The sequence below is a fragment of the Prinia subflava genome, chromosome 20 (genome assembly GCF_021018805.1).
Source record: "Prinia subflava isolate CZ2003 ecotype Zambia chromosome 20, Cam_Psub_1.2, whole genome shotgun sequence".
Classification (NCBI taxonomy): domain Eukaryota; kingdom Metazoa; phylum Chordata; class Aves; order Passeriformes; family Cisticolidae; genus Prinia; species Prinia subflava.
This window is the reverse complement of record NC_086266.1, coordinates 6,699,652-6,963,397: the sequence shown is the minus strand read 5'-3', so window position 1 is coordinate 6,963,397 and position 263,746 is coordinate 6,699,652. Positions and strand designations below refer to the sequence as shown.

Sequence of the window (263,746 nt, the reverse complement as noted above, 5' to 3'; positions counted from 1 at the left end):
TGGCTTTTACTATTGACCCTCCAGGAGTGATGAGGTGCTTCCTTGGCCACCACAGCTTGGTCAGAGGAAGCCACCCCTGACCCTATCCCAGACCCATGCCTGGTACCAGCCTCCCAAAACCACCCTCAGTGTCTTTGTCTGGTCAAAATCCTGCCCTTGGTGGACACATTTTGCAGCAGAGAAGGCAGGCTTGGACAACAGCCACGAGAGGACTCCTCATCAGCAAACACAGATGGGAATGGGAAGGGCAAAGGTTGGAGCAGTGTCAACATACAGGGAGTATTTGGGGCTTGTTTGTCAGATTGCTGCTCTGCTGCTGCTCTACTTTGGCCCTTTTGAATGCCAGGCAGTTTGCAGGAATTTCTGCAAGTGAGAGGTGGGACTGTGTGACTGTGAACAGGGAGGGGTTGCACAGCTCTCGTGGTGACCCCAAATGGGTCCCTAACTGCTGCAAAAACCTTCATCCCAAAGCCCCTCCTGTTCCATCAGGGTCATCCTGTCCTAGCCCAGCACATCCACATCCCCTTTGGGGCTGCCTCTTACTCACTTTTCTAATTAAACCCCAACCTTCTCCCTGCCCTGCGAGTGCCAGGCTGTGATTCCTGCCCCCTCCCTGGCTCTGGGAGGGGAAGGGGGAGCCCAGCACTGCAGACTGGGCCAGCTTTGGGAGCCAGCAAGGGAAGGGGAGTGGGCTGAGCCCCCGGGGTGGGAAAGGGGTGAAAGGGAGCGGGGAGGGCCCTGCTTCACCCCGTGGCCGGGGTGTTTGCAGAGCTGCAGAGCCTTATGTAAGTGTGCAGTGAGCACAGGACGTGTCCCAGCAACGCCTGCTCGGGGCTGGGCTGGGGCTGCCTCTTAAATCTTTACCTTAAGGGTGTTCAAAACCAACTGGTTGCCTTTCTTTTTTTTTTTTTTTTTTCTTTTTAATTGTTATTATTCTATGGCAGAGTGAGGCATCGGGTTTAACTCCTCTCGCTCTGGCTGAGGGATGGAGGGGAACAGCTGAGCTGGAAGGGCTCCAGGGATGGTTTTGTTGGTGATGGGAAGGGTAGCAGGGCTTTGGGAGCTGCCTGGGAAATTCCATGATTCACGGCTTAGAGCTTTTTTCAGTTTTAAAACAATATGCAGGAGCTGCTTCACTGCAGCTTGCCCTGCCCTGAGGTCTTGCAGCCAGGTAAACACAAGTTTCAAAGTCCCAGAGTTTAAATTTGTTGAATTCTGGCCTCTCTCTGGCTGGGGTTGAGGTTTCCTAACATTTCTTTGCTGTGGGAGCAGTGGGAAGGCCACATCCCAATTGCCAGCCAAGCAGAGGCTTTTGCAGGTCTGCTGTGGTACTGTGGGGTTTGGGGACCCCCAGTTTCAGGAGGTTTTGGCTCTGCCTCCCATGGTGGTGCTTTGGGGTTGCCACTCCAGCAGCTTCATCACCCCCCGGGCTGAGCTGCCCGGAGGAGCCAGCAGGGAGGTGGGCAGCAGCTGGGCAAGGACATTCCTGCCCTTCCCTGGCAGTGCCACGGGAATGTTCTGCACGGCAGCTGAGGCTCTCTCTGGTACGTGGCTGCCAAGGGCAATTTGCTGTGGGCAGCCTGATGTGGTGCTGAGGATCTCACCTGCTCTGCATTTGAACCCTGGCTGACACCTGCATCCATAAATGGCCACATAATCCTCACCTGGATAAAAGTGAGCTGGATCAAATCCTCTGAGTGCAGGGGGACAGATCCAGCTGAGACCTTTGCTGTCTCTCCATTCTTCACCGCAAACCATTCCTGGTTTCTGTGTGCTCCTGCACCCCACAGTTCTGTTTGGGGTCACCTGGATTATTTTAGCTTCAATTATTTCCACGCTGGCAGAGTCTGCTTCTCCTTTTCCAGCTGGAAGCAGAAAATTGCAATGATTTTGAAAGCCAAGGCAAGCAGAGCAGCCCCTTCCTCCACCTTTATGCCACCAAATGTGGACTTGAGCAGTTTTTTTGGGTGCTTACAAGCCACCCTTGTAACCTTTGGGGACAATGATGTGGTTGACAAGTGCTCCTTAAATCCTCCTCCGAGGTGCTCAGGCATGGAACTGGCACAGAGAGGGGCTCAGTGGGCAAGTCACAAACCAAAATAAATCTGTTTCCTTTCTTTTTGGCAGGAGAGCAAACACAGAGATGGGTGGAACTCTGAGAGGGCTTTGGTCTGCAGGGGTGACCCTGTGCCATCGCTCCAGGTCCTTTATCTGCCTGGCATGATCACTCCGTGGACTTTAGCCCCGGTGACAGGGAGGTTATCACTGGCCTTGGGTGGGACCACCAGCACAGCCCCTGTCGGGGGGGCTTTGTAGTTTTATTTTTGCAAATATTTTGCCGTGCCCTGAGTGCTCCCCTCAAGGCCAGCCCCTGCCGGTGTCCCCGTGTCCCCTCCTCCCAGGTGGTGAAACCCTGCAGGTGCAGGGCTGCAGGGCTGGGATCCATCTCCCAGCTGAAAGACACAAAACCCCTGCTGTTTTCTGCAGAACATGGCTTTGGAGGAGGCTTTGGACCTCCAAAGTTTCTCCTCTTTTTGTACCCAAGGCTCACCCTGCACCCACCTCTGCCCTGCCTGGCAAGCTCAGCCCCTCCTGCAGCATTGGAGACAAGACCCAGGGGCTGTTTGACCAGGGAATTCAGCTCTTTTGTTGTCCTTTTTGGAGATTTTCAATCAGACGAGTTGTTCACTGGGGCAGGTCTCTGCTCCCCTCCTGGTGGGCCGTGGCCAAATTGCCGGAGCCCGGTTGGGATTTGGCTGCCGAGCGCGTTCAGCCCGATCCTGTTGGGAAGGAACACGACCTCCCCAGGCCTCAACTTTCCCAGCATATCCCGTTTCAGCCATTTCAACCCGTTAGAGCCAGAGGCAGCATTTTTCTGGGGAGGCTGAGGGCAATTAGGAAATTACCCCACTCCCCTCCCCTGCCCTGAAATCCAGCAGGATGAAGCCAAATATTTGCTTTCGGATGGGTGGATTTGGAGCTGGCTCCACATAAGAGCACCGGGGTGGAGGTTTGAATTTTGGCCGTTTCGGGTAATTGTTTTTGAGGCAGGACCTCCGAGCTCACTGCCATCACCCTGCCCAGCAGATTCCAAAGCCGTGCCCTGTCACAGCTGGCATTTGCTCCGTTGTTGATGGAAAACAGCCTGCCCATGGGCTTTTGGGGTGGGGTGCACGCTCTCCATGTCTGTACCCACTAGAAAGACTCAATAAAAGGCTGCAGCACCCTTGGTAGCTTTGCAATCCCATTGTTTTTTCTGCTCTGCTCCAGGCTCTGAAGCAGCCTGAGCTGTGTGTGGCTCTCAAATTGGTCCTGGGAGGTGCCCAGGCCTGCTGGGCACCCTGGGCAGAGCAGCAGAGCCAGTGGTTCAAAAGCAGCTGCTCAATTCAATGCTGAAATCATATCCTGAAGCTTAAAATTATTCCTTTTCTTTCATTTTTTTAACATCTGCTCCTTGTAAATGATTTATAACCCCTCAAAATTTTGTATCTGGAAGTAAAGTGAATGTGTCTCTTAAAAGTATGCCTGTCCTTTCAAAATGTGAATTTCTGACTGTTGGTATAAAAAAAAACATAAAAAGAAAGAAACCTACCCCATATTAGCACATTTTTGTAATTAATGTTTTATGAATGTTGTTTAAAAGATTTGTGTAGAATAAACCAGTTTAAAAAGAGATTTGTTCCTGTGTTTTGTCCAGGTCTCTCCTCATGGCTGGTCATGGCTCTCAGCAGCTTTCCCAGATGCTGCCAGCTCTCCAGAGAGGCTGGAGAGGCAAAGGTTTATCCTGGGAATTGTTTTTATTAAGTGTTTGATGAACCTTGAGGAAAGGCTGAGCCGAGGTCCTGGAAGCTAAGTGGGGAGATGTTCCCATGAGCTGGTGAGGGGTGACAGCTGGAAGTGGATGGTCCTTGTCCCACTGAGCCATTTAGAAGTAAAAAAGAATTAAAATCCACCCTGAGAGCACCTGGGTGCCCAGAGGGTGCTCAGGACGAGCCTGGAGCCTCCTGGATGTTTTCCATTCCCCTGGGGGCAGCTTTGGGTCTGGATTTTACCACCCAGCATCTGCAGGGGCTGCAGCATCTTCACTGCACGGGGGCTCAACACAGCCACAGCCTCAGGGCTGTTTTTAAGCATCATTAATATTATTTCTTGCATTTGGCAGTGGTTGGGGGGCACGATGAGGCCTTCCAGGTACCTCCTGGTCACAGGAGAATTAATCATTTTGCCAATAAAAGAAGTTATGGGAAGGCTGGGAAAGATCAGGGATGATAATTCATGAGTGAGGTTACAGAGGCTGTGAGACACTGAAAACACAGCTTTTATCCAGGGTTTTCTATTAATGACTTGTTTATATGAGGTGCTTTAATTGCCATTAGATGAAAGCTGACACGTGCATTAATTTTATATAACTCAGGTTTGTTTTTTTTTAATGTGCACCTCAACCCTTTTTCAAGTTGGGGATATTTACTGCAAATAGTGTTTAAAAAAACCCCATCAGGAGATAAGAGATGGTAAACAGAGATTCAAAGGGAATGAGAGTGCAGCAGTGAGGACTCTGAGCTGTGCATGCAGGGACAGAGCAAGGAGGGGGAACGCTGCAAACCATTCCTGAGAGGTGGAAGCACAGCCACTGAAAAAGTGGCAATTTTAGCTTGATATCAAAATTATCTTCCAGGGATGGCTGGAAAGTTTGGGGGGAATTGGGAGTAAAAGTGGGCTGTGCATCCCTGGAGACACTCAGAGGGGTGACAGAGGGGACACCCAGCACCCCCAGGAGCAGCAGCTCCTCACAGCCCATCCCCACGAATTCCATATAAATGAATATATATACATGCACGTGTGTGTGTATATATATACATATATATATATATATGTATCTCCAAAGGTGTGTTTGTGCCTGGGCCCACTGGAAATCCCCTCTCAGCTTGGCTCAGCACAGGGCAGGGAGCACCAGTCACCTCCTCCTGCCCTGCCAGGCTGCTGGATCTGGCCCTAATTTATGGAAAAATGGCAAGAAAAGAATTTTTGCATCAGACAAAACCCTGAGTTTTTCCACAAAAAGACTGTGAATGAGAAAAAATCAAACCAAACCACAGCAAAATAAAAGGATGTTTTCATTACTGTAACACAGTGGTTCAGTATTTAGGTATCTATTTGTACATTAACATTGAAACATCATGGATTAAACAAAGTTAATTAGATATAATAGCTGATATCTGTGCTACAAAACACATGTGTGCTTTACATATTAAATATATATAATGACAAGTATGTTTTATATATCAAATATGAGCCACATGTCAATGTTTGGCTTTAATTTAATAGTTTTAATTACATATTATTTGGACCAATATGTGCAAAAGGCATCTATCTATCTATTGATTTTTTAAAGTTTACACACGGGTTCAGACACAAACACATCTGTCTATGGATGTGCAGTGGGGACACGAGCTGGCACTGCAGAGCTCCTCTCTCCCTGCGGGCTCTGAGCTGGGTTTGTTTTCTTTCATTGTCTTCTCCATCTGTTTTCTTTTTGCAGGACTTAAGGATTATAATCCTTCAGGGAAAAGGAAAGGAAAGGAAAGGAAAGGAAAGGAAAGGAAAGGAAAGGAAAGGAAAGGAAAGGAGAGGAGAGGAGAGGAGAGGAGAGGGAGAGGAGAGGAGAGGAGAGGAGAGGAGAGGAGAGGAGAGGAGAGGAGAGGAGAGGAGAGGAGAGGAGAGGAGAGGAGAGGAGAGGAGAGGAGAGGAGAGGAGAGGAGAGGAGAGGAGAGGAGAGGAGAGGAGAGGAGAGGAGAGGAGAGGAGAGGAGAGGAGAGGAGAGGAGAGGAGAGGAGAGGAGAGGAGAGGAGAGGAGAGGAGAGGAGAGGAGAGGAGAGGAGAGGAGAGGAGAGGAGAGGAGAGGAGAGGAGAGGAGAGGAGAGGAGAGGAGAGGAGAGGAGAGGAGAGGAGAGGAGAGGAGAGGAGAGGAGATTCGAGGAGATTCCAGGAGATTCCAGGAGAGGAGAGGAGAGGAGAGGAGAGGAGAGGAGAGGAGAGGAGAGGAGAGGAGAGGAGAGGAGAGGAGAGGAGAGGAGAGGAGAGGAGAGGAGAGAGAGGAGAGGAGAGGAGAGGAGAGGAGAGGAGAGGAGAGGAGAGGAGAGGAGAGAGAGGAGAGGAGAGGAGAGGAGAGGAGAGGAGAGGAGAGGAGAGGAGAGGAGAGGAGAGGAGAGGAGAGGAGAGGAGAGGAGAGGAGAGGAGAGGAGAGGAGAGGAGAGGAGAGGAGAGGAGAGGAGAGGAGAGGAGAGAGAGAGAGAGAGAGAAAAAGAAAGAAAAGAAAAGAAAAGAAAAGAAAAGAAAAGAAAAGAAAAGAAAAGAAAAGAAAAGAAAAGAAAAGAAAAGAAAAGAAAAGAAAAGAAAAGAAAAGAAAAAGAAAAAAAGAAAAGAAAAGAAAAGAAAAGAAAAGAAAAAGAAAAGAAAAGAAAAGAAAAGAAAAGAAAAGAAAAGAAGGCTACCACACCCCCCCCCCCCCCCCCCCCACCTTTTGCAAGCTCCTTTGAAGGGCTTGAAGGCTGCACTGAGGAGTGGCAGGAGATTTTTTTAATCATCCCCGCGTTGCAATGCCAATCTTTCCTAGAGCCTCGCTTCTCTGCCGTTATTCAAAGCAACGATTCGGGAAAGATCCCGTCCCGAGGCTGCTGCAGCCGCACCCAGCCCGGCAGGATGGGCGGGCAGGGTCCCTGTGCCTGCCCCGTGCCCAGCCCCGAACGCCTCGGGGTGCGGAGGGCACGGCGGGGCCGCTCCCCGGCCCGGCTGCGCCGCTGTCCGCGCCCGGGGCTCGGTGAGCCCCAGAGAGGAACAGCGCCGTCCTGGCAGGGGCAGAGAGAGGAGAAGCAGATCCTTGTTAGGGAAACACGGGGGAGCGGGGAAACGAGGGGGAAATGAGAGCGAGGAGAGAGACCCCGAAGCATCGGCACCCCGGGGTGGGGGCAGCCCGGGATGCCCCGGAGGAGAGCAGGAACCCCTCGGGATGCAGGAGCGCGGATCGCCTTTGGGGTGCCAGCCTTGTGCTGGCTTCAGCCGCCCTCTCTGTTTTGGCCCAGCACTGAACGGGTCTGTCCCCATCACCTGCAGCCCGCAGCAGCGTCCGGGGCATTTTTTGGGCAGGGCGGTGCAGAAGCCCCTCCCGGGCCCCGCGTCCCCCCCCGCCGCCCCGGCAGGCTCCAGCTATTGTTCTGGCACGCTCCCCTTCCGCCCAGCATCGCGGTTCGGTGCCTGTAAATCTGTCCTCGTCTCATCTGGAGCATCGCTCAGGCCCCGGTGTACGTGGCCGGCACCGCATCGCCCTGGCCGAGCCCGCACCCTCCGCTCGGCCCCGCGGGGCCAGACCCTGCCCCGAGCCCCCGGACCTGCTCTGCATCCCCACAACCACCCGGGCATGGCTCTCACCCGTTCTCTCCCTCCACCTGTGTTGATGTTTAATCCCACTCAGATGAGCACAGTTCAAAAGCTTATTTTCTTTTTCTTTTTTTCTTTTTTTTTTTTTTCTTTTTTTTTTTTCCACCCTTCAGTTTTCCTTTGGTTTAATTTCCCTCCTCTTTCCCTTCCCATCCTCTGTCCTTCATTCCTTCCCATCCTTTCCACCCTCATCTTTCCCTCCTGGCCACGTCACACTGCTGGACACCAGCTGGCACTGAATGGCTCTCAGGGCGCTTCCCAGCGTCTTCCATCTCATAAACATTTCAATTTACTTACATGTGTCTTACCAAACTAAAACACAACCACCCCAAAGGTGCCAGCAGCAAAGGCTGAGTCATTTCCAAGTTTATTTAGGATTTATTTAGTTTAGTTTAGCAGTACCCAGAGAGATTTCTTCTGTTCTTCTATTTCTTCTTTCTTTCTATTTCTTCCACTGCATCTTTTCCAGCTCCTTATCTGCTGGTGAGCACTGAATGATGCTCAGGACAGGCACACACTGGTCCCACCTCCATTCCATAAATCCCTGCTCTGGAGAGGAACCTTATGGGCTCCTGAAATGAAGTTATTTCAAGGTTTTTACCCCTATAAACCCTCTGGGCAGCCAAGGTCTGGCTCTGCAGACACAGGGCAGACCCTGGGGTTTGGGTCTGGAGAGGTGCCAGAGCTGTTTCACTGCTCTGAAAACAAAGATTAAAGACAGTATTAAAGCCAAGAAACCAAACCAGGCATTTTGTCCTTCATGGCATTTTCTACAGCAAACAACAAGCCAAGCTGATGCTCCAGACCTAAAATCCACCGGCCTCAAACTTTCAACCTGGAGACGTCACATTCTGCAAATGCATCCTGAGAAACCAAAGCAGTGTCAACAATCCCTGCCGGACACCAGGAGCGGGCTGGCTCCTCCCCTGGCCGTGCCAGGGTCACAGGGAACGAGCTGCAGCCCAGCATCCCCAACACAACTCCGTGCAACCCTTTTGAAATCCCAGAACCCTGCTGGTGCAGGGTGCCAGAGCTCCGGGAACCCTCCACAAATGTGGGATGAAGTAATCACTGTTGAGGGGACCTGACGCCTGGATTTTCACATGCTCGGCTTAGCAGGGGATTTATTCAGGGGCACGGTTGGAGCATGTGGCAGCAGCGTCTCATTAGTGTCACAGACAATGCCCAGCCAGTCTCAGACTAAAAAGCAGGGTTAGTTTTCCCTATGTAAATTTATTGTAAGAGTTTAGGGAGCCATAACACAGCTGAGTTTAGATTTATGATGTTAAAAATCCCAGAAGGGGTTCAATCACACTTGAAACTCCTGGCAAGGGCAAGGAGAGCAGCTAGCCTGTGCTGTTCTCCCCCCTTCTCTTTCCAAACACTCCATCCCACTGAGAGGGGGTCAGAAAAAGGGAGAAGCCCCCCAAAAGGATGGCAATTCCTGCCCCCCATCGCTCTGGGATGCACAAGGTCACAAAACACAACCTTTCTCCTCCCACCAGCAGTAGGACCAGCAGAGCAGCCAAACACATTCCCCTGAGAAGGTCTGGATGTGCTGTGAAATATATCCTGAAGGGAGGAGTAAGACAACGTAAAAGGTTACAGAGTTTAAGCACCAAGGGGGAGGAACAAGGTTATATAAAGTTTTACAGGTCAGGACAAAGACCTCAAATATATTAAAGAAAATAAACAGAGGGATGATGTCAGCCCCACGCGAGCGCCAAGGGCTCTTTAAGCAATTCGGGGGCTGATCAAGAGTTTTTGAGGAACAAATCCAGGGTTACCCAAACTGAAGCAGATCCTGCAGGAGATGAAGGGCTGGAGAGAGCTTCCAGGCAAAGAGCTCCTGATACACACAGTGTGGGAGTCACTTCATGAATAAAGTCACTGAAATCAAACCTAACACCTGTGTTAAACACCCAGTTTCAGACTGAACTGAACAAAGAGCAGGAAGTATGTGGGAATGAGTAAAAAACCCCGTTTATCCAAGAGCTCTCCCTATGGAGAGTGAAGCTGGAGCAGAATCCTGACTCCATCCTGCACCCCACGAGCAGCCCACAGCTTCTCCTTGCTGGAGAAGAGCATCACTAGCAGTGCTGAGGAGCATCAGCCCAGCCGTGGCACTGAGCCCCTGCTCTGGCACCCAAAATGTTCTTTTCCAGGGACACACCACCTTTCTGTCCCTTCCTTTGCACCAATGTCACCGTGCTGCTCTCGGTGAGCAGCTCCCACTCCCTACCGAGGAACGGGACTGAGGGAAGCACAGATATTAAATACAGCTTCCCACGCCTTAAAAAAACTTCCTTCCCACTCCACTAAGTGTTTGCACGTACCTCAGCTGCTAATTTTAGGATGGAGCTGTAAGCCACATGTGAATTCTCCTGGAATGCTGGCTGGATTTGCAGGGAGACAGCCCTGACAGCCCTGCATGGCTCCGATGGGCACCTGGAGCTTTTCCTTGGAAAATAACTTGCAGATGCTGCTTTTGTGTCCTACAAAGTCTGGGACATAGAGGGCATTATTTCTTCAGTTTATGTCTTAATGCAGTAAATTCTTATGAGAAGTTAATTCTGTACCATTCCAGCTCCTTCCTTTCTGTCTCAAGAGGGAAAGGTGTATGGAAGAAATAAATTCCTACCACATCCATTTACTCCAGTGCATTCCCACCATAAGAATAAACCCAAGGAGTGATGATCGTGCACAAAATGAACGCTTCATGCATTTTATTGAGTCTGTTTAAATTTGCATTATAACACCTTACAGAGGGAACAAACTCTTCCTAAGTGTTAGCTGGCAAACCTGGTCAAACTGTGTTCAACAACCTCTGAGTACCAGTCTGTATGAAACAAGTCCAGTATAAACAAATGTAAAAAAAAAAAAAGAAAAAGAAAGAAAAAGGAAAAAATAATAAAGTGTTACATTCACAGTGGAATTCAGGGCTTCCCAACCAACAGGCTTCCCAGCAGAGTGAAATTCAGAAAGAGGCTCAAATATTGTAGCTAAAGGGAATAAAACCAGATATAAATCAAATTAATTCAATGGCATGTATCCCCATAAGAAAAAGGAGATACAGTCTGTCTGAGAGATTGGGAAGCCCTGGAGTAACAGATGCAAACCTCTTTTTTTAACACACCAGCACTTATTGTACTTTGGGTACGTTACCATTAATTGTGTCTCTTCAGCCTCCTGCTTCCCCCCCCCAAGTCGAGGGTAAACAAAAAGCCTACTGTACGTAAGGGCTGGAAATATTTCTGAAGTTGTTATAAATTCCCTCCATGTGGCTCCAAGCCAACCTTCATCCAAAGCTCCTCCTCCTGGGAGAAGGCAGAGGAGCAGACAGACATTTCTGACAGCCGGGCTCCTCCTCGCCTGCTCACAGACCCTTTCCCAAACCAGGACACCGCTCCCACAGACAAAACGATCCCAAATGAAGGGTGAGACAAGGGATGGAGCCTCGTGCTGCGGTGCGAAGGTTCAGAGCCCCCTCAGCCTCACTTGCACCTCTTCCCACCCTCATTGTCAGGATGGGAGCACTGGGTTGTGTTTATCCCCTGCGGATCCACCCGGGAAGGGCCCTTTGGAGTCCCACATTTGCATAACCCAGACAACGGACAGGAAACTGGGATGCCACTCATTATGGGCCATTGTGGCAGCTCTGGTGGGAAACCCCTCCGTCTGCAAGTCGACACAATGGACAATTACGGCTCCTTAGAGCCGGAGGATGTTGTGTCCTGCAGCTGCTGTGCCTGCACGGCAGCGCTTCCTACAAAAGGCCCTTCAAATTCCCTGATTTCTATGCATGAAATACCTACATAATGAAATCGTTTCTAGAACAACTCAAACGCCTCCAAGTTCTCTTCCAAAAACCCGACTTGTTCGAAGAAATAAAAAATATGCATGTGAAAGGGAAATCCAACCAGCACCAGGAATTCAATCTTTTCACATATAAAGCCCCAAACTAAAAAAAAAAAAAAAAAAAAAAACTGAAAAAAAAAAAAAAAAAAAAAAAAAAAAAAAATTTAAAGTGAGCATCCACAAGTCCGTGTTGGTTCACGATGTGGCTCAAAATATGAACTTACAGCAACTGGTAACTAATGTAACTATTAAAACTGTGTGTTTGTCCCAAGGCGTGGGCAGGGGTCTGTCCTGGCACAAAGGACGAAGCTCACGCACCAGGTATTCCCAGCAGGAGCTTCCACATTTGGGAAGAAACCCCCACGGTAACCACCGAGTCGGGCAACGACAAGGAGGATCCTTCGAAACCAAAATAAAAAGGTGCTGATCTTGCAAGGAACCGCGCTGGTGCTGAAGGCAGATCCCACACGGTGGCACTATGTCCAAGGCCACAGCGCACAGGGCTCTGCCTCTCCAAAGCCATCATTCCCGAGAATCAGCCCCAGGAATGTGCCAAAACTCGCCCTTTTAACCCTTCCTATCCCTCCAGGCACGAGTGAAGATGCTGCATCCCTCCAGAAATACAAAAAAAAACCCACCAAAAACTGAGGGAAGACCAAATAGACATGTTCACCATCAAAATAATTCATGAAATGTAAATTAGTCTAATTATGATAGTGTTTCACATTTTGTAAGCAACTGAAATGTTAATATTGGCTTTTCCTAACTCCAATCTAAATTTAGATAAATAGAAATTTAATTACCCTAATTAACAGAGCTACATAAAGAAGGTTTAGCTGCAGACGAGCCCCCAGCCCCTTTAGCACACTCAGCACTGTGAAAGGCAGAGGAACCACAGAGAATGCTCAACATGTCCCAAACTGAGATTAAATTATTGGTTCTTGGTACCGCTTGGGAAACCTCCAAGATTTTATTAGTTGCTCTTGTTACAGAAAAAATGTTAAGACATGCTATAGGCTGTAACAGAACTGTGAAGGCAGCTCTACCAAGGTGAAAATTCCATGGAAAAGGTGGGTGACAGGTACCACAGCCGTGCTTTGGGATAACGGGCTCCCTTCCTGGTGGTCACCAGCTCTAGTCTGAGATGATCTCTGACTTTCAACACCTAACACGGTACTCATGTAAAGAGGAGGTTTTTTCCTTCTAATTCTACATTCTGTAAGTCTGGAAACCGCCACTGAGAGCAAGATTTGCTCTGTGAAAATTCAGAAGTGTTATTTTGCTGTGAGATTCTGGCACGGAGAACCCAGCACCCAGAACCAAGAGCCAACTGCAGCTTTACAGGGATGCGTGTCCAAGGAAAAAACCAAACCCGTGAGCTGCCTGATTGTTCTGTTCCCAAAGAAGCCTCGTGGTCCCTCTGGTGTGTCCCACCAGGAGGAAAGAGAGCTCAAGAGCCAGTCAGGGTTTCCCACTAAAACAACAGCACAAAATGCACAGAGGGGAAAAAAATGGAATTTTGGGATGCTGTGGAATCCTGAACTAGCTGATGAGATGTTAAAATGGCTTAAGAGTAGTGAGTATCGATTACGTACCCACCACTATAAAACAACAAAAATGTGTTTTAATTAAGAAAATTAAAATTAATTAGGAAAAGAGACAGGCCAGCTTTGGCTTTGCCATCTGAGGAACAAGCAACGTTTCCCATCCAGCCAGCAAGAGCAGCTCATAAGCCTTCAGAACTACTGCCTTGGAGTGGAAATAAATAAAACCCACTTTCCCACTGAATGTGTAAGCCAGAAAAAAACCCAAACCCTTGGAGAATAAAAGAAAGAAGGGGTCACTGAGGGTAAAGGATGTTCCCCCCCACACACACACACTCTGATGAGAGCTGAGGTACATGCGCCAATTCTCAATTGCAACACGTCGTGTATGTAATTTAAAAGTAAATTCATTTTCATCCTGCCCAATAGGAATATAAAGAGCTTGTTGGGTTTTTACTGTTATTCTCAAGAATCTGCTACACATCTCAGTGCACTCATTTTTAAAGTAACCCAATAATAACCATGTGCTTTCCAGTTATTCCCTGTGGCAGCTGCACCACAAGCTATCGACACCAGACCACTCAACACATCCAGAGGTTACCAATACAGCTGAAGCTCATGAAGAAAAACCAACCTGTCCATACTTGTTTGCTGAAGTTACAGCGTTGCCTCAAAAACTGAGAGCAAAAGCTGATAGAAAAATTGGGCATAAACCTCAGTGAACAAGCCAGTACACATGGGTTTGTATTATTCCATAATTGCAACCATAGCAAGAAATAACCAGCCATTAGAACAGTTTCTAATTTTTATCTTTTTTTTTGGTGGCGTTACTGAGCCAAAACACTGCAATTATAACATTTAATTTCCGTTTTTTTAAATGCAATTAAATGTCTAATCCAACTGTTTTTATGTTACAGTAGCTGTTCACATAAATAGTACAGATATGCACTGCTCCTGACAGGTACACAGTCACACAAGCAGCTCTCTCATGTTCAGTTTGCTCTCTGTGTGGTGGGGTCTGTATGAAAAGCATTCTTGATTTCCAAGCATGGTACAATTTTAATTCTTAATGCGTTAGTACAACAGTGCATTGGAAAAGTACTGAGCTTCTACAAAAAAGCTTTACAATTTTAAAACAGATTTGTTGTTTTTTTTTCCTTTATTTAAACAAGCATAGGCAATTCTTATATTTCCACAACAAGATAAATATCCCAATTACGCTAACAGCTCATCCTACAGCGTGCCATAGTGATGGGGAAAGGGCTAACATTAGTGTTATTTACACAGACATGTCCAATATTAACCCAGGAGGAAAATTAAGAGTATGTTCAAATGTGCAATTAAATTATTTTTTCAGAGAGTTGGATTTCTCGCAAAAATTCCTCTATGACTCATGGGCACTGAGCTGGGATAACTTCTCAAAAAACTCCTCAGAAGCACAATCTTGAGGACAAACTGTTTATTGAACTGGGATGGTAAGGGCTGGGCAGGAGAAAGAACTTAATACTCTTCACAAAGCAAAAAAAAAAAAAAATTTGAAACGGGGAGATGTCTTTGGAAAAGTGAAATTGAACACCCAAACCGACAAGAACTTGAAAAACCTAATTAAAGAAATTCTCCAATTCCCAAACTTGAATCCAGAGAAAAACGCTTCAACGAGGGAAGATTCACTCCAAGTCATTACTATACATTGAGGTACCACTCAAAAAGTGGCCATAAAGGAAGTGACTTCTTTGCCCATCACTATCACACCGGCTGCCTGGCCCTCGGCTCGGCTCTCCCTCACACAACGCTCTCCCTGTTCCCGGAGGCCAGGACTGCCCTGCGGCAGATGGGGCAGGTGGAGTTCTCCGACAGCCAGCGGTCGATGCAGTGCACGTGGTACTCGTGCGAGCACGGCAGCTTGCGCAGCTTGTTGCCCTCCGTGTACTCCGTGATGCACACGCTGCAGGTTTTCAGAGCGTCGCTCTCACCGAAATTCCTCATGGCTAGGTTGTCGATTTGTTCTTTGGTGAGTCCTCTCGGTTGGTCGTCGTCATCTTCGTTGAGTAGGAAAAACTGTGCAAGGCTAAGGAATGGTAGAGAACCGCTTTCTTCAAAAGTGACCGACCCCCTCATATTCCGGCCTTCCCGCCTGGCACCAGATGTTGAACTAGCCTCGTGCCCACCCTCGAACGCCTCCCCTGAGCTAACATCTGCATTCTCACTGCCCGAGGCGCCCCCGCCTCCGCCCTGCGGCTCCGAGCTCTCCATGTTGGGGCCGGGAGCCGGCCCGCTGGGATCTGCGTCGCTATCGCTGTACATGAAGTAGCTGAGCTCCCCGAAGCCTGTCATGATCTGCCTCAGCATGGTCTGGATGGCGACGGACGTGGTCTCGCTCAGGCCCGTGTTGAGGATCCTGCGGATGGGGATCCTGATGGTGCTGACGTAAGTTCTCACCCCGGCGCGCTCGGAGCGGGAGAAGGTGCGCCGGAAGCCCCCGCGCTCGCTCTCGTAGGTGACCGTGTTGTTGGGGGTCTGGGAGCGCGAGCGGGTCCTGTTGGCGATGCTGTCCCGCTGCCGGTACTCGCCCGGGCGGACTCTTCTCACCTGGAGGTCAAGCACGATGGTGGGAGGCCTCTGCCCAGGAGCCGTGGGCTCGCTGGGGCCGGTGGTTTCCGAAGAGCCTGCTGCTTGAGGAGCAGGCCTCGTTTCAGGGGGGGAAAACAGAACTGCATTTTCACTTGGCACCTCAGTCCCCACCGCCTGCTGCCTTAACGTCACGTGCTGCCTGGTTCTAGAGCTGCCCTCAGCCTCGCTCGCCGAGGGGTGGTCAAGTGTTTGAGATGATGTGTTGTGATGAGACCTGCGAGGGGCCTCGCTCACTGCATTAATGGGTGACCTACTTCTATCAGTCCTAGCTCGCGTCCGCCGCTGCTCCGGACTCCTGCTCCTGGCTCTCCTCTGCCCTCTAGGAGGGGAAGCCTCCTCAGCCGCCAGCTCCTCCGCACTGCTCCGTTCTGATCCAGGCTGCCTTATAGACGGTGATTCAGACCTTGGAATTTCAGAGTCACTTTGGCTGTTTTCCAAATCCTCCCCATTGGAAGGCTCTACAGATGGCTCATTCTCAGTTTCTGGATTCGTGTTCCCATTATTACGATTGACGTTTATTTCCAAACTGAATCTGAAGTCTCCACTATTTGGGTTAGTCCGGCTCACGGCTCTCCAGGACTGGTTTCCTCGCTGCCCACTTCGTGTTGTATTTCCAGTCTGTCGGACTGAATTGAGCCAGTCTATTATAGAATCTCCATTTGAAACATCTTCTGCAGACTCTGCACCTGTGAAAAAGACAGGGAACTACCAAAATTAGAGTACTGAGCTAATTTTGGAGCCATTTTTTCCAAGAACATAATTGCTTAGCTTAACAAGTGACAATTTAGAAGTGCTGAATCCTACCAAGTGCTACTGTGGTTTCACAGGCAGTGTGACAATTCTGTAACTACCAGAGCTCTTCTAAGGGAGCAGGAGTGGACACGGCTCTAATATGGACAGATAGGCTGCAGCCATCACAGAGTAAACAAGTAATCAAAAGAACACGTGTTTTCTATCATAGGTAAATGGAAAGTCACATGTCAGGTGTCATAACACATCAATACTCTGTGTTTTCCTTTCCAAACAATTAAGTGATCTACCAGCCGTGAAACAGAGAATGAAGTTTGTCCGGAGCCTTAACCTGCAGAGCTTTATAGCAAATCTGTCTCAATGAAGAATGAACCCCAGTGGCCAGCTCTGAGCATCTCCCACCAATCTCTACACAAGGGTAACAACAAAAGCAATGCAGCATCTTTGGAAGGGAATAATGGTGAATTAAAAAAGAGGGATTGCCAAAAAGCATCCCAGAAGGGAGCAGACAGAAAGGCAATCTTAAAAAAAATGACATTCAAAAAGATATAAACCTAAACAAAATTTCATTTTGATAGAAGTAAGAGATGTGTTATGAATGAAATCTGTCCCAAACTGACCTCTGCAGCAGATATCAGACATAAGGTTCACTTAGTTTTGAAACAAAGCTCACCTTGCACCTGCCTAGGTTTAACTTGTTCCACTCCTGCACTCAAGTTAAGGTCCGTACGGGGTGCTAAAGTTAAGAGTTTTCACAAATACTGTATATACCTCTATTCTCATCACTGTTTTGCTGTGGTGGACCTTCTTTAACTTGGTGTAGCCTTCTCAGCAACTCTTCTTCAGTAATTTCACCTTAGAAAATAAGCAAAATTTTCCAAAAATATTTCCAAATCATATATGTATGGCAAGCATTAACAAAAGCTTCTAAAGAAGGCACAAGCCACTGCTTGCGTTCTGTCTAATTAAATCCTGCCATAATGGCACTGCCAAGCACGTTGCAAAGAGGAAGTTCAGACACTTTAGCACTGTTGTCCCAAGTTTTCCTGAAGCTGAAATATCCAACAGTTCCATGCTGTTCAAGAGAGATGTGCTCTCTGGTTATGTAACCTCTACAACTGAGCAGCAATTTTTGTCATCCTACACCCATTAGAGTGTCCAGAGTAAAATATTTGAAGTTAACACTTCCACAAGCAGGAAAAGGCTTAAATTACTTGAGTCATGGTTTGAATTAGTTATCAGCCTATAAAGAGGAAATTTAACAAGTTGATTGAGAGCTGACATCAAAATGCCCATGCAGATACTCATACCAGACTACTTACCCTGGTTATAAACTCCTAACCTCACCAGCACAAAATGTGCACACAGACGCTTTAAGGAGATTTTTTTTTGTCCATCTAAGGCTTCATAACTGGAACTGGGTCAAATCTGAGAGCTCCTGCCAAGTTGTGCAAACACCAGACTTTTGTATCTGATGAATCCACACCATCCTACGTCTCCACAAGTCAAGGGACCACTTGAATTTAAATGTGCACAAATTAGCAAGAAGCTACTTCCTACCACGGAACACGGCTGCAGCACACAGACAGTGAAAGGGCTTTAGGAGAACAGAAAATGACACAAACTGCCTGCAAGCAGCTAGAGCAGGATGGACACAGGCAAGCTGCACCTACCTGGTGTTCCTAGCAAATTGTTATCTCTCATAAGCCTGTAGTCCTCTTCACTCAGGTTGTTCACAAACTGATAGAAAGCTTCTTCTCGATCTAACCGATCCAGCTGGCTCTGACGCTGGGCTTCTGATTGATCAATGCTTCCTTTATCACTAGAATCTGAGCTTTCCATCTTGATGAGTAGAAGAGTACCTGAAAGAGGAGAGAACAAAGCCTTCATCCAGAGCACTGAAATACAGCATGGAATTTAGGCATGTTTGCAATGGAGAGTGAAGTACAGGTTAAAGAAGTTTGCTAATGAAGCCTCAGTTAGGATCAGGTTCATCACCACAGGGATCAAAAACAAAGCATGAACCTCCTCAAGAAGTACAAACAAAACTGATGCCCATCATTACCAAACACTCAACAGAGCAGCAAGCTGAACACAGAATATCATCTGCTATAAGCCTTAGCCCATCTCTGCATTCACATAGTAGGTGACCATGATTATCTGCTTTTTGCATAAAATATTCCTAATATCACAACTGCCTCTCCAAGCAGCCTTACAGAAGTGTAGTAGAAGGCATAAGCCATCCTTGATCACGCTCTGAGCACAGGATTATGTTCCTCGCTTTTTCCTGCCTGCTACAGAAACATCCTCTTCAGCATACAAGTGAATTTTAGCAGAATGAAGTGGTTATGAAGAACTCAAATAAAGATGCTGTGGAACCCTGTACACAAAAAAAGGTTCTCATTCCCTCAAAAAACAAAAAGGGTTTGTAAAAATCAACTTTATAGTTTTACATCAAGAGAGGAATTTGCTTTCAAGTTTCAGGTTTTACTGCACTACTGATGTTGATGAGCATATTTCCAAGACAAAACTCCAGCATATAGCAGGTAGACTACTGCTTTAAAGAGCTGTCTTCTAGGCTGCATATTTTTAAATATTACCTTCTCACATTGTTTTTCATTTGGATGAAATGCTTGACAATGCCTCTCCTTCAAGGAAAATAATCGATGAATGCCGTGTCTGTATCTGATAAATATTATAAGGAACACATGCAAATGCAGGAGACATTCTGGCACTGGCTGTGCCATTCAAATACATCAAATGATGTTTCCTTGATCACTCTGCCTCACCAGTCACAGCACCAAGAATTTTCCTGTACAACTGGTAGAATCTAGTTACTCAGAGAGGTGATTAAGAAGCTAATCCTCTGCATGCTAAAAAGCTCTGCAGTAACATTCCCCATCAGAAAACATTCCTTTCATTTAAACCATACTTCATGTGACATTGGAAATACTGGAAGAATAAAGCTTTTCTGCTTCTCACTGGAAAATTTCCAACACTTAGACATCTGTCTAGTGCAAAAAGCATCTTTTTTTGGTTTGTCAGCACAGCTGTCAAGTCAAGACTGCCCACAGTTTACATTAGTGCTTCTCCAGAAGAGCAGCACTGCATGATCTCCACGGGCACTTTATTTCAGCTGCTACGATGAAAATTAAAGTGCACCGACGACCTCGGTGTGTAGCACCAGAAAAATTCCACAAGATAGGACATCCCATTATTGCAGACTTGCAAATTGTGAAACCGCTGCTCTGACCCTCTTTGTCTTAAGTTCTGATCCAGCAGAACTTGACTGTAAGTAAATGATATTAATTATTGCCACTCGGGGCTGCTGGTGCTGTTTGGCTCTTTGAAGTGCTGCCATTTTACCAATTACACCCTTTTTTCAGGAATCAGGAAGCAGCAGCAGCAATTACCAGGGTCACTCCTGAGGCAGACGGGAGCCTGTCAGCCTTCTGTGCATTTCCAAAGCCCTGGTGCAATCTGCAGACTGGCATGTGACGTGTTGTGCTGTGTGACGTGCAAACCCTGACAAATGACCCCATTCACAGGACAGTTGAGCAATAGTTTCTGCAGGTGTGTTCAGCTCTGACCCAGCTCACTTAGGAAATCTCTGTGCCCTTCACATGCCAGGCACGTATTCCTAATGAGAACACAGCTTCAATCAACTTTTTACAAGCTTTCTGTAGCAGAATTATTACTCCAAGCAGCATTACTTGAAGACATGCTGAAGATATTTTTAAAAGCAGCTCTCACTGGTTCTGGTAACACCTGAACACAAATCTCAAGTAGAATGAGAGACTTGCATCCAAACTAAAACCTTGAAAGATGCATCAGTTCTTTGGGAATACACATCAAACTCTAACCAGCATTCCCTTTTTTGCTATAACAATGACACAAAGTCAACAACAAGAATAAGAAAATAAAGACAAGTAATAAGATGTTAAGAGACAGGAGCAGCACTGAGTTTTGTAAAATATTTTACCCCAAATGACTGCCATGGGATTTACTGATTTGGAAACACGTGGAATGTCTTCAGAAAGATGGCAATATTAACAACTTTGTAAGCACTAGACTAATTCTTCAACAGCTTTTTAAAAACAAAGATCCACTACAAACACAAAAATAACATTTGTTTACTACTTTACTACTTTCCTTTTAACTGAAAATTCCAGTGCTTGCAGGCATCTTGGCTATCTAGTGCCTATGCGATTCAAAGATATCTGCCTATTCCATTTCAGAAAATGAAGGGGCACCATTCTTGGTCAGGGAAAAAGGGAGAGTCAAAACAAGTCAAATGAGGGGGAAAAATTTTAAAAATCTCTTCTTAATCAACAGGCTGATGTACAGTTCAATAGGTGATTCTTTAGGAAATGTTTGGGATAAGTCAGTACTACTTATTTTGGGGTTTGCTCCTCTTTTCTTCTCCATCACCTCTTATTTCCCTCTTAAACCATAAAATCAGCTAATGGTCAAGACTGAATTGAGTTTACTGCTAAGAAACAAGCCTCAGAGGTGGGATCTTGAATGAAGAATTTAATTTACATGAGGATTATTTCTGCTTGTGAAAAACTGCTGTATTTTCCTGTTGCAAGCTACTAACTGTTACACCAGTCCCCTGCCTCCTGATTTCAGGATCCCAGAAATGCTGTGAATCTCTAGGAGATGTTTACCCTGATGGAAACACAGATGGCACAGAAACACAGCAACAACACGTTCTCCCTACCTGAGTGCTGACAGCAAATGGGACAATAGCTCCTCACACCACAGCTCTGATACTAAAACCAGGTATTATTAATATTGAAATAAAATTATATAATATGATATTAAATGAAAATCAGGGTTTCTACCCCAAGGCTTCTGCTCCTTTCTATCTCCTCCCTGTGCACTCAGCTCATTGTGCACATTGTCCAACGCAAGCCTCAGCTCCCAGCCCACTGCAGAGCTCTCCATGGCCACACTGAACTTGCTGGAATGTTTAGGCTGCTCCTGCCTCAGCACAGCTCCACAGAGCCCATCTGGCTGGACAGCAGGATTTCCATGGTGGGAGTTACCATGGCCCTGAGCAGAGAGGCAGAAAGAACTTGAAAATCTGCCCCTCAGGATGCTCTCTCTGCTCACACCCTACAGACAATCAAGACTGGCTGAAGGAAGGCAGTAACACAGGGAAGCGTGATGAGGGAAAACCAACAGGTGTATTATTAGCTTACAACAAAATAACCAACATTTGGTTAGCTAATAAACAGGTACGGTTCAACTCTGCCTTCCTTTCTTCTAGTGTAAAGCTTTGTTCTTATCCAAGCTAAAAGATCCAGAATTTCCTCCTTTAGTGTCCTTCCTTGTCAGCACTGAGTTGACACAGGGTGGGGAAGGTCACAGTGACGAGCAGGAAGTTCAGATCTGCTGGTTATTGCAAACTTCAGCTGAGATACTCAGATATGAAAATCTCTTCATGGGGCAGTGAGGGGGTGACCACCTAAAGATTGCACAAAGCAAGGGAATCAGAGATAGGATAAACAATTTTCTCTTTAAAAAAAAACTCTTCAGAAGCTGAATATCCAGACAGAGTAACTACAGTGAATCCATAATTGGTGTTCCCATCCTACCACAAATCAGAAAAGTATCTTCCCTGCAGTTACGCTTCAACAACCTCAGAGATTTTTGAGCACAAATGACTGCCTGTCTCCCCACTGCTGCTCCAGACTGCAGTAAGCCCACAAAAGCTATTGTTTGCTACATTTTTTTTACTCAAAAGGAAGTAATACTATGTTTTTTTGGATAGGGACAATTGAAGAGTACTGGATATTTCCTCAGAAATGCAAAGTTATCATTCCTACAGCGTAAGAAATATTTTGTTTTCTTTCATGCCAGGTTGTATGTAACCTAAATCCAGTCAGGAATGTGCCACTACCTCAAATCTATTGGGACAGCAAGCAGGGATAACATCCATGGGTCACCCATTTACCTTCAACACAGCCTATCTCCATATTGCATAGCACTTGTGGACTACAGGATCCTTCCCACAAAAAGCACTAATAATGGACAGTGATAAATCTCTAGTTCTTCCTCCTTCAATAACATGCAGTATCTCTTGACATTAGTTATCTGTATTGAACACCAAGACACTATTGTAGCCTGCATTCCTGGGGTTTTTATATTTAAAAGAAATCCCATAAACCATTAGAACTCTCATTAAACCAACTAGGCAGAACTTAGAAAATCTGACAAACCCTGAAATCACTCATTGTCAGGGTTAAATGAAAAAGCCATACCTTAAAATTAAAATTTTCATTAGATTTACGGGCAAGCCTCAAATTTTAACAGGACACGGCATGGAACTTAATTAAAGTGAAAAAACAACTCAGCTGCTCCTGAGTCAGGTGTGCAGCAGAACTCCCCCATGTCAGTGCTACCGGTATTTCAACCTCACCTGAGCACCTCTCGTGCCCTGTATGGCAGGGATGTTTCCTGAGTTACCTCACGTCCCAGCAACACAGTTAATACCTCTGGATAAACAAGAGAGAGGATGGCAGTGTGGGTGTTCCAGAGGTGTCCTCAGCAGAAGGCCAACTTCTCATTTATGATTCATCCCCTCATCTTAATTAGCTACTTCAACCGGTAGAGCACCTTGCTTACTTGCAGTCTGCAGAAGTGATCAAACCCTTGGACTAAAGGAGTGACTCTGGAGGGAAGCCAGGAACGCTGATTTGTTTGCTTTGGGTCGTTAGAGGCTATTTTCCCTGCCCAGCTTGCAGTGAACATGCCTCAAAGACACTCCAGCTCCAGAGCAGCCCGGCACAGCTGCGTGTCCAAGCACTTTCCACGAACTGTGACTTCAGCAGCTCTGACGTGCCAGCCCAGCCAGCCCTCGCTCCAGTTCTGTGTCTCAAGTGACACAGGAACACAGCTAGAACAGGCAGTCCTCTCACCCCGGCTCCTTCAGGCACAAACAGAACCCACTTCACACACAGCACTCATCCAACCCACCCCACCTCGTTTTCCTAGAAGAATTCAAAGTTTAAAAACAATTTCCATGCCAGTCGGTATCCAATTTCTCAATTCTCAAAACTAGCTGGAAATAAGACTTAACAGAAACTACATTTTCATCTTAAATATTTCATCACTCAAGTCTGCAAGCTCAAAAGCAGAAGCAAAATCTGTCAGTGAATCCCATCATTAAAGGAAAAAGACACCCTAAGACAGTGAAATGAAAGTCCTCTATTTGCATTATACATGGAGCTTCATTATGTCAAGTTTGTTTGGCTTTCTCTTTTTGTGCAGGTGCACAGGTTTCCTTTTGTGATCACACCAAAGGCTTTGACACCACAGGTCCAATACACTCATCTCCATCTTAGAAAGAGTAAAAGGGAACAAACTTTTCTAGTTTTCAAAGTGGCATAATGAATTTTGGGACTTTTTTCCCTGCTACTCTGACTTTTTATTTCCACTGGGACGAACAGAAGATTTAGGTTCTTATCAGATTTTTAATAAACCTACCACAAGTTTTAAAATCAAGAACTTTGTATGTCCTCTTTAACTCAAAAATTATCATGAAACATGCACCACTCTTGGAAAGCTGGAAGAAAGTTTTGTGTTCTATGGAAGTGTTCTATGAAAAGTGCTGTAAAATTTAAATGCCACTTTAACAAGGAGTGTTAAACATCGATTCAGCTTTTCCACTACCCCGGTGCGTTTCAAAGCAAAGGCCCTCAAACAAGATGTCACTCTGAACATACATTTCAAACAATAGAAAGCAAATGAATACTTTTGCAGAAGAGTGGCAGAAAGTTCCACAGAATAAAAAAAAACCACCACAGAGGAAAAGCACTTCATCTGAACCAACTGTTGAGATAAAGAAGAGAAACACTAACAACTCCTGATAAGTCAGAAAGAAGTGAGGAAATCAGGGCAGAGCTTAGCAATTCCAGAACACTGAGAGCATGTGGAACCAAGATGGAGCTCTGAAAATAAAATGTGGTAACAACTGCCAAAATGCTGGGCTTTGCCTTTTATCATCTGCACTTACTAAAATAACATTTTTCACATACAAGTGGAAAATAAAACTAAGATAACACTGCCTTTGCCATCAAATTCAGATAGCACAGAAGAGAAAGCTTGGTGTATATGAGGTGCAGCAGGTTTCCAGCACTGCAGGCTATGAAATGATGCTCTTTTTGCCCAGAAATGAGCTTCCTGCTGGGTCAGCAGCAGAAGGCCCACTCTGAACTCAAAAGAAGCTGCACACAAGTAACCAGTGTTGACCCTGAGAGACAGCACTAGAACAGGACTGATATCCAAGGACAAGCAGAGTTTTGATTCCTGAAGAAACACAAGCTGTGGTTAGTGAAAGCACTAAGCCAACCACCACTCACTGACTTTTAACCAAAAAAGAAAAAGCCACCTTTAAATCCACTGCTGAACCTCGCTGTCTCCACACAACTGCTGCTAATGCTGGCACTGCTAACAGTGAAAGGGCAGCAGCCAGAGAATCACTGCAACCACAACCCACAGAGGAATTACAGTGCATGCGCTGCTGTTCGTGTTGGTATCCGGTGCCCCACAAACACAGAAGTGGGAAATAAAACGAAATCAAATTCATTTGAATTTAAACAGGCATCTGTACCATGGGAATTCCAGTTCTGATGCCATCCCAAGACAGAGACGCTCCAGCATTTTAACAGGACTACGTGCACACACACCTCGCACATCGAGACCCAGAGTGCTCTGAGCACAAGATGATTTTAAATTACTAAACTAAGATGAAATGTGTGCTGGTTTTCCTACCTTCCATAATCATCAGGTGGTTTTATGAGAATCCAACCCTGCAGACCTCCCTGAGGAGCTGAGCCCCAACACTGCACAGCAGCCAAAAGCTCCTACCAAGCACCTCATAAATACAAACCTGAGCAGTCTGAAGGGAGACACAGGCTCGCGTTTCTGATCTTACCTGCAGCCAGAACCTGTGCAAAGGCAAACCCTGGATGCTCCTGGCTGTCCCTCCTCAGCACACAGAGCTCCTGACTAAGTCATGACACTGCTAAGCTCTTTAGAACTCTTGGTTTGGAGAAGCACAAGGCTTTCATTAAAGTATCTTGAAGATGGAAATGTTCACATTTGGTTTTATCCCTTCAAGAAAAATTTTTGCAAGCTCAGCAGCTGATAAGTTTTCATCAAGAATGAGATTAAACCACAAATCCTTGGATAAACACCCAATAATCATGTCTGGATTGAAGTGTTTCAACACATGGAAACTGAAGTTCTCAAAAAAAAAAAAAGAATTTGGGACACTCCAGTAATGTGTTAAGCTACATTAGGCTGGACTTATATCCAATCTTTAGACTCAAGGATATGGAGTCATAACATTATGTTATATTATGCTATGATTGTTTAAAAAAGGTACAACACCTCCACTGCAAGTGCAATCACTCTGCTAGGATCAAGGGATTTATTTTAATACATTCCCCAAGGGAAGAGGAATAAAAGAACAAGCAAGGCAGGTATATGGACACAGAGGTGCTTTGAAAACATTTCCTAAGGATCACACTATCCATTCCTCTAAAAAAACCCAAATACACATATTGCAGAGAAGACACTTGCAACACTCTTCTCCAGGAATTCAGTAATATGGAAAATAAATATGATACAGATGGCAACCACTACAGGCTTGAAAAATACTGGTGTGTGGTTATTTCAGTGACAAACTTGTACCCAGCCAGAGCTGCTGATGAAGGGAACACTGCAGCTGTTGTGCCTTAGTGGTCTAACATCACAAGAAACCTTTAATTTTATTATGTGTGGTGTGTTTTCCCTTCCCAGGACACAATTCCAAGCTATCATTATTTTAATTCCAAAATGATAAACCTGGAGAGGGAACAGAGTCAGTTTTAAGTGCCAGGTGACCACTACAACAAAGCTAAATATCTGACCCTTAATTAAGACAATTAACTGCCCAAGAAGCAGCCAACTGTTTATTTGTTTTAGAAAGATTTGACAAGTTACTGCAATTAAAATTCAGGGACAAATTAGTGTCAGAAGTTCTTTAGAGAATTTGACAACAATTTTCAAGTTGAAATTACTCAACACTGCCAATATGGACAGGAAAATAAATGTGATGTGTGATTATATTATTGGGTATTATCAAGTTTGTATTTTTGTTTAGGAGCTTCTCTGTATCAAGGCTCCACCTTCCTGAGAAACAGCAAAGTTATACCACTATTAATTTAAAAATTCAGGGTTTTTTGCTCTGAAACCTCTTCTCAGGCTTCTACAGCACACTAAAATAAAGACACATAACAAATCTTATAAACAAATCTTAATCATCATGGTATTTTATATATGTATATACACACACACACTCTATTACACACAACCTGATATTGCTCCTCAATTAAAGCAGATCACTCAAGATAAACACACACATCCAGCTGGACTTGACAGGGGGTTTGAAACAGAGAAACAGAAACCTTAGATGCCAACAAACACCATTAAAAGGGGCAGGAGAAAACTCGTACAGGAAGCTAAGGTGACAGCAAAGATGACGTGATTAATTGGGAGAAACTCCGCACGGGAATAGCAAACACGACAGGTCCGAACAGGTCACAGGCCGATCCCAAGCCTTACACAGCGGGATGGGAAGAGTTGTTCTTGCCTGTCGTCCACAACAAGGCTTCTTGCCTCAGCTCATGGGAAGCACGGCCTGAAAATGCGGCCCTGAACGGCTGCGATCCCTTCAGGCACTGAACGAGGCCCAGGACAGCAGCTACAACCACCCCCTCCCTCCACCCCTCCCAGAAGGAGCTCGTTCCAATTCCTCCCCCAGCCCAGCCGGACAGCCAGAGGGTGCCGTGCCCGCCTGCCCTCCCCGGGGCCAGCTCAAACCCAGCTCCAGCCCCAGGGGCAGATCAGGGGCGAGGAGAGAGGCCCCGCCAGGAGAATCCCCGGGGTGACGGAGCGCGGCCCATCCGGGCACGCCCGCTCTCGGACCGCCATCACCGCCCCCCGCTCCCTCACGGCACCGCCGATGGAGCCTCCCGCGCCCCGCTAGCCGCCCCGCCGAGCCGCCCCGCACTCTCCGAGCAGGGACTGAGCGGGCCCGCGCCCGCCCCGGGCGGAGGCCGCCGCCGCCGCCGCCTCCCCCGGGCCTGGGCCTCTCCCTTCCCCGGGCCATTTTGAGAGCCCGCCCCCGCCCCGGTGCTCACCGCCCGCCGCCGCCGCCCGCCGCCGCCCGCCCAGCTGTGGGTGCGCCGCTGCCCGCGCCGCTCGGGGCTGGGTGCCGGCTGTCCGCGCTCCGCCCGTGCCGCTCCGCCGCCGCGCCGCCTCCTGCCCGCTCAGGCGGCCATTTTCTGCTCCATTGTTACCAAGGAACGGGGGGCCGGAAGCGGCCGCCGGCAGCCGGAAGTGGAGGCGCGCGCGGCCCCGCGCAGGCGCGGCCCGGGAGGGCAGCCCCGCCCAGCGCGCGCGGCCCCGGCCCTCAGGGGCCGCCGCCATTTTGGTGCGGGGCAGAGGCTGAGGGTGGGGCAGGGCGTGGAGGGGATGTCGTGACTGCTCCACAGCTCACATCCCCTAGGGGATGTGGAGGGTCAGCGTGGTACGGCGCAGCAGGAGAGTCCGTGTCCCCGCGGTCCCCCAAGTGTGGGGCCGTTTCATGTCACCTCAGGTGCGTGTGTGTGCTGGGCAGAGGGGACTCCCTGCAAGGCCGATGGTGGCCAACAGTGCCAAGAAAATAAATAAATATTGGCAGTATTGGCGTCTGTCGGAGGGGATTTTCACCCTCCTCTCCCGTCTAAACATGGGCATTCCTTTCCCTCCAAGCTTTGGAATTCCTCCACCTCTAACCATGGCCATTCGTTCCCCTATAACTATGGCAGTGTTTCCCTTCTCACATGGTGTTATGTACTACATACAGCTGGCATGCCCTATGAAAACTAAGATACTCCTGTTTCCTTAATGTGTGATGTGAGCTTTAATTAATTGAATGCCAGACTTCCCATGTTATGTAGAATTATGCACTTCTGCAGCTTTCCCCCTCACCGCTGAAATTATCAAGGGCAGCTGAGTTTTGAAAGATCCCATTTTAATGCCCGAAAAGTCGTGTCTTGCGAAGGGCTTGCAAGGAAGTTCATAATATCCAATACATAGAGAAAAAATGTATTCCTGAAGATTTACACCATTTCAGGAAGCCCATGAGACACCTTTGCTCTTCCTTTTGGTGGTTCATTATAAAAATAGCACTGTCAAGTTGAGAGGGAAGCTGGATTTAAAGGCTGTGGAAATGGTGGAGTTTCTACTCAACAATACATGCCCAACTTCTAATGTAAATGAAGTATTTTTATATATTCACACTTTAAACTTTCCCCTGTCAGACTTGAGAACTCAAAGGCAGCCACAGTGTCCAGGAGAGAGAACAGGGAAGGGACAGGTACAGGGAATATTTCTCAGCAGTTTTACTTGCCACAGCCTGTGACCAGGAAAGGAAGATGCCAAAATCCTTAGTAAGGAGGAGCAGGAAGGAGTCTGGAGCAGGTTAAGTTCCCAACTATATTTTTGTTCAAATAACCAGTCCATGAAACAATTGAGTTCATTACATCTGCAGGACAGGTCTTACTTGATGCACCACACAGCTGGAGTGATGGAGAGGTCGTACCTAACACAGCGTAAAATTTGCCTGCAGAATGTTCATCTTTTATGTTTTCAAAAGTAAATTGGGGTTGGGAGATGAGTTTAGATCAGACCAGTCCTTTGCATCACTGCTGAAATTACAGTTAGGTTTACTGCAGGGTCAAACTGTGAACTGCTAAATGTGAGTAAAAATGTAAAAAAACCCAAACCAACAAACAAACAAAAACCAATCAAAAACAAACAAACAAACAAACCCACCCCACAAAACGACTAAAAAAACCTAGTACCCAAAAAGAGTAAATTGAATGTCACAAAGCAATTTTGTGTTTTTAATGCACCAAAATACTTGTAATTGGGAAAAGTTGTCTTGCTCCTGGCCCATGACAAATGGATGTTTTACTTAGGCACTGCTCCAACCCCTAAAAACCCTACTGGCTGGAGAAACTGTATCCCCCAAACAGAGACCCCATGGCTGAGTGTGTGGGCACAGCTTTATATTTGACAGGCACCTTTGAAGCTGGCACAAAACCCATTCCATTGTCATTGTGGATAATTGAGGGAGCAGGGATGGGCACAGTGTTGGTCCAGTTTATCACAGGACGCAGTGCCCACGGTTGATACGGAGCCACCAGTGCTGCTGAGTGTTGAAATCAGAGCTGCCACAGGCTGATCGTGCATGGAAGTGAATCCTGCCTTTTCTCCCCACCTTTCCTGGATACCAGGCAAGGTCAGAGCAGGACAAAAGTGACTTTGTTTAGACACCAGTAAGCTAAGCAGCAAAATATTAGGGATTGTTGAGCAAATGGGGGGTGGAGCATATTCTGTTTGGATGGAGGGATAAGATGATGACACATCATTTTGTTTGTCTCTTTCACCCTTAACAAAATACATTTACTTGATTAACCTTCCCAAAAGTCTAAAATCATCAAATGGCAAAGCAACAGAGGAATAAAACATTCCTCTTCGTGTCTGTGGGTGAGCTCTGACTCTTGGGGCGGACATTTGCCAGTTTGCTGAGGGATGAACACCTGTGAGGAGCAGAGATGGCAGCTGCATCACACCTTCCTTAGCAGTGAAAGCTCAGAGCTGAGGGCCAGGGCACACAGCTGAGGAAAGCTCTCTCCCACACAGCTGGGGAAAAGTCTCCTTTGGTGGATTTATTCGCAAATGCCCTCACAGAGTCGATCAGGTACAGAATAAGCTCTGATTTCTCAAAACCACTTAATGGATTTCAGCATCTACTTGACATTAATAACAATTAATGACCTGTGCACACACATCTCCTTAAAAGCTTTGACAAAATCAGGATCGGTGTAGCAGTGTATTTCAAAAAGCTTGTGGGGGGAAATATATTTGCATAGAGAACTTTGCAGTAGAGGGAAAAATCCAAAATCTACAGCGAAAGCATGGTGTAATTCCTGCTAAAGTGTTTTCAGTTTTCTACTGTATGTATAGCAAAAGAGAACTGCAACACTTTTCCATGGTAAGTTTAATGTCATTTCCTTCAATGAGGGTAAATAAATTTGCTTTAAATTCCCCAGGGTTTAAAAACTGCTTATTAGGTATGCAGTGATAGATGAAAAAAAAGTTGGTTTATTTTTTTTTTACAAAGATATTTTAATAACTTATTCACAATATAGCTAAGTAATAATCCAAATGCAGTGAGGTGAGGAAATCTGAATCTCTTAGGAGCTTCTAGACCTGAGCAAAAAAATTAAAAATAAAAGACCCACCAAACGCAGATCCTTGTATACTCAAAAAAGAGGCAGAGCCAGGAGCTGAGCAGGCAGATGAAGCCAGCTGGGCAGTGTAAATGCAGGAATTCTGATTTTCCCCAGCTACCTGGGCTTAAAGCTGGGCTGCTGTTTACTTTTTAAATTGACTTTGTCTTTCTGTAGCTTCTGACACAAAGTTACATACAAAGGCTGTGATAAATGCAGGATGTGTGAACTTCTGCTGAGTGTGCTTAATCCCAAATGATTTCTCTGGTGTTTACTGTCAGTACCTGGTTAGGTGCTATAAATCCAGTTGCACCTAAAAAAATCAGGCTGGGGAAGATGAAGCAGTTAAAGCAGAGTGTGGCAAATACAACCCCAGCATGGATGTGCAGTCCCCAGTGGACAGTCCTCAAAGGGACAGTCCCCAAAGGGATAGTTCCCAATGGACACTCCCCAAAGGACAGTCCCCAAATGGACAGTCCCCAGTGGACACTCCCCAGTGGACAGTCCCCAAATGGACAGTACTAAAGGGACAGTCCCCAGTGGACACTCCCCAGTGGACAGTCCCCAAATGGACAGTACTAAAGGGACAGTCCCCAGTGGACACTCCCCAGTGGACAGTCCCCAAATGGACAGTACTAAAGGGACAGTCCCCAGTGGACACTCCCCAGTGGACAGTCCCCAACTGGACAGTACTAAAGGGACAGTCCCCAGTGGACACTCCCCCCCTGTGCTGGTGAACAGTTTTCAGCATTCAAGCTCTCCAGGCTCTTCCCCTTTTCCCTGTCTGCAGCAAACCGCGTCTCCTCGGTGCTGCCGAGCCCTGGGTTTGGTGCTCCCCCAGCTGTGCTCTCTGTCCCAGGAGGCGCTGGAAAGGTCCCAGGGGGCGGGCGGGGTTTGGGGACATCCCGGGGACAGAGGGTGGGGCAGAGTGCGAGGCCGCTGGGTCTGATCCAAAGCACAGCTCCAAAGGTTTGCCCAGCTGGGCAGTACCAGGGACTCTGCCCCACGGAGCGTGGCTGGGCTGGGCCCAGCTCTGGGCACGGGTGGAAACAGGGGAGGGCACCTGGCCCCTCACAGGGAGCAGCTGCCAGGAAAGAGGCACAGGAGCTCTGCTCCAGCCATTTGTCTCCTTAAAGGTTAATGGAGATATTCCTGGACATTCTGTTATCAAAGATACCTTGGAAAAAATAACAACTTAAAATGAATAATAAGACAATAAATAATTTCAAGGAGATACTGTAGCATTATGAAATTTGGCTTTGTCCTGTTAACCAGATACTTTCTTTAATATCAGTTGACAGTAGTAGAGCTGTTAGAAGAAACCTTCAGCCAGAAAGAGACCAGATCTTGTCTTTCACTGTACTTTGAGAAAGAGGAATGGTGTGTCAATATGACAAATATTAATTGGACTGAAAACTAACTGATAGGTCTTCAAGTGTAATTGTAAGCAAAACACTGAACACGGCAGAGCTCCCTGCCTGCCTGATCTTGACCCCACACCACTTAATGTGTGATCGCTGACCTGAAAAAAAAATGCCAAATCATTACTGGTGATCTGCAGCTGCACAGAAGTTGGGGCAGGTCGCCAACACCAAACCTCATCTGGATCACTTAATGAGCTGAGTTTAAATAAACAACATGTTTTTCGTGCCACCAAATGCAAAGTCGTTAGCCTAAGAATAGAGCAGCAGCTGGACTAAGGGGTGGGTGACAAAGTCATGGAAAGCAGTGACTCAGAAGAGGAATAATCAGCTGAAGATGAGCTCCTAATGAGATGCTCTGCCAAGGGGAGCTAATACTTCCAAGGAACTACAAAGTGAGGCACCAAGGAAGACGAGTGAGGTTTTATTACCTCTGTGTGGGCTCCAGGAAGTCTTCCTTGAGGACTGGAAAACACACCTTGGTGCTCCCAAGGAACACAGTTTACTAAGAAATAAAAGGTGAAAGGACATTAAAAATGCCATCTCTGAGAAGGCACATGACATATTTAACCCTAAAGGGCGGTGAGGCCCTGGCACAGCCTGAGAGGCTGTGGCTGCTCCATCACTGGAATTGTTCAGGGCCAGGTTGGATGGAGCTTGAAGCAGCCTGGGATGGTGGAAGGTGTTCCTGCCCTGGCAGGGGATGGAGTGGGATGATCTTTAAGGTCTCTTCCAACCCAAACCATTCTGTGATTCCGTGATTTATCTGGCAGAGGGGTGTTTGGTAGCTGCACATCAATACAGGTCGCTGTGTATTTTGAGGAGTGGGGAAAGCTGTCCACTGGAACAGTCCACACACAGTTTGCCAGCTGTGGCAAAGTGCCTGTCACTGAAGAACCACTGGAAATACTTAATGGGATCATTTTTTTTCCCAAAGGAAACACTCTGGTTTGAACAAGCATTAATTCAGAGGAATCTGGTGGCTTTCATTAGGCAGGAATTGGGAGCAGGTTATGAGAACAGCTCCTGCTAGATTTGTTCTGGATAAATACAGAAACCCTGTGGCTGCAGGCAGGAGCGAAGGGAGGGATGAACCAAGCAGCATAACCTGCACACCCCCTTGGCCTCCTGTGTGCTCCTAGAGAGGTGAAAAGGCTATTTTTACCTAACTTATCCCTCATCCCCATATTCAACACTTTTTTTTTGCATTATTAACATTATCAGTGTGAATCCTGGCTGCCCTCAGCAGCATCAACTGCAGGGCAGTCAGTGTTTGCAAACAGGCACCAAAACGAGCCTCAGACAATCCATTGCCAAGCCTTTTGCTTTAACTCTGGCCTGTAAGAGCACCAGCAGCCACTGGGAAACTTAAACCCATTACAGAGAGAGAATACAATCAAGCAGCATCAGCTTTATTGCAGTCCCTTGGCATTCGGAAATGTCAGGTGCCCACTGGGTCTTATTTAGGGGAAGCAAAGACTCTGGGCAGGCTTGATTGTTTCATTCATTTGTGCAGAGAAACCAGAATGGAGTTAAAATCCTTAAGTGAAAAATTTGGGAAAGAAAAAGTGGGAAACACAGAATGGGGCTGGAGGAAGAGAGAGATTTCCAAGATTTTTTCTTATTCACTGTTGATGGCTCCCTTCTTACTTACATCCAGAAGAGAGCTGTGATGGTCCCTTCCCAATCCTTATCCTGGGCCGTGATTTGTGACGTCTCATGTGCAATCTGAGTGTGTCGGTGACTGGGTGCTGGTGCCTGGTTAATCCCAGGGATAGCAGCGGGGAGGGACCCGGAGTGCCTTCTGCCTCTTCTGTTTGGCAGCTGTTTCAACAGCAAATGCTAATTCCTCTCTCAATGTTTTGCTCTTTCTGGGAATTTAAAAATAACTTGCCTAATGAAGCAGTGCTGAGCAGCTCATATGTCCAGACAGATAGGAGTGATATGCTTCAGTTCAGAAAGCAAAGTCGTCCGTGGTGGCAGTGCCTTTGAACAAGTCCCCCAAGGCCCTTTTTCAAATAATCCCAGGACTGGCTGAAATTAGTGCTGGAAGAAATTCAGAGAAAGGGGGGAGAATCACGTCAAAGAGCCTGGGACTTGGGAAGACATTTCTGGGTGAGCTGTAATCAGACCCATCCTATGACAGCCCTTTAGCAGTGCCATTTAATTACTCCTTTACGGACAGGGTTTGATGTGTGTGTGCTGTAGCAGGGACATCCAGAACATGAAAGAAAAACCTGGCACTTACTGAAGGCTTTTCAAAGATCAGTGGAGCTCCTTGTCCCTTGTTAGAGCAATGAGAAACTCAGCAGAGTGACAAAACTGCCTGTCCAAGAGCAGCCACCAAAGCATGAGCAGAGACAATTACAGGCTATGGCAATTTTCAGCTTCTCCCTTGAAACCACCTTGTTTTGTTACACACCTTTGATTTTCTATCTCCTGGACCTGGAGATCACCATCCTCATTTAAGTTTACCCTGCAATGAGCTCATCTGCCTCAACAGGACAGGACACATGAGAACTCTGAAGGGGAAGATCCAACAGGAGCTGGAGGAATGAACAAAAGGAGCTGGGCATGATATGCTGGGAGGCAAAACTGCTGTGGAAAAGCAGGCATGGGGGCCAGGGAGATACCTGGCTCCTTCCTTTGGGCCAAGACTGGAGTTAGAAAGTCTCTCCCTGCCCACTTGGAGCAGCCTTAGCCTCTTGCGTTGATTTGCTACATTATTGTTTTCTTGATCTAAAATTAAATAATTTGAAGTGCCATAACACTTATCAGAGTATAAATGCTAGTCTTTGTAATATTTCAGTGAAAAAATCCTATTTTTTCCCCAGCTAGATGAATGATCATTACATTCTTCAAATCAACTCTTATTTTTCTTTAATTGCTACTGATACTCTTGGCACTGTTGAGTGACAGGGTTTGCTCTCCATCCTTGGAGGCCGCTGGGGGAACTCAGCAATGTCCTCATCTCCACAAGAGGAGATAAATGTTCCTAAAATACTGGTGGTTTTATTTGGGACAGAAAGGATGAGGAAAGTATTCATCAGAAGAGTTCTCTGCACAGAGATTCATGGTACAACCCTTTGTTAACCCTACAAAGACCATAAGATCTGTATCATATGCAGCACGTCCAGCATGTTTTCATTGAAATGTTCTTAGAGTGCAATTCATCATTCCCCCGAGTCCTGCATCAAATATGTCATGCTGCAAAAAGATGAAATGAAGCCAAACCACAGGGATCATGTGCTACTTTGCTCTGTGCTCATGCCAGGGAAATGAAGGATTTCCACCACTGGGATTCGACTGCTAAAACCCAGGAGCATTTGTCCCTCTGTACAGAATAATGAATTTCAGCATCATCCTTTCATCCTTCAGCCAAGAACGTGGCCTGTGTGATGTCCAGGGTAGTTCAGGCAATGGCACATTTTCTTTTTTGTGCTGGAATCATAACCTAATTCATAACTGTAGCCCTAAAATTAAACAGGTGATGGCTCTCAGCATGGCCACCCAGCCACTGTTCTCCTTAACCAACACAAATCTCCAGCTCAGCATGTTCCCTGTAGGGCTGCAGACTTTGCACACTTGGCAATAATTGAGAGATCTGCACCCTTCCGTTCTCAAATCCCAGCACTAACGTCAAACAACCTCGGCCAGAGCTGTGCAGTGACTGTCTCACTCACACCAGGAGCTCCGTGGAGCTCTTGGATTCAGTCAGGAGTGACTTTTCAGCTCTTGGTTTCCATCACCTTCGTCTCATAACCCCAGCAGAGACTGGAAGCATCACAGAGGGGTCCTGCCAGGCACCCACTGGGAACAGAACCAGGGCAGAGCAGGTGCCTCAAGGCCAGGATCCAGACCATGTCCTCAAGGGACGTGGGGTGATGCTAAATCCCTCTGGGCACAGGGACAGCTCTGGACACTGCTGGACAGGTTCCCCTCACTGAACACCACACCAGGGGCTCATTTCAGCTGGAAAAATCCTAAATAGTCTCCATGGCCAATGCCAGCATTTTGCAGTGTTATCTGATGGGAGATGAAGGAGGGATACATTCCTTAAAAATAATCCTCCAGGTGGTAAATCATGTGATTAAGCAGGCTGCCTAATTCTCCCCCTCATTATTAAACTGCCCTGTTTATCTCTGGCTGCAGCTCTGCCCCTGTCCCTGCCCTGGCCTGTGTCCCCTCCTCTGCTGCAGCAGGGGCTGGTGTCACACAGCCCTGTTTTCGCAGCTGCCTGCTGTAAAAACGTGCCCTTATCTCTCAGACTGCAGTTTATGCTCAGTCTCATTATTTCCCTTCATGTAATCATCAGACATTTCTGCGTTTTGTCGTGATAAATACCAGACTGTTGAATCTCTGGGGCTGCCAAGAATTGCATCTCAACATAGCACAAATAGAGCTGCTATTTTTTTCTTTCATTCCTTCCTTTAGTTTAACATTTATTCCTGCTATTGTTGTCCCTGGAAGGATAAAGAGGGCTGCATCTCACTAGCCAGTTGCTCCAAATACATTAGATTAAAGATTAAATAACAGGATAACCGAAGGCTATGAAGACTATATTAATATATGGAGATAGTCAAGCAAAGATGTGATAATGTGCTATTCATTATACAGGTGCGCCAGTGCTCACTACAGGATAAAATTAGATTGACTCATCTGCAGGTCATGTACCTTCTACAGCTCAGAACTGGCAGAGCTTTTCTTCTCTGCACTGAGACAGGAGTGTGTCAGTGCCAGCCCTGCCTTGCACACAGAGGTGTCTGTGCTCACACCACACTGCACAGTACCAAGCCGTGAAGGATCCTGGTCACCACAGCTCAGGACGTTCTTCCCATTGCCACTCTTTAAATGGTTTCTCTTTCGCCTGCTCTCAGAGAAGAGAAGATGTGAGAGCTCCTGATGCTGGGCGCCTCCCTGAAGTGGTGATACTGAGAGGCAAACTCAGCTCACACAGTCACTGCCAGGTGGAACAGGCAGTGTGGCTCTGTGCTCTGTTTTCCTTGATATCCACATCCCAGCTTCCAGCCACCCTTCTCGAGGCAGATCTGCCACACACCTGAGCTGTAAAACACCTTTTGCTCCTGAGAGCGTTAAATACTTTTCTCTCAGTGAGTGGATTTGCTGTCTGGAACTGTCTTTATCACCACTCACCCCTATTGTTATTTCCATTAAAAGGTTGGAAGCTTAATACTGCATAATCATGTAGTCTGAGATCTCAAAATGAAATCTGACAGTAAAGAAAAAAGAGGTGCAGGTATAGACAAGAAGTAGAAGCGTCTCTTATACTTCTTGTGGAAAACAAAGAGATACAAGATGTGAAATTCCACAGAAATTCCCTTTTGTTTGTAAAGGGATCAATAAATGGTGCCCGCACTGTCATTTTGGCTGCCTGGGTTATCTCCCTGGGTGACTCATCTGCAGGAAATGCTCTCCGATGGGTGCCCTGTATCAGCTGGCTGGTCTCTCTGGGTAGCAATCACTTCCCCTTCTGCATTTTAAGATGGCCCAATACATCAATTTTAAAAGAAAAATCCCGTTAGGAGTTGTGATACCTTGTGGTATCACACAAAAAGATAAAAAGCATTCCGTTTTAGCACTGTCAAGAAAATGAACTCCATCCCACCCCAAACCAGCACACTGTCCCAGTCCTGGGATGGGGGAGGCTCTTCAGTGACAGCAAACGCTACAGAAACCCAGACATTTGTTTTGCATTCGACTTGCTGGAGCTTGATATTTTTGGAATCCTTTTTTTTTTTTCTCAATTAAATGAAATTTGTCACCGAGTTCAAAAGTTATGGAAATGGTCCAAAAGACAGGCTGGTGATGCAATTGCAGCAACTCTATTTTCTTGGCAAATCAGCTTAAATCCCCTAATGACTAGAGAAATGATGCCACAGCCCATTAGTTGGTGGCCACTTACGTTCCAAGGTCGCTGTCACTGATGAGAGGGAGAGGATGGCTGAATCCTTCCTTTCTCATAATTAAAGCTCGTGAGCTGGAGGCTCATTTCTAAGGTGCTCCTGTCTATTGATCTGTAATGCCACTTTAGAGATTCTAACTAATAATATTAGATTTTCATCAACTCAGATTTGGTATGGATGCTGCTTTCAGCTGAAAGAATTGAGTTAACTGCCTCTTGCCTTTTTCCTATTTTTATTTTAACTGCATTGTGTGAGAATAATGTAACACCTTCATTCAGACAGAATTAGTCACTGACTTTATGTCGAAATCTTCAGCTTGTAGTAATCTCACCCACATTCAGCCAAGCAGGTAAGCACATACTGAAGTCTACAATTAAAATCCTTAATTAATTCCTTAAATTAAGCACATACTTAAATGCTTTGCTAAAGAGGGATATAATCTCCAACGTGCTCAAGATAAAGTGTATGTTTAAGTGCTTTATTGAACCAGTGCTTTTGCTGCAACACAAAGTACATTTGCTAAGCAAAAGCTGCTCCTATAGGTGTAATTCCATAAAAACTGGGGGTGGGGGAGCCTGTGGGCATTTATCAACATAAACCACATGGCACCTGTCCTGACAGATCACACCTGGAATGTTGGAGGTGTGAGAAACCTCTGGCATGGGATGTTGGCAGTGGATGAGCTGTGCAGGAGCTGGACTGTGCTGGACCAAGCACAGGCCCAGCTTGGATGGCTGCTGGGGCTGAGATTTTGGGCTCTGTGTTGACTTTGGGAAAGTTAAATATATTTCTAAGTTTGAAATACATTTAAGAGAAGCACTTATGACTACCCCAGACAAAGAAATTCCCATTTTCCCCCCCTACTGACTTCCTTGCATAAAGAGACACAAATACATCCACAATTTAAGTCATTACCTGACACCTTCTAGAGGCCTCCAGCCTGCCAATGCTGCAGTGTTCTAAATTACCCTGTGGAATTGTCTGCAAAATTCTGCTGCTACTTTGGGACGTGGTGAAGGCCACTGACCAACCCCAGAGACACTGAGGAGAGGCTGGTGTCACCCAGGGCAGGTTTGTCCCCAGGGCAGGTTTGTTCCCAGCTGAACAACTCAGTTTTATTCCTTTTCCACAAGAAATTGAAGGCAGTGGCACTGCACTGCAGGTCCCTGCTCCCTCCCAGGACAGGCCAGGCTGGGACTGTGCTGTGACACCACCGGGACAGGGACCCGCCCAGGGACAGGGACCCGCACAGGGACAGGGACCCGCGCAGGGACAGGGACCCTGCCCAGGGACAGGGACCCGCGCAGGGACAGGGACCCTGCCCAGGGACAGGGACCCGCGCAGGGACAGGGACCCTGCCCAGGGACAGGGACCCGCGCAGGGACAGGGACCCGCGCAGGGACAGGGGCTGGGAAGAGGCTCCGCTCCCTTGGGGCGAGCCCACCTCACCTCTGCACCGGCGGGAGGCAGTCTGAGCTCAGTGTTGGCTTGGTGAAATCTCCATTTCTCTGTTAAAAGCAGCCCCACTGTACAGCACAAGTGATCCAAGCCTTTGTCCCACTTTTCCCCATCCACAGCCACACCTCTGTCCGTGATGTGCTTCACACTAATGAGCATCAGCCCAATTAGGCCGGGGCCTGGAGTGCCCTGGGAGGAGGCAGCCAGACAGATCCTCCTCTGTAGCAGTGAGTTGGTTAAAGAAACGATTCCTAATATTCAATAAATGGCAGTTTTAATTTCTTCTTCATACATGATCTTAAAATGAGATTTTTAATTTTTTTATTTATTCCATAAACAATATAACAAAACTCAGCAAGTTAACAATATGACGTTTTCACCATACAGAGTCAGTCACAAATATTTAAAACCTTTGCAACAAGAACAACAAAACCCAAAATATTACAAGAATAATTTACAAGAGGATCTATAAAACAGCAAAGCGCTCACAAATTTTCCAGTTTCCTTTACACAATATCACTACACTCTTTCACAACATTTCTTTTTATTACAAAATTCCCAACAAAAGTTTAATTTTTTTCTTTGTATTTTGGTTTTTAAAACCAGAAACTCTTAAGTATACATCCTTTTATTAACACCCGAAGGTGCAAAAAAAGGGAAACCTCACACATACAAACACTTCACAGCACTTTTCTAAGAAAAATATACACTTACAAAATATTTTACAAATTGGCACACTTAAAAATATACAAGATTTTGTAGGCGTCTTAGAGTGATCCTTAAGAATTATACTTCAATTGACTCTACAGAATATTTATAAAGCTTATTCTAAAAGAAAAAAGGCAAATCATTTCCAAACATGTTAAAATTGCAGTGTAAAATGTGGAACAGAAATGGATATGTTACATTCATAAAAAGGGCCATTTAATAGTTCTTAAATGCTCAAGGGGGGGAATAAAAGTTTTCTTTAGCACCATAAAACAGGAGCAACTTCCTAACGAGGTGCCTCTAGTTCTATGGAAGGGAACTCAAGGAGCAGTACATTCACATCTCTGGAGGCAGCAGTCGAAGTGCCCGGCCGGCGCCGGGGCAGCGGAACAGAGCAGCTCCTTGGATTTCTACCCTGCTTCCCACCGGGAGTAAGAGACAAAAGGAGTTTCACTGGTACCTTGGTTTTGTGTCTGTGTGTGGTTTAGTCTAGGTTTAAGTCTTCCCTTTGTGCTTTAGAAATGGACGTCTGTCTGTCTGTCTGTCTAGCTAGCGAAGGGTAGTGAAGAGACCAATTTTATTTCTCGTTTTCCTTTTGCACCAAGTGTTTAAAGGCTCAGTAAACGTGTCTGGCAACCCAAGCGTCCTGCGAGATGGAGGGAATCCTCCTGCTTCAGATCCTAATTCCCTTAGATGGCTGTTACTCCACTGTCATTAGTGTCACTTGTTTACCTGAGAAACAGATTTGAAAAGCCTTGCTTCTACCACAGACATTATACTTGGTTTATTTTATATATTTTTTTTCTTTTTTCTTTTTTCTTTTTTTTTTGCATTATTTCACACGCTGAAGAGATAAAGAGGCACATTCTCCAATAGATGCCAGCTGTTTGAACCATGCAACCTCCACTGGGCCCCCTGGGAGCTGCACAGGCAAAGTCCAACACACCAAGCTCAGAAAGTAAAGACCGAGGGCCTGATCCTGCACCAACCCAAGTCCACACACCTGATCCTCTTCCCACTTACACTGACTTCAAGGGAGTTTTTCTTGGGACTTCACATCACTGGCTGGGAAAGCACTTGGGGTGTGGGAGCCCACGGGAGTGAGCTCTCAACTAAGTGCTTTGCTAGATTGGCAACTTAGGGAAAGAACATGGTCCAGCAGCTAAAGGATGACAATGCTTGAAACATCTTTATTTTGGTTCCTGCCTTGTTTGGGCCATAATACTGAAAAAATTAACAGCGATCCTGATTTTTTAAAAGAGCAAACGGTGCAGCAATGGTTTCTCCAAGCAATCACCAGCCAGCCTTGGCCTCTCTGAGCAGAGAGAGCTGACCCAGCTTCAGCGGGACAGCACAGTGTGGCAGTGACAGCCCTGTGGCTGCCCCTGCCCTCCTCTTCCTTCTCCTCCTCCTCCTCTCAAAATGCCTGGCTACCTCTGGTCCATAACTCATTATTCTCAAGACGTTTTTCAAAAACATCCGCCCTCCTATGCTCAAAAAAAAAAAAAAAAAAAAAAAAAAAAAAAAAAAAGAAAGAAAGAAAGATGTAAACCTGGTTAAGAAGATTTATTTTGTAATAAAAACCCAAAAGGCTTTTATTGGATCCCCATCACTGATATTTTTCTATTTACAAAAGCTCTAAATGCAATCTATGGCTGTGGGCTGGGTTGGCTCCTGCCAGGTTGCTGCAGGATTCCTTTCTGCAGGACCTCTGTCCTGTTGCTGTGCCATGGGAGGCCTGTGCTCCTGTGGCAGAGCAGCAGGTACCACCTTGCCCTGTTTAATTCTCCTCTCAGATGGATTTTACGACCTTTGGAAGTGGCCGGTCTCTGCTTTCCAACGCCAGTGCCAATCCTAAGTGATCCAGACTGCGGTGACAGCGCGGCTCAGCAGCACTGCTGGCACCTCCTCCCATCCTGCACCGGAGTAGGAGTGAAAAGAGAAGAAGCAGAAGAGACATTTTAAGGGATGCTGCAGAATAACCATCTTTTGTGTGGCTTGGCTTCATTGCTCCTGAGAGCCAAACAAGCTCCTGGAGAAGATGCAAGAGGAGGATGGAAGTTGCACTGGGACTGGGCCGAGGTGGGAGCCAGCACAAGCAGGGGCAGGGAGCTCCAGGGGTGTGGGTGCTGGGCAGAGATGGGTGGGACCCACTCCCCAGCCCTCCCACAGCTGTGAGCAGTGCCATGAAAAACAAAAATGCAAATGGGGAACAAGAGCTTGAATGGTGAGGGATGAGGCAAAGGTGGGAAGTGAAAACCTTGAGGTAGTGATAGGCAGGTGGAGATGAATTCCAGGAAAGTAAAGTGCCGGCTCTTCAATGAGTTAATCACCAGGATCCCCTGGGAAACTGCCCTTGAGGGACAAGGGAGCAGAACAGAGCTGGCAGATCTTTCAGGATGCTTTTCAGAGAGAGCAAGAGCTCTTGATCCCCAGGTGTAAGAAATCAGGTAAGGAAGGCAAGAGATTGGCATGGCTGAGTCGTGACCTGCTGGTCAGGCTGCAGGGCAAGAGGAGATGCAAGGCAGCAGGAGCAGGGACAGGTAACCTGGGATGCTGTCAGGTTGTTCAGGGATGGGACAGGCCAAGGTGCAGATGGAGCTGAATGTGGCAAGAGACAAAGAATAACAAGGGCCTCTACAGGTGTGTCAGCATGAAAAGGAAGGGTCAAAGCAGGTGTGACAATTGGCAGACTGGTCACAATGGATGAGAAGATTGAGGCAACCTCTCTTTCCATCTCCCTTGAGTGGTGGAACCACAGCACAGGGATTGGAGGAGCAAAGTCCCTCCCACAAAGTCCCTCCCAGAGAAAATCAAGTTTGTGACCACCTGAGGAACCTGCACATACCTAAGACTATGGGACCTGATGAGATGCATCCCAGAGCCCAGAGGGAATCGTCTGATGGAGTTGCCAGTCACTCTCCATAGAATCTGAAAAGTCCTGGCAGTCAGGTGAAGTCTTGGATGACTGGGAAAGCAAAAACATTGAACACTGCCCTGTCAGCCTCCCCTCTGTGCCTGGGAACACCATGGACCAGACCCTCCTAGAAACTCTGCTGGGGCTCACGGAGGACAGGGAGGTGCCTCAGGACAGCCAGCAGAGCTTCACCAAGGGCAGGTCCTGCCCGGCCAGCCCAGTGGCCTTTAGGATGAAGTGACTGCATCCATGGACAAGGGAAGGGCTCCAGGTGTCATTTGTCTGGACTTCTGTAAAGCCTCTGACACTGCCCCCAGAACACCTTTCTAAACTGAAGGGAGACAGATTTGAAGGATGGACTGTTCAGCAGATGAGGAACTGGGTGGGCAGTCACACCCAGAGGGTCAAGAGCTCGCTGTCCAGGACGACACCAGTGGCGAGTGCTGTCCCTCAGGGGTCTGTTCTGGGACCAGCACTGTGGAGTGTCTCCACCAATGATGCAGCCCCTGGGACCGAGCCCCCTCAGCAGGTTTGCAGGTGACACCAAACTGAGTGGGGAGGGGACAGAGTGGCATCCACAGGGACATGGACAAGCTTGAGAAGTGGGCCAAGGGGAACCTCGGAATATTCAACAAGGCCCAATGTGCTGCACCTGGGATGGGGCAATCCCTGGGATCCACAGGCTGGGGAATGAAGGGATTTAGAGCAGCCCTGCCGAGAAGGACTTGAAGAAGAGATTTATGAGGGTGGTGAAATGCCAGCACTGTTGCCCAGAGAGCTGGTGGCTGTCTCATCCCTGGAAACATCCAAGGTCAGGTTGGACAGGACTCTGAGCAACCTGGTCTAGTAGAAGATGTCCCTGGCTTTTTGCAGGGGAGTTGGACTAATGGCCTTCAAAAGTCCCTTCCCACCCAAATACTCTATAAAGATCAAAAGAGAGGAGAGCAAATGGTTGGCTCAAGGCAATTTCTGAATTTTGGGATCAGGCAGCAATGACCTTTTCCAACACAGGGAAGGGCCAGTGCCACACCATGAGGGACCCAGGCGCTTTAACATCTCCCCAGGCAGAAATTTTTGGAGGATATGGGATGACCACCAAAGCTGTCAGCAACTGGAATGGTAGAAGGACTGAAGGAGAGCAACAAGGCAGCTGGAGTTTGTGATTAACACCATTCTGAAACACCCAGCTGGGCATTCATGGATAAAACAGTCGATATGTTTTATGCCTGATCTTCATGCCCTATTGCACATTCCTGGAATGCAATAAGTATTGCTATCCCATCCAGTACATGGGGTTTTATTGTAAGTCCCATATTCATAACATCAAGCACAAGGAGCACAGTGCAGGCCAGGTGAAATGTGATTTCAAATGATGGTTCTGGTCAGAAAGAAGGTCTGTGCCACATCCCAGCCCTGGCCTGACCTGTCTCTGCAGGAGCAGCAGCCAGAGCATCCAAAAGAGGGGAGCTGCCAGCCCCTCTCCTGCAGCACATGGGGGGATTGCTGAAAAACTGGGATGTGCCAACACCACAGCAGTGGTTGGAGCTTTAGCATCTGATGAGCCTATGAATAGAAAAGAGAGCTGCTGGGGAAGTGGGAGAGCGTGGTGGCTGCAGGTCAGCCCAGAGCCCAGGGATGGAGCCCTACCACAGCTCTTGCCTCCAGAGTAAATCCTGAGCATCTTCTGGATCTCCCTCCTGGAGCCAGAGCTGGGGTGGGGCGCTGCATGCCATGGGGCACCAGGGACCACCCATCCAGAGCAACTCACTCTGGGCAACACCAGCATTTATTCCATGAAAAAATGAACTTACAGGATGTTTTTTAATTACACTTGTTTTTTCAGAGTTCGTCCTTTCATCTGTTAAATAAAACACAATGCAACTACTGAGCTGTTCTCTCTGCGATCACAGAGCCGAGCCAAGCTGCACCCCAAGATCTGCAAGAGCTGCAAACATGATCCTAAACTAACACTCTGCATCTCCACTTTGATTTTAGGTGATTGCTCTGCTTTTCTGCTGAATTAACTTAAACCAATTCTGCTGCTTTGCCTGGTGTGTGGGTGGAAAAAAACTGACTTGGGAGGAAACCTGAGCCCAGTCCTGCCCTCTGTGTGACACCACGTCTACGCCTGTGGCCATATCAGCAACGTGACCTGTCCACTGCTAGGACAGCTCCTCTTCCTCACCGCCTGCTATTGCATAAGGGGTCCAAGCCTCACATCCCTCTGCTCCCAATCGCTCCCAGGGCTCTTGCATATCAAGGTTTTTCATGAGGAATCAGCAGCAAAACGCACAGGCTCTCAGTTGCACAAGGAAAATAGATCTTTGTTGGGTTCGTTATTCTCGTGGAGGGCGAGGGTGTGGTGAGGAGGGTTACAAATAAGGCCTTTTGAGAATACATTTAGCATTCAATACTTAACACTGTCTCAATAAAGTCCAGTCATGATCCGGCCCTGATCGGTGAGATCACAAATAGCTCCGTTGGTTGTATTTGTTTCGTGAACTGAATCAAAGGAAAGGTTCAGAGTTGTATTTTAAATGAATGACTCTGCTTTTGAAAGTACAAACTATATTGGCATCGCAAGGTTAGACATGGAGGAAACACCAAAGCTATGATGGGAGAGCGCTTCCGAGAGGCTCTGCATCGAAAATGTTTAAGAAACTATTCAAAGGAAAAGTAAATAGCACTCAATGTATGAAATGTATTAGTTCTGTTTTTATACCTATTTCAGAATTTATCCCAGGTTCTTATAAAATATATAAAACTGAGATACAAAGAATTAGCAATGTAACTTTGCATTTCAAATGATCTTCAGCTACAGGTTTTGCTTTAAGAAAACAGACACTTGAAAAGCAGCTGTTCTGTAGTCTCTAGATGCAGACACTTGAGTTCCTGGCAAACTTACCGTCAGTGGTTTTCTGAACTCCTCCACCATTGCAACTCTCTCCTATAATGAAACTCAACATTTCACCATTAAGTTTTTCTGCTCGTGGTTTCAAAGAGAGGACGTTACCATTTCCCAGCATCAGTTTCAAAGTTCCTTTTTTTCTTTTTTTTTTCCCCCTTTTTATTTTCTTTTTTCTCTTTTTTTTTTTTTTTTTTCCCTTTATGAGCTTTAAACCACAGGGTGAATCCATGAAATGAGGTAAGTAAATTTGGCACATTTTTAGTCATGTCCATAAAACTTTTGGTAAGTTGTATCAGTGAACAATATCGTTTTTCATCGTGAGTTACAGGTGCTTTCGAAGGGGGGTGGTTAGTACTTAACAACTGGAATGTTTCTAGTAAAACCAAAAGGCATAGCTGCAGAAAACACTCACAACCCAATGTTGATAGAGAAGTAAAAATATATACAATACAGTCACTTGTTCATAGTTTGGCACAATTTTTTGTTGTTGTGGGTAATAGTGCATAAACTACTGTACAACAGTATGACTTTTAAAACAGTCTTTCACAGAGAATACCAGATTAGGTTTGCTTTCAAATAATAAAATTCCCACAATTTCAAACTCTTCGATTCAGCACTTACATTTCAACAGACCACAAGGCAGATTTCGAAAAGGAACCGATGGGGGGAAAAAAAGAAAAAAACAACCGAAAGAAAAAAAGGTAAGAAAAGAACCAAACATCAACCGTCTTTCTAGAAAAGGGAGTCTCTTCTTCAAATACAGGAAAACCCAAAAATGCTGTTTCTGCTTTAAGAAGAATGGAGTCTGATTCCCTGCAGGAAAAAATCAAACATTTGATGCCATCTTAGTTAGCTCGTCTGGAGTCACCACGACGGAGCGAACGCGCTAAAGGCGGGCGGGTAGAGAAGATGCAGCTTTAGATGATGCAGGTTAGGAGACACAACAGCAGAGGGGGCCAGAAAGCACTCAAAAATTGCCACGTGAAGCTCAATTAGGAACGAGTTCTCATTTGCAAAGTAAAGAGCCTTTAAGTTTTGAGATCTTGGCTTTTGGATGCAGAACCTCTTTTTTTTTTTTTTGTGGTTTATTTTTTACAAAATGTTCCAAAAAAAAAAAAAAGTCTTTCCTCGTCAAAATCATTAAAAAGAGCATGTAATCATGTTTTTTTTTAAGTTTTTTTTTCTTTGTTTTTGTTTTTCCCCCAATAAATAAGTAATTAAAAACTGAAGAAGCCAAACAGCAGAAAAGAGTAGCCTTGTTAGTTTTTTTAACCCCAGCCAAGCCAGAAAATTGGTCATTCTTTTAGGTAGCTTGCAAGTCAGAAGTATTTCCATGCATTTAAAAATAATAATTAAAAAAACCAAACAAACAAAAAAAAAGAAACCAACCCCAAAACCAAAACCAACCAAAACTGTAAAAGGGGAATGTCTTTTTTTTTTTTTTTCATGCAAACTTTTGCTTTCAGGAAGGAAAAACTGAGGAACAGCGGGCCTAGCAGGTGGGAGGGAGGTTAGGGGCATTCCAGCCAGTTTGGTGCAGCATTACCTCAGTTTCTCAAAAGCAGCTGTCACGGGTGGGTCCTTGTGGGGCTGCTCGCGGTCCGTCCGCTTGATTTTACAGTTCTCATCCCTCAGTGATTTCGAACTGGATTTATGACGGTAGAGTTTTTTATGGGTAGGTCCATTATTGCCTAAAGTGCTCAGGTTACTATAGTTTTTATCAAAAAAGGGAGCGTGAATGTCCGTGGTGAAGCCGGTGGAGCAGTTGGGGCGACCGGAGTCGCAGGTCACGGCTTTGCTGTTTTTGCTTGAGCCCTTGTTGTTCGACTTGTGGTTCTTCGCCGCCCCCGGCGAGCCACCGTTCGCCTTCTTCTTCGACTCTTGGGACGTCCCTGCCAAAATTTTAAGAGTTTTCAATTTCAGGCTGTTGGACTCCGGTGACCGGAATATGTCTGGAACGCTGTTGTGGCTGACGGGCCCCCACAAGGGCTCGATGGAGGCCATCATAAACCTCTGGACATCGGCCATTCCCGACGCGATGTTGGACAGGATGTTGGAAGGCTCCTCGAACTCCCTCTGGTCGTCGTCCAGGAGGCTGGTGGCATTGCCCAGGCTGGCCTCCGACCAGCCCGTGCCCCCCTCTTTTCCCAGTGCCCACTCTCCAGAGAGCCCGTTGTGCTTGCCCAGCTTCACCCCTGCCGGGCTGCAGTGCTGAGTGCCCTCGGCCACACCTTTGGTGGCCGTGGCCACGGTGCCCAGCTGAGTGACCGCCCTGCCACCAACAGCCGGAGCCTTCTCGCCGTTGACTCCTGCTGCATTTTTCCCTTTCCTGGTGGATTTGGGTGCCTGCCTGGAGTTTTTCCCTTGCGGCTTATCGGTGCCTTTGTTGGTTTTGGGTGATTTTTTCCGGGTGGCTTTCTGGGAAGAGCTTTGGTTTGTACCCACATTCTTGCTGGATGAACTTTTCCTCTTCGATTTTGACACTTTGCTATTGGTGCTAATTTGACCAGATGGCTCATTAAATGTTGACAAGCATGGACTCTTTTCGAGAAGGCTGACAGAATCTTCATCGTTGAACATATGGAACTGGAACTGGTGATTATTTAAAGCAAACCCATTATCTGCCTGATCCTCGGTCTGCAGGACCCCACAGTTCCACTTGACCTTCTCGGAGCTGTTGAGGGAGGCCTGGGGACTCTCCTGAAAGCCCTTCAGGGTGCCCAGAGGCTTGGCATCGGAGCCAGCTATCTGCGGGGACAGGTTGGGAGTGTCTGGAGGGGACATCTCCGAAAGCGATGACTGGCGGAACCTATCAGGCGTGAAGTTGGAAATGTCTAAAAGGTCCGTGGACTCCTTCAGAGGGGTGATTTCATCTATGCTCTGCTGGATCACTAGCTTGGGACTGCAGTGGGCCAAGAAATCATCATTAATATCATCCTCGCCATCCTTTTCACAAGACTTTAAACTTAAAGAACTGTAATTGCTAGAACTAACTGACAATGAACCCACTGAATCAAAACTAATGAGCCTGCCATCATCCGTATTGAGTGTACCTCGTTGGAAATGAAAGCGCCCCTCTCCATTATTGAAATGACATGACTGATAAGAATCATCAGACTGCACTTGTTGGCTATCCGGCATGTAATTTTTTTGGTATAGCAATTTGCCGCTATTCAGATTGACTTGAGCGTATCCAGAGGTGGGGAGGCCATCCGTGCCCGGGGCAAACTCACTCGGCATTCCGGCCGCCTCCGGCACGTCCCTGGGGAAGTCCTGGCGCTCGCTGCCCTTGCTGGCCGGCCACATGCTGCCGAAGCCGCCCTGCTCCATCTCCAAGTGGCCGGGCGACTGCTGCAGCTCCGACTCGGAGGGCGGGGAGAGCACGCAGCTCTGCGCCGGCTGCAGGGACGGGAAGGGCTTTTCCGGCGGGACGATGCTGGGGAGCGGGTGCTGCTGCTGCTGCTCGGAGGGGTGCTGGGCGAAGTACGGGATACCGGGGTTGCTCGACAGATCCGAAGCATCTAGCAACGTCTGCAGATACCCTCCGGGGATCAGGGGTACATTGGTGGTGATATTAGCAGATGGCAGAGGCTTGTCTGAAGAGGAGGTGGATGGTAGGAAAGGAGAATTTTTAGCAACCTTATCCTCGTGGCACTCTGGGAGATGGGAGCTGTCTGAAGCACAGGGACTGTTTTCGTCCTTCAGACGCGCTGCAGAGTCCTGGTTTTCCAGTGCTGGGGAGTCCTCTGCCGTGCTGGTGGCAGCTTTGATCTTCTTGCACTTCAACCTGGCTTCACTTTTGAATTTGATTCTGCGGAGCACCTTCCGCTCTGTCCCCTTGTGCTCCCGCTCCTGCGGTTTGCATTTCACGGCGATGCCCGCGATGTCGTGGACGTGTAATCCGTTGGCACAGCTGGGGGCGGCGATGGCTAACGCCGGCAGCCCTTTCAGGCCCACGTCCTCCTTACTGCTGCAAGGCTGCTTGTGATCAGAGGAGCAAGAGCCCAGCTTGTTCACTGATTGCTCGATGGCTTTAATTCTTTGAATCCGGTGCCTGTTTGCTAGCTTGCATTTTCGCTTCCGTGGGTGAGGGAGGAACGAAGCATCTGAGCCGTTAAGATAGAAATTCTGCTTGTGGTAGAGAGACGATCTGAGCAAATCCAGCCGGCTCTGCTGCCTCTCCTGCCAGAAGCCCTTCAGCGGGGCCAGCTTCTTGTACTTGCTGAGCAGCTCCTCGTTCAAAGTAACAGTTGTCTCGTTGGCATCCACTTTGCTGAGCTTCACCAGCATATGCTTCTCCCCTTTAAACCTGTTAATGATGATGTACTTGATGATAACGGGGGGCTCCTTGCGAGAGACTTTTCGCCGTTTCTTGGGGCACCACTCATCGTCGTCCTCCTCCTTGGGCCCGTCCGGGAGCCACTCCTTCTTGTCCAGGATCTTCTCGTTCTCGATGGAGTCCACATCGTACAGGTAGTCGTCGCTGTATCGCACTTTCCTCTTCGCCCGCAGCCCGTAGTTCTGCTGGATGAAGGAGCCGGAGTGGTCCCGGGCCAGGTACCGGCTGCAGTCCTTGATATCCCGCAGCACATCGTAGGAGGACTCCGTGCAGGTGCTGTCGTCGCTGAACTCCCCGGAGTCCTCTGTTGAATTCACCGAGTCCAAGAAGTGGCTCCTCTTGGAGCCCACGTACTGCACCATCTCTGTGCTGTTGCAGGATTTATTTAAGGCAGCTTTCTCCTCCTCCTCACCGTCCTCTTCCTCGCCGTCCTCCTCCTCCTCCCCCCAGATGATGCCTTCCTCGGATTTGAATTGAGAAGGGTCGGCGGCACCGCTGGGCCCCCTTTTCAGGGTGCTCCTGCTGTCCCTTTTGGTGCAGTTGCTGAACACGCTGGGGAAGAAGTTGAACTGGGCGTCCTCCTGTAGGGTGGTGGTCTTCTCCCTCACATTGTCTTGGAAAGATTCGTATCTAATCTTTAGGGAGCAGACGTCACTTCCCAAGGTGGAATCGTCGTCATCGAACATGTAATTGTCCACGTCTTCCTCAGAAAACAGATTTACTGAAAGCTCATTTTTGGAGCAGAGGTCAAGCAGCTCAATTTTACTTTCACTAATGAAAGATTCAAAATAGCCCCATTCCTGGTTGGGATTTGTTAGTAAAGGTTCCTCACCATTGCATTTGTCTAATAGTAATCCCTCGTAATAATTTTTCTGAGTGGGGTCCTCTGAATCACTGTCAGATTTTTCTGCATCTCTTTTGTCCGCTGCCCTCGATTTATGCATAGGGAAGCTTAAAAGCTGGTCTGAAAGCAGTTGATCCCCATATCTCATGGTTTCTCCTGTGCTCATGCAGTGAATCCCTATATCAGAGACCGAACAGGTGTCATAATCCCTATTTATATCCCCCACTTTCAAGCTTATTCCCGGCTCCGCATCAATGCCGTCCTTGGATTCAATAAAGCAGCCCAGACAGGTCCGGCTCGGCTGCATCAGGCAGTCTCCCGTCAGCGCCGACATCCCCCCGGGCTCCATCATGGTGAAGGGCGCCTTCTCGCAGTTGCCCGGCAGCGACCAGGAGCTCATGCCCTTGGTCACGCAGGACGTCAGGGAGATGGCGTGGGCGGAGGGGTCGTCCGAGGCGTGCTCGGGGACATCGGTGAGGCGCAGCGGCGACTGCGGGCTCAGCGGGCACGGCTTCTTGGCCGTCGGGGCACGGTGGCACGCGGGGCCCTCCTTGGCGGCCGCGCTCAGCGCCGGGAACGGCGCCGCGGCCTCGGCAGCGCTGCAGGGCCTCTCATCGCCGTCCAGGGCCTGCGACTCTGCGGGGATGGAGGAGAGGAAGAGAAAGAGAAAAATAGAGAGGGGTTACCGCCCTCGTAGGTCTCAGGCTCACCACCCCACTCCCTTCTCCCAGGGCTTGGAGGTGACTTTCCCCAAGTGCTCCTTTCCCAGCACTCCTTCCCTCCTGGGTGCTGTTAACGTGGTGATGTGCGTGGAAGGCAGAGGTAAACGCGCTGCTCCTGCAGCCAGCTGGAAGGGGGACAAGAGCACGTTTGAAACACGCAACCCATCCGCTCTTCCCTCCTCATATCCATACGGTTACCTGGAAACTGCCTCTCAAAGCTCACAATGTTATTAAAAAAAAAACAAAACAAGCCTAATAAAAATGTTCTCATTAACATTGAAAAAATTAACAGGAAAATAAGATTCTGAAAGAAATAAAGCACCCTCCCCCCTCTGCGGGGTCTGAGCTTGCACACACCTGAGCTGCTTTACTGCTCCGGGGTCAGGAAGCGATGGCTGATTTTAAAAACCCAGCAGTCTTTTTGTCACTGTCCATGCCAAGGGAAGGCAGAAGATAACACAGAGTTTAAAGCAATTATTGTTAGAATTATTGTGGGGTTTGCCATTCTTTCCTAATCGCTAAAAATGCCTTTTTAGTCATGTAAGGATTTTTTAACCTAAGGATTTTTTTAGTTTTACCTCGTTGCGCTTCTTTTATGGCAGAATAAAGTTATGAATGTACTTTTATCTGACTCCTGGCTCAACGGACGGTATGACCCTTGAAATTTAAATACGATGTCTTTTCATCCATGAACACGCTCTGATATCTCTGTATTAAAAAAAAATATATTCCAGTGAGTGCATTCATCCCAGCCAGAGAGCTCTGCCGACTCGGAGCCTGGTGCTTTTGTCATGGCTCAGGTCTTTCCTTTTCGGTGGCTCCACTGAAGGCAGAGGGGCGAGAGCTTTCCAAGGAGGCACAAGTGCTTTAAAACACAACTGGAGCACCAGGATGTGGCATTAAGTGGGGCATGCAAAGGGATTTATTGGGCTGCTGCGACCTTCCACAAGTGCTCTCATTCCAAACTGAGAGAAAAGGGAGACCCCTGCGTCCTTGGCAGCCTGGGCAGGGGAGGTTTGTGCTGGCACCATGGAAAACCCCCCAGGTGGGGAGGATGGAAAGGAACAGGAGCCATGGAAGGACTGGGGTGCCTGCCTGTGCCAAGCAGGAGGCCAAAGCCCCCCTAATTTCATCCCAAACAGTCCCATAAATTTCATGCTACAGGGGCCTCAGGGAGGGAGCCATCCCTGAACAAAGCACAAACTGCAGCTGGAGCCTCGCAGCGCTCCCAGGACTTTAAACCTTTTCCCAAAGACTCCCTAACTCCAAGCAGAAGTGCAATGCAATGCCTGTCATCATCTTCAGCATGAACAACTTGGAAAAGGCCAGACTGGCTCGCTTGAAAATGGTTAAAAAAAGGAAATAAATAAAAAAGCTGATTTTTGAGTCCCTCCCACCAGTCTTCAGATCAGAAATGCAGAGGTGGTATCTTTTTCCTTAAGCACCAAAACAAATTAACCAGTGCAGTTCCACTTCAGAAGTAAAATAAAATAAAAACCAGCTTGGAGCTGACAGGAAGCATGGAAAATTTCAGGATAAAAGAAGAATGTCTGTGAATGCTGTAAGACTCAAAGAAGGGGGAGGCAGAAAACTGAAATTCAATCTGAAAAGCTGCATTCAATAGGCAAAGCTGCTATTATATAAAATAAACTGTCTCTGGGCATTTCTTTAGGTTTATACTTGTGTGAGTGAACTTAACTCTTGTGAAGTACAAATGCCAAAACCTGATTTTCTGTGGCTCTGTATCAGCCTAAAATCAGGCCTGTGTTCAGCTGATGCTCCAAGGGAATACAGTTCACACACAGAATGCTGGAGAAACAAAAACCACTTTTCCCAGTTTCCCTCAGCATCCACCCAACAGCACACGGGCAAGGGGAGGTGGCAGCTCCGGGGCTTGGTGCTGGCTCCTGGCCGTGGATTCAGCAGCAGCTCCCACACACCAGCATTCAAACTGAAAGGTTCAACTGACAGAGGGGAGGCTGGGATGGGATGTGGGGAAGGAATTCTGGGCTCTGAGGGTGGGCAGGCCCTGGCACAGGGTGCCCAGAGAAGCTGTGGCTGCCCCTGGATCCCTGGCAGTGCCCAAGGTTGGATGGAGCTTGGAGCAGCCTGGGACAGTGGAAGGTGTCCCTGGCCATGGCAGGGGGTGGCACTGGATGGGCTTTAAGTTCTCTTCTAACCTAAAGCACTCTACAGTGTTCTGTCTATTTAAAGCACTTTTTAAGCCCTGTTTAATTGAATTCCATGGAAGTGGTATGAGGTCCTAAAAATCCCCTCCTCACTGCTCAGGGCAGTACTGATTTTGTTGTCCCCTGGATCAAACAAAGGGACCATGGCTACAAAATCCCTTTGCAGCTCCAGCAGCTGCAGCTTGACCCTGTGTGGTCAGGATGGAGATGGGCTGGCAGGGACAGACACCTCCCAAAAAACATCCCGGGGCAAGTGTGAGCCTGTGCCTCACCTGCCACCAGCATGAGCCGTGGGGCCCTCATGGGCACACACGTGGCTGGAATAGCTCCAAGGTTTTGGTAAAGAACATTTGTCTCTGCCACTTTGTTTAGAGCCGACAGGATGATCTGAACATGTCAGAGGACCAAGTCCTTGATATCTAACAGGATCAAATTTATATATAAATAAAATCTATCTCTCTAGCTGTCTATTTGTCTCTCTATCTCAAGATTTATGGGCCAATACAAAATGTAAAAAGCCATGAAATTAAACACGGAACACATTGAAGAATGAAAGCATCAGGCTGTGCCTCACCTCTGCATTTACTATGGCCAGAGATTACAGTCCAAATGACCTCAGAAAATGCTTGGAGGCTTATTTGTTTCAATCAGGGTTTCAGACAGCTGAGCACTGTTTCTCCTAATTAGTTATTCTGAAAGCAAATTTAGAATTGATGAAGTAGATACAAAGTTGGGGATTTGGGAAGGCTGCTGCAAGGGGCTGATCCTTCCCCACCCATTTGATGGCTCCCAGGAACACCTGGGACCTGTCTGTGCAGAAAAGGGATGACAGGAGAGGGAATCCCATGTGCTGGGTGATGGGACACAGGCAAGAACCAGCTCACACATCCAACCTTCCCTTCCCACTAATCCTGGCTTCTCTCTCCTACCCCATCTCTAATTTTCCCCCAGTTTGTAGGGACTAAATATCCTTCAGCCAAATTTTGCTAATACTGCCTGATGGGATTCATAATGCTAAGAGAGGGAAAACTTCCCAAGAAACAGAGGGGCTACAAAGTCCTGGATGACTTTTTTCCCCCAAGAAACCCAACTAAAATCTTTAATTCAAACTCCATGTGCTCATAAACATTTCCAGCCATGCCCGTGCACAGGTAAAAGCAGTTCTTGTTAAGGCCTAAAAAGGTGTAGATTTATGGCTGGAATGATTCCTGTGCAGAAAACACCCATTTACTCCCCTGCTCCACATTGCAGAGATACCCACAAACTGCTAATATTAAATGCACAAAAGGGATTAGGAAAATAAGTTGGCTTCCAAGTTGTCGCTGCTCCCTCATGTACCATAATTAAGTTCCTTACCATTTTCTTTCACCCCATTAATCAGGATAGTTTCTTGGTCTTCTGAGGCACAATCCTGCTCTTGTTGGTCATCCATCAATTTAACCTCTTTCTGTTCACTCCATGCCCCACTGCATCTGGCCAACCTGCACATTTCCAGAAACACAACCACAGTCAGTGCAATCCCCAGGATCAGCTCAAGGAACCGTGAATAAAAAATAACAACAATAAAACACCCCCACACAGCCTCACACGCTGCCTGCATCCTCCTTAAGAGGACAAATCCAATTTATTTAGGCTCTCGGCTTGTCACTTTTCCACTCCAAAAGCCAAGTCCCATGTATTTCCAGCAAGGTGGAAATGTTGTCTATCAGCATTTCCTCCCCCAGACTCCTGCCGTGGGAGGTGGAGAGGGGCTCAGCCCCTCTGCTGGACCCTCCACATCACCCAAAATTGCTGTGCAAAGGCACATTAGTCACGTCCAGCCAGGAAAGCCCATCCAGCTCCAGATGGATCAGGGCAGACATGAAGGAGAAAATTCATCCCAGCCCATCAACAGCAACTCTGCGATGGGGCTGGGAAAAAACACAGAGACGGGAGTGACAGCTGCTCACCCTCTGCCACTTCCAAGCAGTGGCAGGCACGAGGAACTTCCCCAAAGAGCACTTTCTTGTGGAAAAGTATCTCCAGCCTCACTGTTCACCATGAGAGCTCCATCCCTGGGAGCCCCACACCCCTGAGACTGCCCCACTGTCCCCCCTGGGTGAAGCTCCAGTGAGTGATGAGCAGCTGAGGCTGACTGGAGCTTCACCAAGCAAAGAACACGAGATGAGGATCCAGCCCAGAGCTTCTCCCCTCCTCCACTGAGGTCCCCCCATCCTTCAAAGCCACCACCTGCCTACAGAGAGGGAGTGGAGCAACAGAGTGATGTGGCTGAAACCATGGGTGGCACTGGAGAACCCTCATCAGGGCTCCTGACTGACAGAATTTCACTTCTCTGACTGCAAATTCAAGTCAAAATCTATTTTATGCCCTTCTGGCAACTCGAACTCGATTTTTTCTCTCTCACAGAACAGGTACTAGATTGCAGCATTGGTTTAGGTGTTTTTCTGGGTTTGGGTTTTTTTTTTTTGTTTGGCTTTTTACTTCTCACATCAACATTTGTCAGTGTCTGCTGTTCCCACAGCGCTCACTGCCCTGGGGTTCAGCAGCCAAACTTCATTCATATTCAGATTTGCAGTGGAGTCCTCTTAATTAACGTGAAATCTTTACAACCGCCTTAGTAAGTGAAACCTTCACCCAACTTAAAGATGTTGTGACACCGAGAGGAAGATAAGAATAACAAGCATCAGTAACTCCATTCCTTTGCATATTTAGAGGAATATTTTACTAACCCCGAGAGTTTTCCTTTGATGCAAATCCCCATCTCAAAGCTCTCCAATGCCAGCCTGTTTGCTGTGGTAAAGACCCCTTCCCTGCCAGCACCCTCCCCACACCCTGAGCTCCCTCTGTGGCCTTTCATTGCTGACATGTTGGAGCAGGAGAGGCTCCCAAAGCCAGAGCAGAGATCAGAGTAATTTCTCCATGGAGGAGATTAATGTCTGAGTGTGGAAGGTGCTCTGCATCTGCTGCTGACAGGCTACAGCTTCGTGCCTCCTTCCTATCTCCTGCCTGTTAAATGTGCCATAATTAACAGAAGTATTAATAAATTAAGTTTTTAGAATATCTATGAATGGAAATATTAATAAAGTATTGCCAGCCTCAGGAGAGCCAGAGGGGTCTCAAGAGACCAGAGAACCACACAAGGGCCAGGGTGGCTGCTGGGGAGGGGCTGAGGAGTCACAGCAGGGTTTGGGTGGGAAGGGACATTAAAGCCCAGCCAGTGCCAGCCCCTGCCAGGGGCAGGGACACCTCCCACCAGCCCAGGTTGCTCCAAGCCTGTTCCATGAGGAAGGAATCCATCTTTCCTGGATTCTGATGGATACTCGAGGGCCAGCCTTCATGGAGAGAGCAGGGAACAGACAGGGCCAAGCAATGAGCACGCAGCCAGCCAAGCAAACAGGCACAAAGGGAGAGCTTACAGACCTTCAGCCTCGTAGGACTGTGATTTTTTGGGATGTGTGTGCACAGGGAGGAGGGAAGCACACAGGGATGTTCCCAGTGGATGAGATCCAAAGGCTGGAGAAGACAATGAAGACAATGAAATGCAACAGCAAAGGGGATGTGCCTGGGGACAACTCATGTCCTCGACTGCAGTGACCCAGAGAGCAGAGCTGAGCTCCAGGACCAGCTGGGAAGAACTGAGAAGGGCCCAGATGGGGGAATCCTGTCACAGGGTCAGACAGAGATGAAGCACAAATGGGACAGACAATTCAAGTCTGCTGAGTCCTGCTGAACAAGGGGACCTTTGGGACCAGCGTGAGCAGGAAAGGTGAGACCCCAAAAGGGACGGGAGAAACAGCAGCAACTGGGAAAGGAAAGCTGGATGGGATGCAGAACAGCAAGGAACAGAAGGCAGGGGATAACAAAGAGGAGAAGAACAGCTGGGTCCCAGCAAGAAAAACTAAACCAGGAGAGACCTGGGGGATAAAGGTGGTGCCCAGAGAATAAACTGGGTAGCAGCAGAGCACGGAACACAGGAGTCATCTGCAGACTGAGGTAGAAAAGGGAGAGATATGGATTTCAGATGGTGTCAGGCCATCGAAGAGAGGCATGGCTGGGGTCACACTATTATAAAGAGCTGGCAGGGAGAAAATCAGGCACCAGCTTGAAGTTTATGAACCTGACTGGAGCCAGAGTGGATGGAGGAAGAGGATGGAGGACAGAAGGGATGGGCAAAGACGTGGGGTAGGATGAACTCAGGGCCTCTGGAGGAGGAGGAGGGGAGCACAGGGGGCTGGCTGTGCTTCAAGGACAGGCACAGCACATTCAGTCACAGGGAGGGGTTCAGAAGCTTTTCAAAACTTTTGCTGATTGCACCACAGACTTCAGGGCATCGGCCTGCTAAGATCACAGCTGGCACCACAGAAAGTCACTGTTTAGCAAGGAGATGGAGGGGAGGGAGCAGTAGGAAGCAAGCAGTGGAGCTGAACAATAATCCAAGCAGTTTGAAGCACAAGATGGACAAATTAATGGACAGGAGGAGAGGATGCAGAGCTGTGGTAGCAATGCACAGGGCTCAGTGACCTGGAGAAACCCTTTCAGCCCTATGGCTCAGGTCAGCTGAAAGACTGCAAGTGCCTCTAAAAACCCTCAGCATCACAGCTGAGCAAATTCCCCATTCCTCCCAAATCCTGTCAATTTTCCTATTTCTAGTGCTAACAGGGCCACACAAAACCTGTTAGTGACCAGCCCATGTGCACATGTCTGGGAGAACACACACACAGCATCACAATGGAGCCTCTGCCACAAACCTCCTGCTGCCTTCGGGCAGGTCCTTCAGCCCAGGGGGCCAAGAAACCTGAAAGAGCCTTTTGTTCTCTTTTAAAAACCCTCCTGAGACACTCAGGATGTTTTATGGGTGTCGGTGTTGCTGGAGTAGAGGCAAACGTGGTTGGAAAATGATGTCCCAGCTGAGGCTCCACCAGCTCCCTCTGCTCCCAACATGGAGCAAGATCCCAGTGGAATGTCCCTTCACCAGTTCCTTGGAGTAAAATCAGATTAATTCTTGTTCTAGAAATTCCTGGAATTGTAGAATCCCAGTATCATCAGGGATGGAAGGAACCCTTGAACAGAGAAGGGTTTTAGCTTTTTTGCAAAGCTAAAAATCCCGAACACGTTCCCTCACTCACCTCCAGTCACATAAATGATGGACCTGCTGTTCACTTAAGCCCATCCAAACTTCAGGATTTGAGCATGTTCCTGTTAACACTAATTTTACAGAGACAAAAGGGGAAATGCCATCCTTTCATACAACCAAAAAAGCATCTGCTCAATGGCTGCCCTCTACAAAGACAGCAACAAGTTGCTTTGCTTCTTTGTCAGCCAGAAAATGCCCATTTTTCCCAGGCTGGTGCAGCTTTTCTGAATGGATTAATTCACTCAGTCAGAGGTGCCGTGGGGAGATGGCATCCCCTTCAGCCTCTCCAGCTCCACAGATCCCCAGATGCCAACCCAAGGGGGAATTGTGCCAAGGGACCTGCTGGAGAGGTCTCCTGCCCCTGAGGACTCCCTGCAGACTCTGTTTTGAGAAGCAGCAGTGATTTGGCTCATGGCATTTCCCAGCAGAATCAGGGATGGTCACAGTGATGCCCTGGATAAAGCAAATGAGTTGGTGTTGATTGCCACAGAATCCAGTGCTTGGCCACTTAAATCTCTGCATCTGTATCTCTGTATAATCTATAAATACAAATATTTACCCACTGCTGGTTGCACATCACCTCATTGATGTTTCCTGGGTACAATCACAGAGCTCAATACTCTCTGCTCAGGCAGAGGAGGGGGAAAAAACCTACCAGGTAAAAATAAGAAACAGCCCACGAGCCTGACTGAAAGCCCAGCTGCACACGTGGGAATTCTATAAGGTGGACAAGATCCCGAGCTGGTGATGGCTGCTCTGGAATTAAAGTTGCAAGAGTGCTTCATTTTCAAGCTGCAAAAACAAATGGCCACTCACACCCAGACAAACCCCAACCTGCCAGCTCCTATTTACACACAGCTTCCACATCCTGAGGGTTGTAGCTCATGAGGGTAGATGGAGAGGGAGTACCCAAAGTGAAGGAGAAGCTTTTTATGGAGAAGTGGGGGAAGAAAGCAAAGAAGCAGAAGAAGAAGAAGAAGAAGCTGTGGCTTTTTTTCCTGCAGAATTGTGAATAAGTGCAGGTGTTCTATATATGCAGTTGTATCTTTCAAAAAAAGAGCTTTAGAGAAATTAATTACATGTCAGAGCCTCTGACAGGTCTTTTAAGAATTGTGATACTTTTGAATGAAAACATTATATACTTAAAAAGAAATACCATGTAAATGTCTCCGAGATATTTACAGTCAGTGGAGTAATAGTAGGAGAGGATTCAGCTCTCCCGTGGATGGGGGATGCTGAACACACCCACATCCTCTGCCCAGGCAGGACCTCAGCCCTGCTGCAGGAGCTCAGAGCAGAGCTCAGGGCCAGTTCAGGGCCTGGGAACACAACCCAGGCTCTCCCCAGGACGCTGAGCCCTCTCTCTGCCCTGCAGGCTCCATCCCTGAGCACCCAGCTCCTCTCAGCAACAAGGACACCACACACCCCTCCTGTGCTGACACGGGCAGCTCGAGCTCTGCAGAGGACAAGAGCCAGCTGGTTTTCTGTTTGGTTGGTTTTTTCTTGGGTTCTTTTCCACCTTTTTTTTCCCCTCTTTAGTCCCACAGCAGGACACAGGACAGAACTTCCCATGGGGAGATTGTGGTGAGGCCAGGCTGGTCATGCACTGACCTGAAGGACGCTGTCTTCCTACCAGATTCTGAAATTTCCTTGAAATAAATCCCCCTGTAGCCCCTCCAATGCTCCTAGGCTAGCCCAAACCTTAGGGGGCTTTGGAGGAATATTTCATGGACAGGACAAAGGATCCAAAAGAGGCTCTGACCCCCAGCTGCAGTTCAAGACGTTTATTCCAGGTGGTCTCCAGAGGGAAAGAGAGCATGCACAGAGGAACAGGGTCTTTTCTTAGCTTTTGCCAGAGAGGGGCAATTTGGGACACAGCCAATGGGGTCAGCAAGGGGAGGAAGGGTTAAACTGCATGGATACAGGCTCCAGGGGTCCCTGAGGGGGGAGAAACCATTCCCCAGGGGAATGTAACATTTCCTGATCCTTTTTATTCCAGGGATGCCACTTGATCCTTGCTTTTTCACTGTAACTTCATAACTGGGGGATGAAGTGTTCAAAATTTTCACTTGCCAGCAAATGAGGGTGTATTTTAATGCTGACAGCACCTTTCTGAGAAAATGAATTCCATGAATTCACATTTCTACCTAGGCCAAGGGTCTCTGATTTTTTCACAGAGTAAGGAAAAAATGCAGAGTACCTGAGGTTTCCCACTCTGACAGGGTCAGAGAGGTGAAGATCCTAAGGAAAGGAACAGACTGAAATCATCCTCCCACCATGAAGAGCTGCTCCAGTCCATGAAAGGGATGTTGGACTCCAAGTTCTGGTTTCAGAATTTCCCAGGAAAATCTCACAAGGAAAATGCATCTCCCAGCAGTTCCCTGAGCTCTTCCTATCAATGATGGTGAGTACACTGGAGAAAAACCCAAATGAAGGAAAAATAGGAAACAAAGAAGGGTTTTTTGGGTCAATCCCAGCAGTGAGGTATCTAAAACCCTACAAGAAGGTGAGGCCTGATAGAGCCAACGTTAGCTGAGAATAGGTTCAGGTATAAATACAGATAAAACCTCCAATTAGGAATAAATCTGGGGGGGGAAATAAAGTTGATTAAAAAAAAAAAAAAAAAGGAGCTTGCAGAGAAAATGGAGAACACAAAAACCATGAAAAGAGGAAACAATTTCAGAACTGGTGTGTTCCCAGAAGGTGTAAAGGATGGATGAGTTGTTAATATTCATAGCAAGCCTCCACTTTTCCTCAGCTGAAAGCAGATGCAACAATTACTGCAGAGCCCAAGCCCCAACTCCAGCAGACCCCCAGATATGATATTAAGAACAGGCTATTTAAAGCCAGCTCTCAAATAAATGACAGTTTCTGACCTTACTCTGGGAGGACATAAGGTGTGAGTGTTTCAAGACCTGTCACAAACAACTTTAAGGCAAAAGGAAGGAAGTGAACAAAATTACAGCCTTCCTGACAAAGCACATGTTAAATACCAAAGGAGCTTTCTCTGTAAATGTATTCTCAGACATCAAGAGCAGCAGCGTATCACAAAGGGAAAAAGGTGGCAATTAAAATCCTGGAGGAGCTGAAACGCATGAGGGAGCGTCTGAAATGTGGAGGGTTTCAGCATAATACTGTCCTGGGTTAGGGAAGGGAGAGCTGCCAGAGCCCAGAGAGGAGAGCTCCAAAATGCAAAGCAGGAAAGGGAAGAGTCAGGGAGGAATCACTGGAGAGGAGGGGAAACTCATGGGGAAATGGAGACAGAGAAAATGGAAGGGAAAATGATGGTCCAGGGCCACAAACAAAGCTTGTTGGTCTTTGAGCACAGCTCCACTCCATGTCCCCACAGACAGCGATCAAGGACCTGAGAAAACCTTGATGACTCAAGTAAGGAAGAATTAAATATCCCTTTTTACCAAAAGTGGGATGCATTTGCACATGGGGCCAGGTAAATATTCCCCTGAGAACAATGAGCGTGAGGAAATGCAGGAACCCAGGTGGGCCACATGAGGGTTTCAATGAGTGCACCCCATTCTGAGGACAAAAAGAGCATAAAGAGAATTCCTGCCCACCAAGAGCAAGGGAGGACGATTAAGAAGAGACACTGGGGTTTTTTTGGTCATCCTCTCATATTTTACAGAAGTGGAAGGAAATGAAGCAATAATTAGTGTCAGCAGCTGCATAGTTTTGAAAAGCACTGGCAAGTGAGGGGGAGATTTTCATCTCCTGAAAATGAGTAAGAACACAAACTTTGGGTTAGCTGTGATGGCCGGAAGTAAAAACCATTTCTAATGAACAGAAGCACAGAATTCCTGGATTGGAAAGGACCTTAAAGCCCATCCCACCCCCTGCCATGGGCAGGGACACCTCCCACTGTCCCAGGCTGCTCCAGCCCTGTCCAGCCTGGCCTTGGGCACTGCCAGGGATCCAGGGGCAGCCACAGCTGCTCTGGGCACCCTGTGCCAGGGCCTGCCCACCCTCCCAGGGGAGTTTTTCCTCTTCATTCCTAATCTGAATCTCTCCTCTGGCAGCTGACCCTCCCCCTGTCCTGTCTGCCTATCTGGAAAGCCTCTCTCCATCTTTTTTCAAAGCTCCCTTTAAGTAGCAAAGATGCCCAAAGACAGCCCCTGATGCTGCTTTTTGCCTTTCCTCCTTAAAAGCAACTGTATTCCAAACATGTCCATCACTCCATCTCTGGATATGAAGTTTAGATAAATCAGAAATGTTAAGGGCCTGGATTTCTGAAAAAAAGCAGAGTGGAATGATTAAAAACTCTGACTCTCATAAATCTGCAAAGGTTGAAAATTCAGCAGGATCGTGGGGTATTAACCTCAAAAAACCACGAGGACTCTCCAAAGCTAATTATATGCCAGTCTGCTCTAAAATAACAAAAGCTAATAAAGAATAGTTAGGGATGGAGATTTTTTGATACGCAGAATTGCTTCATTTAAATGAACTTATTACCCAGATTCTCTTTCTGCTGCTGTATTTATGGATCCATTGACAAACCAGTGTCTGAAAAGCTTAACAAACTCTTCCTGTGAACCTCATCAGGAAACAGGAGAGGCCAAGGTCAAATGCATTAAGATTACAGAAGCTGATGAAGAAAGGGGATGTTTCAGAGTCCCTCACACACTGCATATCATGAAATAACTCAGCTGAAGAAGGATGTGCAAAATTTTGTTTAGAGATATGGATTAATGCAGATCCAAACCAGCAGAGCTGGATTTCACAGGGATATGCTGAAGAAAAGTCTCAGTCCCAAATTTTGCCATTGCCTCTTTCCCTATGAGAAATATTCTCTTCTTTTCCCTGTTAAAAAAGGAACACCAGGTTTTAAAAGAAAAAAAGGAGGAAAAGAGAATTTTTTTTTCTGTACAGATTTGTAATATATTAAAGTTTGGACTAAGGAGGGTAATTAGGCTGGTGCCGGAGGAGGATGTGAAAGCTCATCAGGATATTTGCAGTAACCCTAGTGGGGTAAACATTCCTCTTTTCTAATATCTTCAAATTAGAAATTTTATAGGAGAAAAAGAAATTTTAACAAATCTCGTTTGTCTCTTATTAGCAATTAGCCGACATGGACTCCAGATAAAAAGTGTTAATTTCTAAAGTACACATGATTTTCATAAAAGCACAGATAGGAAACCAAACAATGGAGTGCTTGGCTTCGGCACAGGAAGGAATTAAGCTGGAGGAAGGGCTCATTCCTCCCCTGTTTTACAGAAAGAACTGGTTCAGGGAGCTGCTGCTCCCTTACTACGGGACATGGAATCCCAGGATCCCAGAATTGTTTGGGTCTTCAAAGCTCATCTTGTTCCCATGAGCAGGGCCATGCCATGTGCTAAATCCCATCAGCTGCAAGATACTAAAGATTGCCAGAAAAGAGGCAACGGTGAGGAATCCCCCCAAAAAGGTGATGTTCCACAGGGATGTGGATCCCAAAATCCCCTCAGACATTATACCCAAGATCCTTTATACATTATACATTATATATACACATTATAGCCAGATCCTTTGAATATTCCTGAACAACTCCCAAGTTCCATCAGGATTTTTCCTTTCTATGTACATCTAAATGACTGCACTGATAGCAGATGGGCCCTTCCACATGATTTCCTTTTTAAACTTCCAGCTTCATGCAATTTCTGCATATTCCTTGTGCTTGGAAAGGAACGCCTGGGCTCTCAGCTTCGGAGCACAAAGCTGGGGTTACTTCTGCTCGTTTTGTTCTGCTTTTAAAACCTTTAATTACACAGGCAGGTAGCAACTCTTAAATACATCACCATCATTTTTCCCTGAGACCTCCTTGGTGCAGTGGCTCTGCTGGGCAAGGTGAGCCTAGAGGTGACCCACACTTGGGGAAAACATGCAGCACCACTGACTTGGGTTTATTTTCCTGAGTAGTTCCCTACAGCTGACACAGCTGGACCCCAGATTTTACAGGTAAAACATCTCCCCAGTCTCATCCCGTGATGTTCATCCGAAGGAGTGAATGCTCCTGACTATAAAGGGAAATCAGGGGAGGTAGGAAAAGGAAATGATCAAAACACTTATCACACCGAGAAAAGAACTTATTAGGCCTGATAAGGAGCTGGAATTGATGACAATTACAAGATACCATCCATTTTTAGCTAATAATTCAGAAAATGGATGAATTATTTGAGGAATAATATGTGATCATTTATTTAAAGACTTATACTAATGTATACGCTGGAGGAAGCGGAGCTGAGGTTGTAGGAACACTTTAACACTTACATTCCTGGATGGTTCTTCCTTTCCACTCAAATGCAGAGATTTAATAGCACTGGATTTAGTTTTAGGGTTACAGGGCCCCTCCAGAAAACATCAAGCCATTTTCCAAGTCTCTTTTATACACAACCTACTTTTCCTCCACTTTCCTATTCAGGCTTAAGAAATCCACCAATATTTTGCCTTTGAGAACTGGTTGATTTATTCAAAATTCCCAAACAACCCCATCCTCACTCCACAGGCCTTAGCAGATCACACAATTAGATGGAAACAACACTTAAATCTAAAGCCACGTCTCTTCATTTTACTTGGAAAGATTTTGGGTTCCACCGAACGTCGGAGGCGATTTCTGAAGGCAAAACCCGGCATTAAGAGAGATTGCATCTCCTAAGATATCAGTCCAAATCTCCCTCCGTATCCAGGTAACAATCTGGAATGCTGATATTTAAGAGGAAAAATATCTGGACAGCTGCCCCAGCTCCCTGGGAAGCAATGTTTAGTTAAAGTCTTGGATATCACTGAAAGAAGATGTGGAGATGTCACACTGAGGCTGAAGCGTTTTTTCAAGTGCTGAATTATTCACCCGTGAATCTCAGATGTGAAATCCAAATGCTCCGGTACTGCCCCGGCTTTAGACAATGGCTAATTCCTTTCTGTGCCACTGCAGGGTCTCTTCATCAGCTTTCTTTCATCTATAATCACAGCCAGGTCATGGATTATTAGTCATATTCAGTGCAGAATTTAAACCCTGCTACACCAATCAGGCAGGCCGGGACTCCCCCGGCGTTAACGCCGCGGCTCTCAGAGGATCCCACTGCTCCTGGCATGGCCTCACAGGGCACACAGAGGCACAAACTCAGCAGCCAATGCCCCAAGCCAAGAGGGATGAATCCCTGAGCTTGGACAGGACACAGAACAACCTGGGGCTGCCGGGGATCTGCCCCAACATCCCACCCGCAGCATCGGGCATGGCACGGGAGAGCACAACAAGGCATGGCTTGGGTTGGAAGGGATCATAAAGATCAGCTCATCCCACCCCTGCCATGGCAGGGACACCTCCCACTGTCCCAGGCTGCTCCAAGCCCTGTCCAGCCTGGCCTTGGGCACTGCCAGGGATCCAGGGGCAGCCACAGCTGCTCTGGGCACCCTGTGCCAGGGCTGCTCACCCTGCCAGGGAACAATTCCTGCCCAATCTCCCATCCAGCCCTGCCCTCTGGCAGTGGAAGCCATTCCTTGTGTCCTGTCCCTCCATCCCTTGTCTCCAGTCCCTCTGCAGCTCTCCTGGAGCCCCTTTAGGCCCTGGAAGGGGCTCTGAGCTCTCCCTGGAGCCTCCCCTTCTCCAGATGAACACTCCCACTCTCCCAAGCTGGCTCCAAAGCAGAGGAAGTCAATATGTTTCCCCTCTATGTGAACGTAGTGGGAAGAAAAAATCATAAAGACAGGCATTTATCAGCCTTTGCTGGAGGTGTTACTTTGCATATCAAGCCATGAGGATGCAATTGTTTCATTAGGACCTCACTGGTGTTTGTAATGTTTAATGAATCTCAGAGAAGAGAGGAAGAAAATACTACAGGCACTGCCGCGGCCAAGATAAATAGGTAAACATCCCCTGCCTGACACCCGTCAATGCATCACAGCTCTGCTCACTTAGAGCAGCCATGAAATCAATTCTTCAGTAAAAATAAAAAACTCATATCCAAGTCTGCTCTCACAACGGGAGCGAGGCAAGGGACGATGTGACGGGAGGGAAACTTTGGCTTGGCTGGAAGCTCCAGGCCTCGCTTTGTCTCCTCCTCATGCCAAGCCCTGCTGAGGGCTTTGCTTTCCACAAAACAAGGGGTTTGTCATTTCTCCTCAAAATAAACAATCTGGCTTTTTAAAAACTTTCTCAGGAGTCAGCAGCAATGTGTTCCCAGCCTCTCAAGGACACTTCATTGTCAGTTCCAAAGTACCCCAGATAAATTGAGAGCTGTGATGGAACTGCTAAGAAAAGTAAAACCAAACAAAAAAACCCCAACTTCTCTTTAGCAAAGCTAAAAAACATTTTAAAGCACTTCAAATCCCATCTCATTTCTGGCTATACATCTGAGTCTCCCACTGTAATGATTAAGATCTCAGCAAAGTCAAAACCCAACCGAAAACAGATTAATAAATGCCAGCTGAAGGATGAATTAATGGTTTTGTATCATTTCCCCTGGAAAACCAAGACCACAGAATGCACAGGATGCACCTCGAGGTTTTCCCCTTGGGTGGGCTTTGCTCATGTCCCCGCTGTCCCCCTCCTGTGTCACCCTGACCCTCAAACATGCCAAGATTTAAGGGATCACCACTTGTGGAGGCCCTGGCTACAAGTTTGTCCAAAGGGCAGCACATCTCAGTTTCCAAGGGGGAGATGGACGTGATGGACGGGCACCCAGAGCTCCCCAACCCAAAACCTCCACCTCCCCAACAGAACATTGGCTGACGTTCCTCCCAGACCCCTGCAAACAGCAAGGAGAGGGGGAAGACAAAGGCAAATGGAGCCCACGGGCTCTGGCTTGGCAGTGGAAACACCACCAGGGAGGAAGAGTGTCATGGATGTGCCTGAACGGTGCCATCTGTACCCTGTGGTGCTCCAGCTCCAGCAGCTGCTGCAAATGCTGCTGGCCCGGGCTGGGCAAAATCCAGCAAATTCCACCCTCAAAGTCAGTGCTAGCGGGTGATCAGGGTGCACAATTATCATCTAAAAGAGGAGAAAGTCGCTCCTCTTCTAAACCTCATCTCTAAACCTCCTAAATCCAGCCCTGCTGCTGGGATAAAAGGAGGTGGGAAGGATGTGACCTTTGCATCCCGTGGCAGCACAAGGAGACACAGCCACCTCCAAGGGATTGAACAAAATCCCTCCAACACCTCGTTCCCTTTTAGCCTCAACAGCCTTGTTCTCCACTCTGCAATTAGAAGGGGTGCCAGGCAGGAGCCTGGGGATCCTGCACATCACAGAGGCACCTCGAATCCTGCTCAGACTTTACAAACCATTCAGGGCTTTTTTGGGCAGCAGCTTCCGTCTATTTTGGGCTCCAATTGATTGGCAATTTTGAAGAACGCGCTGCAAATTGCTCTGCTAATCACAGCAACTCCAGCCATGGAACTGTATTAAAATAACATCAGTGCTGAGACACAAAACTGAGATCAGCCAGAGAATGCTGAGCTGAGGCTGCCCGCTCTGGAGCCATCATCCTGCCTGCCTGGAATGCTGCAGCCTCCCCAGTTTTTCCCTGCTCCGCAGTGATTCCAGATTCCAGATGGCTGCTCGCAGCAATTCAACAATAACAACACTTAGGGTTTCAGTATTTTCAGAAAAGCAAGTGGTTTAGTGGTGGCCATGTCCTCTCCCAGGCTGCAGGTGCCTTCCCAGTGCCACCCACACTGGCACACACGGGTCACGCTGCAGCTCTGCACCTCTGACATGCTGAGTGTCAGTCACACCTGGGAAGGGCCATTCATCCAGCTGAAAAATAAGGAATCTCTCCAAGGAAATATTGACAGACACAAAAGATTTAAAATTCCTCTTATGCCAAGTTCTCTAAATCCTTTTAGTGGAGACAGGGAGAGACAGGGCTTTGAGACAAGGGGGGAAGGGTCTGCCTGGAGCACATGGGTGCCACTGTCTGACCTCAAACCCTGCTCAGCTCTGCCTTCCCCCAGCTCCAAAGCAACAGAGCCTTTGGAAGCATCCTCTGTGTCCTCACAGCCTGCAAGGAGGGTCTGTGCCTCCCTCCTCTGGGATGAAGATGGGTGGATGCCTCCCTTCTGCACCACAGGTGAGATCCCAGCACCTCCCACCAGGGTCTGGAGAACCTGGGGCATCACCTCCCACTCCAAGACAAGGAATCTCCCATCCTGGAGACACAACAAGAGTGTGACACTGTGTTGTCTTATTTTCCAACTCATCACTTCAGTTTTCTAATGAAATAAAATTAAAACTTTCGGTCAGATAAACCAACAATCATCCTTCAAACTCCAAGCAGAGACCCACACCCAGGGCTGGCCCTGATCACTGCCATGGGTCAAGCAAGCCGTGGTTGTCTGGGTTCAGTGTGGGGTGCAGAGGGCAGGATCCTGCTTGGGAAGGGGCTGTGCTGCATCCTCGTGGGACAGACACCAGCAAGTGTGGGGGAAACAGCTCTGCAGGAGATGTGGATTAAAAACCTTCCAGAAGAAGGCAGGAGAACCAGCCTCCCATGTGCCAAAGGGCGTTCCCACCACTGACTGTCCCAAAAAACCAACAAAGAGGGAAGGGGAACAATGGCCCTCTCTGCTGGCTGGCAAACACAAAGGTGGAGATGGAAGGATAAATCACCCAGCTCCCCCTTCCACCATTTCCCTTACACTGGTGGAATATCCTCCACAATGGATGGAATCAAAGTCCATCGCCAAGTTCAAGAACACATTTAATGCAGATCCATTCATTTTCAAGGAGTGTCTGCACAATGGAGAGCTTTCCCCTTCAAAAATTATTCCAAAATGCACGCCTGCTTTTCACTCTTCTGCATCTTAACATTTAAAAAATATAGCGTATTTGTAACGAAGACACACATTGTATAAACCACAGCCTGCTCTAAAAAGTAGATTTCACAAAGACTTGCCACGGTACAGGGACAAGGACCACTTGTTGATAAATTACTTTCACTCTGAGAGTGGAAAAGTCATATTTGTACACACGGTAAGTGGTGCTATTGTTGAGCAATTTGATGGAAGTCCAGCAAAACACGTTGTGCAGGTTTTTATTTAACCTCATTTAAATCAAATTAACCAACAGGGATGGTGTCTAGGGACAAGGCAGAGTCCTGTACATAAATGAACCAAATATATCACTGAGTGCCACATCCAGTCTTTCCTTAAACTCTTCCAGGGATAGAGACTCCACCACCTTCCTGGGCAGCCCCTTCCAATTTCTAATCTAATCTGTGAATAATTTTTTCTCAATGTCCAACCTGAACCAGATGAGCTTGGAACCAGGTAAGCTTTACAGCCCCTCCCAACCCAAATCACTCTGTGATTCCATGATTTGCTGATGGAAAGATTCGGTACCACTGCAAGAGTGTGCATAAAAAAGCAAATAATAACGAAATCCCTCTGACCATAAAGCCAGTGTGGGTAAAGAGCTGAAAGTGAAGATATTCAAACCACACAGGAGCCTTTTGAAATCAAAGGCAGGGTGAAAAGTGCATGGGGTAACTGCTGCCGAGGGACAAGAGCCTGGGGTTTGCTCCTCTTGAGCCCCAGGAAAATGCCACGTCCGTCCCAAAATGAGGAAGTTCATTTGGAAGATTTAGACTCCTGGAAATCAGTGCAGAGCTTCAGATCACAGAGATAACAGGCTGCCTAAAACTGACCTGGGATTTCATTAGAGCTGATAATGGTGGGAAAAAACCCTTCCCAAATGTGCATTACAAATTCAGTCTGTAGAAACTCTTTCAAAGGTATCTCGGTTAAAGCAAATGATGTGCAGACGTTTGATTTGCAGAAAATCAGGGATTCTGCCTCTGGGAGCAGTGGCAGGAGCAGCAGCTGGTGGGCATGGAGGCTGCAGGGAAAGTGGGGCTGAGCCTTTGCCAGAGTGACAGAAAGGAACCAAAATCTTTGTGCTGGTCCTGGACCTCTGGTGAACTCTACCTGCAAAATCCCAAAGCAGAATTGATCAAATCTTGTCTTTGGTGAAAAAAATACAGCTGGGACATGGGAGTTTGTGAACTCCAGCATGGAGGGTGAGCACGGTGGGATGAGGAGTGGTGGGCAGGGGACAGAGGTGTGGTCACATGCAAGAAGTCCCCATCACTGCAGCCCTTCTGCTGATGCAATGGAGGGATTTTCCTGACTGAAGAATGGGCAACTGGTCTGGAGACACTGACACAGACTCATAGAATAACAAATGGTTTGGGTTGGAAGGGAGCTTGCAGATCATCCCATCCCACCCCTGCCATGGCAGGGACACCTCCCACTGTCCCAGGCTGCTCCAGCCTGGCCTTGGGCACTGCCAGGGATCCAGGGGCAGCCACAGCTGCTTTGGGCACCCTGTGCCAGGGCTGCCCACCCTGCCAGGGAACAATTCCTGCCCAATCTCCCCTCCAGCCCTGCCCTCTGGCAGTGGAAGCCATTCCCTGTGTCCTGTCCCTCCATCCCTTGTCCCCAGTCCCTCTGCAGCTCTCCCTGAGCCCCTTTAGGCTCTGGCAGGGGCTCTGAGCTCTCCCTGTGCCTCTCCTCACAGGACAGGACTTACATCACTCCCATCGCCTTTCTGGGGTCTCACAGGAGAAATATCACTGTGAAATATCCACCCTTTGTCTTAGCAAGAGAGCAACAACCCACTGAATGAACTCCAGAGCAATGCATAAATTAAGTCCTAAAGCAGTCCTCTAGCTGTGCCCATGGCTCGTGTTTAAGTCAAAGGCATTAACACAGCATCTTAAAGTCACTTAGAGGATTCCTGGCCATTACCCAGGCGAGGTGACGCCGCCAATGATGCTGCAGGCAGAGTCTGTTTTCCTAGCCTGGATCTTCAAGGTGGGGATTGGCATATCCAGGAATATTTAAAGCCCAGGGAACAGGCTGCTCTCCCAGCAGGACAGGGCCCGCAGCGATCCAAGCCGCGGCAGCCGGCTCGCCATGCCGGAGAGGTTAATGGGGAAGGGGGCGGATGGCGCCTCCCGGCCCGCTTGCTAAACCCACACGATATCCCTGCTAAAAACCTCCGAGCGGAGCCGATAAACGGGCTGTGCTGAGCTCAGGGCTGCACAGCTCACGCTGCACCCCAAGAAATGGGAGTGCTTTCAAAAAGAGCCGGTTTAGCCCGGGCACGGCCAGGTGGAAGCTGTCGGTGCCTGAGAGGGAACGGGAGCTGTGGGCTCAGCCAGCCCCTGGCGCCGGCTCCGAGGGCTCGGGCTCCGCTCTGCTCTCAAAGGTTTATTTGCAAGTTTGTCGGTATTTAAAAACATTTTGGGGTTGGAGTGAGTCCAGGGAAGGGAAGGGAGCTGGAAAAGGGGCTCAGCCTGGAGAAAAGGAGGCTCAGGGGGACCCTGTGGCTCTGCACAGCTCCTGACAGGAGGGGACAGCCGGGGGGGTCGGGCTGTGCTCCAGGAACAGGGACAGGAGGAGAGGGAACGGCCCCAGGCTGGGCCAGGGAGGCTCAGGTTGGATATTAAGGACAATTCCTGCATGGAAAGGGCTGTCCTGCCCTGGCAGGAGCTGTCCAGGGCAGTGGGGCAATCCCTGTCCCTGAAGGGATTTAAAGGCTGTGTGCATGTGGCACTTGGGGACAGGGGCAGTGGTGGCCTCGGCAGTGCTGGGGGAATGGTTGGGCTCAAAGATCTGAGAGGGCTTTTCCTTCCTCAGTGATTCCATGATTCTCTGATTTTATGGCTTCAGACAAGGATGCAAATTTGGTGCGGCTTAAACACAGGAGAGTGAAGTTCAAACACAACAGCTCTTTAATTGGCTCGGGGGGACCCTGTGGCTCTGCACAGCTCCTGACAGGAGGGGACAGCCGGGGGGCCGGGCTGTGCTCCAGGGACAGGGACAGGAGGAGAGGGAACGGCCCCAGGCTGGGCCGGGGAGGCTCAGATTGGGTATTAAGGACAATTCCTGCATGGAAAGGGCTGTCCTGCACTGGCACAGCTGCCCAGTGGTGGAGTGCCCATCCCTGGAAGGGTGTAAAAGCCACAAGGATGTGGCACCTGGGGACAAGGGTGAGTGGAGGCCTTGCAGTGCTGGGGGAGTGGTTGGACCTGACAGTCTCAGAGGGCTTTTCCAGCCTGAGCATGATGTCTCTGATTCCACAACTGTGTAGGAAAACCAGAGCTCTTCCATTGGCAGCAGCAACCTGAGAGCTACAGCCTGTCTCACCCCTGGTTTTAAACAATTTATGGGATGGATTTAGGGCTTCTGCTATGGGTTCATCCTCACCTGACAAACATAAAGGTCTTGCCAGAGGAGAGACTTATCCCAGCAAGAATTAAGTGCTGTAGAAAAGAAGCAATTAAACCACTCACAGTGATGCAGTCCATAAAACATTTTCACTGCTATTTGTCTGGGAATAACTTGCTAGAAATGACAGACCCCACTTATGTGTAATGGGTTTTGGAAGAGGTGGGAATCCCCTGGGACAAGACACCCAGGCATCCTGCAGTGCTCTGATTCTGCACCCAGCCCCAGCCAGGGCCCTCTCCTCTTTCCAACCCTAATGATTCTGTGATTCTGTGAAAAAACCCAGACCCAAGGAAGCAAAGGAACAACTGAAAAGCACAGCTCAAGGTGGAGACTTCCAAGGCTCACATCAACTGAAGACATCGTTAAAATCTGAGAATATTAAACATTTCCTGGCCTTTTTTCTTTACTAGAGAGGCCTGTATCAAGGAGATAACCCATCACAAACTGCTCTGGTACCTGAAGCACTGGTACCTGCCCAGAGAAGAGGGGCCAGGCTGGGGGTGCAGAGGATGCTCCCCATCCCTGAGCAGGGAGCTGCCACTCAAACCCCTGGACAACAACAAACCAGGGTGGGGAGAAACTGGGCAAAAACATCTCCCAGTGGTGATTTTGGCCCCCCACCCACCTTTCAGCTCCACGCTGTCACTCCAGGTGCAGCCGGGCTCCCTCAGGAATCCTCCCCACTCCCTCAGCCCAGGGACAGGCAGGAAATTTCCACGTGCAAGCCCTCCAAGGTTCACCCAGCCCAGTTCCGTGCCTCAGTCTGCCAGATGACAAACGTCCTTGGCTCCCATTTACCTCAAGATGTGCTGAGAGCCTTTCAGAAATTAAACCTCTTTATTCTGAGGTAAATGACGCATGTTTTGCTGCACAATCTCGTTCCCTATTATCCCCCGTGCCCAGCACTGAATGCAGGTGTCACAGATGGTGCAACTCCATCCCACTAAAGGGTTTTTTGCCCTCCATTCTTGGAGCCAGGAATATTTTCTCTCAATAGCAACCAGATCTCTGGGTTGGATTGGCTCAGTTGTGTCAAGTCACTGCTGCAGCTCCCCTGTCTACCAGCACAGATTTCTCTTACTGTTGCTTCTCTGGCATGGATCTGCCAATATTTCATTAGCAGATCCCTGATATCCATTCTCTGGATAGATGGGGAGGAAAATGACAGCGTTCCTCTCACTCTTTGGGCCTGATTGTGGCAGGGAGGTGAAACATCACAGAATTTATGCTTGGATTGAAAAGGATGCGATCAATTTGGGACTCAAGGTACTTCCATGGTTTTTCACCTTGGTTAACAATCCAGCAGCACTGCAAAGGGACAGGATTTTAAATGATCTAAATTTAAGTGCTTCCAGCTCATCCCGTGTGATCAGCTCTGACTGTTTGGTGTCTTTCCCAGTGCTTGAGCTCCTGGAGTTGAGACCTGACAGTCTCACCTGAACCAAAGCCTGTGCCTGGCCCATCAAACTGTAAAGGAATGCTTGAAAATATGAACCAAGTGGAACTTAGAAGCTTAAAAACCCAGCACACACATAAAAGAAATCAGGATTTACTTTTTAAATCACATGGTTTAAGCCAGTCTCACCGTTTCTGGGTATTTAAGGATTCACCATGTTCTTTATCTTTTACCATTTATCTAGTCTGTCCATATTTTTCCCCGAGTCCACCCTTACACATTCACAGTTGCTGCAGTTCCTGCTCTGATTTACCTGCATGATGTCACCATTCCATTAAATGGTGTTGATTTGCTTGGGACTGCATTGTTCCCCCTCTTTTTACAGAGGTTCAAAAAAAGCAAAAAACCAATTCTGAATGGCAAATTAAATTGGAGTCAAAATAGCATGCAAAGAGCAGTTGTATTTGGCACCAATTCCCCACCAAAGGTCCCTTTAACAGGCACGAGCACCTTCTCACGTGACAAAGAAAAACAGATGTGCAAGAGATTGATCTTGAAAATCTTACAACATGAAGATGCATATCCATAAAAATACTCCCCAGCAAGTTAAAATCTACTTTTTAAAACCACAGCCCTAAAATGGCTCAATGGATAAAAACCATTTTTGGTTTTCTGGTTTTTTTTTTTTTAAATTGCATCTGGGCTAACAGCTTGAACACTGAGCTGCAGCCTGTGAGACAGAAATACCAACTTGCTCGTACCAGCAGTGCTGCTCCCAGTCACTGTAATGATCTTAATCAAAGAGTATTGTGACAAAAAAAGGAATTCTGGTCTGCCTGCCTTTGGCATATCCTAAATATCAGTGCCCACATTCCACATGATGCAGCTGGAAAAGAGAAATTCCCTCTATGTAGAACTACAGAATGGTTTGGGATGGAAGGGACCAGAAAGATCATTTTGTTCCACCCCCTGCCCTGGGCAGGGACTGCTCCCACTGTCCCAGGCTGCTCCAAGCCCCAGTGTCCAACCTGGCCTTGGATACTCCCAGGGATGCAGGGGCAGCCACAGCTGCTCTGGCCTCACCACCCACACAGAGCAGCATTTCTCCCTAATATCCCATCCAGCCCTGCCCTCTGGCAGTGGGAGCCATTCCTTGTGTCCTGTCCCTCCATCTCTTGTCCCCAGTCCCTCTCCAGCTCTCCTGGAGCCCCTTTAGGCCCTGAAAATGGCTGTAAGGCTTCCCTGGAGCCTTCTCCTCTCCAGGCTGGACACCCCCAGCTCTCCCAGCCTGGCTCCAGAGCAGAGGGTCTGTGTGTGGCAGGCTCAGTGTTCCCACAGCTCCAGGCTGTCCCTCTGTGCCCCAAATCCAGCAGGAAGCCAAGGGGAGAAACGCTGCCTTGTGTCCTTCCCCTCCTGCCATCCCTGCCCCAGGACTGCTGTCAGGAGAGAGGGCTGCCCTGGGCAAAGGGGATGTCAAATATTCATTAACTCCACCGACCTCGTGGTTTCCAGAGCCAGGTGCTGCGTGACCAGGTGGGATTCCTGTGCCCTGTTACACCAAGAACCAGCAACTCCACCAGGACCACGGGCAAGAGCATCCCAGCAGGAATGACCCCACCTCAGCAGCATTCCAGGAACCAAAGCAACCACCTTGAGATACTGCTGGTGTTACCTCTTGATGTTAATTACTCAATCTCACCTGTTAACCCAGGTTTAAGAGAACACCTGTGACCATCTCAGCCTGCCAGATCCATGCCCTGTTGTCACCTGGGGTCCCCTTGTAACCGTAGCAGGATCAGAGCCCCACGGGAGCCATTTCACCCCTGCTGTGAAAATGTCACACTCTGATTCGTGCCAGAGCACAACAGGTGCTACAACACAGGCAGGGAGACGTGGGGAGGAGGAGGAGGAGGAGAGTAACACCAACGCCTGGATAGGGAAGGGAGATGCTCTGTTTAAATCCTGTCAGTTCAAGGGAAGCAAACCAAGGGGAGGAAGCAAACATGGTGCTCCTGCCTCCCCCCGACTGCCAGATGCAGAGATAGTGCATCAAGTTGAGCTAATGAAGGAATTATTCCTATTTCTGCCACACACAGCCCCACGTGGCCGAGGAGCTGCTGGATGCAGGCAGGCTGTGTCTGCAGGAATGTTGGGAAGAGGCTTCCCCTCTGCCAGGTAGGCTGTGGAGGAAGAGCTGGAATGCCGTGTCTCCCCGTGGGTGACAGTGCTGTCGCAGAAAGTGTTTAAAAACCTTACAAGCCCCTGGGAATCTGTGCCACTGGGAAAAAGCAGGGTTTTGCTTTTCCAAAAACAGGGTTTTAAAGGCAGCCCAAGAGTCTGGAATCTGGGGTTGAACCAACGGAGACACCAGAGGAGAACCACAGGATCATGAAGCTTAGAAAACAACCTCCAACATCACCCAGCCCTCGCCTGGACACAACCATGACAAATAAAGAATATCATGAAATAACACAAACACTCGGGTTTTTGGACACTTTCAGGGATGCAGAATCCAACACTGCCATGGGCAGCCTGTCCCAATGATTAACCACTCTTCCAGTGAAGAAATTTTTCCCAATATCCAATCTGAGCCTCCCTGGGCCAGCCTGGGGCCGTTCCCTCTCCTCCTGTCCCTGTCCCTGGAGCACAGCCCGGCCCCCCGGCTGTCCCCTCCTGTCAGGAGCTGTGCAGAGCCACAGGGTCCCCCTGAGCCAATTAAAGAGCTGTTGTGTTTGAACTTCCCTCTCCTGTGTTTAAACCGCACCAAATTTGCATCCTTGTCTGAAGCCATAAAATCAGAGAATCATGGAATCACTGAGGAAGGAAAAGCCCTCTCAGATCTTGGAGCCCAACCATTCCCCCAGCACTGCCGAGGCCACCACTGCCCCTGTCCCCAAGTGCCACATGCACACAGCCTTTAAACCCCTTCAGGGACAGGGATTGCCCCACTGCCCTGGACAGCTCCTGCCAGGGCAGGACAGCCCTTTCCATGCAGGAATTGTCCTTAATATCCAACCTGAGCCTCCCTGGGCCAGCCTGGGGCCGTTTCCTCTCCTCCTGTCCCTGTTCCTGGAGCAGAGCCTGACCCCCCCGGCTGTCCCCTCCTGTCAGGAGCTGTGCAGAGCCACAAGGTCCCCCTGAGCCTCCTTTTCTCCAGGCTGAGCCCCTTCCCCAGCTCCCTCAGCCTCTCCTGGGGCTCCAGCCCCTTCCCCAGCTCTATTCCCTTCTCTCCAGCCCTTCCATGTCTTTCCTGTCCTGAGGAGAGGAGCTGTGGCAGAGGCGCTTTGTCCTGAATCGCCTGGAACGCCGCTGCTAATAATAACCCCCTCCAAAAGCCTGACCGTATTTATCCCGGGAAAAACAAAGAGTGAGCATCTGTCACCAGCCCTTGCTTGCCAAGATGCAGCTTCCAAAGTACTCTGTGGAGTCCAGATTGGTAATTCTGGGCAAGCCTGGCCGGAGCAGCTCGAGTGTGTGAGCCGCACGTGTGCCACCAGCCTGGACACGGTCCCGTGTCCCCAACACCTCCTCTGCTAAGGTGGAGCTTCCCCTCGGGGTCCTCAAACCCCTCAGGTGATGAGTCCATGGCTGCTGTGGCTGGGATCACAAGTCCCAACTTCAATGGCTTGGGCCTGTTTTCCTAAAATTATTTTGCACCAGGAAGAGCCTGTCTCAGCTCCACAAAGGCACACCCAGAGTCCTGCAGGAAAACCCGTGATGAAAAACAGGAAAAATCACAGAAATTCAGCTCCAAACTGGTATCACTACGCAGTTTGGATCATAACAACAATCTGTGGCTCCTGGGCAGTGTCTGTCACCTGTTCCATGGGCTGGTGGCAGAGATGGCTGAGACTGCAGTAAATCCACCTTGGATTTCCTCCCTCCCAAGCCACAAACTCCCCATCACTTCCCAATTTTTTACTGCTGTCTTTAAAGCTGTCACTTACACACCGTACGGACCAAGGGTGACTTTCCCTCCTGCTGTTATTACTAAAATAATCACCACTGGCTGCAGCACTACTGGAAACAAAACAACATTTGCATTTCACTCCACAAAAGTGGCTTTGCTAGGCAGGAGCATTCCTACCCTTGCACGCTGCCTGTGTTTTGGGGAAGCAGAGCACAAACAGAAATAGGAATAAATGTTCACATGGAAACACAAGTAGATTTAGGTGCAGCTTCAGGCTTAAGAAAAGCACAACACAGATATGAGCAAAATAAACATTTCCCCTTTATTAGCTTCAATTAAAGAGCTATTTTGTTTGAACTTCCCTCTCCTGTGTTTAAGCTGCACCAAATTTGCATCCTTGTCTGAAGCCATAAAATCAGAGAATCATGGAATCACTGAGGAAGGAAAAGCCCTCTCAGATCTTGGAGCCCAACCATTCCCCCAGCACTGCCGAGGCCACCACTGCCCCTGTCCCCAAGTGCCACATGCACACAGCCTTTAAATCCCTTCAGGGACAGTGATTGCCCCACTGTCCTGGACAGCTCCTGCCAGGGCAGGACAGCCCTTTCCATGCAGGAATTGTCCTTAATATCCAACCTGAGCCCCCCTGGCCCAGCCTGGGGCCGTTCCCTCTCCTCCTGTCCCTGTCCTTGGAGCAGAGCCCGACCCCCCCGGCTGTCCTCTCCTGTCAGGAGCTGTGCAGAGCCACAGGGTCCCCCTGAGCCTCCTTTTCTCCAGGCTGAGCCCCTTTCCCAGCTCCCTCAGCTGTATGAGTGGGAAAGAAATCACTGGAAATGTAACCAAAACTGAAATTAAAGTTCCTTTTATTTAAACAGTGTGATGCCATAGTGGCCATGCTGAGCAGAGATGGGAAGAGCTGATAAAATTCCCCCCCAAAATTCCTTCTTTCTGCCATGTGCTGGGCAAAGGACAAGGCTCACTGGAGCAATCCCTGAGGAAAAAGATCCTGATGTTAAACCAGGAGGCAGCACTACCCTGAGACACACAGGCATCACTCCTCACCACCCCAGGGCTCAGCAACACATCTGGGTGAGGCTCTGCCAACAGGGAAACACCAGGAATGGTGATGATAATGACAATGATGAGGAGGGAAAAGAATAGGGATGATGATGATGATAATGGCAGTAATAACAGTCATAATAATAATTACCCCATTAATTTCCTTAAGGTGTCATTAATTTTATACAACTTCTAAATGCATAATATAAATAAATATGTAATAGATATATAGTGTGTGCTAAAATAAATAAATATATGTATAATATAATATTGTAAATCATTTTAATTTTAAAAGCCCCATGCACATAACTGCCTAACTAAATAAATAAATTTGGAATGGTGCCTCAAAGCCTTTTTGGCCAGGAAGGGCTGGATGTACCCAGGGGTGAGGTGCTGGAAATGGGTCCAGTATGTACCCAGGGCTGGGGGCTGAGAGGGGCAAGGTCCAGCAGGGCAGGGACCAGCAGGGATGGCTCTGGCACATCCAGGGCCTCTGCCCGTTTGCAGAACTGGAGGCAGGATCCAAACCCATCCCAGTCCTGCTGCCAGCCCCCAGAAACTGTGCTGAGACTGGAATCACTGAGCTCTCACTGCTAAAAAGCCCCTTTGAACGTGCTGGAGTGTCTTACATAAGATGGCAATAAACTGGCACCAAAAGAGAAAGCAAGTAATTACACTACTGCCTTGTAAGCTTTGATTCTGTGCTATTTGGGAACAATCTGAGGATTTTTTTGTTAGGCTTATGAGGATAATGCCGAGAACAGCAAAGGTTTGGAGGTGGGGTGTCCAGCTTTCAAGCTCCCATGTAAAACGCAAGTTTCCTTAGAATTTCACAGCCTGACAGGCACGACCAGAGAGAAGCAGGAGACATTTCTGCCCTCTCCTAGCAGCTTATGTATTATTCCTTAAAAAAATAAAAAATGAAAAAGGAAAAGAAAAGAAAAACTTTCAGAGAAATGTGGTGCCTTTATTCCCTTGTGTTGTTTAAACCATTTTTCACGGCACTACACAATGAGCTTTCTTCAGGAAGTAGAACAGTAGCTTTTCCTCAGACCACAGTAAAGCACTTACAGCTTCAGTGCCTTGAGAAGGTGGTGGATAAAATAAAAAAAAAAAAAAAAAAAAGGAGAAGAAACTAAAAGGAAGAGAGAATGAATGGGGAACTTGAATCAGGAAGAAAGAGGGGCGGGAGGGGGAAAGAAGGAACAGGCATCAAATGGAGGGATAATTGCAAAGCATCACCACACTCCTGGCCAGGGAAAAAAAGGAATTGTAGATGAACCATGAGTATGACAAAGAATCCCTTCAACAAGTTGTCTTTTATCACAACTTTGCTGCTCTCCAGCTGCACTGCAACCAGGAGAAATTGCATCATGTCAACAGCAAGTTTATAGAGATAAACTGACTGGAGCAGGGGAAAGATGCTGCAGTCACTTGTGTTTCCCTGCCAGGCTGCAATGAGTTCCCTGAGAACAGCACACACAGGGAGTGAGAACCAAAACACAGCCCTGAAAGGGGCAGCTCCAAAATATCCCTGGAGGGACCCTCCTAAAAATCATCCCAACCAAACCCTCAGTGTGAGCAGGGGCAGCTTTCACTAGATCGGGTTATTCAAAGCCATAACCTTTTGTTCAGGTTGAGATTGGATTTTAGGAGAGATTTCTTTGCCCGAAGGGCTGTCCAGCCCTGGCACAGCTGCCCAGGGCAGTGGAGGAGTCCCCATCCCTGGATGGAGTGTGGATGTGGCACTTGGGGACATGGGTCAGTGGTGGCCCTGTCAGTGCTGAGGCCACCACCAGAGAGGGCTTTTCCACCCTGTGATTCCATTCTGTGATTCCCAGCCTCTCTCTGCTCCTTCCCCAGAAGCACTGAGGGCTCCTCCTGCTCCCTCCCCTGGGCTCCAGCCCGTGCCCTCCTCGCCAGCCTCTCCCCTCCACACAGCCCCGAGAACGGCTGCTGGCTGAAATGCAAATAGTGCACACGCAGGCACAGGAGCTTTTTTTAAATTCTGAAAGCTGAGACTTCTAAGTTTATCTCAGAAGGACACTGGAAAGATGAATAGAGAGAAATTATGCAGAGAAAGAGAAAATATTCAAAGAGTGGAATTATGTATGCATAATTGCCTGGCTCCCTGGGGTGCACGGGCGAGTACACCAAGTCACTTTGTGAAATCATTCCCCACAACTCCTGTATCCTAATTATAGTGCAGTAAGTGGGGAGAAGCTAATTTTTAAACAGTCCTGATGGGGTAACTGGAAGAGCCATGAGGATGCTGTTTAACCCCTTGCCTGCTGAGAGGCTTCAAGCAAAGAAGCCAACACAGGAGGAATAAATGAAATGCTGGTGAAGCCAGTGATTCGTTCTCTGGTTGATTTAAAGGTGGCCAGCAGGAGAACCAAGCAAGCACAAGCCTTCAGGTTAGAGGAGACTAAAAAGGGCAGACCTGAAGAAATAAGCCAAAATTAAAAAAACCACCAGTAAACATGACCTCTGCCCAGACTTCACAGGAGACTGGAGGCAGCATTATGTTGTCTCTGTGCCCCTCTGCCCTGCACAGCAAATTCTCAGCCAAAAGCTTTATAAGTCCTAAGTATGCCTGTGCAGGAACCTCTTTATCCATGCAGAAAATGCAACCACAGCTGCCTCAGCACACTCCCCACTGCAGCACGAGCACCTGCAGCAAAAAGAGCCCTGTTTAATGCTCCCTGGAATCGTGGCTGGCAGGGGAAGGAGGGTCAGAGGTGGCCTTGGCAGTGCTGGAGGAATGGCCAGACTCAAAGATCTTAAAGGGTTTTTCCAACCAAAATATTTCCATGACCCAACCTGTGCTCTCACACTGTCCTGAGAGTTCAGCTAATGCAGAAATCTGCCATCAAAGGCCTTTTATTCTCACCACGCTCAAATTTAAGCCAACCAAAACCACTCCTGGAAGTCCTTAAACTCAGACATTTTTACTAAATTCCCTTTAAATTTCTCAGCTTGGTAATGTTTGTTCTCGTTCATTCCAAACCCCTTCAAATGTTCCAATTAGCATTGTTTTTCCCCTATCGGAACAGATGCAGGCACACAGTATTAAAAAAGAAAAAAAAAAAAGAAAAAAAAAAGAAAAAAAAAGGGGAAAAAAAAAGAAAAAAGATAAAATGCACCATTTACCCATCCTAGATAGACAAAGAATAATTTTGTCCCTCAGCCATGCCTTGCACAATACCACTAAAAGCATGAAAACACCACTTAGGACTCCCAGGGATGCAGCACATGCGCGGGGCTGTGGCTGCTGCAGCCCTCTGCCTGCAAAGCACCTGGATTCCAGCACCTGCTGCCAAGGGAGAGAGAGGGGAAAAGCAAAGGCTTTCACTCCAGGTTGCATTATTTTGAATCCCCAGGGTGTTTGGGCTTTTGTGTTTCCACCACACCTTTCTGAGGGGAGGGACCCCTGGAGCTGGATCCCCTTCAGGGGAGCTCTGAGCCTGGAAAAGGGAGGCAGACACGTGCAGGGCCCCTCTCTGAGAAAAGCCACCTCCAAAATTTGATAGATATCCACAGGATTTAAGACCAGAAGACCATTTAGGAGGACCTCCTACAAAAATAAGCAATTAAATCTTCCCCAGTCACCTCTTTGTTGAGGCCAGTTCTTTGTTTGGAGGAGAATTTCCAGAAAGCTGTGCTCGACTTCCAGCCTTGATCTCAGATCTCAGCACGTGAAGAACTCTCAGTGCAGCCTTACAAATGATGAACTCTGCCAAGCCCACATTAATACCTAACCCTCATGCACGGAAAATTATATATTCTACTCAAATTGAATAGTTTTTTTTCTTTTTTTTGGCCAAAGTAATAGACACAATTTTGCTACTTAATCCTCTCCTATTGTCTCAAGCTCACTCAAATTACAGCCATTCGAACTGTGATCTGAGCTCCCCTGTGCTTAAGGAACTAATTAGACCAAGGACAGTCAAACTTCCCAACTTCCTGAATACCAAATTCCTTGTCTGGCCAAGAGCCACGGGATGAGCACTTGGTGGTGTGGGAAGGGGAAGGAGGGAAGAGCAGAGGCAGGTCCCAGGTGGGTGGTGGCTCCAGGGCCATCCCAGTGCCTCCCAGTCAGCCCCAAGGCAGGGGAACAACCACCAGGAACTGACAAAAAAAAAATCACTATTGAGTGGAAGAAGCAGTTCCTGCTTTCTCTACTTCCTTGGAAAGAAATGTTCTGTTCCATCCGAAAAAAAAAGAGGAAAACCTGAGAGAGAGCCCCAAAACATTGTTCTTTGGGGCACTGGTCCCAGAAGAGGAGATTCTGGTTTATAATCTCATTTTGGGGTGGGATGCCAGCTCTCTCCTTTGAAAAGCTCAACGAGGAGCACTCAGTTTGCCCTGAGGCCAGAGGCCCCTCAGGTGAGGGGCTTCAGGCTGTGCCTGGTGTCACCCCCTGTCCTGTCCTGTCCTCTCCTCGAGGGCAGGATGACACAGCCAAGCAAACCTCAGCAGATCTGGGGTGGCACCAGGTTGTGGCACATGGGGTCAGCGCTGTAAAACATGGACATACAATGTAAAACATTGTCCAGGCAAATTTCCTTCTCTTTTTCTGGGAGAAGAGAGGGAATCAGGCTCCAGGAGTAGCAACATTTCAAAACAGATGTAAAGGAACAGTTTGAGGACAAGAAGAAGGGCTGGGACCGCAACATGTTGGCAGCAGCACCTCACCTCCAGCTCCCATCTAGTCCCAGAGCAGGAGTAAACCAAGGATTTCCTGCTAGGTTTGTTGCTGAGCCTGCTTTGAGCCTGACACAGGCATCAGCAGCACGGACACCTCCTGCCTGAATGACAGCACCTGAGCAGAAACTGAAATTGCTGTCTGCACTTCGAAGGTGGCCCTGTCTGAACTAAAATGTGCAAATAAATTTGCACCACTGGTGTTGAGTTCTCTGGGTGACCTTCAGGCTGTCAGTAAGACTCACAGAATTGCTTGGGTTGGCAAGGACCATAAAGAACATATTTCATACCCCTGCCATGGGCAGGGACACCTTTCACTGTCCCAGGCTGATCCAAGCCCTGTCCAGCCTGGCCTTGGACACTTCCAGGGATCCAGGGGCAGCCACGCTGCTCTGGCCCAGGGCCTTAGCACAACTAACCACACTAATTTCATATAATCATTTTTATATGTGAAATACCCAGAGAAGAAGCCTGTACAGATGTCACGACACAGAAAAATTTACTGGATGCAGCAGCACCATGTTTGCCATCAGCAGACAAGGGTGGAGGGGTCACAACAGGCAGAAAGGTCACAGGGTGAGGGCACAAGGAGGCTCCAGGATGTCAGATGTGGCTGCTGTCCTTTCACACCATCACCTCCTGCAGACAAGATGTCAGAGGAGAGTTCAGGGAGGATCTGTAGGCACGGAAAATATTCCTGCAGGAGCTTGCTCAAACTGCTCAAACACAAGAGGAAACTTGCACGTATTGGGAAGGCCCGGCCAGGATATTCCCCAGGAGGTGCAGGGGGTGTTCCAGAGGCAGAGGCTGCAGGACTGAGAGCCCTTGGGCAAGGGCAGGAAGGAGGAATCCCAGGAGAAAACTGAATTCAGGCAGATTTCCACAAGGATTTGCAAAGTGGCTAAGAGGGTGCCAGAGCACTGAGGATGAGCTGGGTCCTGGGCACCTCCTGGAGGGTGATGCTCACGTTGGGCAGGGCCCTCCACGATGGGGACGCTCTGGGATGGGGTGACCCTGTCACCATGAGATTTCCTAGTTTCTGAGCGTTCATATTAAAGTAGAAAGTTTTCACCTTCTCACGCTCTTTCATGTAAACAAGGAGATTGTGTTTGCAAATATTCCCATTGTTTTCACATTCTTCTCCAAGGAGAGGAGAGGTTGTGTGACAGTCCTTTTGACCCATGTGGTTGAGAGGTGGGAATACCACCCTCCAATCCATGGTCACCTTTCAAATAGTATTTAAGAGCCTGTAATAAACAAAGGTCGGACTGGCCCTGCCCTGCTTTTCTCTCACAACTCCCAAGGGATCATTTCCAGTGTGGCAAGCAGTGACATCACCCCACCCCACAGGGAAGATCCAAGCGAGTCCCACCCCCAGGCAGCCTCTGGGCACCACGAGCAGGCCCAGAGGAGCAGGGAGCCCGTGGCACCCTCAGAGCTTCGGCTGGGTGCAGATGATCTCATGGCCAGATCGATGGATCCTGATATAGCAGCACTCCAGATAAACGCTGCTGCACAAGGGCTCTTGAGAGAGGACTGGGAGGGAAGAGGGCTTTGGAGGGATGGCTGGAGAATGAGGAACAATGGAACATCACCAGCTGCTGGGAGCACTGTGCCACCTTTTGTACAAACACACCTCTTCAGGGTGACACTTTACCTGCAAAACCGTTCCTTGTTTCCAAGCCTTCTTTCCACAGTCCTCACAGAAGCTTTTTGGCATCAGCGCGGCTGCGTTTGGGTGTGTCTGATACAGAGAGTTCCTGAGTCACAGGCTCAGAGGGCTCCTGCAGCCCCAGGCAGAGGCATCTGCACCTCTGTGGGTGAGCACATCTCAGCTCCAGGGAGGTGAGCGTGGCCTCACCTCCTCCCTGCATCCCCAGGTGCTTTGGAGGGATGTGCTCCAAAATCCCAGGCATCGTCACCACCCCGCTGTGGACCCGCTGTACCCCGGGGTGCTCGGTTAAACACCTCCAAATTACCACAACTCCACATCTGCCAGCTGCCTCTGCTCAGCCCACAGCCACACCAGCAGGAAAACAGCAATCCTGCTGCCTGGAAGCTGCCGGAGCACAGCCCAGCACGGCAGCACCAGCACCAGAGCTGTGATCTCAGAGGGGCTGGTGGCACATGGCATAGAGAGAACCCTAATCCCTGCAAAGCCAAGAGGAGCTGAGGCACACCAAGACATCCTCGGAGCAGGATACACACCTAGGACACAGATCCCTAGATAGACAGCAGCTTCTTCAGGGCCCTGACTCCTATAACCACATCAGCTTTAATTTTCACTCTGACTTAAAAAAAAACCAAAACACACAAACACACGGATAAAATTGGGAATCTTGCCCCACCCCTTGGCCAGGTAAAATGACATGAAAGCTCCAGCTCTGGCTGGCTCAGTGGCCAGGATCTGGAAGGGGAGGGAATGTTTATGGAATGGTTTTAACCAATTCAATTTGAAGGCAATTTGTGCGCAGCGGCAGAGGCAGCCCTGACTGCAGCAAACAGGGAGCGGGCTGGATCAGTGGCAGGGTGGAGGTGGGGGCAGGAAAGCAGGAGCAGCAGACTGTGGCATCGAGGCTAATGGCTTTGGAGCGATTTATTCCATGAGAAACACAGCTCAGAGCCACACGGGGTCTGTGCCTGGAGTACAGAGGGACAGTCCCCAGCTCCAGGGAGGATCAATACCAAACACTCCAGGATAAGCAGGAAACTTCTCTTAGAAGAATAAATAAATGACAGCTAATGGATCCAATCAGGCTGTCTGCAAAATCCAAAAATTCTGCTGAAACTGCCCCCACTCAGCAAGGTAAAAGCTCCAGCACTGTCCCAGCACTGCTCCTGGGACAGCCATTCCCCAAGCCACACCCTGGCCCTGCCACCTCACCCCCAAACAAAACCCTGCTGCCAGAAATGGGGATGGGCTCCTCATTTTCTGTACCAACAAGGGAAAACCCAAGGAAGAATTACCCACCCCTTCCCCAGCTTGGTCCTCAGCAGCAAAGCTTCACCTGGAGACACCATTCCCCTCTCCTCGGTGGCCTTCATCCCTGCTTTGGATGAATATTCAAGGAGTGGACAGCGAGAGCTGGGTTGGGGACAGAACAAAGGGAAGAGTCTTTCTGGACCCTGGTTTTGACAGATGAGGGCAGGAATCTCCTCTGCTGGCTCCGTGTGCCCTGTGACTCAGGATCAGCAGCTCTGGATTCTGCGCCGGTGGAATTTGCTGGGAATTGCTCCCGATGGTGTTTGCAGCCCAAGGATAACGCGCTGCTCTTTCCACATCCCACTATCTCCATGCCCAAGCACATATGGTCTGGCTAAACAAGAAGCCTTGGAAAGGCTGTCAACAAGACTAGAGGAAGGTGGGCATCTGTGCAGAAGCATATGCATGTCCCAGTGCTGCCCTGCGAGCATGGAGAGGATGCCCAGAATCCCACCCAAACCTGCCTGGGTCCAGCAGAACTGCACCAGGGACACTGTGGCTGCCACCTCCCTTTGTGCTGTGGCACTGCAAACCCATCCTGCTGCTCCCAAGGAGCCTCCTTGCCAGGGTATCTGAGATGTTCCCTACTCTGGTCCAGCACTGCTGCTCCAGCCCTCGTTTATAGAGCCACTTATGTGTTTGCTTCAAAGTCGTGTGTGTTTGCTTTATGTTCATCTGTGAAAATCTCCCCCACGGTACTAAAGGCAGTGGAATAATCTACTATTTCAACCCGCATTCCTCAGAGAATTCTGCAGTTAAAAAAAAAAAAAAAAGAAAAAGAAAAAAGGGGAAAAAAAACCTGGTTGAATTTGATTAAACCTTTGGAATCTCTCCAATATTTCCAGTTATTCCATCTGTAGAAACACTCTACTGGCACTTGGCACACTCAGAGCTTTAACTGCCTTCTAAATCAGCAGCAGTTCTGCCTAACAATTTGGCATTTGCACAGTGCCTTGTAAATCACCCACCTTACATCTCTGGGTACGAGGACCAAACCTTCCAAAAAGCCCATTACTGCCTCAGAGAAATTCTTCAGGAAGAAAATACCTTCTTATGGGCTTGTCTCTCGACAGAAAGAGGGGGACACTGGCACACAGCATTCAGTGGGCACGGTGCTCACACTGAGGCTCCTGGTGTTACTATGGCAGTAAAATGAAACCCAACGCAGCCAGCTGGTTGCCACACTGCTATTAGAGCTTCTTTTCTGTTTCTGACCTTTCTAGAACTCTCCAAAAGGCACTGATCTGTACCAAATCTCCCCAGGATCTGAGGTTGGTGCAAGGTGAAGGTGTTGGTGTCCTGGTCCTCCTGGCAGGCCACAGAGGGAATAATTACAATTCTGTCGGTCGGGATTTGTTTGGTTGTTTGGGGTTTTTTTGGGTTTTTTTGGGAGGTTTTTTTTTTATTTTTTGGAAGTCAGGAACCAGTCTCGGCACGGCTGCAGCTCCAAATCAAGGCACAAAGCAGCAGGAAAGCACTCAGCAGTATCAGCAGCAATTTGTGCATTTCTTGCAAACAAAGAGCAGAGAAGGTCGGCGTTGTTACTTCCCTGCTTCCACCTCTTTTGTCTTCCCAAATCGTTGGAGGCTAAAAACCTCCCCTTCCCAAACTGCTCCTGGCTCCAAGCTCTTCTGAAAAACCCTATCCCCTTATCTTTATCCACACCTGAGCCTCTTTTATGCCTCCCCATCGACAAAGTGTAAGAAAATCATCAATTTAAGCACTACGCTCGTGCCTTGCCCCTCGCCTGTGCCTCAGATGTTGTTTTCTGTGAGTCCTTCCCAGCATGGATTTGGGCTCTGAAGTGTAGAGAGGGAGATATAAAAACAAGGAAGAAGAGGACAAGGCAAAAAAGAGAAGGAACACATGGAGTTAACTCTGCTCCTCCTGCCCTTTGCTTCTGAAATCTCACTGATTTTCACTGCTGTGAACCTGCAGCATCAGAGTCAGCTGAGGACTTTGAGATGGTCACTGGGCCATGCAGGGTGACCCTTGGAATCTGCCAGCAGGACAGAGTTCAGGGCTTTGTGATTAGAAAGGGCTGCCCACCACAGCCAGGGCTGGGAGGGAATTTCTGACTTGTTTTGCAGGGGGAGATCCAACATGAAGAGTTGGAGAGCTCTGGGCCTGTCCCACTATGAGAGGTAGAGACTCCAACTGGTTTACTCATTAATATTCTTTAGGAATTACTGATGCTATTGATGCTTCTCATGCAAACATTTAAAAAAATTGCATTTTGTCCATCCTTTTGTATCCTTTGCTCTCACCCTGCTTGGTCTCTTTCTTCTTTTAACTCCAAGGAGGAATAATTTTCCTCCTTGGCTGCACTGGGAGACCTGCAGCAGTGAGCACCCACAGTGTCCTTCACCCATTTTTAATCAGTCCAATCAAGCAGAGCAAGGTCCCATCCTGCATCCACCACGTATCAGCAGGATCCTGTGCCAATCCATAAGCCTGGGGTTTGGGTTTCCAAATAAACAGTTTGATCCCTCCTCAGCAAGGAGCTGCTGGGGACTGGGTGTCACTGGGACACCCAAGGGTGCTGCTCCTCCAGCGTGGCCCTCCTGCCTCCAGCACTGCCCTGGATGAGGGGCTGGGGCTCCAGCACTGCCCTGGATGAGAGGCTGGGGCTCCAGCACTGCCCTGGATGAGGGGCTGGGGCTCCAGCACTGCCCTGGATGAGAGGCTGGGGCTCCAGCACTGCCCTGGATGAGGTGCAGGGGCTCCAGCACTGCCCTGGATGAGGTGCAGGGACTCCAGCACTGCCCTGGACGAGGTGCAGGGGCTCCAGCACTGCCCTGGATGAGGGGCTGGGGCTCCAGCACTGCCCTGGATGAGGTGCAGGGGCTCCAGCACTGCCCTGGATGAGGTGCAGGGACTCCAGCACTGCCCTGGACGAGGTGCAGGGGCTCCAGCACTGCCCTGGATGAGGGGCTGGGGCTCCAGCACTGCCCTGGACGAGGTGCAGGGGCTCCAGCACTGCCCTGGATGAGAGGCTGGGGCTCCAGCACTGCCCTGGATGAGGTGCAGGGGCTCCAGCACTGCCCTGGACGAGGTGCAGGGGCTCCAGCACTGCCCTGGATGAGGTGCAGGGGCTCCAGCACTGCCCTGGATGAGGTGCAGGGGCTCCAGCACTGCCCTGGATGAGGGGCTGGGGCTCCAGCACTGCCCTGGATGAGGTGCAGGGGCTCCAGCACTGCCCTGGCACGAGGGCTGGAGCAGGAGAAAGGCTCCTCACTGGCAGATTTGGAGAAGAAGACCTGGGCTCAGCTGAATGCTCCCCACCAGGGCTGGGAGAGCTTTGGATTTGTGGCCACTCAGCTCTGCAGCCACGAGGAAAATGTTCCCTCCCAGCCAAAACCCCTAAAAATGATAACGAGGCAGAGCTGAGCCTGCAGCCAGCGATGCATACGAGATGATGGCCTTCCCAACACGAGAGCAAAAGGGCAAATGAATCACATTACACTCCATGAATAAAAACAGAGTCTTCATGCACAGAGACTTAATGACTGTTCTGGATGCACGAGACAGCCCGGCCTCCTGCGCAGAGGTGCTGGGCATCCCCAGGTCCCACCCAGCTCCTGGGCACAGCCTGGACTCTGAACTCTTCTCAGACCCACTCTGAGATCTCCTGAAACCCACTCTGAGATCTCCTGAGACCCACTCTGAGATCTCCTGAGACCCACTCTGAGGAAAACCCCACCTGGCAGGGAGGCTTTCCCTGAGGTCTGTGAAGTTGGAAGCTCTCAGCAGCTGGCCTGGGCTAAAGACCTCAAATCTCAGCCTGCTGCACCCGAGTCCATCCCTGGGAAGGTGGGATTAGGGCTTGCAGCTCTGTTGGAACTGTGCTTTTATTTCATGCAAAGTGAAGAGGAACAAGCCCTGCCCACGATGGTGCCCCTGGAGCAGAGTCCTGCAGCCCCTGGGTTGTTCTCACTGGCACCAGGAGGCAGCCACAGCGTTTTCCCAGCCCGCCTTGGCACATTCCCTGGGCACAAGGGGAAGGGGATGGTGTATGAGGCACCTGAAATGGAGAGAACAGCGTTTCCAAATGACCTCCTCAGGCAGGTGCTCACAGAGCTGTTAGGGAAAAGCACATTGTGGAGAGATGGCAGAATAAAACCAAACCCCACCATCGTGGCATTATTGGGAAGGGGCTTCTGCACAGCCCAGCACACAGGGAGAGTGGGAACCACCTCCCCTCAAACCCTGCTGGGGTGCTGAACACGCCAGCACCCCTTTCTGGGCTCCCCATGGCATTTAAGCCCAATCTTGCTCCCATTTTGCTTGGTAAACCTTGTTATCCTCTTGTAAACACCCCCCTGCAAGGGTGGGATTTCCCCCAGCAGCCCCAGTGTCACATTCCTGTCACATCCAACACGCAGGCAGTGCTGGCAGCGTGGGCTGCACCCCGGGCTGGCAGCTGCCTTCTTGGGAGGCACTGAAAATCCTCCACACCTTCACTATTTTCCTACATCTGCTTGGAAAACACAGCCCAGAACAACCTCTCCCAAACAACATCACTCCTCTGGCAAACAAAAGGAAGTCAAAGGCAAACTATTTATTGCCAAACCCTCTTCCTTCGTTGTAAAATACTGCTTAATTTTATCCCTCAGGCATCTATTATCTCATAGCCCATATTATTTTTCCAGCTATTACTGCTTAATTTTCCCCATCCAAAAACTCCGTACAGACACCAGCCAATTTCTATCTTGGCATAATTGTTTAGGAGAAACAAGCAGCTGTTTCACTGGGGTCCTAAAGAATTGGTGGGGAATCAATGCTTCTCCTTTCTTTGTCCACAAGAAACCTTGGAGGAAAGTCACATGTCCTCTGCCACCAGCACTGTCACCCTGCCAGGGGACACTCTCTGATCAGAGGGGACCCTGCAGAGGGAGGAGAAGCTGGGGGGATCCACCAGACCCCTCATTTACAACCCCACAAAAGGGGGGAAATAAAGGTGAGCATAAATAGATTTTTTTTAACATTTTGAAATTTTTTTTTCGTTTAAATAAAAGCTGCTGATTTTAATCAAAGCTTAAAACAAAATGTAAAACCTGTGGCTAATGGAATCTGCCTGGACTGCTTCTGTTTCCTATTTCTGATAGAATTTGTTTTACTTCTTGTTGGTTTGGTGGGTTTTTTTGCCAGCAAAGCTTCTGTGGGGGCACAAAGTATTTCACAAAATGCCAACACTGGACATGCAGATGAACAACAGGACATTCTCCAGGCACAAAGTCCATAACCCTTTTTTCATGGAGACTTTGGAGAAGAGATTACCAGCATCAGCAGGCACAGGAGGGACCAGCACACAACTGGCAGGGGTGGAGGTTTGCAAGAGAGCTCCCAGGAAACCACCTCTGCTTCCCAGACTAGCATGGGACAGATAAAGGGTGGCAAACAAGCTTGGAACCTCTCACAAACAAAAACGATCGAGGCAATCAAGAAATATACAAAATTGGAAAATATTGTAAAGGCACGCAAGGAATGAGCAAGTCCCTGGCAAAGTCTGTGAGTGTCCAGGTGTGTCTGTGTGGGTGAGAGGGACAGAGCCAGGAGCCCGCCTGTATTCCCAGCAGCATTTTCCATGCAGGGCTGTGTCACAGAAACATGGAATATCCTGACCTGGAAGGGACTAACGAGATGATTGAACCCAGCTCCTGGCCCTGCACAGGACACAATCCCACCTTGTCCCTTGGAGCGATGTCCCAACCCTCCTGGAGCTCTGGCAGCCCTGGGACCATTCCCTGGGGAGCCTGGGCAGTGCCAGCACCCTCTGAGGGAAGAACCTTTCCTGATCGCCAACCCAACCCTGAACATTCCCTGGGATTCCAGCCCTTCCCTGGGTGCTGTCCCTGGGATAGGGATGTGTTTCAGCTTAATTGCAATTTGAATTGAACATTTACTGAGCCACTGCTGACACCCTTTTCCCTTCAGACACAGCCATTGATGGTAGCATTGGGACTGTGGGTGTTTGTGGAGTTGACTTTTTGTGTCACAAAGGGTTCCCTGGTGAGCGGGCAGGAAGGGATTTGTGGTAATGGAGGGGATGGGAAAACATTTCTCAGGGACCATGAAGGGCCTCGATGGGCTCAGGACAGAGCATCCCCCACATCCTCCTTCATTTTAACACATTTTTGCTGCTCCTGAAAAAAGGCATTTTCCTTTCCCATCCTGGCTTTAGATGTTCAATTAAAAATGAAGCTCCCAAGGCAAGGGGAAGCATCAGAGCTCTGCTCCAGCCTTGTCCAGTGGGTGTTCCCAGAGCAAACAGGAACTGCGAGGAGAGGCCGGGTGGCAATGAGTCAGGGAGGCAGAAAGGCATGAAAGCAGGATGAATGGGAAGGCAATAAACCTGCAGTATTTCACTGAGGGACCCGGCTCCTGCATCACCTCCATCCATCAGCACCAGCACAGCCAGGCAGGGCTGTGCTCACACAGGAGGGGCTGTGGCAGCATCCCCAAGCCACGGGCAAGGTGGCAAGGGCTGAGGGCACTCAACACCCACCACCCCCAGCACCTCGGATCCCCCTCCAGAATAAAACACTCCAGATTATTTCACCAGCGGCTCACGTGAGGCACGGGAGAAAAAGTGATGGGACAAACCCCACAGCCAGGAAAAGGAGCAGTCCAGGAAAGGCACTGATGGTGGACACAGCATTGGAACTGTCCTGCTCAGGGACTCTGTCCAGGGAGGATGAAAGGGGCTCTCACCCCCCTCAGGTCTGACCTGCTTCAGGAAGAGGAACCTGAGAAATATGTTTAGAAAGGAAAGTTGTTCCCTGTAAAATCTGAGAAGCAATTCAAAAAATGAAATCAGAAAAAGGTCACCCCCAAAACTCCCAGTGCCCCTTCATCCCTCATTTCTCCTGGAAGCACAAAGTGTGGCAGCTTCATTTTGGGACCAAGATGGGAAACCTCCCCTCTCTCTTTATCTAGAAAGAAATCACAAAAACATCACCAGGAAACAGAGGATGGGAACTACCTCAGTGCTTTATTTTCTGGAGCTCCAGCCCACTTCAGAAAGAGTCACTGCTTTTTCAGAAGGATCTCAACAGCTTCCTGCACCTCCTGCCATCGCTGCCCATCTCTTGCTCCAGAGATCCAGCCACAATTTCACAGCAAAAACAGCCATGCACAAGCTTTGCCTGCACCTCCCAAAAAACAGAGCTCTGCAGCCTCCTCAGTGACCTCCAGCTTGGACACAGGCTGGGGCAACCACCCAGGCTGGGAATAAATCCCACCACTCTCTCCCCAAAAAGAAGCAAATTCCCCGTTAGAGCTGCAGCAAACTCCAGCAATCAGCAAGAAGAAAGCTTTTTAAAGAGATATAACCCAGGATTTCTGTGTTGAAACACACACCACAGATGGTGGAGCAGACGAGGATTAATTCATGAATCATATTTCTTAAACGATACAATCTCTCTTTTCACTTCCATACTTTCCCTTTTTGACTCAGAAGCAGGGATTTAAGATGCCCTTCCCAGATATGAATTTTGCATGAACAAACATTGCAGGGGTAAAAAAAAAAGCAAAAACAACCAAACAAACCCACAACAGCAATAAACCAGCAAACCCAGATGTTTCATGAGAAGTTCTCAAACGCAAGCGAAGGCGTATCCTGCCCATCTACATGAGAACATGTGTGGAAATACAATATATGCAAGCACAGAGCTGGGAATGGGGTGGGAAAACCAACTCCCCACCCTTTGGAGCTCACTAATGCTTCTAAGCCAGGGTTCTGAATTTCACAAAAGCTGATTTTCTATCTCCTCCCATCTCATTCGCCACGCTCCCAGCGCAAGGAAAGCCTGAGGCAAACACTTCCAGGGAGAGGCCTCCTCCCTCTGCCAGTCAGGTTGTGCCACTCCAGCCCCCAAACTCCCTTGGGAAGGGATGCCAGGCTGCTCTCCAGGAAAAGCTCAGGGATGCAGAGAGCAGGGGCGAGGCAAAACATCCTGCCCCACGCACACAGCTCACCACGCCAGCTGAGAGGGGTCTGAAGTGGGGAGGAGAGAAGGAAATGACACGAGAGCTCTTCAGCAGCGGGGGGCTCCCATATCCCGATCCCTCTGGGCTGGGGGGCTCAGCCAGAGCCACGCCAGCCTGTGCACAGCCCCTGCTTCCACCCAGGCAGGGGCAGACACAGAGCCAGGGCGAGCAGAACCAGCACCAGCGCTCCAAACTGCCTCTCCCGGGCACTTTCTCACCTTCCTTTGATCAGCAAAGCAGCATTTCAGTCATTTTTTTTTCCACTTTGCACACAGAGCAGCTGTGTGTGTGCTTAACAGCTTCTTTACACAGTCTTGCACTTCCTATTGTAGCTTTACACACGGAATAAGAGTGAAAGAAAAATCACTTACCCTTTAATTATTTCAACCTTTCCCTGCTCTGTGCGTGACGTGGGCTTCTCTTTTGGTTACTATTTCCAGATTTGGTCTTTGGGTAGGTGAATGGAAGAGGAGAATGACAGGAGTTGTAGTTGATGACGATGGAGACTGTAAAATAAAGAGAAGCATTTTCAGCTCAGAGCAGTGCTCCCCTATACGTACAGATCAGATTATATTAAATTAAATTAGTGACACCTACATAAATGCTTCCTACTGTTTTTATGCACACATACAAATATCACAACTGTCAAGGAGAACGCGGCTGTCAGTGATACGGCAGGGGGGAAAAAAAGAGCAATTTCTAAAATGGAAGGGAAAAAAGGAAATCTAGGCTAACAAGCAGCGTTTGAGCAGCAGCAGAGGGGCTGCTGCTGGTCTGCAGGAGGGCCAGGAGGCAGCTGCATCTGCCTTGGGAGCACTGGGAAGGGCTGGGGCAGAGGACAGCAGGGAAGGTGGAGAATTGCAACAGCAACCCTCACAAAACGCTCCTCTGCTTCCCAAAATACCACATCAGCTTGGGAGAAAGAGAGGAAGGAGCCGAGAGCTTCAGGAAACAAAATTCCCCCATCCCCTGGAACGATGGAAGGACTCCTAGCTTGGGAAGGAGTTAATGACGTGGTCATCAGGGCAGCAAGTACCCCCCGAAAAACCAGATTATTCTCCCACCATCTGCTTGAATAGCAGAATTTCTGCTGAGTGGTTTCCCCCACACAGCCCCACAGATCTGTGCAAACAGACAAACAAACCGAGCAGGGCTCGCTGCCTCTGACGGTGCCAGGGTGGAATTCCTGCCCTCCCATTGACTCCTGCCCCTCTCCCCACACCAACGCCCTGCCCTGCTCCTCTGCAGCCTCCTCAAGGCTTGGGGTACCCCCAAACCACTGCCCATCAAACATCCTGGGATCCTTAAAAACATCCTTTAGTCGTAGCTGAGGAAAACAAGGAAGGTGAGCAATGAGCACTTCCATGCTATTATTTTCCTCGTGGCAATTCTCCCATCCTCTGTAGGCAACTGGCACCTCCAGCACCATGAGTCCCAGCCCAAACACTGAAAACACCCCCAAAAAAAACGTATTTACAAAATCACTTTGAAGATGCCACGGCAGGCAGTGGAAAAACCCAACCCCCTGAGTCAAGGAGATTGTCTGCTTGGTTGGAAAAACACAAAGGTCACCGCAAGGAGTATATAAAAATACATGCTAACGTTGAAGAGGTATAAACATAACACCAAATAACTCTTTTTATACCCAGCTCAGCATTTAACACTTGCCCAGAGGCCTTTGATAAATCCCAGGTGCCTGAACAAAGCAAGGAAGCTTTTTCATTGCTATTTAGCAAAACAGGGAAAGTAAAGCACAAGAGAATAAAACTGCTCAAGACATCAAGGACCAAGTCAGAAAGAAACAGCCAGGTCTCCACATCCAGCTCTTCCATTGCCAATTGCCCTGTCAGGCTACTGGATGGAAATAGAAATACTATTGTTAGCCCCAAGCCATGCAGACTCATTGACATTTATTTTAGTGCTATAAAATATATTTTTAAATACTTGAAGAAATAATCTGGAGGAAGTGCTAAGAGCTTGGAGTGTATTTCCAATATGCCCCAGCTTTTCCAGGGAGATTTGAGACCTCCTGGAAAGACAGCGACCATCTCAGAGTGTCAGGGTACCTCCAGCTACCCAGCACATGCAATTCCCTGCCCTTGCTTCTGCTCCCAGGCTGTTCAGTAAGAGGGAAATCTAAAAACTTTGTTGATTTTAATCACTCATGGATGGCAGAATCCCCAAAGTATCGTTTCCCACGTGTTTTTAATGAGTGTGGGTGTCTGTATGTGAATGACACTGGAAACAGAGGAACCTGGTGGGGTCAGCTCCTGGCCAGCAGAAACCCCTGAGCAGGGACAAATCCTGCTGTGCACCTTCCACAGAGCCCCAGTCCCAACACCTCATCCCAAAAGTTCATGGGGACAAAGCATGTCACAATTACAGGAGCATCTCCCCATGAAGAGCAGCAGCCCCATCCCTCCTCCAGCTCTCAGGAGGGGCTTTGGGGTTGGCTGAGAGGAGCAGTGGCTTTTCCAGAGGAACCCAAAATCACATCCAGAGAAAACCGTGGTGTGGGAGAAGAGATCCTGCCAAGAATGGGATGCAGAGGTGCACGGGGACACACAGAACACAGTGCCCTGTTTCTTGCCACACCCAGATGGACCAAGCACATGGAGGATCCATTTGATCTTAAATAAACACTGCATAACACAACTCCTGTTTCCCAAGCCAGCCTTGGATAAAATAAAACATAATTGGAGGAGCCAGGGACAGAGAAGAAACAGTTCTCTCCCTTTCCCTTGCCAAAATGTTATTGGAGATTTTGTGTTTCTCAGGCTCCCCGTGATTTTGGACAGGTCTTTAATCAGTGTTTTGGTGGGGGAAACAAAGGACCAAGGCCATTTGTGCAGTTCCAGAGCAGGTTCAAGAGATGTTCACTGTGATTTGCCATGCCAGGCTTGGAGATAACACCTTCCCCAGCACCAAGAGGCCAGCCTGGCACAGGGCACTGGCCGTGGGATGGCACAGCAGAACCAGAGGAGCCAGAGCTCCAGGACTGCCAGGCTCTGGTTTTCCCCTGGAGCTCAGCAGATGGCAGCAGTCTGGGTGCCCGTCCCTCAACAAAATCTGCAGGAGCTGCACCAGGCACCGAGTTCAAAGTCAAAAGGAACATTTGTTCTACAAGAAAACACATTGCCAACGACCCCTAACAAATTGTGGCTGCTGGAACAGGCAGCTCAAAGCACAGCAGCATCTCCCAGCCCCGTTGTTACTGCGGGCTCTGTGCTGATGGTGCGAGCGGCAGTGCAGGCACAGTTTGTGTTCAGTACAAATTACAGAGCAGCACCACAGACCTGGAGAGGCAGCTCTGCTCTTCCCTGCACTGCTTCCCTCATGTTTTGATGCCCATTAAATTCTTTCCCATTTAACTGCTTTATTTGGCCTCCTCGCTGCATAAAATCGTTCCACGGTTGTTGAAGCCAAATAAATAATGGCAAAACTTTCCCTGCAAAGAACTCCAAGGGCTGTTGTGTAAAGCAGGGAGGGGATCAGCAGATAGAGACAACTCGGAGGCAACCTGAGGGTTGGGATTCTGTGTCAGCTCGACACACAGGGGAAATAACCCTTTAATCCAGTGCAGTGTATTTCATTTACTGTAGTGTTATCCAGTTCGAAGATGTTATGAAAGGAATCCCTGGAGAGACTTAAGACTTCAAAACCAGCCTGAGTTTGAACTTAATTCCACTGTTGCAAAAGGCTGGAGCTGTGGAAGATGACCTTTTCCATACCTTGGATGCCAGGAGCCATCCTGCCTCATAATGTCATGCCAAATTAGAATATTCTCTTTTTGTTTTACTCGGGATTTTGTTTTGTCTTTTCTTTTTAATTAAAAGCATCTGTCACCGTTAATGAAATGAGGGGAAAGAGAAGAAAAAATATCAGTAACACAAAGAAACTAAAGCTGGTGGTGTCCAGAGAGATGGAGAGAGTCAAAAAACTGGATAATTAACAGAGGAACTTTCACCTCCCCATGAGATCATCAGCAGAGCCCAGGTCAGGACCAAAGGATCCCCAGTGCCATCTCCTTGCTGCTCATCACCTGAACAAAACAAAGGGATGCTCCCCACACACACCCCCCAAATCCCGCCGGCAGCAGGGCCTTGGGTGGCCTCCTCTCCAGCAGGAAATGAGAGGGAAAAGACTTCTGAAGTGCAAATCCCAAAGTTGTTCAGGTCTTGCCGAGGTTATCCTGAATGAAAGTTCAGAAATACTTGAAAAAAGCAACCCATAAATCCGTGTCAGTGAATCAGGAGCTGGTGGAACCCCAGGGATGAAGGTGTGTGGTCTCATCTTTCACCAGCTGCAGGAGCTTCACTACCCAGGGGGGATTTTTAAGGAACCCTGCAGGAATTCATTGAACAAGTCATGGAAATTCCAATTAAAGTTGTTCACTACTGTTAACTGCCTCTGTGGACTTTCCTATTTGGAGGTGAACCATAAAAGGCCAGTTTTCACTTGCTGCATCTTCCAAGTCAGATTGTGAGTGCAATTAAATGTAAATTTGTATTTTCCAAATATAGGGTTCCCCCACAAAATACTAAATTAATTACAAAATGTATTCCTAATGTGAAATTATTTAGCCTGTTAAAGCGGTACAAACAGCTTTATTGGATCATTAATGGTTAGAAATGTTCAGTCAGCACAGTTGGAAAAAATGTAAACTAAATATGTCAAGGATACGTTGCTTTCTCCTCTCACTATTTTTTTAATGTCTTATTTCATGGTAGATAACTGAAAAATCTTTTTACCTGACTTAGTAAGAGGCTCATTTACTCATGCAAATTTAAAATCAAGTGTCATAATACAATGAAATTATAAAAACATATCAAAAAGGAGTTAGTGAGTCACTAAATTTAGCTCCTAATGGAGTTGAAGCTGTCTTATACAGTTGTATGTTAATGGGGAGAGCTCTGGTGGTCTGTAAACATCAGAGCAGAGCTCAGCAAGCATCCCACGTGCCCGGGGTTTCTGGAGGAGCCCTTTGGGTTTCCAGCCCTCCACACCTGAGGAAATCTAAGGGAAACTCAGATTTTCACCCCAGCCTAGGTGAGGAATACACCCAGCATTAAATAAATTCAAATCCATTGCTCTGAGCTCTGGGCAAGCCCCAGGTTCTGCAGGGCCACATCCCAGCCCCGGTACCACTCCTGGGCTGATTTACAGGCGTGATCCTCAGCATCCACAGGGATTTTCCTAATCCACACAACATTTCAGGCCTGGGGGAAGCACTGGTTCTGTGGACTGGCAGATACTGATCAACACAAGGGCTTGGCTGGGAATCTGGGCAGATCCAAGTGACAAATCAAAGTGGCACATCTGAAACCAGGGCAGCACTGCGGGTGCCAGGGCAGGAGCAGGATCCTGGCTGGGTTTGTCTGCACTCACTGATAGTCCAAGCACAGCACTAACATGAAGCCTTTATGTTCTGAGGCAATCTCATTCCAGGAGTAAGAAAAGATGGTGTAAGAGGAGGAAAAGGGAGGGCCAAGGTTAAGAGGTGACCAGTCCACCCAACAGAGCTCGAAAAGCCATCAAAACCAAAGCAGGTTTTGCTTTTACTGGGCAGGGTGGGGAAAAGAGGCCTCTGCAGAGAAACTGGCTTAAGATACAGGGAGGCAACTTCTTAAAGGTGAAAATGTTCCTTTAACACCTTCCAGTGCCTACAGGAGCTCCAGGAGAGCTGGAGGAGCTGGGACATGGGCCTGGAAGGACAGGACACAGGGAATGGCTCCCACTGCCACAGGGCAGGGCTGGAGGGGAGACTGGGCAGGAATTGTTCCCTGGCAGGGTGGGCAGGCCCTGGCACAGGGTGCCCAGAGCAGCTGTGGCTGCCCCTGGATCCCTGGCAGTGCCCAAGGCCAGGCTGGACAGGGCTTGGAGCAGCCTGGGACAGTGGGAGGTGTCAGGGTGGAACTGGATGTACTTTAAGATCCTTTAAGATCCCTTTCAACCAACTTATTGGGGGATTCTCTGACACCCCTGTCCTTGGGGCAGGCTTGGATTTGGGTCCCAAACCCAAAAGCAGCACGAGGGGGCTGCAGCAGAGGGGATGGAGGGAGGCTGTGGCCCCATGCAGCCCCTTCAGCTGCTCAAGGGCAAAACTGGGGCCCAGCACAACCCGAAAGGAAGAAACAAATATTCCCAGAGCTTCCTGAGCTGGCAGAAAATCGTGAAAATAAAGCCCTGTAAGGAGAAGAGGCGAGGGAGCTAACAGGAAAACATCTCATTGCATTAAGGGCTGTGTTAAAGGTTTACAACATCATCTCCAGACAGGCCCACTGATATTCCTGAACCCTCATCGATCCACAGGTCAAACCAGGAATGAAAAATATCAGTTTTAGAAAATATCACTGGCTGAAATACAATAAACCTATCCTGTCCCTATGCACAGGTAAATAGAGAGACCTTTCCATGTGAGACTGAAATCTGCCTCGGAGCTTGGCTGTAACTACAAAATCCCTGACCTGTCCCCATCTGTAAAACTCACAGGCTGATACAAGGAATTAGGGAGATGTCCTACGTAACTGCTTCAATTAATTTGTGGAATTTTGCACCCTTCTTGGAGGAGGGCATCGTGGCCCTCTGTGCACCCTTGGCTTGCCACCACTCTCAATTTTATTTTTATCCCCAGTTTGATATGAATCAGGCTTTGCAAAAGACAAAACAACCCACTGTAATCATCCAGCACGCCAATTAAACTAAAATATACCCTGGAAATTAAAATTAAATGCCATATCTATGAAAAGCAGCAGACAGCTTCCTCAGAAACAACAAAAAAAGCCCAGATTATAGGAACACGACCTTGGCAGCCCAAAATCGGCGCCAAAGCACTTAGAGAACTTAGTGCCATCCTTCACATCTGCATGCTGGAGGTCTTCATCAAACTGGGTATGTTTTTGCACGTTTATCATCAAGATTTATTGAAGTTGGTTCCATAAATTTCATTGAGTTGTTCACTGCTGCTATTTGTTTCCAAGGCAACAAATGCACTTTGCCCAAGCTGCACAGTACATCACAATTGCTCAGAATTTGGGGGTCCCTGCCCCTGGTGCTGCACAGCACCAGCACCTCCCAATGCCAGCTTGGCAGTGCTGACAATTAGCAAATCTGGGGGGGATTTCTGGAAAAAATAACCCTTATTAGGGGAGAAAAATGTCAAATGAAGCAGGCAGGGAGCAGGCTGCTGGCGAGAAGGTGGGATTTGTGCAAAGCCCCCGCTCCCATCTCATTTACACCTCGGGTGGCTGCGGGTTGAGAAATCCATTCGCGGGTTCAGGAGGAGTTGGAAGGTTCTTTCTGCACAAAATAATGACAGAAAGTCGCCTTCTTGTCATCATTGTGGAGAAAGGGGCAGCAGAAGTAGGGAGGAGAATGGAGAAAAGGAGGATTTACAAACACTGCACCAGCATCTCCCCACTGGCAGCACCCAGGAGCCAGAGGCACAGAGAACTTGCAGGCAACCCTGGAAAAGTTCAGCTTGGGATAAGAAAAACCAAGCACCAACTGAGAGGAAGCATTACTGCCTTTCCTGCTATTTGAAAAGTGGCATCAGTGCTGCCCTGGCCCCATCAGGGCTGGAAAAGCTCAGGAGCACCTCTCCCTCTGAGCACAGCCCTGTGGCACATGCACAGTGAACATCTTGTAAAAAAGTGGCAGTGACAGAGGCAACCTCAGCTGCAGGAAGGCAAAATTCAAATGCAACAGACCAAGGCACACCAGGTTCTGCTCCTGGAGACTCCTCTGGGAAAAACCTCCCACAAAAAGCCATTCAGCATTTCTAAAAACAAAATGAATCTCGGACAAGGTGATGATGTTTCAACAGGACACAGCATTTTTCCAAAGATAATGAAGATATTTTTTGTTTATCTGTCATAAGCAAATATCCACGACTGAAAGAAGGAGTGGCTGCCAAACTCAGCACACCAGTGCTGGCTGGTACAGACCAAACTGGAAACTTCACGGTGTGAGTCAGGGAAACCTGAACACCATTCAGCTTCCAAACCCAGTCACCAGTGTGCCATGTAGCTGCAGAGGAGACAGCCCCAATTATCCAGAGCACAGGAAGCTGCAATCCCTTCCCTTTTCCCCCTTTTTTTAAACAAAATTGCTCTTTGTTGGGTAGCACATTCCCTTGGATTCCCAGAGCGATCAAAAAAGACAGCATCCCTGATGACAAAAGCCACTCGTTTTTCTGCTTTCAGCCCCGGGAACGTTAAAGGATTGTTTGCTTTCTAAGTGCAAGTCCACATTTAAGAGGAATAAAGAATTTCTCTGGCAGGCTGGATCAATGATGCAGCAAGCCAAGCATGCGACCTCCCGCAGGGAGCCTGGGTCCGGCGCTCCTGGAAACAATAAAATCACCCCACACTGCTGCTGATGGACTGCACAGTGTGGGAGAGGGGGAAAACTCACTCCTGACCCCTGACACAGCGAGCCACCCCCCTCAGCCACACGAACCCATGGCTTTCATCAACACACTGCCATCACCAGACATTTCACCCCCTTCTCCCCCTGTCAGACTGGCACCCAGGATGCCAAGCCTGGTTTCAGAGCCTGGGCAGTGGCTGCAGCCCGGGAGTTGCCCTCTTCTTCCAGGAATGATGTTGGAACAGACGGTCCTTGCAGCCGGGCGACGGCTGAAGAGCATCCCACGCTGCCGAGAACGTCCAATGCAAGGATATTCTCCAGCCAGCAGCACAAAAGCAGGGGAGGGTATAAATAGCCTTTGAGGAGGGTGTATAAATAGCTGTAGGTAACGTTTGTATGCTATAAAAACCCCTCGGTTTAGGCCCAGCTTCGCAAGAGCGAGTTTCCTTTCACAGCACTTTGCAGACCGGCTTCCCCCTGCCTTGCAGTCAGCACAGCAGGGAGAGGGCAGGGACTGCTCTGAATCCACTGCTGCACCCCTGGGAGAATCCAGGAGGGAATTTCCCTTGCTGTTTAAGAGATCCCATCAAGGCCTATCCTAATATGAGGCCAAAAATCGGCTCTGTTGGGCTGGATCCTTCTGGGGGTGACACGCACGGGGCAGCGTGGGGCTGGAGGGGGGTGCTGATCTTCACGTGCCTTCCTTCAACATGAACCCCAAGTGATTGCGTGGCATCTCACACTCTCCCTCTCCAAAACAAATCCTCTCTGCCCCCTGAAGTGGGAGTGGGGCTGTGCCAGCTCCAGGCTGGGTGAGCACACAGTGACAGCAGCACCTGCACCCCACGCCGCCCCTCTGCCTCCCTGCCTGGGCCATTCTTACCAACCAGCAGAGAAGAAAAATGCTCTTAAAAGGGCTTTATTTTCCTCCCAGGCTGTTTGCTGGCGGTGCAGGCTGTGGGAATCTCACAGCCTCAGCTCGGCTGTCCCCTCTCCTGCAGCATCAGCACCCCCAAAGATGCTCCAGCACAACCCCATCGCTCTCAACACCCCCCCTTGGTTCTCCCCAGGACAAAGCAGAGTCCTGGCACATCCACACAGCCACAGTCCCACCTCACATCCCTCTCAAAATGCCTGCTGAGGGCACGGAGCAGCCAGGGAGGGAGCAGCCAGGGAGGGAGCAGCCAGGGAGGGAGCAGCTCCCACGCTGCCTGCCCGGGAGCAGGGCTGCAGAACAAGGCTGGGCTGGGCTTGGGAGCGCTGGCACCGCTGCGCTGCCACCCGGGGAGCGGCTCCCCGCGGCGGGCAGGTGGCTGCTCTGATTCCTGATTGCTCCTCAGCCTTCCCTCGGGCTGGCACCGTGCCCGGGTGGAACTCTGCAGCCAGCGGTCACCCTACGGAGCAGCCGCTGCTGGGAGGCTCTGGGAGCTCCCCGGGAAGGGGACATCGAGGGGGGCTCAGCTGCACCCCGGGTCACCCCACAGAGGATGGCACACCTGGCTCACCCCACAGAGGATGGCACACCTGGCTGAGCTGCACCCAGGATGGCACACCTGGCTCACCCCACAGAGGATGGCACACCTGGCTCAGGTGCACCCAGGATGGCACACCTGGCTCAGGTGCACCCAGGATGGCACACCTGGCTCAGCTGTACCCCAGCTCACCCCACAGAGGATGGCACAGCTCGTCCCAAATGCCTCTCCAGGGAGGGCCCCTCACCATCGTGATGTCCCAGCCAAAACCTGGCACAGCACCAGAGTTGCAGAGTGGAGCTATTCGAAAAATCCCTGTTGAATTTGTCCACCAGTCCATCGAGGCCAAAATGTTGTGTCAGAATATGCCAGTTTTAGCAGAAATCACACCAGGAAATCACACCAGGAAATTCCAATCACCGGGAATGTGAAACCCCAGACATTCAGTGCAGTTCACAGAACCATCTCCCAGGCAGAGAGACCCAGGACCCTGCTGTGTCCAGCTCCCACCAAGCATCATCTCCCAAACCTTCAGGGAGCCAAATCACTGGAGCAAAACCATCCAAGGGTGTGGGGCAAAGCCATCCAAGGGTGTGGAGCACCACAGAAGGCACAAGTGTCTGGACAAGCCTCTACAAAGCAAAGAAACCAGCCTGTCAAATCTGCAGCTCCACGGGCTGGTAACAGCAGCTCTCCCAGTCCCATGTTCTTCAATAAAGCTGGGAAGCACAGGTCTCCTCTGGAGAACCCCAGCATGCTCCAGATCAGGCAGACAGCTGGGCAGTTTGGTCTTTTTTAACTTTACCCAACCCTGCTTTAATTCATTTTGGGCACACGGTGTTTCCCAGTCTGGATCTGACCCTTCAGCTGAAGCTCTCCACGTGTTTGAGTGCCTATACCAGTAGGGACTGTGTGCATTTGTGGGAGAATGAAGGAGCTAATTCAGGGCTTTGGTGAGATGAAAGGCAAAACCTTAATTAAAATAAGTTTTAAAGCCCATCAAGATTTCTTTTCTTATCTCATTCAGATTCGCAGCCATCCTAAGATTCCACTCGGACTCTAAAAGCGCCGCTTCCCTTCTGCTGTTGTGGGCTTTGCCCACAAAGCAAAAACACAAAGCCCTTTAGACATCACACCCCACACCAACCTCAGAAAATAGAAACGGGGGGGAAAGCACATCTGACAGTAACTGAAATTACACAGACTTCTCAAGAATGCAAGTCATGCATTGCGTTACTTATTTTGCAGAAAATTTCCTTCTGCCCAACCCTGCTCATGCCGAGCACTGCTGGGAGCACATCAGTGTTCACAGAGGGCCCAAGCAGGTTTCCTTCTCCATAGAATCATGGATAGGTCTAGGTGGGAAAGGACCTTGAAGATTATCCAGTGCCACCCCTGCCATGGCAGGGACACTTCCCACTGTCCCAGGCTGCTCCAAGCCCTGTCCAGCCTGGCCTTGGGCACTGCCAGGGATCCAAGGGCAGCCACAGCTGCTCTGGGTACCTGTGCCAGGGCCTGCCCACCCTGCCAGGGAAGAAAAGGTTGGTTCACACAAGGATTTGGATGATAAGGACACTCCCTGCCCTGTGGGTTCTCCAGCAGACACTGAGAGGAGCAACTTGACTGAGCAGCTCCAACCACCCAGGGACAAGTTCTCATCTCAGCTTAGGGAACTTTGTCCCAGGGCAAAAGCAGAGGTGGGGCAAGGACACAGTTCCACAACTGGCTGATTTTCAAGGAAAAATCCCACACCAGATCCATGGAACCTCTGCATGTTCACAACACTCCCAACTGATCCTGACAGTGCCAGAGCCATGAGTGATCAACAGCGCATGAGAAATGCAATTTCACACCAGCTCCCCAGTCCCTGACTCTGCTTCCACCCTGTTTGTGACCCCAGGCATCCCCCAGCACCTCCAGGAGAGAATTTTTCAGAACATCTGCAGAGTTACAGCAGCAGTCTGACACAAACATGTTTTACAATGAGGAGCATGCACAGAGAGTCTCCCTGCTGTAATTCCGACTAACAAAACTGTATCAAAGATAACAAAAATCCTTTGTGCTCAGGGGTTTCTCCAGTAACACCAGTCCTGACCCTCCAGTCACCCTCCTGCCCTCCAGCCCCAGAGTACAGGATGGGATTTGGATGTTTGCTGTGATACCCAGCAAGGAGGGAAGAGGAAAAACAACATTTCCAGGCAAACCATTTGACAAATACTCCACAGCAGCCTGAGCCAGGGCATCACCTGTCTTGCATCCCAGGTACCATCAGTTTGATATTGAGTTTGCTTTAAGGAAAAGAAGAACCAAATTGATTTCTTGGGAGGATAAACTCGCAGCTAAAGGGAAAAACTACAATTACACTTTTCAGCCATGAAAAGTAAATCAGATGGTGCTGAAATCCCAGCAGAAAACACAGATTAATTAAAGTCTGCACTTTCTAAATCTGTTATTCAACTAAACACAGCTGTTAAAAAAATGATGCCTTTGCTGTAATTTCCATGTACATTCATACCACCGAAATACTGCAAAAAACATTATTAAGTGTGCTCAGTGGCTGCTGGAGTTGAACAGGAGAAGAAAGCACACATATATCTTTAATTATGACAAGGACTGCTTTCTTTAAAAGAAAACAATTTTACTTGGGAGCTCCAACACTGCCCCCACAGATGTGATGGAATTTCTTCCAGTGGGAGGAGAGCAGGTTTGGGACCTTGAGGTGGAGCAAAGCAGCACCACCTCAGCAGGGTGGGAGCTCAGGGTGCTCCCTCCTCCTGCAGCAGCAGTCCATGCCCACGGCACGTGGCATCCATCAGCCAGATCCCAGCTCTCCTTCTGGTGCAAACCCACTTGTACTTCCAAGTGCTTCTGGCCATCTGTCCGTCACAGGCAGCGCTTCCCAACTGCACTGATTTCATTAACCCTAATATATTTTAAGATCTTGCACAGATTAAAAAAAACCAACCCCAACCCACCATCAGTTACTCTGCAGGGCCTCCTCTAGAAGCCCATCAAGGCGAGGAGAGGCTCGTGCTGACCCCTGTGGATCCAGCTCTGCTTCCACACGGAGCCCATTTATTCATCAGGAGACAGCAGAGTTAGTGATGCAGGGAAATCCTCCAGGACACACATCCTGGTCCCCTGCACATCCCAGGGGCTCCGGGGGGGCTCTGGCAGGGTGAGGAGGAGCACAGAGCTGGCAGAGCACAGCTACGCTGCCACCCTGCCAGGTGGGGACAAAGCAACACGCCTCAGACAAAAGCTTCCCTTCTTTTATCCCCTCCTTCCCTTCCAAGTCACCATCGAGGCTCAAAATGGAGAAATTGGGAAATTGCAGTGATCTGAGTGGGGCCTCAAAGGCACCGTGCCCTTCAGCCCAGTCAGGAGAAAGTTCCTTCCCAGCCCCACCACAGCTGTGCCTCCCCTAGGGAGGAGAGAGCAACGCTTGAACCTCGCCTCCTCTGCAAGGGGAGAGGGCATGGGAGAGCCCTCCCTGCCTCCCAACGCCTCTGAAACCATTCCAGCTCAAAATATAATTAGGGTGATTTAATACAGTCATATCTTAATGTTGGCAGGAGCTCCCTGCCTTAAAAGCAGCCCGGAAAGCCTCCTGTAGTGCAGACCTGGTGGTGCTCCAGGCCCTGGCGAGGGGACAGCAGTGCCACCAGCACAGCTCACAGCTATGGACACCAGGGACACTCAGCTGTGACCCTGGAGAGGGGAAAATCCAGACCAGGGACACTCAGCTGTGACCCTGGAGAGGGGAAATGCAGACCAGGGACACTCAGCTGTGACCCTGGAGAGGGGAAATGCAGACCAGGGACACTCAGCTGTGACCCTGGAGAGGGGAAATGCAGACCAGGGACACTCAGCTGTGACCCTGGAGAGGGGAAATGCAGCAGCTGGATTGCCAGTGCTGCATCACAGGGCCTTGGGAGACATCAGCCACCACCATCCCCAAGGGCACTGGGTCCTCACTTGCATTTAACCTCAACAGAAATTACCATATTTTCATTCCCCTTTGGTTTTTTGTTTTGTTTTGTGGGTTTTTTTGGGTTTTGTTTTTGGGTTTTTTTTTGAGGAACACAAAATTGGATGGGAAGAAGTACATTCAAATGTAAGGAGGCTGTAAAGAAAACCATTCTTAACTGCAGGGAGACCCCTGAGTGTCCTCCCAGTCAGCTGTGTGGGACAAGGAATGTGTTGAATGAACTGGGCTAAGCAACTCCTCCCCAGCTCCACAGAAAAAGGCACTTCTCAGAAGGTTTTACTGTTGTTGGCTTTTGCATAAAACACCTCACTGCATCTACTTCTTATTACTCCTCTACCTAATCTACCCAAACTCATCGGCTGATGAGACCTTCTGAGAGTTGAAACACCTTCTGAGAGTTCCCAAAATATGATCAACTTGGAGAAAAAACCATTAGAACCAAGGAAGTATTGGTAAAAAAGAGGAGCTGCATTTTTGGGGATGAGCAAGATGCACTGGTAGCAAAGTACTTCCTATAATCTTCCATTACAGGGTGAAGGTTTTAATAAAGTGCAATAAAAAAAGCTCACATTTTGATCTTTTCCCAGAGCTAGACATGGTTTAATTAGCTTGATCTCATTATGTAAACTGGAGAGGAAAAAAGAACACCATTAAAGCAATATCCCACTGGCAAATGAGACAACCTTGACATCAGCTATGATATTTTCTTGGAGAACTCTCCCCTGCCTTTGATGCAGCTTCCACACCTCTTCCTCATCACCACATCTTCCTCATCCCACCTTTTCCAGCTGCCCTGCTCAATCCAGTGGCATTTCTTGGTTTCTGCTTTCCCTCAACAGCCTGGAAAATGTTATTAGGGGAAAAAAAATCCAGCTAGATGCTGTCTTGGTTGTATTTAGCCTGAGATCATTCAGCGTGCTCTTTAGAAAAGATCAACTGGAACTAAACGTTGCCATAATATACTCCATCTGTTAAAGTACATACTTTTGTAATAACACATTCAGAATTCAATAAGAAAAGCCAGAATTACAAACAAGGTGTCCATAATGAGCCTCAATATAATTATTAAGGCAGATAAAGTAAACCTGGGTTTCAATACAAGGAAGTTATTTGGACCTTAATGATAATGAAAAGTAAAAAAGCATCTGTAATTTCCGCTGAAATGTATTTCAGAAAGTCAACTAAGTGCACGTCACTTTGTTAAGACTATTCTTATTATTGTGTTTGCACTGACAGCAAAATGCTTCTTAGTTCCAGCTCCTGGGATGTATAAAAATATGATTAGAGCACTATAACAATACAACAATGGATTAATTTGCCCAAGCATTACATTTGGATCTGAAAGACTTTGATAATTTATTTTACCAACTGAAAGGTGGTTATTTTGGGATCTTGGCTCAGAACTAAGTAGTTCAGTGCAGCATTTTGAATTTTTTTTTTTTAATTTTCCAGCATTGGCAACCCTGTGAGGTTCCAGTGATTTTCTCCTGTTTGCCTGTAACCCTGAGCTCTTGTGCCAAGCCTTATCCTGGGATTTAGCTTGGGCTGCCTACTCCAAAGGGCACCACAGCCTGCAAAATACCCAGGCACTGGTGATTTATCTGCTAAAACTGCTGCCCAAGGAACAGAAAATGATGGGTTTTTTTGAGATGTTGAACAATCTTACCCACGACAGGCAAGGAGAGCACAGAGAACTAATCCATGTTGAACAGTGAAGGTAACAAAGATGGACCAAAAGCTGTTGGCCTGGAGGGCAGTTGATATAAAGGAAAATAATTAACTCATCTGCTGAGTGTCAAGCACAGCCATCCTCTACAATGGCAAGATTAGCATGGAATAATCACAGATTATCAGCAAATTCAGGTGTTCCCTCTCAAATTAGAAGGGGATTAGAAAGAAGTTGCCATTTTGGCCAAAAGCAGGGACCAGAACCATGTTTTTTCAACAAAGTAAAGGCCCCAGGAGCCTCCAAAAGAGGCAGGAACAGCCCAAGGATCAGAAACAAAAAACGACCTAGAAACACCCAACACCATGTGACAGCACAGACAGGACAAGCACAGCTCTGACCCCAGGCTCCTAAAATCAAGGAATCACAAGATCAGGTTGGAAAATCCCTCTGAGATTGTCCAGCCACGTCCCCAAAGCCACCACTCACCCCTGTCCCCAGGTGCCACATCCAAAGGCTTTTAACTCCTTCCAGGGATGGGGACTCCACCTCTGCCCTGGGCAGCTGTGCCAGGGCTGGACAAACCTTTCCATGAAGAAATTTTCCCTGATGTCCAAGCTAAACCTCCCCTGGCACAACGTGAGGCTGTTCCCTCTCATGCTGTCCCTGTCCCCCGGCTGTCCCCTCCTGTCAGGAGCTGTGCAGAGCCACAGGGTCCCCCCTGAGCCTCCTTTTCTCCAGCTGAGCCCCTTTCCCACTCCGGATTATTGTTTCAGGAATATCCTTTACTCTTAGGCAATCAGACTTCTCATGTAGCAAATTGCCCAAATCTTGCATGAGACTTTTTTTTTTATCCTAAAGGAGATTTTTAGGAAGCTTGAAATTTCCCTGCTCTTCGTCTTCCTCCCTAACTCTAGTTACTTTGCAGTTAGCTTTTATGTTTATTGTTTTGGTTTTACAAACCAAAATTTGGTCAAGTACAACATGCCACGTGCCCTTTTTTTTTACTTGAAGAGTAAAACAGACCAAATTATCCCTTTTTTTTTTCCCCAGAAGAGAGGAAAAACAATAATGGGGTCAAGGCTCAGTGATGTGGCTCTTTAAAAATGCCAGTGAAGTTTTCTGGAAGGTCTCATTCTCCAAGTTTTAATTAAAGCCATAAAGTTTATAAATGTTCTTTGTCAGATTTTCTTCCCTGGAGAGTAGGGGCAGAAGCTCCTGTGTGAGGATCATAAACAGGACGTGCAATTGGCCTCCCCAAACGGGCACCAGGCAAGGATGGCTCTGAAAAGCCTGGAATTTTGTGAGGATTTGAGCAGCCTGAAATCCTGTCTGGAATTCATGTGAAGCTGTCTTGGGTTGCAATGTGAGATGTAGCCAGCAGTGTGTATTCTACTATCTGTTGAAACCAGGGAGGTGTTTTCTTTTTCTTTATCTCTTCCATGACCCATTCCTCGTGACTCTGAGGGGAGGGTGCAGGTCTGTTCTGTCAATGTCCAGCTGTTCAAACCAGCTGGGGCAGGGTTCTTTATCCCTTCCAGGACCCATCCTCCCTCCAGGGGATCTCTGCTGTCCATGGGCCATCGAGGCTCCCTGCAGGGCTGATCCAATTCCATCATCCATGGGAGATGCTGCACCCAGGGGAGGAGCCCAGCATTCCCACCTGGATAAACCCTGGCATTCAGAGCCCAGCACAGCCTGTGTGCTCTGCATTCCCAATGGATAAACCCTGGCATTCAGAGCCCAGCACAGCCTGTGTGCTCTGCATTCCCACCTGGATAAACCCTGGCATTCAGAGCCCAGCACAGCCTGTGTGCTCTGCATTCCCAATGGATAAACCCTGGCATTTAGAGCCCAGCACAGCCTGTGTGCTCTGCATTCCCACCTGGATAAACCCTGGCATTCAGAGCCCAGCACAGCCTGTGTGCTCTGCATTCCCACCTGGATAAACCCTGGCATTCAGAGCCCAGCACAGCCTGTGTGCACTGCATTCCCACCTGGATAAACCCTGGGATTCAGAGCCCAGCACAGCCTGTGTGCTCTGCATTCCCACCTGGATAAACCCTGGGATTCAGAGCCCAGCACAGCCTGTGTGCACTGCATTCCCACCTGGATAAACCCTGGCATTCAGAGCCCAGCACAGCCTGTGTGCTCTGCATTCCCAGAGGAAGGCTGGACCCATCTCACCCCACTGCACCTTCAGAGGAAACTGCCCCTGCTCCAGGATCATCTCTGCTCCCACAGAGCCACAGCTGCACTGCAGGAGGGCTGGGCTGGGCTGTGCCAGCACCCTGACCCACAGGCTGTCAGGCTGTGTTCTCACTCTGGCAGTGGTTTCTTTTTTGTTCATTTTCTTTTTTGTACTACTACATTTTTATTTTTAATATTCCTAGTAAAGAACGGTTATTCCTACTCTCATCTCTTTGCCTGAAAGCCCCTTAATTTCAACATTATAATAATTCAGAGGGAGGGGTTTACATTCTCCATTCCCAGGGAAGCTCTGACTTTCCCTGGCAGACATCTGTCTCTCCAAACCAAGACAATATTTTGTAAGGTGTTTTTCCCCTCCCCAGGCTACAGCAAGACTGATTCACAAGCCAGATCATGGATTTAGGAAAAGAAGAGGAGGATAAAGGGCAAATGGAGGCCTGTCTGTCTCCACACAGAGTCATCTTAAAACTCTTCCTGCCCTGCTTTCCATATGGAACCACGTGAGCTTCCCATTCATTACCATCAGTGCCTTGCCACATTTGGATGATTGCCCAATGCTACTGTTGCCAGAAATCCAAAACATCACAGGGGTGATTCATCTGCTGCCTTGACAGCTCTGGAGCTGGGCTGAGATGGGGGGAGACTCAAAACCCCAAATACCAGGATGGAGGGATCTCAGATCCTGCTGGAGCCACAAACAGAGCAGAACTCTATTCCACATGGATTCAGGCTGAGAGAGCTGGAGAAGGCTCCAGGGAAATCTCACAGACCCTTCCAGGATCTAAAGGGCTGCAGGAGAGCTGGGGAGGGACTCTGCAGCAGGAACTGGAGTGACAGGACAAAGAGTAACGCCTTCAGACTGAAAGAGGGGAAATTTAGGTTAAATATTAGACAGAAACTCTTCCCTGGGAGGGTGGGCAGGCCCTGGCACAGGGAACCTGTGGCTGCCCCTGGATCCCTGAAAGTTTTCAAGGACGGGGCTTGGAGCAGCCTGGAATAGTGGAAGGTGTCCCTGTCCTTGGCAGGGATGGAACAGGATGAGCTTTAAGGTCCCCTCTGGCCCAAACCATTCCATGATTTGATCGTGGCACAGCCCTTCCCCCTTGATGCCGTTTAAGTCCTGTTTATACAGTGCTCGCTCATCCAAAGAGTTCACAACTGGAGAACAAGGGAGGCTTTGTACCTCCTTGCTCTGCTATGTTAAAAATTGATTTAGCATAATGGTTTCAAAGAAATTTAAATCCAATTTTTTAAATCAAAGCAGGAACTGTTACTGACTCATTCCACAGCAGCAGAAAGGAACCTGCTGAATTCTGAAAACGGCAGTGGCAGCCCTGAGCCTCTGTAAACACACACACACAAAAAGTGATGAACCAAACAAACCCACAGTTTAATAAGCTGCTTTTTATTGAGTGCATCTGCTCTCCACATCTCTAAGAAGGGATTTTAGAACCCCAGAACGGTTGGGTTGGAAGGGACCATAAAGATCAGGTAGTTCCAACCCCCCTGCCATGGGCAGGGGCACCTTGCACTAGACCAGGTTGTTCCATGCTAAATCATCATCATCATCATTTCCACATCTTCTCCTGATGATTTTCATCTGGAGAAGAAGAGCAGGCAGCATCTGGGTTAGCCACAGCTTCTCAGGCAGCACCATCCAGCTGTCCTGCTCATTGTGGGGTACTGATGGCCAAACCAACAGGAGATCCTTTCTCCTCCAAGCATTTATCATCATTTACAAGTCAGCTTTGCATTATTCAGTTCTATAAGTGGCTTTCAGCATTAAACCTGATTTACAAAAAAGACAACCCGTAAACAAACACAAATGGGCAAAATAAGATAAATTGAGATGAAACAAATGCGCTCTGCACATGTTCTAAGAACTCCAACGTACAAACTACCTTCTTCAAGGAAAACACATTCCCTTTAATACCCTGGATATGCAGAAATAGCTGAAGAGCAAAAAAACCACACATTCAGAATCATTTTTAGTGAGTATCTTTGATGGTGACGGCATCTCTTGAAGCAAACACAGCACAGCTGACAGAGCCTGATTCCAGGCAGGACAGAGATGTTCTGCTGCCTGCAGACAGCCCAGCACTCATTAGATCTTTGAAACAAATTCTGCCTCATTTCTTACAAGCAGTACAGAAATCCTATCACTAATTCACATATAAACGAACAATCTGAGCTTTAAAGAGCACCTGAAGCTCTGCACAGGCACAGGAGGAATTGTGGCTGTTCCAGCTCGAGTACTTACATAGGTAAGGTGGGGTTTGGTGGGGTCATTTAATTTTGTTTTCTTTCAGAGAGAAGGTATTGACATTTTCCTTGGCTTTCTTTTCAATTCAACACTTAACCTTGTTTATGCTACTGATTTCTCACCTAAATCAAGATCTCTGTGCTACTACACAGAAATATTTTCTGTTTATCCTCAGCTCCCCAGTTCTACCAAATCTATCCTAAAAAATCCCCCTGGAAAGATAAGAGCTTGTCCCAGGGACACATTTTAGGGGATTTGGAGCTACAGAAGCAGGAGGTGTAGAGGAAGCCCTCGTGTCACAGACATTATCCCAGTGAATGTCTCAGAGCTGGGAGCAGTGAGGAGGTGCCAGTCACAAATTTCCCACTGAGAGGAGTGAGATTGAAGGAATGGCAGAGAATGGCACATCTGGGCTTGGTGGGGAGGAATCACATCCATGCCCTGCCTGAGGGGCAAAAACAGGCAAAGCCTGGCCAAGCACAGATCCCAGACAACAACTCTGAGATGTTTGAGACAAAGTGGGTGAAGTTCTTCACTCATTCCCTTTCTTCTGGTGTCACTCCAAGCCCCCACCACAACAGACACCAGTCACTGCCGACTTTGCATCCTCCTAATCCCCCTGGAAAAACCCCTGGGGTGGGGAGCACAGCCCAGCAGCTCTGCGGGCTCAGCACCCCAGCCCCAGGGATGGGCATCCCAAACACAGCACGTGGCACCAGAGTCATCCTCAGGAGCACGGGGGCTGTCCTGGTGGGGCTCAGACAGGGATTAGGGAAGGGGAAAAGGAAGGAAGGAATTGTTCCTTCTTCCCCCACTGACATGTGAACCAAATACAAACATCCCTTAATTAGCAACACCCTCCAAATCCTTGGCAGCTGCAGTTTTGATGGGCATTTCATCTAATCCAGCAATTCTTTGCATGGAAAACAACCACCTTAGCCCCACTTGGAAGATTATGGATTTCCACGGATTTCTGTGGGTGCTGAATTAACTCCTGATGCTTCGAGCACCACTCACAGCAAGACCTTGCCAGGGGACACAAGAACTGCCTCAGCTCCAGCCAGGGCTTCCAGCCCAGCTCCAGAATTCCCAACTGGGAAACATCCAGAAAAAAACCATCTTTTTTTTTCCCTTTGAAAAACAGTGAGGAATATTTTGGAAATGTATCCGTATCTCCTCCACTCTGTCACCATCATCAAGAACCTTCAGCGCACAGCAGCAGCTCTCACCTCGCAAGGTTTTTATCCCTTTTGTTGCTTTTATCTCACCTGAAGTGAGAGGGAAAATGGTGGGCTCTTATTTCAGGGAGGAAATGCTCTTTCCCAACTTCCACACCCACGGGAAGGCTCCGTCCTGGGAGCTGCCACAGCCCCAGGACAGCTGGAGATCCCTCATGGATGAGGACCAGGGAAAAGGTACTGCACTGAGAGCAGGCCTGGAGCAAGGAATTAATGCAAATGAGGAAAATGAATATTTAAATAAAACATTTATTAAGGACAGATTAACTCTGTCAATCACGCCTCACTTTTGTTTTGCTGCGTGCGCTTTTGGAGCGGCTGCACAAAAACCAGTTTCGGTTTTTCCAGGGTATATTTAGCTCTGTATTTAGAAGTGCAGCATCCTCCAAGGTTTTTTTTTTTATTATTAAAAATGAAGTGCATTTCCTTGTGCAAAGGAGTACAAATTGCTACTTAAACTTTCTGCTATTGTCTATTTGCCTGCAATTTCCACCTCATTTACAGCCTTTTTGTGTCTGCCCTTTTGTTTAGTTTTTACCTTTGACGTTCTCTTAATTTCTCTTCAGAGATACCTGACACCTTTACATTAAACTCACAATACCCATAATTCGGGAGGTTTTGGAGCAAGGCTGCTCAGCAGCAGCAGCTCCCAGCCAGGCTGAGAACCCTGGTGTCTGCCAGGAGGTTTGGAAAACCATTTCCAAAAGGGATTTTCATTTCTCGTCCCCAAAGTTGGGATGGAGAGGAAGCAGCACTGGCACACTGTGGTGGGTTGACCTTGGCTGGGCTCCAGGTGGGCACTCAGCCACTCCATCCCTGCCCTCCCCAGCTGGATACGGGAGAGAAAATAGAACAGAAGATTTGTGGGTTGAGGTAAGGACAGGGAGAGATCACTCAGCAATTACTGTCGTGGCCAAAACTCGGGGAAATACATTTCTGTTATTACCAGTTGAATCAGAAATAAGAACTACATCTGAAAAGCACCTTCCCCCCACCCCTCCTTCTTCCCAGAGCAGGTCCCACTCCTGATTTCTCCACCTCCTCACTCCCAGCAGCACAGGGGGATTGGGGATGGGGGCTGTGGTCATTCCCAGGGATCCTGCAGCCAGTCCAGGGGCCTAGCAAAGCAGGATGACCAAAAACCAAAACTGCCAAAACTCCAAGGATGTGCAAAGACATCCCCTCACCTCCACAGCTCCCTCCTCCTCCTCCTCTTCCCCCTCTCAGTTGTTTCTTGCCCTGACTGTGGTGCCACCCACACGTCCAGGGCTGCCATGTGCCCAGATCCCCGCTGATATTTGGGAAGCAGGAGCTCTACAACCATCCAGGGTTCTCAGTCTCCTTCAGAACTGTCACAGATTGGAGATTCAGCCCATCATCCACACTGGGTGGGGATACAATCCTGCCTCAGGAACAATCCCACAGCAGAGACCCCACTCATCTTCCCCCTGTCTCAGTTAAGCCCCATCCCCACCGGTGACTCAAACCCCACAGCCTCCTGCAGTCCCACGGCTCCCATCCAGCACAGCAGGGGTGGCACAGGACCCACCCCTGCTCAGGAGCAGCTTTTCCTTCTCAGCCATCCCTTCCCGGGGCTCCTGCAGGTTTGCAGAGCAAGCACAGCACCCATCTGCAGCTCCCCACCCCCCTCACAGGCCCCCCAAACTGAACTCAGCCAAAGCTTTTTTTTTTTGCTTCATCTTGGTCCTTTTCAATCTTGATTTCCTTTCAGCAAGTGTTCCAGTGCTGCACTGCTGATAACAATGGGGTTATAATATATTGCTGTTAGAAGAAATAATGAGAATCTCCTCCACCTCAGCATCTCCCGGAGCTCGCCAGGGCTGGAGTGGCTCTTCAGTGCACACCAGGGACAGGGCACACTCCAAATGCTTATTTTGAAAAGCACTGAGCCCATCACCCCAGCCCTCAGCAGATCAGTCATGCCCCTTCTGCTAATGCTTCCATTTTGTTTGCAGAATAAAGTGAAACTGGTTTGCCCCTAAATGTTTGCTCCCTGTCTCTCCAAGCACTCCTGTGCTCTTTGTTTCCTCCCCTCCTGAACTCAAACCATGCCAGCTGTTTGGTTTTGCTCCCCAGGCAGCACAATCTGCCTATTTCTCTTTAATAAGGGAGAGGGGAAAGGGAAAAAAAACCACCCACAAAACAAACAAACAAAACCCACAAAAAAAAACCCCCACAACACCAAAAACCACCACCACCAACAAAAAACACACACACACAAAAACCCCCATCAAACACAAAATTCAAACCCAAGGACAGTCAGGAACTGGCATCTCCATCAAACATGCTGGCATGACAGTAACATTAAAATAAATAAGAAAAAGACTCTTGGCCATGAAAATGTGAATTTCCCAGAGTTTTCACTGTGTCCTGAGGCTTCATAAAATCACAGAATGGTTTGGGTTGGGAGGGACCTTAAAAACCATCTTGATCCACCCCCTGCCATGGCAGGGACACCTTCCACTGTCCCAGGCTGCTCCAGCCCCAGTGTCCAGCCTGGCCTTGGGCACTGCCAGGGATCCAGGGGCAGCCACAGCTGCTCTGGGCACCCTGTGCCAGGGCTGCCCACCCTCCCAAGGAACAATTCCTGCCCAGTCTCCCATCCAGCCCTGCCCTCTGGCAGTGGGAGCCATTCCCTGTGTCCTGTCCCTCCATCCCCTGTCCCCAGTCCCTCTGCAGCTTTTCCTGCCCTCTCCCATCACACAGGAGCCAGGATAAAGCCCTGGGAGCTGCCAGCACCACGTTTCTTCTCCTCCTGGAAACGCCACCCAGCAGCGGCACCGAGGAGCGCCGGGTCGGAAACTCGGCGTGCGCTGAGGTTTGATTTCCATCTACTTTGTTAAATTTCTGCTAATTGCCTTTAACGTACTTCCTCCTAAGCGCCTTTATAGCTTAATTCCTCCTGGGCATTCGCTGCCGAGTTTCACTGAGTGCAGCAGGAAAATGAGATCTAACCACACACGGGTGATGCCATCACTCACGGCCTTCGCAATAAACACAGCAGAGGTGGGGTTTGTTTGGAGGACTTGGGTTTTTTGGGACCAATGACTCTGGGAACTGACAGTGCTCAAATGAGAGGTTTTCAGGCTTCAGGGACTAGCTGTGGGAATGTCAAGTACAGGGCTTTCTCAGTTTGGTCTGGGAAAGCATAAGGAGGAATTCAAACAGTCCTTGCAGAGAGAAAACAACCTTTGCAAGTGGTGTTTGTCTAAATTGTGGTTTACTCGCAAGAAATGGTCAGGGGGTGTTGTTCCTGCCTGTCCAATGATGGTTTTGTGTTGGTTTGCTGACCAATGAAACTTTATTCTTTTGGAATTGTCTATAAAAGAGAATTGGAAAAATAAAGTTCACTCTCACTTTGCTAATAAAGTTGGGAGTCGTGTCGTTATTCCCATGCCGTCCTTAATACAATAAAGACACAATGGCCATCATCAGGTTTTGTAAAAATCAATGAAAACTGGGCAGAAAAAGCTGCAGTGCTATAAATACCACGAGGCTGGGTGTGATGTCATGCAGCCCAGTGTTGTATAATTGATCAGCACATTGGGAAGTGCAGCAGAAAAACTCTGAAGTGAAAAAGTTGGCTCAGAGTTGCCCAGAGCAGCTGTGGCTGCCCCTGGATCCCTGGAAGTGTCCAAGGCCAGGCTGGATGGGCTTGGAGCAGCCTTGGACAGTGGAAGGTGTCCCTCATTCCCTGGTGGAACGAGATCAGATTTAAGGTCCCTCCCAACCCAAACCATTCCATGATTCCATGAATTTTCCAGGAAAATCCACCTCTAACTTCCCTGTTTTAGACTGAGAGAAGTTCTCACCACAAACTAAGAAACTCCAGCACATCTGCAGTCACCAGCAAGCTGCAGGCTGCAGGAATGAATGCAATGATGCTCCTTTCCTCCCCAACAACAAGGATGGAAGATCCAGAACTCCCAAACAACATTATGCACAGCACATACTTTTCATCATTACGCATTAATAGATTTGGGAGTGAAAGTTGGAGGGGTGGTGTTACATGTCAAAATTAATTATAATGCCAATAAGCTGAAATTCAACAGGGAAGATCAGGTTGACTAAATTATTGTGTTGAGTTATCAGCACTGAAAAAATCAACTGCAAGAGGCTGTAGCCTTTGGCTGCAAATCCAAATGTAGATTAAAAAATAATGAGAAGTAAAAAAAACCCAAAAACATTCCCAGCCCAACCCATTGCAGAGGATTTGAAGTGTCTGAGAGCAGTTCCAAGTTAGGCTGATTTTACCCAGGATATAATTTTGCATTGCAGCTGTTGGAGAGTTCAGTTGGATCTCAACTTTTCATCACAGGATTACTAAAATTTGGGACCAGGGGTGTCAGCTCAGGCAGATCAGGCTGTTTGCTGCCTTTGCCCTGGAAAGGAAAGTCCAGCTCTACTTCTGTCAGACTTTCCCAGTGTCTTTCCAGATGAGGCACCACCAGCATCCTTAAGGACAATCAAAGGGAGACCATAAATTTCCACCATGCTGAAAAGAGTTGGCAACTTCAGAAGAACACCCTGATTAAAACAATATTGTTAAAATAAAACTAAACCAAAAAAACCCAAAAGCCTACAAGCAGAGACCCTCCCCAAGCCCCCAACATTTAAGGATTTGCTGCTTTCCTAAGAGCTGAGTACTAAGAAAAATCTTATTTTGTACAAGGATGAGAACAAGGCAAGTACCACATGGATATTTAATTCCTACAGAGCCAATTAAATGGGAACAATAAAATACAATCTGAGTTAAGGCTGGACAAAAGGATTAAGGAATGAGGGAGGACTTATTTATAAACATCCACACGAAAACCTGGTTAAGAAGAAGTAGGGGAATTAATAAAAGATAAATAGGAATGATTCCAATATGGCTAAGAAGGGGAATTCCTTTATTAAATTTGTCTTCAAAAGTAAATTAAGGAAAGATGCCTGTGCTATCACAGTGATGGTGAGTTTACAAAAATAGCTTCCACTGAAGGAGGGAAAAAGGGAGTATCTGGAAAATGCAGCCATGTGCCAAATCACTCAATCTGTGCAATTAACCAAGGAAATCAAGTGTTGTTATTTGTGAAGAATTATTTTTTTAAAAGGGAAATCTAACTAATTCCTTCAAAACATAAGGCTATAATACCTAACTCTGGAAATCACTTAAATGGATGGATGCTATTAAGTTCTATTCCTAGCAAAAGAAGGGGGAGAACACTAAAAAAAAAAAAGTATCTGTTGCAGAGAGCAGCTCAGCAAGCTGCAAGTAGAGTCTTGCAGAGAACACCTCGTCAGGCACAGTCAGTTAGCACAAACTATTTATTTAAGGAAAAGAAGAATGGAAATGCCACATAGATTACAGGAGCATTTTCCAGAATCAAGCCTAAAATTAAGAACAAAAATCCTGCAAAAATCTGAGCAGCCTCAATTCTCTCAGTTTTAGAAGGGATTAGGATTTAGCACCTGCAAGGCCAACTGGAAACAAAGAAGTTGGAGAAAACAGCCAAGGAGTCACACAGATCTGTGTGAGATTTAATTTTAACAGCTTTGGCAATGATGTGGGAGAGAAAAGAATACAGTTTATTTTCACCTATTATGTAGTGAAATGTATTGCAGGATTAGACAGGGAAAATAAATAGAAACAAAGGAAGTCTTGCTTTGATTGTCTGGGACATCACAAATTTGGGAAGGTGCCTCACTTCACTCAGGACCACCTCGTGAGCAGCACTCAAGAAACTTCCCTGCCCTCTCGGGGAGGCCCTCCCAAAACTGCCAGATCTGAAAGAAGATCTCAAAAATCACACAGAGATTTTTCCTTTTGGAAAAAATAGAACTGAAACTGAGGTGATATCACCAAAGCACAGCCACACTCCAAGGAGGAGCTGCTGGGGATGCATCCCCCCAAACAGGGACCTGGAAGGGCAGAGCCCCCCAAACAGGGACCTGGAAGGGCAGAGCCCCCCAAACAGGGACCTGGAAGGGCAGAGCCCCCCAAACAGGGACCTGGAAGGGCAGAGCCCCCCAGAGAGGGCCCTGGAAGAGCAGAGGCCAAGAGCAGCTGCAGCGTGTCCAGGGCAGGGAACGGAGCTGGGGAAGGGGCTGGAGCCCCAGGAGAGGCTGAGGGAGCTGGTGAAGGGTCTCAGCCTGGAGAAAAGGAGACTCAGGGGGGACCTTCTGATCCAATCACATCTCAACATTTAATTCACATTAGCTGAAGAATGAAGGGTTCAGGAACGTGCCCTCTGAAGGCTCCCTGGGTTTTCCTGACAAACCACAGCACCTGGCTCTTGCTGGCCCTGTGTCTAGGTAGGTGATGCTTTATTAGAATTCCCACGTTTTCATTTGCATGTCAGCCCACAGTGTCATCATCCAGCCACCAAAATCCCCTTCTTTTCCAGGACTTTCTTCCCAGCTGTGCTGCTCCCTCTCCTGTGCATCCCGAGTTTCCAGCGATGTTCCCGGGCTGTGGGGCAGGGATGGTGCAGGAAGCAGCAGGGTGGGGTGCCCAGCTGGATGTTCTGTGTTAGGATCTAAGTGTTTGCCTCTGGAAAGCTCTCCCAGAGTGGCATTCCTGGTGACTGATAGATCCGTGTGTGCATTCCTGGTGACCTGACAGATCCGTGTGTGCATTCCTGGTGACCTGACAGATCCGTGTCTGCTCCCCTGGCATGGCAAGGTGTCAAACAAGCTGCCTGGCTCAGGGTGGCTGCAAATCCCACCTCAGCAAGCAACAAACATTGATATTTTCACAGGGTAAAAGCCTGCCAGCCCTCGTTGTAGTGTTTTGGGGAGGGAAGAATTGATCAAGAAGTTCATTACTTTATTGGGAACCACCACAGGGGCTGCAGACGGGGCTGTGGCAGTGCTGTGAGACTGGGAGGAATCCTATAGATACAGACAATTCCAAGAAAAACTGCAATAAATAGCAAAAAGGCCCTAAAGTGTATTTGCTGCTGTTCCTCTGCCTGAGTAAATAGGATATCAGGAGCTGGGGACGCTCAGTGCCAGGTTTGCAGTGGGAAGCTAGATGGGAATCATCACATTTGCTGAAGGATGTTCAAACCTCCCTTTGTCATGGAAATGAGGCAGTGCTGGACAGCACAGGCTGCCAACCTCTGCACAGCCCCTCCTGTTCTCCTTCAGAATGTGGGGAGGAAAGGAGAGACCCTGGGCACGGAGCGTGCACAGCCCGGGCTGAGGCACATCCATGACCCCCAAACACAGCCCCGTGTCCACACCAGGAGAGGGCCTCTACACGACCTGCCTTGCAGATTGTCCTTCTTCTACAGCTTAACCTTTTGTTAAAGTTAAAAAAAAAAAAAAAAAAAAGAAAAAAAGGGGAATAGGAATGCTGAGGTGTTTTATGGCTCTGTGTCTGTCTGTGGCTGGGCTCAGCACAGGGTCTCGGGTTGGATGAGGAGCTGCTGTCTGCCATCCCTTAGGAAAGGGAAATAAATTCCATGTGCTCAGTGCTCCTGACTGCAGAAACACCTGCCAAGGACAGCCTGGCAGCTCCAGTGGAAAGGTATTGCCTGGATGAGACTTCCTGATGGGGCAGAGAGGAGAGGATGACACCAGCTTTTTTTGGTGTGGGGCATCCTATCAAATTGGCTGTTTTGGTTTTTCCCTACTTTCTGCTCTGAAAGACTCTTTTTAAAGAAAATTCCATGGTTAGTCCTTCTGCTAGCAACTTGTTGGATGAGGCACAGCTACCAAGTGTCAGTCTGATGACAGGAGTCATTAAACGGTGCTGCAGGCTTGCACCTGGCCTAATGCAGTTTTTTAATTATCTCCCTTCAATAGAAGGTTGATTTCAGTTATTTGGTACCCTCTGAGGTGAGCAGAGGAGGAGGAATGTGTTGCTATTGAACATGTCCTGATACAAAAGCTTAATCTGACCTGGCAGGATCTCCCTGGGCAAAGTCTGATGGACTTGGAGACGGTGTTTGCTTGGGAAAGGTTTGTGGTCCTGGCAGGGGGTGTGAGAGCTGTCTGGGTTATTTAGAGCAGGTCTAACACTTTTTTCCCCCATTTTGTGTTTCTTTGCAGGTTTTGTTACCATTAGAGACCTGCTGCAGTTTTGGGAGAACAAGGGATGCCAGGATTGAGTCCCTCAGCTGTGATCTGGCTGGGGCAGCCATGCATAGATGCTGTTACTTTGATTTATTGAATTGGTCCAGATCTTTAGATAAGGCACTTGTGTGGAAGTCCTAGATTATATCAGTATCTGAGATAAGAGGGGGAACAGCTGTCAGAGATCACCATGCAAGTTCTAACCCTCTCCTGGCTGCTGGACACTTACTAAAGATTTGTCCAGTCAGGTTTCCTTGCAAACATTACCACAGTCCCTCAAGACTGACTGTGCAACAAGATTTTCATAGAAAGTTTTCTTTTTTATTAATTTAATTCCATTTTTCCTGCTAAAAGCCCTCCATGCTGGTTTTTCTGCTTGATGTTTACACCTTTCAAGCACTTAGTGATACACATCTTGTCCAACTAAGCTGTGCTCTTGCTTAAAGCTGGACGTATTCAAATCTTTTGATCTTCCCAGAGAATTTTTTCCCTTCAAACCTTTAAACATTTTTGTTGTTTTCTTTGTACTCTGCTCAATTTGTCAATGTCTTCTCTGGTAATGAGGTGTCCAGAAGTGAATACATTATTCCATTTATGGATTAATTACATCTGTGGAGAGAAGAGACTGGAACATCCTGCTATGTGAGACATGTGTGTTCTGCCTCTGAAACCAGGCTGTCCTTTTAGCTGCCATCCTCCTGCAATTTCCTCTGCAGCTGCTCTTGGCCTCTGCCCTTCCAGATCCCTGTTTGGGGGGCTCTGCCCTTCCAGGTCCTTGTTTGGGGGGCTCTGCCCTTCCAGATCCCTGTTTGGAGGATGCATCCCCAGCAGCTCCTCCTTGGAGTGTGGCTGTGCTTTGGTGATATCACCTCAGTTTCAGTTCTATTTTTTCCAAAAGGAAAAATCTCTGTGTGATTTTTGAGATCTTCTTTCAGATCTGGCAGTTTTGGGAGGGCCCCCTTAAGAGGGCAGGGAAGTTTCTGGAGTGCTGCTCACGAGGTGGTCCTGAGTGAAGTGAGGCACCTTCCCAGACAAAAAACAGGAGAGGGAACAGCACAACTGGGAAGAAAGTCCTGCACAGGAAGGGATTTTGGTGGCTGTATAATGACACTGTGGGCTAACATGCAAATGAAAACGTGGGAATTCTTTACCCATGGCTAAGAATATCCTTGCTTTATTAAAGCATCACCCAACCCAAAGACAGGACCTGCAAGAGCCAGGTGCTGTGGTTTGTCAGGAAAACCCAGGGAGCCTTCAGAGGGCACATTCCTGAACCCTTCTTTCTTCAACTAATGTGAATTTAATGCTGAGATGTGATTAGATCTGTGTTACCTTTGCTTGGGAGGTAACACCACGTGAGATGATCACACTTAAGAGGCCACTGTGCTGATCCTCAGGGGTTCTGGGGGTTAGAGGAGCCTGCTCAAACTGCATCAGCCTGCACACAGCACTGGGAAGTGATGCCATTTGCACTGCACTTCTCTGACTGTCCCCCCAGCCCTAATGTCTGAGAGGGTTAAGACAGCTTGGCCAATAATTCAGAAGAAACTTCAGCCAACACCTTCAGACCTCTGGAGGGGTCTGCAGCAGAGAGGATTTCAGCAGGAAAGCAAACACAGCAGTCCTGCTCTCTTTTCTGCAAGGATTCTGCCCCACCACACCTTCTGTCACCACGTGCATGTCAAATCAGTCTCCCTACAGAGGCTCTGATTTCTCCTGTGCTGCACCCACAATGAAGCTCAAGGGTGATGAGTGCCCAGAGTTATTCCTCTGTTTGCCCAAGTCCAGCTCACAAACTGGGCCTCCACTCTGGGGCTGTTCCACTCTCACTCCTTCCATACAGACCCACAGGAGCCATCTCCTTCATCCAAAAGATTTCCACAGCCATGCCCAGCTGTATTTCAGGAGGTCCCACGGCCTCTCTGGACACTCCCCTGCCTCAAGCTTCACCTCCAAGAAGGATGTGCTGCCACACAGGTGACATGGTGAGCTGGAAAAAGCACCCTGAGGTGTGATCCAGGTGCTTGTGATGCCTTGGGAAGGCTGACCTGGAACAGAGACTGGACAGAGCCAGAGAATAAAGTAGGGATTTATTGAAAGGCCTCCAGGATCCACCTTGGGCAGGACAAGAGCCTGGCCAGGGCTACACCCAAGGTGGACCCAAAATGGTCCCAAAATGGACAAACAGTCACCAGGTCTCACACTTTTATAAGTTTTAGTCCATTTGCACATTGGGGTTTAATTGTCCAATTCCAGCTCCAGGCTGGGAGGTCCCATCCTTGTTCCTCCCTCCAGCCACCCTTGTTTGTGCTTTTGGGGCTGAAAGTTGTCCTTGGTGTGCAGCAGGAGAAGGATTTGTTTTGTGTCCCTGCTGTGTGCAGAGCTGAGTGACCCTGAGTGTGAGCTCAGAGCTGCACCCTGGGCAGCACAGAGCCTGAAATACAGGGAAGATAAAACTGAAAGCATCACTTTTTTCCAGCACAACTTTAGGATACTACAGAACCTGAGTGAGGAAGGGGTTTCTGGGTACCCAGAGAGCAGGAGGGCAGCCCTGGATGCTGCTGTCCCTGAGCCCTGGGGGAGGCACCTGCTGTCACACCCCGCACTGGGTGACACCCACACCCACCAGCAAGCCCTTGTCTCCCCCAGGCTGCTTCTCACCCAAGACAGGCTCGTGCCTCCATGCGAACACAGCTGACATCCTGACAAGCACAACAAGTCTGCCCCAGCTGCTAACAAGACTCTCTCTGCTTTTATTTTATTTTTTTCTAGGTCCTCTGCACGGAACAACCTGGTTGCTCTGTATAAATTGTAGGAGCTAGAAAACAAGGTGTTGAAATGACTTCGATTACAATGGAAGAATATCCTACTGTGTCCTTTGGGAAAAGAGAGAGGAGAGAAAACACATTTTTAAAAAGTATTTTACTGGCTCCTGTATAAACCTACTCTTACACTGGGGCAATGTTCAAAAAGAAGAAACAAAAGAGCTTTGTGCAAGTTCATGGAGGAGGAAGGTGAGTGCAGTGAGCAGCCCCACTCTTCTCCTCAGCAGATCAGCAGCAAAGCCACAAAAGAGAATCCAGAGTGGTTTGGGATGGAAGGGACCTTGAAGATCATCCTGTCCTCCCCTGTGCCATGGGCAGGGACACCTCCCACTGTCCCACTGCTCCAACCTGGCTTTGGGCACTGCCAGGGATCCAGGGGCAGCCACAGCTGCTCTGGGCAGCCTCTCACCTGCTCACAGGGCAGAATTCCCTCCCTGCCTCTCCAGTGCCCACGCTGCAGCTGAGCTGTGCTGGGATGCTCTGCAGGGATCCGGGATGCAGCAGCAGCAACGGGAAGCTCCAGGCTCACACCCGGCACAGCCCCGGCTGCCATGGGAAGAGGTCAATTTGTTTCATTTGGGGATATTTTTTTTTTTTTCCAGAATATCTGAACATTTTGTTTTTCAAGTCCTTAATAAATTTTTGCCCTAAATTTTTTCTCATGGAGTTTCACAGCTCCGCTTACAACAGCGCTTGTCACCCCATCGGGAAAAGACAGCAGGCATGGATTAATTTTTGAGGAAAGCTGCTTTCATGCCAATGCACTTGGCAATAGAGAATACAAGAAGAACTATCCCAAAAATGCAGTATTTATGAGAGGAGTGGTTTCTAAAATTGTTTTCGCTATGGATACCAAGAAGCACCACCTGATTCCCGACTCCCCTTCCCGCACATGTTTTCCTGGGATTATTTTTAAGGTGACATCTTTTTCACAGAGCTACAACCTCAAAGCAAAACAGTTCTAGCTGGACATCCAGCGTGACCCGTTTCCAAAAGTCACTGTGGAGAGTCTGCAAATGGAAGCTGCACTTTTATACCCACAGAAAAAATAAAACGTTGCCTGCAGAAACAGAAAGATTCTCTCGGTGTGGTTGCGATTCTGAGATTTAATTATTTCAGCCCAGAACTGCAGGTATCAATGCTTCAGAGATAAAGAACAAACAAGGCAATTATTCCCAGAAGTCCTCCTTTTACCCCTCTAACAATCGCCAGGGTTACAAACATGCCAAGGTCAGAGAATGTGTAATAAAGAAATTTATTTCCAATTGGAATGCACAGAAACCCTGCACTATAATGGTGGAAGAGCAGTGGTGTGAAGCTCAGCAGCACCGAGATTAATGCATGGCTGAAGATCATAAGGACTGTCACAGAGCCGTGTCTGAAATGACAAGGAATAAAATTACCAAGCGTCTTTCCAACCAACTCCAGCTCCTTCCCCCTCCAGATTCCTGCTGAGGTGCCCAGTCCGGAGCTCTGCTGTCCCTGGGACGGCTCCAGGATCTGCAGGGATGCTCTGGGGGTCAACTTTTGGGATTTGCCCTCTCCAGAGCAAATGGAATGGCAGGGCAAATGTGAACGGAGAGGAAAGAGGGGGAAAAAAAGCCCTTCCTGGTGGCAGCCTCAAAAGGGCCTAAAAGCCACACAGAACAGGAGTGAAACGTTCAGTTCCCTGCATTTATCCCTCAATTGATCATCCTGGGACTCCACAGGGAATACTCGTGGGCAGCCACGAGGGCAGGGATCACAAAGCACCAACAAACCCTCCCTGGTCCTCCACATGGACAACACAGGCAAAAGTGACCATCATGAGGACAGCAACAGACACCTTTTGTAATTTAAAATCTCCTTTAAATCTCCAAGGTGTTGTTTGTTTGTTAAAAAGAAAAGCCAAACTGTAGACAACTACTTTGTGCTTACACTGAGATTAAAACTACTTTTGCCCTATCTCCAACATGGCAAGGCTCCAGCACCTTATTTTTTTGCAACAGCAAATTGTGATATTTTCATACATCAGGGCAGGAAGAGTGTAATTTGGTCTAAAAATGAGAATACCCCATGTATTCCAGTGGCCAGAAAAACTAGAGCTGTATCACTGCTACAGAAAATTGACTGCTTACAGCTCAAAGTAAACTAAAAGGCATGAAGTGAAAATAAGGATTTTACTAGTTTAAAGTTTTGTACTTTGGACTTCTTAAAAACCCTGTAAAAAGAATAGTTTTCCTTTCAAACAGATACGTTTCTGTGCTATTCAACCTGCAACAACAGCATTTGACTCAGAATTTCCACGTGGTTCCCACTCCCTCTCAGCCACAAGATTTGTGTCATCGAAGTTACACATTTGGGAAGTTTTGGAAAACAGCAAAATCGTTCATGTGCAATTTTATACAAAATGTGCATATTTAGGAGAACAAACATGGACCTGGTACACACCACAGACCCTATTTATGGAAACTTAGGAGCAGGAATATCTGTCCTGCACTGGGCACTGCTGAGGAACCTCCAGTCCTGGGGGTGGTTCTGGAGGAGGACGTGGAGGGGATGGAGTGAGCCCAGGGCAGGGAACAGAGCTGGGGAAGGGGCTGGAGCCCCAGAAGATGCTGAGGGAGCTGGAAAAGGGCTCAGCCTGGAGAAAAGGAGGTTTAGGGGGACTCTGTGGCTCTGCACAGCTCCTGACAGGAGGGGACAGCCGGGGGGGCCGGGCTCTGCTCCAGGGACAGGGACAGGAGGAGAGGGAACGGCCCCAGGCTGGGCCAGGGAGGCTGAGGTTGGATATTTAGGACAATTCCTGCATGGAAAGGGCTGTCCTGCCCTGGCAGGAGCTGTCCAGGGCAGTGGAGGAGTCCCCATCCCTGGAGGGATTTAACAGACCTGTGGATGTGGCACTTGGGGACGTGGGGCAGTGGTGGCCGGGGCACTGCTGTGGAACCAGCTGGACCTGATGATCCCAAAGGTCTTTTCCAATCTAAATGCTTCCATGATTCTGTGTTAAAGCACATTATACATTATTTTAAACCTTCAACTCCCAAATCAGATGAGCACAACTCACTTCATTTTGTGGCTGGGCATGGATTCAGTCATGTATCAAACAGTGCAGAACAGCTCAATCCGGATTTAGACACAGATATCTGATTTCCAGTCCCTCCAGCCAGCACACACGCCCTGAAACAATGACACTGGACCTGATATTACACACACCACCCAAACACTTTTGCTCCCCTTTGCTAGAGACAGTCTGCTGGGCTGAGTCCTTCCAGCTGGTTTTTGTAAATGATAGGAAAAAGTGAGGGTGGGATCATTTGGATTTGGCTGTGTGCATTACAACTTGCTCACTGGCACATGCACAGCACTATGGCATGTTCTCAACTTTTTTTAAAATTGCAAAGTCTGAATTTCTTGCAAAAAATTCCACCCATTGACTGCTCTGTGCTTGGCAGGGAAGGAAAAAGGAATAAATAGAGGATGCAGCATTTAGGTTAAGGGAAAAAATACTATCTTTGTTCCAATGCATAACTTTACTAGAAAAATACTGCAAATTAAAAACACCCAAAATTAAATGGCAGTTCTGTGAGTTTGAACTTTGCCAGCCTTTTCCAGCACCTGCAGGCAGCTCCTAACCCTGGCTCCCAGAAGGATGGGGCTGCAGCATCCCAGAGCCTCACCAGGAACAGCTCAGACACTAAACCCCACCAACAGCCCCTCCAAGGGCTTTTCATATGCAATGAGTAAAATCAGACAAAAATCCCCAAAAGCTTTTAGCAATAAGGAAGGGAAAAAATACTGCAGCCTGTCCTAGAGCACAGGAGAGGCGTGGAGAGCTCAGCCAGGTCTGGTGGGGTTTGTGCACGCTACAACTCTGCAACTCAGGCAGGCAAAGCAGCAGCAGCAGTAGCAAAGCCCTGCTAAAGGCAGGAGGCTCTGGTCTGGGTGGGGATGCACCGTGGCTGGCAGCAGCAGGGAGCTCTCACCTCTCCCAGCACGGCTGCAGCACTGCCAGGAGCTCACAGCCCTGCCACACCAGGGACAGAACAAACAGGGACAGAGAGCACGGGGGAATGGCTGAAAACTGGAAGGGAGAGATTGGCATTTGGTATTGGGGAAAAAACTGTTCCTGGGGGGTGGGGAGGACCTGGCACAGGTGCCCAGAGCAGCTGTGGCTGCCCCTGGATCCCTGGCAGTGCCCAAGGCCAGGCTGGACATTAGGGCTTGGGACAGTGGAAGGTGTCCCTGCCATGGCAGGGATGGGGCTGGGTGACCTTTAAGGTCCCTTCCACCCCACAGCCCTGACCTATCTGTGAGGGGTGGGTCTGTCGAGGAGGATGAGGAAAGCTGAAAACAAGACATCAGCAAAGGATGTGCTGGACTGAGCCAGCAACCAAAATCAACCAGGAGATTTGGAGCCAGCCCCATCAAAACAGTCCTGCCTCAGAGCTGGGGTACAGAACAGTGGGGTAAACCCCAGTGTGTGACTGCCCAGTGACCCATTGTCACATTAGTGTCACCATGGTGGCCTTCCCCTGGGGCGATGCCACCAGCACTCCCTGCAGAGCGGGCAGGTCACAGTGGGGATGCAGCAGGGGCTGCTGCAGAGCTGCAGGATGAGGAGCAGCCCTTCACAGCTCTGCCTCAGCCAGACAGAGCCTGCTCTTCCCTTCCTGGGGAGAGAGACTCACTCCTGACTGAGTCTCTCTTATTACAGTGACAATTCCCCGCTTCTCCCCGGGGATCAGCTGCACCGAGCTCGCTCTCTCTCTCTCCCTGGTTTTTGTTGCAGCTGCTGTTAAACTGCGCTCTCGGATCGATCCATGCCGGAGAAAACTTCAGGAAGCTCGTGCTCGAGGCTGAGCCCTGCCAGGGGGAGGACCAGCCACATGCTGCCAAGGAAAGCTCCTCTGACAGCCTCTCCCTACCCATGGGACAGTCCTGCAGACCAGGGAGAGATCAAGGGGTGGGAAAACAGGTGATAAAAACCAAATTCTCCTCATTTTCTACCAGAACTGCTGTTTGTGCAGGGATAATTTTGGGTGGCCACGCACAACCACTCCAGGCACTGTTCATGAACCAGTATTTTCTACTTAATTTTGCCTTTACAAACAGACAGACGTAAGAGACCATGGTTTAGGGCACTGATTTTCACACCTTAGGTTGTAAAGGACATTTTAAGGTGCCCCAGTCCATAGGCATCATCACTGGGCTCCTCAGGCCACTTTGCAAATGCTGCCACGTGGAGAACAGCCTCACATCTGTGACAATGCCCCATCTGAGCCACCTCCACCAAGCCCTTGGCTCCAGAGGGGCAAGGGGAGACCACCACAGCCCAGGGAACAACGAGGGAGCCACGATGACCAAGTCTGGCACTGCTCCTCAGCAGTTTTCCCACAGAAAAGCCAAAGGACGCACAGAAATGAGCACCACCAGCTCACAGCAAACTCTTCCCAGCACAAAGATGATGTACAGGCTGCTCAGAGGTGCTGCAGACAGGCAGATTTTTCATCTATTACCACGGAAAGGCAGTCCCTGACAACAATAACACCCTTCCAAAGGGCCCTCCAGATGTGCGGCAGCTTCTCCAGCTGCCGCACAAACAGCAGCATTTTCACCCCGTTCCACAGCCCTGGAAGGAGACCCAGACAAACCCAGCCTGCCTGAAACCCTCTTTTTTCCAGCAAAACACCACCAGACACAGCTGCCCTGCTGCTTCCAGCGGTGCCTGGATATCGGCGTTTATTTGCGTTTTCCGGAGGGACGCGGAGCCCGCAGCCCCCCGCAGCACTCACACAAAGGAGGGAGGACCACCACGGCTCCTCCAAAGACAGCAGGGCTCCCCAGGGCCGAGCCAGCCTGGCACAAAGGTCACCTCATTACTGCAGGGGGGAGAGCAGCCTCGGGTTGAAATATTTGGGGAATAAACGCATTCGCTAATTCGTTGTTTTTTTTTTTTTTGTTCCGTGCGAAAATGTAAATCGGGTGCAAAAATAAAACAAACAGAAGAGGCCTAATTATTTATACAGGCATTTTAATCAAACAATGAATAGCACACAGCAACCTTCTACATCAATTAATAAAGCTGGCTTCTGCAAAACAAAAGAGTTACACCATGTGCCCTAATTATAAAATCCAGCCTGGAGATGCTGCCTTTTTTTTTCCCCCCCCCTCCTTCTATACACCTGGCTTAATATATCCCCACTGCATTCCTGAGCTGAGGACACTCGTTAGCCCCACTCTCTAGTTACAAATTCATTACTGTGCTGCATTTTTCCTGCTGGCTCTGACAGTAGGAGTGGTCACACTGCAGCACTCCAGGCAAAGCAGCAGCTAATTGAAGGCAGGGGCTGGGGGGGCTGAGAGCAGGGTCTGCCTCCCCTTCCCTGCGCAGGCAGCTGCTTCCACTTAAGCTGAGCACATTTCAGGAGATGAGGATGGAACAGGAGTGATGAGATGTTTGCACTGGGTTACAGGAGCCACCTCGGTGTGTGGCATTAACAAAATGCACTTTACGTGCCCCTCCACATCTTACTGGGGCTCCACTTGATCAAACCCCTGTGACATGTGTGACCAGGCTGGCTGGTGATGAGCTGTCCCCTCCTGACACGCCAGGGCTGGTGCCCTGTGAGAGCTGATCCATCAAAAGCAGCTCCCTGCACATCCCAGAGATTTCTGGGCTCAGCCCCACAAGGGCTGAGTTGCAGCACCTCCAGCAGAAAATCCCCAAGTGCATTTTGTCCCCAGTTCCCCTGGGTTTGGGGAGCAGGGGGTGCTGCTTGTTTATTTTTAAGCAGCGACAACAAAAGGCAGCACAGACATTGTTAGATCTATTTAGACTCACAGCATTAACCACAAGTTTTATGAATCAATCACCCCAAAACTTCTCCAGGGCTCAGCTCCGTGGTTTGACCCGGGGCGTGTGGAAAGGGGGGCCACTGAGCCAGAAGGGACCTGGCCCTGGGGTCATTCTGCCCCTTAAAAAGCACAGATGAAGCTCCCCCATTCTCATCTAAACAAACACCTGGAAACTCAGAGAGAGCCTCAATTCACATTTCCAAATTTCTCCGTGCAGCCCACGGGTGGGGAACACACAGGGGCAAAGGTTTCCCAGGAGGGATGAGGAGGAAAAAACCTGGGAAAACGGGGCAGGGAAGGCACCTGAGCAGCGATGGGCACGAGCCTGGCCTGGGTCTGCCCCCCAGCCAGCGTCACCAGCCCCGTGCCCACCCCGGGCAGCCCTGGCAGGGAGGCAGCAACAGCCCAACCCAGCTCCCAGCACAGGCACCAACCTCCAGAGAGCCACATCCATCTCCTGGAAGCTCATCCAGAGTTTTCTCCTCTCTGAGCCCATGAAACCTGTTGGCACTGCCAGGGCTCAGCACTTCTGCTCAACTAGGGCACGCTGCAGGCTCTGGGAGCATCCCTCGCCCAGCTGTGCAAATGGGTTACGAGTACAGAGAGTTTGGAGCACTATTTCTAAAAAGGACAGCTCATATTTTGTGTGCGGCGTTGCAGAACATCTAAAAATGGTGACAGAGTCAGACCAGCATTTATCCACACAAATGGGAAAATATGTCTGTGAAATAAATCTAAATAAGAGCGACAGATTTGCTTTTGTCTCTTTTAGCAGCGTGAGGAAAGAGACTGATAAATTAATTTAGAAGAAAAATCACTCAGTTAATAAATTTGGTCTAAATATTAATCTAGAGGAAGCGTTACATGCTTTAGGAATTTGGGGAAGAGGACTTTAAAACCCAGAATGTGTTTACAGATTATTTTCCATTTCACAACAGGTAGGACAGGCTGGTAAACAGCAACAAAAATGATGATTATCCTTGGCTGGCACCTCACAGAAACCATCCAGATTTACTTTGATTAAGTCCTTCATCCAGAAGTCAGGCACTGGAGTGCCAATACTGCATGTGGTACTTTCCACAAGGCAGGAAAATACAAATATAGAAATGCAATTGCAATTGAAATCAGTAAGAAAAAAAAAAAAGGATCTTTGAAACACACCAAATGTAATCAGATACCATTGAAGTTCAATTATTCTTTGTTACATTTAAAAAAAATTTGTTAATATGTATTTGGTTCTGGTAGAGAATATCACTCAATTAGAAAGCTTTCCAAATTTCAGAACCCATGCTTCTGTGGAGTAAGTGAAAACGCTCAGAAATGTACTTGTCAGTTCCTGTTGCATAATGGGCCTGGTGGCAGAGGAAAGCAAGTTGCACATTGAGTGCCTGCAATTCCAAATTACCAACATGAGTCACGCCGGGGTTGGGCTGCACAGAGGAGCCCTGTGCCCTGACTCTGAGCTCGGAGTTAAACAAGAGAGATTTCAACAGCCCTGGCACCACCACCAACAGCAGAGACACTGACAGAATACTTGAGAGAGGACACAGAACATCCTCTCCTCCCTGTGATGTCCTGACATTGCAATTCCAAGAAATAACGGGAAAGCAGAAGCAGCTCCTGAGTTGTTTGATCCACACTCCAAATCTGGGGGTGCACCATGGGGCACCTCTGAGACCCCCGTGCTGTCCACAGAGTGGCCCAAAGAGCTGCTCAGATACCACCAGAGAAGAGCTGGAGAACCTCTGCCGTGAGGAAAGGCTGAGGGAGTTGGGATGGCTCAGCCTGAAGAGAAAGGGGCACATTCCAGGGGCTCCAGGAGAGCTGCAGAGGGACTGGGGACAAGGGATGGAGGGACAGGACATGGGAATGGCTCCCACTGCCAGAGGGCAGGGCTGGAGGGGAGATTGGGCAGGAATTGTTCCCTGGCAGGGTGGGCAGGCCCTGGCACAGGGTGCCCAGAGCAGCTGTGGCTGCCCCTGGATCCCTGGCAGTGCCCAAGGCCAGGCTGGGCAGGGCTTGGAGCAGCCTGGGACAGTGGGAGGTGTCCCTGCCATGGCAGGAGTGACATTGGATGACCTTTAAGGTCCCTTCCACCCCAAACCATTCTGTGATCCTCTGATTAAAAGCCAAGACAGCAGTGATGAGTTTCGGGTCCATTCCATCACTACAGGATTTCACGGATTTGCAGCCACCAATGCACAAACTTCAGAATCAGCAGCACAAACAACCTTTCCTTATTTCTTCCCATCCCCTCCAAGCCCTCTTCAGAAGCAGAGGACACTGAAGAGCATCTCTGTTAGCCAGGGAAATATTAACACATAATCACTGTTAGATTGTACAACCTGACACCAACCTTTTCTCCTCCTCTAGACCCTGGAACCAGCTCTCTAATAACAAAATTTATGAGAGTCCTTTAACAACTCTTGTAATGATTCACTTAAAAAAGAAAATAAATCATTTTTATTGCAGTTCCCTGCCTCTTTAGGAAGATACAGCATCCTGACAAATAAAATGTACCTACTGAACAACAAGACCTTAGCTGTGACATTGTGAGCAGTGAAATAACACTTGGAGAATAGATGTATTCCAGAACCAAATATCCCCAGGGAGCTTGGATGTTAAAAGCAACAGCACTTGCAGTTTTGGATATACACATCTGAAACGTCCTTCTAGGCTACACCACAAATCTCACAGGTGAGAAAAACAGGGCAAAAAGCCCCCAAAACCTAAGTGCAAAACAGAAATGTGCTTCAGAGAGGAGAGATGCTGCAAACAGGGCTGCTTTCTCAGCAAGCAGCAGGACTTCCCCTCTTTGTGATTTACAGATACTTAAAAACAAGTAGGTTAATGAAGCAACAATACACTGACTGCAGAGTGCTGATTAATACAAACTTCCCAGCACTGTGATCCATGAGCCAATTCAGCACCAGGGCAAGGTCCAAGCTGTTTGCCTGGGCTTATTACAGGGGGAGAAAAAAGGGAAAAAAAGAGGCAACAATGGCATTTATTTGGTGTTAACTAAATAAAATAATTCCTAAGAAATAACTGCCTGCATCTCCACTGTATGGGGACTAAACCCCCATAGTTTACAGTAGTCTACTTTCCACTCTGCATGTTGAGCTTGGCTTGCTCCAGTATTTTCACTATTAGCTTTTTAATAGTGAAATTTAGAAGTTTGGCCCAACCAAGCTGATCTGCAGTGAAACCATCAGGGCTCTAAATGTGCCTCTGGCACTCTGTGAGTCTGTGCCTCAGTTTCCTCTTCTCTAAGGTAAAGGCAACACCCCTGGGCTGGGGTTTAACCAGAAACAGGCTTGGGAAGCCTCTTCAGCCCTTAGGAAGATGGAATTTCTCTGTTAGGAAGCACAGGAGCATCCCCTCCTCCCCCAGAGGACCAGGAGCCCACACGCCACCAGCAGATGACAACGAGCCCTCTCCAGCACCTCCTCACAGTGCCCTCCCCAGAACCACTTGGAGATGGGCTTCAAAGAAAATGAGATGCAGGAGCATCCTCAAGTTCTCCAAGGGTGTTTTTTAGGGCACAGTGATGACTCTGGGAGACTCTGGGACATCCCACAGGCAGGAGCAGTGTGGGGACACGTCACCTCAGCTGCTGGCACGGGATCAGAACGACACACAAACAATCCAAAAATCCCTTCCCAGAGCTGCAGAACACCTGAAGCTGTGCCATCCCAGCCTGAATATGCTGCTGGAGGAGAGAAACCACCCAGCTCCTGTCATCCCTCCACCAGCTCACACACCCCAAGCACTGTGGCCCTTCCAGTGAACCAGCAGATACTGCAGCAACATTTCCTGGCTTTCTTTTTTTTTAATTTTTTTTCCCCACAACAAAAAAGCACAAACTTGCACGTGGTTATTTCTATCTGTCACTTACAATGAAAATTTCCCACCAAATAAAACAAGGGATAGGACTGAAAGGGGAGCCTGGAGTGGGGTGAGACCTACGAGGGGGTTTTGGAAAAAGCTTTTCCATCGTGGGTGAGGGCGTAGCCAAGCTCAGAAGTGATCTGCACTGCACGGTGGCTGTGCAGCAGTCAATGATACACTACTGGAGGTCTCAACCCAGTTCTCAGTGAACAAATGGCTGTATAAAAATAGCCATTACCTAAGACGACCATTTTCATTTCAGGACAAAAGAACGTCAGGCTGGAAATTGCAGAATTAATCCCTCGAGTCTGCAACCCACCACAACGTCTCGTGGTTAATTTGCAATAGGGGAAAAACCAAAATCACATCGTGGTGACCAAGAACAAAGGACACGAAGTAAGAATGAATTTGAATATTAACTACCACTGAAACAAAGGGCAAATTGCACCCTCCCCTAAAAGAAGTTTCCACGAGACCTGAGAGCTCCTTCCAGTGCCTAAAGGGGCTCCAAGAGAGCTGGAGAGGGACTTTGGACAAGGGATGGAGGGACAGGATTAACAGAGAATGGCTTCCCACTGCCAGAGGGCAGGGATGGATGGGATAGTGGGATAAAATTCTTCCCTGTAAGGGTGGTGAGGCCCTGGCACAGGGTGCCCAGAAAATCCCCATCGCTGGCAGTGTCCAAGGCCAGGTTGGATGGGGCTTGGGGCAGTAAAGGCACACTGGCTGGAAATGATGGGCCACCTAAAATAACAGTCCAGGTGTTCCCTTCCTGCTCCACACCCTCATTCTTCACATAAAACTTGCCAAATTTACACCAACAACAACCTGTCTGTTCAAATCCTGTGGAAGGGCTGCACTGGGACGGAAGTTAAAAGCTACAAATCAACCTTCAGGAGAGCCCCACAGGATGGAAGGGCCATTCAGAGAAGCAGAGCATTTATTTGTTGTGACTAATATTGTTAAAAGGAGTAGCAGATTAGCACCAGGTTAGAAGCAAACACAGCAGCTGGTTTCCAGTGAGTAACCAGGGCAAGCAGGGATAACTGCTCAATGAGGTAACAGCGGCTGCCAGAGGAATTCTCCAAGTACACCCAGAAGAATGAAGGTGTGGAAGGCCAAGGAAATGATGATCAGAATGACAGGCAGCTTCTTCCTCATGGCTGCTGTGCTGAACCTCAGGGAAATGCTCCTGAGTGATGCCAGCAGCAAGCATTGCCCCCTGCATTCCCAGCTCCACCGCAGCATCCGACAGCTCCCGCGCCAGCCACGTCCGCTCTCCTTTCTCACCAGCTGTCCCTCCCTCCAGTGCCACCAACCCCAAAATCAAGCTGTTGCACACGAAGGATTAAAAGGACCAAAAAAAAATTAGAATAATCATAATAATAAAAACTCAGTGAACCCATTTTTTAGGGTTCACAGAGAACCTTTTAGGCACGGCCCCAACGCCGGGGTCGCCGGTCTGCAGGTGGCAGCTGCATCCTGCCAGCACTGCAGTGTATTAAAACCATCTGAGCACGCTCCTGTGCTCCCTCTGTACCACTGAGTACTCAGGAAAGAGCTGGCAAAGGTTATCCCTAAAAGTTTACCTCTGAATCAGTGCTGATTCAGAAAGGAAAAGCAAGCAGATGTCAGATGAGTAACTTGAGCGCGCTCGAACGGGATTTCAGAACAGTCAAAAAAAGAAAACGCCCCTGGGGGATTTCTCTGGATTTCATGTTTAGTGTTGTGCACATTGATTAAAAGCAGTCAGTGGTGCAGGTATGGAATAACACAATATTGGGTTAACACAGCTCCAAACACCTCTGGGGTGCCCAAGCCCATTGCAGGTAACAACGCCGCTCTGGACAGGGAGATCTGCCCTCAGTGCAGCTTTTAGGAAATCTTCAGGACAGTGCATCAATGCAAACGCTTCTAAACCTGCTGCTTTTACCCTGTTTTCCTACCTACAAGCTCGATGTGCCTCCTGCTGAGGTCTCTGAGCTCGCAGAGGAAGCAGTGACTGGTCTGGTTCTCACTGTCCAGCTGGGAAGAGTAGTTTGGAATGGAGAACACTTGCAGCTTTCCAGGGCCAAAGAGTGGCTGCTAAAATGAGGGGACAGACACAAAATAGACCAACTGATACGCATTTTGACTTGAAAATACTGGTAAATTTTGTGTTTAGCCCAGTTGCAGTTGAGTGTGTGCTGCAGGAAGAGGGCAGGAGGAAGCCCTGAAGGCAGAAACACAGCTGGAGGGGACCAGTGCCACCTCAGACAGGGGGACACAGGCACACTGCTCCTGAGGACACACCTTCCTCCTTCACTGCTCATCCCTCAGGAACTTCCAGCCAAGAAGCTGGACACCCTCAGCTCCACTGCAGAGCCTCACAAAAGCTCCCTCAGCTCCCCCTTGATTTATGCATCTGCCTCTTGCAAAGCCCCATGTCCCATGTCAGGATTCCAATTTGCTATCACAATTTTTAAACCTGCAACTAAAAGCTATCATTTTTCAACACTGCCCAAGCGGCAAACCACGAGGAAACTCAAAAACCCAACCACAGAGGTCTTTAAAAAAATAGAAAATATTTAGAAACTCCACCAAGCAGCTCTGGCTGCTGCACAGCAATGGGAAAAGCGCTCAGTGAATCAGCCTGACCGCTGGGCAAGGGCCAGCACTCCCTGAGAACCTGGCTGGCAGCACCACTTCCACAGGTTCTCCACCAGCACTGCTGCTTGAATTTGCTTTTTAACCACCCAGAGATATGACATCAGCCTTTGCTGGCAAAACAGTCTCCAAAAAAACCCAACAAAAACAAGCCCAAGTAACGCTGAGCTGCAGCTGTGTGTGTGCGTGGAAAGGTGCAACTCAGCAGAGCCTGGGCCTGGACAGGGGACCCCTCTACTAAGAGTGGTAAGTAAAAAAGAGCCAGGTCTATTTAGAAATGAGAAAGCATAGATAAAACAGTCAAAATTTATTAAGATTGCCATACCCCACCTCTTTTTTTTTCCTCCTTCCACCCCATTTCTCTCCACCTATTTCGGGGACTGTCACTCAGTCCCACACAAGGGAGGGATCTCCACTGAGTCTTGTAGGGGAGGAGAAGCTCAGCATTAGCCTACATGGCTTCAGGTATTTTTCTGGCACACCAAAACCAGAGCCCTGCACAAAACCAGCTGGTAAATACCCACAAGGAGCAAAAAAACCCACTGGATAACAGAAAAGAGGCAGCCACACTGCTCACACACAACATAAATCTGATTTACATGGTGTATAAAACCAATCTAACAGTAAAGGAGGAAACAAGCCCTGTCTCCACATGATTTTGGGGGTGTTTGTAGCACCCACACACCATTTTCCAAACACTATCTGCAAAGAGCATGCTCTGGAGAGAAACTGAGGCAGCAGGCTCAGGGATGCAGATTTTTCATTTCCATCTGTGTTTAGCCTGTTTCTCCTCTCCTCTGTGACTCACCAGAAAAATGGAAGTAGAGGAAACTGCTCAGAGATTAAGCTGAAAAGCAAACACAGAGAGAAAAAAGGGATGACTTCACACTACGGAGTCCGAGCAGTCTGGTGCTGCTGCACAGCAGCTGCTCCCAAAATTCACCCTGGTGGCGTTGCCTCTCCATCTCCAGTGAGGACAGTCCCAGGGGACAGGGTGGGCTGCAGGCACTGCTCACAGAGACCTGCAGGAGTCTCTCAGTGCCAGCCCAGGAGTTTTATATGGAGCCTCCAGGCACAAAATGTCCCGAGGACAAGTGGTCTCATAATTGGTTAAAAAAGGCAGTGAGGGTCAATCTCTGAAACATTAGGCTGGTGGTTACCTCTGTACTCAATTTCACTACTATTTCTCTTCTCTCCACAGTCAAATTCTGCTGTTTACTCCCACCTACATACCATCAGGCAGATGGGAGACACTCAGCATAATTCTTCACTCTGATCCCTCCCCGTGTCCCTCCAAAACCTGATTTGGTTTCCTATGCAGCAAGACAAAAATCGTATTAAACTGCAGGAAAAAAACAAAACAAAACAAAACAAAACAAAACAAAACAAAACAAAACAAAAAAAAAAAAAAAAAAAAAAACAAAAAAAAAAAACAAACAAACAAAAAAAAAAAAACATACAAAAAACAAACCCACCACCCAACCAGCTATGCTACACACAGGATTTGCATCTGATCCCAAATTTCCTTCACAGCCAGGGCGTATGTTTTGCAGATTTCCACCATAGCAGGACTTTCATCCCCTCCCTCTGCACAGCCACTGCCTGTCTTGCAGTGTGAGATTGGAGTAGACAAGTGTGAAAGAATCATATAGGGCTCAACATCATTAGGCTCACCCTGAAAGCACAAGAGTTGACAGGTCTGAGGAAGCAACTTCCGATTTTCCCCTGGGGCTCAGATTTGGGAGCTGGGAGGTTGGGGAGAGAAAGGAAGAGCCTTAAAAAATAAAGCCAGGGAGGCTGGGTGTTTGTCATCGTCTCTGCAATCTTGGGGGAGCCGTGAGGTTACCAAGATGTCAGAAATTATGAGGAATTAAATAGCTCTGAAAAGCCTGGAGTTAAACCTAAACCCAAACTGCGAAAACACAATAAAAGTTCAGCCTGTTAGAAATAATGTGCTGGGCAAAACATTAACACATTTACACTTGAAAGTTGTGAAAGAGTCAGGATCACCGTGCTTAAAATGTATCAGGCAGACGAGATCTGATTTCAGGACAGAGCATCCTGCACATACATAAAAGAAAGTACTTGAATAGGCGTCATAACACAAACATCCATTTATTTTCTGCCAAATAAGATCAGTGTTCTCTCTCCACAAAATAATGTTCCCTGCAAAATGCTGGAGCTCAGCTTGCTCCTTTGTTTTTTACAGAAAAAGAGCTCACCAAATCAAATGGCCCCAAATATTTCAGTTATTAAAACAGGCATTTGTCCTTAATTCAGACTGCTGGGTTTATACAAAATAAAACATAAAATACCCTCACCTTAAAGGCTGGCAGATCAGCTGTGCCTGAAAACTCAGCCAGGCTTTCCCCAGCTGAATCAATGGCTAAGTTAAGATCCTGCCCACTAAAAAAATCCAGTGCTTTAAAACTTGGGGCTATTATGCAGTGGTTACCTCACCATCACTCCAGGTAATCTTCAGTGGCTTGTGGATGGGTAAGTGGCTCTCTGAATGGGAGCTGCAGCTTGAAACAATATTTGTGGGGGCTTGGTTTGGGGTGGTTTTAGATTTATTTTATATTTATGTGTGGAAATAAGTGTGAACCACTGAAGATCGAGTCACCAGCGCTGATGCAGGATCAAGTCTGATGGCCATAAGCCAGGCAGGCAGGTACATTTTGTGCTTCTCGAGGCCTTTGAGTCTGCCTCGCTCAGAAAACAACACAACAGCTCCATCCAGACAGCACAGAGAGAAAAGGGCACCAACGCAGCCAAAGTGGAGGGAGATAAACAACACAATTTATCAGCATGGGCACCTCAAAAGCGACCAGTGTGCATCCCCAACAGCTCAGAAACGAGCAGAGAGACAAAGAGCAAACCCAGGGAGTTGTGTAAAAAGCATCTCCTCATTTTGGGGAGGCTGCTTCATGACTTTTTAAATAAACACACCTGGCACACAGGTTGCAATGGGAATATATACTCATTAATTTCCAGACCAGTGTCAGCTTTCCAGGTACCAGCTTGTCCCACGACAATGGCTGTAACTGAATACAAACCCTGCAGGTCACTGTTCTGCCTGGGGTATTAAACAGCCCTGAGGAATAAAAGGCAGAATGAATATTTCAAGGGGCTGCAGGCACCAGAGTAATGGATGGGGATGAGAATTGAGCTGAGCTGTTCCATGGCACAAAGTGGGCTGGCTTTCATGAGCCACAACCAGCCAAAATTTGCAGAAGCGAGCCACAATTCATGGCATTCTCATTTATACCCTACCCAGGTGAGATACCTCACCTGCTTTGTTTCCAGGCACTCAGCACTTCTGAAATCGCTCTTCCCCATCACATGTGGGTGCACAAACATTGACTCTCCTAAAAAAATTCGGTTTATCTCAACTGCAACAAGGGGGAAGTCCCTTCAGCTGTAATGCCACAGTTCCTAAAGTTGCTGGGAGGTGCTGATTGAGGTCTCCTCTTTGTAATTCACTGATCTCTGATATCCCCCAAAACTGATTTAACAAATCCTGCTTGTTAAAGCGAACACCAGGCAGGCAGAAACTCCTCCTGCTACTCAGGTGCTTGCCAGAAAACTCAGCAGCAAAATATTTCTGTGCAGCACCGAGAGCCTCTCCTGAAACCTTTCATGTGTCTCTCTACACGTCAAGCTCCCTTTCTTCTTCCTTTTATCTTCATATTTAGATAATTCTCACTAAAAGCAAGGTGGTCGTTCTTGTGAAATTACCATAACATCTCTTGATGGACTTTTAAGATCTCTGCTGCTTGTTACACAGCGCTGCGATGTGTTTTGCCAAGAAGCGAGACATTGTTTATTCTTGTATTAGGGAGACAAAGTGTTTCCCACTTAAAGGGCTTCATCTCTCCTAAAAAATGCAGCGCAGCAGAAAGAGTGGCAGAGCTGGAGGGAGGAGGCTCCTGATGGCACCGGAATTTCAATTCCATTGATTAGCCAGCATCGCTGGAGTAAGGAGATTTAATGCCCAGCCCGGTGTAAATTGGATTCCAATTGCTGTCCCTGTGTAAAAGGGGGTCTCACATAAAGGATTAAACGCAGGCCAAGGGTGCACAATGAACCCACTGGCTCATTCACAATCAGCTTTGTGTACTCATTAGAAAAGGGAGCTAATCACCCCAGTTTGTGCTGGTTTTCAGAGCTGCCAGCACAAAAGGCTGTGACCTCCCACTGCGAGTCAAAGACAAAATATCCCACTTTCTCCCATGTACCAAAACCTCTCATTTTGTGCCTCTAAAATTCAACCTTCTGATGGACCCACAATAAAAATTAGCTATGGTCAGCAAGACTCAGCTACCCCTAAAATCCCAATTATGTTGCTTAATATAGAGGGTGAATCAGGAAAACTAAACATGTGTCCAGTAAGGAGCCTTCCAGTGACCTAGTTCTGTCCCAGTGTGTGGCTTGCTTGTAAATGTGATCAGAGCATGTGCACTGCAACAAAGCCCACAGATTTCCTAAGCAATCTCCCAGGTAATCAAAAATCACATTTTAAGCAGCACATGGAAGTGTATTCCCACTCTTGCCTGGCACAGGAAAGCGCAGGAGTTAAACCAAAAGTCACAAGGAGCTGAAAAATGGGAACTTTCCTGCGAGTGCAGTTTTCGAACACAGTGCTGGGCAAGGGGGTGTTTTGTTCCCCCACAGCCCCTTGGGTCCTACAAGCAGCTGCTTGAAAAGAAAAACACTCCAAGGCTGGACAGCATCCCTTGCACACCCCTGTGTCAAAATCACAGCCCAGAGGTCGGGGTGATGGCACCTCCACACACCAATGGCTCCTTGAACCCTCTTCACACCTCTCTGGGGTGAAACAGCATCCCAGCTCCTAAAAACGGGGTGACTCCCACACTGAAGTCACCCCAGAGCCCTCCCTGGGGTGACAGCCCCATGCTCTGCCTTGAGACCCCACCCTGCTGATGTTCCTGTCCACTGCTCCCCACGGAGCCACTCTGGGCCACCACAGCTGTCCCAGCAGAGCTGCAGCCCCTGCCCCTCCCATTCAGCCCCTGGGAACAGCTCCTGCCACTGCTGAGATGTGGGAGCAGCACTGTGGCAGCGCATTTTGGGCACAACAAACGTTCTGTCCTTTTGGAGATGAGTTAATTGCCCTGCCTGCTCTCCCTCCTGTCCCATTTCCCGTGTGGCCAGGCTGTCTGGTCTCCCACATGGCCCAGGACGTGCCCACAGACAGCAGTGCCACCAACCAGCTCCTGGAAATGCCATGGGCACTTCCAGAGCATCCCCTGGCTGGGACAGGAGCTGGTCCAGGTGTCCTCACACTGCACACCACAACACAGGTATCAACAAACACCACAGGGACACTGCTGACCACTTCTGATGCTGGAGCAACCCAAGAGACAATAACCCAACACATATTATCACAGAATCCACCCCAAACTGTGCACACGCCCCAAGAAACTCCAGCCATTTCATGAGGATTTCAGGGAAAAGTGTACCATGTAACAGGGGTCAAGAACAGTTCAGATTGACCCTGCACAATGTTAAATTATCCTGTGCCTAGCATATAACCCTTGGTTTCCAATTTCTCTATCACTGCAGAAAGCCCCAGGCCACAGGGGAACTCGCAGCATCCATCCATGTTCAGATTGGGAAAACAAAGTCTGAAATCCCGAGCAGTGTGAGGAGACAGGACCCAGCACCACAACCCAGCTTTGCTGTGCACTGCTGCTCTCCCAGAGAACCAGGAGAGGCAATTCCTGGTCCTCTTCCAAAGGAAACAAACCCAGCCATGACCCCACAGCTCTTCTGCAAGGAACAACCAGAGCCAGGCACACCACGGGTCTGCCACACAAACAACAACACCAAGAGTGAGTGGTTAATGCACTTATTCCTTTGTACAGCCCTCCCAGGCAAGTGTAAAACCACAGGCAGGCACCACCAGCACCGTGTGTGCTCTCCCAGTGCCAGCCCTGGGCTGTGGGACACATCACTGCTGTCCCAGGGAGAAGAAAGCAGGGCAAGAAAATGGAAGAAATACAGAGAAAAAGGTCAGAATGGTAATTGTCATATTATCTACAGCGCAACTGTTTTATTTTTCCTTAATAGAGGATGTTTAATAGTTTGGAGGAAATCAGTCGACCTTTAAGAAGGAACAGTTCTGAAGGAAGACAATCCAAAAACATGCTGAAGGACCACTCCTGTCGGTGGGGAACAATTTCTCTGTCCACAGGGACCTCTGTCAGGCAAATAAAATCTTCTGTCAGCAGCTGCACACAGAACCTCCAGTGCTGGAGGATAAAATCTGATTGTGTGCACATCTGAGGAGATGGTATCTATTCACTGCCTATTGGCACACAGTGTGCTGGCTAAAAACAGTTTAGACTAAAATCTCATTCTCCTCTTCAGAAAAAGAAGGGAAGAAAAGCTGTAGGCCTATGGCAGCAACTCCAGGCCAGATGTCTCTCTCTGCTGATTTTTATGTAAGTAGCAAGTGTTTTATTAAATTATAACCTATTGGCAATAAGAAGGCAGAACACTCTGGATGATTTTTAGTGTCACCAAAATGAACTATTTTTTAGGATAGATGAGAAAAAGCCAAATCCAAATGACACACAGAAGTCACACAGCATAAAAATTACCCCCTCATATTTTAGACTGAAAAATCCTCCAACATTCAGTGAAAAAAACCACAGATTTTTATTGTTATTGGAGTTGCATCATATGCACCAGTTTCAAGTCACTGTGTCATAATAATATTAGCAATAATATTCACTGGTTTATTGTCCTGGGAAATCAGTGCTTAGCAGCTTGACATTTCACTACCACGACGCCCTTACGACAGACTGAAGCACTTGAAAAATTCCACCTCACATTTCTGCCACTCAAAGCAGCACCCTGCAACCAGCACACGAATCTCTGAGCTTCTCCATCAATATATTCACAAGATTCTCCCACCAAGATGATAATACTCAATCTGCACTTATTTTCCAGATGATCAACTGGACTTCTGCACGCCTTACAACCTGGCCTTTGGCATTCTCAGCAAGAGCAGCATTAGGTCCAATGATCATTATCTCCATGACTTCAATTTTCCTCTCAGCCTCTCGCAATCTCCAACCAAAGCTTTCCAGCTCCTTATCCACTGCAGCATGAATAGCATCTCGCTTTTCTATAATGTCTGCCAAGCACTTAGCAAGCCCAGCACTGCTTGATAAGCCCAATCCGTGCCTCCTGACAGGACGGAGCTGAGAGCAGCCAAGCCTGACCCTCCCGGCTAGAGGGAAGTTTGGAAGTGAAATATCAGAGCCTCAGAGTGGCCCCTCTGCCTCATTTTCCCTCCACAGCTGCTGTGAGCACACACACACTGACATCCCATTCCTGGGGTGGCACCACCAGCTCCTACAAGCTGCCCACATTTGCACCCCACCAACCTAAAGGTTGCCTTGGGTTGCACCAACAGGGTGTCAGGTTGTGTTCTGACTCTGGCAGTGGTTTCTTTTTTCTCATTTCCTTTTTTATATTACTACATTTTTATTTTTAATATTCCTAGTAAAGAACTGTTATTCCTATTCCCACCTCTCTGCCTGAAAGCCCTTTGATTTCAAAATGATAATAATTCAGAGGGAGGGGGTTTAAATTCTCTATCCAAGGCAAACATCTGTCTTTCCAAACCAAGACAAAGGTCCATGTGGGTTTATGGCAGCTTAGCCAGAGGAATAAGCTTTCCATTCCTAAATATTGGATTATACCCCAATTCCAGAGGTAAAAATGGCAAACAAGGGAGGCAACTGTGTAACTCAGCTTTCAGAGTTCCAGGAGGGAGAGAAGGGCCCAGGCACAAGTCCCTTCCCCAGAGCCCCGGCACTGCCATCCCTCCTTCTCCTGAGGACTCCAGACATGTCCTTTCCTGATGCACAGAGCAGATGAGTTCCTTCCACCTCATGGAGAGTCAGGAAAAAAAGCAACCTGGGTATAAAAACCCCCTCCCTTACAGAAATATCCTCACTGATTCCCCTTCTGCGGGTTAATTGGGATCCCCATGTCAGGGTTTGGGAGCAGCAGAGTTCCCACTGCCCCTCTCCATGGATCACTCCCGGTGCCAAGGCTGATCTCTTCTTACTGATTTAAACCTCCCCCCTCCATTTTTCAGAGATCTGTGAAGAATCAGTTGTGGGCTACTGAAAGAAATTCTATAAAATAAAGATTTTTTGGTTGGGGTGGGGGGAAGGGAGGATGGAGAAGAAGGAGAGAGGCTAGAAAAGCCATTAGCTCTCTTAAAAAATCAAAATATAGACAACTACAATTTGATTCTTCCATCACCTGAAGAATACAAACAGCACCAAACTGCACACACTCTAGAAAATTATTACCCGAAGGACTCCAGCAGAGAATTTGATGTACAACACCTCCTCTGGTCTGAATTGCAGCCTCTTCCATGAGGGAACGAAATGGCATCACAGAATCATTAAGGCTGGAAAATCCCTCCAAGATCATCAAGTCCAACCACGCCCCCAGCACTGCCAAGGCCACCACCACACCATGTCCCCAAGTGCCACAAACCCAGGGGTTTGAGCCCTTCCAGACACAGTGACTCCAGCACTGCCCTGCTCCAGTGGGGAGCAGACAGGGGTGGAGGACAAGGAATGGTGTTTGTGCTTGGATTTAAAAGTGAGAACTTGGAGAGTGGGAAAAAAGGACTGGGGAAGGAAGGGAGGGCTCTGAGAGCCACTTCTGGAGATGGCAACAACGAGAGGAGGGCACGAGGATGAGGCAGCTCAGACTGACAGGAGGTGCTGCTTCCCCCCTGTCAGAAGATGAAGCAGAATCCAGCAGCTTGGTTTGGTGTTTGTTATTCCTTTCTTTAAGAGCTACATAAACGTTCTGATTAATAATAATGGACCTGTTACTGCTTCCACTATCCCCAAAGGGAGCAAAATCAGGTTTGGCATTTGCAATTAAGACTGCTAAAGCAGGAGTTATCAAGTGTCATGTTAGAGAATAGAGGGCTTGATCCTGGGCAGTGCCGAGCGCTCCCAGCATCGCTCAGCGAAACCATCAAAGCATCTATTAATTTTTGTTTAATGCACCTAAATTCATTCTGTGTCTAAAGGATGCGCTCAAGCCACGAGGCTGGGTCACAGCAGAGAGAGGCAGGGAGAAAATCTTTCCCCTGGGAGAACTCAACGTGGCTGAGAGCAGGAATCAGCAGGTGCCCCAGCACGGATCACATCCCACACCCTCCACGGGATCTGCTCCCTGCTCAGGAGGAAATCGCAGTCAGAAATCAGACAGAACCCATCAGGCTCCTAAAGTCCACTCCTGAATTGTACCCTTAAGGACTCCAATGCATTTGTTGCTGGAGCTAGTGGATGTCTCATCCTATTTACATAATATATGACCTAATTTTGTGTTCACTGAGTATTTAATTACAGCCGATTGAATACAAAAATGACTCAAAATACTCCCAGCACTAATAATTAATGTTTTAATTGTGTTTTCTTCGTGGGGTTAGGGTTTTTTTGCCTTGCATGCAGCATTTAAATAACTTGAGCACGTATCAAAAAAAAAATTAAATAAAGAAAATGTACTGCTCTTTCTGGAACCAGTTTGGAAGGGACCAGTGCTTGTTTAACGTGGTGGCCCCTCCTTTTTCTCTGCAGTCACAGGGATTCTGCATTTCACACTCCCGCTACCAGAATTAATAATTCCAGCCCATTTTGTGAACTAGAACCTCTGTCAGTTCACTCACCCAACTCCATCCCTGCGGGCCAGGGCCTTGTCAAGCTGTGGAGCATCATCTGCTGCCTCTGGCAGAGCTGAGGCTGTGCTGAAAGGAATCCGAGCACAGCTGCTCAGCCCTCGCTCTCCCAGCGCTACACAAAGTGTCTCTGTGAGGAGCACCAACTACCCACCAGCATTTGCAAGATATTTAATAAGGATCTCCTTAATAAGGGTGCATCTCCATCCCAGGCAGGGCTGGAAATCCCCGTCCCGTTGCCAAATGTGTGCAGCAAATCCAGTCCTGCCCATTTCTCGGGGCAGAGCAGGAACAGCTTTGCAATGTTGTATTGCAGCTCATCAAAAGGCTTCGGAGTGACCATTTAATTAAGCCAGTTCAAAACATTTTACATTGACAGTGACAGATTTAAAACATAAATAAAAATTGAAAAACAGCAGAAGGACTAGTAACTGTAGAATTGTTCACATATTTTGGATTGAAAGGGTTTACATGTTCTAAACACTTCATGAATTATGTGTACCGAACCTATACGGAACAAACCCATCAAAGAATCATTACCACCGTGTGCTGGAGCAGTATCAGTCCTGCTGCAGCACATCCAGGAGTACTCTCTGTGTTTTCTTTCCTGGGAATGACTCAGATAATGACAGCAAGTGGCAAATTAAATCATACCAGTGCTATCTGAGAACTGCCATCCTTTATAATTAGGGGGCTTTGTTTGTTTAGGGAAAAAAAAATCACATTTATAAAAAGCTTATCTCAGGGATGAGGGACCATTGTTTTTAGACTGTTTTTTTTAATAATGCCAGCCTTTAAAAAAAGGAAAAAAAAACCCTAAAAAACAAAAACCACCAAACCAAAAACGAACTCTAAAAGATCTTCTAAGCAGAGGGTAATTATAAATAAAATAAAACATTAGCCTGTAAACCACTGTTTCTGTAGAGCCAAGAAATGCTCAAACACACACAATATGTTAATCTCACACTAAGTTAGACCATTAGTTTTCACCTTGAATCAATTTAATTATTCTTTCCAAAATTAGTTTATTAGAATAATAATCTCCTCCTCCCGATTCTTTTGCTGAAATAATAACTCCATTATTACATGGCCATACTATACACCAAGAAAGCAGAATGCTGCAAAAAGGTCTTTCAGCTTTTGAGATCAATACAAATTATTATGCCCAGCATTTTTCTCTCCAGATATTTACACCACGCTCATCACCTCAGTATCCCAGCTCAATACAAGAAAAGCAAAGACTTGTTCACAACGCAGCATATTTAATCTTCAAGTGCTTGACAAGCACCAGCCAATATCCAGAACTCCCTGGTGGCTGCTCTGATGGAGCAACTCGGGTTTAGAGGCTGAACAGAGAGAAGGTGCCTAGGACAGGGTTTGGCAGGAGTTGGGCTCAGCTTGGTCCAGGAACCCCCAGGTGTGGCAGCCCCCAAAATCTGCAGGCACCTGAGCCCATGGCCACATTCCCCAGGGGTCTGAGTCCAAATCTTCCCTCACATCCCTCCAGCTCTGTGCCCATCACTCTCTGGATATCAAGAATTGTCCTCTCTGTCCTTTCCTGCCTGGGCAACTCTGGAAGGTGCTCCAGATCCTCCAGGCTTTAAAAGATCACCTTGTCCAGTGCCAAACCCTTCTATGCAGTCTGTATTTAAGCCAAATTTAGGGCTCCACTCAAGGATCCAAGCACTTAAAAATGAGATGCTGCAAAAGCCAAGTCTTCTATTAAATTTAATCCCAAGCAACCTCTGACATCAGAGCCGCAGTGACTAATCCAGCAATGAGCAGTGAATGGATTTGCTCCACAGCCAGCTCAATCACGAGGAAAAAAGGAAAGGAAAAAGGAAAAAAGACTGGGAACAATCTCAGGATTTGGGTCTTGTGGAAACCTGGTGCACATCACCCCCACAGCCCCTGGGAGGACGGCACAGTGATGGCTGTGTAACCACTCTGTGGTTTTTTGTTCAAATCTAAGAAATCCAGGAAAACCAGTGCTGGAGAAGGGCAGTCACAGGTGACTCTGTCATGGACAGAGTGTCCACGGCAGCAGTGACATTTGGATCTGCTTCTGCTGTCATTTCCTGAGGTACAAGGTTGGTCTCCCTCACCTGGGGCCTGGGAAACTTCAGTGTAGAATAAAGATCAACATTGCCTATAAATACCCTTTAATGCATCGCTCCTATTGTTTCTAACACCTCAGATTAGGTCTGGGTTCGTTTTCAAATAGAAATTAGGTCTTCATCAACCTTGAATGCTTGTTCTTGATCTACCAGTTACACATATTATCTCTTCATCCTTGCTGGGCTTTGGTGAGCATTGCTTGAAAACCTCTTGGAAATGAACAGCCCTTGCTAATCACTAGTCTTGATTAATAAACACAGCCCCAACCAATATCTAATCTGACTTCTAACCACAGAGACCCTAAATAAACTTATGTTTTGTAAGAGTTCAGAACATGGTGGGGGGTCAGAGTGAATCTGGAGAAATTACTCCAAGGACTTGCTTCATTTTTTATTTACTCATTCAGTTCTTAATCAGCCATTTTCTAGGAAGGTTTTATTCATTTTAATAGTAAACACACAACACAAGTCCATATATTCATCTGCTTTAGTCCCTATTTAACTCCTGCTGAACACAGCTTAGGGCTGGGGCTTGGACACAGTTTTTTCTCACTAGAACAGCTTTGAAACTTCCCAGTCTCTGTGATTACAAGGTCCACAAACATTTCCAGGAAAGGAATAAGTGGGGTATTACCTGAATCATTATATCCACAAGTTAACCAAGGAAGGACAATTGAGAATAGAGTGGTTAAAAAGTAAGGAGGAATTTTAAATCTCCAACACTGGCTTGATGGCTGTGTATTCCCCTGCCTCCTGTCCAGACCAGGGCTCTCCATGTAGGAACAGAAGAAGTTGGGGGAAAGAAGAAGAAAAAATAAAGCTTCCTTTGTCTTCAACAGATTTTATACTTTCTGTTTAGTATTTCAATGAAATATTTACTTTTCTTGTACTTTACGCTTTAATTATTCATTACTGAAATCAGTTTAAAGAGCTGCCATGCTCTTAAACGAAGTTCTACAAAGGATACCTTGGAGCTCCCCATTTGTTGTAGTTTAGTGACTTTCATCTCAAGTCTGCTCTGACAAACTCATTCCAGACACCAACGAGGAGCTGCTGTAAGGGCTGCCAGAATCCCCCGCTGAGGCAGCGGCAGAGCCGGCTCATCCTGCCCCTGCAGGGTGGTGAGAAACCACCACTGTGCCTGACTGCAGGGCTCAAACACCCCCGGGGGACGTGGAAGGGTTTGGTGTCCACCACACAAGTGGCAGAGACGATCAACATCCAGCTTTAAAGGCAAAAGATGGGGGGAAAGGAGGACAGAGAGTGCTGAGCTGGCTTCATGGCAGCTGGTGACACATGAACTACTACATGCTGCTGGATTATTTCTGGTGCTCAGTTTCTCTATCTGGTGTCTAAAGCACCTCAGAAGCTCAGGACAGGACCAGGGACAGGTTCCTGCATGCACAGCCAGCTTCTCCCCAGGTCCCTGTGTGAGGTGTGCAGCCCATGAAGCACAGACAGAGGGTCTGCAGATAAACCCTCATCCCCCACACTCAGAGGAGAACAGCCAAACACAGCTCACAACAGCAAAACACAGCCACAGCAAACTCAGGTTTAAAGTTCACCTGGTGCCTCTTCACAGCAAGACGTGTCTGTGGACAGCCCCAGACCTTGCTGGCACTGGCAGGGCCTGACAATGAAATTCCTGCCTCCAAGGCCTGGGTTTGTCCTCGCAAGGAAAGGCAGAGCTGTCATCGCCTCACCTGCTCTAACCCAGGGCGGCTTCCAGAGGCGAAGCCCCTGCAAACGGGGCAGCTTTTGACAAATTACCACGGTCAGAGCAGCCTGAAGGTCCCTGTCACCTGCCAACATGTCTGAAAATGTGTTCCCTGCTCTCTCCTCAAGTGCAGCTCGTGGCAGTGACGATGGTGGGCCCCAGGTGCTGGTGCCAGCTCTGAACACGGAGGCGATCTCAGCTCGCAGTCCAACTCGATATCACTCCAAAGGGAGAGGGGAATAGGAACAGGCAGACTGCACTGGTCAGTGTGACAGTCATTTGTCACCAGCTGAACTGTTGTCAGCTCTGGGGCACTTCATTCCTTTCACTTCTTCAGCGGCGGAGATGACTGAGAACAACACTGTGGAGCCTGTGCAGACCTGGGGAAGGCTCCCAGCAGGGAAAGCAGCAAGATGTTCACTGGAGAGCTCCAGGAAGGGAGCTGCAGCAGCTGGCAGCACAGGTTTGAGGTGGGTTCTTGTCAGAATCAAACAGAACAGTTTGGGCAGGAAGGGCCTTTAGGATTCCCGGGCAGGGGCACCTCTCATTATCCCATTGCTCCAAGCTCCAAACAACCTTGGACACTTCCAGGGATCCAGGGACAGCCACAGCTGCTCTGGGCACCCTGTGCCACCTCCCCACCCTCCCAGGGAAGGATTCCTTCCCAATACCCCATCCAGCCCTGCCCTCTGGCAGTGGGAAGCCATTCCCCTTTCTTTTATCACTGCATGTCATTGTAAAAAGCCCCTTTCCAAAATACACTGCTGTTATTTCATGAACAGTAGATACAATGTAAAATCAGACCCTGAGAGTAATTATGAGGTTCAGGATAATGCTACTATTATTTCTGGTGCTCAGTTTCTCTATCTGGTGTCTAATGCATCTCAGAAGCTCATTATTAATCTCAAAAAAAAAAAATAATAATGTGTCTCTATCTAATTCACGAACTGTGAATACTAAACATTTTCAGAGTGTGTTTTGTTTGTTGTTGTTGCTTTTTGAAGAACTCAAAATTTTCAAAACATCTAGAGGGCTCCTAAGGAATAGCATAAAACAAATACTTTGCATTTTCAAAATTAAAATTCTAGAAGAGGCTCTAAACCTAACACCAAACACTTATGCAACTTGAATTTTAACCATCTTCACATCCTTAATCTTCATCATGTTTAGTACATTACATTTCTTTGACAACTAATCAATCAAAGGCATCATACCTTCTGTAAAGCTGCCAATTTAGTGTCATTTTGCCCTCTCTCAACAACGATTTATTTTCTACAGAAACTTCCTTGTTTATTTTATATATGTATAATTTATATATATAAAAATATAGCAGAACGAAGAGGGGGAAACGGGAAAAGCAAAGCAGCCAACACAATATTGCACCACTCAGGAGTGGCAGGAAGAAACCCATGGCTTTCCACGGATCCACAGCTCAAGAAATCATCGAGGACATCCCCACGACTCGGTGTCCAACAAGAACCGGCTCTAAAAGGACTCAGAAGCTGTGGAAAGAGGAGCCAGCAGCAGTAATGAGCTCTTGTGAATGGAGAGAGGAGCGTTTTTCACAGCTCTGGCAGAGGGGATGCTGGTGAAATGCAGTCTGGTGGGTGCGCTCCGCCAGGAGAGCGCTGCCGAAAATAAAACCCCAGCGCGTCGCTGTTTGTCCACGGCCTGCCATAAATGTCATAAGGGATAAAGGGAGAGGGTGGAAAGAGATCAGCGTTAAATACTAACAGAGGAAACAGCTCGGAGCTGCTCGAGGAAATGGCAGCTCCAAAATCACAGCAAATCTGCCCCCAGCAGGGGGAACATCAAGGGATGCCCACCGAGAGTTGATGTCTCCGGGGGGATTCTGCCGAGGGGAGGTGGATCCTTCTGTCAGGTTCTGCTCTCCCTAAAAGCAGGGGGGTTTCAAAAAGAGATTGATTTCCTAAACGGGAACAACGCCGCAGCCTAATTCCATTCTTTTCAAGGGAGCTGAATTTGAAAGGTCTATTCAGGTGTGATGGCACCTTCTGGGAAAAGGTGAGGAATCAATTCTATAAACCACAGTGACGGAGGCCACTTAAAAAAACCAACAGAAACAAGCAAATCTTTCACAACAATTCAAAGAACCAGCCCCTAAAGCAGCTGATAGCCACAAGAGCAGATTGTCCTTGCAGCAGCACACCTGGCCCCAGCCCTGTGTGTCGCAGATCCTGGGAATCCACAGCTGCTTCCTCCAAGCTTTCAGAATATCCTGGGAGCGTGTTTTTCCCAAAATAACCTCAGGGTGAGGAATACAGACCCAGGGAGAGAATGGGGCAGGGCCATCATCCCTGCAGAGCCTTGGAAAGGGCAGGGAGCTGGAGAAGAACAGGCTGGAATATCCCTGGAAGCAAGGAATGCCAACACTGACTGATATCAAGATGTACCCAGCCTACAAGCCTCCCCCTCAGCATTAAAGCAAACCCATCCCACACCATGGCAGCACTGCTCTCAACCAGCTTTAGGAAAAATTCAAGGATTTCAAACGTGAGGCTGAATGACAGGCTGGGAGAGGAGGGGAAGGGAAGCTCCCACCTGCGGGAAAGGCTCCCAGGTGCTCTTAAACTCATCAGCAGAAAGCTGCATGGGAAGATAATAAAATTCAAAATTCAAACACCCAGTGAGGGAGGGCAGCTGGGCACGCAGCAGCCTCCCAGCTCATAAGATGTTGGTTTTAATGGCTGTTCATAGATTTTACCAAAACTTCTTGGTCACCTTGGCAGTCCCTGAGATCCAGGTGGGCTGCACAGTGACCTTTCCACATTGGCACCCATAATTTGCTGAACTAAAGTTCCTCATGCTGCTTTTGAATACATTTCAAATGACTTCTGAGCTACCACTCAAGTCTTAAAAGCTGCTTACAACCCACCCTAGAGCCAGCTCCAATTCAGTGTGCTGGGCACAGAAAACCTGCAACACTGCAAGGCCTCGAGATCAAAATTTCTGCCTACATTTTACTGCACTGGCACCTAGGAAATAAAATTATGGTCCAAGATCCAAGGTCCCAGTAGACCCTAAATGCCCACAGGTACCTCCCATCCTATTTCCACAAGTTGTACCCAACACCCTGTGTTCAGAAATTCTTGTGCTTCCATTTCCTCTCTCTGAGACTTCAGTAATACAATTATTCCTTTACACTGTGCAAAATGAGACATAAAACTCTGCCAAAAAACTATAAAGGATGTATCTCTATGCAATAAGATGTTTCAGAGTCCAGATTTCATTCTTTTCCCCCGGTTCTGATCATGTTTCAGGGGTTCTTGGGAACATCAAAACAGCAACTCCTCTGCCCCACGTGTCCACCCAAAATCCAAACCCAACGAGACAACCTTGGCAACTCTGCCCTGTCCTGCCTGAGCCACCTCAGGAGGGCTGGCCAAGCCTGGAGGGAACTGAAAGGATCAGTGAGGAAAATCCCAGAGCTGGACATCAATGAGGGGAAGAGAAACTATCAGATATCAAGCACCCAATAAAGAAATGCAGACATGTTTATCTGGTACTCACCACCTCTATCTAGCCTGTGTGGCTCAGGAAACACTTTAATCTGGAATTCATTAAAAGGTGTAAGACAACACTGCTCCCACTGCCCAGGTCCTGGGCCACTGTGCTGGCAGGTGACACGTCCCCACAGCTTCCTCTGATTCTAAAGAATCCTGTTTACTCCTCTTCTGTGCACCTCCAGGCAAAAATGCCCCTTTAGCTACTGTACATCTTATTTGTCCTTGCTTTTGCAATAAGCACTCACATCAATGAGTGTTTAAAACACTGCAAAATTCAAAAGAAACTCCCCTAGGTGGTCTATGCATACAAATAAGTATATATTTTGCTTTTTTCATAAAAAGACACCCTGCAGGTTTCAAGCTCCTCTCACTGCAAGAGATATTCTCAGCCAACAATGCTGATTTGGTGTAAGCTGATCCGTATCACTGAATCCTGCCTTTGTTTTTGGCAGTCCCCTTTCAAGGTGACTAAATTAAAGTGGAAGTACAATTCCAGGCAGCCCAACAAGGGGCAAGGCTGTTTTGCAAAATCTAAAAGGCTAAATAAGATGAAGCAGACCTTCATGCTGAAGAATTAGCTCATTAAAAAAAGAAAAAAGGCACTGAGAATGTCACTGATCATCATGGAATCAGAATCCAGGAATTGTTTGGGATGGAAGGGACCTTAAACACTGTCTGATTCCATCCCCTGCCATGGCAGGGACACCTCCCACTGTCCCAGGCTGCTCCAAGCCCTGTCCAGCCTGGCCTTGGGCACTGCCAGGGATCCAGGGGCAGCCACAGCTGCTCTGGGCACCCTGTGCCAGGGCCTGCCCACCCTCACAGGGAAGGATTTCTTCCCAGTATCCCATCCATTCCTGCCCTCTGGCAGTGGAAGCCATTCTCCCTTGCCTTGGCACTCCATGCCCTTTTCCAAAGCTCCTCTCCAGCTCTCCTGGACCCCTTCAGGCCCTGGAAGAGGCTCTGAGGTCTCCTCCGAGCCCTCTCTCCTCCAGGTTGAACAACCCCATATCAGAACTGGAAAAATTACACCAACAGCAGGTGAAACCAGCACCCAAGCTCCTGACTCAGAACCCCTCACATTTAATGGTCAGAGGGATGGGCAGAGTTTAAGCTGCTTACTCAGTGAATTTGATTTACAGGAACCCACCTGGTTCGGCTCAGTCCAAGCAATTCAGCCCAAAACGTGGCTTGTCAGCCCCTCCAAGACCATTATGCACAGCAGATACAAAGAGACAAATTGAGAAGATATCTAAGTTCGTTTTAAGTGTGTGAGCCTGAAATTGCTAAGAAAAAATATTTGCTGTCTGCACCTGTGTGAAATTGAGATCAGGGCTGTAAGTGCTCTCAGCACCGTGCACGCTGTGGCACCAATACACTAATCACCCAAGGGTTCAGCAGCCTCGTTAAAATGCATCAGCAAAGAGCACATTTCCTCATCTAACAGACTCCAAAAATGAGCTGATGCACCCTCCTTCTGCAGCAAAACCAGGGCTTGTCAATGTGGGCACCTGTGTGCACCCCAAACTGAGGTGTCAGTGAGCCCCACTGCCCACAGGTGTGTGGGGGTGCCTGCAGCTCCAGGGGGGCTAAAGCACATTCTCAGCTTTTACACAGAATAAATCACCTCAGACAGAGCCTCTCCTCACACACAGCAAGGCTGGCCCACCACACACGAGCCTTTCAGCCTGGCTAAAATCCACATCCTTAGAGCCACTCAAAGGTAGCCCTGGCAAGTCCCTGCTGGGAACTCACAGCACAAAAACCCCAGCAGGAGACCAGGCAGGCAAAACCTCCAGCTACAACATCTGCTGTTCCTGCCAACACCAACTCCTGTGTGGGAGCTACGGGACCTCTCTGCAGCCCAGGGACCCGCCCTGCTCACCTGTGGAGCTGGAGGGTGAAAGCAGGAGCTGTAACTCGGGGAGCTGAGCCCTGACACAGGCTGTGCTCAGAGCCCAGCAGAGCCCCCGAGGCAGGCAGGACCGCAGGGAGAGCCCGGCAGGTGCTGCTGCCAGCCCTGCCGAGCTCACCAAACACACTCAAGGCCAGACTGCTGCACACTAAAATAGCTGCTGCATGAAAGGCACAGCCAGCTCTGCATATTCAAGATCAGAGCACAGATAGATGATGAGATTCTCCGTGCTACGCACAAAAGCCAAAAATCACCAGTGCATTTACAGTTCAATATTCGCCTAATCCCATCTTTATTTCTGGTGCATAAATGAAGCTCATTACAAATTATTTTCTTCAGAAAGCTACCAGCAACCCAAAATAATTTATGAATGTGCTGTTTGCATTTATACATCCTTGACACCCACAGCAAACATCAAAACAAGGAATTCAGTCAGTCACACTGGTTGTAATACACGATTCCTCTTTTCTCCGTGGATTCTGTCACAGCTACACCCAGCAAGCTCCTCCAGCAGCATCTTTCATGTTATTAGGTGTACATACACACAGGTACACATGTCCACTTTGTGGGGGCTCACTCTCAGCCCACCCTGCTTTCCTGCATGAGCAAAGGAATTTTGTGACAACGCATGCACACCTATTGAATAATCACCGGTACAAAACAAATAGTGAGATGCTCTGACCCTGCTCTGTGTGTTGCTGCCCTCCTCATTCTCACACTGCACCATTTGCCCAGCAGCTGCAGTAACTGGTGAGGTTCTGTGTGCAGGGACACACCAGGGATGGCAGCGAGTGCTGCCGGTGCAGGAATCACACAGCACCACAGCCTGTCCCACCTGCAGAGACCCGGAGCACCTGCCAGCCCAGGCAGGGCTGGTACAGGACAAAACCCAGACCTGGCACATCTGCCAGCCCAGGACAGGCTGGTACAGGACAAAACCCAGACCTGGAGCACCTGCCAGCCCAGGCAGGGCTGCTACAGAGAACTGCAGTGACCTGCAACATCTGCCAGCCCAGGCAGGGCTGTACAGGACAATGCTCACACCTGGCACATCTGCCAGCCCAGGCAGGGCTGGTACAGGTCAATGCTCACACCTGGCACATCTGCCAGCCCAGGCAGGGCTGTACAGGTCAATGCTCACACCTGGCACATCTGCCAGCCCAGGACAGGCTGGTACAGGACAATGCTCACACCTGGCACATCTGCCAGCCCAGGACAGGCTGGTACAGGACAATGCTCACACCTGGCACATCTGCCAGCCCAGGACAGGCAGGTACAGGACAATGCTCACACCTGGCACATCTGCCAGCCCAGGCAGGGCTGGTACAGGGTGCTGCCATCCCACCTGCCCGCTGGGTGACTCCCCCCAGCACCCAGGAGGCAAAGCTGATATACCAGGACTTGCTTTGCTTTCAGCATTTCCCTCCTTGAGCCCTTCAGCAAGGATACACATCTCAACAAACAAACCCGGGGACAGAATTCCTCTTTTTAAAAAATCATTGTAAGAGCACACCCCTCCCCTCCCCCCAAGAACACATCAGCACACAGAGCAAGGACAGCACGAGCACTGCCAGATGTGCCAGGGCTGCACAGCTGGCCTGGGGACACAGGTGGCACGTGGCCAGGTGGCTGCTCGAGCCATGGGCTCTCTGTCAGTGCCTGGAGCAGCCCGGGTGGCTCTGCAGGGTGGGTGGGTTTGTTCAGCCCCTGAAGCCTTTCCAGCCTTTCCAGCCACTGACCCTGGCACTGCACACAGCGAAGCCGTGGCTGGTGAGAGCTGGCAGACACAGGAGATGCTGGGCAGCAGGGAGGGATGCCAGAGAAGCCCCCACAGCTCCTTCCCCTCGGGGCTGTGCTGCAGGAGACACCCCGGGCTGAGAGGGGCAGATCCCAGCCCTGCTGCCTTTGGCCCCTCCAGCCACTCTGGATGGGTTTGGAGCACCTGGTCCAGTGGAAGGTGTCCCTTGGCAGCGGGTGGGATGGGAGGAGCTTTGAAGTCCCCTCCAACCCAAACCAGCCTGAATTCCACAAAGATTTACCAGCAAAACGACCCCAGGAGCTCCCTCACCTGCAGAGCCCAGATCTCCCTGTCCCCAGCACATCCCACACGCTGGGATCTGCAGGATCCAGTCTGACCACCCAGAGAAAGGCACCACCACAGCCTGAGCACCACAGCTCCTTTCTTCCTCAGGCCTTTGTGTTTGCAAGAACCAGACACAAAGAGGGACTCTTATTATCAGCTCTGCACTGAACACACACACACAGAGCCCTCCTGATTGCACACACCAGGTAAAATCAAGCATTAGGAATTTTCCTCAAATGTTGTGTTAACCTCGCTCCATCAGCCAATAGCTTTTTTCCTTCTAAGTCCTTGAACACCAGTTATTTTATACCAAATTCAATGTTTGGTCTGTGTAGTATGGAAATTCAAGGGAAAAAAAAAAAAAGAGGAAAAAAAAAAGAGAATGTTACATTTAACACATTTGGAAATACAATTAATCAAGTACAACTTCACAAATAAGCAGTCCTCTCTGCCCCTAAAATTAAAAAAAAGAAATTAAAAAGGGAAAAAAACCAAACCAAACAAACTAGAGTGCAAATTTAGGAACTGAGAATGAAGCTTGGAAATTTGCCACTAATGGATAAGAACAGATATGGCTTATGAAATAACCCCACCGTTTCTGTGTATAATCATTATTTTCAGTTTGGCCTCCCTAAATTAAATCGGTTTTAATCTTTCCTGCTCAACTGGCACAACGTTGACTCCAGCTTTTGGGTGTCCATTTGTTCTACCACATGACATCACGAGATGCCTGCCAATAACAGAGAGATGCCTAAAAGCCTTGAAATTCTTGGCTTTGGGACTCCAGGTTTTCTGAGAACTGTTAATTTACTTTGGCTTAAATCCTAGATTTTGGCTCCACTTGAGAAAAGTATTTCTCACACAGTAATTAAACTTGTAGTGGACAACACTGAAGCAATAGGGGACGAGCTGCAAAGACAGGATGTTGTCTAGGCACGTTTTTCTGAGCTTTCTCTTCTTGCAGCCACAAGAAGAAAGCACTCAAGGACCAGTAACACGGTTTAAGCTCTAATTAGAGGAATCAAGGAAGAAGAAATGGCATTTGTTAGACAAAACTTTATATATAATTACAAAATTGGAGAAAGCCAAGCTGTCAATTGGAAAACAAAGTCAGACCATGTAGAATACAGAACAGGGAACAGCAGCAGTGGAATTCCCTATCCCAAAGGAACATTTCCTGGGGTGTGAGCAGCACCCTTGTGCTGCTGCACAGCAGGAGAGGCTTCACCTCTCCCACCTGCATGGGGATCCTCCTTGAAAACACAATAAAACCAAGGGACACCACAAAGGCAGCACCTTGCCCCTCAAAACCATCCGGGACAGAGGTCCCTGGCTGCTCCTTCATGGGAATTTGGCTGTTGCTCCCTGCCCTGCTCGTGGAGCAGGAGAACAGAAATGGCTCGAGACTGCAAGTTCAAATACATTACAAAATAGTCTGCAAAAATAGCTGGGCCTTGTAAGAAATATCCTTCTCCATGGAAACCACCAGACGCTCCCAATTCTGGCAGACGAGAGAAAACGCGTTTGTATTATTAAAGGAAATGTCTGTGCATTGGGGCTTTTGTAATTCTAACCTTCAGCAAGAGAGGAGCAATTGCTGGTGTCCAGCACAGGTCAGCTGGACTCCCCCCAGCCTTCCCCAGGCAGGGATATGGAATTCCCAAGGGACAGCAGGATGGGCGGGGGGTTTGCTTTGCAGCTCTCCGCAGAGCTTTTAATTACAGCTACAGAACACAGGGAAGTGAGGAACAAAAAAGACCCCCTGGGGTTTTTAAAACACCTGTCCACACAAATCAGACACCTCCACGCATTTTTGTGTGGAAGGAGGCGAAGCAGGGCTCCTGTAACACATTAATAAATGCAATGTATACATCCCAGCATCTGCGTGTTCCAAACCTCTCACACTCGAGCAAGATAAGCCATTACTATTCTCTCCCTCACCCAAAACAGTTTCCACTTTGGATGCCAGGTGGGGAACTATAGATTAATTAACTCCCAACTGGCACTGATGGGATAATTACAGTCTCCTGTCTCTGGATTTCACTATTTCCAGCTGAACTCCCACACCAAAAAGCAAATCCTAACCATGAACCTCCACTTCTCTGCTGATTCCCAACAGGGCACTGACCCCTTACCTGTGGAGGCTGGGATCCACAATTCAGAAGAACTTAATAGAATATTTTTAAAGAAATAAAAGTGCTGCAGCCTCAAAACATGAAAGGGCTGGGCTACAAAGGAGCACTCATATAGAGAGCAATTATATTTTTGATATCTAATGGTTCTGCCTCAGGAAGCAAGAGCTGGCTAGCATCAAACTGTATAAAAGAAAGGATTATGGGCTCATGAAAAAAGAATGCCATTTTGATTTAAAACCCAGCAAAGCATAGTGCAGATTTGTTATTTTAACTCACAGTGCTTAATTCCTGTAACAAGCCTGAATGCCATTAAGGACGAAAAATACACGAAATATTTGTGGTACAAGACATTAAAAGTAACCTCAGTTCTCATCAATGGCTCTGAACATGCCATTCTCTGCTTCCCGGAGCTGCTCTGCACCTGCACAAAGCATCTGCAAGGCTGCAGCAGGAAAAATTAAACCAAAAAAAAATTCAAATTCATTTCCAAGAATCAGCTTCTCCCCAGTATTTCCCAGGTTAAGGTAACCCCCAGCCAAAGGAGCCCAAAACCTCCTCCTGACTCCCCACGCAGCACCAAAAGCAGCTCCCACCCGGCTCCTGGGATTTCATTCAGGGCCACAGGAGCCACGGCCGAGTTTTTAAAAGAAATTCTCAGCATTTAATCCCCAGCACCAGCAATCATCATCATGGGTGAAATACAGAATTTGCACAAAAAGAAAAAGATTTAGTTCTTCCTCAATTCATGAAATTAAAGGATAATCCCCAATTATTCAGAATACTTTTGTAGTCTGGTATCTCAATTTGCTTTTTACTTTTATAGTGGGGTTTTGGGTGGTTTTTTGTGGGTTTTTTTTTTTGAAGTTACCCGTGTCCAGAGGATTTAGAAATTATGCAAAACCAGTTGCTGCTCCCTTTTTTAAAGAAATGGGTGTGTTCAGTGCACCTCATTTCATAAAGCAGCATGAAGCATGAGCAAATAAATAGACAGAAATATGTTCTTGCTGCATTAGTCCATTAAAAAGAGGAAAAAAACCCCGAAAACAGTTCTAACAAGCAGACATGGAGGTGATTTCTGCAGCACCTGCACCATCACCACAACAAAGCTGACACTGGGTAAATACAGGAGGGGAGGTGGAAAAGGGGCCAAGGCACAAGAGAGGAGTGGAAAATTCAATCTGTGCTCGAGTGTGGTGCCCTGGGAGCCCTGGCAGTGCCCAGGCCAGGCTGGACGGGCTTTGGAGCACCCTGGGGTGGTGGAAGGTGTGGAAGGGATGGAACACAATGGGCTTTAAGGCTCTTTCCAAGCCAAACCATTGGAATGTAATTTTTTCCCTGCTCAAACAATCACCCCAAAGCATGTTTGAAAGCTCCCATTTCTGTTCAGTCACCTCTAGATAAAGACACTGGGAGATAAATGAACAGACTGTCATGGTTAACGAGGCACCTTTTGACAAGACTGATAATCCGTTCATTGGGATTTGGAAATTTGGGCTGGAAAAAAAAGGGAATTTCTGCAGGGGTAAAGGGAGATTTTTGGTGGAAAACGGAAGATTTCTGGTGAAAGGAGGGGATTTGGGGTAGGAAAATGGGAATTTGGGCTGGAATTCAAGTTCCTGTGCTTGTCAAAAAACCCAATGCCACAACATGCACCTGTTATTGTTCAGGAGGGAGAAGCATCACCTCTGTCCCACCCCATCCATCCCAAACCACGGCATTCCCCAAAAATCCCATCTTCATCTCTCCACTCCCAGGCCTTCCCAAAGTCACCTAAGGAAAGCTGTGCAGGCACACTCATGGAGAAGATTTACCCATGGAGAAGATTTCTTTGGAAAAAGTGGGGAATGGTGTCAGTGATGGCACAAGAAGTGTTGTGGTGAGAGCTGTAACAGGAACTGCTGCTCACTTTCTGCTGTGAAGGGACAGCTGTATCTCCTCTGCTGACATCTCTTCCCAAGGCTATCACCTCCTTGTAAACCCTCCTGAAAACCCAGTCCCTGAAACTTTACACCAAATTATCCAAAGGGGTGAACCAAGGGAACGTCAAATTGTTGTGCTAGAAAATAAAATTCATTAACTGAGAAATAAGCGATCCAAAAGCCATTTAAATAACTCCACTCCCTTCTTTTCTCTCCCTTTCCCTATCTCACGTCTCAGATCCCAAGCCCAGAGGCTGCTGCAGATCACAGGATGCATTTGTGAATTTTGGGGGTGCAGGTGACACTGTTTTTTCAGTGTTTTTTGACTAATTCCAGCTGGATCAGTAAAACAAAACCAGCACCTGAGTAAGATCTGCATGCCTCAACCTGGCTCCTTTAAGAATATTCCTATAAAAACCAGTCAAACCAAAACTGTTTTCCAGTATTACCCTTTAAGTAAAAGTCCTGGGTTTATTTTTCCTGAATCAATAAAAAAAAATTTATAAGGGTTTTTATGACTCTTTTGATATTTATAAGAGCCATTTAGAAGGGAATATAAAAACCCTACTGACTATTCAGGAAAATAAAATTTTATACAAAAAAGAGCTGTCAGAAGCCTTAGCTAGTTAAAAAAACTTGGTAATTTCTATAAACCACAGTAAGCTTAAATTTTGGGTGAAGCCCAAGCAGGTACATAAGGGCAAAACTGTAGTTCTCTTCTTAATGTCTTTCAAACAATCAGATCCACACAGAAGAAAGAAAATTCACTGCTTCAAGTGATGAAGTGTGTTTCTCAATGGCTACAAATTAACATAAAAACATTTAAATATGAAATTTGAAGACAAAAGGCTGATGGAGGACAAGCACTGCACCAGCCAAATTCAGATTTTTAGCCTCTGAGGGCTTCATGCACTCACCCCATCCTGGCAGGGGTCTCTTACAGCTTCAAGCAGTGGAAAAACTCAAGTGGAAAAGCACAAAGATCCACAGAAATCCATGGCTCTGCCTCTGCCTGCTGCCAGCCACAGCTCCATCAGGATGAGCTCCACGGAAGCTTGGGCAGGACCCACTGCCCTCCCAGGAGCTGCATTTCAGCCAGGACAACACATCCTACATGCACCCATCAGCAGAAAAATGCCCTTTTTGGCTTCTGCAGCTCAGGAAGCTTTACAGCTCGTTTAAAGGAAGTATCTTGGATTTTTTATACTGTTTCAAGGTTTGGTACAGCAATGTCACAGCTCAAAATCACACAATGAGAGGCTTGTAAGAAGTGGCCTCTGCTCCACCACCTGCCCTTCCCCACACAAGCCTGTCCTGGGTTGCAATGCAAGATCTAACAAAGAGTGTGTATTCTATTGTGTATTCTAATATCATCTGTTGAAACCAGGGAGGTGTTATTTTTTCTTTATCTCATCCATGACCCATTCCTCGTGACTCTGAGGGGAGGGTGCAGGTCTGTTCTGTCAATGTCCAGCTGTTCAAACCAGCTGGGGCAGGGTTCTTTATCCCTTCCAGGACCCATCCTCCCTCCAGGGGATCTCTGCTGTCCATGGGCCATCGAGGCTCCCTGCAGGGCTGATCCAATTCCATCATCCATGGGAGATGCTGCACCCAGGGGAGGAGCCCGGCATTCCCACCTGGATAAACCCTGGCATTCAGAGCCCAGCACAGCCTGTGTGCACTGCATTCCCACCTGGATAAACCCTGGGATTCAGAGCCCAGCACAGCCTGTGTGCTCTGCATTCCCACCTGGATAAACCCTGGGATTCAGAGCCCAGCACAGCCTGTGTGCTCTGCATTCCCACCTGGATAAACCCTGGCATTCAGAGCCCAGCACAGCCTGTGTGCACTGCATTCCCACCTGGATAAACCCTGGCATTCAGAGCCCAGCACAGCCTGTGTGCACTGCATTCCCACCTGGATAAACCCTGGCATTCAGAGCCCAGCACAGCCTGTGTGCTCTGCATTCCCAGAGGAAGGCTGGACCCATCTCACCCCACTGCACCTTCAGAGGAAACTGCCCCTGCTCCAGGATCATCTCTGCTCCCACAGAGCCACAGCTGCCCTGCAGGAGGGCTGGGCTGGGCTGTGCCAGCACCCTGACCCACAGGCTGTCAGGCTGTGTTCTCACTCTGCAGTGGTTTCTTTTTTGTTCATTTTCTTTTTTTGCACTACTACATTTTTATTTTTAATATTCCTAGTCAATAACTGTTATTCCTATTCCCACATCTTTGCCTGAAAACCCCTTAATTTCAAAATTATAATAATTCAGAGGGAGGGGGTTACATTCTCCATTCCCAGGGAAGCTCTGGCTTTTCCCTGGCAGACACCTGTCTTTCCAAAACAAGACAAGCTCCATCCAGTTTTCTTTTCTGGGGAAGAGGGAAACACCTCAGGAACACCTTTCAATCCTCACCACAAAGCCTCTAGCCCGCCTTCCACTGACCTGTATCTGCAAACCTGCACGCAAAACATCTTTTGCCTCATTTTAATTTAATTTAATTGAGAAGCAGGTGCCTGCTGCAGTCCCGCAGGGCACGTTTATATCCTCCTGCTGACGTTACAGAGGTTCCCTGCCATTCCTGCTGCATGAGCCAAGCTGGCTCTGCCCAGCCAGGCAGGGACAGCCACCAGCTTTTCCCAGCACATGGTGGTTATCTCAGGAGATCCCAGTTCAATAAAGCCCCAGGTTCGGGTCACCTTCCCCACTCCTATCCCTGTCCTGGGATTTGGGCTCATCTTGAGGTTGCCAGCTAGGAAAGATGGGAATTTTGGATGGCAAAAGTGGGATTTTTGCTGAAAAAATAGGAAATTTGGGCTGGAAAAAAAAAGGGAATTTCTGCAGGGGTTAATGGGGGATTTTTGGTGGAAAATGGGAGATTTCTGGTGAAAGGGGGGGATTTAGGGTGGCAAAATGGGAATTTGGGCTGGAAAACTGAAATTTGTGGAGGAAAATGGGAGCAACCTGAGGCTCCCCCATAAGAGATACCCCATAAGAACAACTCAGATGATCATCCTACGATCACAGGAACAAGGAAGGAAGGACACACAGCCACCTCCTCGCCCAGGTGGCAGCTCCCAGTGGCAAAGGCTTCCCCAGGATAATTCCAGCTGTTCCAGGTGCCTGGAGCAGAGCTGTGCCACAGTAACTGCTTTATTCATGACCAGACCCCTTGCAGGAATCATTACAAGCTTTAGCTGGTCACAGATCTGGGTTGCAGATCTCCAACACAGAGAATTAATGCCACAATGGCAAAAATAAAGCTTCAGTGGGAGTGACAAACAAAGTTTGTACCAAGGAGGGCAAAACAGGGTAGGGAGGAGCGTGGTGAGAATTGATTCTTGTGGGGAGAAAGGAGAGGCAACCCAGCAGGCCTGGGCTCCTTTCCATCATGTCATGCTCTGGTTTACACCTCTTGATACCCAGAACAAGGCAAAGTTCATTGTTCACAGAACAATGCAAAGACCTCCAGCCATTCCATATCCAGTTTTAACAGATCTGAAACCCTCTGAAGTCAAAACAAGTATTTCCCTGAACTCTGTGTGTCTTTTGCTTCCGTCTTTTCTCTTTGTCATTTTCTTTTTTTACAAGTATTTAAGTCAAGAATATTCATACTCATCCTGTCCACTCCTGAGGAGGGTGGGGAGGTGTTCAGTGCCAAAGCTATAATCAAGTGCTCAGATAAGCTTACAGGTTTAAAGCCAGACATCAGTAATAGAACCAATCACAGCCATCAAACTGCTAAGAAGAGCAGTAATGGGATTATCTGTCAACACAAACATAAGGATAAATACAAGCAAACCCATCAGTCCCTGAAACCTAATTCTCTTGTTAATCTGAGACTATGGCAGGAAGATTAAAGAACTCTAAGATCAAATAAAAAGTTACTGATGGTAAAATTCTTGTCTTAAACAAAGTAGGTGTTTGTGGTTTAGGATAACCGTGTGCATGGCACCAGCTGGTTAAGGACAAAAACTGCACCATCCAAGGGAGCAGCAAACAAGGGACACAAGCCAGGGAATTTCCTCTTCCAGGACAGGGCTTGGAGCAAGCAGGGGCAGTGGAAGGTCCCTGCTCATGGCAGGGTGTTGGAACAAGACCCCCATTCCCTGTCTCCCTGTGCCACTGAGGGGAGGAGGCAGAGCTGGGAAGAAGGGAGAGGTGGGGGGCAGGCGTTTTGAAGGTCTTATTTCACTTCTCATTATCCTGCTTTGGCTTTGTTAGTAATAAATCCAAAGAGTATCTCTAATTCAAGCCTGTTTTGCCTGTGATGGCACTTGGTGAGTGATCCCTCCTGCACTTTACCTCAGCTCATGAACCCTTCATTACATTTTCTCTCCCCTGTCCAGCTGCAGAGGGGAGTGTGAGAGAGGCTTTGGTGGATCAACCCAATACATCTCCCTTCACCACATTCAAGCAACAGGAAAAAAACCCAACTCACCACTAAATCACAACACAGCTGATGGCAAACACACCGTGGAATTCAAACCCCCTCTCCCTGGGCCAGCTTTACTGGTGTGAACACAGCCAGGGCTGAAACACAGCTCTGGACCAGGCAGGGCAGCAGCTCAGCCCTGAGCCCTGAGCTGTCCCTGCTGCCCTCCTCACACCTGCATTTCACAGCACAGCATCACCTGCCTCTGCCTCTTAAACGTGGAAGCTGCTGGAAGCTGTGTCTGGCAGGAAAAGTGCCCTGGGCTTTTGCCTTTTGTTTGAACACACATGAACACGCGTGTACAAACATGAGCACACATTAACAACACACAGACCTGGCAGGAGCATGAGGAGGGAGCCAGCCCTGTTCTCCTTCTCCCCACTCTCCCACAGTGACCCCTGCCAGCTGCCCTCTTACCTGTGTGTGCTCAGCACAGCTGCCAGGGCTCCATGCAGATGCAGGCGTGCAGCACGGCACAGGGCATGCACCGCCTGCCTGGCACTGCAATTACTGCACTCACCCTGCCCAGGAGCAGGCAGGGACAGGGGCTGGGAAAAGGAGGAGGCTGTGGCAGCTCATGCTAATTTGATGGCACCCAGCTTCTGATCCAGTTACAGTCCAGCACTGGGGGCCTGGCAGAGCTGTGCCCACCTGGATGAGGGATCCAGAGCTGGCAGAGCTGTGCCCTTTCCCTAGGGCTGCACCCTCGGATTGCTGCGGTCAATGAAGAGATCCTCACTGATTTATAGGGTGGGATCAGGCCCCTGTTGCACAAAAAGCCACAGTGATGGCTGCAACACTGGCAGCACAGCCACTGGGAAGGCTCAGAGAGATACCTGCCTGTGTCTGGTGTAAAAAGGAGTTTTTTCCCTGACCCTGCTCTGCTCCAGACGATCTCTCCCCACTCCAGATTTCAGATACACACGTCTTTAGGAATCTGTTCCCTCCCCTTTTTTTACACAAGTGCCTCAAGTCCATGCTGCTCTCTGTGTGATAGGCACATCTCCAAGCTCCCAAGGAAGGGAAGATGAGACACCAGAAGGCTCCATATGCATTTTTCATCCTCTTATGCAACCGTGCCCCACCACACATGGCTGAGGAGATTTTCTGCAAACGGTTCAGCCATCCACCTAATGCTTACTTAATGGGAGTGTTTTCAGAAAAACACTACAAGAATTTTCAAATAGAAACAATTAGCATTCACAGTAATTTGCATCTACTTTCCCCCATTTCTAAAGCAGCAGGCTCTGCTTTAATATTAACCCCTGCTTGCTCCTCAAAGCCCAGTGCAGGGGAGCGAGCCACACAACTCCCATTAGAGACCACAGGAACAATTCAGTTCAGTGGGGAAAAGATTACATGGCAGTGATTGAAACTTTGGGGGACGAGCCTTTGTTTTTAAGCATCCTGCGTGTCAGCAGAATGAGCAGCTTCCATCACACCACAGCTATTTTCACCAGGGTTCCATTTCCTAATCCATCCTCCTATGCATCCAGGGACTAGTGATGGGATTTACATGTGCAGCACTCACTAAATCGTTCCCCCATCACCTAAGCTGCCCTGAACTCATGATGGGCTGAGACCAGAGCAGCCAAGCTCCTCCAGAGGCTCAAAAAATCCCTGAGCCTGTTGTGGAGAGCAGGAGGGAAATGTTTCAAAGCCAGAAATTCTGATGTAGGCTCATTTTTGAAAGCCAGCTATCCCATGAACATTTACACCTTGGAAATCACGAATTACACTGGGAAATCTGGGTTTTCCATAGCATGGAACAGCAGGTTCTACCTTCCAGAGCCTGCAAGAGAGGGAGGTGGGTACCTGGCTCAGACGTGCCTGGGGCTCCTCGTGGTTTGGGGCCAGGGTGGGTCAGTCCCGGGCCAGGCACCATTCCCTGTGTGCAGAGGAAGGTGAGGGGATGGGGACAGGAGGAAGCCCAGGATAATTCCCACAAAACAAAGCTGTGTTTGCAAAGGTGCCCGAGAGAGTTACGGCTCAACCAACACGAGACGAGCAAACTCTGTGAGGTAAAGAAGAAAGGGAGCAGCTTCTTACTAAAACACAGCAGCTTTTTTGCTGTCTAGCACAGAGCTCCAAAAGACAGCAGGTTTTTTTTCCCTCCCCCTCCTCTAAAACCCTGAAGAATTCCATGTAAAATAAGTCCAAGTTTAAAGACTCCACATCTGACAGCATCTAAGCAGAGCCCACTTGAGCAGTGCAGTGCTGTCCCCTGTGTACACACGCTGCTATTCACTCTTTAGGAGATCACACACTCCTTTTCCTGCAGGACCTCTGCCTCCTCCAGCTCGCTGGTTTGATGGGAAGCAGCAAGTGATGCACAACAAACGGGAGAAGTCTTGTCAATCTCTGTCTGATCCAGGAACAAGTCCTGTTGGCAGGGCAGATGTAGATTTACACCCGTGGTGCCGAAATACCTGAGCTCTGTAAACAAGATTGCTGGAATGCAGGGAGGAGTCATCTCCAGGGAGCATCTGGATCCTTCAGAGGATGCTCTGGATTATTCCTGGTGGCCTGGGTGTGACACTGCTCCCCATTTACAGAGTGCTACCCAAACAGAAGAGACACACGGAGTCAACAAAAGTCTCTCTTCTCTCTAGTGACACATGATAGCACCCAAAGAAATGGCTGGAGCTGTGTCAGGGCAGGGTTGGGTTGGATTTCAGGAAAGGTTCCTCATCCAGAGGGTGCTGGCACTGCCCAGGCTCCCCAGGGAATGGGCACAGCCCCGAGGCTGCCACAGCTCCAGGAGCCTTTGGGCAATCAGGGTGGGATTGTTGGGGTGTCTGTGCAGGGCCAGGGGCTGGACTGGGGATCCCTGTGGGTCCCTTCCAACCCAGGATATTCTGGGATTCTATGACATACTTAGTTGTTAAAACTATTACAATATAAACTGTAGAACCAAGGCATTTCCAAGAGATCCTCTTTGCAAAAACATCTTCTTTTAATGTAGGTGTTGAAGGGCTTTTTGGGTAAGCAGGGTTTTGTTTGGTTTTTTAGGGATAAAGAAGTTGAAATACCATTATATCACTAAATTACCAAAACATGCCTGGCATCAGCAAGACACAAAACAGACTGAACAACGAAGGTTCCATGTCAGCAACTCCTGAACAAGGTAAATGCAGCAGATCTGAGCTGGTGATGAATGAATCCCAGGGCACGAGCTGCTGACCACACTCTGCAAGGCACACCACGCCTGCTGCTCCCCAGGACCTCCTCAGAGCCTGCAGGTACAATGCAGCTCCAAAAAGCTCAGCTGTGCATCAGGAAAAGGGTGTGTTTTATCATCACCCAGGCAGTGATCACAGGAACAGTGACACAGCCACGCACAGCTCCTGGGGCAGGAGCCTGCAGAGCACCAACGCTCCTTGCATATTTTGATGTGACTATTTCCTCCACACAAAAATAAATACAGTTAAAGGCAAACCTCAGGAAAAGGTAAAACTAAATATCACATCAGGCTTTGCAAACACCTTTCTTTGCCTATTCATTAAGTCATATCCTGTAGTAACTACAATGCCAGGGAGATGAGGGTGCTGAGTGTGTTTGCATTTCCCAGACACAAAGCTCAGAATGAAAAGCCACTCTGAAAGCCACACCACGCTCTCCCCACTTTCCTGGGAGCTCAATTAAAGATCTGCTCAACCTGCCTCCATACAAAATTCAGCAGCCTGCAGGACTTTGAAATGCTTTATACCCCGGTGTGGAACAGCCACTGGATCATTAATACTCGACTTCAATGTAAATGTTTAAAAACTATGCAAGAGTTGAAAATGAGATCTGTCTCTGCCAGTTTGGTTTGTACACTGGGAAAAATCACATCTTAGGAACTCCAGCCTGGCAGCAGCAGGTACATCCAGCACGTTGCAGGGCCACCTGGAGAACAGCACTGCAGAGAGTGATGCTCACACAATGGAATAGCAGAAAGCCTTGGCTGAACACAGAAGATCCAGGCCTGGGCTCCAGAATGAAATCCAGAGCATAAGGCTAATTGTAAAACCCAGGAAAATATCATTCCCACAAAAACTTCCTTTGGAAACTACCTTCCACCCTTGAAATTCTTACACCTGGCTTTTTTCTGGCTGGTGCAGCACTGATGGCTCCGCTCACACCGGGAGCTGACACATTCCAAGCACAGAAACACAAAGCAAGCACAGATCTTGTCCATCACCTGGAGATAAAACAGCCATCCCAGGCCTGCCTCCTCAGGCTCTGGCTCACTGCTGCAGCTGAGCACATGCTTGGAAGTGCTTGCTAAATAAATCACCAAATACATCCAGAACGGTTCTCCTGGAACTTTGGGAACAGAGAGATCCCAAGCAGCTAAAACGCTTCCAAAACCAATTTTCAAATAACAGTTTATCCTCATGATATTCCTTTAATTTATGCCTGAATTATTTACCTCTTTTTTGCAGATGAGGATCTGTAAGGAAAGGCTAAGGAATACTTTTCTGGAACCCAGCCATCTGCTGTGAGGTGTTGAGACTGCTCATGCACCTCCAAAATTCTCAGGAAAGGGAGGAAAAAAAGGTAATATAATCTGACATAGATTAAATGTCACCACGTATCCGTGGGAATATCTAAAGGTCTAAGGACCTCACAGTGTGAGTGTACACATGCAAAAAGGAGTCTGAAGTCCTTGTCAGAGTAGCCTGGAGTCTGTGATGTATTAGGAGAGGAAAAAGTGTTCAGCAAACAGGAACAGCACCTCCAGTGAGGCCTGAAACAAGATCTCTCCACAGGACCTTATGGACAGGCATAGCTGGAAGGTAAATAACTACAAAAAATGATAATGGTGAGGGACAAGGCAGAGGAAAAGACAAAAAACTCTGGTGTGAGGACAAGGAGAAGAGCAGGAGGGATGACAGCCAGCGATCCCAGCTTCTCCCTCCCCACCACTGCTCCTGGCTGCCCCAGAACAACCCAACACCCACTTCTGCCTGCATCTTGGGATGCTCCTTTTTTCCTTCAGAAGTCCCTGGGTCCCCACTCACCCAGTGTGTCCCAGCACTTCCCCCAGAGCTGGGACAGGGACACTGCCAGGGCCCGCTGGGGAAGCGGCGCCCCCGGAGCGAGTCTGGCACGGATCCGTGGGCTGCACGCCTGGGCTGGATTAACCCTGCAAACAGGGAATCCAAACTGATTTCCTCCTTCCTCTCTCTGTCTCCAAGGTAAGTGCAGGCCTAGGAATGTTTGTCTGGGACATCTCTGAGTGTTTGTTTGGAGGCAGAAGGATGGGGGTGCCTCGATTCCGAGATGTGAGCCAGGAGAGCCAAAGCAGGGAAATCTGTGCCATTTCTCTGAGGACTGATGGGGAGGAAACAACAGCGCAGTTTGTAAAGGTCAAAGCCTGTGCAATCATACATTCTGCACGGGTGAAAGTCACTTCTGTGACAGAGGGAACAAAGGAGTGACAGGAAGGTGGAACAGCGGTGGCAACACTTCAGCATCCCAGGTAAAAAGGCAAATTGCCACTCTCCGATTTGCATGTGTTTGGGAAGGTGTTTTCAAAAGCAACTTTTATATTTTCATGGATTAATCCCTCATTTTCTTTTCTTACACAATTTGTTTAGAAAAATCTCCTGAAAGCATATTCTAGATGTCAAATACTGTATAAGCCACAACGGAAAATAAAGGCTTAGGCAAAAATATATACTGCAAACATCACCTTTTTCATTTGGTTGAAGTCATTTACTCCAGTAACACTGTCATGCTGAGAAAATGATCTTTTGTCTATAACTGCTACATAGCTATTAAGCATTTTAGCATATAAGTATGATATTTTTCTTCTTTACTGCGTAGCTCTGCTTGGATAGGTGTGGAGGAAAATAAAATCAGTATTTAAGCTTGGATAGGAAGTTTGAAAAACAAACACAACAGTCAACAAGGAGATGGTGTTTACACTGCGGAGAGAGAATTAAAACAGCATTTAAGTGGAAGCACAAATGGCTGCCCCATGACAAATCAGTGATGCTACACCTACAGCTTGTACCACAGGTCACTCACTAAATAAAAAGTGCTTCTTAGAAAACATGAAACAAGAATTTGCCTCAGCAAACCCCTGCCTGGGGATGCTGATGAAGTAAGAGGTATCAAAGCATGGACATCTTCATTTACATCACCCTTATCAAGTCAAACAACTCAATGCTTGTTTTTTTCCTTAAACGAGAATCCAGAAAAACTTGAAGCATGTGAACAAAAAGAAAGTTCAAGTGGATGCCCACAGCCATGCTCAGCAGCCAGGGCAGGGAAAGGAGCAGGAGCAGGAGGCCACATCCTTCCCTTTGCCGTTCTAAGGTGCAAAGACTTCTCCAACACGACAGATTTTTAAGAAGCTATCACACATTCATAACACTAATTGATTTTCATAGAGAAGAGAGCAGATGAGGTCTCTTTGGGAACTGCCTGCTACATTTCTGCTTGAAAGGAGATCGCTGCTGGTGTGCCTCAGCTCCTTCATAAAAAATTTAATTAACAATATCTCCAAGAACGGAGCCACCGCGAGGTCCCCAGCTATCATGTGACCGCCGGCGCTCCGATGCACCACGGCAAATTAAACCTGAGCAAACAACACCTGGCACACGTGACAGCCCGGCCAGGGTCCCCAGCAGCAGCAGGGGACACAAAGGGACAGGGAGATGCCTGCACCCACCTGCCACTGGCAGCTTGTGCTCCTCGCTGCCTCTCGGGATGGTCATATGTTTCCATCTGGAATCCCGTGGCAAAGGAAAAAGTTTAACAGGCCACAGCTCCTGATCCTCGTGGATCTGTGTGCCAGGAGAGCTCGTGGGTACAAGGGACAGCCCTTGGAATGGAGTGTCCCAGCACTGTCAGCCCTCAATGGCACCAGGAACAGGAAGCCACCATGTGCCAGGCTGGGTGTCCCATCTGGCACAGCCACGGAGGGGAGAAGACAAAACTGGATTTCTCTTCCCTCCATCACCACTGCCACCCTCACTGCCTTTCCCTGGAGGAGCTCTCATCCTCACAGGATTTGTTCCTTCCACAGACTGAAAGCAGGGGGGGAGAAAGATCTGAAAACAGCCACGTCCAGCACTACAAACAGATTACCAAACTGTCCCTGCCACGGACTCCAGGCTCACACACAGCACATGGACCCACATATCTGAAAATTCCCCCAACTGCACAGCAATTGGTGCTGATTTACAGAAGTGCTGTGGCCAGCAGCACTTGAGAAGTGATCACTTCCCTGTGCTGGGCTCTGCTGAGGAACCTCCAGCCCTGGGGGCAGCTCTGGGCCCCTCAGGACAAGAAGGACATTGAGGGGCTGGAACATGTCCAGAGAAGGGAAGGGAGCTGGAAAAGGGGCTCAGCCTGGAGAAAAGGAGGCTCAGGGGGACCCTGTGGCTCTGCACAGCTCCTGACAGGAGGGGACAGCCAGGGGGGTCGGGCTCTGCTCCAGGGAACAGGGACAGGAGGAGAGGGAACGGCTGAAAGTTGCACCAGGAGAAGTTTAGACTGGATATTAGAAACACATTTTTCCCAGAAAGAGTTGCAAAGCATTGGAACACACTGCCCAGGGAAGTGGAGGGGTCACCATCCCTGAAGCATCGGAAAAAATCTGGATGTGGCACTTGAGGACAGGGTTTAGTGTGACCCTGGTGGTGGTGCTGGGTGACAGCTGGACTTGATCTGAGATCTTTTCCAGCCTTAAATGCTTCCAGGATGGGCAGCAGGCAGTGCCTGTGCTGTGCTCTGCTTCCCCGTTCCGTTATCCTTTAAACACTCGCACCACTGCAGACACCATACCAATACACTTGATGTATTATCTATAATGTCAAAATTGAAAAGGTTAATCACCACTATTAGTCAGTGAAAACGAGGCAGGATTATCACTTGAATGACAGCGCTGACAGTGGGAGCAGGGGAAGGGAGGAAGGGCAGCCACACGTGGGACCTGCCCAAAGTACGGCTCCTCCACCCTGGCATCACCCACAGGAGGGGCAGAGGCTAAAGGGCCTCCACCAAACAAAGATCAACACCAAAAGCACAAAAATCTCAAGAATTAGAAAGTACCTGGTGTTACTTCTTATGGCAATTTTTAGCTCTAAGTGAGCTAAAGTAAACTAAAGCTCTAAGTGAGCTTCACTTTTTCCTGCCTGCCAAAACTCTGGTGACGCCGTGCCAAGGGCCACAAGCCTGGCAGAGGTGGCTGTGTCCAGGGAAGGGTTTTTGGAGCAGGGTTAGACCAGGATAAGGGAGCAGACACCCCTTACACCCCCTGGTGCCACCCCACACGGCCCCACACCCTCAGCTGGGGATCCCACTGCAGCCCCAGCCCCGAGCTGGGCTGGGACAGCCCCTTGCAGTCACCTCCCAGGGAACTGCTCTCCAATTTATCCTTAAGAATGAGCTGCAGACTCCAGCAATGCTCCAGCTCCTTTGAAAGGAAGGCCGGGGGAGGGAAGGGAACATTACAAACACTGAATACCCACCTCACCCGTCTCCAGTTGGCAGCATTATCTTTTTCTTCAGCAGTTAAAAAAAAAACCCCAAAAAACAAAACCACCAAACCAGCTCCACTAACGGGATGCAAGAACAACTATTTTTATACAGGCTGCGTTTTCCAAAAGCCCTGTCAAGCCAGAGATGTGGGAAAGAGGAACTCCAGGGCACCCTGCTGCTCTACTCCTGTTGGGAAAACACCAGGAAAAATCAGGGAAAGGGCAACGCTGTCCTGTTTCCAGAGGAAAGGAAAGGAGCAGCAGGAGGATGCACCTGACCCAGGTTTGGGAAAAGCCCACAGGTTCCAGGAGCTCTGGGATAGCATCATTTATGCTGGAATAACAAAGAGGTTTGATGAGATAAAACTGGGGAAAAAGTGACACGAAGTTGTCGGGTATTTGAAAATTAGAGCAGGATGGTTTTGGCAGGGAGGTCAAAATACAAAAGAAGTCATGGCATTTAACTGCTGTGATAGCTGCACACCAACAACACTCGTGGACACTCAGTGCAGTATTTACCACAATTAGAAACTTGCTATTCCACACAATTAGAAACTTATTATCCTTATTTTGAAGGTCTAACCTGAAACCAGCATCAAAAAGGCAAAGCCCTGGATCTACTCTGGGATCTGCTTTCCGAAACAAACCAAGTGTTAACATAAAGGTTTTAATGCTTACATAAAAACAAAAATGAGATTATTCCTTGGAGTTGTTGATTGCTGATGTCTTTGTAGGGTGGGAGACACTAAGAAGTGACTTACAAAAAAAAACCCCAACACAAGTGTTCATAAACATACCTATTGACTATTTTTTAAAAACCTGTTTATTGTGAGATTATAGGCCATTTTATGTTCATAAAAACAGGCTTTACTTTCACCATTTTCATGTAAACAACTCTGTCTTGGTGATTTTTTTAAAAACAGATTTAAACTTGAAAAGACCAAGTATTTACATTAATCATTAAAATTTGAGTTCTGTGTAACAAGCAACTGTAGCAACTATTTTCCTGTCTTTTTATTTATTAAATATAGCAGACCAGTGGTAAGGAAGGCATGCAAATACAGAATGAAATATTTATGCTCGGTGAAGTATCTCTGAGAGTAAAAAAAAAATAAACTTTGAGACGTGCAGGGAAGGTAAAGATGATTAAAACAGTGCTCAAACCCAGACAGGTAGTGCTAGTAATGGGGGGAAAAAATCCTCACATGGATGGAGAAGGGTCAGTCTGACTTCAGTTCATCATTTGAGAGGTTTGGCTTTCAAATCTGGGCAAAAGCTTAGTGAAGATAAACTGATGTCATTCCCAAAAAGCCACATATCCAATCACTACAGGTGACACACCAAGTATTTTACCTTGGCTTTTCTCTGGGGAAAAAAAAACCGAAACCAAAACAACAACAACAGACAACAAAACAAACAACAAAACCCAAACCACAACAACAACAAAAAAATCCAAACAAAAACCCAACCACGCAGAGAAAACAGGGGAAAAAAAGCAAAAAAAAAAGCTGCAACATAAAAAACCATCCACAACACCGGGTGGGGGTGAACCATATGTCTGGAGGCGGTGCTGGGGGATGGAAATCCAGGCACGAAGGAGTTAAGAGACGCTCTAAAAGTATCTCACCCTGCTATGCTGCGAATGTGCCGGGATCTCGGGGAACGGGGTGATTCTGACACGCCATATGTTCTGTAAAGGCTGCGACAACAACGCGAGCGGGCAGCACACACCACCCTGAGATAGAGAGAGAGAGAAATCCACCCTGGGTATAGAGAGAGAAATCCACCCTGGGTGCTGAGAGAGAAATCTACCTTGGGTACAGAGAGAGAAATCCACCCTGGGTGCTGAGAGAGAAATCTACCTTGGGTACAGAGAGAGAAATCCACCTTGGGTACAGAGAGAGAAATCCACCCTGGGTACAGAGAGAGAAATCCACCCTGGCTGAGAGAGAGAGAGAGAAATCCACCTTGGGTACAGAGAGAGAAATCCACCCTGGCTGAGAGAGAGAGAGAAATCCACACTGGGTACAGAGAGAGAAATCCACATTGGGTACCGAGAGAGAAATCCACCCTGGGTATCGAGAAACAAATCCACCCTGGGTATAGAGAGAGAAATCCACCCTGGGTACAGAAAGAGAAATCCACCTTGGGTACCGAGAGAGAAATCCACCCTGGCTGAGAGAGAAATCTACCTTGGGTACCGAGAAACAAATCCACCCTGGGTATAGAGAGAGAAATCCACCCTGGCTGAGAGAGAGAGAGAAATCCACCTTGGGCACCGAGAGAGAAATCCACCCTGGGTACAGAAAGAGAAATCCACCTTGGGTACCAAGAGAGAAATCCACCTTGGGTGCTGAGAGAGAAATCTACCTTGGGTACCGAGAGAGAAAATCCACCTTGGTACAGAGAGAGAAATCTACTTCAGCTGCTGAGAGAGAAACCCACCTTGGGTACCAAGAGAAAAATCCACCCTGGGTACCGAGAGAGAGAGAAATCCACCTCAGCTGCTGAGAGAGAAATCTACCTTGGGTACCAAGAAAGAAACCCATCCTGGCTGCCAAAAGATAAATCCACCTTGGGTGCTGTGAGAGAAATCCACCCTGGGTGCTGAGAAACCCACCCTGGGTGCTGAGAAACCCACCTTCCTTGCTGGGCATCCCAGGACGGGGGATCCAGCAAACCCCACTGTAGGAATGCCCCTCACACCCCAGCAGGTGTTTCCGTATAGGGAAAGGGTTAAGTCTCACCCCTTGCTGTTCTTGTAAGGTAAAGGACCCAGAAATTTCTCTGCTGTCCTGGCAGTGATTGGCTCAATGCCAAGATAAAACCACTGGTAGGGCTCTTTAGCTGTTCCTCAGAAAGGTGGCTATTCTCCATTGGGTTGTTTGCCAAAAAAACTCACCCAAATCACCCAACACTTAAGGGAGAGCACGAGGCTTCCCAGCACATTTTTGGTGTTGTAGCAGGCGTGTGGGACCTGTCCCTACACTGTGAACAGCTTTGTTCTTTGGTTTTGTATTATTTTCTTCTTCTGTTAAAACCTTTTTGCTCTTTCAAGACACACTTGCCCACGCTGTCTCACAAAGTTATTTAAGCCATTTTCTGTGAGGTGCTGGACAGCCTCAGAGGTATTGAACCCTCGCAGAGCTAAATACATCTGGCTCTTTGAGAAATCAAATCCCCCACCTGAATTTCTGAGCGTTCCTGAGCCCGGGCTGGCTGTGCTGGGGGTGGCAGGGCTGTCCCCAGGCTCTGCCACACAGCCCTCAGCATCCCCGGCATCGCCTTCCCCGCACGGCCGGGAGAACTTTGGGAGGGCTGGGAAAGGCCAGGCACAGCCCTGTAGCCCTGCAGAGCTCCCAGAGGACGCAGTGCTGGAGATCCCACTGGGAATGGTTGGTTCTGGGTGGTTCCCCCTCCTCAGTGGCACCCAGGGAGCTGCTCCCAGCCCCAGGGCAGATGCCAAGGAAGGCACAATCACACAGGCACAGGACGTGCTCAACTGGAAGGGACCCACAGGGAACTCAGAATCACAGAATATTCTGAGTTGGAAGGGACCCACAAAGTTCATCAAAGCAAGCTCCTGGCACAGCACCATCCCCAAGAGTCACTTTTATTACACTCATAAATCAGTGTAAATCCAGAATTCTGTTGTTGCACATCTCCATTTGGTGTGGATGCAATGCTGGGCCATGGCTTGGATTTCCTCTGCTCAGCTCGCCCTGGGCACCACAGAACTCTCCACTCTGAGCAACACCACTGTCACCACCAAGTCACTTATTTTACAGCCACAAAGGAAGTGTCTAGGTGTGTGGATCTTCCTTTTTGTCCATGGTTTTCTTCAAGGGAAAACTGCACTAATTTCAGTACTGTACTAATAAATGCAGACAAAAAGATCTTAGAGAGAAAAAAAAGAGAACAAACCCCCAAACTAGAATCAGTAAATAACACATCATGGCACCACAGTGCACATCTGAGCTATGGTGAACTATCCCTTCAAGAATTTCCACATCAGGAATTCATTATTGATGAGAAACACATAAAGAATATAATGGTTTCATTTTACTGTTTATACTGCATGACAGTATCTGGACAAGATAATAAAATAAAAGGCCAATCAGATTTTTAAATCTATTAAAATTTACAAGATTTGGGAATTAATTTCAAATCTTGCTGTCAGAGTTTCCCCCCAAAGAATTTACAAACAATATTTTTTTCCAACATGAAACCTTTTTTCCCTACTACAGCTCCGTGAAAAATCTATATATAACAGGGAAAAACTCTTTGAATGTACTTGTATCAGTATCTTCACAAAAACAGCCCGGGAAAAATACAAGAACTCTGATGATCTTTTCTCAGGATTGCTTATTTTAAATGCTACTTGCAGCACGGGGAGGTAAAAAAGCCTTCTTACAAACAACAAATTTTGAAGGTGATGACATCCCTTTGCAAACAGTAGCTGCTGCCAACAACTAGCCACACTTTTTTTTTTTTCTCCCCCCTACCATACCTACACTTTTAAGGAACACTCCTTTTAATTAGAGCAAGAACACACGAAATGGGAGCCCAAAGGATTGCAGCCTAAAAGGCACATGCCCATTTTTACTGACTAGAAAGTTGATTTTTTTGTCTTAAAAAAAAGACAAAAAAAACCACAAAAAAAAAAAAAAAAAAAGACCAAACCAAAAAAACCCCAAAACACCACAACACCCAAACAACACAAACCAAAAAACCAAAACCCAAAAAAACCATCTACCACAAAACCAAAAACCAACCTCACCAGAGGAACCAAACCAACCAAACCAAACCACCCCCAAATCCTTCCATCAGCTCTCCCCAGCATTCAGAACGTAATGGAAAGAAGACAGGAACACAATAAACTCCCATTTCAAATTCAACCTCTGCCTGCACTTCTCAGCCTGAGCAACCCATGCTGAAAGCATTAGCAGGGAATCAATTACCAGCATTTAAAACAATTTGTATAACCTCAGATACAAAAATTCTGCAGTGCATTTCTCACAGAGGTGCACCCAAGTATGGCAAATGTAAAAGCAAACATCCAGTTGAATGTCAAAACGTTCATTCCAGGGTGCTCAAAATGCTTTTTATGCTAAATTATCACATGCAAATATAGGCAATATGACATTTTTTGAGGTGAAAGAGCAGGGGGGAAGCTAAAAGAGGTTGGTTACTTGCAGTTGGGCTTTTCTTGCCAAATTTGATGCATTTGATTTTTAGAACTAACACAGCCTCTGAGATGAGTGTCTAAAGCTCACATCTCAATATGCTGCATATTCAGTACAAAAATTAATTAAGAGATTACCCACTGAAGGTCACACACACATCGACAAGGACTGGAAACAATTTTGTGGCAGGGGAAGAAAAAAAAAAGCTTAAACCTGGAAAAAATAAACTGTGGTGCTGTAGAGCAAAGAAGAGCTGTGTTGATTTCAGACACCACGTCCTGCAGACACCACCTCAACCAAAAAATCATCATCATCATCATCATCCAACTCCTCGGGTGTGCCCACACACCTGGCAGCAAGGAGTGCAGAAAGTTGGGAAGTCTGAGCACTCCAGGTGATTAATTTTATTTTTCATTTAATTTTATCTTTCATTTATTTCAGGCTCTGCGCTGCCCAGGGTGCAGCTCTGAGCTCACACTCAGGGTCACTCAGCTCTGCACACAGCAGGGACACAAAACAAATCCTTTTCCTGCTGCACACCAGGGACAACTTTCAGCCCAAAAGCACAAACAAGGGGGGCTGGAGGGAGGAACAAGGATGGGACCTCACAGCCTGGAGCTGGAATTGGACAATTAAACCCCAATATGCAAATGGACCAAAATTTATAAAAGTGGGAGACCTTGTGACCATTTTGGGACCATTTTATGACAATTTTGTGACAATTTTGGGTCCATTTTGGGTCCACCCTGGGTGTAGCCCTGGTCAGGGCTTGTCCTGCCCAAGGTGGATCCTAAAGGCCTTTCAATAAATCCCTGCTTTATTCTCTGGCTCTGTCCAGTCTCTGTCCCAGGTCAGCCTGCCCAAGGCATCACAGATTTTGGATAAGATTTAGAAAACTGCCCTGGGAAGAAGAGGATGAGGAGGATGATGATGATGAGGAGGATGAGGATGAGAACAGCCCTGGTTTGGGTGGCAGGGCTGTGGCAGCAGCTGCTGCAGGCTCAGCACGACTCCCCACTCCAAGTGTTTATCAGATCCCAGCAGCACTGCGGCATCCAGGAGCGGGGATGTGCTGTTTTGTTCACATTTTAATGTGCCATCTTGCAGTAGATGCTTGCACAGCAGAGTAAATACAATCTCTATATATACCCTGCGTGGGCAGCAGGGGTTATTTCTGACTGTCTTCATTACACTTCGTTGCCAATTTGAATGTAAAAAAAAAATAAAATAAAATTAAAAAATAATAATAAAAAAAAAACCTCTCACCAATTCTCCAAAGTGACTTCAGTCTGATTTTTGTAATTATTTCCAGAACCTTTTCATTATGCAATTTTGAATACTTATTGAAAGCTCTCTCTCTCTCTTGCAAAGTTATCCTTGATGCAAGTCAAGCAAACCAGACAAGCTAAAGCTTCTCCCTCTTCCTGCTTTATTAATAAACACAGACATGAATGACATTCACAGTGTTTAGCCCGGAGAACAGTTTAATAATAATGCTGCATCTCGCTTGATGGGGAGGGAGCTAAAAAGGAAACTCAAAGGCTAATAGGTACAAATATTGTGCTTCAATTGCAATAAAAAATAGTGCTGAACTGTAAAAATGTAACTGATAGCAGCAATCTCCAAGATGTGGGTTGTGGTAACCCTCAAGCTAAAGCCGATTAGGTTTTGTTACATGGGTCCTTTGTGTGTTTTTGTGCTGCTGTACCAGTTAAATTGACCTCTACAGGCATGTGTGCTGCTTTTATCCTTTAATGGCTTCCCATTCCCAACCTAACTTAGGCTAGCAAAACCAAATAAATAAAAAAAAACCCCCTTCCACCTGTGAGAGGGAGATCTGTGCATGTGAACACCTTGCACTGAAATCCCGGGAATGCCAAGCAATTAGCACGATGGCAGCAGGATGGGAGAGCTGTCAGGTGGGATGCTGGGGCTCCAAAATGGAATTACAGTCACACACCAGGCAGAAATGCCCAGCCCCAGCCTGCAGCGAGTCAGGAAAGAGCATTTCAGAGGGAACACACGAATCTGCAGAGCAACACCAAGGAAAAAAAATTCCCAGACTTTCCTTGTATTTGATAATTGCCTGTAAAAGTCTGTAATCAGCTCTACAAATAAAAACCAGCAACTCTAAATGTAAGTCCAACCACTTCCATTTCCAGCACAGTTGGTCTGCACCTCCTCTCTGGGGCAGCAATGCAAGCAGCTGGCCCAGCCTCTTGCTCTGTGTGATGATTTTTAAAAAAGCAGAGACCTCAGGAGTTTATTTAAGACAAATCTTTTGCATTTGATGATGTGAAGGAGCCCAACCAGCAGGTCCACACAGAACAAGCCCCCTCGGCTGGAACGGGGAGCAGCTGCCACCAAAGACAGGCTCCAAAAACAAAAAAAAAGAGAGGAGAAAGACAGATGGGAAAATTGGTTCAAAATTTCCTCTTGTTGAAACAACTTTATTTGCCCTCTTAGAACTGCCCAACCTCAGGGAAACGTCACTGAGTCGCTAAAGGGAAGTTTTAGCCACGTTCTAAATATGTGTATTTTTCTGGAGCTTCAAGGAGGCAGAATTAGTCAATTTGGCTACAGGCCATGAGACATAATTAGTTATGTGAAGTATGTTTAAATATGTAACTACAACTGCTAATAGGAGTGCCCAGCCCCATAAATACGCCGTGATGTGATGGGAGAGCAGCTGGGCACAGGCAAAACGCCGGAGACGTTCCCAGAGGAATTGCCACCTCTTCAGGAAGAGGACTCAGAAATTACAAATCTAAATAATGACACACAGTGCTGAAATCAGGAAGGAAGGAGAGAAAAATGGTCTGTCTTTAGAGCACGTGGGACAGCGGGAAAAAGACACTTTGGGACTTGTGAGAAGCAGGAGGAATCTGCTCACAGAGCAACAGCACAATTCCTGCCTTCAGGAAATTCAGGGGTCACTGGAGATACAAGAGCCAGCACCTGGAACCCCTGAAAACCTCCCAGACACAACAGCCACCAGCCCAAACCCCCGGAAAACCTCCCAGACACCGCTGAGCAGTAACCAACCTGCAAGATATTAAAATAAAAAGAATGGTGTATTAAGCGATGTGGTAACTGCAATTTGTCATTTAGCACTGTGAATCTATGGATTTTAATGACAGGGTCTCATTTACATTTAACAATCAGTGTACTAGAACATTTCTTGGGAACTGGGGGTATTTTCTTGTCTCAGTAGGAATATATAGAAATTTCTTCTTGATTAACAACAGACTAGAGGAGTCTTGCCCTGAAATCTCAGTCCCTTGGTTTCTCTCTGGAGCTGGATGAATATCAACATACCAAACTGCAATCCTGACAAGAAAGCTCTCCAAAATTCAGCTGTTTGTAATAATTATGTATTTAACAATTCTTCCACAAGAATAACATTTTAAAGCACCTTTCATTTTATTGTTCATCCGTATCATACATCTGCTTTAAAAACCACTAGCAGCATATCTTGTTCTTAATGATACATTTTGGATGTGACTTTCAAAAGCATTTACAGCAACTCAGGAGCATAAATCCCACTGATACTCAACAGTATTTATGCCCTTAATGCCTGTAGCCATTACTGAAAATCTCATTCTTTTCCAGAGCTTTGGAGATATTCCAGAGGTCGTACATGTAGTAAGAAATGGCAAGTGTCACAAGGTATTTTGTATTTTACAGAAATGCTATGCAGCTTTAGGACAGGCATCAAGAATACTGAATACATGTACTTAAAACAATAATGGGGAGTTTAGGAAGCAGAGAAAGGCTCCAGCCAAATTTAGACAGTGAGTTTGGGGATAAGGTTGCTCTCTGTTGCATCCAAGCCAGTAAAAGTGGGATTGATCCTTTTTTATTCCACTGGAACATGGGGTTTATTCCACTGGAAGATGGAGCTGCAATGTAACTACACTGTTACACACTGACCACCACAAACCATAAATGTCTTCTACTCTGACAACAACAACCTAAACTTTGGGCCTCCATTACAGCTAAATTAAACTGCTGAGCAGTTCAATTAGGCCATTTAAAATGCGTATTTTTGGGCAAGGCCTAATTAGCTTTCAGCAAGTAGAAGAAGCCCCAGCCCTGATTAACAACCTCATTTACTCTGAGACACTCTTGCAGAGCCCGGTGATCACTGCCTGCATCCACCACTGGAGATCAGAAGTTGGGGTGCATATCAAATAAATATCAAGAAAATATCAAGTTGCAAGGACACAACGTGGGATTTTACACGGACCAGACAATCAGAGGATGACAGTGGCCTGGGCTGGAAGGGACATTAAAGCTCATCTCTTTCCTTACAAACAGGCAGGGAAACCTTCCTCTATCCCAGGTAGCTCAGAGCTCCATCAGACCTGGCCTTGGACATTTCCAGGGATGGGGCAGAGCAGCTCGCAGTGGCTCTTGTAGCTGCCACTGCTTCAGGTCTTCCCAGAACATAAAAAGTGCTGTAAATAAAATCACTTCAACACAATGCATGGATGAACATCCACCAGCTCCTGTTATGGACAAGGACCCTTGCACTGAGTGGGGGAACAGGAGTTTTTTTGCTCTGCAGCCTGACTGTCATCACTGACATCCTTGGGAATTGGGAGTCTACAACACCTTTGCACAACTGGATCATAGATTCCTACTCCCATCTTAACCTTCTGTGGAAAAAAAAGGATTAAAAACACTTGCTAATGAACATCACCAGTAAGCCACAGGGCCAGTGTTGCTTTTGAAGCAGAACTAAATTTGATGGATACAAAGAGCATTTAGCACTTGTACACAATCACAGAGCCACAATTCATCTGTGGCAAACTTCCACATATTGCAAGAAGAATTTTTATACAAAAAAGTGCACAGGAGTTTGCTCACAACAGACTCGGGAGCTGTATTGTTATTCTATGATCAACTGAGAAGCAAGAATAAAATAGAAACTTCCCAGTGAACACAAAGGAAAAATTACTCCAAACATCTGCTTACAGATCTTCAAATCAAGCTTTTTACAAAGCCTTATCTTTTAATTACCTCCTGCCCACTGCCACGCCATCACTTTTGGCTTGCTAATTTAATTTCTTGGACATTTTTGCACTTAGGAGTTTGACTACATCACTTGGTTAAACCAACGACAAACTCCGGGTAGTTGTGAGATGAACGACTGTAACGAATTTTGTATTTTAAATATGTATAGACCAACATTACAGGCTATTGTATTCCACAGAAGGGTCCTGCCAGCAGGAAATCAGACCTGCAAGAGCTCTGTGTGAGCGCCTGCTTGGCTCCTCTTGCCTGGTGGCTGCCAGCGCCCGGTCACCTCCAGCCCCTCGCCAGCTCACACCTCCCTGCTCCCATCTGCAGCTTGAGACGCGGCCTCCCTGCCAGGAACACAAAGGAGAGGAGGCAGGGGAAGCCAGGGAGACAAATCAGACAGCCAGGCAGTGCCCGACATCCCTGCCAGCACCATTCCAGGCCAGCACGATCATCCAGCCCCTGACTCCAGGCTCCTCCAGCACCGGCACAGCCGCTGGAGCCGGAGCTGGAGCTGCTCCCAAAGCTCTGCCATCCCATCACCACTGCTGCTCCCAAAGCTCTGCCATCCCATCATCACCACTCTGCTCCCAAAGCTCTGCCATCCCATCACCATCCCATCCTCAACACTGCTGCTGCCAAAGCTCTGCCATCCCATCATCTCTGCTGCTCCCAGGGCTCTGCCATCCCATCCCCACTGCTGACAGCAGCTCTGCTGCTGGGCCCCACCTGCCCTGCCAGATGTGACCCCTGTCCCTCAGTACTCAGCAGACACCACGGCCAAAGCGTGTCCCAGACCAGAGCTGTGTTTTTTGGAGACAGGGTTTGATGCTCCCTGCAGCTCCAGCTTCCCCTTAGGCACAGCTATTATCCCAAATTTTTTTGCTGGACTACTCTTCTTCCCAGGAGGGCTGAAAAGAAGCCAGGAACAGCAGCCCAGCTGCAGGAGGTGAGTGGTATTGCTCCTGCTCCAGGACAAGCATTAGCTGCCACCTCACAGCAGCCAAGGAGCCCCAGGGCTGGGCTCTCCCCTGGGTCAAGCACACAGACCTGGCAAGTGACTCCTAACCCTGACTGGGATTGCTGATCTGCTGTTAAACAAGCTGTGCATCATCTCCAGACCACCTTGATTCCTCCTCTCACACTCCTGTTCCTGGACACGCCTCAGATGCATGATGAGACTCTCAAGAGAACACACTGAGTTGTCGCATCAAGACTTTGAACAGACTCGCTGCAAATACAACTCACTTATTCCTTAATTAGGTTTCATTTTTTAATGCAAGCCTTCAACAATTAGCTCAGGAGAAACTGTGAAAGCAGAAGCCAGGCCACCAAGGACTTGTCCCACACACACCCCTCTGCTGGCGTGGCTGCACCATGACACAGCTGCAGCAGCCCAGCAGGGGTGTGGATGCACCCTTGGACAGCACTTGTACAAACCCTGTAAAATCCAACAGCTCTCCAAAGCAGTTCCCTGCAAAGCACTTGCCTGCCGTGACTCTTGCACACAAAGGGAACCATCCACATAACTGACACCTGCTTTGAACCGGGAAATAATCCTATCTCCCGAATGTCTGATCTACAAATGAGGCCTTTATTGTTTTCATTATACACACTGTTTACAAATGGTTCCATAAAACTCACCACTAACAACTCATCTCCATAATTAACTGAAGTAGGTGGAAACCAGAGTGAGGATTAAAGAGAGGTTTTATCAGCTTAACTCAGAGGTGTCTTCGTGAAGTCACGCACCCTCCATGTGCTGCTGCTGCCCTGGCTGCAAACCTGCTGCGTGGGGAACAGGGAGCAATTGGCATTTTGGCACCTCCACCTTGCTCTCTGTATTTGTCTGGATGCAGACCAGACAGCCACTGGTGGGAATTAGCAAAGGTCTGAGCTCTAACTGCAAATCTGAGCTTTAAAGGTGACTTTAAAAACTCTCCTACAATGTTTTGACTTAGTAAAAGCCAAACAGAACTCCTTAGACAATATGTACAAACACTAGGAACAACAGCTTGAAAAAAATAAATCATGATTTAGGACTAAACTCTCCAGATAATCTAATCACATTATTTCATACCTTGACTGTGCATTTCCTGCTCTGACAGGTGCAACTCCAACCCAAGTCAGACAGTTCCATCACCAGCACACAGAGCAAGTCTGCCACAGGGAGGACTAACAATGAAGATGGAAATACTCATTTTATTCCTTTCAAACTAAAACCCATAAGCGAGTTCAACTTAACACTAAGTGATGTAGTTGGTTTATCCTTTGCCTGCCCTTTTTTCCCCCAGAACTCCAAGATGTTCAACCAGGTACAACATGGAAGCAATCCAAAGTTTAAAAACATTGAAAGCAAATTCCAAACGTGCTCACACCACACCAGCAGCCACCTCTACAGCAGCTCCAGGACCACTGAAACCTTCCCTGAATTCTGTAGCAACTAGACTCCTAAAGATGGCCAGGAGTTCATATTTGCCTTTTCTGAAGCATCTGTCTGAAAAGGGTGGATTTTATTTACAACTAACAATGTTATAACCCATAAAAATCTGAGTTTATAGGTTCCTTTCCTGCAGTAATGTTTATCTGACAATAATTTTGCAGGTTTACAGAGCAGAGACACCTGGTCTCCAGTTTATTCTGAGGTCCAATTAAGTGGCAGGCAGGGATACTGCTGCTCACCCTCCTCACTCCTCCACCTCAGCCACCTGAAAATTCAAATCTCCTCCCCCTACTTTACCTTTATCTCTTATTTTATTAATGTTACTAAAGCCACAGTCATCTTGTATGTATTTATCTGAAATTCCTTTCCATTGAGGGTCCATGAAATTGTCTATATAACCCTTACAACTTGTTTAAGTTCAGTCACTCTCAGTCTGCACAGCAAAATTGGAAAACTTAAACCAAACCACCTCATTCCCATTCAGTTCCAAAGAGAATCCTCCTTCTGTTCTTGCAAAACAGAAACTAAAATAGGATAGCCCTGGATGTTTAAGGCCACCGTGCTCTCTAGATAAATTAAAAAATAATGAAATCCAGGGTTTTGAAAGAACAGCAAGAACTGCAAAGAAGGTTCCGTTAACCTTGAATAAATACTGGAAACACACAGAAACAGTGGATGAGTAAGAAATTACAAGCCATCTCCTACTTAGAAAACTTCAGATAGTTTCCTGACCACATTTCAGCAAAAACAAAGTTACCTTTATTAAAATGAGACCATTGCAACACTGTCACAGCCAGCCTGGGCAGGGCAGCAAACCACAATACCTGGAGCTTTTTTTAGTCCTGATGATCAAACCCTGTGCAAAAAAAACCCTGTACCAGCTCAGAAGGAACTGCACAAACCAGCAAAGGCAGAAGAAGCTTTCAGTGCCTGTTGCTTCCCCAGGCACAGCGAGCTCAGAGCACCTCGAGATCACTCTCACATCATCAGGGCTGATGGACAGTTCTGTATTTACTCAGAGATAACACCTGCCTCTCACAGGATTATTTTAGCACCTACTATAATGTGTTTAAATGAGATGTAGGCCTACAGGCACCTGAATTTGCTTTTTGATATATTTACTAAAATGCTGGCAGGTTGGATGCATGCTTTGCAGAGGCTGATTTTTTAAAATAGAGGAATTACACCTTGTTCTTACTTAAAAGTTTCTAAAATATTAGGCTAGACAGAGATCCAATTCCAAGCTTCAAACTGCTTGATAGACCTTGACAACAGGGCTGGCTTTTATGCATCATCTTGTAATGCAATAAATTTCGCTTGAAACAACTTCACCTATGCACCAGGACATGTCACTGTGATACAGAAAACCTGACATGAAAATAAAAATAAATTAATAAATTAGTTCCTCAGAGAACAACTGTCTTATGGCCAGAAAAACACACTTCCTATGAGAGACTCAAACAGATAATCTTATTTTAGTTTATTGGAAGGTAATTTAAGTAAGGAATAATTACGAAGTACAACTAATCAGGCAGCATGTAATTTAAGACTGGAGACAAAGGTATGAGAGCTGATAGCCACAGTCCTCCAATTTCAGCCTGGAAATGCAGTTAATGAAAAGCTGAGATTTTAACATGAAGTTAATATTCTACCTGGAACGATGGCACAGGAAGTTTTGAAGGTGTAACCTGAGCACCCAATAATAGAAAACAAACAGAAGAACGCAGCATTTCCTAATTTTTAACGCCTGTGTTTCTGCATGCTTGCTTTTCTGAAACCACATGGAGAGCTGCTTCTCAGAGAAAGCTCTTTTCCTTTATCCAGCTAACATTATTTGCCAACCTTCCTTTTCATTGTTTAGCACCAGAATTCCCCCTCTCTGCCGATGGTATTCATAAAAATCCTCTGAACTCTCCTCCCTCTCCCTTTCCAACCCTCCCCTCACAGACATTTTTTTGTGTTCACATACGAACAGATGACTCAACCCAATGATTTGGCCACTTCCCGTGGGGGAACACAGCAGCATCCAGCACAGATTTAGGAATTCCCATTTTTAACCCACAGCTCCTCCAGTTCCTTGTCCGCTCTGCCGGGCCGGGGGCCAGCTGCCCACACTGGGGCAGGATCTGATGGGCAGGAGCTGCCAGTGCCAATCCTGCACACTGCCCATGGATGTTTCCAGCCCAGCAGCACAGGCTGTGCTCCTGGGAAAGGAGAGCAGTGTTTTCCATGGTTGTTTTCCATGGTTGTTTTCCATGGAGCACAGCCTCTCCTCTGCAGGACACAGCTCTCTGCATGGATCTGCTAACAACATCACAGCATTTCTCCACCCCCTCCCCATGTTTCTCCTTTTTGTCAGGCTCTCCAGCATTTGTTCTGGGATCTAATTAAGGTCCCTTATCACCGTGGCAAGAGGGGGGCAAGGTCTAACAAAACAGCATTAATGAACCGATTGTTTTCACTGGGCACATACAGAGTTCTAATCCCCAAGATTGGAACATATCTACACTTGGAAAAAAAAAAGATTAAATCTAAAGGAGTCTGTGTTGTTTACATTTTTGAAAGACTTGGACTAGAATCCCTTATAATCCAACATCACCTCAGAACTTATTTTTAATGGGAGTTTTATTCTGATTAGGACAGGCAGCTTCATTTTGTCTCCTCTTCTGAGCATATGCAGAAGTCTCGCTCCTACCATCTGACTCTCCTTCAAAGAGATGAGCTTCCCGTAAACTTCATTAGTTAGATGCCATTTTATAGGTAATTCAGAACCTCTTCCCACCTTTCTGGGTTATTAAATCTATTAACATCCCAGGATATTGTTATGTAAGTACTGCTCATCTCCATTATGCAGCAGAATTAGACGAGAGCGATTAGAACCAGGTTTGCCTTGTTTCATCTCCCTCCCTGTGTGAACTCAGGTACCAGAAGCTAAGAAAACCTTCAGGGGATGCAACTTTGATTCTGGAGGGAAAGACAAAGGAAGGAGAACCAAAGAAGTCCACGTGGGCAAAGAAACAGGGGCTTCAGGTGAGAGTTGTAAGCGAGAATTTGGTGCTGTGCCTCCTTGCCCTGCAAGAGCAAACGCCTCACTCCTCCCAGCATTCATATCCTTGTTCCCTCCCTTCCTCTTCAATCCAACTTCCAGTGACATCCAAGGATTTTAATGCCACTTACAGTCAACCCCCCTTGGAAGGATTCCCTCCAAGAAATGTCTCATTTAAATGCTACAGAAAGTGTTCCTCTTAATTCTACCCCCTCTTGCCACTGGCTCCCCAGTTGCCTTTTGAAAAAAACTGCTGCAAGAGATTAATTTTTGGACAAGAAATCAGTCCTGGCCACAAGTAATCTGCAAAAAGAGCTCTCCACCTTTCACTAGAATAGAAATCTTGAAAATAGAATCCTGAAGCTTTCAATTAAGCATGAGAACTCCTCTATGCCATCTAAAGGGGAAGCAGTTTTACAGCACAAACTTTGAAGGTTGCCTCCTATTCCCATTCTGTGTACTAAGACACTGAAAATCTGACCTGCCAATAAAATGTAACATTTTACAAAGCAGGATGCAGAAAGGAAGAGCCATGGGATACCATAAACAAGAAAGAGCAACAGGAAAAATGCAAGGAGGAAACTCCAGCAGAGGAGGAACTAAACTTCTTTTTACTAAAAGAAATCAGAAAGTATTTTTAAAGCAGTACTGAGAGACTTCTTCAACACACTTTTCAAACTTCAACTGATTTTCAGGACACTCTTGGGAAGCAAACACATCCATATTAATAATCCCATTAAACAAGTGGGGTGAACAGGACAGAGAAGTGATGGCACTGTTGTAGGGAGAGAGAAGTCAACACTGGCTCAGTGATGACCTCCTGTGTATTTTAAATGCAAACCTACTTCCCTTGTCCACTGTTCTGCTGTCACACATTTTGGAGAAGAAAAGCCAAAGACAGAGAGGGGGACAGCAACTTGAGCCCACTGCTCCACATCCCATCTAGCTGTAAAATCCCTGCCTGCCTTGGTCCCCTGCCCCTCTGGACAGTGAAGTGTCCTCTGCTGGGAGTCCTGGTGCTCAGGAGAGCATCACACAATCAAACACAGCTCCTCACACTGGGCTGGCTCCCCCCTCCCCTCTGCACCAAGGATCCCAACAATAATCCCAATGATTTTTATCCCAAGGATAAAAACCATCCCAACGTGCAACAATTTTTAGGAAATGCACGTTTGCAGACAGTGTGGGACAACAGGACTGTGAGGGATGGCTGCTAAGAACACAAAACACTTGTTGCTGTGTGTTTATGTAGATGGCAAAGAAACACACCCAAACCAGAGTTTGTTTTGTCCTTTGCTCCCATGCTCATGGTCCCACTGGCCTCAGCAAGCATTGCTGAACCACACAGGTTTTGACAGGGTTAAGACAAAGTTTGCTGAGGAACCAACACTGCCAGAAGCAGGCTGGATGTTAAAGCCTTCAAGTCTTCTGGCTACCACATATCACTCACCTCCCAGAAGACAAAAAACACTGAACTCCATTCAGAATTAAGCAGCAGGCTGACAAAATAAAGAAAACTTGGCTGGGTTGCAATGAGCTATAGCACCTCACCTTTCTCACCTCCAGTCCTGCCTAAAATGCTGAGGACTTTGTAGAATCATTTAGGTTGGAGAAGACCTCCAAGACCATCAAGTCCAACCATTAACCCAGCACTGCCAAATCCACCACCAACCACATCCCCAAGTGCAACATTTTGGAGCTTGACCCCAATAATGTTTTCTACATGAGAGTGCTCAACCTAATTTTATTTCAGGCACGACTGTAATAAAACTACTTCTCATTACAATATGTAATCAGTGGCTACCTTTCCAAAATAAAAATGGCCATGAAATTCAGAATCAGGCTATTCTTCTACAAACTAGTAATTTTTTTGCTCAAGCTCTCCCCAGATATAAAACCACTTACATTGACAAATGTCACAGAATTACAACTCTGACCTATAGGGTAAATAAAGCCAATGTGATTTAAAATGATTCCAAGGGCTGGGAGTTGGACTTGATGATCCTTGTGGGTCCCTTCCAACCCAGGATATTCTATAGTTCTATAAAATTCCAGAAATCCTGTGCTTACACAGCCTCCCCACCCTGCACATACATTCAGGAACTAAATACATTATCTAGAGGTAGTAAACAGATTTGTAATGGGTGTCACTTATCCCTGTCAACGGCGCTGATGAATAACACTGTTAACATGGATCAGATCGCCCACCAACTACAATCACAGGCTTTCCCTGTCCAAGAGCCACGGAACTTCTCCAATTAGTTGCTCAGAACTAATTGCCAGATGCAATTTTCCATCAGCAGTTTCTTCTCCCCCCTTTACGTGCTCCTTTTGCAGGCATTGCCCACAGCAGCAGCCCTGCTCAGCCACCTCCCTCCCTTCTGTCCCACACCTAATCTCTCCTCACAGCTTCTGAGCACAGCTCTTCCAGGCAGCTGACATTTAAATAAGCTCTGTATTGACTTTCCTCTGCTGTACCTCGAGTCCTCCTTGTTTTCCTTGTGTTCATATTCCAACTCTGCTGCTCTGCAGCTCCTTCTGAAGGTAATGGAAGCGGAGCTGGACTGATAATCAATAAATACCTTCACCCTGCAATCCCTCAGGGGCCCAGCTCAGGAGATTTCCCTCTCTTCCCATGCATATTCACTATTTTGGATACAAACTTTTAAAAGGCAAGAAAAAGGTTCTTTCCCAAATCTGCAGCGTGTTTCAGACCACGCTAAGCCTGTGAACTTTTCTTTAACTCGCATTAAACCGATACAACTTTTAATTAAAAAAGTAATTTTGAAAAATTGCTTGTGCGGTGCGGAAGGTGATGTTCAGACAGCATCACTGATCCCTGGAGTTCTGCAGCCTTGAGTTTAATAAACTGAATTTTCAAAAGTAAACACAGCTTGCATCAGCACGAACCTTCTATTTTAGCCTTGTATTTTCCATCATTTCCTTGCTTAGCCAGAAGAGGATGCACCACACACTAAACACTGCATGGGTGTCACTGGAAAGGGAGAAAATTCCCACCCCTGGAGCTGTGTCCACTGCCAGGTGAGGAAGCTTTGCCTCTGCTGGAGCAAGGGAGGAGGGTGAGACATCTCCTCCTCCCCCCAGGACCAGAGCTGAGCTCACAGCCCATCCTCTTGGTGAAGAAAATCCCAGACACCACAAGCACTGCCCGAAAATTTACACCTGAGCCTCTGCAATTTTACCCTCACACAGCAGCCTCCTGCTTCCTGCAGCTGTAATTCAGGATTTATTTTGCCTAATTTGCTATTTCCTGTAGTAGGTAATCCAGCAAGGGGGAGGGGCAAAGGGCAGAACAAAAGCAAAATAAAAACCAACCCAAAATGTCTTGCCCTAAGCAGCAACAAGTCAAAAATACTCTCAGGTTTCATTCTGTTTGTTTTTATAACTGTTCACCTGGTGGTTTTTTTCGAGTTCTTTTAGAACAATCATTCTAATTATCTTTACTCCATAACTTCAAAAAGATGCTCCATGACAGTGGGTGCCATTTCTCCCTTTCCTCTCCTCTTTCCCCCTAATCAATTTATCCCAATTATCCCACTGCCCAGCCCATAGGCTCAAACAAGGGCTGGGAAGCCAAGATTCTTGGGTTCCTTTCATTAATTTCCCTGTGAGCTGGTTTGCTCCTCTGTAGAGCAGGGAGAGGTGGGCTGTGCAGCTTTATCCCTGTTTATAAAACAAATACTCTGAGAATCCAGGCACGCTGTGCTGATCTGAAACACCAGGCATTCAGTTATTACACATAAATAAATATAAATACAGCATCTACCATCTTCACTCTTATTTGCATTTCTACTATTTTAAAACTTCTAATGTTGTTAGAAATGCCAAAAGGAGATGATTTCATGTTCTCATGCCTATTCCACCAGGAAATGGTGGGCCTGAATGCAATTTTTTCCTTCTGCTAAAACTGTACTTCTAAACGTATTTTCTCAGTCAAAGCTTCATAAGAAAGCAACTTTAAAGGTGTTGGTTGCAGCTGCAGTGAAATAAACACTTAAACATTCAGGACTACCCATGCTGAGCGAGGTATTTCATCTTCACATCCTCTAGCTCCCAGCACCACCAGTGATTATCCTGTAAAACTTAATTCTGGAGAGCGTTTTATTAAATATGCATTCGGATTTGGTCTCAGTTCCATAAAATATTTAATCACATGCCGAAACATTACCTACCCCACCAGGTTTGGGTTTTAGGCTGTCTGGTAACACACACAACAATCCCCAGAAGATAAAACACGTTCATTCTTTATCTGAAGGGCTCCACTCCACAGATCAGCCTCTCAGAGATGTGCCAGCTCCAGCTCTAACTAGCTCTTCACACTTTTTTTAAAGACTAATAGGCTCCACATATTCATCTCCAAAGGGTATAAATTCCCTTCCTCTCTTTCCCTTTTAAATATGTCAGGCAACATTACAAAAAAATAACATCTGTGCCACAGTTATGCAACAAGCAGCATGATAACCATTAAACTGCACTTTACAGGGAGTGGGCTGAATTAAAAAATAAAACAACAAAAAGGAAACGGGGGGAAAAAAGTTTAAAACTTCACCTTGAAACCTTGGGATCAGGGAAGGTTTCAGCACCAGCACTCTCCCTTGCTTATTCTAGACTCCCTATTTTGCTCGTGGCTGTTAATGGCAGCCTGAATACAGATGCCATGAACTGCAAAAATGGATTGAATGTGGCTGGAAAGGGCTTAAACATTCAGTAAGAAGATGAAGGATCTCAAAAGTGATTTTAGTATGTGTGTACATTTTGTCAGTGTATACCAACAGCACTATACATTCTTTTCTTGCAACACTTAGCAAGCCTTCTCTTTTCATAAATATAGGTCAACAGAGCTAAACTCTGTTTTTGCCTCAACTCCCACTTTAAATGCATAAAAAATTAGATTTTTAGGGAGCAGAATGAAAGGAATGGTGTATTTCATGCTATTATATACCCAGCCAAGGATCCCAAAGGGTTTGTTTGGGCTTTAAAAACAAAACAAAAACCCTTGGCATTTGTCAGACTAAAACCATTTTTCTTTGGTCTTTGCACAACCATCCTTTCCAGATTTGAATAAATAACATCAAACAAACTATTCTGACTTCCATTTACCATGCCATGCACAGAAGTTGGTCAAGGACAGACAGAGCAGAGTGTGAAGCATTTGGGGACCCTGAGGAGGACCCTGCAGAGCCCCCATCAGACCTGGAAATGCTCATTCCAACCCCTCCACTCCCCTCTTGTTATTTATATTTAAGCAGCCTTATATTGCCCCAAAAAGAAATTATTCAAACAGCCACAGATAACAAGTTTAGCAGCCACCACCACAGGGTATGACTGTACCCGTAAACGCAGGCAGGGGGATGAAGGTATTAACAAAATAACAAAAATGCCGATTAAACTCTCAGCTACACATCAAGTTTTCAACCTGACCCTGGCAAATGTAGGAGTGATTTAACACAGCCCCTTCAGCCAATGCCCAGGCCTGAGTAACAGAATATAATACAGGATAATACCCTTAAATATAATTATGTATTATATAGGTACAATACCTTATATATATATATTATGTAAATACTGCAATACCCTTAAACTGCCTTTTGTTTTACCATCAGCCCAGGAATGCAGGGTGAGAACTCATAAATTACATTGTCAGCTGCAGATTTCAGATATTTTATGTTTACTGCTCGTTGCAATGGGGAACATAACCCTTCTGCTTTCACACGAGGTTTATGGCACAAGACAGTCATTAAAGCATTTCTGATACAATATTTGGACTCCACCATGAACAGACTCACTGATCACAATGCAGATGAAGATTTCCCATACCACAACAGGCCAAAAAGCTTCAAAACACAATTTAAGCAGCATTCTCCTCTTCTCCCCACCACTTTCACTGAAATGTCCACCAGCAATCCCCTCCTAGGAGCCACCTTCCCCTTGGCTCTTTGCTGGCATTGAGGTTGTTTTGTTTTTAGTCTCAAGCCACTCATTTCACCCAACAACCCCACCTGCAGTGGTTGAAAAGTTAATCTAAGATGCTTCCAAGCCCCTCTGAACTAATCTTTAGGAAGTCTTGGACTCATCCTAGTGAGGATTCCAGCACACAGATTGTGCACAGAGAGGTGAACACCATGAAAAAGGGAAAGGCAAAAAAACCCCAGAGAGAACCTGAGATACCAAGGTTTGCTTAACACATGAACTGGAACCTGTAATTCCATAGACAAAGGAATTCCACACAAAAGCAACCACATCACGGCCATCAGTCACTAATGAGCTCCAGCTCTGCCCATCCTTCCTGCAAAGCCAGAAATGCTTCCAAAGGGTGAGATCAGCACTAGACCCTGTCGATGATTAAGCACCAGATTTTAAACACCCTTTGCAGAAGAAGAGAGAGCAGTAAGCAGCACGTGGTTCTTAGCTCAACACTGCACAGGGATATAAACTATAACCTGAAGTTAAACCCTGAAACACAACTCTGTGCTGCCTAAAACAACCATAAATTGTGATGCTGAGCGATCAAGGCAATCAAAAATTCACTCTTTCAAACCAGAAACTCCTTGGAAACACAGTGGCCTGCCCAGCCTCCCATCCACCTCCCAAAAAGCTGCTGCTTGTAGCTGCTGATGAGGCACCCCTCAAACACAGCAAGCAAGGAACGAGCACAAATCAACCAAAGAAACAGCCACAACAAGCAAAACTCCTCTTCCTGCAGCACAAACTCTCTCCATCAAACCATAATCTAAGCAGACAAATAAGACAATTAAGTAAGTGAAGGTTACTGGGTCAGGACAAATGATTTGTTCTGCGGGAGGTTTGGGCTGAGGGGTTCCTCTGCATTTGCCATGCCTGGCTGGGCTAACGCCCTCTGCTCCACACCAGCCCACGGGCCAGGAATGGCCCTGAACTCCACTGGTCATCAGCCACACTGCCCGAGTCACAGCCAGCTCAATTCCTGCCCCAGTGCCAGGGAATGCTCCAGGTACTGCAGAATGAGTCTCTCTCTCACACAAGTCGCTGCATGGAGAGGTGATTTCGATATAGGAGATTTTCTTACAGGCAGGCGTAAACAAACCATGGGAAATTATTGTGTGCTGCTCCCTCCAGAGCCAGTGGTGCCAGGGAGATTGGGGTTTGCTTGTTTGCTTTCACAAACTGAGATGAAAAATTGTGGTCAGCAGCACTTTTCCTTCTGATCTTCCCAAAAATTCTACCCATTTTTCCACGGTAAAGGCACAGCTGTCAATGAAGTTAACCTGTCCATGTAATGTTAGCAATAACATTAAACAAAAAACCCCACATCACAACTTTTTGTAGCTTAAAATCATCCCCAACAGTTTTCCTCATGCAAGTGGGAACAGTGACCACCCTGAAAAAGGCAATTTTCATTTTCCCCCTCAATGTTCAGAGACAGCCAAGATTACTAATTGCTCCATTCCCTGGAGCAATATGAAGTAAGACCCAGCATCCATCTGTATTACCACTGAAATACCAGCAAGACCCTTAAATTCATATTCAGAGATTCATTAAAACATGACCTTGCAAGGCTACCAGAAAAAAAAAAAAAGCTTCTTGCTGGCCAACCAGACACCAGATTCCCTCTGGACTGGTTAAATTCCTGGCCACCCTCCTCGTTCCCATGAAGCAGTTAAGTATTTCTCTAAAGTTATTCAACAACTGTGAAGGTCAAGTATTGTCCTGACTGGCCAGTCACAAACAAATCCACCTTTCATATCCATCTGTGCCTGAGCCACTGAGTAAAACCTCAACCAGAGGGGGAAAAGGACAGAAAATTTGTAGCAAAGGGTCCACCTGTTCTCCAGAGCACAACTGATGCTTGCAGAGGGTTCAGCTGACCCAGCCAGGGACCTGAAAATTGGGGCCAATACAGTGGATGGGAAAGAACTAATTTTTTTTAATGTATAAAACTCATAGTTTCACCCAAAATACAAAAAAAAATTTAAAAAGAGCTTCAGTGGCACTTCTGAAGAATTAAAAAAAAAAAAAGGCTTTGGAAGCTTTAGATTTGAAGCTTCACAAGCTTCTTATGAAAAATGCAAGCTTTGAAAAACTTCTGAAGAATTAATATTCTTACTTTGGGCTCTTCTACTGCCAACGGACTACGGATGCTGTAACTAATAAAAAATAATTAATGCCAATAAACAGGCCCTTCATAAGGCTTCAGCTTCTCTCCTCCATCAAAGACTCAACTCATTCATTGGGACACTGCACAGGAAACAAAATTCACCCACAACTTGTCTGTTCTACGTTTGGTTCCTCTGTGCTGTAACTCACAATTAAAATCCTCCCAAGCGCGAGGAAGGGAATCTGATTTTTTTAAAATAAGGACACAGCTCCTAAAGCTCAGGGCAGAGACCTCACCTGGACTGGAAGTGGGAAGGAGCTGGGATTTTGTGTCCCAGGGCTCAGCAGGGAATGAAACAACCAAGAAGTTTCTCAGGAGTGCTCCAAGCACCCCACACTGCACCGAGCCAGGCCCGGCACTCCCAAGGTCTGCCCATGTCCTTTAAATGATAAAATCCATCTGAGGGCCAAAACACCCCCAAAAACGTGACAGCCTCCTCGCATCAGCCACCTCCTCACCACTGCCAGCAGGTCAGGGAAAGGACAGTGACAATGTTGGGTTTCACACGTGAGAGCAGAGGCAGAGAACGCCTCGGCTGCTCGGTGTTATTTCGGGAACCCTGGCACTCCTCACTCCAAGGGCCTCAGGGAGCACCACAGAGCAGGAAGGCACCTTCACACCAAACCCACCACCAGAAATCCCTTCTGCACGACAGAAACCCCACAGAAGCAAGAGGAAGAAGCTGATAAATTGGCCAAAAACCCCTGAGTGGTGTCAAGGCCAGGCCCACAGCCCCTGCTGCTGCCACCAGCCTCGGTGACACGCCAGTGGCACTGCAACACCACAAAAGGGGACAGCACAAGCCAGACCTCCTCAAGCCCCCTCTTGAGACAGAGCATCCAGCATCGTGGTCTGATGGCCAAGGAAAACAACAGCTCCTGGCAGATCACAGTCCTGACAGTGACAATTCAGAGAAGGGTTAAACTGATGGGGTAAATCATTTAAGCTGGGGTCCAAGCAGAAACAATGCAGCTGGGCCAGCAGGGAGCAAATCCAGACAAGGAGACTCATCAGAAACTTCCAGTGACACATCCACCCAGATTCTGAAGATGCAGCACAAAACAAAGATGTACGAGATCAGTGAAAGGCAACAATTAGCCAGCAGAATTTTCCATCACGGGAGACTATCGAGACAAGAGCTTGGATAAATTAAGCAAATCAGTTATCTCATAGTCAAAAGCTTTCTTAAAGGCAAACAAGACTGCAAACACAAGCTCAGATTGCTGGGCATAAATCACCTCCTGAATGCTTCGGGGTTAGAGGGAAGCTCTGCTCAGGGACAACACCCCCAGTGTGCCCATCCCAGATCCAGTGCAGCTCCTGCAGCCGAGCTGGCACAGACCCTGCCTGCGACTGGAGGGCACTGGGCCACGTCCCCGGATTATTCACAGGGCTGACGTAGCAATGCAGATATCATCCGTGTCACTCTTTGGAGACTGCATAATCATAGCTCAGCCCATGCCAGAGCAACATGAGGAACACCTTCTGTACAGAAGAAATTCTCAAGATTTAAAGTTTTAACACAAGCTAACAAACGCCAGGGATGAAAGAAATCCTGGGATGAAAGATCTCCATGACACCTGCTTTGAATAAAAAGACATTGCTACAGAAATATCACAGACCTGCTGGTCTAGAGCCTTTGCTTCATGTCATTCCCCAGACATCAATTTGCAATAGAGGCGCACAAAAGCAGCATTACACAGATTACATGCTACTCCCCTGAACTGCAAACAAAATCCACCCAGCACTACCACCACAGCCCAAAGCACCACGGCACCAAAGCCACCTCCCCTGGCTGTTCCTGAGATGAATTTGCTGAGGATGAGGGTTCAACACTCATCTGCAGAACTGACAGCTCCTCCTGCAAACTTGGCTCTGGCTCAGCTTTCCCAAACGCTCCCCATTGCTCCTCGTGCCCACAGGCAGGTCAGCAGTGCTGCCAACCCTCTGGCACTGGCAGCAGGACAGCTTTTATCCCCAATTCGTGCATCCACACCTGGATGTTCAAACCTCCTCCTCATCTTCAGCATCTGTAACTTCACTGCTTTCTACGCAACACCATGCACAACAATTATTTAATGTTGGGTTGTAACGGCATCCAGGAGCCCTCAGATCAAAAAACCAAAAGGCTGAGATACCACCACACCACTCACACCACATCCAGGTAAGAAACCAGGTGTGTCCCTGTTCCAGAACAGCCCAGACTCTGCACAGGTGACAAGTGACACTGCGGGTGTGTACAACCAGCTCAGAGAAAAGAGGGAAGAGCAAGGTACCAACAAAACACGGTTTGCTCAGTTTTATGCCACGTGGCTCATTTACTCACTGCTGGCAGCTTCCACAAAATCAGGCTCGTCAAGCACCTGACTGTATACACAGGTAATGATTATAAAGCCAACTCAAGCGGGGCTAAAAGTACACAAAGATCTAGCATGAAAATAAAAAAGTGCAATCCTCTCCCAGGTGGAAAACAGGACTTTGAACGTAACAGGTGGATTACATAACAATTACTTTGCTCCCAATTCTCAAAATATTTTTTTTTAAATACCCTCGCAGACCGAAAGTTGTCATTACTGAGCAGAAATAGCAATTTTAATCTGGTAAATAGTCAGGCTGCCCACCTCTCTCAGGGCCAAACACAAACTCAGCAACAGCAGCATCAAAGAGCCCGCACACAAGGACCAGGGCAAGGCCTGGAGCATCCACTGCTCTCCTCCCTGGATCCTGCCCAAGGAAAAGATTATTTCCTAATGCTGCTTTTTGTTTGCAACGGGGCATAAACTTCAAGGGGATGGTTCACTGCTGTGCTGGGGGAAAGCAGCACGCTTCGGTTGTTGCTACAGTGGAGAAGCTTTAATATCCAAAAAATGCACCTCGCATCGATGGCTGTGGTCCCACAGCCAGGATCCAACCTCAGCCAGACCCCTTTGTTTGGGAACACTTTCTCCCCAAGCCTGGGGCCTTCTTGGTCCTGCAAGCACATTTGAGTCTTTTCATATGTTTCTTTGCAGAGGCAGGAAAAAGATACACACGTGACCCATCACAAAAACATCCACGAGGCCTCACCATCTCAAAAGAGAAGGACACCACCACGCCACTGCCCCACTCAGACGTACTCCCTGTCCCAGCTAGGGAAGTTAAAGCCCACTGGCCACAGCCTCTTCTCTTTTTTTCGATCTGAAAGAGACTCCTCAGCATTCAGGGCTCAACATTCAAGTGGGCTGCCAGAGCCTCGCCTCCAAAAGGCAACAGCAAACACAAAAAAAGGAAAAACAAATGCACAAAAATCCCCCCTCCCTGCCCCCAAGGCTGAGCAGAGGGCGAGGAGCAGAGAGGGGAAGGGGGACGAGGCACACGGGGAAGGCGGCCGGGTGCTCCCCTTCTCTGCCTCCCTTTTATTCCTGCTGAGTGTAGTAACACTTGAACTGGCTCTCTTTATTTGCAGCCGGATACGCGCTTTCAAAGATACTGTACTGCTGTGTAGGCCAAGCAGGGACTCTCTTTCTTCCCTTGGTTAGGGCTTTTGGGAAAATAATTATTCACCAGAACTGCCATCGTGAACAGAGCAAGCTAAATCAATGTAGCTTTGTATGGGCCATTGCCACTGCAAAGCAAATACTCCATCAAGACATGGATCAGTGAGAATTTTATCACTAGGAATCCTTATGCACATCTTTGTGTATTTTTAATATCCACCTTATCCCTCCCCACGCTCCTGCACCCCACCCTCCCCACGGATTTGTCTTGTGTCACTGGCAGCTATGGGGCTTGGCTGTGAGATTCACATCAGTAAAAATGCCTTAAATACACAGGCTTATTCTCCTTAAAAAAAATTATAATAAAGCATTGGTGCAGAGCAGATTTATTCACTGAACAGGTTGATTTATTTAACAGACTTGACATACATCAAAACCTACTATAGGCTTACATAATTGTTATCCATTTAGCGGGTCTGCTCCTTTTGTCAAGTATTTGTTTTTCAAAAGTGATTCACTAAAGACTGCTGCCTTCTGCACAGCTCACATACCTTAACAAACGCAGTCTTGCATGGGGTATTAGCTGGAGCGACTTTAAATCGCATCCTACCTGCTTGAGCGCTGCCGCTATTTATTAGCCTCTGTATTATTCCTTTACTAAACCACACGCACACAAGCAAAATAATAATAATAATAATAATTTCAAAGGGCAAAGCAAGAGGCAGGAGCGTGTGCAGGGGCACAGGGAGCCGGCGGCAGCCGCGTGTGCCCGGTGTTACCGCAGCACAGCCGCTCCAGCGCTGCCAGCAGGTACGGCCGAGTACCAGGATGTTGATGGCTGCACAGAGGTTTCGGGGCCGGCGCGGGGCAGGAGGGGACGAGCGGAAACGGGGAGGGGAAAAAAAAACCCCTCCGGGAGGATTTCAGGACCACGGAGCCGTTTTGTTTTCCCGCAAGCGGCTCGCCGAGGCCTCGGCTCGCACAGGCGCAGCGCTCCCTCCGGCCTCACGCACCCACCCACGGCTGCCGGCCGCGGCTCGCCCCGCTCCGCGCCCACCCTGCGCGGCTCCCCGGCGGCGCAGCATCGCCCCGAGCAAAGCCATCGTTCATCGCCGGCCCCTCGCGGCGTGTTTGGGTTCATCTACCACACCGCGCATCGCTCGCTCGCCTCGGAGCCGAGGAAGGATCTCGTTCCCCCCGCCTCGCTCCAGCATCCTCCTCGCACACACACACCGGGCACATCCCGGGGATGGCAGCGCCCGGGTGCCGACCGCACGGACCCGGCGCTCCGCCGCCCGCCAGACAGATGGTTAATTACATTCACAGCCGCATTTTGCGCTGGGATAGAGTTTCAGACAATGAGCCAGTTTTATTTGATTAGCCAGTTCTCTAGTTTAATGCGCGCGGTGACAGCTACTCCCAAGGCTGGGGCTTTTTTTTTTTTTTCCCTTAAATAAAAATAAAAATCCCATCCCCCCTCCTTCATTATGTTTTTGTTCTGGCCGCGGCTGAAGTAAGCGCGGCCCCCGCGGCCGCCGGGGGGCCCGGCGGGGCGGCGCCCCCGCCCCGCGCTGCACCTGCCCGGGGGGGGGACACGGCGCCGAGTTGCCGCCGCCCCCCGTCACCTCAGACCACCCTGGCACACGCACACACCCCGCAACTTCCCCGCAGGCCTCCGCGCAGGCCGGCGCTGCCATCAGCATCCCCTCCTCCTCCTCCTCCTCCGCGCTGCCCCCGCGGTGTGCCGGCGCGGGAGGGGAGGGGGGCCGTGTGTGCGTGTGGCCGAAGCTCCGCCGCGGCGGGACTCACCTCGGCGCGGGGCCCGCGATGGAGCGGGGCTCCCCCCGCCCGCCGGGCGCTGCCGGTGCTGCGGCTCAGCGCTGCTCCATGCGCCCGGGGCCCGGCGCGCGCAGGTGGACGCGCCCGCCCCCGGCCCCCGCCTCCCGCCGCCGGCCCCCGCCCCTTCCCCCGCCGCCGCCGCCGCCGCCCCACGGACGGGCCCCCCGGCCCCGCGCTCCCTGCGCAGGGACGGGCGGAGGGCGGGAGGGAGGATGGGGGGCGGCGGCTCCCGCCTCGCCTCGCCCCGCCGCCGCTGCCGCCTCCTCCTCCTCCTCCTCCTCCTCGCCGCCGCCGCCCCCCCCCAGGCCTGCGCCCATTCAGGAGGTGCCGGGCAGCGCCGCCGCTGCCATTGTTCGCCGGGAGCGGGACCGGCGCCCGCCCGCTGCCCGCAGCGCCCGGCCCGGCCCGGCCCCGGGAGCGCGCACCGCGCCCGCCCCGGCCATAAAGGGCGCGCGGCCGCGGCCCGGGCAGGTGCCGAGCCCGCCCCGGGAGAGGGAACGCGGCACCGGGAAGGGTCGGGGGAAGGAAGGACAGGCCGGGCCGGGCCGGCGGGGAGGGGACAATGGGCCCGGGGCCGAGCGGGTGTTCCCCCCGCGCACGGCTCGGCCGGAGCCCCGCAGTGGAACTCGCTCCCAGCGCTGTCCATCCGGCTTAAATCCCCGTGATGGGTGTGGGAACCACCGTAGGGCTCGCAGCAGCTCCTCGGCTTTATTCTCATGTTCGCGTTATTAATAGCAGCGTGTAAAAGTGTGCTTTACCTTCAGATGCCCATCACCGGGAGGAGGCTGCCTCATCTCAGGATGGCTGAGGACCTGCCGAGATGCCAGGCACGCAGAGGGAAGGCAGGGGCGCACCAGGCGCTGCCTTTTGCCGAGCAGGAGGGCGACAAACAGTCAAGGCAGGAGCCAACATCTCCAGAGTGTGTGAGCTGATAAAATCCTCCCCTTCTCGCAGGACCCCGGCCCAGCCCTTACTCTCACCCTGTGTCTCCGTGACACCCTCACATGTGCACCGTGGCCGGAGATTCTGCTCTGGGCACTGCAGGAAACTTCTGTTATTTCATCTCCTAAATCAACAGAATAGTTTCTAACAGTTTTCTAATAGCAAATAGAAAGCAAACCAGACACACCTATTAGGCTTTAGGTTTATTTAAGTTCAGTGTGATATTTAAAAGAGGTTTCTAGTTCTAAGGTATCGCTTGAGCTTACAGCTTTTTGATCTTAAACAACACGTACAGTCTAAAAATTGATTAGCTAATTCTGTGGCTAAAATGCTAAAGGATTGAGCACTTTAGTCCTTGTTCCCACAGCATCAGAGACCCCATTCCATGCAGTAACAAAACAGGAACATATGACAACGTATGGAATGCTCTCTGAATTCAGAGCACTTTACACATGAACCTTCAGCACTGCAAAATAAGGAACTAATCTCATTTTTTCTTCATTAACAGCAGTACCCAGGACCAGGACGTGGCATACATCACATATGAATAAATTATTCATTCCCACTGTGTCAGGGCACACACTTGAAGGGGTGTAGGAGCAGAGACCAGCAGTAAATGATTTGACCAAGGCCACAGAGTGAGGTGGTGTCATAGTTACTGGGAGGTAGCACTCCCCAGTCCTAGCCCAAGTGATGCTTTTCCTCTCCAGCCTCACCACATTGCTGTGGGAATCACACACTTCAGCCCCTGTACCTTTGCATGTTTGTAATGCTGCATTTTGTTTCACTGCCCTGTCATTTTCTTGGCAGAAAGATTCGAGTAATATAAATAAGTAATGAATCAGGGTCAGGTGAGATGGTGACAGCACACCTGGCAGCGCTCACTAAAATAAACACACAGGTGGATGGTGGCCATGAACTGCTTTCAAAAGGAGCTGGGGGCAGGTTTTGCCCTCAGCAACCTCACATAGGGGCTGTGCCCTTCAAAAATGCCACCAAAGGCACAAAAGCAGATTTGGCAGCTCCTCTGCTGAGGCACCTCCCAGGGCAGGAATAACTGGCCAGAAGCAGCTGCTCAGACCCACCCAGCTGCTGCCCATGGCCAGGGGAAGGTGCCACGCTGGAGCTGTGTGCTGAGGAGATGGCAATGACCTGAGCATCATCACCCAGATAAGATTAGAGGTAATGTGGGGAGGACCTTGGTGGAGATGAAAAGACACATTCAATTAAGTGAGCCTTGCACCTGGATCCAGTTTAGAAAGACAACCCAGGTATTTATTTAAGTGCTGTATTTTTAAGGGAACATAAACAAGGCTCAAAGATTATCCTTGGGGCTGTGAAACAATATAATGCCTTCAGTTCCAATTATCCACACTACTCATTGAAGGTCCTTCAATTACAGAACCACCACAATAGTGATCGATAGGCAGCAAAAAGTTCTGTACAGCATCTCAGGCAATGTGAAAAATTACCAGTCTGTGCACTGTGATCTTTCCATGTGCTGCCACAGACAGATGTGGAAGGGGCACTGACAGCTATCCACCGTGGCAGGGTGTTCATTTCCAGGCTGTGGAACAGAGGCTCACAGGTGAGAGAACAAGGTGCTGAGAAAGCTCCTTTTGGCAGGAAGGATCGACAGCCCCTGGACCAGGGGTGATTGTGGTGCCAGCCCAGCCCTGCTCCCCAGCCCTGCTGTTCTCCTGCTCCCCAGCCCCGCTGTTCTCCTGCCCCCCAGCCCCGCTGTTCTCCTGCCCCCAGCCCCGCTGTTCTCCTGCCCCCAACCCTGTTCTCCTGCCCCCAGCCCTGCTGTTCTCCTGCCCCCAGCCCTGCTGTTCTCCTGCCCCCAGCCCTGCTCTTCTCCTGCCCCCAGCCCCGCTGTTCTCCTGCCCCCAGCCCCGCTGTTCTCCTGCCCCCCATGCAGCTCCAGTGCTGCAGGCAGCACCGTGATCATTCACTGCAGGCTGTACCACGGAGCAGATCAGACATTTACATCTGTCCCAGCCTTCCAGCTGTCTTCACACAGAATCCATGTGCCCAGACATGGATATATGCCAGGAGCCTCTGCCTGCTGCTCTCTCTAGGAAGCAGGAGTCAATCTAAGAAAAAAGAACCTGGGTTATGACAAGAGGCCAATGCCATGGTGGTTTCCAGGTCTCCAAGTGCCCATTTTCCATCATTCCTTCTTTTCTTCATTATTCCCTTTTTTCCAGATTCATGGGAGCCTCACTGCAGCACACCTAAAACAGGTCAAATCCTTATTTTTCTGTGGCCCAACTAATTTCTGCCATACATGGCAACTCTGCTAATCCATACTGGAGGTAGGGGTTCACCAGAGGATTCTGGTGTGCCCATGGCACATGTAGAACACAAATGGGATTTTCAGAAGATCTCAAATCCTGCATTCCTGGGTAAAGCATGGCTCAAGCAGAAAGCTGCCCAGATGTTATGAACCCTCCAAACTCAGAGAGAAAGGCAGCAGGGTGGCAGGAGACATCACCCTCATATCCTACCCTACCACAAACAGCTGGAGAGAATTTCTTCCCCACTCTCTCAGACTTCCAGGACCAACTTCTGAACAAGAACAGTCTAACATTAGACCATTGGTGGAATCAGAAGCACTCCAGGAGGCAGGATGGGGTTTTGACTGATGAGGTTGAAGGACTCCCCCTCTCTCCTCCTTCCTTCCCAGATCCTGGTGTGCAGTTCAAAAGCAACAGCGTGCTGTGGGAAATGTGACCCTGAGCCTGCAAACAGTGACTCCTTCTCACTGAGGCTGAAGCAATTCCTGAAGAAGAAACAAAGCTGGAAGCATGAATTACACACTGAATTTCTCCTCTCCTCTCTCTCACACCCGACAAGCCTCACGGCTTTGTCACAAAACCATCCCAACCCACCCAGAGCAGCAGCCCGGGCTGAGCCCCTGGCTGCAGACAGACTCCCCCCGGCCCTGGGTGTTTGCATCCCCTCCCGGAGCTGGCTCAGAGCAGCTGCAGGAGCAGAGCTGTGTTCAGTCCACACCTTCTCTTTGCCCCGATGTTCCAGACACACCCAGGAGATGCTCAAGGCTGTCGCTGACCTCGCCAGGAAAGAGATTTCCAACGGGCCTGACAGAGCTATGGAAGAACAGAACATGGGGAAGGTCCCAGAGCAGTTTCCAGGCTTCTCCATTCCCTGACAGGCTCCTTGCTCCACCAAACACCCAAAAGTCGCCCAACCCTTCCCCACAAGGCTAAAAACCTCCTTGTTCAAGTCAGGCAGTTCCAGCAGGGTCACAGCCTCGGAGGCTCTCCTGGCCCCATTCAACTGTGCTGCTAACAGGCTCCAAGCCCCCAAATCTGCCCCTGCCTCTTCCTTCGTTTCTCCCTCCACCTTCCTCCCAACATTTCAGTTTTATTTTCTACATCTTCCTTAAATTGTGCATTTCTCTTACCGGTTTCCATGGCCAAACACCTCATTATTGGTGCCTCCTGAGCAGCAGGGAAAAAAGCTCCCACTTGTGCCTGGGCCAAGGCGAGCACACTGTGGACAGAAGGCTCTGTGTGCCCTCGTTCCCTTGGCAGGAAAAACAACCTGGGCCACTTCAGGGGAGGTGACTGGACTGGCAGGGGAGAAAGAGAAAGAAAAGGGAGAATAAAAGCAAAGAGTAACAACCAAAAAGTCTCAGGCATGGCCTGGTGTATCTGCAGTGAGCCAGAGCAGAGGCTGGAACAAAACCTGGAGAAGGCAAAGGGATCAGGACAGGAGAGAGTCCCAAACTGCAGTGGATTCCTGTAGGTTTGATCTTCTCCCAGGCAGTAAATCCGTGACCTGGGAGAGGATGACCTGCAGAGGTGCAGGGCAGTTCTGGCATCCCAGGGTTCAAAGCCAGTTGCTGCTTTGACCAAGCTGGCTGGAAGTGCTGGGTGAAGATGGCAGAGCCCAAAGGGCTGAGCAGGACTCTTTGGTAACAGCTGCAAACTCAAGATTCTCTTTTGCAATTCCATCCTCCCCCTTGCACTGTGGCTCTTCTGGGGCAGCTGCACCGACCAGCAGAGCCGAGCCCTGTCTGTTGTGGATGGAGCTGTTACTTGTAGTGTTGTATAAATTATTTCCTTTCTTTAGCAAACATGAAACTCTTCGTGCCCAGAGGCACCCTGTGCTTCTCACTCTTGTTTCAAGTGCAGGGATGCTGCAGTGGTGAGCAGAGGTCCCACAGAGCAGAGCTGGTGGAAGGAGTTGATTTTAATACCAACAAAGCAGCCATGAAACACGGCCACAGAGCTCTTGCCATCCCCAGAGCTGCTTGGCCAGACTTCAAAAATAAACCCAGTCTTACAGAAATCATAAAGGTAAATTCATGTGTTCTCTGAAAGGAACATCCAGGAAATGCCTGCTGCCTTGAACCCAAACATCCTGGAACTGTTTTTCCTGAAGCTCCCACACCTCAGTAAGTTCCCTGAGTTGGTCTGCAGCTCACCTGGGTATATTCCATGAGCTGATTTCCAATTCACCTCGGAGAATTCCATGAGTTGGGCTCACCTCTGCCTCAGCCTGCCCAGTCACTGAGGTTCAGCTCTCTTTAAGCCTCATCTAATTATGCAATTTAACTGCAGCAAGAACAGCTTTGCTGAATATGCATCAGTCTCCTCATTGTATTTCGATGGGGGGAGAGAGAAGGAAAAGGCAATTTCGTTTAAAGTTCAGGCATTTCTGTGGGGCTTTTCCCATGTGAAGAAGACAGAAGCCTCTGTCTCAGGTGACTCTGGAGTCAGAGACATTTTCCTGGTGTGTCTCGGGTGCAGCCACAGCTACCTGAGCACAATGGCACAAGCCCCAGCGTTTTCCCTGCTCATTTTTCTTAAGGACTGTAGTTCATTAACTCCAGTAACGCAGTTTCATTAATGTGCATTAACCAATGACTTTCCCATTACTGCTGCTGTCTCCAATCAAAGACTCATTTATGGAAAACAAGGGCAGAGAGAACAACATGCTTTGGCAGCTGTAAGATCATACACCCAGAGCTTTATACCCTCTGTCTTATATTTTTACGTTAAAGTATCACGAGCTATTACCATATTTTTCATTATTATTTGTGGCACTAAATACTGCAGCTCCCAGTGCCAGATGGCGAATATTCAGAATAAAAATAATGCAAGGCCAATCTTAGAAAGGCTCAATGTGAGTGTAACAGCATGTATTCATCCTCCTTTCCTAATGCACATGGTTAAAATATTAGCAGACTTAAAATCTGGTTTTCCAATTTAGAGGAGTCACATATTACAGAATGATATGCATGCATATATACATATATTTAAATATGTACATATAAAATTTTTAATTTCTTTCCATTTTATTTGCATGTTTCAAGGGTCTTAACATAATACATGGGCACATTTTTCACTCTTCAGGAGGTTATTTTAACCAGGAAAGAAAACCAAATAGTTTCAAAATGGAACATAAGCAAAACCCTTTTTCTAGAAATTGTTATTGGTACAAAATACTTTTTTTTTTTAATATATAAACAGCTTGAGTCCTAAACTTAACCAGATGGAAACGTGCCTACAAAGCGTTGGATCTAATTCAGAAGAGACTGACAGCCAACAGATGAGCCAATTTAGCCCATCCCATGCCAAAAATGGTCAATCATGTTATCTTATGTGTGACTCGACTCTGGCAGATGCCAACTCTATCCAAACAACTTCAAGTATCTTTTTGGAAGACTGGATTATTTTACACACACTTTTAAAAAATCATCATAATGCTTGGTTTTTCTGGAAACCTTCCACTTAGCTTCAGCATTTTCACAAGAGATTTTTGATTAATTTATTTTAAGGATAAATCCTTTTATTTTGTAGCCTAACAGAAGAAATGCTTTCCAACCCAACAAAGCCTGGTAAAAAAATTTCTAAATTGCAGTTCAGTGACAGACCCCCATTTGTTTAAATATTCATACAAGGAAAGCTTTACACCTGTGCAAATCTTCCTGAAGCCAAATGTTTGCTTTCAACAGCACAAAGAAACACGACAGGAAGTAAAAATTAAAAGTTACTTCCTGTATCCCTCACTACCTTCCCAAAATTAAGAGTAAAGTTAAAACTAAAGGAGTTTTTTACATGCTGAGTGATTACAACCAAGGCTTTTAAAAAATTTGTAATTCATAATCTCTAAGGGAATTTTCTTTTGTTGTTTTTCAGACCTATCAATCATCTTCAACAGGGCAGCATTTCCACCTCTGTGTCCTCTGAACCCACACACTCTGGGCAGCATTGAGCTGCTGTACTGATTCTTTTCTCGCCCCTAATTTGAATAATAGAAAGGGAAAAAAAAAAACCCCAAACCCTGCTTATTCAGTGATTACTCCATCACTGACAGCACAGGACCATTCAATCCCTCCCCAATGCATCACATCCCCTGTAGCTCAGCCCTGCATCTGCTGTCAGCTTGGGCTCTGCTTAAACTCAGCCTGAATTTAGCTTCCCTGGGAGGTCTCAGGTGATGAGAGTTCTCTGTTAGACTGAAAGCTGCAGAAACCGCTGTAAACACTTAGCAGCTCATCATCTTTCACTGGACACCTTGAAAGGGCACGCTTGAAAAGATGGACATTTTCAAATCCATTGTTTCCAGGGAGAACAGTGCCAGCTTTCCTGCCACGCACAGGGCAGAGGTTCTGCTCATAGCCAGCACTTTGGGTTGTCTTCTTGGCAATCACACACAAGGTTGCAATTTCATTTTCTATTTGTCCAGGGGTAATTGCAGTGCCTGTGTGAAGTGACCTTCCCGTGCACAGCACACGGAGCCAGGCAATTATCCACAGGCCTTGCAGCAGCCTCTCCATTTCCAACCTTTTTATAGAGTCCTTTGTGACGGCAGTCTCAAGATTCTGAGATCCACAGACATTTGTCTAGGCTGAAATCTGGGCATTTTTAGAGATCTTCCTTCTAGGACAACCAGATACTCTCAGTTGTGTGAGCATTTCCTCACTTGTTCCTGCTCCTCAGTAACGGGATGGTGTCAAGGTGTGTGTGACCACTGGACTTGGCTGGGTGTTCACAGTGGACTTTAGGCAATTTTTACAGGAAAGACAAATTTAAACGATTCACTTCTGCACTTTTCAAGCATAAAACACTCAGTTTCCAGTGGATTGAAACACCAGGGTTTAGGTAACCACACCCTGCTTGCATCAAACTTGTCACTAATTCATCCTAGCTAGTTCATAGATTATAAAAGCATGGAATCATGGAAGTGTTTAGGTGGGAGAAGACCTTCAAGATAGAGGATTTATAGATTATATTGTTCTCATACCTTCTCAGCCCTGAGGCTGGTGGGAAGGTACGGAGCCCTTGGAAAGAATCACAAACTGCAGGAGAAGCCTTTGGAAAAAAATGGAAAATCTAGATTTTATCATCTAAGTGGGTTTGGGTTTTTTAAAATAACAATTATTTCATTTCCTTGGTTTATGGTTATTTATCCAGTGGGTAACCAAACACTTCAATCAGCCTCAGCCAGGCTGATCCCAGCTTGTCATTGGCCCAGATAACCTCTGGCTGAACAGCAGCTCAGCACTCAGCCAGTGCCAAGGGCTTCCCTCCACACTCATTACCACACTCACAGCCACTGCCCCCCTCTGCTGTACAGCCTGCAGTAAAAAAAAACAAACAACTGGGTCTGGGATTCAAAACCACTGTGTTGGCAACAGCTGGGTGATTCAGCACACAGAGTTTTCTCTACAGCCGTGTTCTTTTCTGCACCTGTTTTAAAGATCAGCCCTGGCTGAACTGAGTTGGCTGTGCTGCCATTACCTGGTAAATCAATGTTTGCTGCAGTTCCTGTGCCACCACTCCCACAGGTCTTACAGCAGGTTCAGTGAGAGCTTCAGGCCAAGTGTGTATTAAAAGAAGTAGATGGTGCCTACAAAACTTATCATAAACTTCACTGCACTGCAAGGACCCCTGGATTCAGTCACAGGGCAGGGAGTCTTCTTTAGACAGACACAGCTCTTCTCCTTGGCTGCTCACACTCCTGCCTGGTGTGTGTTCTCACATGACACTGGTGCACCTGTGAGTTTGCAGCTCTCCTGCCACTGCCCATTTCAGTTTAAATCAGGGCTGAGTTGCTCTGAACCATGAAGCCATTAGTGAGTGTTCACTGCCCACACAGCCGGCGCTGGGCACCCCAAAGCCCTCAGCAGCCAGGGCTGCACCAGCCTCCTCCAGCTCCTGCTCCTGCAGAGGTCACAGGCCACTGCTTCACTCCATTACCTCCTGCAGTCAGGGAGGAACAATCTGTTAGAAACTTCTTTTTAATCTGGCTCAAGTATTGGGATGTGGTCATTTGTATAGACATTCACCTGGATGATGGTGTGGGTCCTCGAGGGAGGCTGTTGGCTCCACCTTTGGAACACAACCACTCTTTTTCCATGAAATATTGCTTGATCTTGCTGCAGTCAGTGGGAATAAAAACAAGGGTGTTTAACAGATGTCACAAACCATTCCCAGGCTGTCACAGCTTTCCAATATTTTCCAGTGGATTGTTATTACCAGGTCCCTGCAAGTCAGCAGCAAGCAACGCTGCCTCTGCTCCGCTCACCCCGTTCTGACCGGTGACGTGAGCTGTCAGACTGTAAACTCAGAGTTGTCAAATAGCTGTAATTTGCAGATTTAGTAAAAGAGCTTAACATTCCTTTGAGTAAAGTACTTAAGAGATGTATTCCATGGGATCTGTGGGCTGTGAAAGTCTGTGTGGTTTTCAGCTGGAGCAGGATCTCCATAGGACAGCTCGAGTGTCAGTAAAGCAGCTTTGGCCTGAATCAGAGGCTGCCATTAGATGGGAGCTTATATCCCACTGAAGGAATTTCCACAGAGACTCTGGTATCAGGTCTGGAAACAGCCATTTGCACGATTTACTTTTCTAGATACCTACTGAAATCACATGGGCATTTATTTGCTGGAACTTGACTGCTTCCCAGCAGGCTAAATAACAGTTAGAAAGTTTAGGGCCTTCAATTAAATTAAAGAAATCTCACAAAATAATCAACAAAATCCACTTTGTTGCAGCTTCCAGAGCTGATCATCCACTAAAAAGTAGGTTTTTATGTTTCCCTTTTGTTTTCACAAGTGTTATTTGCATTTGACTTGCTGTCAATGATTCCTGGACCATTTCCATCAGGAAATATTTCAGAACTGCAGCCCAGCTTCTGTTGTTCCCTTTTCACTGGACACACTCAGTACATTTTTACATCCCAGGGCTCGGTGGTGTGGCATTTCCTGTCTGAATTAGGAGCTGAGAGCGTTACTCACCTGTGAATCACACACACATCTCCTGAGGGAAGATACAAAGTGTTGGAAACACCCCGCACCAGCACATGCTGGACACATGGCTCTTGCGTCAATAAATTCTTCCCAGCTTGATGCCACTGCATCATGGAAACATCTGTGATATTTATCCAGCTAAATCTGGCAGAATTAAAGTAATTCATGTACAAACCTAGGATAGAAGTTGCACAAAGTTTTAGGAATATTTAAGCAACTTTCAGCTACTTTTTGGTACAACGTATTTTGATTTGAGAATTCATTAACTGCTGGAAATTCCAACTACCAGTTTTGCTGGGAGCATAGCTCAGGCAACAGCAACTATTAAAAAACCCACCTAATGGGCTAAATCTTGCTCATGCTGCTCTTCAGGAGGTAACATTTTAGCCATGGGGTTCTACATTTGGTGACAGAACGTTTCTGTAGTCAGCTGGAGATTTCTAACCTCAAAAATTCCTGATTAGAAAAGAAGAAAGCAGAAGGCTGAATGCAATTGCTCCACATATTGCAGCAGCACAGCACCCAAACACACCTTCAGCAGCCAGCTGTGCTGCACTAAGCACGGTTCTAATCAGTGGTAAACTCTGATTTTTAGTGGATGTGGCATTCAAATGGATCTTTCCGTGCTGTGGGAATCAGGTGCACAGGCTGCTGTCTGCAAAGCTCCCTGAGCATTTTGGAAGCACAGCTCCCTCACCCAGACACGCTGCTGAAAATGAGACACCTGGAGAAGGCCAGGAACACCTGAGCCCCAGCACACACCTGCAGCAGGCTGTTGGAGCAGGCTGTTGTTTCAGGTGACCTGAACCCCAGCTGGAACATGCAGAGGCTGTGACACAGCTCCACAAGCAGCATTTCTGTGAACAAACCTCCTGCAAGATCGTGGCTACAGAGCTCCAAAGCAGCACAGGAGCCTTCACTGTGTCCCACTCCACTGAGGTCACCTTTGCAGGCAGCACCTCCCCACAGATAAAGTGGATATTGGGATATCCATATATATCCATATATGTGGGATAAAGCCCAGCCCTAAAATAGAAGTTGCTAATGGTTCCTCCAGTTTATAGACAAGAAACATTTTAGGGAGAATTATGGAATTACAGCCCCAATAAGGGGAGAGGAAGAAGAGGCACAAGGTAAGATCATATCTAAGGAGGAGAGATCAGCTCACACACTAAGCCCAGGGGCCCCTGCAGGTGGCCACTGTAATGCAGGGCCCAGATCAGCACTCACAGTTTGGAGTGAAGGGATTGAATAGAGAAAATCTTCCTTCTCCACTAACCCAAGCTCACCACTCTGCATTTCTTTTCCTCTGACATTTAACTACTGTAAAATAAAATATTGGTTTTTATAAAATAAAAAGTCAACTGTACTGTAAAACATCAGGTCATTAATTTTTACCCCCCAGACTTCAGAAACATTGTGTGTGTTACCAGCACAGTCCTTGTGTGGGCTTTGAAGTGAAGCAATTTCCACAAGGCAGAAGGAACAACTCCAGCCTAAAATACTTGTGCCTTGTGCTCTTCCCCCTCCCTTGTATCCTGCCAAGTATCCTACGTTCCTGCAATCACAAGTAGCGGCTTCGACACGCGATATCACTCATCACCTTTTACAGATTCTGCAAACACTGTTTTCCCCAGAGAACATTCCCTGGTTTTAATTGTAAATAAGCTGAATCTTTTATCTCTGTTCTTCAAAAGCCAGGAAGATTTTCACTTCACTGAAGAAATGAAGATCTTTACAACTCTGTGAGCAAACACATGAACATATATTTCCATGTTTTAAAAGCTTACTGCCCATTCTGTAATTCCTCCATTGCTGTTCTTGAATGGTTCCCTCCCAATTACAGCCTGACCTTCACATTCATCTTCTCTAAAAATATGGAAACTTTTCATCTCTTCAACCTCTACTTTTCTAAATATTTGTTGGAGTGTGCACAAGGCCAGTAAAATCTTCAGCTGACACTTGCAGAGCCCTGCACAAGGCACTCAAAGACACCCCATCACCCGATGCATTCTGCTCCAGGCTCTTTATTCCTCTCCATAATAGAGGGGAAGAACTTGTCTCCCTCTCCCTCTCCAGCACAAGGCTGAGAGCTTTACAAGTTTATGTTGGTGTGACTTAAAATGCTTTACTTGACAGTTTTATAAAGGGCATTAAAACTGGAAATGGGGGAGCTGAAATGTTACATGACTCTTTCAGCTTTGGGGATACTGTTTTAAATTCTGCCCAAAGACACCAGTAAAGCATTTTGGCTCTTTTTCTTTTAACTAATGAATCCACTGTGCAATTTAGTGCAACTGGCACTTCTTGTCTGAAGGAGATCCCACACCCCAGCCTGCAGACCTGCTCTGGAGAAGTCCTCTCTCAAGGTTTCTGCTGCTTTTCCAGGCTGGGTAAGGCTATTCCGAATTTAGTCCCAACATCTGCAGAAGCTGGTCAAAAGTCACCTGGGAGGAATTTAAAAGATAGTTTTCAAGAACTAACTATGTAAGGATTTTCTTACAAAGACATCAGATTTATCCACTAAAGTCAAGAAGTAGATGAATTCTATCTGTTCTAGATATTATTATAAATCTATCTATAATTTGCCTCTTCTGCCCTTGCATCCACGACGTGGCCACTCCATTAATGGAGCAGTCCTGCACTGCACCATTACAGGATTTAAGGTAGAACAAATGAACACTTAGAAACAGCAGCTGAAAGTTCATCCAGTCAGACCTGAAACACTCCAGGCTGCTCTAGGATCTCCCATCCATCCATCCATCCTGCACCATGCCCTGTGCACAACCACAGAGCTCAGTGACAGCAGGACAGTGGCTGTGGTGGCTCAGATCAATACAGTGCAGTGATTATTATTATTTATTATAATAATAGTAATGTTTCCTGCATCCTGCTCTGATAATGAGCTACAGCTGCAAGTAGAAATCCAGTGATGATGATATCAAGGGCTCGAGCAGATCCTTAAGCCTGCTCTACTTTGACTGAGCACACATGAAGAGTTTACATTTATGAAAACACAAGTGTTTTAAAGCAAGAACAGTCAGGCTTCTCAAGCACGTCCATTCCCATCAGGGGGATGCAGCCAACACGGGCTCCTCCCCTGGTTTTGCAGCTCCACACAAAATGCAGGGGGTGTGAAAGCCGAGTGGGGGCAGGATCCAGCTGTGACCCATGAATTTACCTGACTGGAATTCAGTCACCTTATGCCCACCCACAGCCTGGGACTGGTTACTGGCTCCACTGGCACCACCAAGCCCCACAAACAATTGCTGAATTCACACTCACATTCCACGGCAGTGACTGCTTCCTCTGGGAATTGCTGCAGAGCTGGGAGAGCCATTGTGACAGGACAGCCATTTCTATTCACAAAGATAAATCCTTTATTTAGTAAGAATTATCTACACACAGATGAAGGACAGCAGTGGGGTAAGGAGTCTTCCAGGGGAAGGGTTACACAATCTCATCTCAACCAAGCTTTCTGTGTTGTTCTGGAACGTGTCACCTTCCTTACAATGTAAGTTTTACATTTCCATTCTGAGAAGAAACTTGAGCAGAATCTCAGTGTTGAGAGATGCAGGTAGCTGTAACTCCATGGAACAGAAGAGCTGAGAACACCTGAGGGATCATGTGCAAGGAGTAAGCTTTGAACATCCACTTGGAAAAAGCACAACCTCCCTGCCAATAACTCATTACATTTCCTAACTTGGAGGTTAAAATAGCCCAAATTTTGTGTGTTGTGACTCGTTATCCTGAGTCTATAAAGTTTTTACATGGGAATTAGGATTGATTTCTGTAAGTTCACAGTTAACAGATCACTACACACTGCAAGCAGCAGCTCCTTTTTAATGTCCATTTTCTACAAACACATTTCCTCTAAAAACAGAAAATGAAGGAAAAAAATTAAATGTCTTTTTCTACTCTAAAATTGGATTTTATAATGGGAGTAGATAACTTCAATTTTGAACAACAACCAGCTACAAGTCCAGAATATGAGAAGCTGCTGTTTAGAAAAAGGATGTTTCAGTTTGCAGCAGAGCAGAATTACCAAGATCCACTGAGGCTGGGAGAGAGCCCCCAGATCAATCTGTTCCTGTGGGGATTGTAAGGCTTTTCTGAGAGGGGCCAGGCAGATGTCCCAAGGGTCTCTCCAAAGCCACCACTCTCCCATTCAGTGCTTTAAGCATCTGCTTCAGTGGTGACACTCTGGAGTCAAAGTACAGCAATAAAAACTCAAAATTTAAATGAAAAAAAATAAAGAAGTTCCCTCCTGTCATTCCATTTAAAGTTGGACAGAGCTGCAGCACATCCACTGGCATAAAAGGATGGCAGAGACAGGTAATGGCTTAGAGCTGCACCAAACCCTACAGGTTTAAACAATTATTGCTAATTCCTGGCATTTTCCACCTGAAAACCATCCTCATTCCAAACCTAGAATGCCCAAGACACTCAGTCCTTGCAAAGTCCCTCCCCAGTGATAAAATCCATCAGCTTTCATCTGAAATTGTCCCTCACAAACACAATCAGACTTGGCATTAAAGTGGTTTTTGATTCCAGACATTTCACAATTCCCAATTTTGTGCACCCTGTTGGGACTTCTGGGACATCCAAGCCCAGAACATGGAAAACTTTTCACTGAGAAAACCCCTCTCCCTCCACATTTCCAACCAGAGCAATTTCTCACCTCTGTGCCAAAAGGAAAACAATCTTAGGATTGAAATATTACTATTTACAGCCTTTGCCTGTTACCTGCTACATGAACAGAGACAGATTCATTCCAAAAATCAGCTCTTGCAGAGCAGGGGAAGAGCCACAGTTCAGGGTTTGTCATGATGCAGGAAAGGGAGATTCCTCATAAATAAGTTTTTCAATAAACCTTTGCTATTTCTGGCAGCTGGGAGATCACTGCACCACTACAGGCCCCTCACTGCTGTCAGCAGCTCAACCAGGAGACAATCAGGGAAAATAAAGGAATGGTTGTAAGCTGGAATTCTGCATTGCCACTACATTAACTGGACTTCACTTTGCTTCTGCACTCCAAGGATGAAAATTAAAGTGCTTTTAGAATCATTTTTAAGTGGAGACTGATGCGAGGTTGTTTTTTCACCCATCATTTTAAGAGAGAAAATAAGTAACTAGCAAAGGTTTCACTCCTTTTAAGTTATGTTCCTATTTTTAGTTGTAGGGGAGGGGATAACAAAAAAATAAATGCTATTTGCAATTAAATTTCCAGAAGCACCAAATTCAGCCCTTCCCTAGTGCCCACACAGAGAAATCTTGCATCTGATTTACAAACGTAATTATATCAGTGTAATTATACCGGTGTAATTCCCCAGAAATAACAAAGTTATCTTTCAGCATCCAAGAGAAAGATTTTAGTTCTTGAATTCAACATGAAGAATTACCAGGACAGCTCGTGCTAAAGAGATGCTCCCTGGAGAGACAAGGCCTAAAAATACAACCCTGTTGTGGTGGGATGAGCCTGGCTGGATGCTGGGTGTCCCCCCAGCCTCTCCCTCCCAGCTGGGCAGGGGAGAGAACATCCAGAAAGGACCGTGGGAGGAGGCAGGGACAGGCAGAGACCACTCAGCAATTACTGTCATGGGCAAAACAGACTCCACTTGGGGAAATTAACTTCATTTACTGTGAATTAGAAGTGTGAGTCGGGTAAATGAGAAAATGAAATAAAATCTTAAAACACCTTCCTCCCCTCCCTGCCTTCTCCCCAGGCTCAATTTCACTTCAGAGTTCTCCCCTCCTTCCAGGCAGTGCAGGGGGTGGGGAATGGGGTCTGTGGTCAGTTCAGCACGTTGTCCCTGCTGCTCCTTCCTCCTCATTCTCTTCCCTTGCCCCGGGGTGTCTTTTCCATGTGTCCCCTTGCCACAGGGTGCAGTCCTTCAGCACAAGGCTGCTCCAGTGTGGGTCCCCCATGGGCTCCCAGCAATCCTGCTCCACCACAGGCTCCTCTCTCCATGGGTGCTGCCAGGAGCCTGATCCAGTGTGGGCTTCCCCAGGGTCAGAGCTCCTCAGGGAACATCCCCCTGGCTCCAGCATGGGCTCCTTCCCGGGCTGCAGGTGCATCTCTGCTCCATCCAGGGCTCCTTCCCAGGCTGCAGGAGGATCTCTGCTCCATCCAGGGCTCCTTCCCGGGCTGCAGGAGGATCTCTGCTCCATCCAGGGCTCCTTCCCGGGCTGCAGGAGGATCTCTGCTCCATCCAGGGCTCCTTCCTGGGCTGCAGGACAATCTCTGCTCCCTCCAGGGCTCCTTCCTGGGCTGCAGGAGGATCTCTGCTCCTTCCTGGGCTGCAGGAGGATCTCTGCTCCTTCCTGGGCTGCAGGAGGATCTCTGCTCCTTCCCGGGCTGCAGGAGGCTCTCTGCTCCATCATGGACCTCCATGGGCTGCAGGAGGCTCTCTGCTCCATCATGGACCTCCATGGGCTGCAGGGACTCTCAGCTCCAGTGCCTGGAGCTCCTCCTGCCCCTCCTTCTCCCCTGCCCTGGTGTCTGCAGGGCTGTTGCTCTCCCATGTTCCCACTGCTCTCTCTGGCTGCAGTTCTCACTCTCACAAGGCTTTTCCTCCCTTCCCCAGTCCGTGCACTGCCCTGTCGGTGACGTGCTCAGCCTGGCTCTGCTGGACACGGGGAAGCTTCTGGCACCTTCTCCCAGAGGTGACCCTGCAGCCCCACCCAGCCCCGACACACCCCAGTGTCCTGCAGATCCCAAAGGCTGAGGTTTCCTCCCACTGGAGAAGTTTTGGCTGTTGAAAGGAGGAGATTATTATAGCAATGCTTTCAGCATTATCCAGGTCATTTTCTCATACATTAATGGGATAATGGAAATTTATGGAAGTCTTTATTGAATCTTAATTGCTTCTCAAGACCATGACTGAACTAGAAAGAGTGACTGCATTCTGCTTTGACTACTACAGCAGATGCTGATGATACAGAATTCTGAACTTGGATTTGTTCATTTTTCACTTAACAATACTGTTAGTTTTCCCTTAGAATAGTATCAATCCATTTCCTGATAATGCAATATGAAAGGTGCTTCTGAAAGGTGAGAGGGGTGATTCCAATATTTAGTTTGCTACTAGAAGCCTAACATTTCGTTGAGACTGTTCTTATTCTTTACAAGGAAGAAGATTTTAAACCAGAACATCACTGAAGAATTTAAAAGGCATCTTCCTTACTGGCAAATGAGCTCAAATTAGCCCAATTACAATTAAAACATGACGCATTTATCAACCATCAATGATGAGAAATAATGTAAATCAAGGACAAGTCTGTTTACAATTTAATAATCCACATCAGGCGACTATCAGGAGAATTTACCAATGCCTAAAAATTGCCATAAATTACACCCTTGGTTGAGAAGTTTAAAGTTTTTGAAAAAGCTCAGCTGTTGTAGGTGCCACTGCATATTAGAGATTCCTAAAGATGTAAAAATAGAATTCCTTTGGTTGAAATTATGTCCCGCTGTGAAAGTGTAAAATCCAAAAACTGCAAAACCCCGAAGTTTTTGAATGCTGACTTAAAAACAAGAGCTGCATTTCACTGTATTTTCACTGTATTCTTGTGCATTTTTAACCTGCTATACAAGATCCGGGATCCTATTCAGCATGAACAGTTCCCACAGCCTTTCACACTGTTGATAATTTCTTCTTCTAGCTTCTTCCTTTCCTCCTCCTTGGCTGTCTGGCTGTTTCTCTCCTCCCAGCTGGGGTGGTTGTGAGTGTGGAGCACTTTGCTGCTCTGTGTGTGCCACATCTCAGAGTAGAGATTGCTGGGATTCGCCAGGAGCTCTGCGTGGGTGCCGCGTTCTGCGACCTTACCCTGCAAAACAAGGGCAGGGAGTCAGGAACCCACATTCCCGCATCTTTAGGAACAGGCCCATGGAGCACAGGTCCACAGTGTGGATTAGAGCAGTTATTAATGAGGAGCAGCTTGAAACAGCAAGGAAGGATTGACTGCACAGTGCATTCACTGAAAACAAGGAGCTGTGCTCTTCTCAGATTGCCTTTTGTCCATCTGGACAACATGTAAAGCCCACCAGCATGGAAAGTTTTACTATCTAAACTTGAGGAGTTGTCGAAAAGAAATGTGGACCTCTATGTGAGAAGCAAGGTGTTCAACTACTCCTGCAAAGGTCACATGAATGTACCAAAATAAACACGTATTTGTCTTTGCTCAGTAACAGACACACATGATGAAGCTAAAAGTGAAGAGCAGACAGAGAGGGGTTTGTACTAGACAAGCAAAGCATATCTAAGATCAAATCCTGAAAACAATTAGTGAAAACTGGGCTTTTATGGGTGCTCTGTAGCTTGTGTCACTGCAATCACCACCACAAAAACAGGGTGAGGAGTTCAGTCCTCCGGGCTGTTCTCAGGAGCAGAGGTGATTTACTGATTATCACGGAAAGGAAGAGTAGGAGAGGAGAATTCCATGAGAATTCCAACCCTCCAGAGAAGTACCACCACTCCTCAAAACACTAAACTCATTTTTTACTTTGAGATACACATTCACTGACTTCAAATTAAACTAATATATTAACTCATTCTCCAGCTGCTTTTCCTTCTGGGAAAGGACAGTATTATACAGACAACCACATGGATTTGATATCAGTTCTAAGTTTTGATCTACAATTAAATCTTCCTCCTTGTGACATCTGCTGATGGACAAGCTGGGAAAAAATTTGAGTCTTGGCACTTCTATTAGTAGTTGTGCCAGTGGAACTGAACAAACATATACTGGATCAACAGAACTGCAGAATTTACTTAAATCCTTTAATGTTTAATTTGGAGTAGAGACCAGGTTTTGAATCATGGGGTTTTTTTTAGTAACTCTTGACCATTCCTCAAAAATGGAACTTCTCTGCTCAGCTCCACAGCATCAGGATCTGTATCATTACTCCAATGTTTACTTGCTCAGGAATGATTCTGATTTTTACCTCAGCAAAGGTACTGGAATTGTGATTCCACGATTACCACTGCTAAGCAAAAGCAGCCACAATCCCCCTGTCTCATCCCTGCTCCTGAGCCTTATTTATCTGGCTGCCAACACATCAATCCTGCTGGGATGGCAGCGCTGCCTCCCTCATCCACAATTCCATCCCTCAGCAAAGGGAGCGCCCTGGCTCCTTCGCAGTTCGAGGCTGTGCTTTTATTTTTCATTTAACAGTTACACTACAACACAGAACACGCTCTTAGGAAGCTGTGAAAACTTGCATGGAAAACAAAAAGCTGCCAGTTGCCTTGTGACACGTTACAAAATGTTTGTGAGATGTTTTAATGTGCACTTGTAGGAAGGATACACCTTAGGAGAGTTTTTCAGCAAAAGCTGAAAAAACAAAGCAGATCAAAACCAAATAAAAACTCCTTGGTGCACTGCAAGTGATTTATTCCACTACTTCATCCTGAGATTCATACAAAGCTGAGTTTTGTGTAGCAAATATCACTATTTCATAAGGTATGGTTCTAATTGTCCATGAAAGCATTGAATGTAGCGTAAGAATAATTTATTTGCTTTTAGATGTGTATTTTAGGTCACTAAAGACACCTATGAGCACAAGCTTATAAATAGCAAATGATAAAAATGAATGCAGAGATAAATTTAACATCTATTATCAGCAGATTAGAGCACTGTACTTTCAGCATTATCAGTTAAAAGAATAATTATGGAGTTATCATAAGGACATTTGTTTATTTTAAATATCTTCCAGATATGGATAAAAGAGAAAAAAATGGACTTTGAATGAGCATGAGGTAACAGCTGAAGACTGATATTAGGGAATCAATGTTGAAACGTTGTTTTTTCCTTAGAAAAGAAGCCTACAGAAAGGGAACAATCACACTTTTCTACAGGTACAACAGAGAATGGTGCTCAGATTTTTAACATAATTAGGTTGAACAATCCTGCAATAGTTCTATCTGCATGGAAACGGAACATGCTGTCCTCTCTCCTTCCACTGAGAGGAAAAAATGGATGCATGTGAAAAACAGACACTGAACAATGAGAGTGAAGCATAAATTGGGGGAACACATTAGGAAACTGGACAGAAGCATGCAAAAAAATTAATTAAGGCAGAAAAATAACAACATACAAGACAGTCACACATGCCAAGCTTGGGCTGGAATTTTCAAACACCGTTCATTTCCACAGAAAAAACTTCCAGCAGCTTGGTGGGAATGTAACAATCCAAAGTGGACACAGAGTCCCTAAACCAAACTGTGACAGGATGTGGAAGTCACACAGCACCACTGAGGCCTCACCTGATCCAGCACGATGATCTCATCTGCATCCACCACCGTGGACAACCTGTGCGCGATGAAAATCGACGTGCGGTGCTTCACCATGGCCCTCATGGCTTTGAGGATGTTCTGCAAGATTGGAACACACACAGACTCTTACATGCTTCTGAGTGAAATGAGGAGAAATAAAATGCTGCTGGAAATATGCAAATCACTGTAAATAAGTTTTGAAAATCACCTCTGGTATTGCTACAGCTTCCCAATAACAAACAGCCATGAGTGTGTACAGGAGAAACAGAAGAGTCTCAAACATGAAAAATCTGTGGTTTTGCTAAAGCCTCAAACTAAAAAAAATAAAGCTTGTATGCACAGAAAAACACAGCTATCCCAAGGGACAAAGGAAGAGACGTGTCATTTCATTTCAGGAAAAACTTCCCCATGGAGCCATGCTACACAAGCAGCAAACAGCAGTAAAAGCATTTGAAAATAAGAACTCCTCGTGGTTGTAATATTAATGCTTTCCCATGATTGTTAAAGGAAAAAACCTCTCTCAGTATTATGCCAGTGTGGAGCAAAGGCAGAGCAATTCTGGGAATTATCTGTCTATCCAGTGCCTCCTTTGTGAGCTCTATGCCACCTTCCAAACCACATCCCCCTGCAAGGAGCACTGACCAGGAATTTGTGCCCTCACTACTGAAAGTGAAGTGTCCACTGTATTTCCCTGAAATCTTTTGTCAGAAAACATTTCCATTCCCGGGCATACGCTTGTGGAAAAGCCTCATTTTCATTTGCTGTCTTCTAAGTGCATTTCTACTCTGAAACTTTCTGCTTTGCTTATGACTCTTGCACAGATACAGCAAAACAAGAGGGGAAAAATCTGAGAACTGAGTGTGATATGGACATTTCTGGCCCATGAGGAAGCTGCGCTACATTTCAGTGCTGTGCTGTATGGATGTACAGTTCATCCTCTGGATTCTCTGCATCTGGAAAATGAAAGTAATGTAGTGATTACAGGTCAATAAATTCACTCAATAATCTGCATAAGTGAACAGAGCCGTAGCTTAGCTCATTTTTGATGACATTAGTTTGGGAAATTACTGCTGGTGCTGAGAGTTTGGTGCTTAAGCAAAGATGTTGTTAGAAAGGCTGATGCAGCTCTTGTCACAGTGTCACCACATCCACGTCCCAGCCCTTGCTGAGGAATGAACACAAATGAACACCAGCACTGCAGTCACACCTGCCCCACCTGCATCTACTGCACAACAAACAAGGGTTTGTTCTGCATTATGTCCCAATTATTTAGAAGGCTTTTGATGGATGCTAGAGGGCATCTAAACACCTTCTGAAGGGGACAAGCTTCACACTCCACAGCCACCTGCACCAGCTTCAAGGGAAGAATTTGTGAAGGTGAATGAGACTTCCAGAGTGGAAACAGAAAATATGCCAGAGACAGCTGATATCCCTCACTATCTCCAGGTAGATCAACTGAGCATCTCTGCTCTGCTCTTTAGGACAACAGCTTGGACACAGCATCTCTTAATAATACTGAGAAAACACTTGGAAAAGAACAGAATTCTGAGAGGAAAAGGACATGGAAAAGCATCAGAATCAAACATCATTGCATCACTTAAATTTTAGAATTTTTTACCCAAATTTACCTCTTCTGTAATTGAATCTAAAGATGATGTGGCTTCATCATAGAGAAAAATAAGTGGCTCCTTTAACATTGCTCTAGCAATTGCAACTCTTTGCTTTTCTCCTCCTGAATGAGGGGGAAAGAGGGAAAAAAAAGAAAATTATTAAGTTACAATTATGATAGTCTAAATTCAACAGCAGACAATGACTTTTGAGGGTTGGTTGTTGGTTTTTTCCCTTTTTTTCATAGACATCATAGTCACTGCTGACAAATGTCTGACATGTTACATAAGATAGCACACAAGTTCCTGCTCCCTGGTAAATTTAGTGATTCAAGATTACTCATCCTTTTGCAAAAGGGCAGAGAACTATTTTGTATCTGCTCCAAGGCAAGTCTGACACAGGTGAGTAACAATGGTGTACACTTACTCACTCTGTACACTTGGGAGTAGGAGCCCATTTACCTGGCCTAAGCTCTGTTCCATCCAATAACTCTGCACACACAAATCCAGTTTTTTCTCACCATTGCTCTGTCCACATCTGCTCTATTGGATTTCAGGCATCTTGCTCACACATTGTGTCTTTCAGGTCTCTCCTTGACATTCATCCAACTTTGCACTCCATAATGGCAAATTTCACTCCAGAATGGTTAATATTGTACAGAAAACCACTTCAGCCTGCAATCTACAGCCTGGTGCTTTCTGATATAACCCAGTTTCTGACTGCTTTCCTTCCTAAACTATTCTCACAGCCAACATCTACTCAAGAATAACTCAGGGCACCTTTTACAGACAGGGAAACAGGTGCATTTGAGAACTTCAAATCTGCTAAACATTTGGTACGCGATGCAAACACGTCACTTTTGTGCACTTGTCCTCCTTTGTTTCATTCAAGACTTCAAAACATTCCATTTAATACTATTATATTCTTGTTAATATTCCATTCCTATCAGGAGAGAACATGCTTTCCTAAACCATTTAAAAGGCTGGTGGTAATGCTGCAGTGCACATTTTAAACTGTCTTTGGCAGAATCCAGGAGCAATTAGAACTGTATGATTTACTCAGCCTGTTTTAGTGTGCTCTCCCTCCCTCCCCTGTACAGCATCTTCAGAACTCACAGCTTGGCAATTTCCATGTTTGACAGACATATTTCAGTACCCAGATCCCTCATATCTGCCTCATGTTGTTCCCATTCCCACTCAGGGCAGCAGCACAGCAACTGTGCCATTCACAAAGTCAGGGATTTGGGGCTGCTGCAGCTCTGCCTCTTACACATCTATTAGACAACACTGATGTGGGTTCTACTTGCAACAACCCAAACATTTTGTTTTTCATTCTTTATTCTTGCTGAATCAATCCTTGAGAACAATAAGAACTGCACAAAATGCTACATCACCATTTAAATTGGCAAATCTGTCATTGCAGCTAAAATCTTGTTTTTCCATAGTGCACATTAACTCCTGGATTTTAAAGAGAACCACTTCAATTCACACAGCTTTTATCACCCTATTCCTGCCACAAAAATAACAGAACAAATCAGGACTTTGTGTTTCCTTAGACACGAAGAAGCCTCATCCAACTTAAAAAAACCCCACAGACTGATTCTGAAATGAATCCAATATATATCTTTATAAGAATTTAGGGAGCCAATCTACTATTGAGAGAACTATGGATTCCAATTAGCAATAGCTCGTTATAGAGCCACTGAAGGAACTCAGAGCCTTGCATTTGATATCTCCAGTCCTTTGAACAAGGACACCGTTTCTGAGAGCATTGGCCTGAGACTCCTGGCTGCACACATTCCTGAAGCTTGTCTACTGCTGGTATTTGTCAGTACTCACCTAATTGTTGAAAATAAGAAACTGAAGCTGTTCTTTCAGTGGCACATGCCCACTCAAGAGCACCAAAGAACTCCACTGTCTTTCTCCTGAGTATTTTACATATTCTTTCTTCTTTAAATACAAACAAAGCAGGAAAAGAACACAATTCCCTTCCCTTTCTCAACACCACCTTTGTGGAAGCACTGGCAGGTGGGTGTTTATGACCATCCCAGTGGCAGCACAGACTGAAGGATGGAGGAAAGGCAGAAGCCATTTTCAGAAAGGCTCCGTTACAGGAGTCTCAAGGTCAGAAGGAAACTCCAGCATATCCACACACAGTGCTCCAGACTCAGAAAAGGACACAGAATCAAGCAGGATGGAAAAGCCTCACAGGACCATGGAGCCCAACTGTCCCCCCAGCCACCACTGCCCCATGTTCCCAAGTGCCACATCCACATGGCTGTTAAATCCCTCCAGCATGAGGAGTCATCACTGCCCCGAGCAGCCTGATCAAACCTCTGGGTGAAGGAATTTTTCCTAAAATCCAGTCTAAACCTCAGCATAAGGTTAAGGCTTTGAGCAACCAGGTCTAGTGAAAGATGCCCCTGCTTGCAGCAGGAGGTTGGTTTAGATGGTTTTTAGAAAGTTCCAACTGAAACTATTCTATTCTTCTATAAACACCAAGACATTTCAAACCTATTGTCAGTCAAATCCTCTTTCTAGCAATTACTAGTGTGGGGAGACAGGCACACAAGACAAATCTCTCATTGTTAGCACGATTCTCTTCAGTTCTGCCAGTACCTATTTAGCACCTTCTATTCCCTCACCCAGATCTGTGCTTCACATATTTTATTTCCCTTCTAGGTCTCTGCATAATCCCCTTCTGCAGCATGCACATTTTCTCCTGCATGCACATTCTGGGTACAGGCTGTACCCTCTGATCCCCTGTTTCAAAGGCACCAGGACTCCTGACTGCAGCAGCTACAGAGAAAGAAATCCCCCTCAAAGCTGTCTCTGCAACAGGCAGCACCTCTGTATCCCTCAGCACGAGCAGGGCCCAAAGCACACAAAGTTCCCAATTCTAGTCCACTACCCAAAGAGATAATGAGAGAGATAATTATTACTTAGATGCACCTCCAGCCTCACTTATAATCCCATCTAACACTATCCCCTGAAAATACATTCCTCCGAATATCTTGCAGGCTACAGCTGCCTTAAACTGCAGACCTTCATATTAATATTTAGCCTTTACAGGTAGATATTTTGGGCTCCTCTCTACAAGGACATTGAGGGGCTGGAGCGTGTCCAGAGATGGGAACAGAGCTGGGGAAGGGTCTGGAACAGAAGTCTTATGAGGAGCAGCTGAGGGAACTGGGGAGGCTCAGTCTGGAGAAAAGGAGGCTCAGGTGGGACCTTCTGGCTCTGCACAGCTCCTGACAGGAGGGGGCAGCCAGGTGGGGATCAGACTGTCCTCTAGGGAACAGGGACAGGATGAGAGGAAATGACCTCAATCTGTTCCACGGGTGGTTCAGGTTGGATGACAGGAAAGATTTCTTCACTGAAGGGTCATGCATTGGGACACTGCCCAGAGCAGTGGTGGAGTCACCATCCCTGGAAGTGTTCCAAAAAGGAGTGGATGTGGCACTTGGTGATGTGGTTTAGTGGGCATGGTGGGATTTAGTCAAAGATTGGACTCGATCTTGGAGATCTTCTCCCACCTTAATGATTCTGTGTTGATGTTGGAGTCCAGGATATCCCTCTGGCCGCCCTGGAGGGTCTGGGATCTGTACAGGGGGGTCAGTTAGACCCACACAGATCCCAGGAGGACACTGACTCTGATTCCTGTCCATGGGAGTGAACACTCACATGCAGGAAGAATCACAAATCCTAAGAATTTAAAATTAGTAACTGATTTATTATAGAATATAAATACAGAAATTAGGATTCTTAGTATATGGGGCTGAAGAGACAAGATGGAGGAATTGGGGAGTGGCCCCTGTGCTCCTTGTTCTTGCTCTCGTCCCCCATCTTGTGCTGAGTTGGGTTTTAGAGATTGACTTAGAGTAGAACTGAATGTTAGCATAGGTAGTAGGTATTGGTAGAATTTTGTAAATAAAAAATACGTCTCGCACAGTGTTTGGGTCAGGGGTACTGTACATAAGGTGTGGGGCTCTCTGATCCGCCCCAGTCCCCCGCGTGTCCTGCTCTGCTGGGGACGCCTTGCAAAGCTGGACAAGAACTGAGAGATAATTAAGAATAAACAGCCTTGATAACACGAACTGCTGGACTCAACTTGTCGTCTCTGGCTTCAGTGTGAAACACCCAGGGCGAAGAGAAGACTGAAAACCTGATTACCTCGGGGAACAGCAACCCAGAGGAAACTCCCAGGGAACAGCAACCTTGAGGGAACCCTTATTACCCTGGGAAACAGCAACCCCAAGGAGAATCTCAGGGAAACAATAACCCTGAGATGTTATAAGCTAAATAAGATAAAAGCACACCTGAGTACTACACTCTGCACAAAACTCCAAGGCAGCAGAGGGGAGACAAAGCAGCTGGGAGCCCACCTGAGAGCTTGAGGCCTCTCTCCCCGACCTGGGTGTTGTAGCCGTTGGGCATCCTGAGGATGGCGTCGTGGATGCCGGCCAGGCGCGCCGCCGCGTGCACCGCCTCCGCCGAGGCGCCCGTGTTCCCGTACTGCAGGTTGTAGTAGATGGTGTTGTGGAACAGAACAGCATCCTGCACGTGTGGGAAGCACATGGCTGATAAGAAACCATGAACAGCAGCTTCCAAACTGCCCCCAGCCCGTGGAGAACATCAATATAGAATGGTTTGTGTTTTTCTTTACGAAGCCTGAAGGTAGAAGTGTTTGGGGAGATTTCTTTTCCCAAAAAAGGGACTAATATATTTTGTGTCCTAAATATGTATGTCATGCATACTTGCATCACTTTGCTAACTCATTACGGGTGGTAATCAACTATAAAGCTAAATCACTTAAAGCTGGAGGCAGTTTCTCATGGGGAGGTTTAAACACATTTCAGAAATTGGATCTATATGATGATGCATATAAAAACATAATATTTCCTGGGGGGGAAAAAGTCTAGTTTCTTTGAAAGTCACCATGAAACACCACTGCATTAGGACTGGCCTTCACTGAACCAGTGCCAAGTACTGGGAATTACTGTCACAATAGACCAGAATTACTGTTACAATGGACTGTCTGGGGAGAAGGAAACGTGGAATACCTGAGGTACAACTCCTATTGCCTTCCTCAGACTTTCCAAACTGACATCTTGGATATTCTGTCCAGCAACATAAATATTTCCTTTCTGAGGTTCATAGAAACGAAATAATAACCTCACAATGGTGCTTTTCCTGGAATTGAAAAGAACTGAAGTTAATGTTACATCCTGGTTTGCCATTTACAATCTCCAATCGGAACTGATGTACAAACAAAATTAATAAAAAGCAAACAAAAGCAGCGCAACATTTGAGAAACTAAATTCTGCATTGATTGGCATATTTAGTCCATTTACCCACCCTGACCCACTACCTCCTACAATGGCCACTTTCTTCCCTGCAGGGACTTCAAAGGACGCTCCAGCAAGGACTTTCTGCCCCTCCAGGTATTCAAAGTGCACATTGTCAAAGGCAATGGAAGCAGTCTGGGGGGTGATCTGCAGGGGTGGAGCCAGCTCTTTGTCCTATGAAAAGAAGAGTTCCACTTTATCTGCTGCCCTGAAATTATCTCCAGCACTTGAACAAGCTCAACAGTCCCTTTCCCACCTCAGAAAAAAGGCAAGCAGACACTCCAGCTCAGATATGTGGAAAATAACCATAATTTGCTGCACAAGTGACATTGGTTTGCTCCTCCTTTTCCCCAAAGGAGGTAAAAATTCCTGCTGTAAACACTCTGCCTCATAACTTCTTTTGCAATATATTCTGCATCATTAATTACCAATAAAAATTTAAGCACGAGGCATGAATACTTAAATAAAAAATCTCAATATAAACACAGCTTCCATTAAGCATTTTTTGCTTCTCTACAAGAAAAAAAAAAAATCAACTGCTATTGCAGTGACTGCACTTAAAAGGAGGCAGCAATCTCACACACAACAACTCTTTCATGAATGGAAATTAAACCTGCAAGATCAGAACATGGTGAAACGATGGCATTGCCACAAACAGCCCTGTTAAATGCCCTTTAGGAAATGACTTTAGGAAAATAAGCTACTACTTACTTTAATTTTGGTATCTACACTGAGAAGTGTAAACAAGGTATTCATATCTATCAGTGCTTGTCTTGTCTCTCTGTACACTGTTCCCAGGAAGTTCAGGGGCAGAGAAAGCTGGAACAGCAATCCATTCACCATCACCAGATCTCCAACAGAAAGGCTGCCTTAAGACAAAAGAGGGTGAGAGAATAAAGAGACTTGAAGGATTTTTCCTTTTAGGATGCACCAAAGGAAAGAATCAAATCCATCAAACGTAATTTCTTTTATCCTATTTCTAAACCCAGATGTTTAAATAGCAAACAAAACCCCAGAACCCATTCCCAGATTTTATACAGAGGTGCCTGATGGTAACGTTTGTGTGGATTTTAAAAAGATGTAATAGCACTGGCAAATAAAGCAAGCACCATATACAACAACAGATTGTAAAATCCACAGAGAGGCCTAAGAAAGTTAAAGGGGGAGGAAATAATATATGGAAGCACAAATCAGGAAAGACAATCTTAAGTACAATTACAGACAAATCCAAATGATAGAATTTGTCATGATCAAGAGAGAGCTTTCATACTCTGTGTACCACAGAGCTGCTAAAGCACACTGAGAACCTCTGGGCAGCTCAGTATCAAACAGGCTGATCAAGGGAAAACTCAGGGTGTCGCAGCAGCTAAAGGTAAGTGGCAGGTCAGTTCAGCTGAAATAGGCCCAGAAAGATGATTTAAAGCCATATTTATACATCCTGCTTCAAGCTATTCTAAACCTTCCTACGAACAGCCATAAACTGCACCTACTGACTGATCTGTTCAGAGTAACCCTTCCCTGCCCTGGCATCTTTAAAAAGGGCAAAGCAGATGCAAGAGAGCACATGGTATAAAGGTCTGCCCTTCAAACACTTCTGGATGTTAACAGTCTTTAAAGCATCATTATTTTTACTCTAAACCCACCTTGCTTTAGCAGAGCTATCCCAATTCTGTATTTGAAGCTTGCACTGTGTCTTCCTAATCAAGCAGGCTTTACTTTATGTAGTAAATTAGACAAGTATAGAAGAGATGGAAGCAATTCTTTTAATAATGTGCCCTTATTAATGTAAGGAAAGTGAATTATTGGTAACAAAACTACTGGAGACAAAGCACAGGGGTCTATATACACTGAGTCTTGCCAACATGGGAAGGGAGAAGGGCAAAAAGAAAGGATCTTTGTAGAATGTCCACAGAAATATTTTTATCTATAAAAGTGTCTTTTAAAAACCTTCAAGAAAAACTTCCTGAAGTGACATTTTCTTGGGATCTTTCTTTAACTGCTAAACTTTTATAATGTTTTTGGTAAAATCATAGTATGATTGAGAGTCACTGAGAAAGAGATATAATGGAATTAATAATACTCCAAGAAGCAGAAACAGAGACAAAACTTAAGCAAAAAACTCTCAACCAAAATGAACTCTCACATCATTCCTCAGTTAATTAAAACTAACACCTCTGCTATGGATGAACTGAGGTAAAGGAGGCTCATTTCAGGCTTACAGACAGGTGAGTTACCTGCAACAATGCCCTGGCTGGCCAGCACCATGATGGCTGTTAAACCCACACTGAAAATAGCGCTCTGGCCAAAGTTGAGGAGAGCTAAAGTAGAGGTAGTCTTCAGAGAGGCATTTTCATAGATCTTCAGGAACTCATCATACCGTTGGGCTTCGTATTTTTCATTATTGAAATACTGCAATATAAACAAAAATGGTAAATGTGACAGTGACAAACCTGTTGGGCTGTTTAAGTGGCTGTGAAATTTAGTATGAACAGACTGAGTGCACTGACACACACACACAACTCCTCTCCAACAGCTCTAACAACTGAAGGAAAGAATCACAGAATCTCCTGAGTTGGAAGGGACCCACAAGGATCATCCAGTCCAGCTCCTGCCCAGGACACCCCAACAATCTCACCCTGTGCCTGGCAGTGCTGTCTAAACATTCCTGGAGCTCTGGCAGCCTCAGGGCTGTGCCCACTCCCTGGGAGTCTGTTCAGTGCCCCACCACCCTCTGGAGGAAGAACCTTTCCCCAATATCCAACCTAAACCTCCTCTTCAAGACTAAGTTTACTCTTTGCAGAAATTGCTGGTCAAGGTGATTCAGCCATGTAAGAAACTTCTCACTCTTTATTAACAAAGAGATTTTTTCCAGCCCCCACTAACAACCTTCCTGCTATTCTGTCAATGCCACGCACTACTCTTCAAATGAATAATGCTTAAAAATACTCTACTGCTCCAAATATGCAGCCCTTTAAAGATGAATCTTATGACTCACTTCCCTAAGGCTGACAGAAACAAGACAAAGAGCCTGGTAGTAAAGGCTGGCCTTACCTTCACAGTCTCATAATTCAGGAGCGAGTCAATGGCAGCGTTACCGGCGTCGTTGTCAGCTTTGTTCATTTCTATCCGAAACTTAGTCCTGGGAAAGGAAGGTTTGACCCAGTCACTGATGCCTTAGATTTTAGCTTTTATATTTTTCAGATCCTGCACTGCTTTAGTGTATAACTCTGAACTCCATTCTGAGTGTTGGTTAACTCTCTTCACATTTTGGTTGGACAGGACGGTTCCTCTAGGCCTGAAATCCAAGGACCCCCTCTGCCTCAGGCCCCAAAAAGTATCAACAAAAGTGAATTGTGGGGGCAAACTGGGGGAATGTGACTTCATTGCCTGAAGCTGTAATTGGAGGATTAACCCCTGATATGTAAATGGACCAAACTTTTAATTGTCTGAAATGTCATGACCACCATCCATCCTGGGTGTAGCCCTGGAGGCTTTTGACTGCCCAAGTGAAGGCCTTTAATAAATACCCACTTTATTCTCTTGATCTTGTCCAGCCTCTGAGCTAGGGAGCCACCCCAAGGCATCATCACAAGCTCGGGCTGAGGCAGCAGAGCAGCCTGAGGAAAGCGAGGGCAGGGCCTGCCTTACCTCCACTGTGTGACTCCTATCGTGAACGCTGCGTAGGCTCCCAGCGTCCCCAGGGTCACCAAAGCAAACTCAGCACCACATTTGTAATACTGGAAGATTTAAAATCAAAAAAAAAGAATCATCATCATTTTCAAAACTTCACTGTTGTCTCCAGCTAAGCTATCCTAATTTTAAGACAAGAAATGATGGTCCCTCCCAACACAATCCCTCCTCTGAACAGCTTAAGGCAAAATAAAGGCTTAAACTCAAAAGAAAAGCAGCAAGAAGGATTTAGATGAAAAGATTGGAGGCAATGACCAAGAACTGGTGTATCTAACACTGCAAAGTTATTTTTCACATTATAAAACATAAATGCTGCTGATGCTTGTGCTGTTTTCACGAGTAAGTATTTGTTTCCATGCTTTTTCAGTGGATTTTGGAAGAAAGCTGGAGACTGTAGAAGAAGAAATAAATGGCCTTGAAAAACAACTTAGGAAGCATTTTCTGTACTTCAAGGCACATCAGGAGAGAAAAGCCCTAAGGAGAGTTGGCTGACAGCCAGCCTGGTCTGCAACTTCCACGGGTTAGAAAATGTAACCCAACCTCAACAGGCATTTCACTGTTCCATTCAAACTTGATTAAGTCCTTCTGAAAAGGGCAGTACACAGAACAAGATTTTGTTTTCAATTTAGTCTGAGATACATTATCAAGATTGAGATTTCTGCACCCAAATAATACCCAAAGATCCTGACTTCAAAGACAGAAAGTGTAATTCATTTTATAGAAGTTTAAATTTTAGGGTATTAAGCTTAAAACCTGCCAGGAGAAGCCTATTTTCCAATAGCTAATTTTCACTTTTAAGTTCTGGATAAGTCCAGATCAGTATTCAGGAAAGAGCCAATAATCACTCCCTCCCCTATCCTGAATACACTAAACCACAACATTTTTATTCTGTTTCCTCACTGTTCACCTGGGTATATTTGACACTTGTGTGCACAGTTCCCTTTTCTAATTTCATTTTTCCAACAATTCTGAAGAAAAACATTAAAAACTGTCCACATAAAAGCAACTGGCTGAAGAGAAGCTTTAAATGTAAAAATAATTTCAAATAAGCTTATTTAAAGCAACTGATATTTGAAAACTATGGATTGTTCTCTTTTACAGGAGTTGCTACCACCTTGTAAATTCAATTATTATTATTAATACTCAGTAGACTTTGGTAAGAGCATCATTCCTAAATGAGACAATTCCAATGATGACTAAACCACACTTACCAGGATTCCACTGACCAGAGCCACTTCAAACATTGTGGGTCCCAGGTTGAACACCAAAGCACTGAGAACAAAGCTGATGCCCCTGGTGCCTCTGTCGATGGTTTTTGACAGTGCTCCTGTTTGCCTGCTCAGATGGAAGGCCAGATCCAGGTTGTGAAGGTGCAGGAAAACATTCTTGGCAATCCTCCTGATTGAATTTTGAGCTACCTTCCCAAATACTGCATTTCTCGCTTCATTAAATAACGCTGCCCCAGCTCTTGAGATACCATCTAAAAAGGGATGAAAAAGTTTACAAAATGAAAATAATTATATTTTCAACTTCCCTTCATGCATGAAATTACACTAGACTCATTCTTTATATATTTTCAACAATTTTAGTTCAAAGGTAATTTATACTTAATTGGCCCAAGCTTTATGCAATTTTTCATTTATAAACCATTGTGCACGCATTTAAATCAGTTTCTTTTGCAGCTGGTTATAAGAAAGGGCAGGATTTATAATCAAGAATAATTTCTATGAGCATTATTTCCTTTTTTAATTGGAATACCAGAAGCAAGGTCAGAGAACATTGGGAACAGACATCAACACAGAGTAACTATGAAATAGAGCACTCTGAGGGCCAGAGCCCCTCTGCTCTGGGGCTCTGGCAGAGCTGGGGGGGACACGGCAGGGCCGGGAGGGGGACACGGCAGGGCCGGGAGGGGGACACGGCAGGGCCGGGAGGGGGACACGGCAGGGCCGGGAGGGGGACACGGCAGGGCCGGGAGGGGGACACGGCAGGGCCGGGAGGGGGACACGGCAGGGCCGGGAGGGGGACACGGCAGGGCCGGGAGGGGGACACGGCAGGGCCGGGAGGGGGACACGGCAGGGCCGGGAGGGGGACACGGCAGGGCCGGGAGGGGGACACGGCAGGGCCGGGAGGGGGACACGGCAGGGCCGGGAGGGGGACACGGCAGGGCCGGGAGGGGGACATGGCAGGGCCAGGAGGGGACACAGCAGGGCCGGGGAACACTCCAGGGATGTTCACATGGAGAAAGGGAGGCTCCAGAGAAACCCCAGACCCCCTTCAGGGCCTAAAGGGGCTCCAGGAGAGCTGCAGAGGGACTGTGGACAAGGGCTGGAGGGACAGGACACAGGGAATGGCTCCCACTGCCAGAGGGCAGGGCTGGATGGGAGATTGGGCAGGAATTGTTCCCTGGCAGGGTGGGCAGGCCCTGGCACAGGGTGCCCAGAGCAGCTGTGGCTGCCCCTGGATCCCTGGCAGTGCCCAAGGCCAGGCTGGACAGGGATCCCCCCTGGGACAGTGGGAGCTGTCCCTGCCCGTGGGTGACCTTTAAAGTCCCTTCCAGCCCAAACCACTCTGTGATTTTGGGATGCTCAGCAGAGCAGGAGCCCTGCTGAGCCCCTCCCTCCCTGCACACCCTGAACCCCCACCCCCATTTGGGAGTGACTCACAGCCCACGAGGACAGCGGTGGCCAGGGTGGCCGCGGTGCTTGGCGCGTCGCCGAGGTTGAGCACGTTCCCAGACACCTCGTTGAGACTGTCCACTGCATATTTAAACATGAAGGGAACCAATATATTCATGGCCTGAAAGCAGGAGCACACCAATTAGACCACTTGCATTAAAACTTGTTTGGAGCACAACTATTTATTTCTGAAACTGCTCTGCTTTTATATTTAGTCCTTCAGCACTCAGTGCAGGTGAGCTGGCTCTTTATTGCAAGCACAATGTTCTCCACTGTTAAATCCTTGCTGCTGGAACTGCAGGGTTACTTTGTCCCTCTCACTGTCTCCTTTTAAATATGGATTTCTACCCTCAACAAACTACATTGCAAAGGCCCTTGAAGTGAGGCTGAGCTCTCTCAAGACAGCATGGCAAGCCCAGGAAATGAATCAAGCAGCAGCCTCTGCATGGCACACAGTGTGCTACTAAATTGTGGCATCATTTGGAGCTGTTTGCTATTTGTGATGCTGACAGTATTCAGTGTAAGAAGCTCTGTTATACAGGAAACCACTCACCTGCACTTTGCTAACACCGGCTCACTGGGATGGGTTAGACCATTAAGCTTCCAGGAAGTCAAAGAAAATAAACCAACCCCTCCTTTGTCTGTTAACACTTCTCTAAAATTTAAATAATGCTTCCCATTTGCAAGATCACTCCAAACATGAATTTGGTACCAGCATTAACCCTGGGGTTTGGCACAGCAGCACAAAAGAGTCTGTACAGTGTGTAAGACACTACAAATTACTGTACAAAGATGAGTTTTCAAATAAGAAAGTCACATCCACCACCTATCACCCAGTGTGTCAACAGTGGCAGCCCCTCGAGATGTGAAACCCCAAACAAATGGATATGTAAACACACCAGAAGTTTTTCATTTGCACAACCATAGCACAAGAAAATATGGAAAATCTCACAGAAAACATAAAATTCCCAAGTCTTGTTAAGGCACCATTGTTACATTGCTTACTTAGACCAACCAGAAAGGCAATTTACAGACAAACGTCATAAAATTAATAGAATTTCTTAATTCAAACTCCTCCTAACTCTTAAGATTTGAAAATATGGACACAACTTTTTTAGCAGATGAGCAAATATTTTATGACCTACAATCTTACAATCACAGCAGATGTTTAAATACTTTACAGCAAGTTGACTTTGCTTAAAGTTGGGCTTTTTATTTTTTTAGTATTTGGAAAAAGCTTGTGGGTAGATGACAAATTATTTTACACGAGAAGAAACAAAAAACAGAAACCAGATTGATACAGATATTTCAGCTCTCTCCACCAAATGTTTTGGATACCCACTTAGATCTCAATTGTATTTAGAGACATCTGTCAGAGCTGAAAGCCCAGGGAAAAACTGTAAATTAGCTGGATAAAACCAGATTTTGAGAGAAAAGAGTGATAAAGTAACTCTTCAGTCCAAATTCAAGGGGGAAGACAGACTTTCAGAAGTTCCAATGACTGTCCCAGTATCTGATATTCCCAGTTTTAAAAATTATGGCAAATAGTGTAAGGTACAAATTTCACCAAGCAGAGTAACTGGAGTTTTGAAAATATTTTTTAAACTACAGATTTAAAGAAAAAAATGTAAATTGATTTTTTGAATCTATGCTTTTAATTTTTTTACACAGTGTTTTAGGCTAAAGATTTAAATGCAAGTGCGGAAGGAATTAATTTTCTCCTCTTCCCCCACATGTCCCCTCTGAAATACATTATAAGAAACACCTCGAAATTCTCAACACAGCATAATTTAGATAACTCCTGAGAGGAGATACGTGAGATCTGAGGGCACCTGGGTGAGGTTAGTGCTTGTTTGTCTTGACTGGAAAGAGAAAACAGCTGAAAGATCTGGTCCTGCTTCAAACATTCCTCTGGAACTCGTCCAGTGCAGCCTGAGAGTCCTTCAGCCACAGCTCCCCTTCAGTTGGGAGTTGTGGAAACCTCAAATCCTTCTCCCTCCCCCAGTATAACCAAACAACTCCACTCTGCCTTCAGAGATACTCAAACTCGATTTTGGGGAGGCATTTTGTTCTTAATAAAGATGAATCTACTGCCATGTGTGTTCCAGTGACAACCAACATGACAAAGTGCAGGTTTTCCTGGGAGAGACCTCTCAGGAGAAAATAAGAATATTGTGATGCAGATGGTCTTCATTTGCTGCAGATTCTCACAAATCTCTCTGCAGGGATTTTATTCCTCACTAGACTGTGATTCCTCACTACACTACAGGTAGTTTTGAAATAGAACTACAGATATATTTAAAGTCCATTTAAAGAAAAAAGACGTATTCTTTAAACTGCTGTTCTCCACTCACAATTAATTTAACTGGTAACAGCCTACAATTTTGCAGAAATGTCTTCTTTTACATCAATATAATTCTTCCCAATAGAGTTTTAAATGAAATTTAAAGCCTGGTCTCAGGTTATAGTTGTTCTGACTCCTGGAGGGTACAGCTTGAATAAGAACAAGGCAGCATGGTATTGCATTTCATTAGCAATCAAGACAGTCTGCTTTCCAGTAATTTAAAAAGAAAAAAGTTAATCTTACAAAGTTTATTGCAAGAGATGAGAGGCCATTATTAGAAACAGGCCTTTCCTACTCAATTTGTTAAGTCAATGAGACCACGTTCATAGTAATGGCAACAAAATTTCATCCTTCTGTATAAATTCACAGTTCTCTCTTTGTATTTGCTGGCACAGAACAAAAAGCTTTAAGCACACCTTGGCAGACCATGAAAATCTACCATGAAAAACAATTGTCTTACACAATATATCTGTACAGGCTTCCCTCCTCTGCCTAATGCCTGAAAGCTTGATAAAAATTCCCATTAAAAAGACTCAATATGAATTTGTACATTTTCTATTTCTGGGTTTGAATTAATAGCTTATCCTTGCTTGAATTTATTGGAAAGCAAATACAGCATCCCATGAAATCATCCCAACTCAATTGCCCACATTTAACAGCAGGTTGCCCTAGAATGAATCATGAGTAAATGAGTTTAAACATTTTTTTAATGACTGCACTGTTTTAAGCTGACAGTGCAATATCATCTTTATTCCCCCATGGGACTACACCACTTTTAAGGCAAACAGCCTTATCTTTCATTTTGCTCTTCCCAGCATTTTTGGTTTAATAAAGATGATGAATTCCTGACAGGCTGAGCCCCAACAAGATAAAACCAGTCCACAGCGATCTGTTCTTTTGCCAATAATTCAGTGAGAAACACTGGCATGAAGATGACTGAATTTATCCCTGGACCAATACAAACATACACACCCAAGAGCTCCATTTGTGGAGATACACACAGAAATCTCCATCCCTTGTGGGATGAAGAAGATCCAAAATGAGCTCCACATGAAGGAAGAAGCACCTGGCTTCATGGATCCTTCAAATTTAATGATGACCTGAACTACGCTTTTACCAGTAGGGAAAAAACCCAAACCGATTTTCAATATTTTTCACCTGAAACTCCTCGAAAAGCTAATGGTTTCTAAAGGTTTATTGTAATTATCTAACTCCATCTGAGCCCCCAGAAAGAGCTCAAACACCGAGATCACAGGAACATGCTTCACTGCTCAGATAGATATCGTTATCTTCACATGCAGGCAGAATTTGCAATTCAACCCTTGTGTCCTGCCTCCTTAGCCAGGCATTCCTGTTCTGAAACTTATGGAATTAGCAGTCAGTAGAAATGCAGAGAGTCTGAAAGAATTCTTTGGCTCATGAATAACTCATGCCTGGTCTGTGACCAGGAGGCCAAAACCCACTGCAGGCTGACAGAGGTGACAAGTGATTTTGTCATATTCATGTGTTCCATCCAGCTCCTGAACACTTTCTTCCTTGTGCCACAGAAGAAAAAGGGAAGAAACAGAAAAGTAAGGAAGCATTTGCTAAATATTCACCAGTAGAGAAGCCAAAAAAAGGGGGAGAACATTGAAAAAAACTCCAGATATGCAGAACCTGAGCAGGCTGAGCTACGTGTCTGAAAACGCTGTGTACTCCTCTCACCTGCCTTCCTCCTGCGTCCTTCAGATTGTGTACACACATCTAGATAGGCTATAAATATTTAAGGTAAAAATTTAAAGTGTGTCATAATAATACAACAAATCTTGCAAGGAAGAAAAGACCTCCCTAGCCCTGGAGCAGACTCCATCCTGTCATAAAAAGCCAAACTAACAGCTCGCTTTGAAGGCTCACAATACCACTGGCAGTTATGTGGAGACAAAAAAGGAACCAAAAATCACAATAATTTGTTCAATGACAGGCAACTGGGCCCCACAAAAGGCATCAAGACAGATTGTAACTGCAGGCTCTTCAGTGGCTGCACACAAACTGGCTTTTGTTTTGAAAGTGAATTTTTCTGAACTGGAAGATTTAAAGAGACAAATTATTTCTCAAGCAGCAGGACAAGGAGAAATGAACTCCAGCTGTTTTGTGGGTAAGTAACCAAATTAAACTGGGAGTGTATTCCTTACATTTTTCCCCTCTGGCTAAGAATTTCATAACCTACCTGTCTTCTGTGACTCTTTGGAGTTTTCAGAATAAAACTGAAGCCACCTTACAGCCTCTATTTTAACTGGAAACCTAATGTTGTAAATTCAGAGGTATAAAACCTGAAAATCTTTTGAAAACTCAAAAGGAATTGGCCAAAAGGCTTACAGAAGTGTTTCTTTTGGGGGAAGGTGACTTGCAGCAGCCATCATGACTACAGAGTTCTCTATGCAAATCCCCTCAGAACAGGGCCCTTTAGACAAAATCCACAATAAGGATGTAAATCCTTCAGACACAGAATTCACTTTGTTCCATACTGAACAAAGAAATCAGGCCAGGACTGCAGTGAGGAGAAAAACATGCTGGTGTTCCTGTGCTGACACAATAATATAGCAGAAAAACTTTAACAAACAGCTTGTGTGGTCTGTGGAGTGCACTGTAATTAACCTCACAAGCAACCAGAACAAAGGGCTCCCAAATGGGATAACGAGGAAACCACACACAATTACACACAGTCCAGGAAAGGCACAGGTAAACTACTTTGTACTGCATTTTCTCCAGCACAAAGTGACCTTTTCTGCCTTTTCTGTGCTCTGGAAGGGCAGCAGCTGTTCAGGGCTCAAAGATGTGACAGACCCACGACAGCTCTGGAATAAACTGCTGTACATCACTTGGACACACATACTTAGTATGTGTAAAGTATGAAGCAATTCAAGAAAAGTTCCTCCCAAAAAGGAAGACTGAGCACAGCTCTTAAGATGAGGGGTAACTCCTTAATTTGCAGTTATCCAACACAGCTTTGTAATGACAGAACAAAACAAAGAACAGTAGCAAAGGACAGCTAGAAGACATCCATGAAATTGTTCACCCCTGCCAGTTATAATATACATTTTCCATAGACAGCTTGCTGTGTATTTTCCCAAAGAAATCCTTGTTTGCCAAAACAAACATCCTCACAAAACACTTCTGCTTTCAACAAGCATCTCCTAAAACCTGGGCAAAGCTCAACAGGTTTTCTGCTTTTCTTCTGAGAGTCTGCTCTGGACATCAGGGCTTCTGGGCTGCCTTGTACAAATGTAAAGTGGGAAACTTAAGAGAACATTTAAGAGACCCAAATACCAAGTTACTTCCCCAGAGAGCAGTTCAACGATTTTCTGAAGGGGGAAACATCTCTCTCTCTCAGTAGAAATATAATAACTCCTTTTTATACCAAATACAGAGCTATTTGCAAGAGTCAAGGCATCCTGCTCATCAATTTTGTTTTCTTAACACCCTAGAAAGCTGCTTCAAACATTATTAAGACTTCTTAAAAGCAGGGTACAGTGTTGCCAGGATTAGAGGCTGGATTTACATTCTCCATCATATTCATGTAACACTACAAATTAGTGAATAGAGAAGTAGGGAGAAGAAGAGAAAAAAAGAACTTCAAGCATTTAAAAATTGCCTTCAGATTATTATTAACATTACTAATAAGAGTCTTTAAAAAGGAAGCGAGTTAGAATAATTTTCATATCCACCTGGTAGATCTACATCACAAAACCTCAAGGCATCTGCATTTTGAGCAGAGTTTCCCCCAGAGTTTTAAAATGCTGTGGGAAGCATTGCTGTGTGTTTTGCCCAGGCACACAAAAAGGGGGAAGCTCACTTGCACAGTCCAGCCATATTCTGCATTATCAGCAGCATCCTGAACTGCAGCACAACCCAAATATCTGCTGGAGACAGTCCCCACAAGTACCTGAGAGATAAAAACCTCTTGAGAAAGCACTGTAGACCAGCAATTCCTCTTCAGCCCACAGAAATGAGCACATTTCTCTCCCAAGCACTCCTCTTTTAACACCTACAGAGCTGAAATTTGTCTCTTCTCTCTTTTCATACCATGGCAATGGTGCTGAGTGCTAATATTAGCTTTATGTTTGGTTAAAATTGCTGTACTTAAAAGCAACCCAGCTGAGCTGTATGTCTCAATGGAATTCACAAAACTTCCTCCCAGTATTTTGCAATCAAATGTTTCTTTTTTTTTAATTTAAAGCAAAAGGAAGCTAACATTTGCCCTTCTGAACTATTTCTACAAGGTTTGCGCAGAATTTGAATTATATCCCTTTTTAATCTGCAGAATACTTTTGCATGACAATTTCTTCGAAAGAACAAATAAACACTAATGTTGTTGCAGGTAAGAATAGAAGATCCTTTCACATAACGAAATAAAAGAGCAATCCTCCATTTCATAATCAAAGACTACATGAAAAATCATTTGAATGAAAGCAGGGTTGTTAAATACAAAAGGTTATATACAGTTTCTCTTATACTGGGACACAAGAGGAGTCCCCAAAACAATTAATTCCTCTGTTATCTCATAGAGAAATATCAAGAGTGGAGCTCAAATCCCCTTTCCACAGCACAGCACAACCTGTGAACAGGCACCACCACACGGATCAGGTTCAGGGCTGAGAATGGGCACAGAGCCTTGAAGAAATCCTGTCTGACAGCACCACACAAGAGAGAAGAACAGTCTTTAACTCCCATTTTCTGTAATTTCTGAGGTAAATAATTAACCAGCAACGAAAAATCCTGGGATAAACAAATGGGATCAAGGGAAACAAAGATTCTGGTTGTCATCATCACCTCCCTAAACATGCACATGGGTATTACCTGCAGATACAACCTGTTCCAAAATCCAAGCTGTTATTCCTCATATACGCTCCCATGAAAAACCCACACATCTTAAGAATATAAAAGCCTTTAAATACTAGAAAAGAAAATGATTCCTTGTCCAGATGAACAGCAATTGTGGGAGCACAACAAATCCCTGTTCTTACCTTGGCACTTGCCAGGAAGCCCAGGGAGACGGCGACCCTGGCCCGCAGGTCCGGCCTGTCCTTGGGCCACACGTAGGACAGCATGGCCCGCAGGATCTTGCCAGCATCGATCTCCTTCAGCTGTGGGGAGGACAGACAAAGGCACTGCCTTACAAACACACCTTGGGAAGTAAAATAACTATAAATAAGAATGAATTTTATACACTCGGATCACTTCTGAAGTTTATTTGATAGGAAACGGACACTTGACGATGTCTGAGACTAGGACTGCCTATGAACATTTTTCAAGTTGGAAGTTTTTATGTTTATATCCATGACATGCTGTTATAAAATGTTCCATGTTCTCCAGAGTGCAGGTGTGGCTGGCTGCAACTTGAACATGGAAAGTCACAATTCCCCATCTTGAAACACTTGACAGAACAAACAAACTGACCCTTCTTTTTTATCTCCTCAAATTGCTGTGCAAAATTCAAGGGCTTGCTACTTCTTTTTTGGAAGATGTTTTAAAATAGCTTAGAAACAACAGGAGAGAAATGCAAAAATATTAATAAATTAACAAAATAACTGAAGCAAAAAGGAAGCCTGAACAGTCCACAATAAACCTAAAGAGTTTGGAGAACATTCCCTGACACTGGATAATCAGGCTTCACAAGGCAGAAGATCTAAATGGCCATATGCAGGCTTAAATGATTCTACCAATTTTAACTGAATTCTTAAAATAGGTTCTCCCCCAAATCTCAAATTTTGCTCAAAGTAAGAGCACAATCCATTTAACAAGACAGCTTGAAAAACATTACTTTTTCTGTTTGGGTTTATTTTAGGTTTTGCTTTGGGTTTATATTTCTGTTGTCGGGTTTGGTTGCTGTATTTTTTTACAGCAATGTAGGTTATTTTCCAGATGGATGGATGTCTGTCACTGACACTTCTGACTACCCCACTGAACTCTCATGCTAAATTATCTGCAGCTTAAACCACGTTTCCTAATTTGGAACAAGAGGATGTGTAGCAATACAGAGCACAAGTATCAATAACTCATTTTTCTGTGCTGGCTACATTGAGGTTAACTTTGAGGTAAAGACACGAGGGTTATCTAAGACAGAAAGGAGGGCAGCAAGGGCAGCTAATCTCTCCATTTCAGGCAATATTTTGTAGTGGGGAGGGGGGAAGGAAACAAAAAGTTGGTGCACACCTTTCAAAGATGACTCTTATGACAGAAAGCAGTAGGAAGGGGGAGTATTGTAATGAATCTTACTGTTTGAGGATAAACCAAATTAGTAAATAAATTCTCTGTTAAGGTCTGGGGTGAATAAGCAAGAAAGGAGAGGGCTGTTAAAAGGTAAAATTGCTGAGGCAACCAGGGAAGCAAATCCCATAAAGGTGAGCTTTTAAAAGCACCGGGAAATTCATCTCAGTTTTTCTAGTCACAGCTTCAAGCAAAACCAAGGCATTTTGTCCCCAGCTGCAAATGTATTGGAACATTACACAGAATAAGCACATTTCAAACTACTTTTAAAGAATGGATATATGGAAGATTTGTCAGTGGAGAGAGGATGCAAAAGTGCTTCTGTTGTGTGCTACCCACTTAAAAGATGGAGATATCTGCTGCAGCATATACACAAATCTTTCCATTTGAGCCAAGGATAAGCATAAAAAGCAGTTCAAACACGTGGAAAATATCTTTGATCACCACTTACAGGTTAAAAGGAAGTTAAAAAAAACTGGTACACATTAACACAAAAGATACAAAAGTGCAATCAGAGCAGTTCTAATTATATGTTGCTATTGGCTAGGCAGACTTTGCACAGAAAAGCTATTAAAAGGAACAAAATATACTGGCTGCAAACAAGGAATCTATTTCCTTTTTTCATGGCTCTGAACTGTGACAGAAGTAAATCCATTTAGAAAAAAGTCAGGAGGCAGCCACTCATTTGCCAAAGGCCTTGCAAAGGAACAAGAAGAAATATCAAAGGATGCAAAACACACATATTACATCAAAGTTTACCATGAAATAAATGTTAGTGTTGTACAGAAACATGAGTTAAAAATTGTTTAAATATGCAAGTGGCAACATTAAGAATTAAAATGAGCAATCTGTTCAATGGACTCAGGCCCTTTTTTGACTCTCTGAGGTACATAAAAAGGTTAAGAGATGAATTTATTTTACCTCCTTTTAAATGGCAGTAATCTTTTACATTTTCTTTCAAGGTCTATTTCTACAGAAATGCAAGGAATGGAAGGAGAAATATATAAATCAAATACAGCAGGGAGCAAAGAATGAAAGCCTTCTCCTCTTTTTGAATGCAGCACGTTTTTAAAACACACTATGCAATTCTGAAGATTATTTGCAAAAGAATGACCATTGACCAACTTCCTGTCCCTTCTACCCATCCCAGTCCAGGTTCTGGACCTTTTAAAATACCTAAAGAGGGGGAAAAAAAGAAGAAAGCCATAATTCCTCTTCACAATCTCCATGGTTATTGAACACTGCAAGCATTCACTGGGCTGACCCTGTCACTTGGTGGATAAAGCCTGTGCCAGGATGATGAGCTGTCAGAAGGGGGATGCAGAAAGTGCTAGTTTGACTTGAATTTAAGCTGTCACTGCTGATGAAGAGAGAAAGACACAGTTGTGGCTCCCTGTGTGCTCCCTCAGGGAGCTCTATCATCCCTTTTATTGTACCAGCACAAGTTTTTTTTCCCTCCATGAGGCTATTCTCCCAACCACCACCAAAAAAACCCCCAGAGCTGGTAAAGACCAGCTCTGATCTCAGCACTCTGCACAGCAGCCACTGCTGTAAGTAAAAGTTATTTTGGAATTTAAAAAAGTGTAAGTTTCTCTAGTAGTTACGTGTCAGATGAAGGTAATGTGCCCTTCACTCTGTGCTCATCTTTAGGATTCAGTTCTGTACCTGCAGAAGCTGCTATAAAAGGGACAATTTAAAATGTCACTCCCAAAGCCAGAATGAACAGCCTGGTTTGTCAGAAAAAATCTGCAATAGGGAAAGGTGTAAGAGAGCTGACAGGTATCTCACCTGCACTTCTCCTAAAAGTATAATCCATGGAAAAAAATGTGGTAAATGAGGTGCCAGTATTTTTACACACTGAATACAAGTGCATGTATACCTGAGATACAGCAACAGCACTTGGAGCAGCAGAATATTTCCTTCCCTTCAGTTTTGCTGAGAAATTCCTGGCAAACCCAATGTTATCCTGTTTTTTTCAACTCTTCACACATTTCACCTCTTTTACAGCTGGTTCTTGCTGCTTTATCCTGGACAGCTGGTATTTGTTTAGTTGGACAACAGCCTTAACTGACCATGTCCTGTATTAACCACGTTACAGCTGCATTTATTGGAATAAAGAAGTTAAGGGATTGATTTATACAGGAATAGCTGCAAGTAGTGGCTGAAGGGAGAATGCCAATGGAATTTTACACTGCCAGCAAATTTAAAAAAATATCATCTGGCATCAAAATTTTTGGATAACATATTGCTAGTGAGTTTTAGTGTTAAGCAACATCCAGCATCCCTCAAGGCTACTTGTGTTGTAGTAAACAGAACCTTCCATTTCCTTCCTGACCAGAGAAAAGCCTGGAATTTAAATATGTGAAACACAGAAGGAGATTCAGTTCGGTTTTGCCTGGGAAACCTCTGAAAAGAGCTTCTACCTGTTGCAAGGAGGGTCTTAAAATGAGTCTGAAGTTAATGTTACATGCAGAGACACTGGTACCACTGACTGGAGATGGCCAAATATTTTGTTTCCCCCTGTGCCTCATGCAGAAAAGATCACAGATGTTTACTGAAACAAGCTGGCTACACCTCAGGTTAGGAAATTCCCTCTTACTGTAAAACATACACCTCTCCTGACTTCTGCCTGACAAACAGGTCTGGATTCAATGAAGGGACAACTCGCAGATAAAAACTGAAGAGAAAATCCCAAGTTGACTCTTCAATTTCTTTACAACTGAGGCTGTAGGAGAGACATCCTCAGAACAGTTAAACCAGCAAAGCAGCCCTGAAAGACCTGGATTCTGAAACTGAAAAATCAGTTTGTCATCAGTGTGGTCTCCACTAATTTTAGGGAAGATTCCACCCAAGTTTGAACAAGTTATAACCATTCACACAGAATGATTCTGCAAAGACACAAAGCATCAGAAATAAGTGTGCCCAGGAAATGAGAAGATGCAAGTTCTGTACACTCCAGAGCTTTGATTTGGCAATTTTAATCACACAGTTGATACTGTCCTGTTTTAACCAAAAATTTGCCTCATTTTCTGATTGTAATCATTTGGTCTAATAAAAGATCCTGCTTCTCCTCATATACCATCATCATTATTTTAATGTGCTTCCTGCATAGAAATACAGTCAGAATGTACCACATGTATTACCATTAATTCCAAGTAAAAATACACCCAGTTTAATTGCTTCTCTCCCCTCCCATTTCAAGTGTGATTTTACCAACTGATGCAATAACCCACGAGCTGATTTCTGCTATCCTGTCTGCCAAGTCACAGGGAAATATCAGCCACAAACAAGATCAACAAACCAGGGAATGACAAGAAAACAGATTTTCCATCCAAAGAATCCAATCCAGCCAATTTTAAAGGAATGTGTAATAGTAAAATGGTATCTTTAATAAAATAAATAAGGCCCTTCAACACCATTATCACAAACATTTGGTGACTGAAGAGCTAGCAAGTCTACACTGACAATTTAACAGTATCAACTACAATATTTATATATCTACCAAGAGACTTTTGGACAAATTGTTGCTTGAGGTCTTCAGTTTTTAAGTTTAGTTTTTTTGAGGAAGCTGGTAACATTTTTTATTTAAAAAGCAATAATAATTGAGCAAGTTTTACCCCTTCCTTTGGATCTGTGTGAAGCCCTCCACCAGCATGGCCATGCCAACACATCCTCTTCTCTATCAGTTGCCACCTGGGCAGGATCTGTGTGAAAATGAAAAGTCAATTTGCAAGAATCTCAGGAAACAGGCACACGAAAGCCAACAGAAAGAACTACTGGCCTGTTTTGCCTCCCTCATCATCAAACAGTTTAAACTTGTTTTAATAAAAGATCTCACCTCGCTCTAAAAACCTTGCCTTGCTTAAGAAAACAATAATAAAAAAGGATATAATAATCCTAGCAGTAAAGAGTATGTTTCAGGCAGCCAGGAGGGAAAGAGAACAGATCCTTAAATATTGAAAATGAACTGAAGAACACAGAAAAAACCTGGAGGTTTTGGAAGATAACCATACTCAGGCACATTAACATGTAAAGTGGAACACATTTAAGCCATACTCTTTCCATGTATGTAAGAGTAACTTGACTTGAGGGTAAAATAAATAGATAAATCTGCTTCACACTTGTCTTTCCTACCAGGATGGGAATGGGCACAAGTTATCCCATTCCAGAGGCCCTGCTGCAATCCATGCAGAGGGGCAGCTTGGAGAAGAACCTGCCTGTTAAAAACAAATGCTCATTCCTCTTAGCATGTAGCTAAGATTCCCTGGAGAAAATTTCTGAATTTATTGATGCATGTAGATGTACTAAAAATCAACAACTCACTACCACCAGGTATTGTTTCAAATTCAAAGTGCCCTCCACAAAGAATGGACCTGTTAAAGATTTTTGGAAAAGAATTTGCTTTTTGTTTAAAATATTTGCTACATGTTGACAATTTCCAGGTTCAAGTTATGTAAATGCTCATTAGCAATCTTATTTTATGTATGTTTGTTGATAGCAGACCACAGGGTTTCCCAGATCAAAGTGTCATTTTTCACATTTTAAAGAAAAACATTATAAAAAACCAAACTAAGTAGATTTTGTACTTTGAAATCACAATGACCCTCAAAAGATTTTAGTCTTAAGTCTTAACTGCTTAAGTCAGTTATGAGTGGTAATTATCTTATAATTAAAAACAAAAAAGAAAAGCAAGACAAACACATTTCTCAGCTTCATTCAAACAAGTGCGTTACTCAGAAATATGTAATAATTCTTCCATGAACAGGAAAAATTGCATCTTCCTTGTGTTTGCACTGGTTTTAAGGCAAGCAGACCTCAGAGGAGGAAGAGCCTGACATCCTGGCACTCAATTATGAGAATATTCTACAACTTAAGCACAATTTTGAAGGAATAAAGCCCTACATAGTGAAGGAAAACTCAGCGTTTCCTACCTGGCTGTTCCTTATCTGGGTATTTTCTGTGCTTAATAAATCAATCTAAATATCAGCATGCAAACCCCACATTTTTAAGAACTCTTTTTTGAAGTTATTGTGTTATCATTAGTTTGCAGAGATTCAAAAAGACTTCAGAAATTAAGTTGCCATTTAACTTCAGAACTGTAAATAGTGAAATGAAAATAAATAAAAGTAACAGCAGTCAAAACTGAAAGATGCTCCAAGGGCTTAAGTTTCTCATAACTTGCAAGTTGGAAGAAGAATAATTTATACCCACCTCTGAATGCTCCAATAACGGCCTTGAGTAATTCCCTCCCAGACTGTGCCATGATCTTTGCCTGCAGATTGGTGGAATCTACAGAATAAAACAGGAGGGAAAAAAAAGAAGGAAAAAAAAAAAAAAAAAAGAAAAAAGAGAGAAATGAAAACAGAGTCATGCAGAACATGCACTTACATTCAGAGAATATTCATCCAGTTTATGTAAACAAGCATAACATGAAAAGAAGGCAGATGGCTTTGTTTTTTAACAACTGACCACAGAAAAAGAAAATTGGTGGGGAGCAGCTGTAAAATAAATTACATTCACACATCAGAAATGCTCAGTGACAATGAACTGAATTTCCCTTCCCTGAATCCCCACTCTCATCAGACTTTGTTTCTTCTGTACAACAAAAGCCCAGTTCTCCCTTTCCTCTCATTTTAATTTTCTCCTAGGTTGTCTTCTGAATTCTTTCAAATAGTCTTTTGTCCTGTTTCTCATTAAGAAATGTTATTTTTATGCTTATGGGTTCTGCCATTCCCAATTCCTCTTAGCTCAGCTCATGCCATGCTTGTCTCCAGAAGGCAAATCAAAGCTGCAGCTCCTGCCTGGGAAGCACTGGGACTACGAGGAAGCAGAGCAGGGCTGGCAACAAATTTTGGGTTATCAGGACACAATAGATTCAATATTCACAGATCCTTCAGTGCACCTTAACCTGCAACACACAGCTGGCACCAACTGCTCTACACGTTACCTTGCAAAGCAACCCATATTTTTATATTTCAAAGGACCAGAAAAGGTTAAAAGCACCATTTCTTTTCCTCAGAGGGACTGGCTGGCAGAGCTTCCCCACGGTGAAACACGGGGACCTCTCCTGGTGAGCACTGCCGGTGCCACATCAGCTGTGACACTCAATATTCCATCTCTCACTGCTCTGTTACAGCATTAACCACACACCTCACTCCACGGAACAACCACACCAGAGCACAAGAGCCAAAGAGCTGCTCAGCAGCCCATGGCAAAGGACAAACAGAAAAAAAAAAAAAAAAAAGAGAGAACTTGATCTTAAAAAAGGGTAATTTTACCAGCAGCATCATCATGTTTTATACCTTGCCTTAAACATCCTTTTCTTCCTAAGACATGTATCTCAAGTAATAATTTCATGAGTCATTTCAAAGAAAATTAAAATCATTTCTCCACAAGTCATCACATGGACCTGCTATTCCAAACATTTCTATTATATGACATTATATCCAGAGTGAACATCATAATTACACATTTTGCATTTAGTAGAGCTAACTGGTCTGGGTGAACCATCCTGATACTTCCAAGACCTGGGTGGCATTTCTAAAGCACTTCCTTGTAGATGCACTCAGAACTCGACAGCTTTTTCTCAGCACAGAGGATTCCATCTGAAGCAAGACACTTTCCACAGGAATGATGATGGTGTCATAAACAGAAAATATAATGGAAAAATGATGATGCTTCAGCAGTATTGCAAAGTAGCTAATTACTGTTTTCTAGAGTGCACCCACAGGACATCATAGAAATGTTTTATTAAAAATCCATCTCTTTTGACCTCAAAGTTCCCAGAGTTCACTTCTGGCTGAAATATGAAGCAAAACAACATCGCAGAAACAACTTCTACTAAAACACCAGCAGATTTGGTCTCAATTACTGCGTTAAATAGAGAGCCTGATTTCTTGACTGAAGCTATGAACTGTCATGGGGTTAAGACAGCAAAAGCATTAAAGGTTTTGCACGAGATACACAGAAAAACTTGTTCTTATTTTCAGCCTTGAGCCTGGAAGACTGGAGGGTTCAATCCTCTCTCAGGCTCCTGCTACAAAACAAATCTAAGCAAAGAAACAAAGAGTTAAACGAGGTGAACAATTTCCTTCACTGGTAATTGCTCTATCACAGTACTGACAGCAAACTGCCCAAATGAGAGGGGCTGAAGCCTTCCCTGCCACTCTCCACACATCCTGCAGGAAGACTCAGGACTCCACTTTCCCTCACCAGGGCTCCCTGGAGCTTTAGGACTACAAAGAAAAGCCATGCTTGAATCTAATCACAACACATAAAAGAAGAAGGTTATTGCTTTACAGAACCAGGAGCAAGTCCTGCTTATTTCAGAATTTAAGAAATAATGCAAGGAGCTCAAATTCTGGCATTTCCTAACTCCTGAATGCCTGACTCTGCACCATTATGTTCTTTTAATGTATTTTTGGATATGATTCTATAAACTCTAAAGGATGAAACAGATGTCTAGTACTGATTGCACATAAAAGTCATGTTGTTAAAGTGTCACGACTGTGGGTAGTAGTTTAAATACTACAAATGCAAACAAACAACAGGATTAAACACATTTGTGCAAGGTCAAACCCACACTTAGAAGTTTCTCTCTGGAATATGATACGTTGTGTTCCAGACATGATGCACTCCTCTCATGGGGATTTTTTTAAACTAACTGTAGCAGAAAAGATAACTGAAGGTGGGATTCAAGTTCCTCTGCAGCATTAAAGTCCCACAGTTAATTCTGCTGAGTTTACAAGGCAAGCAAAGAAATGATGAATAGGAACAAGTGGAGGAAAATGAGAGAAAAGGGTGAAAATATTCTGGTATAAAGATAGGCTAAATTGTCAACAGTATGAATAAATAAACTTAATGGAGCTACATTTAACAGTGGCCAATGTGCAATTTCTCTGGGCACTTGGATGGATGTGTCCAGAGCAAAAGAAGGGACCTTAAAGGTCATCCAAGTGTCACCCTCTGCCATGGGAGGGACACCTTCCACGACACCAGGCTGCTCCAAGCCCATCCAACGTGGCCTAGAACACTCCAAGGATGGGGCAATTTTACATATCCATTTTTATAGGCAGACACGTGGGACTGCTGCTCTGCTCAGCAGCAACGCCTCCCCTCTAGAAGGATTTTGAAAATTCAGGGAATTTCAAATAGCCCCTTCCAAAGCAGGTATTTGCCAGTGAGGATTGCTGCCACAGACTGTCCAACTGCACCTTCTGAGTCCCGAGGAGAGAATTTAGCAATGCACACAAACACATGAAATGTCTGGACAATAAACATCAGTGCCACCTTACAGAACGGACCAAGCTTCAAGTGAAAATAAAGAAATAAAAAGCCGAGGTAAAATATAAATAAATGTAACAAAAATACCTCAAACTTCTCTTGCAACCCTTTCCAGAGCAAGGGATATTATAAAGTTATGCAGAAGAATAAGCTCTTTATCACTGGCAGCTGGAAGGGCAAGATAATGGAAGGAAAGTCTCTATTTTGTACCGTTACAGTTACAATAATTTACACAGTCCTGCTTTCTACAACTGCCAAAGTTCTCCCCGAAAGAAACTCCTCAGTGTATTTCTTTGCTTATAAAGATGCCTAGCAAAATAATTATCCTTAGTTAAGGGCTTTTAGATCCTTCCAGTCAAAAGCTATTGTCTTTCCATTTAGCTAATTTAACTAATTTTTAGATTAATTTCATTTCTATATTTACATTGAATAGACTTTGCCATTGGTTTTATTTTGGATATAGGCAAACTTCTACCAAAAAAAAATGAAACCAAAACAAAAAACAAAGCCACAAATTTCCCAGGAAAAAAAATCCTCAAAAGCAATTGTAGAGTTACTCAGCAAAGTTTATCAAGCCAGGGTACCAGTTCTCTACTCAGCAGAGATCCTAAATTCCAAACACAAGTTTTGACATGATGAAGCCCTGCCTGCTCCAACCACAGGAGGGTGAACTGAAGGAGCTGTGGTTATGGAAATACAAACTGATCTCAATATCAAAAAATGAGGCCTGATCCCAGTTCCACAATATTTATGAAAGCTGGTTTCCTCCTCCAAAAATTCAGCTTTTTTCCTCTCCAGGATACAAATGTGATATGCCTTGGTATTTAGAAAAGCAAGACTCTAATCAAAACTACTGAAAAATATAAGTGTGAGGGGAAAAAAAGATTTGACTCTGTAATGCAACAGCACCGAAGCTACTGTATTTGACTCTCATGGTACTAAATGCCATAAAAAATATATGTATTTGTTTTATAATACAACTAGACTTACAATTAATTATAAGCTTTCCCCCAGCAGTGAGGAGCTCTGGTGTAACTGTGCCACAGCAGATGTGTCCCTCTGTAAAGTCCTTCCTGCCAGGACAACACATCTTCCTCTCTCAGCAAATTCAATGAAATGTTTGAAAAAACATGTCCCAAAATTTTGAAAGGCATTATAACCAAAGAGTCCAGAACACTTAAGTTTGAGCCTCCTGTTAAGAGTTTTTGTTTAATAAAATAAATGCTCGTGCATTTCACGAATTCTAATTTGCAGCCAAATAGGGCTTGACGCAAAAGTGAAAATTCATTACCAGACCATTAAAAAATGCATTAATTGACCACTTCTAAACACAAAAACGCCTAGAAACTAAAAAGCCAAAGAGATGAACACATATACATATCCCACAGATGTAGCATTAGCTTTCTAGTTCAGCAAATATAGTACAAATCCACATTTAGTGACACATGGCAATTAGAACTGATCAGCAGGGACTGGCATTCCTCACATGAAAATAAAGTCATTCAAAAGGAAAGCAGGAATATAATTAATACTATTCGTCACCATGATAACATTGCTGTTTGTTCCCTAACAGCTGAAATACGTCTCCAGGAACACCAGACAATACTGAGTATTCAGGTATATTTTAATGTATGCAAATACATGGGTAAAATATTTGATCTGCATCGACTTCAGCTCTCAGCCTCTTGCACAGGTTCCAAAATTAAAACCCCCCCAAATTTACCCTTTCAGTCCTGCTCATCTCATCTAATAACATAAAGTTAACTGTAGTCCCTGACAGAATTCTGTCTGTCAGGAAAAACTAATCAAGGTGAGTGACAAAGAAAAGTTACTTACAAACAGCAGTAATCTGAGGGGATTAAAAAAAGTTTATTACCAAAGAGAATTACAAACTGACAGTTTATGCAAGTTCATTCCCTCAGTCTTCGGGATCCACTTCCTTAAAATACTTTGAAAAACGCACGTGAATTACTGAAAGATGGTCTTTTGTTTGAGATAAAGTACTCAATATTTTACTTATAATAAAAAACAATTCACTTGGACATATCACAGCCTTCTATAGCTGACAGAAAGCATTCCAGCTCCAACTCCCTTCCCGCACATAGCGGCACAATTAGCTGCCAGGACAAGTTATTCACTATACACTCATTCCGCATCCGTTCAAAGACACAGGGGTTTCAATGCTTGTCCCCAAAGAGACCCCACGACACCCCTGGCCCCTCTGCAGAGTGTCCCCGCGGGTCCCGCCCTCCGGGAGCCTCCGGGAGCCTCCGGTCCCGCCCGCGTCCCCCGGGGCGGCGGGCGCCGATACCGGCAAGGCAAGGACGAACCGGGCGGTGCTCGCCGAGCCGGCGGAACAGCGCTGCGGGCACCGGCGCCCTCTGAGCCCCTCACCGCCCGCCCCTCAGCCCCCTCAGCCCCCGGCGCCCCCTCAGCCCTTCGCCCGCCCCAGCGCCCCCACACACCTGTGCGGCCCCCGGGGGGGCTCGGAAGCGTCGCCGCCCGCTCCCCACCGTCCCCCCGGAGAAGCAAGCGACGGCGGCGGCGGGCGGCGGGCGCAGCAGGGCCAGGGCGAGCAGCAGCCGCCGCTTGTGGGAGGCTGCGGCCGCCAGGCCCCGCGGTGCCCCCAGCACCGCCATCTTGCGAGGGCCGGGGCGCAGGGGATTGTGGGACGGCGGCGGACCCGCGGGAGGGCGGGGCGGGGCGGGGCGGGGAGGGTCCGGCAGACCTGAGGGGAAGGTGGCGGGTGGCGCCACGGCCGTGAAAGACTTCGGCTGCGCTCAGAGCCGTCCTGGCGGGCAGAGAGGGGATGCCCTGGGCCTCTCCCGGCACTGTGAGAGAGGGGCTGCTCTCCACCATGGTGTCCCGAGATGGGCAGTTTTGAGCTCCACCATAGCACTCTGCCACGGGCTGCCCTCGGCTCCACCATGGCGCCCAGAGAGGGGCAGCGCCTCAGCCCCGTCATGGCGCCCAGAGAGGCGCAGCCCTCAGCCTCACTGTGCCAGCCAGAGAAGCGCAGCCTTCAACCCTACCATGGTGCCCAATGCAAGGCAGCCCTCAGCTCCGCCCAGAGAGAGGCAACCCTCAGCCACACCTTGATGCCCAGAGAGAGGCAACCCTCAGTCCCACCATGGCGCCCAAAGACAGGCAGCCCTCAGTCCCACCATGGCGCCCAAAGACAGGCAGCCCTCAGTCCCACCATGGCGCCCAAAGACAGGCAGCCCTCAGTCCCACCATGGCGCCCAAAGACAGGCAGCCCTCAGTCCCACCATGGCGCCCAGAGAGGGGCAGCCCTCAGCCAAACCCTTGGACTCAGGGAGGAGCAGCCCTGAGTCCTGCCATTGCACTCTCAGAGGGGCTGCCCTGTGCCCCATCATGGAGGGGGATGAACAGACCCTATGGTGTCTCAAGAAGGGCTGCCCTGAGTGCCACCATGGCAATTCCCAGAGGAGCAGTGCACAGCTCCACCAAAGCACACAGTGAGAGGGGCTGCCCTCAGTCCCACAACAGCATCCAGAAAGGGGCTGCTCTCAGTCTTGCCATGGCCCCCTGAGGGAGACAGGCATGTCATAAATACAGGCACACCCCTGCCGAGCTGGGAATTAACCAAGGGCCAGAATGAACCAGGCCGTTCTGAGCCATGCCCCTCTCAGAAGGCTTTCTGTCTGATTGTACAGATAAAAGCCTTCTCTTTGAGGCACTGCACTGTTGGAATATGGGTGTCCTCAGCACAAACCGCACAGCTGCGCATCGCATGTTGGTCAGCAGCTCTGGCAGTGCTCCATACAGGCTGCTCCTTCCAAGCTGCCTGTAGCACTCCCACGCTTTGTCCTGGTGCAGCTGGACACTGACATTGCTGCAGACAAGGAAGAGGTGCTCGAGCTGGCACACAGTCCCTCTGGGTTTTGGGTCCCACACAGAGCAGCTGCCCAGTCAGTTTCCTTGCCTGGGGTGCAGAAAAGCTCTGGCCTGGAGCACCATGAGAGAGCACAGGCCAGAGGGGAAGGTGTAGATGGCACGTGGGATGATACATCTCTGCACAGACCTAATCCTGTATTCCACACCCTTCCCAGGGTTAAGTTCTGAGCTGCCTCAGAGGCCTCTTCCAGCCCACACAGCTCAACCATAGTTCCTTTGAGCCAGAATAATGCAGCAATAGTACGGTTCCTAATTAAACACCCACTTAGGAAGATAGAGCTGTGCCGTGGATTACATTTCCAATGGCCTATATACTCCCATGTGATCGGCATGCAGAGCTGTCAGAAGGCTGTAACTCTGTGTGGCATTTCTAATCACACAAAGATTGCTTCAAAGCTACCAGAGCTTGACTGCTGATGCTCTTGCCTTGAGGGAGAGTTGTAAGCTCATTTGCAGGGGAGAAAGACAGACAGACAGACAGAAAGGAAGAGGACAATTGGCTTAAAGTTGATTTTTAATGAGGCAGAATTTCTCTAGTCTGTGCTTTGATACGCAACTTTGCTCCTGACCAGGATCCACTTCAAATGACAGAGGTGACATTTTTCTGGCACTAATCTAATTCCTCATTGTAATTGCATTTGGCAGAGCTAGGTCTGAACAGTGCCGCCCCGTGGCATTGTTCAGAGGGATAAACAGGAATTCTGGGCTTCCATACACCTGCTTCCTTCCCTACGCTCTGCTCTGCATGGAAGTTTGACCAGGCAAAATGGGATAATCACAACTCTGGGATAGCCTGGACAGACAGACTGGCCAACACAGCAGCATCTTTTGAGTGATTTCAAATGTTTCTACAATTTTCCCACACGCACTGCTGCGATGGTTTCATGCACAGTGTTTGTGCACACACGGTGCTTTATGGATCGATCCAACATGCAGCACAGGCTCAGCCCTGTGAAATGTGTCCAGTGTTTTCACCATGTCAAGCTCTTTGGACATGTGTGACATGGAGCAT

The 263,746-nt window shown here is 47.1% G+C and overlaps 3 protein-coding genes across 8 annotated transcripts; all 3 read right to left on the bottom strand.

Annotated features, from left to right (window-relative positions):
- Positions 1–10,145: 10,145 nt before the first annotated feature.
- On the bottom strand, positions 10,146–27,574 carry RLIM (ring finger protein, LIM domain interacting). Of its 3 annotated transcripts, XM_063416539.1 has the most exons (4): positions 27,413–27,574; positions 17,891–18,079; positions 16,989–17,072; positions 10,146–16,153 (listed from the first exon to the last, which is right to left on the bottom strand). In XM_063416539.1, the coding sequence occupies exons 2-4, from the start codon at positions 18,057–18,059 to the stop codon at positions 14,619–14,621; spliced, it is 1,788 nt and encodes a 595-aa protein (XP_063272609.1). In that variant the 5' UTR covers positions 18,060–18,079; positions 27,413–27,574; the 3' UTR covers positions 10,146–14,618. The 3 variants fall into 3 exon arrangements, with proteins under 3 accessions (XP_063272609.1, XP_063272610.1, XP_063272608.1); XM_063416540.1 differs by lacking the exon at positions 16,989–17,072; XM_063416538.1 differs by lacking the exons at positions 16,989–17,072; positions 27,413–27,574 and adding an exon at positions 26,835–26,852.
- Positions 27,575–39,660: 12,086 nt separating this feature from the next.
- Positions 39,661–208,221, bottom strand: NEXMIF (neurite extension and migration factor). 3 transcript variants are annotated; one of them, XM_063416748.1, is made up of 5 exons: positions 208,085–208,221; positions 95,753–95,887; positions 55,340–55,464; positions 47,436–51,708; positions 39,661–46,702 (listed from the first exon to the last, which is right to left on the bottom strand). In XM_063416748.1, the coding sequence occupies exons 3-5, from the start codon at positions 55,413–55,415 to the stop codon at positions 46,507–46,509; spliced, it is 4,545 nt and encodes a 1,514-aa protein (XP_063272818.1). In that variant the 5' UTR covers positions 55,416–55,464; positions 95,753–95,887; positions 208,085–208,221; the 3' UTR covers positions 39,661–46,506. The 3 variants fall into 3 exon arrangements, with proteins under 3 accessions (XP_063272818.1, XP_063272820.1, XP_063272819.1); XM_063416750.1 differs by lacking the exon at positions 55,340–55,464; XM_063416749.1 differs by lacking the exons at positions 95,753–95,887; positions 208,085–208,221 and adding an exon at positions 52,373–52,502 and having other exon boundaries at positions 55,340–55,456.
- A 13,478-nt stretch (positions 208,222–221,699) lies between these two features.
- On the bottom strand, positions 221,700–261,480 carry ABCB7 (ATP binding cassette subfamily B member 7). Of its 2 annotated transcripts, XR_010082747.1 has the most exons (17): positions 261,282–261,480; positions 255,745–255,822; positions 254,151–254,237; positions 249,291–249,410; positions 241,932–242,064; positions 240,477–240,745; positions 239,224–239,312; positions 238,627–238,714; positions 237,810–237,984; positions 236,287–236,444; positions 235,586–235,749; positions 235,291–235,420; positions 234,613–234,784; positions 230,249–230,352; positions 228,612–228,719; positions 224,771–226,173; positions 221,700–224,731 (listed from the first exon to the last, which is right to left on the bottom strand). XR_010082747.1 is itself a non-coding variant. In XM_063416520.1 (16 exons), exons 1-16 carry the CDS (start codon positions 261,453–261,455, stop codon positions 225,955–225,957), a joined length of 2,268 nt encoding a protein of 755 aa, XP_063272590.1. In that variant the 5' UTR covers positions 261,456–261,480; the 3' UTR covers positions 221,700–225,954. The 2 variants fall into 2 exon arrangements, 1 of the variants encoding a protein (XP_063272590.1); XM_063416520.1 differs by having other exon boundaries at positions 221,700–226,173.
- Between the last annotated feature and the right edge of the window lie 2,266 nt (positions 261,481–263,746).

Excerpts from the sequence above, each read along its gene's own strand:
- RLIM (XM_063416539.1), bottom strand. The coding sequence starts at position 18,059 with ATGGAAAGCTCAGATTCTAGTGATAAAGGAAGCATTGATCAATCAGAA. Across the intron at positions 17,073-17,890 it reads CAATTTGCTAGGAACACCAG|GTGAAATTACTGAAGAAGAG; the intron begins GTAGGTGCAGCT and ends TTATTTTCTAAG. Across the intron at positions 16,154-16,988 it reads AAACAGTGATGAGAATAGAG|GTGCAGAGTCTGCAGAAGAT; the intron begins GTATATACAGTA and ends TCTTTTTCACAG.
- NEXMIF (XM_063416748.1), bottom strand. The coding sequence starts at position 55,415 with ATGGATGACCAACAAGAGCAGGATTGTGCCTCAGAAGACCAAGAAACT. Across the intron at positions 51,709-55,339 it reads TAATGGGGTGAAAGAAAATG|AGTCGCAGGCCCTGGACGGC; the intron begins GTAAGGAACTTA and ends CCATCCCCGCAG. Across the intron at positions 46,703-47,435 it reads GCTGCTTTTGAGAAACTGAG|GGAATCAGACTCCATTCTTC; the intron begins GTAATGCTGCAC and ends TTTTTCCTGCAG.
- ABCB7 (XM_063416520.1), bottom strand. The coding sequence starts at position 261,455 with ATGGCGGTGCTGGGGGCACCGCGGGGCCTGGCGGCCGCAGCCTCCCAC. Across the intron at positions 242,065-249,290 it reads GCTTCCTGGCAAGTGCCAAG|GCCATGAATATATTGGTTCC; the intron begins GTAAGAACAGGG and ends TCCTGCTTTCAG. Across the intron at positions 228,720-230,248 it reads TAGATTCAATTACAGAAGAG|AACATCCTCAAAGCCATGAG; the intron begins GTAAATTTGGGT and ends CCAATCTTGCAG.